General features: G+C 49.3%; 17 protein-coding genes and 1 non-coding gene across 51 annotated transcripts; 11 read left to right on the top strand and 7 right to left on the bottom strand.

Annotated features, from left to right (window-relative positions):
* Positions 1-5139: 5139 nt before the first annotated feature.
* Positions 5140-31861, top strand: PHAF1 (phagosome assembly factor 1). 4 transcript variants are annotated; one of them, XR_005084873.2, is made up of 18 exons: positions 5146-5304; positions 5430-5550; positions 9543-9625; positions 15117-15200; positions 19173-19216; positions 20837-20916; positions 21208-21302; positions 21983-22080; positions 22162-22274; positions 26157-26290; positions 26655-26738; positions 28216-28298; positions 28645-28688; positions 29186-29229; positions 29372-29430; positions 29997-30069; positions 30777-30940; positions 31061-31148. XR_005084873.2 is itself a non-coding variant. In XM_037162629.2 (17 exons), the coding sequence occupies exons 2-17, from the start codon at positions 5487-5489 to the stop codon at positions 31151-31153; spliced, it is 1275 nt and encodes a 424-aa protein (XP_037018524.1). In that variant the 5' UTR covers positions 5140-5299; positions 5430-5486; the 3' UTR covers positions 31154-31861. The 4 variants fall into 4 exon arrangements, 3 of the variants coding, with proteins under 3 accessions (XP_037018524.1, XP_037018523.1, XP_037018525.1); XM_037162629.2 differs by lacking the exon at positions 30777-30940 and having other exon boundaries at positions 5140-5299; positions 31061-31861; XM_037162628.2 differs by lacking the exon at positions 30777-30940 and having other exon boundaries at positions 5140-5304; positions 31061-31861.
* B3GNT9 (UDP-GlcNAc:betaGal beta-1,3-N-acetylglucosaminyltransferase 9) lies at positions 31842-34626 on the bottom strand. 2 transcript variants are annotated; one of them, XM_037162632.2, is made up of 2 exons: positions 34437-34626; positions 31842-34116 (listed from the first exon to the last, which is right to left on the bottom strand). In XM_037162632.2, exon 2 carries the CDS (start codon positions 34088-34090, stop codon positions 32876-32878), a length of 1215 nt encoding a protein of 404 aa, XP_037018527.2. In that variant the 5' UTR covers positions 34091-34116; positions 34437-34626; the 3' UTR covers positions 31842-32875. The 2 variants fall into 2 exon arrangements, with proteins under 2 accessions (XP_037018527.2, XP_037018526.2); XM_037162631.2 differs by having other exon boundaries at positions 34467-34625.
* Positions 34627-37031: 2405 nt separating this feature from the next.
* TRADD (TNFRSF1A associated via death domain) lies at positions 37032-43147 on the bottom strand. 6 transcript variants are annotated; one of them, XM_037162619.2, is made up of 5 exons: positions 43062-43147; positions 39336-39494; positions 38234-38508; positions 37940-38135; positions 37032-37824 (listed from the first exon to the last, which is right to left on the bottom strand). In XM_037162619.2, exons 2-5 carry the CDS (start codon positions 39484-39486, stop codon positions 37514-37516), a joined length of 933 nt encoding a protein of 310 aa, XP_037018514.2. In that variant the 5' UTR covers positions 39487-39494; positions 43062-43147; the 3' UTR covers positions 37032-37513. The 6 variants fall into 6 exon arrangements, with proteins under 6 accessions (XP_037018514.2, XP_053522639.1, XP_037018516.2 ...); XM_053666664.1 differs by lacking the exon at positions 43062-43147 and adding an exon at positions 42852-42908; XM_037162621.2 differs by lacking the exon at positions 43062-43147 and adding an exon at positions 42635-42718.
* Positions 42516-46373, top strand: FBXL8 (F-box and leucine rich repeat protein 8). Of its 7 annotated transcripts, XM_053666661.1 has the most exons (4): positions 42968-43517; positions 44251-44467; positions 45064-46075; positions 46231-46373. In XM_053666661.1, the coding sequence occupies exons 1-3, from the start codon at positions 42968-42970 to the stop codon at positions 46034-46036; spliced, it is 1740 nt and encodes a 579-aa protein (XP_053522636.1). In that variant the 3' UTR covers positions 46037-46075; positions 46231-46373. The 7 variants fall into 7 exon arrangements, with proteins under 7 accessions (XP_037018510.2, XP_037018508.2, XP_053522636.1 ...); XM_037162615.2 differs by lacking the exons at positions 42968-43517; positions 46231-46373 and adding an exon at positions 42516-42650 and having other exon boundaries at positions 44276-44467; positions 45064-46133; XM_037162613.2 differs by lacking the exons at positions 42968-43517; positions 46231-46373 and adding an exon at positions 42516-42650 and having other exon boundaries at positions 44272-44467; positions 45064-46133.
* Positions 46374-46665: 292 nt separating this feature from the next.
* HSF4 (heat shock transcription factor 4) lies at positions 46666-51916 on the top strand. 3 transcript variants are annotated; one of them, XM_037162610.2, is made up of 14 exons: positions 46674-46754; positions 46957-47108; positions 47722-47830; positions 47916-48043; positions 48141-48265; positions 48524-48599; positions 48738-48802; positions 49328-49430; positions 49899-50026; positions 50151-50378; positions 50882-50987; positions 51079-51144; positions 51276-51345; positions 51632-51916. In XM_037162610.2, exons 2-14 carry the CDS (start codon positions 46986-46988, stop codon positions 51781-51783), a joined length of 1479 nt encoding a protein of 492 aa, XP_037018505.2. In that variant the 5' UTR covers positions 46674-46754; positions 46957-46985; the 3' UTR covers positions 51784-51916. The 3 variants fall into 3 exon arrangements, with proteins under 3 accessions (XP_053522638.1, XP_053522637.1, XP_037018505.2); XM_053666663.1 differs by having other exon boundaries at positions 46666-47108; positions 49873-50026; positions 50255-50378; XM_053666662.1 differs by lacking the exon at positions 46957-47108 and having other exon boundaries at positions 46672-46754; positions 47705-47830.
* A 573-nt stretch (positions 51917-52489) lies between these two features.
* Positions 52490-56209, top strand: NOL3 (nucleolar protein 3). 3 transcript variants are annotated; one of them, XM_037162626.2, is made up of 4 exons: positions 52490-52566; positions 55119-55425; positions 55567-55902; positions 56004-56209. In XM_037162626.2, exons 2-4 carry the CDS (start codon positions 55131-55133, stop codon positions 56009-56011), a joined length of 639 nt encoding a protein of 212 aa, XP_037018521.2. In that variant the 5' UTR covers positions 52490-52566; positions 55119-55130; the 3' UTR covers positions 56012-56209. The 3 variants fall into 3 exon arrangements, with proteins under 3 accessions (XP_037018521.2, XP_037018520.2, XP_037018522.2); XM_037162625.2 differs by having other exon boundaries at positions 52505-52932; XM_037162627.2 differs by lacking the exon at positions 52490-52566 and adding an exon at positions 54054-54767.
* Positions 56210-56510: 301 nt separating this feature from the next.
* MATCAP1 (microtubule associated tyrosine carboxypeptidase 1) lies at positions 56511-63944 on the bottom strand. Of its 2 annotated transcripts, none has more exons than XM_037162609.2 (8): positions 63790-63944; positions 62213-62363; positions 60940-61565; positions 60713-60856; positions 60326-60458; positions 59205-59510; positions 59018-59115; positions 56511-57849 (listed from the first exon to the last, which is right to left on the bottom strand). In XM_037162609.2, exons 3-8 carry the CDS (start codon positions 61507-61509, stop codon positions 57685-57687), a joined length of 1416 nt encoding a protein of 471 aa, XP_037018504.1. In that variant the 5' UTR covers positions 61510-61565; positions 62213-62363; positions 63790-63944; the 3' UTR covers positions 56511-57684. The 2 variants fall into 2 exon arrangements, with proteins under 2 accessions (XP_037018504.1, XP_037018503.1); XM_037162608.2 differs by having other exon boundaries at positions 62213-62294.
* A 1143-nt stretch (positions 63945-65087) lies between these two features.
* Positions 65088-71960, bottom strand: EXOC3L1 (exocyst complex component 3 like 1). Its single transcript, XM_053666785.1, has 15 exons — positions 71830-71960; positions 70205-70307; positions 69852-70002; positions 69469-69629; positions 69167-69386; positions 67970-68582; positions 67773-67890; positions 67502-67627; positions 67300-67400; positions 66976-67086; positions 66088-66217; positions 65849-65971; positions 65604-65759; positions 65388-65512; positions 65088-65307 (listed from the first exon to the last, which is right to left on the bottom strand). Exons 1-15 carry the CDS (start codon positions 71958-71960, stop codon positions 65118-65120), a joined length of 2559 nt encoding a protein of 852 aa, XP_053522760.1. The 3' UTR covers positions 65088-65117.
* A 100-nt stretch (positions 71961-72060) lies between these two features.
* Positions 72061-78540, top strand: E2F4 (E2F transcription factor 4). 2 transcript variants are annotated; one of them, XM_037162672.2, is made up of 10 exons: positions 72062-72250; positions 72679-72788; positions 72926-73087; positions 73398-73441; positions 74134-74195; positions 74417-74714; positions 75208-75420; positions 77225-77272; positions 77476-77520; positions 77618-78540. In XM_037162672.2, exons 1-10 carry the CDS (start codon positions 72116-72118, stop codon positions 77731-77733), a joined length of 1233 nt encoding a protein of 410 aa, XP_037018567.2. In that variant the 5' UTR covers positions 72062-72115; the 3' UTR covers positions 77734-78540. The 2 variants fall into 2 exon arrangements, with proteins under 2 accessions (XP_037018568.2, XP_037018567.2); XM_037162673.2 differs by lacking the exon at positions 77225-77272 and having other exon boundaries at positions 72061-72250.
* Positions 78541-78726: 186 nt separating this feature from the next.
* ELMO3 (engulfment and cell motility 3) lies at positions 78727-83299 on the top strand. 2 transcript variants are annotated; one of them, XM_037162671.2, is made up of 20 exons: positions 78729-79028; positions 79175-79215; positions 79308-79380; positions 79555-79605; positions 79798-79967; positions 80054-80153; positions 80257-80408; positions 80490-80568; positions 80696-80746; positions 80835-80957; positions 81054-81185; positions 81289-81390; positions 81495-81603; positions 81710-81846; positions 81949-82112; positions 82216-82328; positions 82417-82521; positions 82622-82704; positions 82789-82875; positions 82967-83299. In XM_037162671.2, the coding sequence occupies exons 1-20, from the start codon at positions 78951-78953 to the stop codon at positions 83177-83179; spliced, it is 2163 nt and encodes a 720-aa protein (XP_037018566.2). In that variant the 5' UTR covers positions 78729-78950; the 3' UTR covers positions 83180-83299. The 2 variants fall into 2 exon arrangements, with proteins under 2 accessions (XP_037018565.2, XP_037018566.2); XM_037162670.2 differs by having other exon boundaries at positions 78727-79028; positions 79555-79967.
* A 2227-nt stretch (positions 83300-85526) lies between these two features.
* LOC119061924 (Leucine-rich repeat-containing protein 29) lies at positions 85527-100266 on the bottom strand. Of its 6 annotated transcripts, XM_037162702.2 has the most exons (8): positions 100209-100266; positions 96886-96987; positions 88233-89225; positions 86840-87055; positions 86551-86697; positions 86121-86338; positions 85856-86034; positions 85527-85659 (listed from the first exon to the last, which is right to left on the bottom strand). In XM_037162702.2, exons 1-7 carry the CDS (start codon positions 100230-100232, stop codon positions 85866-85868), a joined length of 1869 nt encoding a protein of 622 aa, XP_037018597.2. In that variant the 5' UTR covers positions 100233-100266; the 3' UTR covers positions 85527-85659; positions 85856-85865. The 6 variants fall into 6 exon arrangements, with proteins under 6 accessions (XP_037018597.2, XP_037018596.2, XP_053522717.1 ...); XM_037162701.2 differs by having other exon boundaries at positions 85527-86034; XM_053666742.1 differs by lacking the exon at positions 100209-100266 and adding an exon at positions 100059-100176 and having other exon boundaries at positions 85527-86034.
* Positions 100267-100353: 87 nt separating this feature from the next.
* Positions 100354-102571, top strand: TMEM208 (transmembrane protein 208). Its single transcript, XM_037162661.2, has 6 exons — positions 100354-100457; positions 101035-101130; positions 101543-101602; positions 101683-101819; positions 101982-102066; positions 102166-102571. Exons 1-6 carry the CDS (start codon positions 100452-100454, stop codon positions 102301-102303), a joined length of 522 nt encoding a protein of 173 aa, XP_037018556.1. The 5' UTR covers positions 100354-100451; the 3' UTR covers positions 102304-102571.
* Positions 102572-102589: 18 nt separating this feature from the next.
* On the bottom strand, positions 102590-117628 carry FHOD1 (formin homology 2 domain containing 1). 4 transcript variants are annotated; one of them, XM_053666687.1, is made up of 24 exons: positions 117345-117628; positions 110642-110748; positions 110219-110283; positions 109820-109887; positions 109644-109749; positions 109472-109566; positions 109088-109199; positions 108907-109001; positions 108652-108795; positions 108396-108538; positions 108154-108315; positions 108001-108024; positions 107570-107623; positions 106602-106717; positions 105912-106516; positions 105439-105594; positions 104808-104990; positions 104608-104727; positions 104370-104531; positions 103776-103966; positions 103495-103687; positions 103251-103413; positions 102970-103170; positions 102590-102897 (listed from the first exon to the last, which is right to left on the bottom strand). In XM_053666687.1, the coding sequence occupies exons 1-24, from the start codon at positions 117543-117545 to the stop codon at positions 102815-102817; spliced, it is 3549 nt and encodes a 1182-aa protein (XP_053522662.1). In that variant the 5' UTR covers positions 117546-117628; the 3' UTR covers positions 102590-102814. The 4 variants fall into 4 exon arrangements, with proteins under 4 accessions (XP_053522662.1, XP_037018549.2, XP_037018550.2 ...); XM_037162654.2 differs by lacking the exons at positions 107570-107623; positions 108001-108024 and having other exon boundaries at positions 102591-102897; XM_037162655.2 differs by lacking the exons at positions 107570-107623; positions 108001-108024 and having other exon boundaries at positions 102591-102897; positions 108154-108285.
* A 2066-nt stretch (positions 117629-119694) lies between these two features.
* Positions 119695-138767, top strand: SLC9A5 (solute carrier family 9 member A5). 4 transcript variants are annotated; one of them, XM_037162660.2, is made up of 16 exons: positions 119695-119917; positions 122645-122947; positions 124418-124581; positions 124739-124817; positions 125121-125298; positions 125858-126078; positions 126294-126496; positions 126719-126808; positions 126902-126972; positions 127678-127807; positions 128343-128431; positions 128591-128717; positions 132384-132554; positions 133059-133125; positions 133784-133915; positions 137331-138767. In XM_037162660.2, exons 1-16 carry the CDS (start codon positions 119725-119727, stop codon positions 137801-137803), a joined length of 2691 nt encoding a protein of 896 aa, XP_037018555.2. In that variant the 5' UTR covers positions 119695-119724; the 3' UTR covers positions 137804-138767. The 4 variants fall into 4 exon arrangements, with proteins under 4 accessions (XP_037018555.2, XP_037018554.2, XP_037018553.2 ...); XM_037162659.2 differs by having other exon boundaries at positions 133056-133125; XM_037162658.2 differs by lacking the exons at positions 125121-125298; positions 125858-126078.
* Positions 138768-143990: 5223 nt separating this feature from the next.
* On the top strand, positions 143991-152313 carry PLEKHG4 (pleckstrin homology and RhoGEF domain containing G4). Its single transcript, XM_037162551.2, has 21 exons — positions 143991-144501; positions 144668-144763; positions 144838-144961; positions 145047-145140; positions 145214-145288; positions 145369-145485; positions 145654-145752; positions 145840-145988; positions 146140-146278; positions 146377-146493; positions 148157-148339; positions 148587-149089; positions 149165-149411; positions 150087-150176; positions 150259-150480; positions 150574-150744; positions 150820-150997; positions 151377-151493; positions 151631-151867; positions 151954-152069; positions 152234-152313. Exons 1-21 carry the CDS (start codon positions 143991-143993, stop codon positions 152237-152239), a joined length of 3591 nt encoding a protein of 1196 aa, XP_037018446.2. The 3' UTR covers positions 152240-152313.
* Positions 152314-153004: 691 nt separating this feature from the next.
* On the bottom strand, positions 153005-172260 carry KCTD19 (potassium channel tetramerization domain containing 19). The gene is made up of 16 exons (XM_037162536.2): positions 172246-172260; positions 170598-170894; positions 165412-165562; positions 164237-164428; positions 162891-163022; positions 160864-161074; positions 159694-159854; positions 158390-158493; positions 157801-157943; positions 157529-157612; positions 157143-157254; positions 156137-156758; positions 154746-154937; positions 154441-154595; positions 154000-154101; positions 153005-153118 (listed from the first exon to the last, which is right to left on the bottom strand). Exons 1-16 carry the CDS (start codon positions 172258-172260, stop codon positions 153005-153007), a joined length of 2787 nt encoding a protein of 928 aa, XP_037018431.2.
* Positions 172261-173844: 1584 nt separating this feature from the next.
* LOC119061961 (U6 spliceosomal RNA) lies at positions 173845-173950 on the top strand. The gene has a single exon (XR_005084891.1). It is a non-coding gene; the product is annotated as a U6 spliceosomal RNA (small nuclear RNA).
* A 1980-nt stretch (positions 173951-175930) lies between these two features.
* Positions 175931-233485, top strand: LRRC36 (leucine rich repeat containing 36). The gene is made up of 14 exons (XM_037162730.2): positions 175931-176000; positions 195873-196000; positions 198882-199074; positions 199845-199941; positions 203241-203329; positions 213392-213519; positions 215113-215164; positions 218804-219235; positions 222158-222447; positions 225940-226105; positions 227025-227170; positions 228251-228374; positions 230544-230658; positions 233061-233485. Exons 1-14 carry the CDS (start codon positions 175931-175933, stop codon positions 233284-233286), a joined length of 2256 nt encoding a protein of 751 aa, XP_037018625.2. The 3' UTR covers positions 233287-233485.
* The last annotated feature ends 590 nt before the right edge of the window (positions 233486-234075 follow it).

Here is a 234075-nt window from a genome sequence, read left to right as displayed (position 1 = left end):
TGCAAGGAAGATTGCATGCCCATGATGAAAGCCACAGTCTTTAATAACCTAGTCTTGGGTTGCCATATTTTATATGTTAGAAGTGAGTCACTTGGTCAGGCCCACACTCAAAGGGTGGAATGTTAAACTTCATCTCTCAAAGGGAGTGATGTCAGAGTTTGTGGACATTTTTAGCACCGCCACAGCATCAGCCCTGGCCAGGTAGTTAGTTAGTTAGTGTCATCCCAATACACCAAGGTGGTGGATTCGATCCCTTATCGGGGAACCAGCAAGAAGCAACCAATGAATGCAGAAAAGTAAGTAGAACAAGTTGGTGTGTATATCTAAGTCAAAAAATAAAGTATTTTTAAATTTGATTTTTAGAGGGAGGGAGAAAGGGAAAGAAACACTGATGTGTCAGAGAAGCACAGGGAAGTATTGATCTGCTCTCTCACACCCCCAACAGGGGACCAGGAACTGGGACCCAGGCACCCACCACGACATGAAATCCAACAAGTGACATTTGCATTTGCAGGACAATGCCCAACCCCCTACGCCACACCAGCTAGAGAGGAAAATAAACCACCACAGCTGTATTGCCACATCTATATGTATATACAAGACAACATCGGTGTTTTGATCTTCCAAATGTTTTTAAGATAAGCCTTCATTCATTTGCAGGCAGATTTCAAGGCATTATTCCCCCTAGATAGCATCACTTCCTTGCATCACCACCATATATACATATATAGCCTTTCAAAAATGTTTCAAGGCTTAAGAAAGTTAGAAATGTAGGGTAGGATCATGAGTGAAAGTGGCAGTTTGGTTTGTTTAAATATAGGATAATCAGGCAAGTCACTGTATTAGTCAACTTTTGGTTAGAATAATTTAAGCACCTTAGAGTTAATGTTTTATTTGCCTTATTCAGGTCAGAAACATTGGGAAATGTGAGTATATCAGAGGGAAATTTTTTGTTAGAGACGATAATCTGTATCTATGATTCCAATGTGGTAGCTACCAGCCACATGTGGCTAGTGAACATTTGAAATAAGGCTAGTACAACCAAGAATCAGAACTGTTTTTTAAATTTTAAAACGTAGGCAGTGTTAAATATTTTTCTGTTAAACAAAACTTTGTTTTAAGAGGGCTACTTTAACTTTTGAAAATTTAGTGTCTGAGTTGGAGATGAACTGCTAATGTAAACCACCAAATAGCAAAGATCCAGTACCCCCAAAAAAGGAATGTAGGATATTTCACTAAGTACTTATTTTGATTACATATGAATACTTTTATATACTGAGTTAAATTAATATTTGATAGATAAAATATATTTAAATTTTATCCTTAATGTTGCTACTATAAAATTTTTCATTGCATATATTGGCGCACATCAATATTCAGATTTCGAGTGGGCAGAGGACATAGGTCATACAACAAAAGGAAAAATAAGTTTAAAAAAGTATTCAGGCTTACTATTACTGTTTGGGGGGCTTTTTTTAAAGATTAAAACAAAATGTGATTACTCTCTAGGATCATTTAGGCGGGAAAATGTATATTCAGTGCCCAAAACGGACATAGGTCTCTGACCTCAGGGAACCTACAGTCTAGCTTAAAAACTGATCAAAAGCAGTAATAACATTTAAGTTATTGGAAGTACTGGCTGTTACAGGGTACATCTAACCTGGTCAGAGTGGTCAGAAAAGGCTGCTTTGAGGCATCGGAGCTAAAATCTGAAGGGGCAGACACTGTACCAGCAAAGAGAAGGTGACGAAAGTATTACAAGTATGCAGGCCAAGAGCATGGCCAAGTTTGAGAAACTAAGCAGTTGAGTATGCCTGGAACATGGAATGGAGTGGGCTGCAGCAGTTAGATGAATCTGAAAGGGTGTACAGAGGTCAGGGTGAGGGTTGCAAGCAGTGATGGGTGGGCTTTACAGCCATGTTAAAATGTTTGGACCGTTTCCAAGGGCAAACTTGAAGCCATTGATGGATTGTGAGTTTGAGGGAATGGGATCTTGATAAAGCTCCTTTGAGTTGATGGGAAAGAACAAATTAGCAGAATATCAGTCCCACTGATCATATAGTTACAAAGATTAAGGATGGGTTAGTGAGCATTGGAGACATTTCTGACCAGAGAAGCAAGTACAGGAGGCATAACTGATAATTTTCCCAGTTTTTCTTACCATGATTGGCTGGTGGCATTGCCTTAAAACCCCCCAATTTTTATTGGCTTAAAGACATCTCTTGTTTGCTAAATACTCATCAATGGTTGGCCTAAGCTGATACAGCAGTCGCTGGAATATTGCCAGCCATGTGGCAAAGCCAAGAAGACAGTGTAATGAAAAGGGCACTGGATTTTAAAACTCACCTGAAATTGACACACGATTTCTGTTTACATTTTACTGCAGGTATAAAATGATAGTGTCATGTCCAACTTCACCTGGGCAGGGAACTGCAGTCCTACCTTTTGCACAGGAAAATCAAAATATTTATGAATAGCTCTAATGATTAGAGCTATGGCCACCCCCCTTTTCTCCTCTGTGTCTGGGGGTGGGGTAAAAAAATCTGTGTTTTAATGTGTATCCTATCCATGGATGCAGTTACCTTTTACTTTCAAAGTGTTTTTTTTTTTTTACCCTGACAAATGCAACCAATAGTAACCATAGTACTAAGATTCTATTTTCTAAGCTTTTTCACCTAGGACTTCAAACTTATACATTCCTGCCTTCTAAGTTATCATGTGACAGTTTTGTTTTAAATCCTCAGCCAGACACAAGCTTATTGAGGGAAACAGAGAGGGTGAGAGGCAGGGAGAAAGAAATACCGGATTGGTGCCCCAACCAGGAACCAAACCTGCAACCCAGGCAGGTACGTGCCTGGGAACTGAACCTGAGACCTTGTGGTTTATGGAATGATGCTCTGAGTCACACATGCTAGGGCACATGTGAGCTTTCACAGAAGTATTAGCAACCTCCCAACCTTCAATGTTCCCCCAGGCTCTTTCCTGAGTGACATCACCCTCTCTCAGCTACCCAAACTGGAAACTTGTGTTTTGATTCTTGATTCCTTTTCTCCCTCATACCCTATACCCAACCTGTAGATTCTGCCAATGAACTCCATCATTTCTGTCACTGTTAGAATTTTTAAAAATTTGTTACTAAGTATTTACCTGTAAGTCAGACACTCCTATAAGTGCAGTCCTCCTAACACATCTTTGAGGTATAATCATTTTATTTTTTTAAAGACTTTATTTATTTTTAGAGAGAAGTGAAGGGAGAGAAACATTGGTGTGCAAGAGAAACATAAATTGGCTGCCTTTTACACACTCCCTGCTGGGGACTTGGCCTGAAACCCAGGCATGTGTCCCGACTGGGAATAGAACCAGTGACCTTTCAGTTTGCTGGCACTCAACCCACTGAGCCACACCAGCCAGGGCTGAGGTATGATCATTTTACAGAGGAAACAAAAGCATGGAGTGAAGCATTTTGCTCAAGGTACAAAACTATTAAATGGCAGAACTGAGATTCAAATTCCTAATCCATGTGCTTAACCACTATCTGACCTGAGCCTGTCCATCTTTTTTTTTTTGGCTTAGACTGCCTCGATGACTGCCTGTGCTCTCCAAATACACTCTTATCAGTCCACCAGCACCGAGTTCAATATTTCTGAACATCCCCACCCTCCATCTGGAGGAGGGACTCTGACATTCTCCCAAATTGGCCTACTTCCCTGAGGTACTTCCTGCTTCTACTCTGGTATCAACCTTTGGCTTATGGCCTCCTCCCAGAGCACCACCCCAAAGTTGTCATTTGACTCCTGACAAAAACCTGGGTGGGTCACAAGCCAAAGGTTTGGGGATAGTATAATGAGCAAAGATAACCGTTTGTTGACTAACATTGTTCACAGAAACCTACCTGCCTGTTAACCCAACAGGGGTCTCTTCATCCTTGTTCTTCCTGTTTCTTGAGTTTTCCAAACTAAAAATCCTTCTAACATAGAGTGTGTGGCTCTTTCTCTTTGTCTCTTTCCTTTGCCATCCCACCCCACTTTGTTTACCAGAAATAAGTTTCTACAAATGTTTTTTGAATAGAAGAACAATTCCTTGTCCGATTGGATTTGAGTTCAATTCAGACTAAAATTACTCCTAAACAATCTTACAGGTTTCTTTCCCCCCAGGTCTTCTTACCACACCATGTAAGCCAAGCTACCCAACTAACTTTTCCTAAACGCAAAAACCCTACTAAATACCTTCAAGGGGCAATGCAAAAGAAAGAACTTGGGGTTCTACCACCTAGAACCACAAGACCTCTTTAACCTGTCTGCCTCATTTTTTCGCCTGTAAATGAGATATAGGCTTACGTCTCACAGAGGCTGTAAAGGCTTAAGTCCAAAAAAGACCTGGTTGCCTTTTATGTTTGGCCTGGGCCAAAAGCTCAGACTGAACAGGTTAAAGGAGTCCCCTCTCTGACTTATAGATGGAGAAATTGATGCACAAAGAGCACTAGAGGTTTGGTCTAAACCACACAGTGTTGGCAGCAAAGCTAGTTCTGGCTTGAGTCTGAGCTACAGCCGGTGACCTCGGGTCCCGGCCCCCAGGGTAGGGGAGTTGGAGAAGAATTGCGCGCGTCTACTCGTGGTCAGCCGGGAGGGCCAGACTAGCTCCTCCCCCTTCTATCTATTCCTCTACCCCAATTCCCGCGCCGCCCCCCCCCCCCGCCCCACCTACACAGACATGGAGCACACTCCGCCCTCGCTTTTAGTTCTAACCGAGCCCCAGGAGCGGCCGGGTAGGGAAGGAGCCATGCCTGGACAAATAGAGGCAGCTGCAGCCGGCGTCAGTCTCGGCCCAAACGGGGGATGGGTGTGCGCCCGCGTTCCCCGGGGCTCCGGGACTCCGTGTCCTCCCACCCTGCTGCGCCTTTGGAACTCGCCCTTTGCTCCCATTTGAACGTGTGGGACGTGCGTGTAGACGGCAGATGGGGGTTGTATAACCACGTCACATGTTGTGTTGCGTAGTGGACACATCTCTGTTTAGATGTGCGAAACATGTACGGCGGTGTGCAGATGTGGAGATTACCGGAGTACAGGAATTCTCACCCCGGCTTTTCCGTAGAATACTGCCAGGCCTTCGCCTGCCTTCTCCCGAACTCACAGCAGCCTGATCCGCAGTTTGCGTGTGCGCGACTCCGCCTTCGGCTCCTCCCCTGCGACTGAAATCCCGCCTTCGTCCCCGCCCTCGCCACGCTTTACGGCCCGGCACGCCACTTTTGCCGCAGACGCTGCCGCTGCTGTCGCTACCCTTAGTCTCGCGGCAGCTGCTGGTAAGGTGAGGTGTAGGGAGCTTAGGTGTGGTGTCGGACTGGCGCTTCTGGCAATCGGGGAGGAGTTGGGGGGGCAAGACCCCCGAGGGACGGCGGAGACGACGGGTCAGCTGCTGCTTTGTCTCCCCAGCTCCGGTCCCGTCCACGCTGCCGCAGGGAGGCCGCCCGGGCCCGGCGAGCCGAACCAATGCTGGATCTGGAGGTGGTCCCCGAACGCTCTCTAGGGAACGAGCAATGGGAGTTCACGCTGGGTAAGTGTGGGGTCCCCCTCAGGACCCTACTCGCCGGTCTCTACTTCCCTCCGGGCCCTTCCCGCCTCTGGCCTCTGACCCCTCACTCTCCTGCGCTCACGGCTCCTCGCCTCTTCCGTCCTCCTGGCTTTTTGGGCTCCGGGCACTCGGTACCGGCTCCCGCTGGCCGGACCCGCCAGTCTCTCTCTCAGCCGGGCCCTGACGCACCTGCTTCAGGTGTCAACAGGGCCTGACCCCGGGGGGGGGGGGTGGCACGGTAGTAATAATAATGACAGACACGCCTCGAACACTTCGGGCCGAGCGTGGCTCTCTGGCACGTAATTATCCCTAGACGGCTTTCTTGGGTTTTAAGGGTGGGGTAGTATTGTTATTGTATTCTCGTTCTACAGATAATAGAGCTGAGAAGTGACTAAAGCTCTCTCAAACGCCACAGCAGTCTCTCTTTCTGCTGTTCCGGGCTGTGGGTTGTCTCTTCGGAACGGGAAACCTAGGCTCCCGTCCCTTAGTGACATGTTGGGCATCTGGTCAGAGGAGTTGAGGAGAGGCTTGTATGTTAAAGGAACTTCTGACTTGTTTCCTTCTCTTTTTTAATGTGGTCGATGCGTGGCGTAATCCTAAACCCAGACCTTAGCTGAGAATGAAATAGGAGTTCAGGGAAAGTAACATTTAGTTTGTAGAAAGTGCAGTCTGGTAGTTTTTTGTTTTGTGGGGCCCAGTTTTCCTCATCCCCAATGTCACTACCTCTCTGTGTACAAATATGTGCATTCAGTAACCCCAGTGTGTGTTTCCAGTACTAGGAAAGGGGGTTGGGGAGCTAGTGTTAGTGTTGTTTGTTTGTGCAGGCCTGAACTTTTGTCACACTAAATTGGGCTACTGGACTGAGTCATCTGCTCAATTGGGCTATAATTTATCTTTGAATCAGGAAGACTCATACCTATGGAGAAAGGGTAGGTGAGAAACTGGGTGGGACAGATAGTTGGTTGGGTCCTGCAAGTGATCAGTTGAACTACAAACTTCCCCTGGGTTGTAGGAGCGACTCTCACAAGTTTACACCACTCCTGCACAGTTGTTCCTAAACTTTTAGCTGGTGTGTAACACCCCAGTCTCTTGTGAAGCAACAAGAGCTTGATTTGGGAGGCTAGTGATATCTTTGCCTGCAGACCCATTCCTCATGCTGGTGCTGTTTGGCTTCTAGTTCGGAAAGAACTTCCCCACCCACAGCTTCTGCTCATACCAGGACTTAACAGGGCAGAATGAGAACCACAACCATAGCTTCAAAGTGTGCTTGATGTTGCGACTAAGTTATGGGACAGACCGCTTGGCCAAAAGTAGTGATTAGGATGTCAGTTGAGACCAAGAGTTCCAAAAAAACTAGGTGGGAGAGAAGGGCTGCTTCTGTGTACTGTTTTGATAATGTTACTCCCGCTTCTGACTTTTGCCAGTTTCCAGGAGTCAAGGGTTTGGGTAGTTCTTTCAAACTGTCTAAATACAACCAAAAACAGTGAAAAGAGCTTTTCTGTACAATGGGTCCAGATTTGAACTTTGGGGAAAAGCTCATAAAGGGGGACCTGAGCCTTGATGTTTCCTTTGTGGGTCTTAAAAATCCACATTTTAGCCCTGGCTACTAGTGTGGCTCAGTGGATTGAGTGCTGCCCTGTGAACCAAAGGGTCGCTGATTCAATTCCCAGTCAGGGCACATGCCTGGGTTGTGGGTCAGGGCCACAGTAGGGGGCATGAGAGAGGCAACCACAAATTGATGTTTCCCTCTTTCTCCCTCCCTTCCCCTCTGTCTAAAAATAAATAAATAAAGCCTTTAAAAAATCCACATTTTAGAATCCTGTTTGCTTAAGAGATGGTAGTCATTTAACTTCCCCAGGCTTAATTTTTTTTTTTTTCCTCTTAATCTTCTCCCTAGTCCTCACATATCTAAACTACAATTGGGGCTGATAGGTAGGGCTAGGTCTAAGAAGTGGATCTGTGCTTTAGAATTATATTCCTAGGCTAGAAAACCAGGTTAAGTCACCACAACCAGTATAACATAATCTCCGTTTGCCAGATGAGACTCAGAATGGCAGAAATGATAAAAAGTAGTGGAGAGGGATTTCTTGCTTCCCACTGCTCTACCCTTCAGAGGATGGGCTCAGTTTTATCTCCAGGTTTCTTTTTGGAATCTGTGCTAATGCAAATGTATCTAGATCTTGCCATCATCTGCCTGACATCATAATGGGAAGCTGCATGCAACTTCTTGGCTGCTTTCCTGGCCTTTGTTTGATGGTGGGAGATTAGAGAAATGCCAGCAACACAGCAACCTAGGCCAAAAGGAATCTCTGAGAATACCACTGATGGCTTAATCAGTGGTGGAGTGCAAATCAGTGCAAATTTAAAATGTTTTCAATGACATTTGCAAGATGCACTGGTGTGGAGACATGTCTCTGAATTTTCTTCCCTTAAATTAGTGTTGAATGCCTAAAGAGGGTAGATTTAAAGGATCATGGGAGAATAGTACTCTTCTGAGATTACCTTGTTTCAGAGAGACCAAAAGCTCACTTTACTGAAGGCAGCATGTATCTCTGTGGACTTGCTTACCAACAATGATAAGTGAATAGTCAGTCATTCCCTGAAGAGCTTAGTAGGAAGGAAGGATTACGGTAATGAGGTAGAGGTTGTATAGGGTGCTATGGAAGGGGAGAAGGAACTTGACCTAGGGGATTCAGGGAAGGCTTCTTATCAGTCCACAGGGGCCAGTACCATTCCTGGAACTAGTGAACACCAGGAAGGCCCTATCAAAAGGCTACTGCCAGATTTTTTTGTCCAAACTCTTTTTATCTAGTTAAAAACCAAAACAACGGGAAGGAAAGATGGTCTGTAGGAAACCGTAAACAATTGGGTATTATAATTAAAGCATGATGTACTAATGGAAGAAGAAAACAGGTTCCCTGGATTCCCAGTTCTCTTCTGTAGTGGCTGCCGAGGACACTATCAAGGAGTCTCTGGGTTCACTGAAAGAAAGGATATCTACTAGTCAAGTGTGTTATAGGCATAGGTTTAGGAAGAAAGTTTGGAGACTACTAGATTTGGAGAGATGGGGAGGGTGGGGGAATCTAGCTAGAGGTTTCTGGCTTGAGTGACTGGGAAGATGTTAGAGGTCAGAATACAGAGAAGCTAGATTGAAGAGAGTAGTGAATAACACACCTACTGTTTTTGGATTGCCTGGAACTTTATTTTAAATTGTCTCTTTGTATGTGTCTTGTTTGAAATATAATGGACTCTGAAAACATACTTTTTGGTGTTGTCTGTGAGTTCCTGGAACTTTTGAGAGGCTGTTAAGATTTAGATTTTTTACACAGGCATATATAAATCTATTTATAATGGGCCATGGGTTCAAAAACCAAGCGTTAAGATATAGAAGATATTTATGAGTAGATAAGTAAGGATAAGTAGATAAGTTGGTGAAAAATCCTTGGTAAAATAAGCTGATTCTGGTAGATGTGTGATTTTTAACTCTTTTAATGAGCCCTTACAAGTCATGTGTTTCTGCAGATTCTCATTTGAGTGATGAGGAGACAGATGCTACAAGGGAAGAGAGGAAGGAACTATCCTAGGATATATGTAATCCGAGGCAGAGTGTGAACCAGAACTTTATCTCTAGAGTCATGCAGTCAGTGCTTTTCTCATTCTGTGTTTTGGTTCATGCTGACTTTGCCATTTCAAAGTTCTTTGCCTACTTAGGGACAGCATGAAAGTCCCCATTTTCAGAAACTTTTTTGTGTATTAACTCCCTTCCTTTATACAATTTAGCTGTAAAGTGATTGCTGCTGACGTTCTGGCTCTTACTGCTTATTGAACTTTGATTTACTCTTATGTTTGTAGACCTTCCTGAACCCCCTATCCCCAGCCCAGGCTTTACTGCAAGGACTGGTGCTAGCACAGTGATAGATATTGGTAAATGGACAGCCCAGGTAACCCATACAGACACCCTTGCTTTATTTCAGGAATGCCTCTGGCTCAAGCGGTAGCCATTCTTCAGAAGCACTGTCGAATCATCAAAAATGTCCAGGTTCTCTACAGTGAACAGGTGAGTGGTAGCCGAAATAGCATCCCTAATCAGTGAGTCACTTCCAGAAGTTGATGATCTGGGAGAGGCTGACTGGCATGAATTGTTGGATCAATGTGTTTGAATGGGAGAATTTTCAGGACTAGTCAGTTACTGAGCACTTTTTTTTTTTTTTTAAATTCTGAAGCTTTTGGTCATGATCTGGTGCTGCCGGGCTGGGTTTTGAAGAGCAGTAATAACTGAACTTGGTTTTTGTATTTTTTTAAAGTGTTTGACTTACACACTGACCCTTTGACAAGGACTTTTAAGTGGGAGGTCACCTCAGAGACTATTGAGTCTTCTAGGGTGCTTACTTTCCATTTTTGAGTTTAAAATACTCTGCTTTGTTGGTTGCTTGGGTTTATGTTCAGGATTGTTGTAGTGCAGATCTAGCTAGGAGAACATCTGGTGCTTGAAGTGGGTATACCTTATCCCTTTAGTGAGGATGATCTGATACAGAGAAATTGGAAAATATTGGCTCCCAATTAATGGACATATTTTATTCTTTTTATTCTTGTCTAACTCATAGCAGTCTCTATTAGCTGTTGGTCAGTTGTGCCAGGAATTAACTACTGTAGTATAATATTTCATGTACCTGCAAAGACCTTTTCAGTTTCCAGCAGACAGACCTTCCTGGACATCAGAATTTTTAAAATAATATTTGGTTTTTTAAGTACATAAAGTTAGAAACTATTTTTCGTAGGCCTTTAGAAATATGATTCTTCTATCTCTCTAAAATTGCATCTCTAGTCCACTGAATTTTCTGAAACCTGTGCTTCTTCTATGACACAGACCCCATGCAGCCATGTAGAATGACCTTTGTCGTATTGTGTGTGTCACAGACCTTAGGGAATAGTTTTGAGCTGACACCGGCTGCAGACTATCCTCTAGTGGCTTTTCTGAGACCATTTAAGTACCAGTTAAATGATTTTAACAGTTAGTTTCAGATCCTAAAGCAAATGACAGATTATTTTTGACATGTAGGATTAGAAGTGGGTAAGACTTCTGTGTGCCTCCCCAGTTTCTTCTTTTTTTAAAAAAAGACTTTATGTGTTTATTTTTAGAAAGAGGGGAAGGGAAGGAGAAAGAGAGGAAGAAAAACATCAGTGTGTGGTTGCTTCTCGTGTGACCCCCTACTGGGAACCTGGCCTGCAACCCAGGCATGTGTCCTGACTGAGAATTGAACCAGTGAACCTTTGGTTCTCAGTCCAGTGCTCGATCCACTGAGCTACACTAGCCAGGGCAGCCTCCCCAGTTTTAGTGTCAGAGTTGAGCCTATTACTTATATTTAGAAACTATATTTATACTGTTCCCTTCTGCACCTTCAGGCAAGTGCTTGCACATTCTTTTACCTACCACAAAACAAAGGATCTGTAGTAGCAGACAGGGTCTTCTTGAGCCACAGAGCCAAAATGACCTGAAAGTGAAAGATGGTAGTTTTTTCTCTTTGTTGCACTCAGATCATTTGTAACCTAATCTGACTCTCAGTGTTGGACCATGACAGAATTACTCATGACAAGTAGTAGCCATCAAAACAGGAAGCAGATTGAGAAGATGGGCTTGCTTCTTGAGCTTGTAGGTAACTTGCAGACTGAGTTAAATCAGATTTGGGCACCCCAAGATTAGACACATTTGATAATAGGCTTTAAATATTCTTTTTTTAATTTTTATTTTATTAATTATGCCATTACAGTTGTTCTATTCCCCCCTTCATTCCCCTCCACCCCCCCACCCCCACCATTCCCCCCCTTTAGTTTCTGACCATGTGTCTCAAGTTCTTTAGATTCTATATTTCCCATACTATTCTTGCCCTCCCCCTATCTATTTTCTACCTACCATCTATGCTACTTATTTTCTGTACCTTCTCCCCCCTTCTCCTCCTCCCACTCCCCTGTTGCTAACCCTCCATGAGATCTTCATTTCTGTGGTTCTGCTCCTGATCTAACTGTCCTTTTAGTTTGCTTTTGTTTTAGATGTGGTTGTTAATAACTGTGAGTTTGCTATCCTTTTACTGTTTATCTTTTCTATCTTCTTTATCTTAGATAAGGGCTTGGTGATGCTGAACTCCTTGAATTTATCTTCTCTGAGAAGCACTTTATCTGTCCTTCCATTCTAAATGAAAGTTTTGCTGGATAGAGTAATCTTGGTTGTAGGTCTTTGGATTTCATGACTTGGAATACCTCTTTCCAGCCCCTTCTTGCCTGTAAGGTCTGTTTTGAGAAATCAGCTGACAGTCTGATAGGAACTCCTTTGTAGGTGACTGTCCCCTTATCTCTTGCTGCTTCTAGGATTCTCTCCTTCATTTTAATCTTGGCCAATGTAATTATGATGTGCCTTGGTGTGTTCCTCCTCGGGTCCAACTTCTTTTGGGACTCTCTGAGCTTCCTGGATTTCCTGGAAGTCTATTTCCTTTGCCAGATTGGGGAAATTCTCCTTTATTATTTGTTCAAATAAGTTTTCCACTGGTGGCTGTTCCTTTCCCCCTTCTGGTACCCCTATAATTCGGATGTTGGAGCGTTTAAAGATGTCCTGGAGGTTCCTAAGCCTCTCCTTATTTTTTTGAATTCTTGTTTCTTCATATTTTCCTGTTTGGTCATTTTTTCCTTCTTTCTGGTCCACTCCATTGATTTGAGACCCAGTTTCCTTTTCATCACTATTGGTTTCCTGTGCATTTCCCTTCATTTCAATTAGTTTAGCCTTCATATGTTCCTCTAATTTGTGACTAAAACCCACCAGTTCTGTGAGCATCCTGATCACCAGTGTTTTGAACTGTGCATCTGAAAGTTTTGCTATTTCTTCGTTGCTTAGAGTTATGGGCTCTAGGGCTTTGAGATCTTCTTGAGCCATTTTTGGTCTGTTCGCGCCATTTAAGTATGAGGAGCGGAGCCTTAGGAGCGGGGCGGGGCCACCAGGGCCAGGGCGCCAGTTTGTGATGCTGTCTGTGGGGGCGGGGTCAGAGTGGGGAAATGGCAGCCCTCTCTGCTACCTTCTGCTGCTGGGGCCCACTGGGTCCTGTCTCACTGCCCACTCCCTCGCCGGTCTATCTGCTCAGAAATGAGCCACCACAGTCAATGTGCTGCCCTGCGCCCTCGCCAGAGCCGCGGGTCGCTCACTGGGTGGCTCACTAGGTCAGCCCTTTGCAACCCCACGCCTGGGATCTGCGCGCACCTGAGTCCATCCGACTGAGTTTTTCTGTGCAACCCCACTCCGCCAGCTGCTGGTTTCGCCCCTCTTACTGGTCAGGCTGAAGCATTCGTTGTTATCAGACTTCCAAAAAGTTCAATTTTCTGTGTTCTGGTTGTGTTTTCTGTTGCTAATATTTTGTCTCTAAACTTGGTTGTGTGAGAAAGCACGGCGTCTCCACCTATGCCTCCATCTTGGCGGAAGTCCTAAATATTCTTAACCAATTGTTAAGAATGTGGGTATTTTGCATGTATTTTTTTTAAAATCATTGTCTTTGTTGTCTGTCATTTCAGTTTTGGAGTACAAAGAGTTTTGGCATTAAACTAATTTTCCTGAATATCTTCTAAGCAACTAGAATCAGCTAGAAAACATAAGTTTACTAATTAGCCTGGTTCTCCTTCTGTGAAATGGATGTAGTTCCCTTATTATCTTTTGATAAGGTTTAAGAGGAGATGGTCTCTCAGAACCTGATACAGTGCTTCCTGCATGTGCTACTTTCCTCTTCTGCCCTCCTTCCCTTCCTTTCCTGTTTGTTTTCTTGTTTCCCTGTTTCCCATCAGAGAGACATTTCAGAAATATCTTGTCTCCAGCAAATCACACCTTGGAAATTAAATGTGCCTATCAGGTAGGTTCCATCTTTCTTAGAGGGAGATGTTAACAATTGGCAACAGACAGTCTAATTGAACTGTTTCATATGGAGGGCTGCATAGTGCTGAGTTATTGGAAGGGCCTGCTTAAACACCACATAATATGTCTGTATTTTGGTTCTAGAGATAAAGTACTAGTAAAACATTGATTATGAGGATGATTTATTTTCTTCCTTTTAAAAATTGCTTAGCTTTATGTCCTGCATTATAAGTGCCAGGAAAAAAATGATTAGTTCTTGGGAGAGTGTAGGAAAATCCAGATACTTTCAGTGTTCTTCTTCCAAGAAAGGATCTTGAAAGATGTGAAAACCTGCTTACCCCTATGGAATGGCCCTCTCAGAAAATGGAACTGTATTTTCTGGGTTGAAAATAAGGTCAGGGTTCATTAGTCCATTATCATGCTTGAGACCTAATGGTTTAGACATTCATATGACATTCTTTTAGTGTTTGCCAGGTGTGATGGTGCCACCATGGCCTGTTACCTTGTGGAGATCAGTGGGTAGAGGGGAGCACATAGTCTGAACTAATCCCAGAAGGTTCTTTGGAGAGGATTTTTCCAGTGAGGCCCACACTGGCGGTGGTGCAGTCTTTGTCTCTGATGTCCACACCTTCGTCATTCATTCCTTACTTTGTGAAGCTCTATGAAGAAACTTCTCTAAATCCTTTTGAGAGCTATGTGCCAATTTCAAGAAAGGGCAACTTGGTTAGAGCTATGAAGAGTCTTCAGATGTTGAGTCCTTGAATTGATTGCATTGAACCAGAAGCAGGCAGGTGCAGCCAACATGAGGAATGAGTGCAGCGTGCTGCGGCTGGTGCTTTATGACCTACAACCTATCCTCACGACAGCCCTGGAGGGAAGGGATGATGGCATTTCCGTAAAGAAACTAGAGCTCAGAGAATTGAGAGTCACTTAAGGTCTCCAGCTAACCTGGACTCAAGGCCAACTTTGTCCACTACTCTGTGCTGCTTCTCTTCTCCCCCTAGGACTCAGAAGGGGCAAATGTAGAAATATGAGTCCTTAGATCTTAGACTTTGGCCCTTCAGAAAGAAGCACATATGATATGGGATCGTTGGGGGAGGGAAGGAAAGAAGTAACAGTGTCACCTCGTACATAACCTTGGGATATGGCCTAAAAAAGTCAAAGAATAAAATGTGTTCTCTGTGGAAGTACAGCTTGGGAGTGAACAAGCATAGATAGGTTCAGCCCACATGCACCGAGTATTATCTGCTGAGTTTGGATCCCCTTGAGGCTTTTTCATCTGGCCTGCATTCCTCATCAACTGCTCTGCAGTTTGACAACTGTAAACTGTGCTACAGATGTGGACCCTGGACCCTCAAAAGAAAATGGCCTGTATAATTACTCACATAATTTTGGCCCTTTTTCCCCAGATATTACTCAAAGCCTGGACAAGAGAGGTTCTTTTCAGCCAATATTTTAAAGTAGCAGCTGTGGGCTGGAAATAGAGCGCACTGTGCATTTATGCAATAGTTTGTTTGTGGCTTCCAAACCTTGTTAGTTGGGGGAGGGAGTGACTGTCTGCACTTAGATATTCCCTGTGTATTGCCTTTATATTGTAAGGCTTTTAGTTGGTGCTGGTAAGTAAATTAATTGCTCAAGAATGTTTTTTGTTTTTTTTTCATAGTCTCCTCTAAGCCATGACCTCATCCTTAATCTGACTCAGGACGGGATCAAACTACTGTTTGATGCTTTCAATCAGAGACTTAAGGTAACTAAAATTTCATGTCAGGCTGATTAATATGTGCTATTGTGAGATATTTTTTGAAATTTCTGAGTGGGAATAGATATTTGTGGTCCAGAGACCACCAAGATAACAGAGGATGGAAGCCATGCCTGTTTCTCCAAAAAAAAGAGAAACTAGGTCTGGTAGTTGGAAAGATTCTGGGAAGGACTCTCAGTGTCCCAGGCTCAAGAGGCGAAGGGGAAAAATATTGAGGATCTGGGGAACATGTTATGGGGAGGGGGCTTATTGAATTGAAAATGAGAGGAGGTAAGTATATAGCATAGATTATCCTGAGTCTTTAAAAATGGGTCTTAACTGCAGAAAAGGGCAAAAGATTTTAGTTAGGTTTTTGTGTCTTGTTTTATTTCATTCTTGGGTCAAACAGTGTGACTTAGGTGAAAATTGGAGCTAATCTTTTCTAAAATGCTGCGGCTTAACACCACCGGCCATGAGTTAATTCTTTAACTCCTTTAAAGAAGTGTAAACAAACAAGTTGCTGTTGTGTAGGGTTGTCTTAATTAGAGTTCAAGTACAATTTACCAACACCTGTTTCAGTCCAGGATGTTTATAATAAACTATTTACAAATGCCTGGGTTTCACAGGTTAGTCATGTGACAAGACTCATGCCTCAGAGTCACAAGGTTGAATGTGGCTCTGGGCAGTGGCATGCCAGGGCCGTCATTCCTGTCAGGTTATGGAATTACCTTTCCAGAAGACTTGGGTACTTCTTTGTCCTCAACATGCCATCACAGGTGGGCAGCTGAGGAGACAAGATAGCGCATGAGAAAAGAATCTGTATATGAAATAAGAATTCCTCATTTATGATGGTTTTCAAAAGCAGGACTTGGTGTGAAACTTACTAACCTGAAGTTTCACACTAGGAAGAAGTAGAGGATGGCCTTCAATCTGACTTCATCACAAATTGGGGGAAATTAATCTTAAAACACCTTTAGAAAGAGCCATTTGCCATTGACTTCATAAATCCACTTTAGGAAACATAACTTTAAAAGGTTATGGGGAAGTTAATGTTGCCAGATGTTTATAGCAGGGCTTTTCATCGTAATGAAAAGCTGTAGTAACCTAAGTGGACAGCAAAAGGGAGATGGCTAGGCAGCACAAAATAGAATCACAGCACGGTGAGGACAAAGTCATCTACTTAGTGAGCACCTGGTACGTGGCTGAGGGCTTCCTGTGCATTTCCTAATTTAATGCTAAAAAGCCTGTGAGTAGTGCTGTTTACTAGTGAGACAGTTGAGAGAGAGTGGATAGGTGGTCTGCCTGATCGTGCTTTTTTTTTCCCCTTTTGCTTTATTTTGAAAGATGTTATTTATTTTTATCTTTAGAGAGTAGGGAAGAGAAGGAGAAAGAGGGAGAGATACATAAATGTGTGGTTGCCTCTCGTGCATCCCCTACTGGGGACCTAGCCTGCAACCCAGGCATGTGCCCTGACTGGGAATCGAACCAGCAACCCTTTGGTTCTTAGGCCAGTACTCAACCCACGGAGCCACACCAACCGGGGCTGATCAAGCTTTTAACTACATTACCAGTGTATAGTGACTAGCCACTGAGAACTGGAATGGCTTAAGTTCTGTTGTTTGTGGGAAATAAATGTGATAAAAGCTGAAGAAAATAGTGTGCGTACAATATGCACAGATGTGAGGAATGAAAGGAGGTCAGAAAGTCTCTGCTTCCCCTCCCTGACTGATGTGGCTGGGTGGGTTGGGCATCATCCCACAAACTGAAAAGTCTTGGGTTTAATTCCCGGTCAGGGAGAGGCAACCAGTGATGTTTCTTTCCCTCTCTTTCTCCCTTCCTACTCCTCTCTCTAAAAATAAATAAATAATTTTTTTTTAAAGTCTCTACCTCTGTGTGGAGTTTAGTGAAGGAGGAGCTAGGCCCTTGCCTGTGCCTCCGGAAACTGAGGAAGTGATGCATCAGTCCCTTGCTTGGTACAAAGTCTGATCTGACCCATCTACCTGCCCCTCCATCCAAGGGCTTCAGAATCTCTCTCTCTCCCCCATGCTGCCTCCTGCAGTTTTCCTATCCTTTCACTCACTGCCTGTGAGTGAACTCTGTGGAATGAGGCTTTACAAGTCACCTTTACAGCCACCTGTCTTTTCCTTTCCTCTCTGGGCTGCTGCCATGTCTCCTCCTCTCTGGCAAAATCAAGGCCTTTTTCAGCCCAGAGAATAGAAAATCATGGGCTCTAGACTTCCCCAGCCACTTGTTCTTGGTTCCAGCAAGCTCCATGGACTAAAATCTGCTCGTAGATTCTCCTGGTGACACGAAGCTCTCCTGGATGGTGAGCACTGTGGGTCTCTTGCCACAAGTGCCACCCTGTCATTAACTCTGGTCCACTGGGCAGACAGGGCCAAAACACCTATAAATGTTGGTCTGGGCTACAGCAGGTTGGGCGACAATGACATAGGAAGAACATGTCACTGGGTGAGTGGTGGGAAGGCCTTGAAGGTGCAGCTGGCTATCTCTAGTGGTAGTAATCGGAGAGGTAGAGTGCCTGCCTCTGCTATATGAGCAGGGTTCTGGCTAAAGGTTGAGGTCCTCTTCTAACATAGGGACCTGCCTCAGTGAAATGGCATACCGGTTTGGCATGATAGACTGCCATGCTCAGGCTTTCCGAAGGGGACACTAGGTGTCTTATGAATCACAGCTATTTCCCTCCCCTTTTCTTGCATGACTGCTCTTGGCATCTCTTGCTTTCGAGCTCATGTTGCCCTCAGCTAGCTTCATACCAGACCAACTCGCCTGACATGTTGAGTACCTCCTCTTGTAAATTAGTAAGCCAGACCTCAGGGGCCTTAACTCAGTGGGCCTAGTGGACAGCATACACAAGCAGTGTAGGAAAAGGTTGATTCAAGTGCTGTGATGGCCCAACAGAGAGAGTGATTTTTAGTAGCAGGTAGTATCCAAGTAGCTACATTATAGTTAACAGATGTCTGCCCAACTTGTGAGTTCAGTGTTATGAAATGTAGACGAAGTTGGAGACAAGGTCTGATCACACGTGAATTAACTATTATGTTTCAGTCTCTGTTACAAAGCTAGATGTTCCTATACCCAGTTTCTCACTGCCCCTTCCAGGGTCAGACCCAGATTTTCATGGCAAACACACATTGAACCAACCCTGCTTGGCCTCTAAAATGAGGCCTGAGACCTTCCAGCTGGAGGATGGTAGGTGGTACTCCAGGCCCCAGCCCGCCATCCTGCTAGCTGCCAAGCCCTTGACACCATTGGCATAGAGGATTTCATAGTGCTTATTACTTGGTACCATTAGTGGTTGAGTATTTAGTAACTTTTTCTTTTGCCTCTGTTTTGAGTTCTGGGCATTTCATTTGAGGCCAAATCCACTGAAACTTCACCAGGGCCCTGCGGTTCTCCAGGTTCAACCCAGATGCCTTTCCTTAAGGATATATCTAAATATTGTCACAGTTGTTCTAAGATAATGTATTATGACTTGTTTTCTTGCAGGATAGATCTCTCCCTCCATTCTTCTGCTTTGTAAAAACAATATTTTAAAGCTATTTTTTTAAATTGACCTGATTTAGGTCTTTATAAAGTAGCAAAGTAAGGAAGGGGGCTCGGTGTCCAAGGTTACAGGTTTAACAAACTGCATGAATTTGTTTTTGTGAAGGGTTTCACTGTCCTGTAGGGATGGCGTATGCAGTTTTCCCTATGACCCAACAGTGGGTTAGTTCTCAGACTTTGACCCAGAGTGTTCATGGACATCTGTTGAACAATCCACAGGAAGCAGGGGGTGAAGGGGTTATGCTGTGTGTGTGGCATGGGTTTTTCATTCCAATTCAGAGAACTAAAGGTAACGTGCAGTGCTTCAGAAAAATTCCAGCTAGTGATAGATTTTTTTCTTTACAATTCTATGAATGTCATCTTAATTAATCTTCTTCAACTACAGAGCAGTAACAACCCTTATAATTTCTTTTTTAGGTGATTGAAGTATATGACTTGACTAAAGTAAAGTTAAAATATTGGTGAGTTTTCTCCTTTGCTGATTTATGTCACAGGCTTTAATCTGTATTTATGTACAGGTGGGCTTTATCTATAGTCATTACATCAGTAAAGGAATGCCATCTGTAGTAATCCTGAGATTAGACCCTGGTGCCGTGACTTCCTTAGGCAGCCTTCAAGTCTACTCAGTTTCCAGAAAAAGAAAAGCAAACCTTATTAAGAACATGCTATGTGTAAAGCACTTTACATATATGTCAACTTATTTAATCCTCACAAAGCAGGACCTCAGCTCAGAGGTGATGTGACTGTCTCTTGAGTCACAGCTGTCCTCTCCTACATAGCATTTTGGGCACCTCTTTATGCTTTTATTAGCAACAGAATTGGGACAGTCCAGACAAATATGACTCCGAAACCTTTGCTAAAGAAAATGCCAAAAAGGTCGCTATTTGGGGTCCAAAATCTGCTTTGTCAGATGATGCCTATATAATACACAAATGATTGTCCCTTGTGATGGCAGTCACTGGACTAGAGTGCTCTGTCCAGTGTTTCCAAGGTCTGGCTGCCCTAGGCTTGAGTTACACATTCATCATTTTATTAACCTGTGTAACCTTAGGCAAGTCACCTAACCTCTTTGAGCTTGTTTTCTCATCAACAAAATGAAACCAATAATGTGGCAGCTGGGTTAGGAAGATTGCATGAGATATTGGTGGTAAATGAAGCACATAGCACCAAGCCTGGTTCAAAAAGAGGTGTTCCATAAAGGATTTTTGGTTTTGTTTTTTGTTTTTTGTTTTAAGATTTTTTTTTTTAATTTATTTATCTTTAGTGGGGAAGGGAAGGAGAGAGGGAGAGAAACATCAATGTATGGTTGCCTTTCGTGCGTCCCCTGCTGGGAACTGGCCTGCAGGGAACCGGCCTGCAACCCTGGCATGTGCCCTGACTGGGAATCGAACCGCGATTGTCTGGTTTGCAGGCCTGCACTCAATCCACTGAGCTACAACAGCCAGGGCGGATTTTGTTTTTTGAAAAAAATTATTCTTAACCCTGAAGTATTCTCCTTAGAGTCATAAGTGCCTTATCTTCATGTCTATCATCTGAAGTCATATGCCCCTCTTTACGCCCAAGCCCATCCTCGGGTGCTTTTCATTTGCATGAGATCCATCCCTCCACCCTTTATCTACCCAGTCACCCATTTCATCTGCCTGTTAAGAAAACAAGCTGCTTTGCTTGTCCACATCCTTCTTTTAAGATGTTCACCCCCTTTTAAGGAAGTTCCTTTTTCAAGCCAACTACTAGTAGGTACCCTGGGAAAAACATTGACACTACTCCTGAGGCCACTGTTTATCTAAGTTTGAATGCCATGAAGCTGAACCTGTATATGTCTCCTTCTGAACTGTACCTGGTGACCACAAATGTCTTGGGAGGCCCTAGAGGACGAATATTGTATATAAGCCTGAGGAGAATTGACTTGTTCTAACCTCATTAATTGTCTCTTATTTAAACGTTCTTTAATTAAACTTATTTTGATATAATTATAGACTCATCCACCTGTGTTTTAAGAATAATTCTTCCAGCCACCATCTCCAATGATCTGTGAGCCCATCCTGGGAAGCCTGGTATTAAAAAGTATCTTTGTTTTTCAGTGGAGTACATTTTAACTCTCAGGCCATAGCTCCCACCATTGAGCAGATTGACCAGTCTTTTGGTGCAACCCACCCTGGAGGTAAGCCAAGTCCGTCTGATTCCTCAGGTCATCTGTGACAGCCCATAGTGATAGACCTGGCACATGGTACCATCCCAGCTGCAACCCCCTGAAGCCCAGTTCCTGTAGTATGTGGGGGTTGTTACTTGGGTATGAAAGAAAGCTCTTCCCCCTTGTTTTCACCCTGGCAGGTCAGTTCAAAAATGAGACACAAGAAAGGTGTTGCCAGTCAGTACTCCCTGCCAGGCAGGTTTGTGTTTACAACTTCTAATGCCATTCAGCCATGCCGTTTTCTTCTCCCCACCCTCACAGTGTACAACTCCGCTGAGCAGCTCTTCCACCTCAACTTCAGAGGACTGTCTTTCTCTTTTCAGTTAGACTCATGGACTGAGGCTCCCAAGTACGAGGTTAGTCCTTCCTTTTCCCTGGTGTTTGTTGCCCAGTGCCCAGATTATATTGGTCAGCAGATAGTGCTATTAAGGGAGAGTAGATAGGTATCCTTTCTTTGGTTTCCTTGTCTCTGAGGTCTTCGGGGGCCAAGAAGGTAGAGTGGGTAGGGTTGCCAGGAAGAACAAAGTCCAAGCTGGCATTCCCAGAAAGTGGGCACTTGCAACTGCAGAGTGAGGTTAACCTCACTTTTCAAAGATTAATCCAATCATGCCTTGCTTTAAAACGTGTAATGAAAAAAAAAAAAACACCTAATGACTAGGCCACTTTTCTCAATGACCTAAAGTTTGAAAGTTTACCCTAGATTTTTAGTTACCTATTGTTTTTAGAAAAATGTTTCATTCATCCTTAAACAACAGCATCCTTAGGCTTGTGAAATGATAGCTCTTCATAAGACTTACATTTTATTAAAGATGGCATTCTTGCATTTTCTCCCTGATGAAAGAAAGAAAAGAATAAATTAAGTAAAATTATAGATGAACTTGCATGGTCAGGGTGAGTTTATTGAGCCAAAGCCAGATTTAACTATGTGCTTTGACATGGCCAGTTCATGAAGACTGTAAGTGCTGGGGAGATGCCAAAGCCTGAGTCACATGGCCTGCAGTGTGCCCTTAATAAAACTTTTGTTCTGCATTTGCAGCCCAATTTTGCCCATGGTCTAGCTTCTCTCCAGATACCCCACGGAGCAACTGTGAAACGAATGTACATCTACAGTGGAAACAGCCTACAGGATACTAAGTATGTGTCAGGAGCCACAAGCTTCATGCTAAGGTCTGGGAGGTAAGGCAAAGCCTGTGCTCATTCTTTGCCTGCCCCCAGGGCTCCTGTGATGCCCCTGAGCTGTTTCCTGGGCAATGTGTATGCTGAGAGTGTAGATGTTCTTCGAGATGGAACAGGACCCTCAGGTTTACGACTTCGCCTACTTGCTGCAGGTCAGTTACTGGCTTTGGGGTGGTGGATTCACTCTTATGTCCATATTGAGACAATCTAAAATCCCATATGCTTAGGGATAGTTGGTAGAAGACAAATGATGCAAATGTTTATGGTTAACACTTCCATTTAAATTTGTGAAGGGACAAAACGTAGTCCTATTATTAGCATATTTTAATAAACAACTGTAGCACTATTTCCCTCAGCATGTACATGAGGTTTTTGTCAGCTTATGTAGCTTTGCCTTGGTTCCCAAGCTGTTTCCTGGAGATGTATGTTGTTGTCTGTTCTCCACCCTTTAAGGCCATTTCTCAGAGTAAGCTGGCAGGAAGGACTTGTTAGTTGTGGTTTGATCACACCCTGCTGAGATTTTGCTGTCCTTGAACAAATAAAAAGCATTGCCACCTTTAGTAGCTCGTCTCTCCGGGATCCATGTCTCATCTTGTGGTTTCTTATGCCTGGCCAATCTCAGGTACTTTGGACCTTGGATTGGGTTTAGTAAGATAGAAATCTTCATTGTAGAGCTTGCTGCTATAAACACAGCCTGGGAACCAACATAAAAGCTGTACCTTCACAGAACTCATAGTCCAGCCAACATGTGTTCATAAATTGGGGTCTTGGCGTCAGTCTCTGGGCATTGGTTCTCAATTGTTAAGAACCTGGTATGTACCCGGCTGCCAGAGCCATGAAGGTCAAGCTGTGCAGTTTCATTGGGTACAAGATCTATCCAGGACTTGAGAGGTGCTACGCCAGGACTGACAGGAAGGTTTTCCAATTTCTTTATCTTTAGAGGGGGAGAGAAGGAGAGAAATATCAATGTATGGTTGCCTCTCATGCATCCCCTGCTGGGAACTGGCCTGCAACCCAGGCATGTGCCCTGGCTGGGAATCGAACCACGATCCTTTGGTCCACAGGCCTATGCTCAATCCACTGAGCTAAACCAGCCGGGGTGGTTTTCCAATTTCTTAATGCAAAATGTGAGTCAGTATTCCTTTCCAAGAGAAATCCTCGACCGATAAACTGGACTGTGCTCTACAGAAGAAAGCACAAAAAGGGACAGTCAGAAGAAATTCAAAAGAAGAGAACCCGCTGTGCAGTCAAATTCCAGAGGGTCATCACTGGTGCGTCTCTTGCTGATATAATGGCCAAGTGGAATCAGAAATCTGAAGTTAGGAAAGCTCAATGAGAACAAGCTATCAGGGCTGCCAAGGAAGCAAAAAGGCTAAGCAAGCATCTAAAAAGACAGCAATGGCTGCTGCTAAGGCTCCCACAAAGGCAGCATCTAAGCAAAAGATTGTGGAGCCTGTGAAAGTTTCTGTCCCTTGTGTTGGTGGAAAATGCTAAGTTGGCTGATCAGATTTTTAAATAAAGACTTACCAAGTTAAAAAAAAAAAAAGAATCTGGTATATAGCCCTGGCTGGTGTAGCTCAGTGGATTGAACATGGGCTATGACCCAAAGGGTCGCTGGTTTGATTCCCAGTTGCAGGGTTGCAGGCTAGGTCCCTAGTGCAGGTCATGTGAGAGGCAACTACACATTGATATTTCTCTCCCTCTCTCTCTCCCTCCCTTCCCCTCTCTCTCTAAAAAATAAATAAGAAAAATATTTATTTAAAAAAAATCTGGTATATAACCCTAGCTGGTGTGGCTCTGTGGATTGAGCTCAGGTCTGCAAGCCGAAGGGTCGCCAGTTTGATTCCCAATCAGGGCACACGCCTGGGTTGCAGGCCAAGTACCCAGCCAGGTACATGTGAGAGGCAGCCCATTGACGTGTCTCTCACACACTGATACTTCCCTCTGTTTCTCCTTTCCTTCCCCTTTCTCCAAAAGAATAAATAAATAAAATCTTTTTTTAAAAATCTGGTATATAAACTGAATTTACTGCCCTGAACAATTAAATAGTTCACAACCTCTAGGTTAGAAATTTCTTAAAATGTGTTTTTTTAAGCTAACGCAGAACACCAGCTGCTTAAAGGAATGTTGCAATAGTTTTTGAGAGAATTGAGACGTGGCAACCTAGTCAGATGACTTAGGGCCAGCCTTCTCCAGAGTATTGCTGTTTGGAACAGCAGGACAGATAGTCAAGGGGGGCGCAGTTATCCAGGCAATAGCAGGAGGGGCCTGTTGGGAGCTGGGGAGGGGAGCGTTGTCTCAGCTAATTCTGCCTGCCACCCTTTACAGTACACTCTTAGCAGTTGCATCTCACTGCTTACAGGGTCAGCGAGGAAAACACTTTAAGTCCAATCCAGCACTCATTGAGAGGATTTTGGTTTTTGGTGGTGTTTTTTTTCCCGGCAAGTAGAAGAGTAGCTTGTCTCAACCGACCCATTTCTCCCGTCTCTGTCCTTATGGCTGCAGTGATTTTTCTTTCTTTAGAGAGAGAGAAACATGAGTTTGTTGTTGTACTTATTTATGCATTCATTGGTTGATTCTTGTATGTGCCCTGACCTGATCAAACCTGCAACCTTGGCATATGTGGGACACTGCTCTGACTACCTAATCGGGGCCTACAGTGATGCTTTTCACAGGGAAAGTCAGTTCAACTATTTTGGTCCCTGCAATAATTTATAGGAAGACTCACTCTGAGGAAATAACTAAATACTCTCCTAAAACTAAAGGAAGTTTTATCTGGCTGGGCTTCAGGCAGAAAAGAGAGAAAGCTCACCTGTGAAGGGTGTCTTCCCAATAACTCCACCTGACATCACCAGTATTTGGTACCTGGAGACTTTGGATACACAGTGCAGCTTGACAGGACTTTTGGTGGGTTCCAAATTCACCTAAGATACAAGATTTGTGAACAGAGGTTATTATAGACTATGCTTTGCTCAGGACCTAGTTAATTTAAACAGGGCTTTATTTGCCATTCAGTGTATATGTGCTATGAATAAAGACTTGGGTTAATTGGAGAATTCAGCACCTAGTTATTTTATATTCAGAATCCCTGAAATTTTAATAATCCATTTAACAAATGGATTATTTGAAAGAGCTTTGTCAGCTCTAAAGCCCTGTGCAGAGTAAGGTGATGTGGGTGTTATTATAGTGCCAGGAATTGCAGTCCTTGAATTCTTGGCTTTTCCCCCTCTTTTTTGAGGGGGTGAAGGGTGTAAAACACGTCTTTCTAGCCACTGAATGAGAGAAATTTTACTATTGGCGTGTCTATTACTATTTCACAACTACTCTGTGTGTGTTTAATTGGAGCTACTTCTGAAGTGGATTAGACAAAGTCCAGGTTTAAACATTATTCCCAGAGAAGAAACTTTTGACAGATCAGAAGATTTTTTCATTTTCCCACTTTTTTGGCTTGTCTCTTGAAGTATTAGTGTGTCCGTGAGATGTTTATGGAATTAGGGAGTGAGTTCATGGGTGTTTCACTCTTGGCTCTTCAGTAGAGTGATATTTAGTTCCAAGCTCTTACTGGGTGTTACCACTGAGAAGTACCTCCTAACATCAAATACCCTTTATCTTGTCAGGACCTGCAAAGTAGCAAGAAATAGTATGTTATTATATACTTCTGTAGTACCTATGCTGCTGTTTACTGTACCTCAATTGTATGGTGATTTGAGGGAGCTCTTCATATCATAAACTCCCATGTGGGCAGTGAATTTGTCCTAGCTCATGACGATCAATAATAAATATTTGGTGAGTGAGTGATGTCACCAGAACTTTGTGTCATTTTGGTGGAATTGAGTGAATCTGGCTTTATTTTGAAAAGATGGTGATCTAATCAGCATCTCAGGTCCTGCTGAACTGGTGTTTTCTGCTTGTGTGCAGTCTTGCCCCTCATGTGGCATGCAGCCAGTGTCCTCTCTGGGGCCCCCAGGGCCCAGGGATGCCTGGTCTCGGGGCTCTGACCAGGAAGCTGACCACCTCTCCCTTGTTTTCTGCAGGTTGTGGACCCGGCCTGTTAGCAGATGCCAAGATGCGGGTATTTGAACGTTCAGTGTATTTTGGCGATTCTTGTCAAGATGTTCTTAGCATGCTTGGTTCTCCACACAAGATCTTCTATAAGTCAGAAGACAAGGTGAGGGAAATGTGTTTATAAAGTGAATAGGAAGTCTCTTAAATTTTTAAAATCACTGACTTAATATTGAGTAAATGTAAACTGTTTGCTATTTTCTCATAGAACCAATTCTGTTCAGGCAGATAGAGAAGTAAATTTAAAGCTCATTTCTGACCTTTGTTGGTCACATTGTCCTGCCTTTCCTTGGAGACCAGTCTGTAGTCAACCACAGCTGGCTGGTTTGGTTGGCACCAACAGCTGGGACTCCACAGTCTTGTCTACCCAACAGCTTAATGTCATAGAAAAAATACAGTTTGTACACTTTCACTTAATCCAGGAGCTGTGTTATGGATTGGATTTTGATTCATTATTTTTTCCCCAACAGATGAAAATTCATTCTCCTTCCCCTCATAAGCAAGTTCCTTCCAAGTGCAATGACTACTTTTTTAACTACTTCACTCTCGGCGTGGTAAGTTATGATTCCTTAGAGCAGCATTTACTTTCTGTGGGGGGTGGGCAGTGCACCTGGGCACACCTGTGTGTGCATGTGCAGCTGTAACTGTGCCTGGCAACAGGGAACCTGGCCCCAGCTGGCTTTGCCCAGTGTTCTCTTATATGGCAGACTTTTCCTGCCATCAAGATTGCTGAGACACCAGGTTCCTGGTATGTCTTTTCTGGCAGAAACATGCTCCATAGGTGGAGGCTGTGGGAATCTTTCAGGTTAAGATGTTTTGGGAACTGCCCTTTTGTAGAGCATAGGACCCTCTCATGGAGTAAGCAGTGAGAGATTAAAAAGGCTCAAAAACTCCCTGGCTAGTGTGGCTCAGTGGATCGAATGCTGGCCCGTGAACCAAAGGGTCACCAGTTTGATTCCTGATCAGGGCACAGGCCTGGGTTACAGGTCAGGTCCCCAGTATGGAGTGTGCGAGAGGCAACCACACATTGATGTTTCACTCTTTCTCTATTCCTTCTTCTCTCTCTAAAAATAAATAAATAAAATATTTTTTAAAAAAGGCTCAAAAACAGTGAGAGTGTGCTTATGCATGTGTGGGATCACCCCAGAGGCATTATTGTAGCCCTGTGCTCTGGACCGAAAGTGCTGAATGGAGCTGACGCCACCATCAGTGCTGATAGTCCATCTGGTAGATGGATTTTGTGTGTCAGAAAAGATTGTGGAATCTCTGCACCAGCAGGATACATCTCAGCAGGGCTGACCTGGACCTGGATCTTCTAACATCTGAGCTTTCTAGGTCCTGAGTTCCTGAGGCAGCAAAAAAAAAAAAAAAGGTGGGGGGTAGATTTCAGAGAGGAAGAAGGGAGACTGGGTCTGCCTGTTTGGGAGAAATCAAACAGGAGTAGTAGGGAAATAGTGGTGGGATCATAAACTCTGCGGGTAGGATGGTGCCAGGAGGGAATGATACTGTTGTAAGCTAAACCTCATTTGAGTTCTAGAGCCAGTGATGGTAAGTGGCAGGGAAGATGAAGTGAATGGGTTGGCCCTAATAGGACTTAGTGTAGTGATTGATGGAGGGGTGGAGTCAGGGGTCACCTTCGGGGTCACAGGCCTGAGCAGCTGGGAAGGGTGTGAAGGATAGCAGGAAGTGTTAAATAGGCAGCATCAAATCTAGGTGTGAATCTTCGCGGGAGGCCGGAACTTTGGTTCCAGGGGTTACTGACTCCCATGGAATGGAAGCCAGAGGGTCCGGCAGGTCGTGGCATTCAGAATAACCAGGTGCCTATAGTTGGTTGGGTGGCCCCCCCCATCACTGCAAATGTCCAGTTTACTTGACCTCAGTTGTCCCCTTGATTGTTGCTTGGGAGAAAGCTCTTGCCTGCAGGCATCCCCATTGTGGAATGGGTGTCTCTGAGTTGGACGTGCCCTTGGAAAGACCCCTGTCCTACCTTAGTAACTTTCCCTACTTGGGCATTCTTGTTTTCTCTCCTAGGACATCCTCTTTGATGCGAATACTCATAAAGTAAAGAAGTTTGTTCTTCACACCAATTACCCTGGGCATTATAATTTTAACATGTGAGTATACCTATACCTGCTTCTCTGAGAAATGAACTTTGGACTGAAAATCCCCAGGAAAAGAGAGCTTACAGCTTTAGAGTTCACTAATTTACTTACACCCGAATCCTTGCTATTTCATGGGAAGTGAACATTTACTTAAGTGTTTGCTCTGTTCCTAGTGTGATGTCTAATACCTTCCATCTCTCCATCTGTACTCATTTTACAAATATGAAAATAGATTCAGAGAGTTTGGTGGATTGCTGTGCTTGATTCTGTTTCTCCCGGGGTGCGGGGTTGAGATGTGGGGGTAGTTAGGCTTCCCTGGGGGGCCCAGCCTTTACTAAACCTGCCTTCTCTTTCTTAGTTATCATCGTTGTGAGTTCAAGATCCCACTAGCCATAAAGAAAGGTGAGTAGTGAGTGTCCTCAGAGTAAGAAAAGGCTTTTGGGGTCAGTCACTCATAATGAGAATGGACACGTGATCCAAGTAGAGAGGATGGTAGTCACTGGGTTTGTGGAGTCTTTCCCACTTGCTTCTGCATATAGTCTCAGCTTCTCTGGCCTGCGCTCCTTGTTCTAGGAGGCTGCGTTGTTCTTTGTAGTCTCGTCGGGGCCTTCCACGTCTTTTCCTGTGACCATAGATTGCTTATTTCTTGAAAGGAGAGTTTCACATGTACAGATGATCGTCCAGGTGCTCCCAGCCCAGCCCTGTGACTGTTGTCCACCGCCAGTTGTTGTAGTTCACACCTGACTGACCTCCTTTCACCCTCCACTCTCATCCATTTTAGGAACTCTAAAACTGTCTATCTGTCCTCCCTCCTTACTCCAACCCCAGTACAAAGGGTGGCCAGATCTGGATTCTTCCTAGCACTGGGTCAGATACTAACCACTCTGTTTTCTTTTTAGAAAATGCAGATGGTCAGACAGAAACATGCACAACCTATAGCAAGGTGAGCTCCTATTTTCCTACCTGACAGAATGAGGTGGGTATGAGCCTGCCAGCAGTCTGGGGCCCATGTTCTCTGGACCAGCCATTGGTCACAGGTGTGGTCAGGCCCTGCTAACCCCCTGCCCCCTCCATCCCTCTTGCAGTGGGACAGCATCCAGGAGCTCCTGGGTCACCCTGTGGAGAAGCCTGTTGTCCTACACAGGTGAGTGTGGGAGGTTGCCGGCTCAGACCACCCTATCAGAAGGCCCAGGGAAGCTTAGCAGTGGATATTGCTTAGCAATGATAGACACACACATACTTTCTGCCCCCACCCTGTGCATTAGTACGAGGCCTGTTACTCTGCATGTTTACCTGTACTAGAGAGAATGCCTATTAGAGATAGCTTCCCACCTACCTCCAGGTCTGAAGGCCTTTCACCCCTAGTTATTCAGAAAGGGAGGCTGACTATCCTGGGGGTTTTTTTTTCCCCCATCAAAGCTGCTACCTGCTCACAGCCCAGTACCCAATACTTGGATGCCATTCTGCCTGCAGCTGTCTCCCTCCTGAATGGTCACAACCCCAGTCCAATTTCATGGTAACTTTTTGTGCCCTGTTGGGCTGTGTAGGATTCAGAGCTGAGTGGGGTCTGTTGCTGTCTCTAGGACCTCAAGGGCCTGTGTAGAACTTAAGTATGACTTCCCCAATAGCCCCCATCCCAAAGAGCCTGGTTTTCTGGCCTGGCCTTGACCTCTTGTCTATCCCCTCTAATTCTGGCTTCCCCGGCCTCAGGTCCTCCTCCCCAAACAACACCAACCCTTTTGGCTCCACATTCTGCTTTGGTCTTCAGCGGATGATCTTTGAGGTAAGCCCCAGGGACTGGGGCTGGTGTTCATGGCAGGGACAGACAAGTCATTGAGCGAGATCAGGGAGGACCTAACAGCCGTACTGGGCAGGGTAATTTTCCAATAGTGGCTGAGAACCTAGCCTACCCATTTAACAGTGAAGGTTCAGAATTATATTGGGAGAAATACAGACTAAAGCAGTAGTCTGTATTCATTAAGATGAGAAGTAATGGGGATCCCATACTTATATCTAAAAACAGCACGAAAGGGAACCACAGGGCAGTGGGGCTCATGCCAGGGGTTTGGGGGACCTTGGAATGCCATGTAAATGAATGTGCTCTGGGTGGGTTGCTGTAGAGGCCCTGTTGGCTTGGGAGAAAAATGGGCCACCCCTGTTTTTCCTTGTGGATGCCATGACCTTCATCGGGCTCCTAAAGAGTTCCAGAAGAACTGGACAAATGGGTGTGGGGAAGTGTGTGTATCCTATGAGGCACAGGCAGACACTGGGGCAGAGATGACCCCTAGAGTGAGATAAGGGATGTCGAGCAGCTGCCCTAGCCCTGCGTGCAGTTGTGTTGTACACGCAACCTACATGCCCATGTTCAGGATCTTCTCTGGGTCCTTCTCTGCAGTCACAGCCCCAGTGCTGATCCCACTGGTGGTTTTTGTGGGTCTGATTGCTCGCTCTGCTCTGCCCTTTTGACCTGCTGTCCTCTTCTCACACCAGGTTATGCAGAATAACCACATTGCCTCGGTGACCCTGTATGGCCCCCCCAGGCCTGGTGCCCATCTGAAAACAGCAGAGCTCCCCTAGGGACATCACCACCCATGCCCCTCTCCCCCGTGGAACTGTGCATCGCATCCTCCTCAGCAGGCCTTCATGTGCCACCTGTGGGTTTTCTTGGACACCTTGCCAGTATTGAAGGGCTGTTGTGATGTTCTGAGATGGGGCTCAGGCTGGGTGCTCTGCCTTAGGGTGAAAGACCCAGGTATTCTTCTGTCCGTCCTCAGCCTGCTGGTGCCAACAGGGGACACAGACTGCAAAGAGAAGCACAAACTCTGAGCCTTGATACCTGGAGCCAGGAGCTTTCGAGTAACACGTAAGGAGGCAGGGATCTCTCCCTCCTGTCCCACACACATTGGAAAACTTGGGACTCTCTGTGGCTGAAAACGCAGGCACCCAGGATGAGGACAGGGTCCTGCCTTTGGCCCAACATTGCCACATGATCCTTAAGGCAAGCAGGTAGCATGTTCATAGTACTTGGTTGCAACTTTTGCACTACATCCACTTTAGTTACTTGATGAGCTGACTGTGGCCAGGGTGGCCCACCTGCCCTTCCTCGTTCCTTTCTTGCACACGCGCTCCCTACCAGGCCCAGCAGGCACACCCAGCTGGTTGAAACATAGCTTTCTACCATCCAGGTACATGCCCAGACCTGGTTCCCATGCTTCTTGAAGCCAGTTTTCAAGGTTACCTGTGCCCCGCTCTGCCCCAGTCTGGCTGGCAGGGCTGCATGTTTCCATCCTGTTTGCCTCTTTTATTTAATGCCAAAGTTTTAGCCAAAGACATCTTTTTTGTTGTTGTGTTTCAGCATTCTGTTCTGCACTGTGGGCTGGCTCCCCTGTCCCAACCACGGGCAGCGTCCCTTGGCTGGGTCTGTTCATGGCTCAAGGCCTCTGGGGACTCAAGGAGGGCTGGGCTACTCAGTCTCTTCATGGGTCTTGCTAAGGAAAGTAGCATATGTGCTTTAAAAATATTAACCTTTTGAAAAGAATTGAGAAAAGAAATGTATAATTTTATCCCATTTTTAATATTTTGGTCTAGCAACTTGTGATACATAGATGACAATTTTGTGAGTTTTTCAAATGTGTGTACAGATTTTTGTAAATATGACTCTTTTGTAATTAACTCATGTACAGCCTCATCCTGTATAGTTTAACGATGAATGTGCAGGGGACCTGCCCCAGGCTCCTATGTGATTCCTGGGCCTACAGCCAGGCTTGTGTGGCGCTTTCATTAATTTGTGACTGACTGGTGTCTTCCCATTTGGACTGTGGCCTGGCCAGAGACACCCCCAACCCTACCCCTGCTATCCCACTATTGGGGCAGCCAGGACTGATCTCGTCCTCCTGAAATGGGGGAATCTTCCTCACGTCCTGCCCACACCTCTCCTCCAATAAAGACCTATGCCCTCAGCAGCAGCTCACATGTGCTGTTGCTGGGATGTTTGTACTAAAATAAGCGTGGGGACATTGATTGTTTTAAAGAATACAGGAATGTGTATAGTGGAGTCATCTTAGGAGAACAGGTTCCTTGGCTCCTCTGAAGGGGCAGTAGAGCCTCCAATAGGAGATTGTCATGGTTGTGTGGGCATAGGTTCTTGTGCAAGGGTAGTTGGAGGTGGAGAAAGGTAGGACCATGCATTTGGTCATCCCTGTATGCCTGGGTCCCTGGTGTTGCAGCCAAACCAGGGCCCAGGAAGGGCCTCAAAAGGAGATCTAAAGATCTTGACAAGTCTGAAAATCTAATTTGTAAGGATAGGTGCGAAGCAAAATGCTTACTTTCAGACTGAGTTTTAACAGTATGTCTGCCAGTCCCATGAACTCATTAGATCAGCTCCCAGTAGGGACACAGGAGCCAAGCTCAGTCTTCATTCTCTGGGACCCTGAGGAAGCACATCTCTTTTTCTGGAGCTGGTTCCTGAGCTCGTCTGCCCCTTTTGGGGGAAGAGCCACAAACAATACAATAATCTGCCTGGGAAACCCTCTCAAACTCACACTACATCTTGGATCTGAATGAAGGGAGCTTGGGGCTTTGACAGATTACTAGCGATTCCACTGGAAGGAGCCAGCGGCAGCAGGCCAAGGGTGTGCACAGGCTGGCCCAGGTGGGCCGTGCAATAAGTGCCACATTAACCAGATGTCAGTGGCCGATAGTCCATGCACTACAACCAGCTCACGGTAAAAGCAGGGGTCGAAGGTGCGCAGGTGTGGCGCGGCGGAAGGCTGGGGTATGCCAAAGGTGCGGAAAGCAGGGTGAGGCTCAGGCGTGAGCCGCAGGCGCTGTAGACACATGCCCAGAAAGACGTCGTCTATGGGGAAGAGCTCAACCTGTGCACAGGCGCCGGCCAAGCGGCGCAGCGTGGCCCCAGAAAACACGAAGCCACCGCCACCGGCGTAGGCTGGGTAGGCCGGCAGGCCATACACAGCCTCTGGAATGTAGTACTTGCTGGCTCTTAACCGGATGGGCCGAGCCTGTACAATCACGTCACCCGCAAGCAGGTCCTGCGCCGGATCTCGTGCTGCCAGAAACTCCAGCAGGTTTTCCACGTGCACGAAGACATCGGCGTCACCCTTAAAAACAAAGCGTACGTCTGGGCAGTAGGCTGAGGCCCAGGCCAGAAAGTGAATCTCTTTGAGCGTTAGGTTGAAAAAAGTGTCTTCGAAGGCCCAGAGCAGAATGTCCGCGTAGGCGCGACTCTCAGCACGCAGTAGGGCGTGCCAGTGAGTTTGCATGCCTGCCCCCTCCGCTTCCGCCTGGTCTGAGCCTGCGCCCCTGGGCAAGCCCAGCAAGAACACGCGGCGCACTAGCGCCCCCTGCACACGCCCCTCTGCCCCCCATGTCTGGCGCACAGCTTGGCGTCGCTCAAAGTCTGCTGCCACTGACTTGACAGCAATGAGCAGGTCGGGTCCCGCGACAAATGTGCCATCACGTCGGCACTTGTGCGGCTGGTTAATGAGCAGCGGGAAGTGTCGCTGGTCCTTAGCACGTAGGTATCGCCCAAAGTCAAAGGGTCCCGTGGGCGTGGGCTTGGGCGGCTCCGGCGTATCCTCTTCATAGGTCTGCAGGGCTGGGCTCGCATCAGGTTCCTGGAATACACGGAGCCGGGGACTGGGCCCTGGCGCTGCCCGGCCGTGAGCTCGCGGTGCACTAGTTGTAGGGGCTATGCCATCACGCTGTGCATAGAGCAAGAGGCCGAGGGCGGAGCCCAGGAGCAGCGTGATCCACGCGTCCCCTCGTAGGCGCAATCTCCGCCTCATGTTTGCGTGTCCGGCGCCTGCTCCCCCTGCGGAGAGACTCTGTCAGGCCTCTGGGCCCCGTCCTCCATGAAGGTAGGGGGCAGGAGACCACCCGCTGGGGGTCTCCATCTATCGGTGGTTCTTTCCCCTCCTGTGTCCTCCTCAGGGGTCTCTGTCACCCCTCCCCCCATCGGGATGGGTAGGATGAAAGGGCAAGGAGTCTTCCAAGTTGCCAACTCCCACCCCCTCAGCTTTGGCCCAGGACTGTGCTCCAAGGCCGGGGGCAGGGAGATGCCAAGCCTCAGCCCCACTCCCCGCCCGCCTTCCCAGCGCTGAGGCCAAAAGCCTTCTACTCCTCTCTACCCACCACCTTGATCCTAAGGATCCCGACACTCACGATCAGCCCTTGGGAGCGGCGTGGCCCCAGACGCCAGGACCTCCGGGGCTTAGCGCAGCCATGGACCGGCTGGGGCCAAATGCAGCGTTGGCAGGAAGAGAGACCGGGGCCGCTGCCACGTGACCCTCCAGCTGTGTGCGCCTGGACAGCTGGAGCTCAGCTCCACCCCTGCGCCGTGTGCTGTCTCCGTGTGGGAACTAGCCTCTGAGAAGGATCCTAACGGGCAACTCTTTCTAGGAATGCCTGGAGAGGTGGATTCTGGTCTCAATACAGGCTCAAACTCTCTGAATCCCCTTTTCTAGGGGCAGGAAAAAGTAGCCTCTCTTAATTGTGCCAACTCTCCTCCCCCCCCCCCCCCCAACCCCTACCTGATTCTCTGGAATGGGGCAAGGCCTGAGCTGGCAGGAGAGGGATGGAGGCGGGACGGGGTGGGGGGCGGGCGGCCTGGTCCCAAATCCCTGGGCCCAGCTTCCTAGTCATCAACCTGGCCGTTATCCTAGCGCATTCTTGGAAGTGTCTTTCATCAGCTCAGAAGGAACCCTGGGTCCACTAGGCAGGGCCCAAGTACTGCCCCTGGGACACATGGTGGCATCCATACTACTGGTTCTGCCATGACCCCTAGCAGACACACACATGCCAACAAGACAGTTCATTTTATTCTTGAAACAACCCTAACAGCAATTCTCACTGTTCATGCCCAGATGGGGGACACTGCCCCCTCAGAGAGATAAGTGACTTGCCCGGGATCATACAAGCACAAGCCGAGAGCACTGCCCCAGATCTTCTGGAATTCGATCCAGGATTCTGTCCTCTGTTGTCCCTTGCTGCTCTCCCCATCCATCCACTGGAACACAGGATGGGGCCAGCCCTGTTTTTTCACCTGTTAATTTCATAGGTGAGCCCCTCAATCTGTCTCTCCAGAGGCAGTTCTGAGTCCCCTGGTCCCCAGCGCCCCAGGCCAGCATAGCCTGCTGCAGGTAGAAATAACCAAGCCTCGGTGACTACAGGCCAAATTGGGGAACCCCTGAAGTAGGCCAGTGAGCAAAGGATTTGTTCTGGAACCCAGGTGGGCAGAGAGGAACTGTGCAGACTGAGGGCCCAGTCTTTGCCTAGCTCTGCTGCCAACTCCCTTTTCCTGGAACTCAGAGCCTCCTGGTTTCAACCCATTGCAGTGGAGCCTGGAGTAGACACCACCCCCACCCATCCGCCCTAGAGTTTGAGGACAGGCTGTGGGAACTGGCCATCCTCTACCCAATGCCATCCTCTTTCCAATGGCTATGCCTGTGCCTCCTGACAACTTCCCACCAATGTTATCCCTTAAAAAGCAAACCCTGCCTCCTGAGCCTCACTCTCCTGTTCACAGACCCCTTGGGAGTCTGCTATTCTGGTTTTCTGAATTACCTTACCTCCCACTCCTCCTGTGGTCTGGCTTCAGGCTGTACCCACTGTGTCCCAGAAATACCCCCACCTAGTAGCCTTCTACCCAACTCCAGCAAACACTCCTCAGCCTTGACCAATCTGCAGTCTCCGTCACCGCAAGCGGGTATTCCCCAGGCTTCCAAATCTCCTGGTGGCCCTCCTTCATCTTTGGGCTGCTCCTTTTCCAGTTAGTGTCCTTCAGGATTTCCTCCTGAGCCACCCCACCCACTCCCACCTGTCCATTTGTGAATCTTTAGCTTTGACCTTCTGCTGCACCCTAAACTGTAGATCCAGCTGTCCTCAGACCCTCCCTGGATGTTCTACAGAAACTTCATGCCCAACTTGTTCTGAACAGAGCAAGCACTTCTCCTCCAGACCAGCATCTCGAGAGGGAGTCTCACCTTTCATCCAACTGGCAAAAGGCAAAAACTCTGGGGCTCTCTCTCACCTAACTCCTTAGCCAGTGTCACCGGGCCTGTCATCCTTGGTCTGAAAGAGCTCTTGGTGTTCAACCCTTCCCTCCATCTCTTCTGCAACTGCCCCAGCGTGGGCCTCAGTCCTCTCTCTCTTTCTCCCTCTCTGCATCCTCAGCAGCCTCCCAGCCTCCATTCCTGAAACCCTTTAAAGGCTTCTCACTGGTCTCAGGATACAATCCAAACTCTGTAAAATGGCTTACCAGACCCCGTGCTATCTACCTCCCCTCCTCACCAACTGGTCTCTGCAAATCCACCCACCTCCACACCCAGCCACTCAAACTTCCTATTCTTCTAATATCCCTTCCTCTCACCTCCCTCAAGACTTTGCCTGAGGCTGGCTGTGCCCAGGACATTGCCCTTTTCCCAGCCCCACCACCACCACCCTCCCCTCCCCTCACACTCATCTCTCTCCCAGGAAGCCTAACCCATAACCTGGGTTAGGCCCCTCCTTAGTGCTCCCACAATTCCTTGTATTTTTCACATCAAGAAACAGGTAACATGCTCTGGCAGGTAGTTCAGTTGATTAGAGCATCATCCTCATACACCAAGGTTGCAGATTCAATCCCCAAGTCAAGGCCACATGCAAGAATCAATGAATGCATCAGTAAATGGAACAACAAACTGATGTTTCTCTTTCTCCCTCCCCCCTCTAAAATCAATAAATAAAAAGAAAGAGGTAATGTTTTATTGCCATTGCTTAATATTTGGAATTCCACATTGAATGTGAACTGGGGGCAGGCAGAATTTGTTGATCTTGTTCATCACAGTATTTGCAGTACTCAGGATGAAGCCTAAAATACGGGAGGTGCCTGATGCGTATTCAGTGAGAGCAGAGGTAATGGCTGGCTGGAAGCCCCTCTTCTGGGATGGGTGAGGTGAGGCTGACCTCTGCAGATCACCCCCATGTTCTGTCTCTATGGCAGTTTCTGGAGCAGAATCCCCAGTGGCACTTCAGCAGGCATGGGGGGTGCTTGTCTGACTCCTTGAGAAGGCCAGTCAACTCTTCCCAGCAGCTCGACTAAGTAGGGTTGTAAGTCCTGTGGTTGGACAGGTCAGCAGTAGCAGCAGAAGGGACCCTAGGGTCATCCAGGTGCTCCAAACTCTGGCTGGGCAACTGGCTGACCACCTTTTTTTTTTTATCTGGTACCCAGCCTAGGCCAGGCTGCCATCTGGATTTGTCAGGCCTAGCAAGTCCTCTGCCAGGCTGGTGAGCTCGTTCTCCTCGAGCGCCTCCACCAGGCGCTGCAGTGTGGCTCGGCGGCCCTCAGCCTGAATGAAACGGCGGAGCAGCTGGAAGGCCTGCTCGTATAGCCCCTCCCGCTCGTATTCATAGGCCAGGGAGTCGAGTACAGGGTCCCGTAGTGCACGACAGCCTCGCTGCAGGGAGCGTCCAACCTTGCGCCATTTGAGGCCCACTGAACGTGCAAAAGTCTGTTGGTCCTGCAGGCTTAATGGTCGGTTCACTGCAATAGAGTGGGGAGCACAATGAGCTGGGGGAGGAGGCTGGGGCAGACCGATACCCTTGCATTCCCGCCAGTTTCCCAGAACGCTGCCTCTGCATCTCCAAGCACGCCTTACCTATGGGCTGACCCTGGAACAGAAAAGTCTGGCCAGGTGGCGGCGGTGGTGGCTTCTCCACCGATGGAGAGGAAGCCAGGGACTGGAAAGGGACTGGAGCTACCTCCACGTTGCCACCTTGGCCTCCAGAGCCGCACGTCAGATTCTGGAGCGCAGACTCCAACTCAGCAAGTTCCTCATCCCGGAGCCTGTCAGGCTAGGGAGGAGAGTGCGGTGTCACTGCGGGGCTTAGCCTCGAAACCCTGCCCCACCCGTCTCTGGCCTTAGCCGTCTCTGGCCCTAGCCCGACTGCACCTTCTGGGCAAAGATGCAACTCAAACAACGCTCCTCATCTGTCATCAAGGCGTCCAGCAGCTCTCCACCAGCGCGCAGCTCCAGTTGCAAAGGCACCGAGTGCAGGGCCAGCGCCCCAGCCAAGCAGCCCTCCAGCGTGGTGCGCAGCGCCCCCTCGCGGTAGGCTTGGAGGAAGCGGGCGCAGGGCTGGCGTCCGCAGAAACGCAGCTGCACAATCAGCTGCTGGTCGCTGCGGTGGATCTTGAGCATCTGTAACACCTCTGGGCTCCCGCTCTCTGCGGAGGCAGGCAGTCAGGCGCCAGGCGGTCCCCATGCCGGGCCGTCCTCCAAGCCGTTAGAAGAAGGGTGAAGCCCGCAGTCATTCTCCCTTCCTACTCCCAGACCTAGGGGCGCACGCAGTAACCCCAGAGCTCCCAGCCGGGGGAGGGAGAGGGGGCTGGGATACCAGAATGAAGACCAGGACTTATCACGGGGAGTGAGTGACATCCTAGCCCCAAGTTAGGGTAGGCAAAACGGACATGGAAAGAGGATTTGCAGAGAATACCCTGGGCAGCCAAGTTATCTGGGTAGGCAGCCAGCCAGGCAGGAAAGGGGTAGGAGGTCTCAGATCTTTGGCCTCCACCAAGTGGGGCTCCCGCGGCCCCTGAAGTAGAAGGGCTCACTGGTCTGGTGCCACAGTGAGATCCCCCAACTGGCTTCAATCCCCTATCACCTTTGCCCTGACATGGGAAAGGGGCACCTGAGAGGTAGTTACTGGGAAGGGGTCTTGGACAAGGAATGCTGCAGTGAGAGAGGAAAAGAGAAGAGAGATGTGTGATCAGTAGAAGAAAGCAGGGAGCTGCCTGGACTGGGGAGTAAGGGACATCAAGCAGGGGGATGTCAGTGCACACATAGGTAGATCGTACACAGGCAGGAGGGCGCCTGAGTAATAAAGAAAACAGCCTAAGCAACCTGCCCACCTCCTCTCCTTCCCATCAAATCCTTTCCCTAACACAGTGGTTAAGTACATGTCCAGAGCTGAAGAGGGGGTGGTCTCAGCCCCTGGTCCCACCCACAAAAGGCCCAGACCACCCCTTTCTCTCCAAATGACCCAACCACACACCTGCCAATACGGTCCGCAGAGCCCTGTACACTGCCACCTTCTGCTGGGGGTGACTGTAGGCATCCGATAGGACCACCTTGTCCAGCGAGGACTCCACAAACAGGTATGCACTGCCCACCCACTCCTGGATCCCATTCGGCTCAGCTGCCATCTTGTCTCCTAGAGGTGCAGACAAGCATCCAGATCAGCCCCAACCCAGCCCTAGAGACAACTGTCCAGTGTCACATGGCCCAGCTGTCCCCACCCAGTTGGCACACTTGTGAGGGGAAGTTCATCATCCCACAGGCAGCCCCAGGTGTGTCTGGCCCTGCACAGTGCAGCCCAGCTCAGCCCAAACTTGCAGTGAGGGCTCTCCCTCCACTGCCTTCTCAAAGAGCCCAGGGTCACAGTGGCAAGAGAGGAGAGGTCCTATCCTGTGGTGGAGGCAGAGAAGTTATGCCCCCCCTCCTCAGGTCAAGATGTCTCTTACCAAAGCATCCAGAAACATCTTCTTCCTGGATGATGCACATACCCCACAGCCAAATGAACAAACCCATGTCCTGGTGTGCCCTTAGCTTACATTGAACCCTCGGGATCCCTTAGGACCACAGTTCCCCTCTCCCACCACTTGCATTCATTCTGACTTCACTTCATGGATACCTGTAGTTTGTGCCTGCCCAGATTCTCTTCCCCGAACTTGACTGATCTAGGGGGACTTCTCTCTTCTCTCTTCCCTCTTCTCAATCCATGTGCCTGTTAAGAGGGTTAGCCCCACTCCCTAGCTCCAGGTGTGGGCATGTGAAACAGGTCTGGCCAATCTGCATATTCCATTCACCTTTCTAAAATGATCAGTTCAGAGTTGGGTAGATTCATGTTGGAACAAGCAACCCACAACTTTGGCTGAACCAGCAGGGAAGAGGCACTAGTTTCCCTTCCCTTGGGGCGGAGCTGGAAGGAAGGGGAGATGGCCCTCTTTTGCCACAGCTTGGGAAGAGCCTGACTGAGAATGAAACTGACAGGGAAGGAAACCGAGCCCAGAGACAGGGGGCTGCACTCCTAACCATGCTCTGCCCCTTGCCCTAGCTGCACCCTGGACTTTTCAGTTATGTGAGCTAAATCATGCCTTTTTGATTCCATTCTAAATTTAAATTCCTTTTTGATGTATTTCTAAAGTATAAATACTTGGAGCTGGGCTCTTATCTTATGTAACTCAAATTGTTCTATTACACATTCTTTCCCTGTTCAGAGAGGGCCAGGGCCCCTTGGTTCTAGTATCTCCTCCATCCACTAAGAAAATCCTAGCTCTAGACCAGGGGGGAAATTCCCAGCCTGGGAGCCCCTACCCTGTGCTGACCTTCAGTTCAGTGGCCTACTAGTTCCTGTGCCAGGAGGCCTGCCTCTTTCTTCCCACCTCACCTAAGGCAACATCCCACACTTATCCTACAAACAAGGTCTCAAGACCCCGCCTCGGGCCCCATCAGCCATACTTCTTTATTCTGTCTTCTTTGGCATGTATACATGGTGGGCTAGGAGCAGTGCTGAGCCCCAGCGGTGAGCACCCTGAATGGACTCTTTGCTCTGGGCGGACAGATGGGGTGGCCCTGGCTGGCATTCATTTGTTTACATGAGGGGCAGGGAACCTCAGAAGAGGGATGCTGGGAGGAGCCAGGATGAGCCAGGACCACAGCGTTGGACATTGTTGGGGAGGCTGCGTTTCAGATCTGCCCCACACCTTAACCAAAGAGTCGAGGCGGGGACAATAACTGGGCAGGGGTCATGCAGCGTCACCCAGACCTGGCAAGAAAAAATGCCGGGTGGTGGTCCTACTCTGGGTCTGAGGACAGGGGACAAGCCCTTTGAGCCTCCCTCCCCTGCACCCATATCCTTTTGGTAGAAAACATATCAATACTCATGCATTTACCCAAAACAATGGTCATGGAGATGGGAGATTTGGAGGATTTTAATTTTCATTGTATTTAGCAATATTCTACTTCATGTATAATAGATATATTTCCTTTGTGTTAAGAAGGCAAAATAATTTTTTTAGAAAGCAAAAAAAGAAAAAAGAAATAAAAAAAACAAAAACGGGGTGAGACCCTATAGGTGGCAAATGAGGCCAGGTAGGAAGACAAGTGGGGAGCCCTGGGGAAGTGGTCCAGGGGGGTAGAAGAGGGTAAAAACCTGCCCTGGAAACGTTCGTTTTTTCATGTCTTCTTAGTCCCCTGACTTGGGGGTGCTGACCCTATGGATGGATGTGGTTTCGCCCCAAAGAGTGGATGTGGGGGGCAGGACAGAACCAGAGTCTGCCCAGCAGGCCTTCCAGGAGGGCACTGGAAACCTGGAGTGGGACGGGAGGCGCTCCATCACAGTAACTAGGACTGGACAAATGGGAGAAGTCAAACAGGTCTGCCAGGGCCCTTGGCTCCCATGTCCCCTCTTGGGAACTCCTTCCTATGGTCCCTGCACAGAAGGCCCTCCTCAGGAAGCCCTGCGCCTCACCCTCTTGGAGTCCGCCTCTCTGGGCCAGGCTGGGTCCTGGAAACGTTTAGCTGGGCTAAGACTGAGGACACGTGGGTACCAACTCAAGAAAATACGCCCCTACCACCAGGGGCCAGCGTCCCATTAACACACCCTAACAGTCCCGAGGCAGCCCCACCTCCCGCAGGGTGGGCGGCGGCGGCCTGCGGATGCGCCCCCTTGAGGACCGAAATCCTGCGACTCCCAGAGCCCAGGCAGGCGTGCCCAGTACTCAGCTGCGCCGCTTCAGAGCCCTGGAGGGGAGCTCCCAAGCCTCTAGCCGGCCCACCCCCACGCAGGGATTTCGCACGCGCCACTGCCAAAGGCGGGCGAGAGGTCTCTGCTTACCAGCCCCTCCCCCTCACCTGCGGCCTCTCGAAAGCCCCTGAAAGCCCCCAACTGGGACAATACACCTGCGGGGACCAAGGTCCCGACCCTCTTTCCCACCTCTCACGGAAACAGACCCGTAGGCCGCGGCTACCCCTGGCCTAGGCGGCCGCAGAGGACAACTGTGCCGCGCCCGCGCTCCCGAACCAGCCTCCGCCTCCGTTCCCGCCGGCGCCGGGAAGCCCACCCACCGTCTGCACTAACCTGGCCCCTCGGCCCGGCCCGGCCCGGATTCCCGAGCCCGCCCGGCACCGCTGGATTCGCGCCGCTTCCGGGTGTGCGCGGAGCCCCGGGGCGGCTCCCCGGCCCGGGCCGCCCCGTCCGCCCGGCGTCCCGCCCCCCCGGCGTCCCGCGGCTGCGTCCAGCCCACTGTCCTCCACAGGAGCGCGAGCCCTCAGCCTCTGCGCAAAGCCCACCTGGTCGGTCGAGCAGGTAAGACACTGAGGTTAGACGCCAGGGCAAGCTGCCCGCATCAAGGGGCTGCGGGGACTCGTGGCGCTGGTGAGGCCGCAGCGCTCCGGTGAGAGCTGCTCCGCTTTCTCCCGCGGGAAACGGAGAGATCGACCAGGGGACGTTCCCTGGGGACCAGAATTTTCCGGTGTCTTCGGAGGGATCGAGCTCGACGACACTGACCTCTGCTACTTTCTGACATTCAGAATGCAGTGCGGGTGGGTCCCAGGTTCAAGTCCGACCGAGAGGGTACAGGATCTTCCGGGATACACATCCAGCAGGCACCGTCAGCCTGGAAAATGTGGGAACGTGGAAAACCGGCCAGTGGTACGAAACGTGTACGAAAACCCTCAAATACCTTAAATAAAATTGGTAATTTAAAAGAGGACGTACACTTTCCAACAAAGCCTGCGGGGGAAGGCCGCTCTCCGGCGTGGATCTGCGGAATCCCGGCTGACTCGAAACCAGCCAGCGGGAGCCCGGGCAGCAGGGGTCAAGATCGGAACTGGAGCCCAGAGCCCCTCGGGCCCCAGAGCCCCAAGCTTCATTGGAGGTACTCTGGGCGTCTTCCCTGGAGAGGTGGAGGGAAGGAAGGAACCTCCGCGCTCCGGGCGGACTCGGCGGTGCTCCACCCGCCGCCCCGCTTCCTGATTGGCTTACGGCCCCTGCCAATGAAAAGTCTGTTCTGCTGCGCCGACCCTATTAAACCCTATGGTCTCGCCAGTGACAGGCCGGGCTGGTACCGAGTTTCTCAACGGGGGTGGGGGGGTGGGGGCTGTGCAGTCGACCGGCGCTTGCTGAAATTCAGATTCCTGGACCCTCCTCTTTCCTCAGAGCCTGATTTAGCAGGTGGGGCCGCCGATTCTGTACTAGCATAAGTGTCCGAGTGATTCTAAGGTCCTGCAAGGGCCTTCCTGCAAGGGACCTTAGAAATGAGGGTCCCAGAAACCTTCATTTCAGTGGCCCTCCAGGGGGGCCCATCCTTCTCTAGTACTCAGGGTGGACGCTGGGAGGGAAACAGTTCAATTACCCCTGGAAGACTAACCTGGGTGTCTCTGAGTGTATACAGAGGCAGGGGGAGGTGAGGTGGGCTCTCTGAGCTGGAAGGGAGGACCCGGTCGTTTGGAGTCAGGGCCTGTGCAGCCAGCCACGCTCCGACTTCCCTAGGGAAGACTGTAGTAACTAGGAGAAAGAGCCGATGGCGCTGCCCAAAATCAGGGTGTTGGGCTTTACCAACTTTGGGCATAGGTCGTGGTTGCATTCCTTCTAATGCTGCATAAAATGGTGATTTTTATTCAACAAATGATAACAAACTGTGAAGGACAATCAGAAATCCTGTGGCATCCAGGGCGAACTTCATGGATCTCAGACCTGAGCAGTCGCTCAGGGTCCCACGCTTGCTTTAATAACTTGGTCAAATACTCTGCTGCCACTGACTTGAAATTCCTAATGATGTTTTGAACAAAGGGTGCAGCATTTTTATTTTTCAGTGGGCCCCATAAATTATGTAGCAGCTCCTGAGCCACAGGCATCTCCATAGTCTCTGGTGTTCCCTTCAACACTCTGGCTTTCCTGAACCCAGGGATGTCCCTCTCTCTCCAAGCCAGAGTTTCTGGCAGCAGTGGAACCCCCACCCCACGCCAGGCGATGGCTGAGCCTGGAGAGCGACTGCCGGAGGAGGTGCTGGCGCTCATCTTCCGCTACCTGCCCCTGAGGGACCGGGCTGCCGCTGCCAGGGTGTGCAGAGCCTGGGCTGCTGCTGCCACCTGCAGTGCTGTGTGGCATGACACGAACGTCAGGTAAGCCCCTTCCTCCTCTCCTTCCTCCTGTGGCCTTCCAGCAGAGTTGGAGGTTGGGGAGATTCAAGTGAGTCTCCCCACATTAAAAAATCATAATCATTACTAACATTTTTTTTGACTGCCTACTATGTACCAACCATTGTTCTAAGGGCCTTGCATATGTTAACAGACAGTATTATTGTCTCCACTGCACAGATAGGAAATTGAGGCAGAGAGAGCTCATCACTCTCTGCAAGTCACTCAGCTAGGGAGTGGCAGAGGCGGAATGTTAACTTGGCCATGCCCGTTTCCTTAGCGACCTCTGAGAAAGCCCAGTTCCTAAAATCCTGGCTCCTCCTTGCCAAGGTTTCAACTTCAAACGCCCCTCTAACGCAGGCGCGTTTGAAGTCCTCCAAAGGGACAGGGTGGAAGGGAATTCCGACCTAGCTTTAGAGGCTAGCTTGGGGTCACCAGACATGGCTGGAACTGGGAGGTGTGTGCTTGGGGAGCAGAAAGTGGGCGTAGTAGCTGGAACCCTGGCTGAGGGATGGGTAGAGGCTTCTCTTCTGCTAAAGGGGACACAACCGAGGCCTTTTCTCTACCTCTCTCACTCCAAGTTGCGACTGTGAGGGAGAAGGCACACTGCCACCGTATCTGTTCTCCTGCCTGGACCACGTTCACAACTTGAGACTGGAATTTGAGCCGTCGAAGGAGCGCAGCCGCCGGGTGGCCACGGAGCTGCTGACTGCACTGGCGGGCCGTACCCCAGGGCTTCGAGGCCTGCATTTGGAGTGCTGCGGAGAGAAGCCACTCTTCGACGCAGGGCGAGACGTCCTGGACGCTGTGCACACCATCTGCCGGGCTGCTCCAGCGCTGCGTCATCTTGACCTGCGGCGCTTGCCCTTCACTCTGGACGACGCACTGGTGCTGCAGGTGGCACACGGCTGCCCCGAGCTCCGCAGCCTTTTCCTGAACAACGGTACTCTGGTGGGCAGCGTGGGGCCGGGCTCCGTGCTCGAGCTACTAGAGGCCTGCCCGCGCCTACGCACCCTCGGCCTGCACCTGGCCAGCCTGTCACACCCCGCCCTCGAGGTGCTGGCGGCACCACACCGTGCGCCTTTCGAGCTCTTGGCTTTGCGGTGCGCCTGCCCAGAGGACGCACGCGCCCCGCCTCTGCCCAACGAAGCATGGGTTGCGTTGCGCCACCGCCACCCTGGACTGATTGTGGAAGCGGAATTAGAGCCAGCACTCTCTGATGAGAGCGTGACTCGTGTCCTGCAGCCTGCAATGCCAGTGGCTGCGCTGAGTCTCTGCCTCTCTGGAGACACTGTAGGTCCCGTGCGTTTTGCAGCGCTACACTATGCGGCAACCTTGCGGGTGCTCGAGGTGCGCGCTGCCGCCTCTGCGGAGCTGGATGCTACTCTGGAGTTGCTCGCAGCCCGCTGCCCGGGCCTTCGGGAAGTGCACTGCTTCTGCGTGGTGCGACCCTCTGTCTTGCACGCCTTCCGTGCGCATTGCCCGCGCCTGCGCAGCTACACGCTCAAACTAAAGCGGGAGCCACATCCTTGGAAGCCCACGCTTGTGGATTGAAGGGGCAAGCCCTCTCCCGCCCCTGCTTGCCCCCAGCAGGTGTGTGGCCTCTGTGATGCTGCGTGGGTTTGGCCAAGCGTGCTCCAACTGCTAACCTCGTCCTTCAGGACTCTGTGCCCTCTTGTGCCTCTCAGGGATAGCGAGAGGGAGGGGGGCGTTGCCCTGAATCCACCTGATGCTCTCAACTTCTGCAGACTCCGGATATCTCTTGATACCCTCCTCCAACGTCATTCCTCTGTGAACGCTGTGCTAGCTCCCGAGGCCCTGGAGTGGGGTGGGAGAAGAGGGCGCAGGTGCAGGCCAGGGGTGAGTGTGAAATAAATCCTGCAGTGTCTCAGCGTCCCGTGAAAGACCAGGTCGGCTCTAAAGGGGGATGGCAGGGATCCTAGAAGTCCGGAAAAGCCGTCCAGACAGGAGTGGGAGAGATCCAGACCTCGAGGTCCCTTGCGCTGATGCGGCTGCGGGAGTCAGGGGCGGGACACTCCAGGTCCTAGGAATGCTGACGAACTGATGCCCCAGGGTTCGGCGGGAGGGTGCGGGCTTCTCCTCCTCCCTCCCTCCACCACTCCTCTCCGGCCGTTCTGCCCAAGGCTTCACTGTGCCCATGGCCATTGCCTTCTAGGACTTTCCCAGCCCACCCCAGGCTGCGCACAGGCTATTTCTCGTGAAGAACAAGGGGAGAAACAGCGGGTCTGAGAAGGGTGAAACTGGAACCAAGGTATCCCTCCACCCCGCACCCCGGCACACATGTCCTATCCCAGCCTGCCCTTTCTGTTTGCTGTAGCCCTGGCCCCGGCTGAGCCCCGCCCCGCGGGTTTGCACGTGGCCCCCACCTGACCCAGCGCCGAGAGGCGGAGTAGAGTGGGGAGGGCGGCAAACACAGCGCTTTCCGTGGCTTTGACAAGCCCCCCGCGGCCCAGGCCAAGCGGTCAGCCTCCGAGACTACACCATGCAGGAAGCGCCAGCCACCCTGCCCGCAGAGCCGGGCCCCAGCCCCGTGCCTGCCTTCCTCGGCAAGCTATGGGCGCTGGTGGGCGACCCGAACACCGACCACCTGATCCGCTGGAGCCCGGTGAGGGCTGGGGCCCCTCGACTTCCCCAGTGGTACCCAGCATCCCTCCACGTCATTGAACACCCACTTCCACCCAGCCCCCGCCTGGGACGGGGCTGTGGGTCCCTCAGTTGAGCGGTCCAGGGTAGTTCAGCTCGGAGGGGTGTGCGCAGTGGGGATGAGGCAACTTCGTCGGGGCCGAGGAAAGAGTAGGAGCTTTCTGGAGAACTAAAGCCTGAAAGAGTTTTCGTGGTCACGTAGTTCTCACACCACCCCATCAGGCCGTTCGGAAAGCAGAGGCCAGAAAAGAAGGGCTGGGTCTGGTCCTAGCTCCGGGTCACATCGCGGGTCTGGAACCTGTCCCAGGCTCCAGGACTGAGCTTTGCATCTCTTTTCCGAGAACAGAGAGCGAGTCTGGGTCAGGCTGGAGTAGGGATTCGTCGTGACTCCCCCCCCCCCAGGCTAGACCTCAGAATTGGTTCTAGCCTGGCCCCCACCCCTGTGCCCCTGAGCGAAAGGCGGGGTCCCTAGAGTGACTGGGTGTGTGAGTGCCAGAGCGAGGACCAGGCCGTGGGCTCACGGTGCTGTCCGGTCTCCGCCCGCGTGGTGGGTGCGAGGGCTGTGTTCTCGGCAGGGCGGGACCAGTTTCCTCGTAAGTGACCAGAGCCGCTTCGCCAAGGAAGTGCTGCCCCAATACTTCAAGCATAGCAACATGGCGAGCTTTGTTCGGCAACTCAATATGTGTGAGTCCCTGAGGGGGGGGGGGGGCGGCGGGCGACTTGGTGCTCGGGGATGGGGCGACTCACAGCTCCACGCCCCACTCCCTAGATGGCTTTCGGAAGGTGGTGAGCATCGAACAGGGCGGCTTGCTCAGGCCCGAGCGCGACCACGTCGAGTTCCAGCACCCGAGCTTCTTGCGTGGCCGCGAGCAACTACTAGAGCGCGTGCGGCGCAAGGTGGGGCAGATTGCAGGAACCAGCAAACTCAGGTGCGGGTTTGGGGAGGCTGGCCATGTTTTATGTGACTCGGGCCAGACGGTGCTTCCCACGGCAGGTGCCTGCGCTGCGCGGCGACGACGGCCGCTGGCGCCCAGAGGACCTGGGCCGGCTGCTGGGCGAGGTGCAGGCTTTGCGGGGAGCGCAGGAGAGCACCGAGGAGCGGCTGCGCGAACTCAGGCAGTGCGGGGGTGGCCGGGGCGGGGAGTGGGGGCGGAGGAGGGTAGGGAAGGGGTGAGAGGACACTGGTTCTAGGCAGCTCCTTCTTCTCTCGTGCCTTGGCGCCCTCATCCAGACAAAATGCGCCAGGGCGTGGGACTTGGTTTTCTATGGATGGATGATCATCCAGGTGGCCGCAGGTTGGGGCCTGCCATTCAGTGGAAAGCGGCAACTGGGCAACTCTCAGATGCCTCAGCACCACGCCCCCACGCCTTCCCGCAGGCAAAATGAGATCCTGTGGCGAGAGGTGGTGACGTTGCGGCAGAGCCACGGTCGGCAGCACCGGGTCATTGGCAAGGTGTTCCTCTCCCCTTCCCCGCTTCCCTCTCCCACTGCTGAATACCCGCCTCCGCCCAGTCCTCTGGCCCATCGGAACTGCCTCCTGAGGATGGGGGCGAGGTCCAAAGGATGATTTAACGCTTTGCTTCCTCTTCAGCTGATCCAGTGTCTCTTTGGGCCGCATCAGACTGGGTCCAGCAGTGCAGGAGCTAAGAGAAAGCTGTGAGTGAGAAAGCTAGGACACTCACCTGCCCCTCCCGCACCCAGCATCATCCCTGCCTGAGGCCTCATCCAGGCACCCATTCATGAGGAATCCTCACCGCCCCCCCCACACACACACACACCAGTCTTCCTCACCCGGTGGCCATCTCCCCAGAAGCCCCCTTCCAGGACTTTCCCTCTCCCCCCCACCCAACTTCACCACCAAAATCCCCACTCTTTGATCCCTCAGTTACAGGACCTTATCCCCAAGTTTCTACCCCAGCAGCCTCTCCCCCCTCACCCCAAAGCATCCCAACATCAGAGGGTCTGGGGCTCAAACCATGCTCCCTCCTCCTCTCCACACCCAAAGGGCCCCCATCTCTGGGGGGAGCCCCTTCTGCCTTCAGCATGTGACTGATGCCCTGGCAACAGGCCTCAGCTCTGCTGACTTGGCGGCTCAGGCCTGTGGAGGGAGGTGGTGCAGACTGAGGGCCATGGGACATGAATCTGCCGGGCCCCAACCTGTGACCCCACCACTCTGCACAGGTCCCTGATGCTGGATGAGGGAAGCTCCTGCCCATCACCGGCCAAACTCAGTGCCTGCCCCCTCTCTGGTGCCCTCTTGCAGGACCCTTACTTTATCCAGCCAGTAAGTTTTACTTCTCCTCCCTTCCCTAGGGCACAGCTGGGCTTATGGGGAGCATATTCCTTTTCCCCATTCCTCCCCCAAAAAAGAGGAGATGGGCCCTGGCTGGTGTGGCTCAGTGGTTGGGTGCTGGCCTGTGAATCAAAGGGTCACTGGTTCAATTCCCAGTCTGGGCACAGACCTGGGTTGCAGGCAGCATCCCTGGTGGGGGCTGTGTAGGAGGCAACCACACATTGATGTTTCCCTCCCTCTCTTTCTCCTTCCTTTTCCCTCTCTCTAAAAATCAATAAATAAATACTTTTTAAAAGAGATGGAAGGCAGCCTTTCCCCCCTCCCCCCACACACATCAGACCAGGCTGCCCCACATGGGCTATCAAACTTCCCCCTAGACTTGGTCTGGGTGGGTCCTGGTTGGGCTCTGGCTCACTCTGCAGCTGAGGTGAAGGCTTGGGCCTACTCTTCTACTTCTAGCCCCTCCCAGAGACCACCTTGGGCGTCACCAGTCCTCACAGGGCCAGGGGCCCCATCATCTCTGACATCTCAGAAAACTTGCCGTCCCCTGAAGGGCCTGGGCTTTCTCCCCCCACCGGTGACAGGAGGTAAGAGGGGCAAACAGGCTCTGTCCTCTGGGGGTCTGTCGGGGAGAGCCTGGCGTCCCAGAGGGCTGTGGGGGTGTGGGAGAGGTTGGTGTCGGGGTCTGGTTGAAGCTTTTCTCTGGCACAGGGAGAAGGGCCTGGCATTGCTCAAGGAAGAGCCGGCCAGCCCCGGGGGGGAAGGCCAGGCCAGGCTGGCCCTGGCTCCAAACGAGTGTGACTTCTGCGTGACAGCCCCCCCACTGCTGCCTGTGGCTGTGGTGCAGGCCATTCTGGAAGAGAAAGGAAGCTTCAGCCCCGAGGGGCCCAGAAATGCCCAACAGCCTGAACCAAGGGGTCCCAGGGAGGTACCTGACAGGTGAGCAGAGAGCCCATTCTTGACTGTGATCCACTTTGGCAGTTAGACCAGCCCCAACTAGGCCCCCAAAACTTGCCTGCCCCTTGGTGGTGGAGGGGGCTGTTGGGTACTATGATATAACCTGATTTCTCAGAGTTGCTCTAAGGAGGGCCAGCATCAGAGGTCTTGGAGGGTGGAAACGTCTCTGTGGCAGGGCTCGGGCATCTGCATTTTGAACAAGCCCATGGGGGTGGTTGTGACGATTGTAAAGTACACAACAGTTTAAGAACCACTGGCACTGACAATTGCAGAGGGAGGGGACCCAGCTCTACTCTGACTTCAGGCCAGAGGCAGGAGGCAGAGGCGCTCTCATGCGCCCCTCTGTGTGTGTGTGGGGGGTCCTCTCTTAGCATTTTCTAGATATTGTCAGATTTGGGGATCCTGCCTGCTGCATCCAGATTCCTTGGGAACCTGATTGGGGCTGGGAGAGTTACTGCAGGCCAACACCAGTCCTCTGTGCACAGGGGGCCTCTGGGCCTGGAGAAGGGGGGGCAGTGCCCAGAGAGTCTCCAGCCTCCAATGCTACTTCGGCCCCAGCCTGAAAGTGTGGAGCCCGCAGGACCCCTGGATGTGAGTAAACTTTCCACAGGGCATGGGCCTTGATGGGGTCTGGTTGTCTGTGCAGCCTGGGAAAGGCATCATTGACCCAGAGTTCTCCCAGGTGCTGGGCCCCAGCCTCCAAGGGCAGGAATGGACCCTGATGGACTTGGACATGGAGCTGTCCCTGGTAAAATGGGGGTGGGGAGGGCAGGGGATTAGGGGTTGCTGGGACAAGCCCTTTGGTCCATAGTTGTTCTCTTTGAGCCAAAGCCCCAGCAGCTCCCTTCCCCAGCTGCTTCGTGGGGTTCTCCCATGCAGATGCAGCCCTTGATTCCACAGAAGAATGACACTGAGCTGGCAGTCAAGGGGTTAAATTCTCCAGGCCCAGGTAATGGTCAGGTCACAGTGACTGAGGACCTGGGGAAGGCCAGGTTTAGCCAGAGCTACCCTGATTAGGGGGGCTGGGCAGTTTGTGTTTGGGGGGACACCCCTTGAATTCAGACTACCCTGCAATGAGCTGCTTACGCCACCCTTCCCCTCACAACTGGGTCATAGTGGGGAGGTTGGGAATGGATCTTTCATCTTAGCTGATTAGAGAGCAAGGAGGGTGGGCTCTTTTTCCCTGAAGAAAGTGGGATGTTTCTCCCTGCTGAGCACAGCCCCACTCCTCCTAGGGAAGGCCTCCGCTCTTGGGGCACCATTCCTGCTGGACGTCCAAGCGGCTTTGGGAGGCCCAGCTCTCAGCCTGCCTGGAGCTTTAACCATTTACAGCGCTCCTGAGAGCCGGGCCCCCTCGCTGGGCCCGGGAGCTGACCCCTCCCCGTGACCTCTCTCCAGTCCGGAGCCTGCAGCCTTGTGCCCTTGTCTGCCTCCTAGCGCCCCCTGGCGGAGGCTGAGCGAAGACCCCGCTACCCCTTTCCACTACCAAGTTATGCATATAAACCGCATTTTTTCCTGTGTCTGGTCTCTTTTCTCTACCGACCGAAGAGCACAGAAGTCATGGGGGAAAAGGGGCGATTTTGCATTCGTAGAAGCGTTCAGGTCTTAGGGCTTTAATGAGGAATCCCCTGGAGAGTGGAATACTTGAGGAGCCTGCTCCTGGTTCTCCTGCTTAGGCCCGGATCCTCCCGCGGGATCGAGGGCTGGTGCCCGGCCACTGCACCCTCCCGGCAGTGAGGGCTTTGGGGGTCACCCAGCTCCGCAGTGAGTCCTCTCTGTGGTCCTGGGTAAGCTGGTCCCCTTCTCTGAGCCGTATCAGTGACAGATGAAGAGGGGTCGACGAGAGGATAGGAGTAAAGCGCCCGGGACTTGCCAGGTCCAGAGTGGGCGTCGGGCCCGTGAGCCTGCGGACCGCACTCCCTCCTCGCTGACTTACATTCCCCGCTGGAGGTGGGAGGGATAGCGGACTTGTGGTCCGAGCCCGGGCAATGCGCGGCCTCGGCTGTCGGCCTTCCTACGTGCGGAACAGAAAGCCCGCTCTCCCCCTACCTCCTCCCGGTTCCCGGCAGGCCTGGCTGCCCCGCCCCCTCCCCCGCCGCAGCTGCTGCTCCCATCCACCCCGCCCAGCCCTTTCTGCCTCGTCATCTCCTACCCTGCCGAGGCTCCACCGGTGAGTGGGGCCCTCCGAGCGCACCAGACCGGGAGCCCCACCCCGCCCGGCTGGGGGAGGGGAAAAAACTGAGATTAGGCGGAATCCGCGCCCCCACCAGCGGCGCTCCAAGGCCTGTGAGCCCCGCCCCTCCACAGGACTCCACTCTGGGACGGGCTGAAGGGGAGATCAGGGGAGCCTGTGGTCGCACCTGGGCAGAGGTTCCCGCAGTTTCCCGCACCTCTCGTTCCCTAGCAAAAGACCCCGCGGAAGCCAGGCGGGGAGGGGGGCCGAGACCCCCCTCCACGCCTCAAACTTGGAGCTGCCTGGTGCCCCAGGAAGGATCTGGCCCGTGACCCTTAAAGGACTGGCTGGGACATAACGTCGGTACGGTATCGACCTCTGAGCATTGAGTTTTGGAGGGCCCAGACTAGCTGGCGTTTCTGTACTCAAGAGGAGGAGGCTGACATAAAAATAACCTGGTTAAGAGCGAGGGAGAACTAGGGGGCCAATCCAATCTGCCCCCTCGTTCTCTGCACCTGCACACAAGTGGGTTCTGTCCCTTCCCCTCGCACCTGTGATTGGAGGACAGCCTTCGGAAGCCTCAGCTGAAGAGGGTCCAGGGTCTGCGTGTACAGGGTCAGCGGTGCTAGTCAGCGCAGTGCTGAGGGTGCGTGCCGTTCACCGGGGCACACAGGAGATGAGGCGGAGCCAGTCTGCCTAGGGCACATTCAGGCACTGGCGTGGTGGGGACATTTATTTGAGTCTTGGAGGATGGATCCACATCTTGAGAGAAGGGGAAGGGTATTTTCAGGCTTAAGGAACAGTATCTGCTGAGGTTCAGAAATGCCAGGGGCATAGCGAGTTCTCCTGGCACTGAGGGTTGGGGCAGTGTGGGAAGCCCTGGGTGTCCAGGAGGTGTGGGGGAGCAGCCAGCGAGCCAGGCTGAATTCTCTCTGATGGGCAGGGAGGAGAAGGGCACAGGCAGTCAGGGCTGACATTCTGCTTGTCAGGAGACCTCATTTTAGTTCAGGTTGGAGCAAGTCAGATCCTGGTTCCGGCACTTGGTCTCGCCAAGACTGTCTTCTCATGTGCAAAATGGGGACAATGAACCCTGCCCCAGAGTTGTCAAAAATCACTGTGTTGTGGGGGTGATGAGACGGGAGTGAGAGGTATTCAGAGAGGCTATCGGCGGAGATGGGGTGAGGATGGTGTGGTTGTGGGGGGCTGCTGATGGGGCCTCACTGAAAGGTGGAAGAGCAGCATTTGTCACAGATGGGACAGGAATGGAGAAAAAGGGGCAAGGGGCGATCCTGGTCTCGATCAGCAACCTGCCTGTGGGAAGAGTTGATGCTTCACTGTGGCCAGGAGGGGTGAAATGACCAGGGAGGCATCGCATCATACCAGGTGGCAATGAAGGACCTGGAAGGCAGGAGGGCGTTAGGACCAAATCTGCTCTCCCAAACCTGGGGCCAGGTAAGGAGAGAAAGGAGAAATCCCAAAGGGAGGGCAGGACCGGACGGTGCCAAGTGGACAAAACTAAGGCTGGAGGAAATGGACTAAGAGAGGGTGTGGTCCAGGGCCCCGCCCCTGCCCCTTGATGCCAGGGGCCCGGCTGCCTGGGTCAGGACATCCAAGAGGGGAGGAGCCATTGTCCTTAGATGTCAATAAGTGGGCAAAGCCGATCAATTCCTGGTTGGTAGAGGCAGTGTCTCAAAACGGAAGGCTCCATGGAGGAAACAGTTAGAGTTCAGCAAGCATTTGGAAATACATTGTTGGGAGCTTTTTTGAGTTGGGCTGTGGGCACTTCAAGAGGAAGCAAGAGACGGCTGTGAGTCATTCCCAGAGCAGCAGGGAGACGGTTGGTTCTCAGGTAACGTCGGGAGCACTTGGTGAGAGAGAGCTAGGACTAAAGAGAATTCAGGTAACCCTGTTCAGGCATCAGGGGACCAGAAAGGGCCCTGAGACCGCCCGGGGTTGCAACATGGTGGCGGCACTGGTGCGGATGCAGTGGTAGGTCCTGTCCTGGAAAAATGTATCTCAGGTCAGGATAAGGGGTGTGAGGAGCAGGGAAGGACTCTGAGTTTTGTGCTCCAGCTGCAGAGGGGATTCAGGGCTCTGCAGAGTCTAAGCCGGAGGTGAAAGCCTGGACTCCGAAAGTAGTGAGGCTGACATAGAAGTATTCAGCAGACAGACCGGAAAAGGACTGGACTGCAAGCCAGGTTTGGGGTCTTTGCCTGTTAAGGCAGGAAGCAGGTTTGGGAAAGAAAAGTTAGTTTGGATAAACTGGGTCTGAACAAATCACAGAATCTGCAGGCAACTGGGATTCAGGATGGGGCCTAGTTGGGGACAGGAGTCAGAGTAGATAAGGGTCCTGAGAGGGGAGGGGAGGAGGAGGAGACAGCACAGAACCGATGGGAGAGGCGGGAGTACGGAGTCCGGTGCTGCGGAGCTGTCCTGCTCCCGGGGTCGAGGTGAACTTAGACCCCAGGCACGAGTGTTCACTGGAGCCCTGGGAGAGAGGCCAAGGGCAGGGAGGCCCCAGCCCCGGTACCTGTCTCCCCCTCCCGCAGGCACCCCCCACAATGGGCAACGCGCAGGAGAGACCGTCAGAGACTATCGACCGGGAGCGGAAACGCCTGGTAGAGACGCTGCAGGCAGACTCTGGGCTGCTGCTGGATGCGCTGCTGGCACGGGGCGTGCTCACCGGACCCGAGTATGAGGCGTTGGATGCGCTGCCGGATGCCGAGCGCAGGGTGCGCCGCTTGCTGCTGGTGGTGCAGAGCAAGGGCGAGGCCGCCTGCCAGGAACTGCTGCACTGCGCCCAGCGCACTGCACGCGCACCTGACCCTGCCTGGGACTGGCAGCACGTGGGCACTGGTGAGAGTGCGCGGGGCGGAGCCTAGGTCAGAGTAGGGGGCCTGATGGGGGCGGAGTCCCAGCCTCCCCTAGAGGTGGGAGTGTGCAGAGGAAACTGCAAAGGGGCTATTTGAGCTTGAGACACTCCCACCCCCTCCCCAGGATACCGGGAACGCAGCTACGACCCTCCGTGCCCAGGCCACTGGACACCTGAGGCAGCCGGCTCGGGGACCCCATGTCCTGGGCTGCCCAGAGCTTCACATTGCGATGAGGCCGGGGGTCCAGAGAGCTCCGAGGCAGTGCAATCCGGAACCCCGGAGGAGCCCCAGACAGAGCTAGAAACTGAGGCTTCTGAAGGGGCAGAGCCGGAGATGGAAGGGCAAATGGATCCGGAACCAGAGGCAGAACCAGAGCCTGAGCCCGAACCAGAGCTGGACCCGGATCCTGAACCCGAGCCTGAGCCGGAGCCAGACTACGAGGGAGGAGATGAATCTGAAGGTGGTCGGCTGCACAAACCCGGTGACAAGTGGGTGGGAGGTTGTGGCCCAGAAGGCAGAGGGCAAGCCCCAGCTGACCAACCACTCCTCCTTCATCTCTAGATTCCTGAAGGCCAGAGTGCTGACAGGCCACTCCCCATGAAAGCCGAACAGGACCCAGGACCCTGCCAGGGTGGAGTTGGATCGCCACCAAGGCTCCGCCTGGCCCGGTATTCACTGGAAGGGAATAAACTCTGGAGGGTCGGTCTGGGCTCTCTGGGATTCTGGCCCAGAAATAAAGGTGACCTGGGCAGTCCTGTGCCCCATCACTCAGCCCCATTTTGTCAACAGCTTAAGCTGCACCCCTGGAGACCCAAGACCCAGGCACCCAGTGCCATAAGGGTCTGATCTGGGCCCTTTTATCTTGCTAAACCATTTGAGGGCATGTGTTGTCACCAGCGCTACTCCACGGACGCCCCTGGACCTGGCCGCAGAAAGCCAGGGAAGGAGAATCTCTTTCCACTTAGGAAGGCTGGAGCCAACAGCCTTGGGAAACGAAGCTAGGAGAGAGGAAGAAGAAAGGATCTTGGGCAGATAAAGACCACGCACCTTATTGTAATGGTTGTTTTAATTGTCTGGCTTCTCGCGGGACTGGGAGCTCAGTGAAGGTTTGACCAGTAACTGGCACACAGAAGTCAACCTGTGCGTATTCACTAACTAGATGAATAAGGACTTTCTGGCTGCATTTCCAAATTTTACAGATGAAAAAACTAAGGCCAAGGGTGGGAGTGGGACTGGGTCAACCTCACCAGCCGAGTCGGGGGTGGAACTGGAAGCAACAACCATCTCTGTACCTCCTGGTCCAGAGAGCTCTGGACTTGGGACAACCAGGGGCCCACCCCTCAGGCTTGACTGTGGCTGCTGCCAGGCTGTGACAACCTCTGTCAGACCCACTGTGGGGGTGTTGGCAAACATGGGGACAGCAGAGGTCCCCGGAGGGGGTCGGTGGGGGGAGGCAGGGCCAGATGAGCTCCAGGGCTCAACTCACAAAGCCGAAAGGACTCTGTGTGTGTGTGTGTGTGTGTGTGTGTGTGTGTGTGTGTGTGTGTGGGAGAGAGAGAGAGAGAGAGAGAGAGATACAACCGGGGCTAGGAACATGGGTGCCTTCCAAAGGAGCCCTGTTCCCTCCCCTGAACCTTCGGACACTACTGCCTCCCAGCCTCAGGAAGTAGAGCATTTAAACAGAGAATAAATAACTTGAGCAGTGGGACAGGCAAAATCCTGGAAAACACATCCCAGCCCAGCTGGGTCTCTAACTGTCAGGACCCTTGCCCCTTGAGTCTGCGTGAAAGCAAGGACCCCAGGCTCAGGTAATTGCCTGAGGAGAAGGGAGACCCCCACCAGGACCCAGTGAGAGGTAGACAGCGTGAAAGCTGAAAGGAGCACCAAGGGGCCAGGTGGAGGGAGGGAGACTGGAGTATGCAGACACCCAAAAGCCACCTCATGCAAGAACAAGTTTCTGCTCCCAAGCCAACCCACCCCCAATCCCATCCATGCTCAACTTCTCTGCTGCCCCAGGCTTCCCTCTGCTCAACAGACAGGTAGGAGAGCAGACAGCATTTGTCCAATGTACTGGTCTCCGGGTCTCAGGGAGGCCAGCAAGGGAAACAAACCCACTGACCTTGCCGCTCCTCCCTCCTGAGATGCTCTGCCCTCCCACCTTCCCCAAGAAACACCCAGGCCGTGGAAGCACAGAGCAGCCATCTTTGTGTTCCGGGGGATGACTCGGAACCCTCACCCGACATCAGTCAGGCAGCAGGCGGCCCAGCTCTGCCTCGTCCAACCGGTTGGTGGCCATGATGTGCTCCAGCTGCTGCCGGTAGCGCGCCAGGTCCTGCATGAAGTGGGGCACCCGAGTATTGTCCAGTACCCCATGGGGACGCAGGTGGTCTACATCTTCATAGGACACCTGCAGGGAGGAAGCTGGGCCTGAGGGGCGGGCGGAGGTCCTGGCTTGGCTGATCCCAGCTTTCTACCAGTCACCACTCATTGCCTTGTGCTCCTGGCACATCCTGCTTTCCCTCCTGATCCACCCCTAGTGTTATGTACCCTGAGGCTCAGTCCTGGGAGTTCGCTCTTCCCCTCAACACTGTGTTACATCGGCTGTGCCCTACCTGTCTCCAGCCCAGCTCCCCCCACCTCTAAACCTGAGGATCCAATCGCCTGCTGACCACCTTCTCCTGAGTAGCTCGCAGGCACTTCAGACTCCCTGTGTCCGGCTCTGAGCTCCTGGGTGTCAGACTGTGCCAGCCACTCTCCTGACAGTTCCCTAGGCTAGATTCCAGGGAGGAGACTGGAATCTGTCACCCTCCCGCCCAGGGTGGCCGCTGAACTCAAGGGATTCCCCTCCCCGAAGAGCTCTCCAGCCCGCCCCTCGCAAGCTGCGCAGCCCCTGCTCAGAGAGGCCGGGTGGCCGCCAGTGCTGCGGGAGTGGTTAGAAAGGCCTCCTCCTCTCAGTGGACTGAGCACCAGCCAGCAAACAAAAGGTGGCTGGTTCGAGTCTCATCCAGGGCACGTGCCTGGGTTGTGGGCCAGGTCCCCAGTTGGGGGAGCGGGATAGGCAGTGGGTCCATGTTTCTCTCCTCTTTCTCCCTCCTTTTCCCTCTCTCTTTAAGTAGATAGATATTTTTTAAAAAGCCCTCCTCCTCTCCCCCCTGCACTCCCCTCCCTAGGCCGCTCTCTCCCGACCCACCTCCCAGGTGACACCCAGAGGGAGGCTTCCAAAGGAAGCGTCTGTACCACTCCTCTGCCTCAAACTCCTCTGATTCCCCATGGCTTGGGGCGTTTACCTCTCTCAGCCTGGCATAAACACCCAGTGCCAGGGACTTGGTCCCTGGCCGTCTTCCAGCCTCCATCTCTAGGCCGCCCCGACCGCTCTCGTGGTTTGGAACACCAGCTCCTTTGAGATGCAGTACCTGCACAGGCGCGTCTGCAGGCTGGGCCCGGCACCTGCCCGCCTGTCACTTCACCTGTGCTCACCTCCCCAGGCCAGAGGGGCCTGGCACCCTGCCGCCTCAGGGAATACTGCGAGGAAGAGAAGAGTTGGGTGGGATCTCTGACGGCCCGTGGCCACTCACCTTGCCCAGCGAGGTAAGCAGCGGGAAATCGATGGTCTGGCGGTGCCGCAGAATGCGCACAATGCCATCCAGATACACCTGGTCCTTGCTGAAGCAGCCTGTGGGCACAGGAAGGCCGTGAGCTCCTACACCTGAAGCCACCCCTGCCCCTGCCCCAGTTCAGGGTACTTCTCACGCGGGTACCCACCCGGCAGCGAGGTGTCAGTCTGACCGCGCTTGGCGCGCACGCAGTACTCCCAGCGCACGTCGGCGTCCTGCACGTAGCGTGCCAGGTCCTGGAAGAGCTGGCGGAAAGACATGTGTGCGGCTCGGTAGATGGTGTAGTAGAGCAGCGCTGCGCGCCACAGGAAAGGCTGCTTGCGGAACAGCACGCTGTGCAGGCTGGCCAGGCCCTCCTCGGTGGGATTCGCGGGCCGCAGCCCGTACTGCAGCCGGCCCTCGGCGCTGTGCCAGGGCTGCCGCGCATTGTTCACGCCTCGCAGGTAGTGGGTGCCTGTGGGAGGACGAGGGAAGCGGCGATGGGTGGGTCATCTGGGGACCCGTGTGCCCGACCTCTAACCAATACTCATGCGTGCGTGTATCCTTGTGTCCCTAAATTCCGGCTCTCACGTAAGCTTTCCCTACCACCCCACCCAAGCCTCAAGTCTCAAGTGAGCCCACACCCAAGGGCCCAGAGAGTCTCACACACAAGAATCCTCCCCCACTCATCCAGGGCTACACACACCCCCCCCCAAACACACTGCTCCCCAGCCCCCCGGAGAGGAGCAGAAACTCACACACCACTCCACCTCCACATCCTTCAGCCCACATCATTTTGACAGTCACGCCTGTGTCCCTAGCAACAAACCACCTTTGCCCAGAGCAACAGGATCCTTGATGAGGAGGGACAGACAGAAAAGAATAGTAACAGCGTTTTTACTATTCCTGTCTAGTCTGATCTATCCCCAGCTCTGGGTGTCCTCAGCCAACTCCATTCCCACCCTGGAGGGCCTGCACGTTGGCTGGGCTAGTGGGACCCTCAGGGTTCTCCCTCTGGCCTGTCCCAACCGTCAAGGGAGATCAGAGAGGAAGTGGAGGGGGGAAAAGACCACAGAGGAGTGAGAGATGAGGGCGAGCCCAGAGAGCGGGCAGGCATGTTGGGGCTACCTCTGTGAGCCAGAGAGAGGGGGCGACTGGTCGTGAAGGGAAAAGGCCCATCCTCGGAAGCAAGTGGGAGAGAGGGGAAGGGTTACGGGGGCCCCTCACTGTCCCCCCACATCCCAACCCCCTCTCATCCCTTCCCACTTGCCCATCTCCCCACACCCTGACCTATCTCGTGCCGCAGCATGCCCTCCAGCCAATACTGACGGGCTCCGGTCAGGTTGATGGCCAGTGTCGGTCGGCTGTTCTCCACCATCATCACTGCCTGGGACAGCAGGTCTTCGCTCAGCTGCACCACAACCTGCGGCAGGAGCAGTGCCCTGAGCCATGGCCACCAGCCCTGGGGCCGGTGTGCAGGTGTACCCACTAATGATGCCACAGGACATCCAGGCCGAACCATCTCTGCTCAGAGCCAGCTCCCACCTTACTAGGGCAGGGACAGGGCTGGCCAGGGGTCACTAGCTGGCCAGGTGTGGAGCTGGGCCTGGCACCACCCACTGGGTAGCCGAGCTTGGGTCATGAAGAACAGAGTCCTCACAGGCGGGGCAAGCTCACCTCCCCAACGCAGCCCTCCTTCTGCATGTATTTGCGCACGACGGACCAGATCTGGCATTTGGTCAGCAGCTGGCCCCCAGTCACAGCCTCAAAGTGTTCATAGGTACCGAACTTCTCCAGGACAGCCTCAATGATGCCAACTGCCTGAACACAGGGCCGCCGCAGTTGGTCAGGCCGGGCCTCTCGGGAGGGTCAGGGCCAGGGAGAGGTGGGCGGGCTGGACTGACCTGATGGATGAACTGGCCAGAGGCCTCACAGTACTTCTCCAGCACAGCTGTGGGCATGGGCTCCTGGTATTCAAACTGCGGGTTGTAGGTGTAATGGGACTGGAAGAACTTGTCCCGCTCACGGTCCATGTTTGTTGGCCTCAGGGCCACCAACATGCAGGGGCTCCTGCTGGCACCGTGGCCTCCATCCTTTCGAGTCTTAGCAATGTGAGGCAGGGAGGCTGCAGACTTCAGGGTGCCCCCGCCCGGATCCCGTCCTCGTCCAGGTGGGGCCCGACCCTGGGTGCCACCCCTGCGCTGGCCAGTGCTATTTACAGTGTAGGTGCTCTCACTGCGGCGCATGTGGCCACGGTGACCAGAGTGCAGCTCTGAGAAGGATTGCAGCTCAGGCTGGGGCTCCAGGGCTGAGACAGACAGAGCCAGGGGCAAGGCCAGGGACTGAGGCCAGGGGTACAGTGGTGGTGTCCCATCTCGGTCTGAGGGCTTCAGTCTATGGCCCAAGGGTGAGCGACTGGCTGGTGGGCTGGGGGGTGGCTGCTCATACACCTGAGCCCTTGAGTCCAGCACCATTCTATTCTGGGGGTCACATCCAGCAGGGTCACTGCAGTTCCCCACACTGTTGACTTCTGGGGATACAGAACGGTACAGGGAGGCCAGCATGAGTGGTGTGGCCTGAGGACTAACAAGGTCCCCAGGGGTCCCCAAGGATCTGGGTGGTTGCCCCTTCACCCCACCCACCCTGGTGTCCATTCCCTCCAGCAGGCTCACCCAAGCAAGCTGGACTGGGAGAAATCGGGAGGAAGAGTCTTATACCCTCTCCTAGATGGTGGTTCCTAGAACACCCTTAGCCTGTGAGCTCCAGGCATTGGGTCTGGGCCCCTACTCGTTATTTTAATCCCTCTGTTCTGCACCCACCTTGGCATGAAGCTGGTATAACATAGCCTCAGCTGCCAGATGGATGGGTGAGGGGGCCTCACTACGTTCTCCCTGCCTTCCACCTCTGGTATTGTTTAGCTCCACCCCTCCCCCAGCCCCACCCACCTCCTCTAGTTCAAGTGGCCCCAGTAAGTTGGAGTGCCTGCATACCCCCTGCTTATGCTAGTCCCTCCATCCGGAATGCTCTCTGTCCATTGGGCCATCTGTTCAAACCCAATTTAGAATCAGATTTGGGGGATCAGAGGGAAACTTTAGCAAATCCAAGCCAATCTCTGGTCTGTCCCCTATCAGAGGCATCTTCCTAGTTGTCATCCAAGGCTGGTGTTGGGGTACTCACCCCCGACTCTGTACCAGGGCTCAGTCCAATGCAGTTCTTCTCCAGAGAGTGAGTGAAAGCTCCAGCCTCCGAACTCCCTCGCCTGCTCAGGGACACAATTTCAGTATTTCTCCCCTCTTCTCCATCTCCTACATCACCAGTATCTTCCTCTCTGCTGGATCCATTCCATCAGATTACACACATCCTATTATTTCTCCATCCTCAGACCAAACCAGACCCAACCCTCGCTTGACCCCAACCCCTCCAGCAACAGTACTGCTCCCACCAGCTGCCCCTCCACAGCAAAGCATGTCAAGAGTCACCTACACTCGGCCTCCATTTCTTTCTTTCCTGTTCCCTCTTAAATTTCACTCTAAACAGGCTGCCCCCACCACCACCAATTTCTATTGAAACCGATCTGACCAAGGTCATTGATGATCTTTACATTGATTAGCAGCACTTGACACAGTTAATCACTTCATTCTGGAAACTGTTCTCTACTTGGCTCCCCAAGTCGACCTCACTGGCTGTTTGTTCTTGATCTTCCTTGCTAGTCATCCCTGTCTTCCTAACCTCTTACCACTGTAACACACTTAGAAACCTCTCCTATTTGTGCTCACTCCCTAGGGAACTTCATCCACTCGCCTGGGTTTAAAATCATCAGCCCAGACTTCCGTAAACTTCAGACCAGTGTTGCCAGTTCTCGATTCAACATCTTTACTGGAATGTATAAAAGGCGTCTCCAACTGAACATGTCCCCTGCCCGAAATGGCTGCCCTCTGCCCCCATATAACTGTAGGGGTCACTCTCTCACATTCTTTAGATGTCTGCACAAATACGTTATTAGAAAAGCACCCCCCCCCCACCAGCCCTGGGTAGCTCAGTTGGCTTGAGAGTAGTCCCGATAGCCAAGGTTGCAAGTTAGATCTCCGGTCAGGACACAGAGTAGAACAACAAACAGATGTTTTGTTTCATTTTGTTTCTCTCTCTCAGAATCAATTAAAGTGGAAAAGAAAAGCCTCCCTAAAATACACCCTATCAACTAGTAGACATCCTCTCCCTACTCTACCTCAATTCCTCACCCCCTTTTTCACTTTATTGTTCTCTGTAGCAGATACCAGTATTTGAATTAAGCATATTTGTTATCTGTTTTCTCCTTTCGAGAGCTCATAGAGTGCCCCTGGGCTCAGAACAGTACCCAGAACAGCTGCTCCGTAAATAACTGAACCCAAGAGCCCTTCTTTTCCTAACTGGACTCATTCCTTTCTTGCACTTTGTCTCCCCATCTGGATCTGGTCCCCTCCCCCCACCCCCCACACACATTCCTTTCACCCTGCCCAGAGACCAGCTGCTTGAAAAGATTTCAGGCCTCAGGCTACACTCCCCTCAAGTAACTGAACACTTTCCTGGATGCCTCACTGGTCTCCTCCCCTCTACCTGGAGCAGTCTCCCTTCATCTTTCCTTCCACCTACCTCTTTGCAATGATCAAAATACATCTGTTTCTTTTATGTCTCAGGTCCTTCTGCCAAGAATGTTTTCCCAATGTCTCCCTTAAGCAAACTCCTACCCATTTTTCAGGGCTCGGTTTAGGCCTCACCTCCTCCGGGAAGCCTTCCAGGCGTCTTAGAGGCTCCTAGTGCCTAGGCGGCCTCTTTACCGCCCTAGGCTGTCACTGTCGTAGCGTAGGTCCGTGTGCCCTCACCATCTCCTTAACTCCCAAGGGGGTGGGACGGGTCTGATTCACCCCCATGCTCCAAGCACCCAGCACTAGATGCAGAATGAATGAAAGATGGCTGGGGGAGGAACCCAGACTTAAGGCGGAGTCTGGTGACAAAAAGAGGGTGTGGCCTGCACCAATAGGAAACTCTGGGAGAGGATAACGTGGAAGAGGAACCAATGGGAACGGAGATATCGAGGAGGGGCGTGACATGCAGCCAATAAACGGCGGGGGACGGGGCAAATAGCGTGCTCAATGGAGGGCGGGGCCAGAGGACAATAGAGAGGGGATTCCTTTGTGGGTGATGTGGGGTTCGCATCTCGAGCCTTCTTAGCCCCTCGGGGTAAAAGGGTTCCATCCTGGTGCCTCACTCCGACCTGTTCGCTGCTCTTCTCGTCTCCGGCCGTTCCTCCCGAAACAACTATCGCCGGCAGCCCCGCCCCCGGGAGTTGACGCTGGGGACGCCTGCACTCGCGTGCGCGCGCGCTCCCGCGAAAGCGCGCGAACTCGCGTCTAACGCCAGTGCGGAGGGCGCGGCAGAGCACAGCTGAGAGCTGAGGCTGGGTAGGGCAGAGCGGGAGGAGTCCGCCACCTGGTCAAGTCTCTGGGCAATACCTGGGCAGGGCATTGTCCTTTTTAAAAATACATTTTCTTTACTTATTTTTAGAGCGAGTGGAACGGAGGAAGGGAGAAAGAGAGGGAGTGAAGATCAATGTGTGGTTGCCTCTCCCCGCGCCCCCTACTGGAGGCCTGGCTCGCAACCCAGACATGTGACCTGACTGGGAATTGAACTAATGGTCCTCTGGTTCGTGGCTGGGCACTCAATCCACTGAGCCACACCAGGGCAGCAGGGTATTGGCTTGAGTCTGCTCCCTCCACCAGGGCCAGGCAGGTTTCAAGGCTTCAGCTAGTTGGGTACCTGGTTCTGTGAGGCAGGGCCAGGGAGACACGAGATCACTGACTCAGCGCCCATACGTGGGTATATAGTCCGTGCACGGCGGCGGAAGCCCGGATACTTGGGAACTGATGCCCGGATAGGTGGGGTGCAGCCCGTATTTCAGGACTAGAGACCGGACACCTGAGGCGTCTCCCTACCTGTGGACCCTCTAACATTCGCAGACACTTTTTATTTCATCCCCTCTCTCTTCCCCCACACATATAATTCAGATGTTCGGAGGGCGTGACTTTATTCTGCGGGTGGTTGGGAGTCAGACACACATCCCAGAGAAGATGCAGTTGGATGGAGCTGGCGTAGGTGCTGGCACAAGACTGAAAAGCGCACGGCGACCCGCGGGGGGCGAGGGCTGCACGCCGTCCTGCAGGGAGCTGAGTGCAGCGAGGCGTTGCTCTTGGGAAACGTCCCCTCTCAGGTCCAAGAGGGCGGAGACGTGATCCTCGCTGTGGGCAAACCAGGGAGATGCGTCAGCCCCGCCCCATCCCTCCTGGGTTCCTTCTCTTTTTCCGCCCCATTTGCGTACCTCACGTCGGGGAACTGTTGCCGAAGGCTTGCCACCTCCAGGCCAAGCATCGTGGGGTCTCGGAGGTTCAGCAGCTTTCGCAGGGTGAGCAGCACCGGAGCGCACTGAACACCCTCTTCCAGGCCCTGAACACGTTGGGGTAGGTGTTGAGCTGGCCCTTGGCTCCCACCCAACCACCGAGACCCCCGCCCGTCTACTCGCCCAACAAACTCTCACCAAATGTAAGAAAAGATCCCGAAGCTGGGCAGCATCATGTTGTAGGCGTTCGGCTGCCAGGTTCCGCTCGTCAGCACCGCGGCAGACCAGGCGGCCTTGCATCAGCGCGCATAGGTACTGTAGCACCACGGTCCGCTCTGTCTCGGCCAGGAGCACCTGCGAGGAGGGCGATCAGGTGGGTCCAGGACGCCTTTCCCGCCTTTCCCATCGGTGCTGCGCCCTCACCAGCCTGTCCCCCAACACACCTGGAACGCGGGATTCCGAACACGGCAGAAGTTCCGGCAGAAGCGCTTTGTTCGCTCGCACACATCCTCCAGCATCTCGGGGCTCGACAGCCAACGGCGCGAAGGGAGAGTCGCGAACGGGGGCTGGGGGCGCGGGGACAGAGACCAGGCTGGAAGGAGGATCCAGACCCGGCATTTCCCGCGGACTTCCATCCATTCGCTTTATCTCCTCCAACCCCCATTCCCACATGAAGCCTTACCTGGAGCTCCGCCAGCAGCGCCTCCAACACCAGTCGGCAGATCCTCCTCTGCAACTCGTCCAGCGATGCCTGCACCACTGTCAGGGCCCCTGAAGCTACCCCGTCGGGCTGCAAGACGGACACGGAGGAGCTGGACCAACCAAAAGTACGGTTTCAGGACCAAGGCCAAGGCCCTCAAAGTCCTTTCTTCGTCTGGCCTTTTGGGCGCCGCCCAGTGGCGGGTGTGTGCGTGGTGGTGGTGGTGGTGGGGGGGAGGTTTGCGTAGGGGACAAGAAATGCAATTCCCCGCACTTCTAAAGGTCTGGGGTTGTGGAGTGGTGGGCTCAGCAAGTTAGAAGGCACACAGCCCAGTCGGACCTCCCTCTAATTCCTGATGTGACCTTGAGCAAGTCATGTCTTTCGGTTTCATGGCTTGCTCATTGGTAAGGGGAGTGAGTTCACCCCAGTCAGGAGGGAGTAAAGATCGGCAACTTATCTGTTTGCCTTCTCTGCCCTCATCCCAAAGAATATAAGAACCAAGGGGATGGGAATATTTTTTTCCACAGCTGTAACCCAGACATTACCTGGCACAGAGTAGGACTTGGTAAGTATATGTCGAATGAATGAATGAATGAATGAATACATGAGACTGTGTGAGGCACTGTGGTAGGTACTTTACATCTAATGTGATTTTCATAATGTATCGTTATTACCCATATAACACTAATGAGAAAAGAGGAATTAGGCAACTTTCTTAGGTTCACACAGCTACACAGCTATTAGGAGCTTGGAACCACAGAGCTATGTGAGTTCGAAGTTCCTAATAGTCTAGTGAAGGCTGGGTCCATACCTGATAGGTGTACAGTCAGGGCTTAGTGAAGGTAGGGTTCTGTGGGGGCTTTCTGTTACCCGAGTGCTGATTGGTGGTTGAGGGCAGCCAGTAGGTAGGACACGTAATGAGGGGCCACAGCTTCCTTTCTCACGTGGTCTCGGGAGAATCGAATCAGAGCATCATTGAAGCTGCAAAGGGCAGGGGTATGTCCTGCACTTGCTGTCACTTTGGTTCCCCAACAATCCCTGTCCCGAGAGTACTCCGGCCCCACCTCCAAGACACCCAAGACACTGTTTGGAGGGGCCTTTTCCCACTGATATGCCTTATTCACTCAGACCCCCCCCCCAGGCTGTCCCAGGAGCAGGGCCAGGGGTGGGGGATGGGCCAGTGCTTTGGCAGACCTCCTCAAGAATGTTTCCAGTTCTGACAGTGCCATGCTCTGTACCCGCCGCTGCAGTGACTCACTGACCAAGCTGGTCACTCGAATGTTCTCTTCCAGGATCTACAGGCAGGGATGGGCAGCCATCAGTAGAGTCCTAGTCCTGCCCTCCACACCCCCCACTTTTACAAGGGCCGCCCACCTGGCTGCCACTTCCCACCAACCTGCAGCACAATGGCTGGCATTGGTGAGTAGTAGAAGCCAGACGGGTCTGTGTCAGGCTCCTGCTCCCGCCCCCACTCAGCTGTCTCCCCATCCAGTGCCTTCTTCAGCCACTGCACCACATTTGCCTGAGGGAAGAGATGAGGGACAGCAGAATGTAGCAGGGCATAGCAGGTCACCGGCCCTGCTAGAGGCAGGTGAACATGTGACTCTACAGATACAGTCACACAGCTGGTGGCAGACTTTCTCTGGACCTGGGCCCCAACTACTCACCCGGACTTGGGATACAAATGTTGCCTCTAGCTGCTCAATATTCTCCAGGGTCAGCAGGGGTTCCAGCTGAGACACATCAGCCTCAGGCCCCAGTTCCAGACTCCCCATCATTTCTGGCCTGGTGATGAGTAGCCCGGTGTCACACTGAGCCCCCAGCTTCTGATCCGCCCACTTCCCATTGCCCCAAAGGCACTGACCCTGGGTACACATGCAGTGCCCAGTGCAGCAAGGTGAAGGCATCAGTGGCTCCCAGCTCAGGCCCTTCCAGGAATTGCTGCAGGCTGCGACGCAGGCCGCTGTGCAGGGTCTGGGCCCACAGCTGGACCACCTTGTAGTGTGGTGGGCAGCAGGGTGCTATCAGAGCCTCGGCTGTGGCCAATTCAGTGGGTAGAGCCACCCGCAGAGCCTCCAGCCACCCTGCTAGGGCCCCTGGTTCAGGCACCAGAGGTGTCCCAAAGTGGACCAGATCTAGGCTCTTTTCTAGCGCCCGCAGACAGCGCTGTCGCCAGTCCCGGGGGGCCTGCTCAAGGGAAGTTGTACGGCTGGCCTCCACCTCTGCCACACGCACAGCAGCCACCAACAGGGCTGGGTCCTCCCGTGCCAGCTGCCCTGCGGCCCCTACAGCCATCTCCACAGCCTGGCCCAGTGCCTCAGCCAGAGGGCCCAGTCCCTCGAAGACCGGCAACTCCAGGCCCCCCAGAGATGCCCATGTCTCCTCTTGCAGTTGCTCCAGCTCCCGAAGGCTCACGTATGCCTCCAAGAGCTGATGGGCATCAATCAGGGTCTGCGTGTGGGCCACTGCAGCCGGCACTAAAGAGGGAGCAGAGATGAAAGCCTTGGGTCTCAGCCTTCCCACCTGTACAATAGGTACAGGATCAGATGCTGAGGCCCTGGGCTGTGGTGATGTAAAGTATTTAATAACCAGCACAGTAGACTTCCACTAGGTTATTCAGTCTTACTAAAAAAAAAATTTTAAATAACCAATACAGTAGAGCACTGGCTGATCTGAAAGCACCAGGAAAGGTCCTAGTGTAAACCCTTGAGTTGATAGAACATAAGGAAGTCAGGGATCCTGGAGGGAAGGCAGTGAGGAACTGGAGGGCCATCCTAGTGGCTAATCACCCTCCCTGTTAGGATAATATTTCAATTTAACAACCAGGGTAGCAGCCAGAGGCACTTGATTGGGCGTCAGTCCTGAGACAGACATTCCTTGCTCAGGAACCCCAGAGTAAGCTAATCCGCACCCTGCTTTTTATGCCATCTGAAGCCTGAGTTACTCTCTGGGAGGTCCTGGTGTGTCCCTCCGTGTAATTTCTACTAGTGCCCCAGCCCCTTAACAAGCTTTAATTGACTAACCGTCGAAGGGCCGAAGCCCAGGGCCCCTGCACACTCACCTGCTCGCAGCCTGGGCAGCAGCTGAGACAGAGCCTGCAGTTGCCTGTGCTGGGCAAACTGCTCCCGCAAGGGCTCTAGAGTATGTGCAGCCTCAGCCATAACCTGGAACAGCCCATGGGCCTGGCCCAGGGCCTCATGTGCTCCTTGCAGGGCCTCAAGGGCCTGGGCCAGCTGACACACACCAGTCTTCACACCTTCCAGGTATGACTGCACCACTGACTATGGAAAGGAGGGAGATAGTGAGGCCTGGCCAGTTCTGCCACCCGCCCCAGTACTCCTCCTGCCCCTGCCTGAAGCTCACCTTGATGCGCGCTTCCAGGGAGCAGGTACGCTGAACCTCACGTCTGCGGTATTGGCCTAGCCTGGCCAGCTGCTCTGGCCGGTAGAAGATTCCTGAGGCCCACTTGAGTGCTGCACCTCGAGCCAGCTGCTCCGCCCTCTCCTGCTCTGGCCACTCGGGCCCTGTGCAGGAAGAGCCGGGGCAGCCATGTCAGTTGGGCAGGGCCTGAGGGAAGCGGCTGCTGACCCTGCACCCCTTCCTGCTCCTCAGTCTGGTCCCCGGGGCAGTCTACTTCTCTTGCCAACTGATGGAACTCCAGCCAGACCTGGCAGGGAGGACCCAACCCCACCATTCCCATCTTTCAGGCCACATCCCTCCCCCAACCCACCCAGAAGGGCTCCTACCAGGAGGAAAGGACGGCTGCATTTTGTCCTTGGCTGTGGAGTCCACTTTAGGCCCTGGAGGAGCCAGAGCCCAGATGAGAGTCTGGGCCAAGTTCTGGGTTATAGCAGGTGGAGTTGATCCTCCTTCGAGCTGTAGGCTCTGTCTAGGCCTCTGTGAGGAGGAGGAGGAAGGCTCCTGCCCAGGTTCCTCAGGAAATGAGAGGCACGGGGCTGTGATGGGGAGGCACCTGGGGAGCCTCCCCTGATGGATTTCTCAGTTTTGCCCTGAAGTCAAGTGAGGAAGGCAGGCACAGGTCTCCACTGGACCCCTCTCTTGCTCTTGGTTTCAGAAGACAGTTTAGTATGGAACTCACCAGGCTTGACCAGGCATCCAGTTCTCTCTCCTCCGCAAGCAGCGTTGGCCTTGAGGATGGCCCTCTCCCCCAGAGCTTGCAGCAGAGCTGGGCACTCCCTCCCCTGGCTCACAGGGGTTGGGTGGCTCTGGCCCACACCTCAGCATACAGCAGAATTCCTCTTCCCAAGGAAGCCTCTGTCCCACCTCCCTGCCCAGGAGCCCCCTCCTCCCTCCAAGGTCCCTCCCCGCCCAAGACCACGTGCAGGAAGGAAGGAAGCTGAGTCTCCTGCATTTTATTCCTAACAGGAAAGAGCATCTGCACTATGGGAAGGGGCGGGGAGGGCTGGGCCCCACTTCCTTGGGGGAAGGAGGATATGTACTCCCTGTGATTGTTGAGTCTAGGCCATTCTACCCAGGACGTCTTAGTGCTCAGAACAGACATGAACTAGATGGCCCCAACCTGTTGTGGAGAGTGGGGTGTGCACATATGGATGCCGACAACATCACAGCATGAAAACTGGTTCACAGGTCCCTCAGAGAAGGGTGTGCACCTTGCAGAGCAGTGACAGATCATGGGCTGCTGTGAAGAATGTTGTGTGTGGTGGGTGATGGCAGGAGAGGTTCAAGGGCTATGAAAGCAGTTTATCTGGAGAGTTAAAGGGGGTCATGGGAGGGAATACCAGGTAGCTATCCCCCAAATCCACTCTTCATGACAAAGACACTTGCTTCCCTAGCTGCCAGGAGTGTAGGCTGCTGAGGTTTCACAGCTGTCTCTCAATCAATGTTGGGTTGCAAAGGCCCAGTACCCTTGCCTGGGCATAGAATATCTCAGAAGGGCCACCCTGGTTTCACAACTCCTAGTAGAATGGGCTGGGTTCTGGCTTCTCCAGGGCCTAAAGTGGACTCCACAGTCAAGGAAAAAATGCAGCCAGCCCTTCCTCCTGGTATGAGCCCTTCTGGGTGGGGTGAGGGAGGGATGTGGCCAGAAAGATGGGAATGGTGGAGTTGGGTCCTCCCTGCCAGGTCTGGCTGGAGTTTCACTGCTCAGCGAGAGGCCTCTATTATAACTGCATTGCAGTTTAAACCCTTCTCTGTCCAATTCTGCTTGTCTTAAAAGTGTGGATTTTTCAATAAACTTCCTGCAGGCAGATCCCTGTGTCAAAGTTTGTTTCCCAGAGAACTTGACCAAAAATCAACAATAAATAAGGAAAATGTTAAAAATAACAAAATGATACCAGCAAACACATAATACTTTCTATACGGTAGGAACTGCTCTAAGCACTTTACATACATTTGTGCATTGGTGAACACGTTTGCATTAGCCGAAAAGTGGTTCTAATTCCATGGTCCCTGAGCACTGCAGTGTGGAGACAAGAGAAAGAGTAGGCTGGGGAAAGACTAGGCTGAGGTTGCAGACCAGAGGACAAGGTAGGTGTAGTTAGTGCTTACTGTTTGGCTGAAAGTGAAATATGATAATAGGGTAGGTGACCTCAAAACAGTGAGGTAGCTCATAGGAGCAGGGTTAGGGAAACGCAAGGGCTTCATCTGGCAATGTGGTCCCCTCTCCCGACACCAGGGCTGGGGCAGAGTTAGTGGTGTTGGGGCAGGCTGGCGAACCAGGAAGGTTTCAGTGGCTCCGGTTACTCTACTGCCGGGCTGCCCACCGACTTCCTCCACAGTCTCTGCATCATGTCCTGTCTCTCAGGATCCCTGGGTTGTTTTCGTCCTTTCGGCGGTTGAACATTTGCTGATAGTTCCCGAAATTTTGCGGCCATGCCTGCAGATAGAAATTGTTCCGGGTTCCCTAGGAGAGAGCGGGGAGGAAGCGGAAGCAGCAACCCTGGCGCCGGCGCCTGGCGGTGAGGAACGGAAGCGGAAGTGGCGGCGGCGCCGGCCTGGCCTGGCTGAGGGGAGGCGGCGGGCGGGCGCGATGGCGGAGGCCGGGCCACAGGCGCCGCCGCCCCCGGGCACCCCAAGCCGGCACGAGAAGAGTTTGGGACTTCTCACAACCAAGTTCGTGTCGCTTCTGCAGGAGGCCAAGGACGGCGTGCTTGACCTCAAGCTGGTGCGGCCCAGGCTAAGGGGCAATAGGGGGGATGGTGGAACAGGCCTGGGCAGGTAGCGGGAACCCCCGGGGCGGCCCAGTGGAGCCCTCAGAGAATAGGCGGCCATCCGTGTGCTTTCTCACAAGTGGGAGGCTGGGAGCAGTCTAATCCATTCCGCTGAGGGAATTGGTTGTCAGCTGTGTGCCAGTGTCGGAGCTGCAGGTGCAGATCCTCGTGGCCCTCCCTGCTCGGGGCAAAGAGCAAGAGAACATCAGTGCAGCCTGAGCCAAACCTCTTTCCGCCATGGGGTCCTGAGCTACTGTAATGGCTGGGAGGAGCGTTGGGACTGCGCGTCGCCTTTCCAGGCTACTACAGACCAAGTCTCAGGGTACCTGAGGGTACACCTGAGAGTGGGACTGAGAGTCCTGTTCTCTCTTCTCTGTGCCAGGCAGCTGACACCCTAGCTGTGCGCCAGAAGCGGCGGATTTACGACATTACCAATGTGCTGGAAGGTATTGGGCTGATCGAGAAAAAATCCAAGAATAGCATCCAGTGGAAGTGAGTGAGGGCACCTGGGAGGGTAATGGGAAACCCTCCCCAGAAGTGTAGGGGGGGGGGTGGAGGGTGCAGGAGAGAGCAGGGACCATGAGACACAGTTTCTGGCAGCCCTTCTCAGCCCCACTCCCTGGGCTCAGGGGCGTGGGGCCTGGCTGCAATACCCGGGAGATTGCTGACAAGCTGATTGAGCTCAAGGCAGAGATCGAGGAGCTGCAGCAGCGAGAGCAAGAACTGGACCAGCACAAGGTGTGGGTGCAGCAGAGCATCCGGAATGTCACTGAGGACGTGCAGAACAGCTGATATCCTCCTGGCAGTCCCTCCTCCTGGGGTGTGGGCAAGGGGCCCTCTAGTCCATCTGGGTGTGCTGTGTGGTGCTCTGGGCCCTATCCCTCTCAAGAGGCTGGTCCTGCAGCTCTTGGCCAGGTCCCAGCCTCCTCCTTCTCTTTAGAGTCCCTCCCCTTCCTGTGATCCCTCTCCATCTAGACCCCTGTCCTGGGACCTTCTCTGAGGGTTCATATGTTAGATATCTGCTAAAGAGCTTGGTCTTCTCTGTGATCTACTGTCTGTCGCCATAGGGAGGGCATCAGTCGTTCTCCTTAACCTCCACACCTTGGCCTACGTGACTCATGAGGACATCTGCAGATGCTTTGCTGGTGAGCAGAGCCTGAGTGGGGGGAGATGGGGGTGGGGCTGGGCTAGCCACAGTTCTGAGCAGTGGGTTCAGTATCCAAAGAGAGTTCCATCTCTCAAGACAGTTCCTGAGGCCTTTCGAAAGAGGAATCAGGCAGGGTAAGTTCTGAATTTGAGGGTCACTGGGACCCTGTGGAGGCTAAACATATCGAGAGGACACAAGAATCTTGGACTGAGTTTCTGGGTCAGTCCCTACCTACCCTTGGGTTTGGCCTCTGCATCCTCGTTCATGCGTGCTTGTATTCAGGGGGCAATGATGCCCACTTCCAGCCTGCAGTTAGTTTAGTTGTGTTATGGATATAGGAACAGCCCCTCCTCCATCTTTCATCCCTTAGACCGGGCTTGGGGGAGGGATGTTGGCCTTGGCCAGAACACCTACACCTAGAGAGCAGCCCTCAGCTGAGAATATGTGTTGCCCACGGTTAGCAGTCTTTTGCTCCACATGTTTGAATCTGTGTTTTCTGCATATAGACCCCTGGTTCTTGGAAGGAGAAAGGCTCTAGTTCTCTGCCCATGCCACTGTGGGGGATGGGTGAGGCCTACCGTCTGGGCCCTCAAACACCATAATGTCCTTCCTTGCCTCAAGGGATGGGAACCCCCATTCCCAGCTCAGATTGAGCCCCTGGGCTCTGACCCATCCTCCTCAATATTCTAGGAGACACCCTTCTGGCCATCCGGGCTCCATCTGGCACCAGCCTGGAGGTGCCCATCCCAGAGGTGGGTGCTCATCTCAGGCAGGCAGGGTTGGCTGAGGGTGGATGCTGGCTGTGGAGCTTGATAAGTCCAGGGTGGGGTGGGTAGGGGGGAGGCCTGAGCTTTTGGGTTATCTAGGAGGACGGGCAGCCTGGAGTGGGAGAGGACACTGTGGCTCATGTCAGGCAGGAGCCAAACCTGCTTTTAGTTCCACCTGCCCTCTGTCCTTTGTCCCACACCCCCAGGGTCTCAATGGGCAGAAGAAGTACCAGATTCATTTGAAGAGCGTGAGTGGGCCCATTGAGGTGCTGCTGGTGAACAAGGAGGCATGGAGCTCACCACCTGTGGCGGTGCCCGTGCCACCACCTGAAGATCTGCTCCAGAGCCCACCTGCTGTCTCTACTCCTCCACCTCTCCCCAAACCTGCTGTGGTCCTGCCCCAGGATGCCTCACACCCAAGCAGTCCCCAGGCGACGACCAGCACCTGTATCCCTGGCAGCACTGAAGCCCAAGGGATGGCCAGTCCAGCAGCTGAGATCACAGGTGAGATGTGACGAGCATCTGGTGACAGAGATCTCTGGGACCCAAGGGGCAATAGCTCTGGGTTGTGGGATGCTATACTTGGAGCTGGCAGAGACCCTATGGGGGTTGTCCTTTTTCTGGCCTCCAGCTGACCTTCCCTTACTGTTATAGGGGAACCCTTTTTAACAGAGAATCTCTGACTAAGTGAAGGGGCATTAGTGGTAGCAGTTCTCCTCCAGATCCACATATGTTTCACTTGCCCCAGTAGCTCTTCTTGAAGGGTGGTCACAGCATCCATGTTGTCCATGAGCCCCCTGCTCTTACAGGCCTCATGCCCCTGTCTCCTTTAGTGCCTCATTTCCAGGTCGCCTCTTCAAGGGTGACTGGCAGTGCCTTACTCTCCTAGGGCCTGGGAGCCAGGGCTGTAGGCATCCTGGCCGTGTGTTCTGTCACAGCCAGCTTTATATCCCACTTCCTGCCCCCAAGTGACTGGGTTCGGGGCATGTGGTTGCAGTGATTGGCGGCCCTGAAACCGATAGCAAGGACAGTGGTGAGCTCAGCTCACTCCCACTGGGCCCGACAGCACTGGACACCCGGCCACTGCAGTCTTCTGCTCTGCTGGACAGCAGCAGCAGTAGCAGCAGCAGCAGCAGCAGCAGCAATAGCAGTTCATCTGGACCCAACCCTTCTACCTCCTTTGAGCCCATGAAGGCAGATCCCACAGGCGGTGAGTACTTGTCCCATTGGGAGCAGGGAGAACCCAGCCTTAGCCAGTCTGAGGTCAAAAACAACTGGGGCTGGAAATTCAGCTGTCCTAACTTCTCATCCAGAGCTGGCCAGCACAAGGGCCAGCCCTTGCCGTCCACCTTGCCTAGACCAGAGCTGTGCCAGCTGGAGTGGGGAGCTTGGTCTCCAGATTTAGTGCTGGTGCCTGTTTGTCCCCCTTACTGGGCTGTCACAAAATTCCCTGGCCCTGCCTCAAACCCTGCCTGCCACCCTTAGACTCGGGTCTCAGGAAGGCGAAAGCACTCTCTCAGGGAAGGGGCTGTGGTTGGCCCTCAGCCTCCAAAGACTGCAGCACCTTCTTGGGAGAGGCAGCATTATCTCGCTGGAGTCCCATCTCCATCTGGCAACTCAAGTGTTTGCTTTTCCCAGGACTCCTCCTACCCAGCCTGGAGGCACCTCACTAAACACGATGCTTTGTCCCTTCTATCTCCTTCTCCTACTCTCCCTATCTCCTCTCTGTCTGGACTCTGAGAAAGTCATCTCCACTCCACTTTATGTCTTGGTCTCCTAGTCACCCCCTGCTTGCAATAGTCAGGACCCCCACACCCCCTCCCCCACATTCCATTCTCTTGATAAGTTGCCCAACCCTGACTGCCAACCCCAGCGGGTTTCCAGGCTGTTGTGCTCTGAAGGTCTCTTGCTTTGTACTGATGCTTTTTTCTCCTTTGGCTTTAATGATGCCAGATCTTGGCTCTTCTCTCACTGGCTTCCCTTCTAACCCCTTCCTGGTGCTTCCTTAAATATTGAAACTTCCTAGGTCTCTGTCCCATGCCACACCTGCACAGAGCTAGATGAACCCCTAACCTCCATCTTGCTCAGGTCTTTCACCTGGACCCCAACCCACACTTGTGTCCTGGTGCCTTCTTCCGTACATCCAGTGGGCTCTTCATTCCCATGTGTTCTCAACTCTATTTGCTTTTCCAGTCCTAGCTCTTTCTCCCTCCTTCTTCTCCCACATCACATCTGCGAAGTGAGTTCTGTTCCAAACATCTCTCCTGTCCTCAGCACTCAGGATCTGCCAGCCACCCCTTGTGTAAATTCTTCAGCATCCTCTTCATTACTCCAGTCAACAAGGATCTATCTGAAGCACAGCCTGCCTGGCATTTCTCTTTACAAAAGTACCTTTAATGGCTTCCTAAGGCCTGCTGGATAAAACCAGAGCCTCGTAGCCTAGCATAGGACATCTGTTTTGATCCAGCCCTAGCACCCCTCTCCAGCTTCATTTTTTCCTGCTTTACATGCGCACCCTCCCAGTCAGACCTTTGTAGCAGAGCTATCACTCTATAGCACTAGCCCCTGTTGAAGTGTCTGCCTCCTCCTCTGCCAGGTAACCCTGCTCAGATGTGGTGTTTGAGCCTGCCACTGAGGAAGTGCCCAGTAAGGGTGGGGGTGAACAGGGCATTCTCCAGGCAGGGCATCCTCTGTCACTCAGGGCATCCTCCATCACGCAGGGTATGCGTGCTGAGCTCAGAAAGGAAGGGTTCTGCTTGCTCTTCTGCAGCACTCCTGAGTCAGAAGGGCTGTACCATCCATAATGAACCTTTGGTACCCTGGGCTCAGCACTGAGGCATTTGGGTCAGCAAGGGTGATTGACAGACAGTGCCAATTTGGCTTGGGGGCAGGGCCTCCATCTCTTTAGTGTGTGGAGCCCCAGGGTGGGTGTTACAGGATCTGAGGAGGTTGGGGGCTAGAGTGGGACTGGGCTGGACCTCTGTGCCCTTGAGCATGGTGTTCTTGTCTTTCAGTTCTGGAACTCCCCAAAGAGCTGTCAGAAATCTTTGATCCCACACGAGGTAGGGCTATGTTTCTCCTTAGGACTAGGGTATGGGGCACAGCTTGTTGGGTTGTACAGTGGTTTTCTTGCTGTAAGGGCCTATGTTTGTGGTTGGTGCCTGGACAAAGTGTAAAGGCTCCTGATTGGGAGTTTCCCTCCATGGGTTCTGGTGGGTAGAGAAGCAGGAGCCAGAAATGTAACTAGCTCTTTCTCTATCCGCAGAGTGCATGAGCTCGGAGCTGCTGGAGGAGCTGATGACCTCAGAAGGTGGGTGGCCGAGGGAGGTGGGGGGTGGGTGTGGATGGGGTTGGGTGGCTGTGTGGTAGGGCCCTGGCCCCAGGCCTCAGTCTGGTACTCTCCGCAGTGTTTGCCCCCCTTCTCCGCCTTTCTCCACCCCCCGGAGACCACGATTACATCTACAACCTGGATGAGAGTGAAGGTGTCTGTGACCTCTTTGACGTGCCTGTTCTCAACCTCTGACTGATGGGGACGCCCTGTGTGGCTGGGACACAGACTGTCTAACCTGAGGGCTGCTGGGGGACCTCCACACCTCACCCCTCCACAGCTTGAGAGCCACAGACTCCTGGCTTCCCCAGCCTTCCCTCACTTTAGTTCCGGCCGCAGCTCCCACTCTTGCACCAGCACCTGTATTGTGCTGGGAGAGCAGGAGAAAGGGGCTCAGCTCCCTCCGTGGTGGCGCCAAAATATTTGCCTCTCCTTTTCTGGAGCCTTCCCCCATCTTGTGTCCTCCCTGCCCCCTCTCTGAGCCCAGGCTCTGCTGCCACCCAGTGTCACAGAATGAGGACCCAGTAAACTCCATAGAGCAGCTTGTCCAACCCCACTGCCTGGTTCCTGCTATCCCCTCCCCCTCCCAGGAGAGAAGCTGGGGTGGAGTTGACCATTGGCCAGCACCACTTCTAGGCTACTTCGCTTCTCCCCACCCCTTCCTTGACCCTAAAGCTCCTGGTCTTGTCTGTCCCCCTTCTGCCTGACCCTTAGCCCTGACAACGTGTAGGTGGTGGTAGGGGGTGCAAACAGGAAGAAACTGAGGTCTCTAGCTAGGAGTATGGGCAGGTGAGTCCCCAAGGATTGGCCCAAACTCCTGCTGCCCCATAGTCCCTCCCTGTCTATTCATTTACCCTCATTTAGAGCCATTTGCGGAGATTTAGAAAGATTTGCCGTAATGAATGGATTCCTATATAAAGATTATTTTTATACTTTTTGCAGCAAAAGGAAGTTGTAATATTTGTACAGTGTCGAAGTGAATAAAGATCATGCCTAAGGCTATCTCTGGTCTGGTTCTTTTGGGGAGGGGAGCCTCCCTGGGACTGCTGGATTGCTGGCGGTGGGATTGGGTGGGTCACCTTGCTGGAACCAGAGGTGTGGCAGCGCTGGCAGCCCTCCCTCCCTTCCCCCACCTGCCTCACCTTGGGGTGGGGCGGGGCCTCCTCTTCAGGGCGGGGCGGGGCAAGCGCCGTCCTCCTACCTCCGGGACGCCAACCCGGAACTGGCCTCGGCTCCCTTGGGAAGGACGGAGCGCCTGGCCAGGTGTGGGAGCCTGAGCAGTGTGTGCGGGCTACCGGCATCAGGCTACAGAGGGACACCCTCATTGTCCCCAGGGCCCCAGACCAGGTGTGCCCTCCGCAGGAGGTTGCACGACGGTTTAGAAGGCAAAGGCGCCCCGCCCCAGCTTGACCATGGCGCCCCCAAGGGACGTGGTGAAGATCGCCGTTCAGAAGCGTGATGCCATCCCGCAGCTCATCCAGTTGGACCAGGTCACCCGGCCAGTCCGGCCAACATCCACCCTAGCCCACCTCTGGGTCTCCCCCTTTCCCTCAGAACAGCCCTCCCTACCCCTTCCCCAGGTTCTTCCCCAACTCCTCCCCACTCCTGGCCTCGTGAGTGACCTCTTCACTTGCAGGCAAAGCCCCTGGCCGCTGTGGTGAAGGAGGTGTGCGACGCGTGAGTGACGGCCTGTCAGGCCAGGGGGTGGGGGAAAGGCGGGAGGGAGGGGGCGCGCCATGCCTGCCTCACTGAGCCTCCTCTGCCTACAGGTGGAGCCTGGCTCATTCCGAACGCTATGCCCTGCAGTTTGCCGATGGACACGGGAGATACATCACTGAGAATGTGAGTGCCCGCTCCTCTTCAGACCTAATTCCTGGCCCTGATTCCTCCCACTCCTCACCCTACTGGAATGTGATCTTTCACCGAGTTCCCAATCCTATCTTGTTTACAACCCCAGTTAACCAACCCTCAGGGCCCTTCCTGACTTCTCTCTCCCTTTTCTGCTGTCTTCTCCAGAACCGCTCAGAGATCAAGAATGGCAGCATCCTGTGCCTCAGCACTGCCCCAGTAAAGCCCCTCCTGGCCCCACCCTCATTCCCTGCCCCACTGCCATGCTTCCTTTCTGTCCCCCTATGCCTCTGCCCCAGGTCTAGAGGCTCCAGTCACATCCCTGCAGTGTTCCACCTGGTGGACACCCTGGTCTCCGCACCTCCACCCAGCCTCCTCATTCACCTTTGCTTCTGCTCCTGCCCCTGCCAGGACCTTGAGGCCGAGCAGCTGTTGGGTAGGCTGCAGAGCGGGAGTCGTGAGGGGCGCCGAGAAGCCCTGCAGCACCTTGCCCTGCTGGCCCCCGACGTGACCTTTGCCCAGGAGGTCATCAGCCGTGATGGGCTAAAGAGGCTAGGCACCATCATTGAGGAAGGGGACGAGTGAGCATTGGGCTGTGGTTGGTGGCGGACGTGGTGGGGCTGGGGGTCCTGATGCGGGCCCTGCTCAGCCCCAGATGTCCCCCCAGCCTAGGGGAGGTGCTGGCCCTTGCACTGCAGGCCTTCTTGGAGCTCATGGAACATGGAGTGGTGTCCTGGGAGACGCTCACTATCCCTTTTGTTAGGAAGGTGGGTAGGCTTTCCTAGGGACAGCAAGTTGGGGCAGTGGGGTGGTGTTAGAATCTGGCCATCCGTGCTGGTCAGGTGGTGACAGCCCCTATCCCTATTACAGGTGGTGTGCTATGTGAACATGAACCTGATGGATGCATCTGTGCAGCCCCTGGCCCTCAGGTTGCTGGAGAGTGTGACCTTAAGCAGCCCTGTCCTGGGCCAGCTGGTCAAAAATGAGGTTACACTGGATAGGCTGCTGGTGCACCTACAGGTGTAAGTCTCTTGGGGTGGTGTACAGATGAGGGGAGCACAGCCAGATCCTGGATGGTCCATTAAGCCCTCTTCTTGTCCCAGGATGAACCAGCAGCTGCAAACCAAGGCCATGGCACTGCTGACAGCCTTGCTGCAGGGGGCCAGCCCCACTGACCGTAAGGTGGGTGTCCATCTGGGAGGTAGAGGAGGAGCAGGAGCTGGTGAGCACTGTGCTCCGCCCTGGGCCTACAGAGTCAGTGCTCATGGTATGGTCACATTATCTAAGCCCCCTTCCCACCCACCCTCAGCAAATGCTTGACAAACTGTGGCAGAGAAACCTTCGCCCGTTCATCTATAAGGTATGAAGCACTGGGCCAGGTGGACCCCTCCCTATTCCTCCTCTCCCAGTGAGCCCAAGCTCACACTCATGGACTGGCCGTCCTCCAGAACATCATCCACAGTGCAGTGCCAATGGGTGACGAGATGGCTCACCACTTGTACGTGCTGCAGTCCCTTACACTGGGGCTGCTGGAGCCGCGCATGCGGATGCCACTGGACCCCTACAGCCAGGTGGGTGGGTGCCTTTGGGGTACACAGGCTGGGGGCAGCTGGAGGTTGGTCTTGAATCTGATGTGACTCCTCCCCACCCCCAAATGGTGACCCCAGGAGCAGCGGGAGCAGCTGCAGGCCCTGCGCCAGGCTGCCTTTGAACCAGAAGGGGAGTCCCCCAGTGCTGGGCTAAGTGCTGACCGTCGCCGTTCCCTCTGTGCCCGTGAGTTCCGCAAACTGGGCTTCTCGGTGAGTGACCCTCCCTGAGCTCCTCACCCGTGCCTCAACCCAGGACTGCTGTTTTTCCAGAGGGCGGGGGCCCTGCGTCAGCTGCCTGTCCCCCTTCCTTTAGAATAGCAACCCTGCGCAAGACCTAGAGCGCGTGCCCCCCGGCCTGCTGGCCCTGGACAACATGCTCTACTTCTCCAGACACGCACCCAATGCCTACAGCCGGGTCAGTGTTGGGGAGGGGGTGGGCAGAGCAGGATGCCCGCCTGTGAGGGTCCCCATGGGCTGAGCTGTGACTCCCCGCCCCATACTCTACTGCCACCACCCCAGTTTGTGTTGGAGAACAGCAGTCGCGAGGACAAGCACGAGTGCCCCTTTGCCCGGAGCAGTATCCAGCTGACCGTGCTGCTGTGCGAGCTGCTCCACGTTGGGGAGCCCTGTGAGTGGGACTGGGCAGTGTGTCTGGGAACAGGGGACGGAAGGGCAGAGAGGGCCAGGGGCTTCACATACTTTCTCCCTGAGCCCCTCCTGCCCCCCTGCTCCAGGCTCCGAAACGGCCCAGGACTTTTCACCCATGTTCTTCGGCCAAGACCAGAGCTTCCATGAGCTCTTCTGTGTGAGCATCCAGCTGCTGAATAAGACCTGGAAGGAGATGCGGGCCACACAGGAGGACTTTGACAAGGTGGGTGGGTGGGAGCTGGGAGGCCTCGGCCGGCCAGGGAAGGGGGCTGTGCCGGGGGATGCCCAGAGCTCAGACCCTGAACTGAGCCTGGGGTGGCCACAGGTCATGCAAGTGGTCCGGGAGCAGCTGGCCCGCACGCTGGCCCTGAAGCCCAGCTCCCTAGAGCTCTTCCGAACCAAGGTGAACGCGCTCAACTACGGGGAGGTGCTGCGACTGAGGCAGACAGAGCGCCTGCATCAGGAGGGCACGCTGGCCCCTCCCATACTGTGAGTGGCAGTGATGGGTCCAGTCCTAGGCCCCACTTTCCCTGGTGACCCATGGGCCTTGCCCCAGGTCAGTCCTGTCAGCAACCCTTCTTCCCGCAACCAGGGAGCTTCGGGAGAAGCTGAAGCCTGAGCTCCTGGGCCTGATTCGCCAGCAGCGTTTGCTCCGCCTCTGTGAGGGGACGCTCTTCCGCAAGATCAGCAGCCGGAGGCGCCAGGGTTGTTGAGTGGGCAGGGGCACAGAGGGCGGCTGGCTTGGGGCCAGGGCCCCTCTTATCTTTCCTTCCCTCTTCCCCTTGCTGCCCAGACAAGCTATGGTTCTGCTGCCTGTCCCCCAACCACAAGGTGCTGCAGTATGGGGACGTGGAGGATGGTGCCAGTTCACCTGCCCTTGAGAGCCTCACAGAGCAGCGTAAGGAGGGCAGGAGCAGGGGTAGGACACCCGCTTTTCCAGACCACCCATGCCTCGGGATACCTGGGGCCCCAGTGGTCAGCCCAGCTTCTTCCCACAGTCCCTGTGGCTGACATCAGGGCACTACTGACTGGCAGGGACTGCCCGCACGTCCGGGACAAGGGCTCCGTGAAGCAGAACAAGGTGAGGCCAGTGGGGGCTTGGGCTCTTTCCCACCTGCCCTGCCCAGCCCCCTGCTCAGTGCTCCTGGTTCCCTTGCCTCCCCAGGACCTCTACGAGTTAGCTTTCTCAGTGTGCTACGACCATGGGGAGGAGGAGGCGTACCTCAACTTCATTGCCCCCTCCAAACGGGAGGTGAGTGTCTGTCTGGGCAGGCAGAGCTGATGTGGGCAGATGGGCAAGGGAAGAGACTGGCAGGTCCTAATGGCGCTGGCTCCGCCCCCAGTTCCACCTTTGGACAGATGGGCTGAGCACCCTGCTGGGCAGTCCCATGGGCAGTGAGCAGACACGGCTAGACCTGGAGCAGCTGCTGACCATGGAGACCAAGTTGCGCTTGCTGGAGCTGGAGAATGTGCCCATTCCTGAGCAGCCACCCCCTATCCCCCCGCCCCCCACCAACTTCAACTTTTGCTATGACTGCAGCATCGCTGAACCTTGACAGGTTGGCCAAGGGCAACGGCTGCTGCCACTGTGGTGGCCATGAAGGGTGAAGGGTGGAGAAATGCAGACACCCTGATCAGCAGAGTCTGCAGCAGAAATAAAGTCTGTTTGGCTCTTGGGTATGTGTCCAGCCAGCTGTGCACACAGTAGGCCACGCCTGCCTTCACACTTAGCTGGCGAATGAGATGTGGGGCATCAGGCCAGGGCCACAGCTTGGGGCCACAAACCTGAGCAGCTATAGCTGAGGGGCTGGTGTTCTGGAGGGGGGCACTGTTGTCCTTTCTCAGGGTGAGTCCTCGGCTCCCCTCAATGCTGGGTCTGCAGAGGGGGTGGCCTGTGTATGGGGGGCACCAACCAAAGGCGGGCTGGTGCTATTAGCTGGGTGAGGGAGAAGCAGCAGGGCAGGAGGCATCACCCCAAGTGGACGCCTTCCTGGGCAGCATTAACAGGTGTCTAGTTGGGGAGCTGTTTCGAGGCTCCTGATAGGCAGAGCGCAGTCGAGAAAGCTGCTTGGCCTGCCATGAGTCCTTTGAGGGACTTGGAGGCCGTCTGGTTAGAGGCCAGAGAGGGGAGACATACAGCTGGGCCTGCTTTTTGCCGAGGGCAGACTTAGAATTCCAGAAGACATCAAGTGGTGGGAGAATAGTCTGATGAGAGGGAACTTGGTGAAGGAAGCCTGAATTCTAATTAAAACCCACTGCAGGAGGGTGGGATGGGGGCCACAGGCAGGCCAGAGCCCCTGGGGTCAGAATTGGCTTGGGGTATTCGGCCCAGCTGGAGGTCACACTCAGAGGTCATGGACCCTAAGTCTCTGGGGCAAAGAGGAACACACCCTCCCCTCCTCCAAAGAGGAGCACAGGACAAGCTGAAAGCTACCACCACTCTCTGACCTCCTTTTCCACGTCTCTTGCTACCTCCTTCCCATCGCCTCCTCAAATATCTTTTATAACAAATTTAATCATCAACGCGTTACCTTGAAAAGTGATGAAATGACATTTCCTTTGGAGAAATGCTGAGCTTCCCTTCCCCCGTCTATGCTTCTGACTCAGGTAACCAGAGACTCCCCACCATGCTTGGAATAGTCTGCAGTTGAGTTCAAGGTGGAAATGAGCGTGGGGATCCCAGATGCAGTTAAGCCCCCCAGTATTCCTTCTCAATGGTCTGGGCCCTTGTGTGGGCCACCGTCGTCTTGACAGGGACCTCCTGACTTCCTGCCTCCAGTCTTCCCCCTCCAGTCCTCCAGTCCTTTCAACACCAGCCACCACGGCAGCTTTCTCAATCGTGAAGCTGATCTGAGCACACACACCACCCCCGCCCTGCATTTTTCAGCATTTCCCTATTGTCCAGGGGGCGATGGTCACTGTGCCATGATGGACAGAGTTGAGATGGACTGCAGATGTAGTTTAAATCTTCCAACAGGGTGCCTGTGGCTTGCAGGGTTCCCGGTGCTTGGTCCATACTGACCCCCTCCCTCACTCTGTTGGGGCCTGGACCCTCCCGCCTCCAGCACCAGCTCTGGCCTGCCACATGCACCTTCCAGTCCCTTCTGCCTGGCTGCCCTCTTCTCTCTTCTGCTAATTTTTTTCTGGCCTCAAGACCTTCCTTGACCTCCCAGGCTAAGTCCAATTGCTCTCCTGGGCTCCTGGTCCCAGGTGCAGTTTTTCATTGGTGCACACCCACACACTGGGCTGTCCCTGCCTGCTAGCCAATTCACCTCCCCAGTTGGCCCAGAGACTGGGCAGGCTTCGACCCTTCTGAATCCCCACATGAAGCAGGCACTCAGGCAGCCGCTCCTGGCTGGCTGCTCCTAGAACTGATGGACAGATGGACAAAGTGTAGGTGGACATATGGAGGGCCAGAGACATTCTTAGAGCTGCTGTTGAAAATTCACTGGTAGTTTAAGAGGTTGGACTAGAGGACCTCTAATGCCCCTTCCTACCCAGAGATGCCATTCGCTATCCTCTTTCATTCTGAAGACAACCCCATGGACTCTGGCATTATTAATCAGTGTGTTCCTAGGTCTTGCTGGGCTGAGTGCACGCAGATGTCCCTTTGCTGCAGGACCTGCCTGGGAGCTCATGCTGGGCTTTTGGAGTCTCCCACTCTGTGGGGCTTTGTGTTTCTCCCGTCATCCCTGGGTTGGTCTGGGCTGCTTCAACTGAGGTGGGGAGGGGAAGGGAGGGGCTCTTCAGTCTGAGAACTTCAGATAAGGAGGTAAAATCTGGAACTTTTAATCTTGTTTGGGTTTACAACAAAGGCTGGCTTGGCTGCTAAAGTTCAGTGCTGGTGGGGGGACTAGAGGAGCTCCCGTAGGGAGCAAGGTGGGGCACAAGCTTCAGGTGGGTAGGGTGAGGTGCATGTGGTCTGCTCTTCCCCAGCACCAGACCCTGCCACCTATGGGCTTGGTGCTTCCGGACCCAGGCTTGGCCAGCAGAACAGGAGCTGACACTTCCAGGTGCCTGTGGCAGCCACATGGAGCTGGAAAGAAGCCCTTGCCAGGTTCTGGGGTAGGAAGCACCCTGGGCTTCCTTGGATTATTCCCACCTCCAGGCCTAACAAAGGTATGTACATCTTGGGGAAGGGGCTCTAGCAGAGGGAAACAGGAATCAAACTCCAGGTCCAAAAGCCAGGGCTAGGGACTGTGGAGGCTGAGCAACAGGGGCTGCTTACCCACCTGGTCAGTCTCAGAGTGTTAGGGTCAGGTCAGCCCCTCCCACGAAGCGTGACTGGATGCAGGCTGCCTGGGGCAGTTGGGCTTGGAACCGCCTGATGGCAGCCATGCTAATACCAGGGCACATGGCGACATCTAACATCTGGATCTGCTTGCATGCCTGCCCAATGGAATCCAGCGTTCTGCAGGGAGGTCACTGTGTGGGTGCCTGGCCCAGTGTGGAGCCCCAGCCCAGCCCCTGCACTGTGGTGTCATCGGACACACTCACTGCTCTGTGAGCTGACTGCAGCTGGACAGGTTGAGGTGCTGCAGCCTCGGCCAGGAGCTGGCTGCCTGGGCCCAGCCCTCATCGCTGAGGAGGCCACAGTGACTCAGCGCCAAGTACTCCAGGCTAGGACAGCCTCTGGCCACAGCCACCAAGCCCTTGTCTGTGAGTGCTGGCAACAGGCTCAATGACAAGTGCCTCAGCTGGGGGAATTGGAGCACCTGCAAAGATGAGGAGGTGTCAGGATGGGGTGTTGTATAGTACTGGAGCCCAGGGCCCAGGGGCTCTTCTAGGTTCCCCCACCCACAGCCAAAGGAGAGGCCACAGGCGGCAGAAGCCAATGAGAAACTTTTTCCAAGCAAAAAGTGGGTCAACCCAGGCCCCCGGCTCCAGCCCCAGGCCCCTCAGCCTCCCCACCCCCCCAGCCCCACACCTTTGCCAAGCTGGCGTCAGTCAGCTTGCTGCAGGCTGTGAGGTCCAACTCCTGCAGGGCCCGCAGCATGAGAAGGGAGGGGCCCCGAGGCTGGGGAGAAGGGGCTGCCTTGGGGCCCAAGGCCTGATGCTCCAGCTCTGGGTGTGGCTGTGGGAAGAGGCGTCCACTTCTCAGGTTCCTCCCTCCTGAGTTTGGCCCTCCAGTGTTCCGAGAAAGAGACTTAGGAGGGGCAGGACAGCAGGTGAACCCAGGGACCACCCCACCCTTCATGACCTTGAGGGTTCCACACCTGGGATCCCTGTGCTGGCTCCTCACTTGGTTCCCCCAGTCCCAGAAGCCCCCAGTCACAGAGCTCCTTGCACCAGGCCAGGCGCAGGACTGAGAGGGGAGTGAGGTAGGTGCAGATGGCCTGCAGGGTCCGGTTGGTGAGGGCCACACAAGAGGATAAGTCTAGCACCCTGAGACTTGGGCCCAGCACTCGGATCAGGGAGAACACTGAGGTGTCCTAGGAGGAAAGTGAAGGGAGAGAGCAATGGAGAGGTGGCTTGTGCTTGTGTCACTAGGGAGGTTCTGTGTCACACCTGGCTTGGCGAGGGTCACTAGGGAGGTTCTGCCCAAGGTTCTGGCCCCACAGGCAATAGGGAGGTCCCCGGAGGGAAGCAACAATGTCCCTGTGCTGTGAAAAAGCAGAGAGGACAGAGTGGGCCCTGGCGAGTAGGACGCCAGGGAGAGTTTGCTGGGAGACAAAGGCCTGGGTTGGCCGGGGCAGGAAAGATGCGGGTGGAAATTTCTAAGGTATCTGCCCAGATTGTGTCCCCAGTTCCCACTGAAAGGGTGGGCTGAAGCTGCCCTCTGCCCACAGCTTGCTGGACTAGAGGTAGCCATCTGGCCCAACAGACACAATCAGAACGCTTCCTTTGGCTTTGACATGAACTGTGGGGTCGTGGTGGGCGAAGGGCTGCCACCTGGCAGAAGCAGTCGTGGCTAGGGGAGCAGAGCTAAGGGCTGAGGACAGGACTGGTGTGTAGAGAGATGGAGACAAGAGGGTGAGGCTCCAGAGAGGTTAGCTGAGAGACACGAAGAGGGACAAGGAAGAGGGGGGGAAGGCCCAGGAAGAGAGGTGCTTGTGGGGAAAAGGTCACAGTGGTCTTCAGGTTGGGAATCCCCTGGTCTCACTGGAAGACTAGAGGAAAACCCACTGAGGGAGACCGACACTGCCAAGGCAGGGGTGCCACCCAGAGGCACAGCGTGGAGCCCTATCAGAATAAACGGCTTCAGCCCAAAAGTGACCCTGCTACTCCCACATCACATTAGTTCCTTCAGGCCCTGCCTGAGAGACCTCTTCTGGGTAACCTCAGTGTCCCTTCCCCATAGGGCTCTGTTCTGTCACCTCCTTTCACCAGGCTTCCTTGCCTCTGGAACACCTGCCCACAGCACCCTCTGCAGCCTGTAGTAGTCCCCTCCTGGGCTGGGCCACCCTGGCCTCTTGGACCTCCCCTCGCCTGAGCCCACAGTGGGGAGCTGCCAAGAGTGCTGGGGACCATGCTGTCTTGGTCTAGGCTCCTTCCCTGTCCCAGACCGGTTCCCAAGTTCAGTTCTAACTATTATTCCTTGGATACAAACACCAGGCAGCTCCCCCAGCTTCCAGCCCTGGTGAGGAAGGAAGGGGATGGTAGGCTCACCTTGAGTGAGGAGCAGTAGGCCAGGCTGAGGGAGGCCAGTGGGGGTGGAGTTCCTCGCACCGAGCCCAAGGCCTGGGCCAATTCCCGCCCGCTCACCAGGCAGCATTCAGCCATGTCGAGGCTCTGCAGCTCGTGCAGGCCCCCCAGGGCTGTACATCCCGCATCTGTCAGCCGCTGCAGCTTCCTCAGCCTCAGGCGCTGCAGGCGCCGCAGACCCCGGCTCACAGCCAAGAGTGCCCCGTCCGCCAGTTCCGAGCAGCCGCTGAGGTCCAGGGAGGTAAGGCCCGGCTGTAGGCGGCAAAGGGCGGCCACGGCCTCTGTGGAGAGGTCCCTGCAGCTATGCAGGCTCAGCTCCTGAAGTTGTAGCCCGGCCACCTGGCCCAGGGCCTGCAGGGCCCCGGGTGGCAAGCCAGTGCCACTCAGGTCCAGGGCATGCAGCCTATTAGCCCGCTCCTTCAAGAATCGAAGCAGGTTGCGGAAGGAGAGTTGGGAAGCCGAGGAATCCTGGGGGCCAATGGAACCCCGGGCTGGGCCTGCCTCAAAGGTGAGGTGACAATAGGCCAAGGAGAGGCGCTCCAGGCTGGGAGCACAACAGCTGAGCCGATTGAAGCTGAGATCCACTAGGTCTCGCAGGCCGGCCAGGCTGAGCTCACGGAGATCGCTCAGTGCCTGCCGGACCCGCTGTGCCATTTCAGGCTGAGCTAGCAGCATGCCTGATGCAAAGAGGCTGTTGCAGCCACTGAGGTCAAGGCTACGCAGGCCTGGGCAGCTCAGGATCAGGGCCACAAAGGAGGCCTCTGTGGGGCTGCCCCCACTGAGGCACAAGCTCTGCAGGTGTGGGCCCAGGTGGTGGGCAACAGACTGCAGCACCTGTTGTGAAGCTGGCGAGCCATCCAGGTTGGTCAGGCTGATACAGGAAACGCCCCTGAGGCCCAGGTTCTCGATGGCTGGGAGGGAGGCCGAGGACACGGGGATGTTGTACCGCACATTCGTCTAAAGGGCAGTAGTAGGCCTGGGTTAGCCCTCTGGTCTCAGAGGGTGATGGGTGTCAGATCTGGTGGCAAGTTGCTGATTAGAGATTGAGGGCAGGTCAGGGAAGGGCCCTCTACAGGGCGACCCCTGTATATGTGATATCATCTGTGGTTGAAGAGATACTGGTGGAAACTGGGAGCTGGGAAGACAAGTCACACTGGGGCTCAAGGGGATGGATAACTTAAGAGGAGGGCAGGACAATTAGTGATGAATGGGTCTGGATGCCTATGGAGTCCCATGGGGAGCTGGTGTGCTGGGTACAGGAGTGTTGGGAGAGGGCTGGAGGAGACCCAGCAAAGCCTCCAGGAAGCAGGACAAATTATGCTGGACCCCAACCTTTGGGACTTTCAGAAGGTGGCCCTGAAACCCATGGACTCAGCCCTTGGCCTGAGCTAAGCAACCAGCCTCCCCTACTTTCTCGAAAGCACATAAACAGCCCTCAGAACAGGATGAAGTAAGGTAGGTGTCACTCACCACAACCCTCTGTGGCCCAGATGCCAGAGGTCTGGGGCAGGCAGAGGCCAAGGTCCCCTTGGTGTCTCAGTCACATGAATGCTTGCAAAAATGGGTTTCATGTGTAAGTGAAAATATGTGCATGCATACAAGTGTGTGTGCACATGCTAACACCGGTGAGCTCCACAGGCTCCGGAGTTTAGGATGTGCTTGGGACCCCTGAGGCTCATTTCTGGAGGGTCCATCTCATCCAGGTAAGGAAGGAGAAACCTCCATTTCTGGGGGCAGAAACTAAGAGAATGAATATCAGAGAAGCCAAGCTGGCCTTGCTGTAGATGAATGGGGGGGGGGGAGGCGAGAGAGGAGAGAACAGGGTTGTGGCAGGGGTGGAGGGTGGGGGGCAGCTCAGGGCTGTCATTGTGGGAGTAGGCTGGCTTGTGCAGGAGTTTAGGGATGCCCCAGCTAAGGAGATTTTTCACAAAGCTTTCCCTGACCTTGTGCCAGAGGGAGCCAAAGAGCAGTTGGTACAGGTCTTTGCGGAACAGGTCTGTGGCGGAAGGGAGAGGAGGGTTCTAAAGCCCTAGGGCTGTTTCTCTACCTGAGGGTGCCCAGGTTGCAGGAAGTGGTACCAAGCCAGGCTCTCATTTCAGCCCATCAACATGATCCTGATGCAGGAGAGCGAGCTCCCTGAAAAACCCGCCCTGGCAGCAATGGTAAGAACAGGCTTCTGCTCCCTGCTCTACCCCACAGAACGGCTTCAGAGGGATGCAGAAAGGTAGAGACACAGAATAGGCACTCCTGCAAGACGATTAACAACAGGATCCTCCCAGAAAGAGGCACACGGAACTCATTGCTGGGTGTGGAGAAACCAGCCTGGCCTGCGCCAGAAGCAAGCAGCAACCTAGGGCCCCCATCACTGTCATCATGGGAAGGAGCGCATGGTAAGTGATGGGGACCAGCTCCTGGACGCTTCCACAGGAACCGGGAGTCAAACCAAACTCCCTTCCTGCACCCTACTCCCTGCGTGGTCATTAGGGTGAGAGCAGCAGGCCCCCAAATCCCCTCATGGACACAGGGACACAGTGGGGTAGGGGGACTCCCAAGGACCTGGGACCCCCTTTTGGAGTTAAGAAGAGGGGGGAAGATCCCAGTGTGAGAGTGGGGAGGGCGATGGAAAGATCAGGGGGAAGAGGTTTTAGAAAGGAACGGTAAAGCTGGCCTCCAGCTGTGTCTGAGCCCTGTGCGCCGGATGCCGCATGGAGTGAACGTGGCTGGGGGAGTGCAGAGCCTGCTGGTTGCCAGGGCAGCACCCCGCCCCCTCAGTCACCCGCTAAACCGAAGGCCCCCTCTGCCTTCAGTCTTTCTTCTTTCTCTTCCTTCCCCAGCCTGGAGCGGCAGGGCTGTTCCTCCTCTCCTGCTGCCTCCCTAGGAACAAGGTAGACAAACAGCTGAGGGAGGGCACTGGCAGTCAGCCCAGGGTCCAAGTCCAGGGCTGGTTGGTAGCAGCAAAAGCCACTGGACAAAGGGACAGGGCCTGGCCTGAAGGCCTTCCAGCTCACCCACCTCCCTGCTCTCCACCATTTTTCTTGGTGGGGAGGGGCAGCCTGTAAGTCACCACCCAAGTGGCCTCGCCTGGACTCAAAGTGCAGGAGCCCAGGAACAGCCTCTAGGGATGCGCGTCTTCTGTCGCAGGCAGAGCAGCAGGCCCTTGCCTTTGACCCTGGTATAGCAACTCCCCCCCCCCCCCCCCCACCAGGCCCTCGGAAGATGCTTCTGGAGGCTCAAGGAAGGGAACCTACTCCAGTTTTAGCAGCCCTGTCCACAGAGGGGCCAGCTAGCCTCTGGTCTCCTCCCTTCCCAATGCTGGTATCTTTTTTTTTTTTAAAGGATTTTTAAAGGTTTTTTTATTTATTTATCTTTAGAGGGGAAGGGAAGGAGAGAGGGAGAGAAATATCAATGTATGGTTGCCTCTTGAGCATCCCCTGCTGGGAACTGGCCTGCAACCCAGGCATGTGTCCTGACTGGGAATCGAACTGCGATCCTCTGGTTCACAGGCCCATGCTCAATCCACTGAGCTACACCAGCCAGGGCCCAATGCTGGTATCGTAAGAGTAAATGCAGTCATTTGGGAAATGCCCTGTACCTGCTCAAAGTGACATGTCCTTTGTCATAGGGGCCAGCATTTCATTGTACCTACTGAAGCTGGAGCTGAGGCTGCAGGCCTGGGTGCAGGCTTGGAGAGCCATCTGCTAGAGAAATGGTCCCCTGTCTGCTGGCACAAGGAATCCAGAGCTCACATACCTGTTCTGGAGAAGGCCTCTGAGAAAACAGGCCCTGGGGCTTTGGTCTGGAGAGAGAAGTCAGACCTCCAGGTCTTTATAAACACCTCAGGCAATAGGAGGCAGAGGAGGGCAGAAGCTGAGGTTTCCTGATTCACCCCAGTGACTAACTCAGCAGCTGGCAACCAGCCCCCACCCCTCAGAAACAGGCAGAGCCTGGGTGTATGTGGGGGTGCTGCCTTTGTCTACCTTCTTGTTTGGGAAAAATTGGGATTAAGTGAGGCAGGTCAGGGAAAATAAGTCACCAAGTCCAGTATCCTGGCCTGGCCTGGTGAGCCAGAATCTTCCATAGCTCCTGCTAACTGGGGCTCTACCTGCTTATCACCCTGCACACACTGGGGCCCTGGAAGCTGGTTCCTGCCTGTAGGTTCTGCAGACTGCTCTCTAGGACGTGGTGGTGGTATCGGCAGGGCCCTAGATGCCCTGGTACCTGGGGCCTGGCCTCCCAGTGCGGTCAGCCCAGCGGGGGCTGGGTTTTGCAGAAGCACCAAACTGGTCTCTGTTGATGTTCTGTCTGGAGCTGCCCCAGTTCTACTCTGAGATCCCAAATTTGACCCATCTCTTCTTCACCTCACTCCCTTAACTCTTACTGCAGTGTCACCTACAGCCCAGGGCCTGACTGCCCACTTTGCTGCTTCTGCCCTCTCCTTCTTTTCTGGACTCCAAGAGGTGCCTCCCCTGATTACATCTCCTCATGGTCCTCGTGGCCCCAGCCAGCACGCTGGTGTGCCCATTCTCTTTGCCAGCTGCCTCCTCTGGGTGTGTGCTGTGGATACAGAATTCTGTAGGAGTTCTGGGGAATTCTGTGCAGGGGAAGCCATGGTCTCCCCTCTGGCTTGCACCGTCAGCAATGGCCACTCCTGGCTCCCCACCCCTAGCTCTCATTCCCCTTGAGAATTCTCTCCAGGCCCCCTATCCTCCAGCCACGGAGCCTAATCTGAGGCACCCTCCCTCACTCCAGCCTGCTCAGAGGTGACCTGCTGTTTCCAAAAGAAACTAAAGTCATCAGTGGCAAGGCCTTCTCCCTGTCACATTCACCAGCTTACTCCCAGCAGAACCGCTCTGACCTCCTTCCCTCTCTCGCTCTTTAATTCAAGGCAACTCCCTTCCTGGTCTACTGAGGCTGTCCCCCGCCTTCCCCAGAGTCCACGGATGCCCCAGAGTCTTAAACAAGGAAAAAACCTCCCTTGATCCTGCACCCCCTTCTCACCTCTCCTTTCTCCCCTGCCCTCCACAGCCATGCTTCTTGGAAGCAGGTGGGCACACCCACACCCACCATAGCCACCCATATATGCCCCTCCCCCCGACTGCCACCACAGAGCCACTCATTCCTGGCAACAGCCACCCTCCAGGAGGGCCATCAACATCTGCCATGCCCCCTGAATAGATGGCCAGTCTCCCCCTGAAGCTGTCTCCCACTGGGGCTTCTGAGACTCTGCCCTCTTGGCTTCCCTCCTACCTTCCAGTTTCCTCCCCATCAGCTTCTTTTGGGGTCACCAAAAAAGAGAAAGACCCAGTCTGTAGACAAGCGGGTTCCCCGAGGTTTTTTCCACTCTCCCCCTCTCCTTTCCTTCCCCCGCCACCGGTTCCCCACCCTGGCAGACTGCACTTCATCCCATCACAGCCACTTTAGGGTCCGAGTCCTTTTCTAGGACAGCAGACCCTGCGAGCCAATACACGGAGGTGCAGACCCAAATTCACTGTATCATCCCCAGCTCTGCCCTTCTCCTAGACCCTCGGCGCCCTCCACATGTTACCCTCGAGCTGGAAGTCTGGGCACCATCCTAGACTCCTCCCTCACATCCAAAGCCCAAAGTCCCTTCCATCCCATCTCCTTAATACATTGCAATATGACCCTCTGCTTGCACCTCACTGCTCCTGCCTTCTTGTCTGTCAAAAATATATTACAGCAGCTTCCTGCTAGAGATCAGGGTCCTGGCCTCCGGTTTCTCTGGCTCCATCTGTCCTTGATGTTGTCACCAGAGTGAGCATCACCAAAGGCAAATCGACCCTCGTCGACCCTCTGACGGTTCTTCACTTCACAGGACAGAGGCTGGCTGACACGGGAGCCCTCCCTGCCTGCTCCCCAGCCTCAGCCTCCCCACCCCCAGCTCTGGGAACGCCAGCTTCTGACCATTGTCTCCTGCTGCCAGGCCTCTGCTCAGCTGCTTTTTCTGCTTGGGGGTGTATGTGGGGGCAGTGTCCTACCCCTCACCTATTCCTATTTGTCTATTTAGCACATTTTAATTCTTCTTTCAGACTCAGCCCGAGCACTCCCTACTCCATGAAGTCTTTTCTGAATCTTTCTTCTGCACCCCTGCTGTGCCTCACGAGACTGAGGGCAGCACCCCAGCCTCTCGTTTTGACTCTCCTGTCTCCCTGTGACTCCCAGCCCGAGCACTGCGCCCTCCCCGGTCCCACACCCCTGGGGCCCCGCACAGTGCTAGGCACGGACAGGCAGCATGGACTCCGAGTGACTGAGGCCCTTCCATGCATCTCTGGTAACTCTCAACTGTCCCTCTGCCCCGTGACTATTCTAAACCTCTCTGCCGGAGTCCCGGTTCTCCTCTTCTTAACTCCCTTAACACAATTTGCCTTCCAAATTCACTAAGCAAGGAGGCCACTAGCCTCTGAGGAACATCCTCAGCAAATGGTCCCACATTGCTTCCCCCACCCCTCCAATCCTGAGGAGCGGTGACATTCTCTCCACCTCACCAAAGACTCAGCCTTGCACGCTGAAGCCTGCCTCCTCCACCACCTCAGGTGGCGCCCACCATTCCTGGCCCCTCTCCTCCCGGCATGCACCCCTCCTCTAGTGCTTCCCTTCAGCACAGAAACACATCGAGCTTTCTCCCAACTGAACTCCTTCTGTTAGGCCCCCCTCAACCTCTCATCACTGCCTATTTACTCCCTTCTTTTGTGGGGAAATTTCTTGCAAGTGAGGTCACTCTCTCTACACTTCCTTTCTCTCACACACCCCTCAATCCGTCTGTTTATTTTCCCCAGACGCCACATGTTGCCAAAGCTGTGGGTAACCTTCCTGGGTGGCAATCATTATGGATACGATCTGTTCTTGATTTCCAGGCTCCTCATGGGATTTACCAGTTAATCCTCCACTTTGCGTCCTCTCTGCCTTTGACTTCTGGACCCTCCTCTTGCTGGGATCTCCTGGGCCCCTCCCTCGGCTCCTGCTCCCTCCAATGCCCTGGCACTAGTGTCCTCCCCTTGGGCTTTCACTCTCTGTGATCTGCTGTTTCTGGGGCTCCTCATGCTTCCCCTGGGGGCATTTACTTACGTCCATGTTCAACTGCCACGCATTTTTAAATGATACCCAAAAGGGTATTTATTACCCAGACCCTTCTCTGGGGTCCCTTCCCCAGAAATCCAACTACCAGCTAGATTTTACCATTTAGATGTCTCACACTTCAAGTTTTAAATAAAAGTGCAAATCAAATTCCTTTAGAGAGAAAGCTCCGGGACACCGGCTAGATAACCCAACCACAGACCCTGTACCTTCAACATGTGCCAGAGGAGGAGTCTAACCCAGCGGAGGAGGGGACGGGAAGAGTGCACACAAATGGTGTTTGGGCTAATTGAAAACTAATAGGTTTAGCTTCTTTCTATCTCATAGCAGAAATCAAAATAATTTCACCAATACAATATAAAGATTCACACTGTAAAAACAGAAGGAACAATTTTTTTGCTGTGAGCCTAAAACTGCTCTACAAAAATAAAGTCGAATAAAAAAAAAGAAGAAGAAAAACACGAGGGTGTATTTATCAAATCTCTGAAGCAGCCAGGGATCTCTAACTTTAAAAAGCAATGGAAGAAATAAGAAAGGAAGGGATGTACAAAACCAACACCATACAGATTTAACCTCTATCTCATAAGTAAACACATCTACAAATCAAGTGAAAAGGCAAACATACTAGGACTATATTTCAATAAATATGTAAAAGATGAATCTCTTTAATGTATAAAAATTTCATACAAATAGATAAGAAAAATACTAAGACCCCAATAGTTAAATGGATAAAGAATATGAACAAACAAAAGAGGGAAATATAAACGGTCAGGCAATGAGAACACTGTTTGCACTCAGTAATAATCAAATAAGTGAAAAATAAAACAGTTACCACTGCTTGCCCTTCACACTAGGACAGATGTCTGCATTCACCTCCTAGCTGGGCTGTCTCCCACGCCGACTCACCCTCTGCAGCCCACTCTGCACTGCAGATTTCTAAGATACAAATCACTCCATGTCACTCCCCAGCCTTAACATTCCTTTAAAGGCTTCTGGATGGGAACCAGGGAAAGCCCTAGCAGTGCCCCCTGGCACATGCACCCGCTTGTCGTCTGACCTGTCCAGTTGCACCTCTTGCCACTTCTCTCACATACATCTAGGTCCCAGTCATAGGGAACTTGTGTGGTCATTTCCAGAACTATCTCACACCCTGGTGCCTTCACCTGTGCTACCAGTCCTGGAGGGCCAACCTTCGTCCTCATCCTCTTCCTCCAGGAAGCCCTCCCTGATGCTGCTGGTCTCCTTTGGCTGTCCTTCCTCATGTCCCCAGTTATACCCTTCCAGTGCCACAGTCCCAAGCACACGATATTACCATCCCTTGTCTTTCTCCTCCACAGGACTCTGGGCTCCTCAGGGGGAGGGACTGTACCTCAATAGCCTCAGCATGGTACCCAGAGTCATGTACGAATGTAATGTATGTACGAGTACGTATGATGACTGAATGGGTGGATGATGTATGAGCACAGCCATGAGCAAGCTGATGTGAGACAACTGAGAATGGGCCAGGTGAGGGTGGGCACCTTACCTCCCGAAGGGCATTCTGGGCTGCACAGTACCAAGCCCGACTCACGAGGGAGGCCTCTTTCTGATCTGACAGAGGCAGGAAGCTCAGAATATATGTGAGTATCTGAGGGAAAAAGACAGGGCATTGGGGGCTGTTAGAGCTGGGGGCCTTTGGAACTTTCTCTGGCTGATAGCACACTAGGCTGGAGGGGACTCCAGCACTGGTTTCTAGTGCATCTTAAGCTTCAGTCTTCATGTCCCCTCTTCACCTCCCAAGTATCTTTACTGTGAACAAACCCTTCCTGAGCTCTGTCTGGATGCAGGCTTGTACAGACTGATAAAAACCAAGCTTCCTGCTCCATTTGCTAAAAAGATCCTGGGCACTGAGACCAGATAAACCTAATTTAAATCCTTACTCTATCAACTGACCTCTCTGAGCCTGTTTTCCTTATCTGTAAAATGGCAACTGTACTGAGACTGAAGTGGGTTATTCTGGGAATTAAATAACAGTGACATGTCTTATGTAGGATCTAGAACCCAGCGAGTCAGGTGCCCCTTCCTGATTTTCAGGGAGCTACACTCCTTTCTCCTGCCCTCATTGGCCAGGATCTTGGAAACCACACTTTTTCCATCTTCTCCACTGCCAACCTGCCTTTTCAGCTGGTGAGGTATGATCCTAGCGAGACCCAGCTCGGCAGGCTCAGGCCCTCACTCCGCTGATGTTCTATGAGACTGGGGGGATGAGGTTGGAGGCCCTATTATAGGAAACTGGGAAAGGAGTCATTTGTGAGGCCAGGAACGACCTAATATCAACTCTTCTTCTGAAATCTTCCTTCCTTGACTCTTGTGACACTGTGTTTTCTAGGGCTCCACTCACTACTCTACTTGCCATTTCTGGATTCTTCTGCTTCCCAGGGCTTCGACCTGGGTCTTTCAATCTGTTTCCTTTCTAGGATAATAAATTCATTTGCATGGCTTCAACAGTTACCACTATAGGAATAACCAACAATTCATTATCTGTATATTGTCCTATACATGTGCTAGTCCAGTGTTGCCAGCTGTCCACAGAAGCCTTCATCCAAATATTTTACCATCACCTTCATCCCATCCAGAATTCATATTCTGCCCTCAGTCCAAAGCAGCACCCCCCAGCTTTCCAGCACCCGAGCTTCAATGCCAGCAGCGCATCTCATCTGAAGATTCTGATAATACTTTGTGCTCATCTGCTCGCCTGTGCCTTGCTCTCAGATACAGGTGTAAAACATGGGCTTTCGGCCAGGTTAACTTAGCTTCATTCAAATCCCAGCTTTACTACTTTCTAGCTATGTAACTTGTGTGACCTCAGGCAAGGTACTTGACCTCTTTGGGCCTCAGTTTCCACACCTACAAAATGGGGATATTAGATAATCTGGGTCATAGTCTTATGGGGATTAAATTATATATAATTCACTCTGGCTGGTGTGGCTCAGTGGATTGAGTGCCAGGCCGAGAACTGAAAGGTCACTGGTTCAAATCCTGTTTTAACAAGAAAAGTTATATGTAATTATATGTCTATACTTTATATATATAAACTTCATATGATGTGCTTGACACCTACTAGGCGGTCCATAAATGGCCGTTGGATTGCTGTTACTAACACTCTACTTTTGAAACTTTACTTTATAGCCAGATTTTCATCATTTAAACCTGGATTCCCTTCACTATTTTCCAGCTGACCTTCCTGCCTCCATGCTCACCCTTGCTAATCCTCCTGCACACTGCAGCAAGGTTAACGCTCCTAAAACACACCTTTCAGTCTCCACACACCCCTGATGAAAACCTTCAGGGATTCCCAATACCCTAAGGACAAAATCTCCACTCTTGAGCCAGCCCTGCCAGGCCTCCATGCCACCTGGACCCCTGATCCCAGAGCTTCCCCAATCCAGTCTGTCCTCTGTCCTACAAACACAGCCTGTCTATTTTCTTTGCCCGTATGGGCCTCTTTCCTGGAATGCCCTTCCTTAAGCTTCATCTCATCAGCCCATTCTGATCTCCTCTTCTCTCATCCCTAGCACACAGAGGGTGCTCAGCCAATACTTAATGGATTGAATTAAGGATGGACAGTCCTTTACCTCTATTTTCACTGCAGGTTTGCTCAGGGGAGATAAAGCAGATCAATTATTGAGGGAATGACTGGGGAGAATAGCCTTCTGGGTGAGGAAGGCTAGACATGGGGAAGAGAACACTGATGAGGACTGGGAATGACCGAGTCCCCAACTCCAGGGGGAGGAGGGAAGCCCATCTAAGCTGAGATAAGGTAGCGCACATCCTATCTTCTGGGGCTCAATAGCCAACCCAAGGATCAAAGGTGGAGGGCACAAAAACCATCCTCACTCAGGGGATTCTTTGAGCTAAGAAGGGGAGTAGCCTTTCTAGAGGGACCAGAGGAGACAGTGATAAAGATGGAGTGCCATCCCATGAACCCCATCCCAAGGAGTTACTAGAGATATGATTGGCCATTCCTGGGGTCTTTGGGGATGAAGTAGCTAACCTCTCGGGCCAAGGGGGTTCAACAGGGTGGGAGCAGTCCTATTTTTACTAAGGGGAAGGAGAGCCTTTCCCAGGTTGATGGAGAAAGGATGCCCTGTCCCCTGTGGGCAGCAGGAAGGGGTGGCCAACTCTCAGAGAACAAAGTATGGAGCGGCCATCCCAAGAGTCCAGTGGGGACAAAATCTGTTATCCTCTCTGAACAATGGCAGCAGAGAGGTCTTGCTTCAGGCTAAGAAGGAGCAAACATCCCTAGGGGCCATCACTGGGGCCATCCCTAGGTAGGCGGGCCATCACTGCGGGGTTGGGGAGGGAATGGGGAGCGGGCCTGTCCTTGGTGACAGAACTCTGTGAACATCTCCGGGGTTGATGGGAGGGGCAGTCTGTCTCCCACCACCAGAGGTAAGAGACAGCCATCTCTCGGGGTGGAGGGAATGGAACGATCATCCCAAGGGGCCAATGGGGATAAGATCGGTTACCCTTCGGGGACGATGGGATGGAACAGACATCTAGAACTGAGGGGGAGGGGAGGCCGTCTCAAGAGAAAGTGGGTAGGCAGAGGCCCTATCTTCTCTGAGGTAACAAAACTGCCATCTCCTGAGCCCGATGGGGAAGAAAAGGATGCCCCTCAACTAAGGGGACGGAGTGGCCCAAAGGTGGAGCCGTTACCCATAGCTTGCAGGTCCTATGATCTTCCGGAACGGTCGTTTCCGCCAGACAGGCGGGACCCGGCGAGCAGCCTGACAGCCCCTCCCCACAGCCCGGGACCCCGAGGGCGGGGCCTGTCCCGAGCTAGGCCTAAGGGAGGCCTCTTCTCACCTCCAGGGGCAGCGACTCCGCCATAGCATCCCTGCCGCCTCCGCCCCCGCGCAAGGCATCTGGGAAGTGTAGTCTCATCGACTCTGGGGGCGGGACTATGGAAGGAAGTGGACCACTCACTTCCGTCTCAGTAGTGACGATTTGGGTCTGCACCGGAAGTGTCTGTGCTGCCGATGTGGTACCTAGTGACTGCGGTTTCGTTCTCTCTCCCTTATCTCCCCGGCTGGGTATTTGCGTCGCACCATGGCGGTAAGGAGGACGGATAGGGTGGGGTCCTCATCGGCAAAGCTCTCCCAGGGCTGGGAGACTGAAAACGGAGGAAGGATATCAAGAGAAGTGGGTCGGCCAGAGGGAGGCGCCATTCAGTGACCTGACAGTAATGGAGCGAAGTGGGAGGAAGGGGCGGGGGTGCTTCGGTATAACAGTATTAGAGTGGGCCAGAGATCTGAGGGGCCTGAAGGGTGTGGGCGTCAGCCGAGATCTGGTCTACTCCAGCGGAGGCCATAGAGGGGCACTGTTCAGCGCTACTGAGGAGTTCCCCTTGATCGTAAGCCCATAGCTGGACCTTACCAGGGAAACCCTGCTATATCAGCCTAGTGTTGGATTTGAGGGTGTGCAGGAGGCGAGCATCGCTAGGGCTGTTGGAAAGATGCTTTCAGCCTTAACCAGGATTGACTGGAGGAGGGGTGGGCATCCCAAGGATTGTGTTAGGTTTGAGCACTGGCCGAGGTGCAACTGGAACTCTGTAGCTAACCAGGCTGGTGGAGAGAATGAGGAGGACCCTGCTGAGGAGGACTGTAACAAGCATCTCATTATCCTTCTGCAGCCCAAGGGCAAAGTGGGGACCAGAGGGAAGAAGCAGATATTTGAAGAGAACAAAGAGACCCTGAAATTCTACCTGCGGATCATACTGGGGGCCAATGTAAGTACCTGGCTCCTTGTTGCTGTGCTTACCCAAGGTCCCACAATCCTCTGCTCTGGCGGGGCTGCAGCGGTGGTGGTGTATGTGAGCGTCAAGACTCCAGAAAAAAACTCTCTAACTAAAAAAAAGAGAATAGATCCTGTACAGAGAAAATATTGAGTAGTCAAAACAAAATGAGGATGGAATTGAGAGCCCTTATGACCCCAAATGTGGAGGCTTCTTTCCTAGGCTGATGTGTCCAGAGAGCAGACGGTGTACTCAGGGGAGTACTTGGGGGGTAGACCTCTGCTTCCCCAACCCTGTAAGAAACTACCTGTCTCCTTAAATAGCCTGGTCTCTTGGTCAGAGTCAAGGGGGGGTTCATGGTTAAGAGTAGCTTTGGATCCTAGCCGGATTCTATGTTTATTTGTAGGCCATTTACTGTCTTGTGACCTTGGTCTTCTTCTACTCATCTGCCTCATTTTGGGCCTGGGTAAGTGTTCCCTATTCTGGGAAGTGGGTGAACATATAGGGTCGGTGGCTGGCCTTTGACACCCCCATTCTTGTCTGTAGATGGCCCTGGGCTTTAGTCTGGCAGTATATGGGGCCAGCTACCACTCTATGAGCTCAATGGCACGGGCGGCCTTCTCTGAGGATGGGGCCCTGATGGATGGTGGAATGGACCTCAACATGGAACAGGGCATGGCAGAGTGAGTGTCCCCCGCTGCCAGCCCAGGTGAGCGGCCCCAGGGCTGTGGTGCTGGGGCCCAGATAGCCCAAGACCCACAGCTGCCTTCAACTTAAAGAGGGTGGGAGCTGAATGGGGGCCCATCAACTATTTTTGGCCTTTGAAGTCTCCCTTCTATCCACAGGCACCTTAAGGATGTGATCCTGTTGACAGCCATTGTGCAGGTGCTTAGCTGCTTTTCTCTCTACATCTGGTCCTTCTGGCTTCTGGTATGTGGCTTGTTGGGCTCCCAAGGAGGGGCTGGGGCATCTAACCCTTCTCTTCCTTCATTTCCTGACCCTGGCTTCAAGTTACCTTTTCTCTCCTAGGCTCCAGGCCGGGCCCTTTACCTCCTGTGGGTGAATGTGCTGGGCCCTTGGTTCACGGCAGATAGTGGTGCCCCGGCGCCAGAGCACAACGAGAAAAGGCAGCGCCGACAGGAACGGCGGCAGATGAAACGATTATAGCCATTGAACAATTATAATGTTGTGAACACAGGCTGCTGGGCCCTGGGGGGCTCTATCAGGCTGCATGGCCTCATGCCAGGAATAATGAGGGCCTAGTCCAGGGGCCAAAAGCAGTCTAAGGCATGGGATTGTTGAATAAAATGCTCAGAATGGGACTAATGGTTGTATGGGTGATGATGAGGCAGGAGCTTATCATGCTTGTGGTATTTCCCTTTGGCTATAGAATCAATGTGGTCTGTCCCTTAAAAGAAGATAAAGGCATTTGGATTGTCTAAGAAAACTTTATTATGCTCCACATGTTTAGGGAGCTCTCTCTCACATGCACGCACACACACACACACACACACACACAGCTAATACTGTTCAATACTGTGCCTATGGCATTGGCTATAGGCACAGAGTGACCCCGGGGTTGAGGAGATGCCCAGAATTCTGCTCTGGGCTCTCCTTTCTCTATAGTCTTTTTTGCATGCAGGCTGTGGCCCAGACAGATATCTTGGAGGCAGCGCCTTCACACCTCCAGGCCAGGTGCCTTGCTCAGTCCCAGTGCCTGCACCAGGTCCTCTCCGAGCCCACTCTTCAATGTCCGTCTCACTGCAAGGACAGAGCTGGGTTGGAGGGGGTTGATGGGGAGACAGTGGGTGTGGGCATGTGGGGAGTACTCACAAGATTTGCGGTTGCCACGGGAACGCTTGCGTTCCCTAGCAGCTAAGGCACGAGGACTGCTCTTGGTCACTGACTGCACCAACAGGTCCATGATCTCATCTGAAGTGTCACTGGGTAAACTAGAGCCTGGGGGTTCTTCTGGTGATGCAGTGCAGGGCCCCACTGCTGTGGGCATGACTGGGGAGCTGCTCGGGACCAGGCCTAAGGGAGACCAGAGACGGAGGTCAGGCCAAGGTGGCCCCACAGCAAAACCCTTTCCCTCTAGTGGCCACAGGTCCCACCTCTGCTACGGCGGCTGTGTGTGGTGTCCTCAGGCTTGATGGTCAGCAGACTTTTCATGCTGGCGTGAGTGTCTGCATCACCCCGGCCTGGCCCACTACCCACAGCCACTGGGATAGACGGGGTGTTGGGGACTTCTCCAGCCACACCTGAGAACTTCTCTGTCTGGAGGAGGGAGAAGAATGAGCCAGGAGCCGGGGAGGGGAACCATGGGGTCAGCGGTCAAAACCTAGAAGAGGCTCCCACCTCAGTGATCATGCGTCCCCGGGTCTTGTTGCGCTCACGGTAGGTGGCTCGCTTCTGCTGCTGCTGCAGCACCCGTTCTCGGCAAGTCCGGTACTCCAGCGCAAACTCCCGCAGCGTGTGGCAGAACTGCATGATGCGCACTTCACGGGCTGCCTGTGCCGTGTACCCCAGGTACAGCAGGAAGGCATGGAACCTGGGCAGGATAGGATAGGAAAGGATGGTGAGCCCTGCTCGGGTGTGAGGGGCAGCGGTGGCAGTCTTGCCTCTCGGGCTGACGTCACCTGTTGCAGACGCGGCGGTGTACTACTCGAAGCATAGCAACACGTCGGGCACAGTGGGCCAGGAAGTGGGTGAGGCGGGCACGCAGGGCTGGGGCCAGCTCATGCTTGGCCAAGCTCCGCAGACTCTCCTCTGCTGCCTGGCTTCGGTGCTCCAGCTGCCCCAGGTTCTCAGTCAGCTGCTCAAAGTCCACCTAGAAAAGCAGGGAGTACACAGGCTGTCCCCCAATAAGAAGGTGCTGCTTGAGGCTGCCTCTGCCAGACTGGTCAGCCTGGGCCATAGGAACACAGACAAGATCCAGCCCCTGCCCTCTGAAGGTTCGCAGTCTACTGCAGGGGACAGACAAGTCCATTTGACCCAGTGGGAAATGGGGATTTCTTGGAAATGGCAGCTAAACTGAGACCCAAAGACGGTAGGTGTAGGTAGGCCAATAGAGGAAAGCGTTTCTGACAGAGGACACAGCCCTGACGAACACCTGCAGCCGAGCAAGCCCTGGCAACAGTAGCTGAAAAAGGGAGGAGGGGAGAAGCCAGCCCCAGGCAGCAGCATTCCCTCACGCGTGCCCAGTCTTATTCGAGCCTCTGGCTGGTGCTAACCTTGGCACAGCGGGTCAGGGCGGGGATTTCTGAGTAGAGGTCAGAGGAATCAGGCCGTGTCTGGAGCACCAAGGAGCAGAGATGGTACAGCAGTGACTGCCTGCGCACTGTGTCCTTCACCTCTGACACCTTCTCCAGGTAGCTCAGCTCAAAGCCACTGCTCTGAAAGGACCTTGTTTGAGCCGGGGCCTGGGTGGCTCCAGAGCCTGGCCCCCAGCCCCCATGTGCCAGCACTCACCTGGGAGCCGTTGAGGAAATTGCCCACAGCCAGCAGGGTGGCTAGGATGCAGCGGAAGGTGGCATTTTGCACCAGCTGTCCCATGCCCACTTTCAGGTCATACAGTGGCTCTGCGATTTCCTGGTGTGGGAAGCCAGGGACTCTTAGACTACATGGTTGTCATGCTCACCACTGCCTGTCCCATCCCATGACCCAGGTACCCGTTCCATGCTGTCATAGTCCAGCTTGAAGGCCCAGAGTTGTAGGCGGGCAGCCAGGCCCCCGATGGAGGCAAGAGTCATCAGGAAAGTCTCAGCTGGGCCCAGAGGAATGTCAGGATTGGCCAGCTGGGCCTCCTCGATCTTCTGCCGTTCCTCCTCCGTGGGCATCATGGTCAGTAGTTTCTGAGGACACAGCCACCACCCCAACAGGCCACTCAGTGCTGGCCCGAGGCCTCAAGCGTTGGTCTTGACTCCTCCCCTAAACTTTCTAGGGGAGCCGGAGGGTCTGGGGACTGCTTTGCTGAGCCCATGCCCACCACTGGAGGGACAAGAAATACCCACTGACCAGCCCTGGTTGGTATAGCTCAGTGGATTGAGCACGGGCCTGCGAACCAGAGTATCGAGGTTCGATTCCCACTCAGGGCACATGCCTGGGTTGCAGGCCAGTTCCCAGCAGGGGACGCATGAGAGGCAACCATACATTGATGTTTCTCTCCCACTCTTTCTCCTTCCCTTCCCCTCTCTCAAAAAATAAAGAAAGAAAATATTTAAAAAAAAAGAAATACCCACTGACCAAAGAAGAGAGCTAGACCTCCCATCTCCCTTCAACACCCCAGCTGGGTATCCTTACCTCAATGCCGTCCTTGCTGACAGCAAACTCATCAAAGTTGAGCAGAGCGGCCTTAATGACGTGCACAGGTGGCAGAGTGGTTAGGCCAATGTTGATAGCGTTGCTGCGCTTGGGGTCCAGCACTGTGGTCATTGTCCGGCGGCCCTCGCCAGCTTTCTTTGAGGTTGGGGGAAGGGCAGTGTAAGACTGGGAAAGGGACTAGCTGGGGCAACAAGCTAAGAGGGCACTCTAAGACCCCCATCTAAATGGCCAAATGGTGGGGTCACCCTACAACCAGGGACCTGGGATGAGCTTAGATGCTGGTTAGGACTCTGCCGATCCCTTGCTGAGAGACCTCAGACAGATCCCTGCGCCTTACTTTGCCTTGGTTTCCCCATGTGGGAAATGAGTGGCCGCCCCAGCCGTTAGGAGCTTTGAGCTCTGATTCGCTCCCTTCTCCACACGGGTTACCTGGCAGATGAGGGTGCGTTTACCTTGGAAGGCAGCACGTCCTTGGCACGGGACTCGAACAGGTGCTCCAGCCGGGCTGTGTCCACGGAGACAGGCTCCAGGGAGGCCCACAGGGTGGAACAGGGCCCGAAGCGGCTCCCAGAGCCTCCGTGGGCCCCGGCCAGCTTAAATTCCCGCCAGAAGAGTTTTACTGTCTTCCTCTTGGTGGGGAGGGCTAGGCTGTCGGGCGCTGACGGGGGTAGAGGGGCAGCTGGGGGTGGAGGTGGTGGGAAGGGGCCTTTGATAGGTGGTGGAGGTGGGGGTGGAGGAGGTGGGGGGCCTTGTGAGAACAAGGGCAGTGGGGGTGGTGGGGGTGGGACCCCTTTTCCGGTGTCTGCAGACTCTATGTTCAGCATGTCCTGGTCTTCGTCCTCCCCCAGATCTGAGAAGTCCAGGTCTCCAATGCAGAGCTTTGGGACATGGGTAGGGAGCTCCTGGGTGGGCTTGGCCTTGGGACTTGGTGGGGCCAGGGGCTTCTTGGGCTCTGGCTCAAGGCTCTGTTGGGCCCGGAGCAGGACTCGGGGGGTAGGGCTCTGGGGTGTTCTGGGTGCAGGGACTGGTTCGGGGGAACCCCAGAGTTCCCAGGTATCTAAAAAAAGAGAAGCCGCTATCAGTGTCATGCCCTCTATGGAGCAACAGGGAGACATGGGTCCATTCTGCCCACACCGACTCACCTGGGCGCCCATCAGCCTCATCGGGCACTGCCCCGGCCAATGCCTCTGCCCGGCCCTGGGCCAGTGCAGCCTGCTTCTCTGTTTCTGCCGCTGCCACATTCTCCAGGAACCGGGCTCTGGGGGGAGGCACCTGTCAGTGAGCTTGTCTGACACACCCCAGCCCAGGGTGGTATGCATGCCGGGCCCCTGGGCATTGCCTCCAATTGCAGGCGCACACAGACGCACACAAACAGACCATGCATGCTGAGCAGAGCCAGGACCTGAATGCCCAAGGCCAGTCCTCCACATCTGGGGAGGGTCATTTCCAGCCCAGCATTCCCAGGCTGGCATACAGAAAGAAAGTTCTACTTAATGTCCAATTAGCAACTCTGCTGTTCATGTTCATTGTTCTGATTCTAGACAAGGACCCTTGGAGCAAAGGAAGGGAATGGCTGTTGCAGTGGCACACCAGACCGTCCCTCCCTGGGCTGGTCTGCAGTTTCCGCGAGCTCTGACCTGTGCCCAGAATGGGGCCTGGTAGACCACCTACACTCAGTTTATGTTGAAATAATGAATGTGATCCAGCCTCTTTTCTTGGCCCCTCCAGCTTCTGGTGGCCCTCAGTCCATGCTCCTACCTTAGCCCTAGGCTGCTCCTCCATCTCCACAACACACAGCACCCTAGATCCCCTCCCTGCTCTATTCCTGGCCTGAGGGCCTGGGAGAATAGGTTCTAGGTTGGGAGTCCATGTTCTTATCTCTGGTCAAAGCTGCTGAGTCGTCACTATTGAAGCACAGGGACCACTCTGACACCAGGGAACTAATCCCAGTGTTTAGTCCTTAGGTAACCGAGGAGGGAAAAGTATGGGAAGGAAGGGGCCTGAGACTCCCCCAGCTCTGGCTGCACAGGCAGGTGGAACCCGCGCCGCAGGAAGCAATGCTGAAGCCATGAGCGCCTGGTGGGCCTGGAGGGCTAGCTTCTGTACTTACTCCAGCCTGGCCTGCCCAGCCGGGGGCTGGGGGGCAGGTGGGCTCTCAGAGGCCCTGGGCGGGGGGATGAGAGAAGAGATAGTAACTGTGGTGCCTGCTCCACCCCGAAGGCCAGCTGCTCACACCCACACAGAGCTGGGCAGTGCTATCACGGATCCCTTCCCGGCCACAGTGGGAAGAGGGGGTTGGGGAAAGCATGACAAGAGGAAACTATAAATGGGGGCAGAGACTGACATGAAGCCCAACAGGGTGCAGTAAGAGACAAAGACAGCAGAACGAGAGTCAGAGACAGTGACAGAAAGACAGCAGGGGTAGGGAGACAGATGACATTGGCCAAGACAGGTGGAATGCCAGAAAGAAATGAAAAGCCTCAGGAGGAGGAGGAGGTCCAGTCAGAGCCGAACCTCCCCCACCCCCCAGCAGTCACTTACCAAACAGGAGCAGTTTGGTGAAGTCTGGAAAGAGAGAGAGAGAAAGCACGCGTTTGGGAAGAGGAGGCGGAAGGTCCAAGGAAGGGAGCAGAGCAGGAGGGACAGGCAAGGGAGAGGATTCCAGGCGGGGGCAGCCTCTATCTCCCTACTTACTTGTAGACACTCCTCTCACAGGAACTGTCAGCTGAGGGCACCACGGAGAGGGTAGGAAAGAGATTCACGGAGGTACCAAGGCCAGAGGCAGGGCCCACCTGGCTGGGTGCAGGGCTTGTAGGTGTGGCAGGGCTGTTGGTGGAGGAGGAGGGGCCTGTGGGGCTGGACGCAGGGTCTGTCAGGAGATGGGGCTACTCCTGGCCCATCCATCCCATCTCCTGACAACCGAGGCCGGCTCTTACCCAGGCTCCGTGGTGCGCATAGGGCAGCCCCCGCCTTCTAGAGATCGGCGGCTCCTCTTGCCTTCCTCAGAAGAGGGCTTTCTCCGCTCCCGCCGTCCACCTACGGCTTCCTCGATGTCTCCATCTTCCAAACGCAGGGCACTCTAGTAGATGTGGGCCCAGATATGAGCAGCGGATGTAGGGTAGGGCGCTGGGGAACTACGCCCCCTCCCTTGCCTCCTCTTGCTCCCAGTTGGGCCCTGGTGGCCCTGCCCACCTCATAGAGCACAAGTTGAGCTCGAAGGTCGATGTCAGTGCCCGCACTGCCCAGGTGGCACTGGACCAGTGACTCCATGCCCTGCTGCTCCAGTGCATCTGTCACATCGTAGAAGGAGTCCTGATCGGGGAGGGCTGCCAGCGTCTAGAAGGCGGGGGTAGGAGGGCAAGGCTAAGACTGATGGGGGCCTGGGGTCAGGAGGCTGAGGAGCTCAGAGCTGGTGTCTGGTTGCCACATGTTTGGTTCAGCACATACCTTGTTGATGAGGGTGACTGTGTACACCAACAACTCAGGGTCTGCACCATTCTTCTCCTCTAGGATGGACACCAGGTTGGCCCATGGAAGAGCACCTGCCACACAGAAGGGGGAGCAGTCATGGGGAGAAAGGTAGGACACAGGGCTCTGAGTGGCGGGGGAGGGAGGGACAGTCTCTGACCTGTGGTGCTGGCCACAGAGTTGACGGCATAGATGAACAGAGGCGCGTTGCTCTCCGAGTACTCCACAAACACCAGCAGCAGCTTCAGAGCGGTCTTCACCACCAAGCGGGACTAGGGGGAGGGGTCACCACATTTGAGTGGGGCTTGGGCCAGACCTGTGCCAACTTCTGGTGTGGTGGGGGAGGGGCTCCTTCCTGGGGCTGGTCCCAGAGAGGAAAGTCTTGGCAAAAAGACCCTGGCTGTACGCCCAGGCATCGAGGTGCTTTCTAGGGTTAGAGGGGCCACAGACTAACTCCATTCTAGCCCATTTTGTAGAAGATGAAACTGAGGCTCAGGCAGAGGCAGTGGGAAGAGGGTTCGTGACTGGGTAGAGGCCCACTCACCTGGCTGGCACACAGTATGTACAGCCACTGCACGGTCTCATTGTGGGCCACCACCCCCAGCATCCCATCCACAAAAAGCATCAGCTGGCCTATTGCTGGGGACACAGAAACAAGAAGAGGTTACTTAAGGGGTCACTGAAGGCAAGGGTCATGGGGGCAGGGCGGGGCTGACCTCGGAGGATGTAGCTCTGATAGTTGTGGTCAGCAGCGGCACCCACACGGGTCAGGCAGCTCAGTCCCTCTGAGTGCACGAATTCAGGCACCAGGTCCTTGTCCTCCTGGGGGTGCCACGGGGAGTTTATGGGGGCTCAGGCTGGATGCCCACCCCCACCCACCTCTGGGCCTCACCTGGAAGATCTGCTTTAGTGAGAAGAGGGAGCGGCGAAGCTCAGGGCCACTGGAGCCGTACAGTTTTTCTGCAAAGGGCAGGTGGGCACAGTAACCTTGAGGGGACACTGACACCATCTTCTATTGGGACACAACCACAAGCCCGCAGCAAAGCACATTCTAGTACTCTTGAACTCCCTACCTCCTCCTCTACTTACTCCCTGACTCTGGGCAGGCCCCACCCCAGTGGAGCTGTGGCATCAGCCCTGGCCCTGGAGGGAGAGGTCAGGATAGGAAGGGGAGGGGCCACGTATCCTGTCTCTGATGTCTCCTGCTCACCGTCCAGCACAGGCCTGAAAGAAACAGCCAGCTGGGCTGGGCGGGTATGGTCGCTGGACATCGATGCTCTCACACACTCACCTAAGATGGCATTGACCCTCACCGAGAGCTGGGTCCGAAGGATCATTGTAGGCTTCCGCCCTTTGCTGGAATCAAGCAGCCTAGTCAGCAGCTCCCAGCCCATTCCTTGGGGTCCCTTCCCCCACACCAGGGCTGCCAAAGACCTCCCCAAATGTTCCCCCAAGCCCAAGGGTTGGCCAGACAAAAGTGTTTATGCAAACACAGGTATCTGAGGTATGTGGGACAGTCCCCCACTCCCATCCTGGGCAGCAGGTAATACTGGCCAGGCCTTGGGATTCCCCTGGCATAGTTCCCTGGGGCAGCAGGATGTGGCCCGGAGCCCAGGCCAGAGATCAGGTGTCTCGGCTGTGGACACCTGAGTTAGCCCCTTGGTGGGAGCAAGGCTGGGGCCAGCCTAGTCTTCCTGGCTTCATCGGCTCTGACCTGATCTCTTCATAGAAGCCCTCCAGCATCTCCCGCTGCTCTTCCAGGGACAGCTCAGGGTCCAGGTAGTATCCAGAGGGAGACACTTGCAGGGCACAGTCCTCTAGCTGGGGGCAAAGAGAACAGCCATCAGGGGTGGGAAAGAGGCGGCTGGGGTGTGTATGGAGATGCCATGCATCACAGGTGAAGTCCCTTTGTATGTGCGGTGTTCTTGGCTAACACCTACTCATTCTTTTTTTTTTTTTTAAGATTTTATTTATTTTTAGAGAGAGGTGAAGAGAAGGAGAATGAGAGGGAGAGGATCATCAATGTGTGGTTGCCTCTCGTGCGCCCTGTACCAGGGACCTGGCTTGCCACCCAGGCATGTGCCCTGACTGGGAATTGAACCAGTGACCCCTTGGTTCGCAGCCCACACTCAATCCACTGAGCTACGCCAGTCAGGCCTACTCATTCTTAAGGTTTCAGATTAGATAAGGCTTTTTTAAAAAAGACTTGCTGGACTCCTCTAGCCAATGCTATGCAGCCCACTCCACGCTGTGTGCGTACCCCACTCTGAGACCTTCCCCAGAGCAGGATAATATCCTGGACGCTAGTCTCCTTCCCCTGTAACCACGTGTTCTCTGGGGTCGGGAGCCTCTCACAGCACCTGACACACAGTAAGTGCTCGCCAAGCAGGTGCTGAGCTGAGGAACATGAATGAGGAAGTTCCTGCCTTCGAGGAAGTTCGCAGCCCTGTGGGGTGATAAGCGGCAGCCACAAAGCATCCAAACCCAGGAGGGACTGTTAAGAACACCGGGAGGCAGTGCGTCTTCCCTCTCAGGAGCACAGACTTTCTGTTACCTTTGCCGTCCTCTCTCCTGGGCTCCCAGGGCCCTTCTTTTGCTTCTGTAACTTGTTTCCTGAGTCTGTGCAGCCCAGCTGGCTCATTTATATTACCTCTGTAACTTTCTAAATAAACTTTCTCTTATAAGTTGGAAAAAATGCTGGGAGGTGGAAGCCCAGCTGGGAGAGATGTGTGTGTCTCTCCCTGAGATAAGACAGCGAGAAGTAGGGGCTAATCCACAGGCTCCCAGTCCCTCCAAGCCTCCAAGTGGCCTATTGAAAACCAGATTTTAGCTCCATCCATGTATCTGCTTCTCATGTCTTTCTCTCCGCTGAGCCTGGCTCCCCTCCAACACTGGGCAGGACACTTGGCCCCTTGAGAAGTGCCCATAGAAGGGCCTAGTAAGGTGACCATGGAGAGTCTAATGGCAGCACTGTGCCTCTCCCGCACACTTCCTCCATAGCAAAGTCCCCTTGACTTGAGTGGCCCCACTCCTCGAGGTGCCGTGACCCAGCGAGAGCCCCCCTCTGCAGGGTCAGGGGGCCTCTGGCCTCCATCTTACTGGGAAAGTCAACCCCACATTTGCCCTGATGTTCTGTCAGCCCTGTCTCGACCGAGCCCAAGGGCTTCCAGCTGCCCTAGGTTCCCTGGGGGGAAAGGAAGTTCGATCCTGCCCCGATCCCTGCCTCTGTTTGGCACCCCTGCTGTGCCTGAGAGGGTGCCCCAGCTCCTTCCTGGCAGTTCAGGCCCTTCCTATGAGGCCCTTGGGTAACCACCTCCCCCCACTGCCTGGGACATGGGACACAGGACAAATACTCCAGCCTGTTTTCTGTCCCACTTCCTGTCTGGCTGCCTGCCCTCCTCTTGGGCTAGCCTGGCCTCTCTCTGGTCCCTAGGAGCAGTCATCTTCTCCAGGGCCTTTTGGGAACAGACCTGAGATGGGGGGACAAGGCCCCAGGGCTGGGGTACTTTGTCTAGGGCCAGCTCAGTCAAGGGCAGCCCCACATTCCTCCTGGTCCCTCTTCCCACAGGATGACTCAGCAGCCTGCCCTCCCCACCCCCATCCAGGAGCAGCTGCAACTTCTGGGACCCTAGAAAAACGTAACTCCCCCAGAGCCACAACCTGTCTCAGGGATCCCCCAAATCACACATCTATAGAACAGATCACTCATGCAAGCATTAGTGAATTGGGCTGGTTTTAGGTGCTGAGGACTAGCAGGGAATAAGACAGTGCCTCTGCCTTCCCTCCTTTCCAGTTGGGTTGGGCAGGCAGACAGGCAGGCTTGACTCAGGCCACAAATAAATGCAGAAGCACAAGGCCAAGGGTGCCAAGCAAGGGGAGCGGTGGAGTGGTGTAAAGGTAAACACTAGAGGGGTGATCGGATTATACCCGGTAACTGCTTGCATACCCAGGTATATGGTCAGGTATACACACGCTCACTGGCCAGGCACAGGCCCAAGAAGCACACACAGGCAAAGCTCGGCCCAGCATATTCTCCTCCCCTCCTGCACACACGTGCATGCTCTGATCCGGAGTGTGCAGGATACCGGGGATGCCTGCCTCCACGTGGGGCGGGGTCCTGAAGACTTAAGTGCTCATCACCCCCAGCCTCCTCAGATGAGCAGGTTAAACCCTCATGGTAGCAGCGGCTCCCCTAACCATGTCTCCTGTTCAGTCCTGCCAGGGCCCCATTTCTGGAGAGGAGGTCCAGGGCTAATAAGCAGCCCAGAGCTTGCAGGACAATGTTCCCCCCTTCTAGTAATTTGTCTTGGGTAGAGATTTGTCCCAGCAAGCAGCAAAGAACAGAGACTTCCTGCCGCTGAGTGGTGCTTGTCCCTCACAGCCCTGGCCCCTTCCTGGGGTCACCCTTCTGAGAGCCAAACCTCTGGGCCTTGTTTCTCACACCCTGGGGTTGCGCCAGGCTTGAGTAAGCCCGAACCCTGGTCCCTGCTGACAGTGCTTAGGGTCAGCACAGGGTCAGTGTGGGTCTACATCATTGACTCCCTCCTGGCTCTTGTCTTCCACACTTCCCTGCAGTCTTTCTTGGGGTGGTGTCCCTCCCCCATTCTTCCCAGGCTCAACCCCTCACTTCAGTCTCCAGACCCCTTTTCTTTTGATTCTCTGGGCTCAGGTTTTTCTGGCAGCCCCAAGCAACCCATTACATATGGTTTGACTTACAGGGCTAAGCTTAGGGGGCCCTAGTATCTACTCTCCCATATTTTTCATGGCAATGTAATCGGGTAAGCATGAACAGGCCAGGGGCAGGGTACAAGGAAGATGGTGGGGAGGACACAATGATATGCTGAAGGACTCTTGTTTTAGGAAATAATTTGCAAACTGCCTTTTTCCTCTCTTCTCCTGCAAACACAAGACCCTGTGCTCTGATGCCCCTCCTTTCCTGTTACCTTGGGTCTCCAACTAGACCTTGACTTCCTGGATGAGATGACATGGATGGTCCTTGAGGAGGGACACCCACTTTTGTCATGCCTCCTCTGTGTCACGCACTGGGCCGCCTAGTTCCTAGTTCCTTTGATCCTAATAACCCTTTCACAGGGGAGGAGACCAAGGTACAGAATTTGCACCAGGCTGCCCAACCAGGAATGGTGCCAGGGCTAACCGACCTAGATCTTAAGTGGATGTTCTCTGGAATTGCTCCAGGGAACCCTGCATGGGAGGTGGGGTGAAGGCTGGAGCATGTAGGGTTGCCAAGAGTTGAAGGTGGCCCCTCAGCTTACCGGACTCAGCAAATACCCCAAACTGGTCCTCCCAGTTCCAGCGAGGGAGGGCTAACAAACAAACACGCACCATACATGCTAGGGTAATAGTGCCTGCCTCTGTTAGGACCTAGCTCCTAGGGTCCCTCACCAGGCTGCAGCCCCAGCTCCCCAGTCCAGAGTGACCAGCGAATCAGAAGTGCCAGAGCACTCCATCTTACCCTTAAGAATCCTCTGGGACCTTTCTAGTTGGTCCCTGTCCCTGCAGGTCAAGTTCACACTTACGCACCCTTGCCACAACTGTTTCTGAAGGGTAAACTGAGGCTGGAACAAGGAGGGGGCAAAGTCAGGAAACATTCCAGAACAGTGCAACTCCTGTCTTACCATGATCTTTAGCCACACTGGGAAAACAGTTGCTGGTAACGGACAAATTTCTAGGCTATCTCTGCTGCTAGGGGTAGGCGGCTCCTCTGGCCTTTGCTTCAGGGTCAGAGCAGCATCCAGGTCCCTTTGCCCAGAGCCCAGGGAGAAGTCAGTGCTATCCCAGACATGGCAGGGCCTTTGCGTGTAAGGGAAGAGCTCTTGGGGTAGCACCCAGAAGGGCAAATTGTAGCAGGGAGTGTGGGACGGGCAGGTTCTGGTAAAGGAGAAGAACCACAGGGCCGGAGAGGCAGGTTCTCCCCTGGGTCAAGAGCAGGTCCCGTAGCTGACTGAGGCTCTGGCAATAGAGGGAAGACAGATATTTCTGAGTTTCCCTGGGGACATCAGGCATGGCCCAAGGCAGTGCCAGAGCCCTGCCTCACCCCCACCCAGGGCCAGGAGATGAGTCAGAGGCTGTGGCCAGGAGCTTCCTCTTAGACTGGGAGGAAATGAGCAAGGCCCTCGCAGATCTGAAAGTTCCAAGTCCTTTATAAAGGAAACCCCAGGGGAACTCAAGAGGCAGGCCTAGCCCAATGGGCTGTGTGGGGTGGAGCCCCAGAGAGAAAGAAGGCTGGGCCTCTGTGCATCCCCAGGGAAGAGGCAGGGTCTGCAGGGATGATGGGGGTCAGTGCCCAGAGTGGGAGGGCAGAGATAGCTGTATCCTGTTCCTCTGCTGGACAGAGGATGAAGCCGGGAGTACGAAACCCCTTCCTCTTATTTCTGCTCTACAGCCCTGCACAGGGGCTCTCAAGGCAGGCCTGAGTCATGTCTGTGCCCCTGGGGCACCCACTTATAGGACTGGGGAGGAACCAGCTGTTGACATTTCCTGCAAGGAAGGGCCCTGCTCCCTCTCTCAGCTCTCTGATGTCTCTGCCCCTACCCTATTCTCAGCCTTCTTCCTCCGGCCTTCTATTCTGGGGCTGTGGTCACAGTTTATATTTGGGATGAGCACATCACAGTGCATCTGACCATTGCTGGCAGAGCTGCCAGCCCCAGGGAGTCCTGGCCCAGAGCACTGTGGTAACCCAGTGTGTCCACCCCCATACCCCGCCTGTGGGGGACAGGGCAGTCAGTCTTTAGGTACACCAGGTGGGAGATCCTGAAAGGGGGGGGGCAGGAAAAACTGAGTTGACAGGGACTTAGCACATTCTTTGAGTTCAGTAGTGTCCTTGGCTAGAAGCAGAGAAGAGGGTAGGGCACCTGGTAGGGTAAGGAGATGGGTCCTTAAATGGGGGGATGTTCTGAGCCTCTTTCCTGTAGCTGACCTCTCAAATCTGCCCCTAAATGGAAAGAGGGGTGTCAGGGTTAGGTCCCATTCTAGAGTGGGGGTGGGTGAAAGGAATACTATGTTCTCTGTAGTGCTCCAGGCTTATTTCAGCACCAGGAGTCCAGGAACCTGGTCTCCCTTCAGCACCCTTCTCTCTCCAGCACCCATCCTGAATAGGAGGTGGCCTCAGGCTGGACGTGCTTCTTCCAGGCCCATCTCAGTTTACTCCTTCCAACAGGGCAGGGGGCGGAGTGGGTTGTTGCATCAAAACTGGAGTGGGCAGGGCGCTGCCACTTTCAGGTCGTGGTCTTGAATCCCGGGCTTTGCCGGAACGTGCGCCATTCCCCAAGCCAATAGTCTCACCACCTCTCCCTCCCGAGCTTGGAGGCGGAGCTGGCCCGTAGAGTGAGGAATGTAGGCTGGGGGCCGGGCGCCCGGGGCACATTCCAAGGGAGACCCTGGGCCTTGAGGCGGGAGGCAAGTTTGCGCAACCTGGCGACCCAGCTAAGGCTGGGAGCAGGGGAGGGCACCCTCACCAAATCCCTCTCCTTTCCCGCACCACTTAGTGCAGACCGGCTGACTGGGAAGCCTAAGAAGTGGTAGTGCGCTTCCTCGAGTCCTTGCCCGGAAACCCTGCGCGCCGGAAAGGGCTGCCTGCGGGGGGCCGAGCGCTGCGAGCGGGAGGAGAGTTAGGGCCCGCCATCTGGAAAAGGGCCTTTCCTGGTACTGTGCACGAGTCGGTTCCGGGGTGCAGGCAAACTAGGGCAGGCCAGCGGTTTAAAATTAGTCTGGCCCGCCTCCTCCCTTCCAGCTGCCCGCCCGCGAGTAAGAGATGGTGGGGGCGGTGACTCAAAGGGCTTTTCCACCAGTGGAGCCTCCCACGCCCGGTGTGTCCCAGGCCGGGCCGCTTCTCGAGGACTCCCCTCACTTCGTGAAGTCTCTTTGCCTCCGGCACTCCCAAGCCAGACCCCCAACATGCAGTGGCAACACTCTTCATAGCAGGATTCAATCCAACCTCTAGATACCCCTCGAAACCTTTGCCACCTTTCGAGGCCCGCCCCGGGTCCGCCCCTCCTCGTAGTTCCGCCCCTGCTTCAGGTGAGGTCGAAGCTAGTCCACACACCCCCAGCTCCGCCTCCTGGGTCCCCTACCACCCAAATATCTACCGTCACCCAATCCAGAGCAGTTACTCAGGCAGACAGGCATCAAGTGGACCCTGAGCGCCTCCTCAGGTGGGCCTTACTACAAGGGGCAGCCAGGGTGGTGCAGACCACAAGATCCCATCTCCTTTTTTCAGCTTCCTTTAAACTTGAGAGGCGTTGCCGCAAGCAGGGCCATGTGGACCTTGGGTCCCCAGCCCGACTTTCCCGTCGGAGCTTACCCACTCCAGATTCTCCCTGGGGGGCACCTCCCAAAGACATTCATGGCGTAAACCCTGAAGCCTCAATAGCCTCCGACCTTTCTCCGGCTGCCCTCACCTTGAGCGGCGCTCCCAGCAGGCGATGCAGCGCGGGTATCTGTGCACCCAGGGGCAGCGCCCCGTCCAGGCTGCAGGTGGGGGCCCGGCGCGGCTCCGGGAAGTTGGCACATGCGAAGGGATCAGTGTCCTCAAGGTACTGCACCCGCACGGTCACCACTGATATTGACTCCCCGTCCCCGCGGTCTTCCCCGCCAGCCATGGCTCTGCCACTGGCTCGCGCCGTGCACCCCCGGACAGGTCCCGGCTCCGCCGCCGTGACTACTCAACTAGATCTGGGCGGAGACGAACCGGACCCTGCTGAAGCGGGGCGGAGCAAGACGGAGGCGGGGCCGAGGGAGGTGGTGGAGCCAAGAGTTATCCCGGAAAGCGCAGGGAGTGGGCAACCATTGCGGGAGGCGGGGCTTGCGGCTAGCCACTTAGAAGGCGCGATCGCGATCCCGTTAGTTCACGGGCTAGGCGAGCGGGAAAACCCCAGCTCGCTCCCGGCCTTTGAGAACGCGCAGAGAGCGGGAGGCTTTCTCTGCGCTTGGGGAGGAGACGCTGCGCTGTCTTTGAAGGATTGTTAAGGCAAGTGGGGCGGAAATTTCTTCAGCTAGTGACCGGCCTTGTCTCCCTCAGTTTAGGGGAGAGATGGTCCTGAGTCATTCTGTTTCAAGGATGAAGTGGATGGGATCCTCTTATTTGTGGAAAGCAAGGAGATGGATCCTTTTCGATTTGGAGCAAGAGGTGTGGGGATTGACTGTAGGAGCAGGGGTCGGGGGTGGGCAGAGCAGGGGAGAGCAACGGGGAAAAAAGTGGAACAACTGTAACTGAAAACAGTTTTAAAAATTTAAAACTTCTAAATGAAAGAAAAATTGTACAAGATTAGGCAATTTATTGCCATTTTGAAAGTGGTGAGCTATCAAACACAGAGTAAATGAAACATTTATGTACACTTTAAAGAATAATGACAAACATCTATGTAACTATGGATGTGATCATTTCGTTACTTTTGTTTATAGTCTTATCACCTATATGTGCATTCCTAAACTAATAATATTTAGTTTGGTCTGTTTTGAGCTTTTTATAAATGAAACCATCCTCTAAAGGTTAAAAAAATAAAAGAAAATCGCCTTGGTTGGTGTGGCTCAGTGGATTGAGTGCCTCCCTGAGAACCAAAGGGTTGTGGGTTCAATTCCCAGTCTAGGGCACATGCCTGGGTTGCGGGCCAGGTCCCAGTAGGGGGCGCTCGAGAAGCAACCACGCATTAATGTTCCTCTTTCTTTGTTTCTCCCGTCCCCTCTCTCTAAAAAATAAAAATAAAAATCTTTTAAAAAGAAAAGAAAATAGAATCTGTCCTGTTTGAAGGAAGAGATGGGATCATTTTCTTTTAGTTGGGGAAATGGAGGAGGGAGGTAGAACATGTTTCCCTCAGTTTTGAGGAAGAAGTGGGATGGGTACTCCTCAACTTGAATGGGAAGTGCAGAGAGTTCTCCTCAGTTTGGGGCGAGATTGGCCTAATGTCCCACTCCTCCCCAAAAGTTGGGTGCATCCCTCTTAGTTTGACGGGAGTCGGTAGCCAGTTTTCTATAGTTTAGGGAAAGAAGATGTGTTCTCTTCAGTTTTATGGAAAAGGTGGAAGAGTTCCCTGTAGTTTGAGGGACATGAAGAGGCATAGTGACCCTCCGTTTAGGACATGAGAGGAATGGCTTCCTCAGCCTGAAATGAGCTGGGCCCAGTCTGGGCCTTTGGGGTTTCAGGGGACGCTGGGGACAGCGCTGTCCATCACGGCTTTCTGGGAGCGCCCAGTGCGCGTGCGCAGCTGTGGTGTGGGTTGGGGCCAGAAGGGGGTCTCAGGCTCACGCCCGGGCTGCGCGAAAGGCAGCCGCACGCATCCTGCTGCGGTCTGCTCGCGGCAGCGCCGGGGCTGCAGCCCGGGTACCGGGGACCAGAGCTGCTCCACCCCGGTTGGCACTTACCTTGGAGACGGGCCCCTTTAGTCTCCTATCCCTCCGGTGGCTGGCTGCCACCTCCCACGGGTGGGACGCGTCGGTGACTCGGGAGGACTGTCGTCGCTCCCAGCAGGAATCCGGGCCGCGGGAGGTTTGGGGCAGGTTTGGGGAAGGGTACCAAAAGGAATAGTTGGGGAGGGAGTTGGGGGAGGGCCGCACTTGGGAATTTCCAAAGCCGAGACCGGTTTAGACGGGAGGAGCCAGGGGTCAGAGTACGGACGCCCCGGGCAGGGTCTTGGAGTCCGAACCTGGCTTGGGGGCATCAGAGCTGGGATTGGGGGGAGCGCGCCCCACGTGCCTGTGACGCGGGGGCGGCCGGTAGGCGGCGACGGCGACACGGGGCTGGCGGCTGTGCTGTGCGGGGAGGGCGACTAGGCTGGCGGCAGTATGATGCGCGCCGCGCTGCCGCTGCTGGGGCTGCCCCTGGCGGGGGCGGCAGCGATCGAAGAACCCACCCAGGAGCCGGAACCTCCGAGCGTGCCTCCCCCGGGATTGGCTCTCTTCCGCTGGCAATGGCACGAGGTGGAGGCCCCCTACCTGGTAGCCCTGTGGATCCTGGTGGCCAGCCTGGCCAAAATCGGTGAGTGCGTGTGTGCGAGCGCCAGGCCAGCGGCCGGCAGCGAACCTGCCCACAACCGCTAGTTCTTGCATAGCGCCGGGACTTAGGTTGCGATTCCACAATCCGGGCTCTCATACAGCTTCTGCATCGCCTCTTGTGTGTTTCCCTCCTCCCTTTCTCCTCGCTTGGGAGGATTTGCCTTCTTAAGAGTCACCGGTGCTCTCTACGTCCCCACCCCTAGACTCCCTTACCCTCTCTGCTCCCCTCTTCCCCTTGCAGTAAGCCCTTCTTCCTCACTTCTCCACCAATCATCAGCCTCCAAAAAACCTGTGTCAGGGTGAGGCTGTGTGGGGACATGAAGCGGATGATGTTCTCTGGCAAACTCAGGCATCCTAGTCCGGAGAAACAGTCTTCCCTGGAGACCAGGTCTAAGTGTTCACTCTTTCGGGGTACTAAACTGTCACTTTTCCTCTAGTTCCCTAAAGATGCCCCCTTCTTGTGCCTAGCTTGTGGAACTCCACCCCAGCCTTTCAAGTTCAAATCTACAGTCTTCCCACTTCAGGGTATAAGAAACTTTCACTTAGTGGGGCCTTACTATGTGCTATCAGCCTTGGATGCTTTCATGCATCTGACCTCCTTTGGTCTGCACAACATTGAAGGTTGTGCTCTAGAACCCTTTCCTTGAATAGTGCTGCTTTTCCTTGCCTCCACTGCTTCCTCCCTACTTCAGAGCAACCAGTGGTCCTTCCTCCCATTAGAGACCCTCCTCCTGTCCCCTGTTGTGCAGGCTCTGCTGTGGGGGTGACTAATTATAGCTGAGCATTGCTGCTCAGTCCCCATCTATGCTGGCACAGTCTGTACTCCGATCTCACCAAAGCAGTCTTTATGTAGGAATCGCACAGCCTAGAATTTCCACACACCCCCCATCTCCCCCAGGGACACTGCTGGGAGGAGTGGGGCTGAGCAGGAACTGAAGAATGCTCCACTCTGTTGTGACAGCCTATTGCTAATGAAAAGTGAGGTTTTAAAGGCCTTTAGGGAGCCTAGTTCTGTGGACAACAAGCTTTGGTGACTGGTTTTTGGTTGCTGGGGTTGACGCATGCTCTGGAGATGAGGATGGAATAGGGTTCCTGAAGGAGAGGAGAGGAGAGGGGGGCCGGAGGGAGTGTGTGGGAGATCTGTGACTGAACATCGCTTAGGACCTGGCAGCAATGAGAGCAATGTGAGAGGAGCCTCGGGTGTGGGAGCCAAGAATTGGGTTTGCTGAGAAGTTTGTGTGTTGCAGGAGAGTCCCTGTGTTATTTAGGCTTATAGCAATGACTGTCGTTTCCCCCAGAACTCATAGTGCCTTCCCTAGCTTGGATGATACCTCCTCTGGAGGCAGGAAAAGACAGCCTCCTTCACATCAGTCCAAAAAAGAGAGGGGGGAAGGTAGGTAGAATGTTCTGGGATACCTTCCTCCAGCTTTATTGCTAGGAGAATCCGCCCCCTCACCCCCACTTTTATTCAGCAAACCTTTATGTAGATCCCACCACGTGCCAGGCACTGTCCTAGGCTCTTTGGGTACAGCTTCCACAGGGCACTGTCTTGGCACTGAGTCCCACACAGGCTAATGTGGAAGCCTACCCTACTACCCACCAACCACCCCAGGGACTGTATGGCCTCAGGGACCAAGAGAAAGCCACAGGAGTTTATTTTACAGGGCACAAGTTGAAGTGGTAATAATGCTAGAAACCCACTTAATACCACCTCCTCTTTTCCTAGGGACAGATCTGTTATGATTTTGCCCAGAGTCCTATTTAATGAACATTTGTTGAGAACCAGCTATTTGATATCCTACTTGGCACAGTCACATTGTATCATTTCGTTCTTACCCTGTATAATTGGTATTTTTCCCATATTACAGAAAAAGAAATTGAAGTTTGGGTAAATTAAATAATATACCTAAGATCACACAATTAGAAAGTGATAGAGATAGAAAAATTGGAGATCTGACAGCTGAACCCAATACTTTTTAAAGTACTGAGTCTTTGGCGAGCCTATATACTGAAAAGCACATTGGGCTAGCATAGGGCTCCCAGGATGTATAATATGTATTATGGTTTGGTTAGGGAGATAGGACACAGTCATATAATAATGGGGAACATTTATTGAGCACTTAATATAAAGCACTGGGATAAGTGCTTTTGAGTAGATTGTTATTATTCAAACCTCACAACAGTCCTATGAGAGATCATTACTGTTTTTCTCCCACTTTACTCTCGAGAAAACTGAAAATCAGAGAGGTGAAGTTATTTGCTCCAAAGTCACAGAACTACTTAAGTAGAAGAGGTAGGGTTTGAACCCAGGCAGACTGGCTCCAGAGGCTCTGAATTTTACAGCTATGTTATACTTAACTGCTGCGGTTCAAATAATGGCTATGGATAAGGGAAATCAGAGAAAGGGGAAGTCCCGTGAATATGAAAGAGAGAGGATGAGGCATTTCTGGAAATGGGAAAATCAAGCCATGGCCCGGGTTACCATGCTAGGAGCACCAAGAAATAGACAACTTTGTAGTCGTAGAAGGTTGGAGATTCTAGGGGTCCTACCTTTCGTTTCTCCTTCCTTGGTCTGAGAGTCAGGGGTTCTGAGCTTGGATAACCTTCTAAGACTGAGAGGTGATAGTCCACTGTGCGTGTGTATGCGTGCATGTGTGTGTGTGTGCATGTCGCATAAGCTGAAACCTCTGGTCCTTTTCTTGCATTGCAGTGTTTCACTTGTCTCGGAAGGTGACATCTCTGGTCCCTGAGAGCTGCCTGCTGATTTTACTGGGACTGGTGCTTGGAGGCATTGTCTTGGCTGTGGCCAAGAAAGCTGAGTACCAGCTGGAGCCAGGCACCTTCTTCCTCTTCCTGCTGCCCCCTATTGTGCTAGACTCAGGCTACTTCATGCCGAGCCGGCTGTTCTTTGACAACTTGGGTGCCATCCTCACCTATGCCGTGGTGGGCACTCTCTGGAATACCTTCACAACAGGTGCTGCCCTGTGGAGCCTGCAGCAGGCAGGACTTGTGGGTGAGTAACGCTAAGACGGCTGACAGAGGGAGGCTTTGCTGGACTTATCACCTAGCTCTTTCCTCCTCCAGCTTTGGAGATCTCACGTGGGGGAGAGCCAGGCCCTGAGAGCCCCATCTTGGGCCCCTCCCCACTGGAGTGCAAGACAGTGCTCCAGATGGGCCTTCAGCCTGCATTTAGGTCTTTGGCTGTTGAGTCTGGCTTCTACAGCATGACAGATGATTGGGCCCTGACTCCCAGCTGTGTGTGGGCTGCCGAGGCTGGGAAGCCTGTGTTACCACTCAGCTGCCTCCTGCCTTTGTTACCACACTGCCACTTGCCAGCCCTGCTCCCCTGAGGCATAGCTCTGCATTCCTGTGAGGGCCTACCATCCTGGCTCACATTATTCTTTTTAATGAATGCATATTATACATCTACAAAATGCAAGATACTACACTGGGTGTTCTCTCTACTTATCCCATTGACTCATCATGGCAACCCTGTTTAGATATTAATTTGTTTCCTTTAATGGATGAAGGAATATAGGCCCTTAGACTTCATTGATATCAGGCCCCTGGTTAGCAGGAGAAGTCCATTTTACTGAGGCTCTTTGCATTCAGGCGGCCATGACCTGCTCTCTTCTTCCTCATTTCCTGCCTGCCACTTCATTCAGTGTTGGGAATTCGGATTTCTTCCAAGGTGCAAGGGGACATTTGCAGTTTTCCCTTGAGGACTCCAACCTGGTTTTCCTAAAAGATCAGTGAACTCCCAGAGCGGGCAGGGAAGGGAGGACATGAGACCGTAATATTAATAGTGGTCTGAGTAGTAGGGTGCTTTCTATGTATTAGGTACTGGCTAAATGAAGAACTTCATGAGGAAGATACTGTTATCATTCCCAACATATACAGGAGGAAACTGAGGCTCACAGCAATGTGACCCATTCAAGTCCCACCCGTGGTGCTTTTTATACTATATTCAACCCTCACAGATGGAGAGCCTCTCCCCCTCCCGCTGAGAATTGTGAGCGTCACATCCCTTAGGCTGAGAACCACAGGCGTGGGAGAAACACGCTCTTTTGTCCTTCTCCCTAATCAAGCCAGTCAGCAGCCAGCTTCCACCTGCTGGTGGTTTTTATTACTGCTGCTGCAGTGGCTATTGTCAGAGCTGCGTTAGCTTTTCAGGTTACGTAGAGCTTTCTTAGCCATCTCCTAGGTTGGTTTTTGCAGCCACCTTGTGAGGTAGGCACATGAGGGGGCATGGCTAAGAGAAGCCATGTGACAATGATAGTGCCACATCACAGAGCTGGTAAGTGGCAAAGCCAGGCCTTAGGCTCAGGTCTCTTGACCGGCTGGCTGACGCTCTCTTCACCATCCCAGGTCCTCCTGGGGTGTCCTTGTTTTAACAGTGGGATGGAGCCTGGGCTTGTTATAGGGAACGTGGTAGGAGACTCAGTACCTCACCAGTTACTGTCCCCTATCTGTCTCTTGAAAGCCCCTAGAGTACAGGCTGGCTTGCTGGACTTCCTGCTGTTCGGGAGCCTCATCTCTGCAGTGGACCCCGTGGCTGTCCTGGCTGTATTTGAGGAGGTGCACGTTAACGAGACTCTCTTCATCATTGTCTTTGGCGAGTCCCTGCTTAATGATGCAGTCACCGTGGTAAGACTGCTCAGATGGCTGCCATTCCCGATCCTAGGCCCTCAGGCTCGTCTCCCCATACTCCCCGGGTGCCCTGGGCAAGAAATACAGCCTCCGTGTTCATCTTCTCGCAGCAGCTGGCCTTCCCCTCGTTCCTGACTCTCCTCTTCTCCTCCAGGTGCTGTACAAGGTCTGCAACTCCTTTGTGGAGATGGGCTCTGCCAATGTGCGGGCCACTGACTACCTGAAGGGAGTCGGTCAGTATCTCCCCGCTTTCAGCTGGCACTGCCTGTGTACCTCCCCCCCAGTTGCTAAGTTTCTGTCCCCACCGCAGCAGGACAGCAGAGGCTGTTCTGGTTGCCTCCTTTCTTTCCCTCCTCCATGGAGAAATGGGCCCTGAGAATACAAGAAGGAGGGGCTTTCCTGGGATCCTGGCTCAGGGACCCTGATCCCCGGGGAGTGCAGCGGGCATCGTCCTCCACTGCCTGCCAGGCAGAAGTCTTGTCAGCCCGGGTAGGGTCCAGGCCAGGGGTCGTGCTGACAACCCACTCCTCCCCCAGCCTCCCTGTTTGTGGTCAGTCTGGGCGGGGCAGCCGTGGGCTTAGTCTTTGCCTTCCTCCTGGCCCTGACCACACGCTTCACCAAGCGGGTCCGCATCATCGAGCCGCTGCTGGTCTTCCTCCTCGCCTACGCAGCCTACCTCACTGCTGAAATGGCCTCGCTGTCTGCCATTCTTGCGTGAGTCCTGGGGAACTTGTAGGCAGGCAGCTGGGAGGGGTCCCCGGAGATGGTTGCCCCTTCTATGAACAGAAGCAGGACCCTGAGGAATCCATAGGTTTCCCTGAGCCCTGCTGATAGTGGGAGCCTCAGACTCCCCTTAGGAGACAATAAACCTCAGGTAATGTTCTTGGATCTGCCTCCAGAACATTCCAGAACCCAGTCTTCCTCTGCCTGAAGTACTCTGTGGGGTGTGGGCTGAGCTGAAATTGGCTTCAAAGCCTGGTGCCACTGGCGGTGGGGGCCACAGCGCTTCAAAAGGTGCCTCGGAGAGTGTGCCATTCAGAGCATGTTTTGCCCCCCTCCCCTCCAGGAGGCACCGAGTGGGGGGCCTGGAGATATGCACCCTTACCCCAGGACCACCCCTAGCTATTCTTGGACGGTTCCCATGACTCCTGGGCTTCAGCTCTGAGACTCTGACGTCCTGGGGTGGACAACACCCTCTCCTGCAGCATGCTCCTACCCTGAGGTGGTGCCTCCTGAGACCCCTTCTTACCCTATCTCTCCATTCCTCTCCCAGGGTGACTATGTGTGGCCTGGGCTGCAAGAAGTATGTGGAGGCCAACATCTCCCATAAGTCACGCACAACTGTCAAATACACAATGAAAACTCTAGCCAGCTGTGCTGAGACTGTCATCTTCATGCTGCTTGGCATCTCAGCTGTGGACTCTTCTAAGTGGGCCTGGGACTCTGGGCTGGTGCTGGGCACCCTGTTCTTCATCCTATTCTTCCGAGCCCTCGGTATTGCTGGCACTGTCTGCTATCCCACTCTCCTTCCTGCCCCTGCCCCAGCTCATCTTCCAGTCTGAGTCCACATCCTCATCAATTCCTAAGCCTCTCCTCGTTGCTCTGCCCTCCCAGCCTCCATCAGCCCTTAGCCCAGATACTCGGTGCGGTCTACTCCCAGTGCCCTCCACTCCCAACCCCTGCTCCCACTGGCCTCCCTCCTGCCATAGGTGTAGTCCTGCAGACATGGGTGCTGAATCAATTCCGGCTGGTCCCTCTGGACAAGATTGACCAGGTGGTGATGTCCTATGGGGGCCTGCGGGGAGCTGTGGCCTTCGCTCTCGTCATCCTCCTGGATAAGAATAAGGTCCCTGCCAAGGACTACTTCGTGGCCACTACTATCGTGGTGGTCTTCTTTACAGTCATCGTGCAGGTGGGAGAGACCGCAGACTGGGCGGGAAGAGGGTCTGGCAGGTCCGGGGGAGGTTTGGAGCCTTTGGGATAGGCGCTCCTCTTTCTGTTGGGGGTACAGGGGCCTGGCTTCCCAGACCCTGAATGCACTGAGGTCAGGATACAGAAGCTGAAGCCTAATTATGGGGAGAGCAATGCAACAGGGAATTGGAAAGGGCAGGGCTCACTCGCTGCCTGTCTGCAGGGCCTGACTATCAAGCCGCTGGTCAAGTGGCTGAAGGTGAAGAGGAGCGAGCATCACAAACCCACCCTGAACCAGGAGCTGCATGAGCACGTGGGTACCAGACCCCCATCCCGCCACCCGTCCCTCTCTCCCTTATTTTGAGCAGAGTCCTGATCCAGTCCCCCTACCCACCCCCCCTTCTAGACTTTTGACCACATTCTGGCTGCAGTGGAGGACGTTGTGGGGCACCATGGCTATCACTACTGGAGGGACAGGTGAGGGAGCTGCCCCGAGGCTCCTTCAGCAGCAGCAGCCCCACCAGCCAGGGCAGCATGGGGGATGTGTCATACTCCTGAGAAGGGTCACAGCCAGGCTCAGGCTTGGTGACCTCTGCCTGAAGCCCTTCCACCGAAGGGCTTCCCAGTACTTTCAGGATAAGACAAGACTCCCCATTGAGGCCTGCCTGGCCCTGCATGGTCTGCTCTGTCTTTGACCATCTGTCTGTTAATTATGTGGACCCTGGTTAAGAGCCTCAGGACCTACCATGCTCCTCCCACCCTGGCCACTGGGACGTTTGCTCATTTCTCGCTACTAGAACACACCCTCACCTCTTTACCTACTTAACCTCTGTACACCCTTCATGTCTCCCCATAGCCATCAAGTCCGTAGGGGGGCTGTCCCTGTCCTGCCCGACTAGGACAAATCCCTGTCACACTCCATTATTATACCCTGTAGTTCTTGTCATGGTTGCAATTTTACAGTTGTGATAAATTAATGGCAGGCTTTCCTATAACACTATAAATTCTGTGAGGGCAGGGACTAGCTTCAAGATTTTTCCCCGACCAAGGCCCATAATAACCTGTTGCAACCCCACAAGAGGGCCAGGCCAGTGCTGGTGGCGTCCCTGCCCCTTCTGAGGAAGGGCCAGCCGGCCGGGCCATGGGGATGGCACTCAGCGCCGGGCCTGGCATCCTCTGTAGGTGGGAGCAGTTTGACAAGAAGTACCTGAGTCAGCTGCTGATGCGGCGGTCAGCCTACCGCATCCGGGACCAGATCTGGGATGTGTACTACAGACTCAACATCCGGGACGCCATCAGCTTCGTGGACCAGGTGGGTCTGCGGCCAGTGGTGGGTGAGCAGGTGGCCGGCAGGGCAGGGCAGGAAGGGGTGACTGATAGCAGACAGGCCCTGAGAAGGAAGTCAGGAATTCCTAGGAGACTCAGTGGTCTTGTGAAAGGGCAGCTGCAGGAACCATCCTGGTCTGATGCTGACATCCGGAGTCTGGTGGACAGCAGAGAAGGGTGGGAAACGGCTGGCCTCTGAGTCAACATAGGGCTCAGTTCTTATCACTTACAGGCTTGTGACCTTCAGTGAGTCACTTAGACTCTCTGAGCCTCAGTTTCCTCAACTGTAAGAAAGTAGAAATAAGAGTGCCTACATCACAGAGTTTTGTGGATTCAGTAGGTAAAGTTGTACCTCGAACATCAAAAGAACAGAACGTGTTAACTATTATTTTTTTAACACAATACTTCAAACATCAAAAGAGCAGAATAAGTGTTAACTATTGTTATTTTTTTATTGTCCTCTGACTGTCTGGGCCACCCTCAATCTGATGGCCATCTGAGCTTTGTCTTGGCCCCTCCAGGGAGGCCATGTCTTATCCTCCACAGGGTTCACTCTGCCCTCTATGCCCGGCCGAAATTCTGTGGCAGAGACCTCTGTCACCAACCTGCTGTAAGTCCTTGAGCCCACCTCCCCTTCCTCAGGCTCCTCTCCAGGCAGCCCTCCATCCGAATCACTTCTGGGAAAGTTTGTCAGCGCCTTTGCTTCTGCCCTTCCCTGGCCTGCGCCTCCCAGCCCTTCCCCAGCACATGCGTTCCCTGCCTCTTGCAGGAGGGAGAGTGGCAGCGGAGCGTGTCTGGACCTGCAGGTGATTGACACAGTACGTAGTGGTCGGGACCGAGAGGATGCTGTGATGCACCATCTGCTCTGCGGAGGCCTCTACAAGCCGCGTCGCAGGGTGAGAGCAGCTTGGGTTTAAGAGTTGGGGGAGGTGGCGGGGTGGGGGGGACAGTCTGGGAAGGCCATGACCGCAGGCTCAAGAGGCAGTTGGCACCAGCTTATGAAGAGTTATAGATGCCTAGATGAAGAGTCAGGGCTTCATCTTGTCAGTAATAAGTTTTAGCTTTTCTTTTTTGAGTAAGGGTTGGTCTGATATAAGCACTGTTTAGAGATGCCTTCTCTGGTAGCTGAATGCAGATCAAATTGGAAGGGGGGAGTTGAAAGGCTGTGGGCGCCAGTTGAGAGGCTGGGCGGGCCAGTTGGGAAGCTGGAGTGCAACACTGGGTTAGAGCCGGGTGGTGAGAAGGGAGAGGCGCATCGGCTGGGTGACTGGCCTGGAGGGGAGACCGGGCAGAGGAGCACAGAGGGCTCACCAGGGTCCCAGCAGGAGAGCTGAAAAAGCCTGAGGGGCCAGCTTAGTCTGGGGAAGGCTGATGTCTATTTTAGGTATTGTGAGTTAGTCCAGTGCAGATCGTTTGTGAAGTCTTGGGGCTGGAAAGGCCCACTCCAACCAGGAGGGAACCTGTTGCAACCCCACAAGGGGGCAGCAAGCCATTACCTTGATTGAACCTTCCTGAAATGGGAAGCCAGCTGTTCCCATTCCTGGGAGTTGTAACAGGGAAGGCTGTTTCTATTGTTGAGACAGGCTTGCTTGCTTTAACTTGCTCCCACTGGTCCCGATTTAACTCTCTGCAGCTCTGCAGAATATGTTTTCAAAGGTTTCCAGGCAGTTCCCTTCCATACAGGCCAGCATGTCTTCTCCCTGATGTGTGGAAGGTGAAATTCTAGCTGTCATTAGCCAGGGCAGGGCATAGGGCCTCTCTTACCTTCCTAGTTCTAGAACTTGGCCTTCGCTTCTCACAGCCCACAATCCCCCCAGCTTTGCCTCACCACCCCGAGGCCCCATATTGCCCTTACACGGAGGCAAACCCCCAGTGTCTTCTTCATTTTGGGGGTGTTAAACCCTATTGCATCCAACCTGTGGGGTTTTTGTTTTATTTACTTTTTTCTAGTAGAAAATTTCACTCATTCACAAAACTAGAGAGAATAAAAAAACTCATTATCCATCACCCAGCTCCAATAATTATCAATGCATAATTTACTGTTATTATATTCTGGACTCCCCTACATTCCATCCACACTTTATTATCTTAAAACAAACTCCAGACATCATATATCATCTCTAAATATCTCAGTATATATCTCTAGGTGGCAAGAGCTCTTAACAAAAAACAACACAGTACCATTATCACTTGTAACAGTTAACAACAATTCCACCTTATATCAAATATCCGGTGTTTATAAATATTTTTCCAGATGGTTCTGTCTAAATCAAGATTCAAATAAAGTCCACACTTTGCATTTGGTAAATATGTCTCTTTATTTAAAAAATATATATAATATTTCCTTTTCTTTCTTTTTATCCCCTTGTTATTTATTTGTTGAAAAAAACACTTTGTTCCAGAGAATTTTCCATTTTATAGATTTTGCTGATCACATCCCAGTGGCAGTGTTTAACATGTTCCTCCCTCCCCTATGTTTCCTGGTCGTTAAATCTGGACGCCTCGTCAGATTCAGGGCCGTTGAATGAATACGCCACGTGTTTCTCACTGTGCTACATCAGGATGTACACAGTGACTGGCTGTCCACGAATGTGTGTGTGTAAGATTGGCTAGTGGGTCCAGTCCGACCCGGTCTTGCATTGTCAGTGAAAAAAAACTGGAGTGAGATTGTGCTTATCCCTATTCAATGCATCTCATTTGATTTAGCCCATCATTCCATCATTCGGATCCCATGTTTGCCACCAAATACCTGCTCAGATTCACATCATATGACAGTTTGCTAAGCCTGTTAACTCTGTGTTCATCCAAATCAACATAAACATGTTGACGAGGACGGAGCCCTGTGGCACATGACCAAAGACTTTCCATCTGATCCTCCAGACTGACACGAACCCAGCATTTTGGGGGTCCGATTACTCACCCAGTTCTGAATGTACTCGGTTATACCATAACACAATACATCATTCCTCATGTTGTTCACAGAAATACCATCAAAGAGAGACAGAAGTGTCTAGTGTGCAGCTAGAAATATAAGATTGTAGTTTAAGAGGGAGATAAGGTCTGGGGATAGATTTGTAAGCATCTTTATTTTTGTTACAGTTTTTATTTTTCAACTTTACCATTTTTTTCTTACTTTATTGTTATTATTATAATTCGTTTTGTAAGCATCTTTATCAGAGGGTCCTCATCTGGCCACCTCAGAATCCCTTGCGGAGCTTGCTAGAATACATATTTCTGGCTTCATCCCCCTGGAGATTTTGATTCTGTAGGATGAAATGCAACAAAGGGTCTGTGCATTTAATAAGTCCCTCAGGTGACCACGATGCAGCTGGTCTGATGGCTGGTGTTTGGGACCCACAGTTCTCTCTCACTGTCCTTGCTGGTGCTGAGAGATGGGGATGTTTGCTGGGGAGAACGTTTAGCGGGGAGACAGGAGGGCCACGGACAACACTGTGGGGAATGCACGTGGGAGACAAGAAGGGGGGCCAGCGAAGGAGAAGAGAGAGGAGCCCATGGAGGAGCAGGAGCAGCTGGTGTTTTGGGCACCTGGGGCAGAGGTGCGGGAAGGAGCAGACAGCGGGGTTGGTCCTGAACTGGGCACCCATGGTTGTCGGACTGAGCGGGTTCGACAACCACGGAGAGAGAGGTAGGGGAGTTTAAAGTGCAGCCTGAGGTGCAGCAGTGGTGGGTGTAAGGACAGCTATCTGGAAAGTTCTGCCCGGAGAGAGAGAATCCTGTGTAGCTTAGGGGGCGTGTGTGGGCCAGACAAGTGGACCAGGTTCATCATAACTGGTGGTGCAAAGAAAGAAATGTCCCCAGTGGTGTCACAGTAACCCCCTGTCTCTGGTCACTTCTAGTCAGAGAGAACCGGAAAAGGGCCATAGTGGATGGGGGAATAGGTTCTGGGGTAAGGGAAAGTTACCAAATTTTTTGGATGGTAAGATGCACTGGACCATAAGGCACACCTAGGTTTTAGAGGAGGAAAATAGGGAAAAAAATTCGAAGCAAAAAATGTGGTAAAATATTTAATGACATAAATAACATAGGCTACCCCCACCCCCACCCCCGGCCCCCGCAGGAAGCCAGGCAAACTACATTCGGACTATAAGACACACCCCTTTCCCCCCAAATTTGGGGGTGTGTCTTAGAAAAATATGATATTCTCCAGTGAACTGAGACTACAGAGTGTCTGGATGGATTCCTATTGTATTTTTGCCTTTTTTTTTTTTTTTTTTTAAATCCATGGCTAGTTCTTGAAAAACTGGGCCAGCAGGGCCTATGGCAGGGGTGTCAAACTCATTTTCACCGGGGGCCATATTAGCCTTGTGGTTGCCTTCAAAGGGCTGAAGTAATTTTAGGACTGTATACATGTAACTACTCCTTAACTATTAAGGAGTTGAAATTACACTTGGCCCTTTGAAGGCAACAGTGAGGCTGATGCGGCCGCCAGTGAAAATGAGTTTAATATCCCTGGCCTACAGTGACCGTGGGGCTGTGGCCTGGGATTCCTGTGGGAGGCCAAGGCACCCAGCCTGATGGCAGGGCGGGGCTGTCATTGCCAGTACAAGGCCAGCTGCAGCCGCCACTTCATCTTGGAGGACGCGCAGGAGCGGCAGGACAAGGAGGTCTTCCAGCAGAACATGAAGCGGCGGCTGGAGTCCTTCAAGTCCACCAAGCACAACATCTGCCTCACCAAGAGCAAGCCACGGCCCCGCAAGGCTGGCTGCAAGAAGGCACGTGATTTCTTTGGGACTTCTGTTTGGGGCTGGAGACTGACGGCATGCAGTTTTGAGCCTCCGGGTGTTGGAATACAGCCCAGGGGGACCCCTAGCTGGATAAATCTCAGGAGCTTGGTGGCCGTAACAGTCTGGGTTCCTTTGCATCTTCCTGGAGCCCTGGCAGGATAAGGTGAGGCCTTCGTAAGGACATCAGCCTCTTGGCCGTGAGGTCACCTGCTGGAAGGCAGCAGGACTCCCCACCAGAGGTGAAATGAGAAAGGCAGATTCCTTGGAGGGGGCGACTCCCTGAGACCCTAATTCTGCCTGGCTGATGCATTGAGAGCCGTTGCTGGGGCATGTGTTACTCAGACTCCGTAACACTTTTTTGGGGTGGGGGTCAAAGGATGGTGGAACCACGGGGACTGACACAGTCCCCTCCCCCTGCTGTGTCAGGAAGACAACAGAGCTGAGGTTGGAGCCAGGGCTGAAGGCTTAGGGTTTTTTCTTGCTCCTCAGAAGAATGGTGTGGCTAACACTGCAGCTTCAAATGGGAAACCGCCTCAAGACCTGGGCTTTCAGGACACAGGCAAGCAGGGAGCGGGGCAGTGGGAGGGGAAGGGCAGGGGCCCATCCACCGGAATCCTGGAGGACCCGCTCTGTCCTGTATTCAGAGCCATGAGCTGGGGCTCCTCCTCTCGGGGACCCCCTGGGCACATGACTTCGAAGCTGGATGTGTTTAAAGCAGTTATTGGACTGTTTGTGACAGGAGGTGTCCGGTAGCTAACTACTGGTTACAGGCCCTGAGGACTTGGAAAAGGTGCCATGGAGAAGGGGAGAGCTTGGTCTGAGCCTTGGCGGATGGATGGATCCTGGGGCCCAGCATCCCATCTGCAAAACCAGGATGAGCTGAACATTGATGGGCCTTCCAGCTCTCCGAATGCTCGTGTTCTCAGTCGATGGGCTCTGGGGCTGAGAGGAGAGGCTGGGGCAGCTGGAAAGTGTGACTTCCCTCATGGTGTCCTCCGAGGAGTCCACTTGCCCTGCTTGCCTCCTCGGGTTCTGTAGTTCCACTTCCCTTCCTCTCAAACCCTCACCCCCTAGGCCAGGGCTGAAGCAGCCAGAGGAGAAGGCAGGGGCCTCTGCCGACAGTGGGCTCTGCCTGGGTGGGCAGGGAGCCGCCTTGCACAGTACTAAGAGGCAGTTGCTGGGCTGGCCACCTCGACTCAGCTCTTGTCCCTCTCCAGCCGCTGTGATCTTAACCGTGGAGTCTGAGGAGGAGGAGAGCGACAGTTCTGAGACAGAGAAGGAGGATGACGAGGGGATCATCTTTGTGGCTCGGGCCACCAGTGAGGTTCTCCAGGAGGGCAAGGCCTCAGGTAATGGCTTCCCCTCTGCCTCCCGACCCTCGGGAGCAAGCTGGAGCAGTGCAGCTGGCTTCTCCCTTTTCACTCCGGGCAGCTCCCGTCCGCCATTCACTCATTTTTTCACCAACCAGCACTCACGGAGCACTGCCTAACATACATGATTGCATTCAGCCTTCACAACAACCGCGATGGGAAACAGCTCAGAGGAACAAAGGGACTTAGGAATTGTCCAGAGTCCCACAGCAGAGCCAGAATTCGAGCCTGACCCCTCGGACTCCAACACCCACAGCGCTGTCACTGTGGTGCTGCCTCCCTTTGTAGATGGGGAGAAACACGCACGAGGTGACAAGCTAATACCTGGCTTTGCCGTGACCCAGGCTCGGTGCACCTGCCCTGAGGTAGAAGCCCTGGTGCTGGTGGCAGCCTGTTCTGGGGGAGGAGCCCGAGTTCATCAAAATGGAATGACTGTGGATAAAAAACACTATTTCCATGTTCCCGCATGTGGAGAACCGACTGTCTCATAAATATCACTGTTAGTTGTTGGCTCAGGCACCCTCAGGTGTCTTTAAGTCTCAGGTGTCTTTTAGTGTTTTTTTATTATAGAAAATTTCAAAATATGCCTTAGACAGAATGGTAAAACGAAACGCCACCGATCTGTCACCCAGCTTCAATAATCACCTACTTCTAACCAATCTTGCCTCCACCACCATACCCTTCTCTTCATTGGGTTCTTTTGAAGCACATCTCTGATACTGTATCACTTTATCAGTAAATGCCTCAGAGTGTATCTCTAAAAGATTAGGATTCTTTTTAAAAAATCCAACCACAGTATCATTATCATATTTAAAATCTTGGTTATCGAATATCCAGTCAGTGTTCCAACTTCTCTGATTAATATTTTTTATAGTAGATTTCTTCAAATAAAAACCCAGATAAGGCCCACTTATTACATTTAGTCTATAAGCCTCTTTTAACCTTTACTAGTAGTTCTCAAGGGGGTGGTGGTGGAGAGATTTTTGCCCCTGAGGTGACATCTGACACTGTCTGGAGACATTTTGGGTTGTGACAGCTGGAGGGGTGCACTCGCACTGGGTGGGCAGAGGCCAGGGATGCTGCTAAACATCCTGCAATGCACAGGACCCCCCCCCACATCAAAGAAGTATCTGTTCCAACATGTCAATGGTGCCCAGTTAAAAAAAAATTTTTATTATGTTGATTTTTTAGAGTGAGGGGAAGGGATAAAGAGAGATGCATCAATTTGTTGTTCTACTTATTCATGCATTTATTGTTGATTTTTGAAAAAAATTATTGATTTATTTTTAGAGAGGGGAAGGAAGGGAGAAAGAGAGGGAGAGAAACATCAATGTGTGGTTGCCTCTCACATGGTCCCCACTGGGGACCTGGCTTGCAATCCAGGCATGTGCCCTGACTGGGAAGAACCAATGACCCTTTGGTTCTCAAGCCAGCACTCAATCCACTGAGCCATGCCAGCCAGGACTCACTGGTTGATTCTTATATGTGTCTTGTCCAGGAATAGAACCCAACTGAGCTACGTGGCCAGGGCATGATGTCAAGTTTTTATAGGTCTGCTCCCCACAAAAAAAATATCTCCACCACATACTTTTACCCCTTGTATTTATTGAAACAATCTGGTTATTTCTTCTACAGTATTTCTTTGTCTGAATTTTGCTGATTGCATCTCCAAAGTGTCATTTAATATGTTTCACTGTCCCTTATATTTCCTTTACTTATTTTTATCAGGTAAAATCTAGCCCTGACCAGTGTGGCTCCGTTGGTTGGGTATCGTCCCACAAAGCAAAAGGTTGCTGGTTCAATCCCTGGTCAGGGCACATGTCTGGGTTGTGGGTTTGGTCTCAGATCGGGGCATGTGTGAGAGGCAACTGATCAGTGTTTCTCTCTCACATCGATGTTTCGCTTCCTTTCTTTCACCCTCCCTTCCCTTCTCTCTAAAACTAAGTAAATAAAATATTTTTTAAAAGACAAAAAAAAAATCTAAAAAATCCAAAACCTGATTATTCCATTCAATGAGTGGTTCCTGACAACTCTTTGACCTCTTCTTCCTGTATGTTCTCAAATTTTGTGTGTCTGGACTGTCTCATCTCCTTAACTAATCTTTTATTTCCTTTAAACTGGTAATTATATCTAGATCAGATTTCGGTTTTAATTTCTTTAGTGAAAACAGTTTATAGGTGGTGGCGGTGCACTTCCCATCATCCCACATCAGGATGTACGTGCCGCCTGGTTATCCGCCACTGACCACGGGGCTCAGACGCTGTTGCCCAGACTCCTCCATTGTCAAGTTCCTTGTCAGCTTTTCATCAGATGGTCTCCGCAGCCGCTGATCACCATGGCCAGATCCCACATTTCATTTCCCGTTGCACGGTGGTGATATTCTACATCTATTTTTTTTGTTTACATTATGACCAACTTCCCCCCCCATTATTACTTAGTTTACTTTGAGACATCGTTCATACCACAAAGAATGGAGAAATGCTTGATTTTTTCCTTTTACTGATCAGTTTCAGACCATGAGTTGATTCCCCAGCATCCTCCAAAGGTAAACATGGAAGAGTTTTTGTTGTTTTAATTTTGTTGTGATTAAAATTTAACATTTCGGGTCTTTCCAGAGGCAGTTTTACTTTCAGTCGCATAATCGATGCATTTTATGAGGCATTCAGTCTACTTTATTGGACTGCTCAGGACTTTACAAAGAGTAGACGCATACTGAGCGCCTATTACACGGCATCGTGCTTGACTTTGGCGAGAGGGCTTGTCTTTCCCAGGTTTCCTCTTTCAGAACTTTAGACTTCCTGTCATACAGAGGCTGCGCCTTCCAACCTGGCCCCCTGCATTCTGGGATTCTCAGCTCATGTCTACTTTTTGGCATCCTATTTTTGGCATGGCCCTTAGCCTGCTATTAGGTTTGCATGAGCTCACACTCCTGGGCTCTGTCCCACCAAAGGGCTGTGGTGAGTGCTCAGGCAGAATTCCCAGCAGCAAAGCCTTTGGCCGGAGCCCTGAGATCTTCCTCATCCTTACTGCTGTCTTACCCTGGGATGGGGCTTGGCAGGATGTGGTTTCTGAGACTGCAAGTCGGGTTTCTGAGAGCTGACTGAGGATGGGGTTTTTTTCCCTGCCTGGCTCCTTCTTTTTCTTGCCTTAGTTATTTTCATTTTTCAACAGGTATTTGTTGAGCAACTACTGTGTGCCCAGCCCTGCGCTAGGTGCTGGGGATACAATGAAGAGCAAAATCAGCTGTGGAGCTCGCCTTCAGCAAGGCATTCATCAAATAATGACACAAATGGATGTAATATGGCAACTGTGGAGTGAATTTATTTATGAAAATGTGCTTATACTTGAGAATTCCATTGTGTTGGTAATGAGTGTGTGTGCTCTCTCTTTCCAGGGAGCCTTGAGGTGTGTCCAAGCCCACGTATCATTCCCCCCTCTCCAACTTGTGCAGAGAAGGAGCTACCTTGGAAGAGTGGCCAGGGGGACCTGGCAGTCTACGTGTCCTCGGAAACCACCAAGATTGTGCCGGTGGACATGCAGACGGGCTGGAACCAGAGCATCTCATCCTTGGAGAGCCTGGCATCCCCACCCTGCACCCAGGCCCCAACTGTGGCTCACCTGCCTTCCTGCCGACCAGCTGCTAAAGAGCCCCAGGCCCCTCTTGACCTGTCTTCAGATCTGCGCCCTAGCTTCGCCTTTCCTCCAAGTCTGGCCAAGGCTGGCCGCTCCCGCAGTGAGAGCAGCGCTGACATCCCCCGGCAGCAGGAGCTGCAGCCACTCATGGAACACGAGGACCACTCGCATCTTAGCCCAGGCACTGCCAGTTCCCACTGGTGCATCCAGTTCAACAGAGGTGGCCGGCTGTAGCCCAGAGACTTGGGGAGGAGCAGGAGGCCAGAGTCCCTGTAGGGAATATTCCTGGAACAAAGGGCGGAGGAGCCCACTCAGCCTGACATGGGGTCAGAAGTAGCAACTGGGCTCCCTTAGGGCAGGTCGGAAGGGTCTCCTGGGCTGGTCCTCACAGGGGCCCTTTTCACCACCACCCCTGCTCCTAACTCCTGCCACCACTCCATTTAGTAAGGCCCTAACCCTGGCTCAAGACCCAGTCCAGAGCTAGGGGCTAGGCCCAGAGACTCAGATGGCTGATGCCCCCTCCCCAGCCGGCCTTCCTGGGCTCACCTTAAGCAGCTGTTTCCTGCCCCCAAAGCAAGGACATCATTCCTCAGCTGGCACTGGCCTTTCCTGCCCTCCATCCCGTCCTTAGCGCCAGCTGAAGGACAGTGGCAATGAGGTTCCTCTAGGGGCTGGTCCTCTGAGGGCTTGGGGTGGAGTGGGAGGTGGAGCAGGTCTCAACCTCGGGCTTTGCTGCCCTCTTGCATCAGCTACCCATAACCAACTTTTTTAGGGCACTGGGAATGTCTTCACTTCTTGCTTTATTTCCTTTCGTTTGCTGCCAGTTATTGGGGCAATAGTTTCTCCTTTTCCAGCACCAAGGCCACAGGGCCAGGTGAGGCTTCAGGTCAAGGCTGGCTGCTTTTTAGCCAGGGTCACTCTGAGGATCTACTGCTCTGCATCCAAGTCTGGGCCTTTTGGATCCTTGGGTCTGGGTTTTCTGAGGAAGGGGGACAGTCGCCTTGGGGCTCCACATCACCACCTTGACATTTCCCAAGCAGGAAGGGGGCAGGGCCACTGCTCCACTGCTCTGGGGGCCCGGACGCCTGGCTGCAATGGCAAGGGGGCTGATGGGGTAGCAGCTGACTTTCCCGGGGTTAGCGCCTGCCCCGTGTTTTATACCTTGAACTGAAGACACATTAAACACCCCTCGGATGGATGGGTGTCCTGTGTCCATGTGTTTGGGGGTTCTAGGGGCAGGGGTGTGGCAACAAGAGTACCCAGTGAGGAAAATGGAAACTCCCAGCCACCTGCCCCAGGGCTTCTGGGATAGAGAAGGACTATCCCAGAAGGGGATCCTGGGAAGGACCGTTAGGCCCCCTGGCCCTCCCTCCCTGCCCTCCCTGCCTTCCTCCTCTCTCGTACCTTCTCAATATTGTCCCCTTTCAGGGGCCCACAGTGGCATTCCAGAGGATCACTGTGGGCACAGGGTCACAGAAATAGGAGTCCACAAAATAGGGAAGGCCAGCAGAGAAAGAGACCCCAATGGTCAGATGCCACGTGCCCAAATATGCAGCCACCACACACTGGGACCAACAAGCTTTCCTTGAAAACCCGAAGGCAGGCATAGGGCAAATGAACAGAAGTGTTCTGCACACGGCAGGTGGGAGGGCAATCTCTAGGGCGCTGGATACCCCGACTGTCTATGACACAAATCCGGTAGTGTGGACGCCAGACATCTAGGGATGGAAGTCCCTGATCAGAAGTGCCAGATTTAACTCCCACTGTGACTGAAGAACTTTTAAAAAATAGATCTCTCTTTACTAAGATATAATGCACATACCATAAAATTCACCCGTATGAGATGTACAGCTCGAAAATTTTTAATATATTGACTTGTGCAACCCTCACCACAATGTAAGTTTGGAACACTCTCATTATTCCCCAAAGAAACCCTGTACCCATCAGCACTCATCCTTACCCCCAGCCTAGCCCTAGGTAATGGCCAATCCACTTTCTGTCTCAACAGAGCTGAAGGACTCGGCACACTGCAAAGGTTACAAATGTAGTCACTTTTTCTGTGTTATGCAGTTGGCAGTAATTAAGGCCTCATAATTAACAGTTCCAGCTGTCACTCACCAGGTATGTCATCTTAGGCATGTTACATAGTCTCTCTGAGTCTCCGTGGCTTCATTTTTAAAATGGGGTAACAACCAGACTTATTTCATAAGGTTGTGATCAGGATTCAATGACGAAATGAGAAGAATCTAGTACAGAGCCTGGCCCATAAGCGGGGGTTGCAAATGCTTGTCATTATTTTATCTTGCAGAAAAAGACAAAGAGCACTGAAAGTGCTTTGAGGCCTCGAAGAGATCTGGGCAGGCTTTGGGAGGGGTTGGTGCGTGCGCACGCGCAGGGACTCAGATGGCGCAGGCGCACTTGAGTGGGTACATTCTAGCTACAAAGAAGGGCGTTGAAAAAAAGATGCGTAAAGCACACGTGGCAAAAAGCAGGAAGCCGCAGGAGATGTGGTTGGGAGCAGCCAGCCAGGGACACAAGGCTTGGGTAGGGAGGCCCTGCTGAGTTTTGCGGGTGGCAGAGAGCTGGCCTGAAAGAATTGGGATCTGGGAGTGGTGTGGGCACCCATGTGCTTTAGGGAGCTCAAATATAGCTGGGGCCAGGTGGGCGATGTGTAAAACTCTGGGTGGAGGACCGATTGGTAGCAGGAAAGGCGAGAGAAGACCTGCTGGGAGGCGGCCCTGGGACATGAAGAGGACAGGCAGCCATTCTCAGACTTCAGTGTCAGAATCGTTGGGGAGCTTACCAGGCATGCAGATTCCTGGGCCTACCCCAAAGGTTCTATGGGGGTAGACTCAGCAGGTGTTTGGGAGCCCCCCAAATTTGTCATTTTAACCAGCACTCCAGAGGGAGGTGGGTCACAGAACACGCCCTTCGAGAATGACTAGATTAGAAAGGTTGTAGAAATCAAACTTACACCATCAGGCAACTGATGGTATCAGGGAGGGAATGCAAAGGGGCTCCTGGGCCTGGAGCTGGGCATCTAAGAATAGTGGGGCTGCCAGGCCAATGAGGCAGGTCAGAGGCAAGGGCACTGGGGGAAGAAAGCAAGTGAGCGCAGTGCCAGGGAGACAGGCATCTGGGATGCAGGAGAGCGAGCAAGTCAAGGGCTCATCTATAGGACACCGCCAGACTGGGCAGGATGGCAGAAATGGCCCTCAGTGCCACCTGAGCTGCATGCAGGCCTTGAGGAAGGAAGGATTTTCATCAGGGGGAGACAGGTGTGGGCATTCCAGGTAGCAGAGGGCTGACTGAGGTCTGTAATCAGATGAGTTTTCCAGGCCAGCATGGGAACTGTACAGGAAGGATCTGATGCCGCTGGATGGTGGTAGATTCCACACTAGGGAGTTTGGAGTTTATTTAGGCCAAAGGTGAGAGAGCTCGAGAAGGTTTGGGGTGTATGTCACCCTCACTGTCTGGGGCAATACTAAAGAGCATATGCAAGATTTGGGATGGAGTAAGGGCAGTAACTGTAGGTCCCTTATTACTAGGTCCACTGAGGCACAGAGCTCCCATTTTACTTTGATTTATTTATCCTGGCAAGGAATGGGAGGCTGAGGGAAGGTGAGGGAAGGTTGGAAAAGGGGTAGGGGAGGGAAGGCCATCCGAGTTTTATGATCTCAGTGGAAAAGGCTGCTATGAGTGGATTCTGCTGCCAGGAGAACCACGGAGATGGGCCCCATGAGTCACTGCTCAGTCCTGCAACCTCAGCCCACAGAGCCTGCTGTGGTCAGCAGCCCAGGCTGACTCCAGGCCCAGCCCCCAGTATTCCCCACTAGGTCTTGGTCTGTCCCCATTTCTGTCCATATCTTTGCCATCCCGGGGCTGTGCATCCTGTAGCTCTCTGCCTCTTCTGTGTCCCTTTCAGACAGAGCCTCTGAGTCTGTCTCCGTTTGTGGCTCTGGTTGACATCTGGCTCATGGATGGAGAGCCTCAGGAGGGCAGGGGTAATGTGACCAGACTCGGGCCTCCCCTATGCATTTATCAATGCTTATAGTACAAAAGTGGACAACACGTAGTCTCTGTGCATGCAGCTTACAAGGCACATTCTATGTGGAGTAAACTAACCAGGGCCTGGCCCTAATCTGTGTGCCTGTGCCCGAGGGCGCTGGGGTTATTTATGGCCTGTGGTTTGAGGTCTCTTTATTGCTCTGGCATTTCAGGGCTATGTGTGCTTGCCAGCAGGTCCCCCTAGCTCTTAGCCCTTCTTGCAGGGCCTGGCTGGTGGGTGGAGGTGGGCAGAGAGTGGGCAGCAGAAGGGGTGGGAGGGAGCAAGAGGCAGTGACTCAGTGGGCGGCCCTGGGATAGCTGGGGAGGGAGCCAAGGTTGGTCCTGATGCTCACTGATCCTGGAGGAGGGAGGGATGAGTGGCCACTGAGCCATTGGGGATGGAGCAGGACAACTCCAAGGCTCCTCTCTTGCAGCCAGATCAGCTCATGAAGAAGTTTCCTTGGTAGCTGAGAGCCTGGACTCTGGGTGCTGTGAGGAGGGAAGACTGCTGTTGTTCCCACTATGCTTTCTTCTGATGCTCAGGTTCCCTCCTCTGGCAGCCTCCTTGGGCTCACAAAGGAGGTCCCTGCTTTGTTTTAGAGTTGGGAAAGGCATTACCCCCAGGAATCAAGGGTCTGAGCATTATGTGGGGCATATAGCCGACCTTCTAACAGTCTTCCCACAAATTTTGGGGAGTTTTAGGAAGCTGCCTCAAAGAGACCTCATACTTCAGAACTGGGAGGGGTCAACTATCCAAGTGACTTTCACCAGTTGAGGACCCCCTGACTGGGGGTGAAGTGAGGGGCAGTGCTGGCAGCAAGTGGTCATTTGACATACAGGGTCTTCCCAAGTCCTCATGACAATCCCAAGAGAAAGAAGTGGCTCTTTTTTTTTTTTTTTTTTTTTTTAAACAGGTGAGTAAGGTGAAGCTCAAAGAGAACTGAGTTGCCAGAGCTCACCCAACAGGTAAGTGGAGGTGCAGGCCTGGGCTAGCATCTCTCTGGCTCCAGGACCAGACCTCATTCCTAGCTTCCTTGGCCAGACTTTGCGGGCAAGGGGGTGTTGGCTGGGGAAGGGGTGTTTGTGAAAGAAATGCCAGGAATATAAGGCAGTGGAGGATCTGGGCATGGTGAATTGGTAGATTCTGACAGGTTTGGGTTGCTCCCACCCCAGAGGCCTCCGTCCCCCCTCCCTCTGTCCAGCCCGACAGCAGCCCCTCTCCCCATCACGGGATCAAACAACTTGTTTCTTGGTGATTGGGCCTGGGGCCTGGAAGGAAGATGGGGCTACAATGGAGGACCCCCTGCCTCCCACTTTCCATGAAGATACCTCTACTGGCTCCCAGCAGCCCCAGGGAGCTGGTCTGGGCTTAGAGAGTGTGGACTTAGGGACTCTGGACCCACACTTCTCTTCTCCTGGCTGGGAGAAATGAGCGCGCCTTGTTTTGATTAGGGAGGCTGAGGCAGGACCACCCCCTCCTGCATTCCCCTGCCCCCCCCCCCGCCCGCCAGCCAAGCCCTTCCCTCCCTCCAACCCCAGGAGGAACTACTTTCTCACTCGCGCACTACACTGCTTTTTGGGGAGGGGGAACAGTGGAACAGCCGTTGGGCGTTGCTCCTACCAGACTGAGAAGCTGAGTCAAAGTCAGTGGGGCCCTGCGGTGCGGGTGGAGCCGAGACATCTTAGCCCGCGGGGGAAGACGAGTAGGTGGGCAGCGGGTATCCGCCGTCGGACCTAGCGCGGTGGGCTGCGGCTCTGTCCTCCGGCCCCCAGGGGGCGGCGCGGCGCCGCGACCTCGGACGCTCTGCGTTCCCTCCCCTGCGGCCAGGAGGCGGCGCCCGCGGAAGCCGAGGGCGCGTTATTACGCGCCGTCGAGGCTCCGCTTCGGTACGTTGGAGGGCTCGCGTTGTGCGGGCGCCTCGTCTTCCCTGATTCCTGTGTCGTGTTCTGGGGGTGTGAGTGCGGCGGGCAGACTGGTGAGGGGGGAGGCGCACGGGTCCCTGGGAGAAGCTAGGGTCCCACTGGGGCCCGCGAGTGCGAGCACGAGGCGGCGACCCCCCGCATAGAACTACAAAGCCGCGAGAGCGCGCTTCGGATGGTGGGAGCCACGTGAGCGTGGACGGGCAGGGCCCGGACGGAAGGGAGACTCCCACCCTTCTCTCCTTTCCTCAGGCCTGAACTGCGGCAACCGGTGCCCCGGCACCAAAACTGGCATCCACAGCAGCCTGGTGCCTTCTGCTTTATCCGCCGAGTGCTTCCCGACCGGTTTCAACCCTTTTCCTGGGTGAGCTGAGGCGTCAGCTCATACGGAGGCCTCATCTGCTTTCCCGCTTGCCGTGAGCAGACCCCCCACCCCCCCATTAAGGAGTGGGTGATGGAAGGGCCCCTGGAGGATGGGGATGAGTCTCCAGACTCCCACGGCCATGCCACCGACTGGAGGTTTGCCGTGTGCAGTTTCAAGGATGCCTGGGATGAGGAGGAACCTGTTCCCCAGATGCAGGTTAAGGACCCCAGTCCTCCAAGACCACCAGCAGGGGAAGCCCAAGGTGAAGGGCTACAGGGCAGCCCCGGGCCTGGGGAGCTCCAGTTAACCCCAGGACGGATGTCTGTGGATGAGTCAGGGAATAGCCAGAGGAACACCTTAGGAGGTTCCTCAGGCAACTCAGAGGCAGCCGTTCCCTCCGAAGTGGAGAGCCTCCTGTGCCCAGTGTCCTCCCACCTCCGCCTGGCATGGGGCAAGAGTGCCAGCCAAGGGGGAGGCTTGGCGGGAGACCCAGATCCAGGTGGAGTAATGCCAGCTAGCTTGGAAACTGGGCGGTTGGACCGAGACTCTGTGGACCTAGGAGGCCCTTTATCTGAGACATCATCACAGCTGCTGGAGGCAGGTAAGGGAGACTGGGCAGAGATGGCTTGGAAGGGAGCCGGAGTGCCTGGAGGGAGGTGCCAGGATTTGGGGAGGGCTCCGACCCTACCTAGGCTGAAGTCCAGGTCCAAGGAAGGGATCTCTGAGCAGGTGGGCCAATGCAGACCCAAGCCATTTCCCTTTCTAAGATCCCAGCGGGTCCACACCCCCTAAGCCTGCTGACTACCTCCTGGCCCAAGACCTCGCCTGGGAGCTGCTGGCCAGTGGCATGGCTGCCCTGCCAGGTAGCAGAGGGGACTAGAAGTGGTGGAGGGAGGGTGACCTGATTGGGCACATGTTCACTGCCCTCTTCCCTCAGGGACTCGGGATGTGGAAGGCCGGGCGGTGCTGCTTCTGTGTGCCCATAGCCACACCTGGCTTCATCCCAAGTGCTGCAGCCATGAACTCATCCGCCTGCTGCTCTACTTGCAGCGCATCCCCAGGTTTGGGAGAGAGTGGGGGATAGAGCCTGCGCCATGAGATGGTGGGGCCTAGGAACTAGATACTGAACAAAGCTTGCCCTTCTAGCCTTGAAGTACAAGCTCTGGGACTGACTGTGCTAGTGGATGCCCGAATTTGTCCTCCAAGCTCTTCCCTCTTCTGGGGGCTCAGCCAACTGCAAGTGAGTACAGGATTGTAGCTCCCCACCTCCAACAATAGGGTTGGGGGCAGGGCTGAGCTCAGATTCCTTTCAGGAAGCAGCCCCAGGGTCTGTGTACCAGGTGCTGCTGGTAGGAAAAATGCCAGAGGAGGTGCCTTCAGGGCTGCAGGTATTGAGCCGTGCTGGCCAGGGGTGGCGGTGGGGTACTGCCTCCCCAGGCCTGGGTCACAACACCTTTTCTTCCTGTAGCTAGAGCAGTTGTCCTCTCATCAGAGCCTGCTGACCCATATCTCCACTTCATCGCTACCCACTTCACTGGGAGGAAGCCTGCCTTACTGCCATCAGGCCTGGCTGGGCTTCCGCATGGTCAGTGCACCGGGTAGGGCATGGGGTGGGTATGCTGGCAACCCGGCCAGCAGAGGGGCCTCTCCTGGGCTGGCTGGAGCAGCACAGAGCTGGCTGTTGCAGCCTGGAACCCAGAATGCCTGGGACCTGTACTGTGCACCACCCTGTCATGCCTGCTCCTACTCACAGCGTCTGGAAGCCCTACTGCAGAGCTGCCAGGTGGTGTGTACCCTGCTTCAGGAGGCCATTGAGAGCATGAAGGCTGTGCCCCAGCCCATGGAGACTGGGGTGAGTCTCCCTACCACGTCCTCCCCACATGCTCCCTGTCTCCTTCTTCTCCCATGCTCACCTCTGCTGCGTGTTGCCTTTAATCAGGAAGTTGGTCAGCTGCTACAGCAGGCACAGGTCCTGATGCAGCATGTGCTAGACTCACCACAGCTAGCATGGCTACAGTGCCAGGGGAGCTTGGAGCTGGCATGGCTGAAGCAGGAGGTCCCAGAGGTGACCCAGAGCCCAGACTACAGGTAGGTACGAGCCCAGCTTCCACCAATGCACCATATCCCATGCCAATGGCTCAGTTGGCTGGCTCAGAACCAGCCAGGATTGTGGTTTCAAGATATGGTGGAGTGAAGCAAGGCAACCGGCATGGGCCCTAAGATGGTGTGCCTGCAATAGGCCAGCGGTGGACAAGGTCGATGAGCTGTACGGCTGCGTGGATGGGCTGCTGCACCAATTGACTCTGCAGAGTAACCGCCGAGTACAGGCACTGGAGTTGGTCCAGACACTGAAGGCCCAGGAGGGTGGCCTGCACCAGGTGGGAACTGCCCACCCAGATGTGCCCTACCCCTGAGCTCAAGCATGACCACCCAACCCACAACAGCTGTTGTGCTTTCCCTGTTTGTGCCCCTCCAGGTTGAAGTGTGGTTACAGCAGGTGGGCTGGCCAGCACTGGAGGAGCCAAGGGAGCCCTCACTGGACATGCTGCTCCAGGCCCAAGGCCCTTTTCAGGAGCTGGACCAGGTTGCCCAGGTGAATTTGGCCACTTCATTCTGTAGGTATTGGGGCACTTTGCCAGGGACTAGGGATGCAGATTGGGTGCAAGCAAATCTATCCTTTGCTCTCTTGGGATTTACAGTCCAGCAGAGAAGTAATTAAAGGTTCAAAATCATGTATATGTGTTTGCAAATTGAGGCAAAAAAGCTCTGAAGAGAAGCAATGCAGGTGGTTCTACCTGAGTATATATAATAAGCACCTGACCCAGAAGGGGTGTTAGGCAGGCTTTCCTGAGGTACTGGCTTTTGAGCTGAGATCTGAAGGATAGGTTGGGATCAGCCAGGCAGAAGAGGACTGGAGGTATGAGATATTGCAGGCTGAGTGAACAGTCAGCATGCGCTAGGGTCCTGTGGCAGGAGGGAGCATGACTTGCCCTAGGAACCACAGGAAAGGTCAGTGAAGTTGAAATTGAGAGCAGAACAGGGAGGAAGAGAAGGGTGAGATGAGGTTAAACAAGGCTAGAAAAGTGGTCTGTGGCCAGATTACTGGGCCCTGTAATGCTGTACAGTTTAAGCAAGAAAGTCACATTCAGATCCATGTTCTAGGAACATTCCCACCCTGGTTTCTGGATAGATGATGATTTGGAGAATGGATGTGAAGAGTCCACTGAAGAGGCAATTGCTGCCCTGGCCAGTGTGGCTCAGTTGGTTGGGTATTCAACCCATAAACCTAAAGGTTGTGGGTTTGATTTCTGTTCAGGGCACATGCCTGGGCAGTGGATTTGGTCTCCTGTCAGGGCATGTACAAAAGGCAGTTGATCCAAGTTTCTCTCTCACTTCAATGTTTCTTTCTCTCTCCCTCCTTTCTGCATGTTGGGTGAGGATTAGAGAAAAAGAAAGAAAGCAATTACAGTGTTTCAGGTGGGAACTGGTTGCTCCGGCCAGGATGAAAGCAGAGGAGTTAGATCTGAGAAATTGATGGGGTTTGATGTTGGGCACACGTGAGAGGGTAAGAGGGAGAGGGAGGTTGTAAGAATGAATGGGTTTTGCTCCCTGAGAGAGGTACCAGGAGACAAGAACTTTCTGGGGGAAGGGCATTCATGAATCCAGTCTTGGGTGTCCTTCAGAGATGACGGGGGCAGTGAGAGGAAGACCCATCAGGATTGGGCTTGTCACTCAGTGGAGAGAGCTGGCTGTAGAAGGTCACTTGGTGGATGTGGATCTGTGGGTGCCATTCAAAGTGTGGTCACACAGATCACCTGGGGAGATAGGGTGGGCAGCCTTCAGAAGCCTCAGTGTTCAATAGTTGGGTAAAGGGTCTGGAAGTAGGAGGAGGAACCACCAGACACGGGCAAGGAGAGTCAGGAAAGCAGGAGGGGCTGGGAGCCAGGAGAGAGATGGGTGGATGTTGCCGAGCTGTGGACTCAGACAAGCCCGGAAACTTGCAGGGAGGTGGGCAGGAGTGGGACTGGAGTGGACTGAGGTGGTGAAGTGATGGTGGAAGTGAGGACAGACAATCCTTCCAGGAAGATTTGGCTGTGGGGAGGGACAGAGAGAGAGAAATGTGTATGTGTGTGTGTGGGGGGGGGTCTTTAATTATAGGACAGACCTGATGATAACGTGTAGATGTCAGTGGAGGAAACCTGGGCTTGGGGGCTAGACCACCAGACCCGATCACTGAGCCCAGTCCCTGTTTCTAGGAGCAGATCCGGCAAGGGGAGAAGTTTCTGCAGCCACTGGCTGGCTGGGAGGCAGCTGAACTGGGCCCCCTTGGGGCCCGATTTCTGGCCCTGCAAGACCAACTGACTAAATTTTCTAGGGCTTTGGCTCAGCAGCGGCAACGGCTAGCAGATGCTGAGAGGCTGTCGTGTTACTTTAAGCAGGTGTGTGATGGGTCCTGTCCCTGCCTTCGGGTGGTCAGTAGGGCCAGAGGGGAAGCTGCCCAGCTCCTCCACAGCCTGAGCTTTTCCTGGTCATTCTGCTTATTCTTACTCATCTTCATCTAACCCCAAATCCAACCACTGGGAATGTGGCCTGGGACCAGCACCATGTGAGGTTGGAGAATGAGGAGAAGCCTTGGCCATCCTGGTGGGCTCCCCCTTCAGTGCCCACGTGGCCTTGATGTTGCAGGCCTCGACGTGGGCTGAGAAGGGGCAGCGAGTGCTGGCAGAGTTGGAGCAGGAGCGGCCAGGGGTTGTGCTGCAGCGGCTGCAGCTGCATTGGACCAAGTACCCGGACTTGCCTCCTGCCCACTTCCGAAAGATGTGGGCCCTGGCCACAGGGCTGGGCTCTGAAAGCATCCGCCAGGAGTGCCGCTGGGCCTGGGCACAGTGCCAGGACACCTGGCTGGCCCTGGACCAGAAGCTAGAGGCTGCACTGAAGCCGCCACTGACGGGCAGCACAGCTAGCCTCTGTGTCAGCCAGGTCCCAGCTGCACCTGCCACCCCTCCTCTGAGGAAGGCATACAGCCTGGATCGGAATCTGGGGCAGAGTCTCAGAGAGTCTGTCCACCACTGCCACCACTCGGCCATTGTGGCTGCCTGTCACAGACCAGAGATGGGATGTGGTGCCCAGCCAGGGTCACCCCCCGCCATGCCTCTGCCAGGCAGCTCTGACCTCAGGAGTCCCAACAGGTACAGTCATTGGGCAGGGCAGGGAGGGCAGAGCCAGGGCATGTGTCCAGGGTCCTGACTCCACCTCCCTGGTAGGCTCCAGCTGGTGCTGGCAGAGATGGTGGCTACAGAGCGGGAGTATGTCCGTGCCCTTGACTATACCATAGAGAATTACTTTCCCGAGCTGGATCGCCCTGATGTGCCCCAGGGCCTCCGTGGCCAGTGTGCCCACCTCTTTGGCAACTTGGAGAAGCTGCGTGACTTCCACCGCCATTTCTTCTTGCGTGAGCTGGAAGCCTGTACACGGCACCCACCCCGGGTGGCCTATGCCTTCCTGCGCCATGTAAGCCCCCTGGGCCACATGGCCCCACTGATTCTGCCACACTCAACAAAGCTGTTGGGCACATGTTTGGTAGTAGGCCTTGTGCTGGGGACAGCTATGAATGGGACCAATAGGGCCCCGACCCTGGGGTTGCTCATAGTTAGGGAGAGGAGACACAAAAGTGAAAAAGGTAATTCCAGACTGTGTAGTAGTTGGGGCTGGGAGGAAAATAATCAGGATAGGTAGATGATCATGAGTTACCAGTGGGGCAGGGGTTCCCCTTTACAGAGAGCAGTTAGGTCTTTCAGAAGCTGAGGACTGAGCCGAGGCCAGAGGGAGGGGCTGGCGTCAGAGATCCCATCAGAGGAAAGAGCAGATACAAAGCCTGTGGCAGGAAAGAGGCCCAGTGGTCAAGGAAGAGACAGGTGAAGGGGTAGTGAGAAGGGGAGTAGTCCAAGGTGAGGCAAGACCAGAGTGTGTTCTCGGAGTTGTGGGAGGAATGGAGCTGGACACAAGACTTGTTCCCCAGAGGGCCTGTGGGCGAGCCCCACCCGCACAGATCTCTCCTCATTCAGAGCCAGCAGATTGGATCTGCAGAGGGAGGCCTTCCTGGGAGCTGCCTGTGGCATTTTGGTCCTCTCAAGCTGAGAGCGGTTTGGCCCCATGCACCTGGGGCTGAGCTGTGTGTCCTTGCAGAGGGTGCAGTTTGGGATGTATGCGCTGTACAGCAAAAATAAACCTCGGTCCGATGCCCTGATGACCAGCTATGGTCATTCCTTCTTCAAGGTAGGTGATCCTGAGTCTGTAGGGGGAAGGGGAAGGGGGGGAGTACCCTAAGCTGCCTGATGGTCTTTTGTCCCCCTGGCAGGACAAGCAGCGAGCACTGGGAGACCACCTGGACTTGGCCTCCTACCTCCTAAAGCCCATCCAGCGCATGAGCAAATATGCACTGCTGCTCCAGGAGCTGGCACGGGCTTGTGGGGGGCCCATGCAGGAGCTGAGTGCCCTGAGGGCCGCCCAGAGCCTGGTGCGCTTCCAGCTTCGACATGGCAATGACCTGCTTGCCATGGATGCCATCCAGGGCTGTGATGTGAGTCATACCAGGTTGTGGTGGGCACATTCAGTGGGTGTCAAGGGAGGTGGGCAGAAAGGGCTGGGCACCCACTGGGCCCCAATTCGGCAGGTTAACCTCAAGGAACAGGGGCAGCTGGTACGACAAGATGAGTTCACGGTGCGCACTGGGCGCCACAAGTCCCTACGCCGCGTGTTCCTCTTTGAGGAGCTGCTGCTCTTCAGCAAGCCTCGCCGAGGACCCACAGGCATCGACATGTTTGCCTACAAGCGCTCCTTCAAGGTAGCCTCCCACCCCATCCCGCCCTGCGCCGCCCTGCTCCCGATGCCTCACCCCATGCCTCTGCTGCTTACACAGATGGCTGACCTTGGCCTCACTGAGTGCTGTGGGGACAGCAACCTGCGCTTCGAGATCTGGTTCCGCCGTCGCAAGGCCAGGGACACGTTTGTGCTGCAGGCTGCCAGCTTGGCCACCAAGCAAGCTTGGACAGCTGACATCTCCCACCTGCTCTGGAAGCAGGCTGTCCACAACAAGGGTAGGGCCCTGCCCCTGCTTCATCCCAAAGATTTCTGTTGTCCTACAGGGGCTCAGGGAGGGCCCAGGGACTTGGAAATGCTCGGGACGTGGGGAGGCGGTCCAGCAGCAGCAGCCAGTGCAGCAGAAAGAACCTCTAAGTCAGCAGTCCTGCTGTCGCTGCCTCTGACTGTGGACACAGTATTAACCTCTAAGTTTCAGAGGCCTCATCTCTACAAGGGGGATTACACCTGCCTACAGGTGTTGGGAAGAGAGTCTGGCCACACCAAGGCTCAGTGCGCAGGGTGGTTTGTCTTCTGGGCATGGGCATCGAGGAAAGACTGAAGGGGAAGAAGAAATAGATGGAGGCTGAGCGCCAGGCTGATGTCTTCTTCACCCAGAGGTGCGCATGGCTGAGATGGTGTCCATGGGTGTGGGGAACAAAGCCTTCCGGGACATCGCCCATAACGAGGAAGCTATCAGCGACCGCACCATCAACTATGTTTTGAAGTGCCGAGGTAGCCTTACAGGGTGTGGGTGAGGAGAGCTGTATGGGAGGCAAAGCGGACCTCTGTCAGCCCTGGTCTTTGCTTTCCGCAGGACCTGGGCCCAGGTGGGCTCTCACCGGTCCCACCCTGACCCTCTCCTTTTGCAGAAGTTCGTTCTCGGGCCTCCATTGCTGTGGCCCCTTTCGACTATGACAACCCCTACCTGGGGACCTCGTGCTCCCTTCCTGCAGACCCTGCCTCCTGCTCTGTACTGGGGTCCCTGAATTTGCACCTGTACAGAGACCCAGCTCTTCAGGGCCTCCGCTGGCCCCTGTATTCCACCAGCTTCCCAGAGGAACCAGTGCTGGAGGCTGAAGTGGAACTGGGTAGCCAGCCGTCCTTGAGTAGGTCTGGGCTGAGCCAGGGGTAGGAGGACATGACCTGGGGTCTGGGCCGACCCTGCTGACAGCTCACCTGTTCTCCCCCCCAGCTCCTGAGGACTCAGAGGTCTCGTCCCAGTGCCCGTCAGCTAGTGGCTCCAGTGGCTCTGACAGCAGCTGTGTGTCAGGGCAGGCCCTGGGCAAGGTCCTTGAGGACTTGTGCTATGTGAGTCTCATTTTGCTTCATATCCTCCAGCCCCTCCCCAGCCCAGTCTGGGCCTAAGGCCCAGAGGTGGAAGTGGGGGTGGATGAGCCAGAGCCATTCCTCAGAGACCCCACCTGGACCCAGAGCTGAGGAAATAGGCATTCATATCTAGCTTGGTATCACAGGTCTGACCTCAGGCGTGAAGGTGAACAGTGGATCCAACAGCCTGTAGCTCCAAGGAACATAACCTGTCTGGATCTACTATGACCAGGGCTTAGTGGCACCCGTGCACCACTCCAGCACATGCACACTGCCCTGTTGAGTACCCTCTTGGATGTCTATGCCCACAGACAGGAAGGGGCCTCTCCAGGGGAGTCTGCTGCAGAGCCTGATGAACACCCCGATCCTGGACCCATGTCCCCTTCATCTGTCACGTCTCCAGCTCCCACCCCAGTTGTGGGTTAGGATTAGGCTAGAGCAGAGGCGAAGTATTGCCATACTCTAGGCTGCTGGAGCACCAGGTAGCTCTAGGCAGTGACTGGGCTGCTCCACTGCTCAGGGGGAGCACAGGCGAGTTCCCAGCAGCTGCTTCCCAAGCTCGGTCTCAAAGCCAAGCTCTTCAAGTGGAGGGGCAAGCCCACCCTATTGGGTCCTTACTCTTGCCTGGGTTCTCCAGGCCCAGGCCCCTTCTTACCTGGGTCAGGTTGGTTATATGACTCAGTGCCTTTTGGATAACTTTTAGTTAGATTTGTTTCCTAAAATTATTCCACTGGTGGTTTGGTTTTTGGCATCTCAGAGAGGGAGTCTAGGCCTTTGACTTGTTTACGCTTTTATTTGTTTACAATAAAAAATAGACTGATGCACACCCTCGGATGGGCACATGCATTCTGGGGACATTCTTGGTTCAAATGAGTCTTGAGAACTTGGGATATGTGGGGACAGCATCTCTGGGCACCCTAGCCCTCGTGTAAGTACTTGCTGAGAACAGAGTAAGAGACAGATTTAGACAGGCCCCTCTGGATGAGCAGGTCCACGCAGCAGCCATATTTCTTGGCGAAAGGCAGTGTCAGCTGGAAGGAAAAGCCAGTCTTATCCCTGATTTCCAGGCCAGTTGCCTACTCTGGCTCTGTGGGCAGGGTTCTCCTGGCTGGACAGGCACAGGGACAGGACAAGGCCAGTTGTTGGGAAACTTGGATGCTCTTGGGCGCAGTTCTACCCAAGGACATCTTATACTTAAACATGCATGTTTCCTGCCACTGTTTTTCCACTTTCTAGGTATAGATGTTGATTTCACCTTCCTAGTCAGGACAGAAGCCTAATAATATGGCACTAGTATGTTTATGGTAAAGATGTTATAATAATGTACTCGATTATAGAGCTACCAGATTAATGAGAAATTAGCTAATTCCTTTTCACCTATAATGTTTAATATAAACTTTGAACCCTAAAATTATGTTAAGGAATCAAAAAACAAAACCCTGGGTCATGGTCATTCCTTTTCCCTTACCAAACATTTTCTTTTTCTTTATAAAAATGCTTAAAAGGAACTTAGATATGAAAGGATTGTACAAAAATGGTGACATCACGGTTACTTAAGTAGGTAAAGTTGGTATCACCTGTTGAAAAGGTCTGACTCCCAATAGTTTCTCTGATATCAGCATCCCCAAACCCTGGGCTTTTGTGATGTGCATCCCTGAGTGTGGCCAGTGTTGTTAGCAATGAAGACAAAATTTGTATTATCGGAGGAAAACTACAGAAATAAGCAGCCTCAATACTGCTTTTGGCCAGTCTGGGCTGGTTCATTTCAGCCATCCTTTCCCCTGCCCCATCCTGGGCCCAGGGACCTGAGGTTTAGCTAGCTGCCTGTCTTGCTTACTGGGCAGCCAGATACAGTGTCTGTCTGAGATATCTGCAGGGTCACCATTCCCAGTGGGGTGCGGGTGGCTCTCACCTCCACCCAGCTGTGCAGGCGTTCCTGGGTATGCCGGTCATCCTTGAAGCCGGTGATAGCCAGCAAATCCACCACAAACTGCTTGGGGCTGATGTGCAGCGTCTGCCAGAAGAGCCCACTGTTAGGCAGGGCTGGGGGCAGGTGCCTGACACACATTTGCTCTTGGCCCCTCAGAGTGGGATGCAGAGCAGGGGCTTCCCTGGGCCTATAGTAGTTACAGGGAGGAGTGGTCACTGTCACTCCGTACTGCCTCGGCCAAGGCTTGGTCCTAATAATACTGCCCTGTCTCCCTGTCCCTGTTCTTGCCACCCTTCTGCCCCTAACCAATCCTCCCCCCCCCCGCCCCAATCCTGGCTTGCTTGCTTCTTGCCTGTACCACTCATTGTAGGGCAAGGGGACAGACAGGTGGAGAAGGAACAGGGCCTGAGGCCTATCACGTACCCATAGCCGGTTGGCCAGGGAGACCACCTTGGCCGTGATGGCTTTGGGGTCCTTTTGTCTGATGGAATCCAGGACGATGTCAGTCAGGAAGCGGTGACATTTCTGTGCATAAAACATCTCTTCCCAGGACAGAGAGAAACTCAGGAAAGTCACGTCTGTGGAGGAGAGAGTGGATGTGGCCCCATCTACCCACAGCTAGGGCCTTCGAGGCAGCCTGTAGTAAGGGCTCATGAGGGAGACAAAGGACCCTGGGTGGGGCCTGGGCATCCCCACAAGGTAGTGCAGGCCTGGCTCCATGTCCTCACCTCGGGGCAGGGGGCTGGCCGTGGGCAGTGTGCTCCTCAGGATGTTCTCCTGTGTGGTGTAGATGATGCTGTCCTCAAAGAACATGCAGGAGCCATCACTGCCCACCACGGGGGGGTGACTCACTTTGAGGATGACCCCTGCGCTCTCTAGGTCACTGGCCTCAGGCAGAGGCTGCTCAGGAGCAGGGTTTTCTGTAAAAGTAACATGGGGAAAGGGTCCTTAGGCCACCTCAGAGCTCAAGCAGGGAGTGGACCTGTAGTGACAGACCAGTAGGCAGCCACCCCAGCCTTCCAGCAGCTGCTGTCTCCAGCTTTCAGAAGTGGCACCTTGGATTGGCAGGGGCCTGTCTTCACTCTCCTCTCTTCATTGCCCTGGAATCATTGTAAACCATATCCTAAATTTCAGAACTCCAAGAAATTCTCCAAATTTGTCTGTTGAACCAAAGCTGATAATGAAATAAGGGCAATAATAATCCAGCTGGGGACTGGAAGTCTTTGTAAAATTATTAAATGAGGAGCTTTTGGGACAAGACTTTGATGTATGTCCACTCTGAAAAGTACGTTTGACAGACCAACTTGTGGCTTACAATCAGGGCTCAAGAAGGCCCCTCCAAGCCACTAAAAGGGAAGGTGACCGAATACACTGGGAAGGACGCTAAAGGAGCAGAGGAAACAGTCTATCATGGCAGTTCTTGGCACACCTCCCTGGGCTGCTCTGCACCTGTCCCTGACACAGCACACCTCTCCAGCTCCTTGTCCTCCATCCCACCTCAGTGACCATCCACCTCCTTGCAGTCACCCAAGCCAGAAACCTGACCCCTGCGGCCAATCCTCACTCTCATCCTCCCTTACCGTGTCTAGCCTGATTCATCCAGAATGATCTCACCACTTCTAATACTTCCCTTGCTGCTGCTGTGTTTCCTCTGCTTATGGAGCAGGCTTTCTGAATGTACACCCCAGTGCTTGCTCCCTCCTTGAAAATGCTACAGTGGCTGCCCAGTCCCCTTAGGATCAGGACAAAGTGCCAGGTCCTGAACTTGGGCCACAAGACCTGCTTTGATGACTGTCTCCCTTCTCCACCAAAGCCTGGCCTCCAGCCAGACAGATGACTTGGTTCCACAAGCACCAGTGCTTCCTCTTCCTTGGCCAACTCCCCAGCACCCCCTAGTGCTTTGTGCTCCATTATTTCCTGGGCACCCACTTCCCATATGCTTTCTGTGGTTTATCAGCTCCTCAAGCCACTGCACTGTGTTGGTTATGTGTATCTGCTGCTTGGCACAGCTGGCATGGGTGAGTGCAGGGTTCTAGTCCCCCTTTGTCACTGTGGTCTTGGTCAAAGTTTGCTTTTCCTGTTTAAATGAGGCCAGGTTCAAGGATGGCACAGGACTCACCTCTCTCCTTTGACCTCTGCTTGCCCCAGTCCTTCAGGGTGACAGCTCTTTTCATGGGGAAGTATGGCTTAAACACTGGCTCTGGCCCTTTGTCTTTGGCTCCAGCCCCTGCCTGCAGACCTGGGTCCTTCTCTGAGGCTGTGGAATGGCCTTTCCAGGAAGCTGTGTTGTTGGGCTGGGAAGCAGCCTCACTTCCCGAGGGGAGCTGCAGGGTGGCCTCATCCAAGGAGCTGATCCGGGGAGCTGTCAGTGGCTGGAGTTCCCACTGTTTGCAATTGACCATGTCCCATTCCCTCACCAAAGAGATGAGTTTCTGCATTGGCGTGACAGGAGGGTCTTTAGTTTCACATTTCTGTGTAAGGTTAACTGTGGCAGACTTCTTCTTGGGGGGACTTTCAGGGCAGGTCCCCCAGTGTCTGGGGTTGGCACACAGGCTGGAACAATGGGAGTATGTGCTGGGATTGCCCGCTCGCTTGGCACCTCGGCACAGGGACCTCTGGATGGTCTGGGAGTACTGCTCAGCCTCCTCCATTTGGCTGGACCTGGCCAGGGCCCCCTTGGCCTTGCTCCATGGAGTCCTGTCATTGCCATCCTGGAAGTCCACAGATGCACAGGCTGTAGACTGGAGAGGGAAGGCACAGCAGCTCCAGGCATGTTGTGCTTCCACATTAGAGCCTCCCCAGGTCTAATAGGCTGGCCTCTGAGACTCCCCTTGCTCACCCAGAATGATCCCATCCCCCATATGGTCATCCATCTGAGCTTTGCTCAGTCTGAGGGGCGTGGTGTCAGCCCTGGAACCTCATACCCCAAAGGGACATATCAGCGTCCTGGGCCACTTCAGCCAACACTTCCCTGTGCCTCCTCCCAGGTTCAGAGGCCAGTTTCTGTGCTAGGACCCAGGTAGGGCCTGCTGCACTCTGCTCTGCTGCCCAGTAGCAAGGCCTGTCCTGACTTTGTGCGAGTGTCCTTTGAGGACAATGCCAAACCAAAGAAGGCTGGGCCTCACCTCTTTGGCATCTCTACTGAACACCAGGGACTCTGGCCCTTCTGTCACCACGTGCAGCTTTCTGATGGGAAAAGCTTCTTCGTTTTCAGATTCCTTCTCCTGAGTCCATGACCTGCAGGCTCCGAAAAGGACTGGTTAGTGAGCAGAAGCTTCTGTTAGCCCATCGATCACCCAGTCTGGCTGAGAGTGAACTCTAGACAGTGGGGAAGAAGGGGCTTTTGCAGGGTTTTACTTAGGTCACTGCCCAGTCCTGGGCCTGTGCTACCTCCTTAACCCCAAGGAGAATAGGTCCTTCTGGGAGGTGGGTCTTAAGACAGGATTCCCAAGAGGAATGTATGTAAAGGAACAAACTCTAGAATGCGGTGCCTGGAGCAAAGTCCCCTTACTTGTATGCCTCACTTTGGACAAGGGCTTCTGAGAGAGACGGGATGTGGTATTCCTCCACCTCCTGACAGAAGAGGGGCCATTCCCTGTAAATGACAAGAGGTTGGGTGGACAGCTGGGTGAGAGGGCAGGGGAAGCATAGGCCTTCAGAGCTGCTGCCTTCAACAGCAGTTCACATGTTGGAAATACAACCTCCGCCCCGAAGGCTGCAAACTCAAGTTCCCTTTGTTACAAAGGGTGGGGTTTCATCATGTACTTTCTTTCCTTCACTTACTTAAATTCAGATGGTAAGAACAGTTTTCCAAGTCGCAGGAAATTGAGAACGTGTCGGAACATTTGGCCATCTCCGTGGATCAGCAGGGTCTGTCCATACGTGATCCAGTACGCTCTTTGAGGGTTGGACAGCAGTTCTGGGTACTGCAAGGGGTTGGACACCAGACAGTCAGTCTGTTAGTCAACAGGCTAGGTCTTCAGTAAGTCTTACTTCAATTAGTCTTCTCTTACTTCAATTTCCTGACCATTCTAGAGCAGAGGTTTTGGGATTTGCTGGCCACAGGAAGCCATACTGGGGAGTAGAGCATCTAGGGAGTAGCACATTGTCTCTGCTTCAAGTTTTGCTGGTCCCTAGACCACCCTCTTGAGGCATTTGGGAACCGCCCCCCTAACCTCCTGCTCAATACGGGCCTCCTCCCTACCCAGACACCTCCCAGCCTTCCTAGCCTGCTGTTTCCATGGTGAAAGCAGGGAGAAGTTCCTTGTTCTAAGCAGGTGCTAGAGGTTGTGTGAGGGTCAGGTGACAGGTTCCAAAGCAGCTCAGCTACAGAAGCCAAAGGGAGAGTGGGATGGCCCGGGGCTGGCAGTACCTTCAGCAGGGTCTGCAGTGTGGTTGCATACCAGTGACTTCCAACATAAACCTTGATGATCTGTTGGGGGGAATACACAGTAATTTCTGCCATCCACTCCTCATCTAAGGAAACCAATGAGAAGGAACATGTCACATGGGCCGGAAGGGAAATTTCACAGTGTATTGCACGTTGACTCTATCTTTATTAGTCATATTGCGTTGTCTATCCTGAGAGGTAGCAGAAATCTGACACCAAACTTCTCTGCTGCTTAAGCCTCTCCTGGGTGGTGGGGTGAGTCTGGAATGGTAGCTTGGAGGGTCAGCCAGTGACTCTGGGGGTAGGGAGGGTAAGCCCTTTGGAATCCCAACCCCAAGGGCACTGCTGCTCTTCCCCTGACCCACCTTTCTCTCAAGAAAGCTGGACTGATGTTCCTGGCTACCTACGTTGCCAACTGCTTCTGGTTTCTGGCTGGTGTGCCCTGGTGTGTGTAACTTTTCACATAGCTACTTAGACTGGCACTAGGAGACCCTCGTTATGCTCACGGTGTGGTGAATATCCCAGAGCCAGCTCTCATCAATTCACCATCACTTCTATAGAGAACAAGCCTCTACACATGTCTGAAAATGGGACTTTCTTCTGGGGATAACAAGACTTAGGCTTTGTTGTGATGAGCTTTGTAATGAGTGAAGGGTATATAATTAGATTGTGAGCTCTGTGACGATAAGGACTGGGTTTGTTTCACTCATTTCTATACACTTAGAGTCTACTTTTGTCCTGGTACATAGTAGATGCTCAATAAATGTTGAATGTTGCAGAATAACAGTAATACAGCATAAACTTGACCTGAAAAACTTTTTCTTAATAGGTGATAGGCAGATGGTGAAAACAATACTGTCTTTGGCCTCAGATTTCAACTCCAGCTCAATCATGATCTAAGTATGTGATTTGAGCAAGTTACGTCCCAGAGCCTCTACCTTGTCTGTTAAACAGACTCAGGGACTGTTTCTCCCTGGACGGCAGGCAGTGAGGACCAAGCAAGCACAGCGGGTCAGCACCCACAGCGGGAACCAGCGTGCTTTGGGCATGGTGCAGCCCCGCAGTGGGTCGGTCTGCAGTGTTTGAGGCTATGCGTGGGCTTGGAATAAGGAGGGGTCACTTAACGTGAAAATTTCTCTTTAGGCAAACCCACAAGTGTCTGTCTGTCTGGCTTTCCTTTCCTCTTTCATCTACAGTTACTAGCCCTGACTAGCCTCATCTTTCCCCTCTGACCCTCCAGACCTGCCCCTGATACTAAATTCAGAACAAGAAGCTTCCTGATTTACTGAGCACATCCATGGGTGCCAGGGTCTTCAGCTCCAGATAAGTCTTCAGAGCCACTTTCATTGGCTCATAGGTGATGTCCCTCTTGTCCAGGAAGGCACACAGCTCATACACCTCAGAAATGGTTTCGGTCAAGGGCAGCCGGCAAGTCCCCAGCCAGTTCCTGCCCAGAGGAAAGGCCTGTCACCGAGAGCCTCAGCACCATACCCCAAGAGAGTCCAGCCTGCCAGCTCTGTGTCTAGAATGTCTAGCACTAGCACTGGCTCAAACCTGTTGTCACCAACACCATTTCCCTGATTTAACTGGAAATCTGGTGGGATCTTGTAGGACAGTAAGCTTGAACACACAGGCTTGCCCTTCTGGAGCTGAGCTTGACCTGTTTCAGCAAAGCCCTCTACACTGACTAACTGCAAGCCTCCAGGCCCTGTCTCAGGATGAAAAGCCAGGCCAGGGCCCAGCCATATACTTCCTGCCCCCGTAAGTGTCTGCCCAAGGCATCTAGTCACTATGTGGCAGCCTGCCATGGTCTGGTAGGTTATTAATATCTGTGTGTCCAAGAAAGTTTGAACACCAACCCCCTGCCTCCAAAGGCACTTGCCTTTGCCCTCACTGACATTAGGGGTGGGCCACAAAGGCCCAAAACAACAATATTAGGGTTCCACTCTGAACCTTAGTTTCCCCTTCTATAAACAGGATTGGAATCCATGCCCCTGCACTAATGGGGACATTCTGAGCTCGTCCCTCAAGGCGAGGGCCAGGCATCACCTCCTCAGTGAAGCTTGCCTTGTGGGGACTCATCCCGAGCTCTGGCCTCTCTCTGCATCCAGTGAGCCTCCCAAGAGCTGGGGGAGGACTTTGTAGGAGGATATGCATGGTTGGGGGGGGGGGGTTAATACTTAGCATCCTGAGGGGTTTGACTGTGGCTTGGTCACCTCAGATCTAGCACAGGAGTAGAACCAGAGCAGTGGTTTGCAGAGGACAAGGATATGGAATAGTTCGGAAGTTTTAAACTTGGGAAACCTTGTACCCTGGTGGGAGTGGCTAAAAAGATGGGTGTGCCCCCAAGGATATTACTTCCCCCCCTGCTGGTAGGCAGGGCCCCAGGTTAGTTCCTAGAGAAAGGCAAAGCCTACTCTGAGTGGGACTGAGCTGTCCTGCTAGGGGGGCTTTACTTGACATGCTGGAAGAGAACTCCATTCCCTGTGATGTACAGTCTGCTGCCGTCTAGCGTGCTCTCGATGCGGAGCTGTCCCAGCGCGGAGTCTGGGTACTTGACCAGCACACCCAGGGCCATCATGTACAGTGGCTTCACAGAATCCAGGCTTGCTGCATGGCCCCCATGTCCTGGGCTTGGAGGAGGACAGGAGGTCCGGGAACAGCCACCTGTGCCGGGAGAAAGGGGTGACTCCTAGACCCCTCTCAGTCATACCTGTACTGGAATCTTTGGGTCTCCTTCATGCTAGTGCTTTGAATTAGCACTGAGGCGTAGAGGAAGCTTATTTCCTTGCATAACCCAAATCCGGATCTTCTCAGAATCAGTATAATTTTCCATATTCTGAGTCAGGTTTAGTTTAGAGGTCAAAAATATTTGTTGGGAGTTAGGGTGGGGAGAAGAGAAAAATCTACTGTATCACTAACATTTGGAGTTCAGAATTTTCAATGCAGCAGCCATCTGGCCCAGCCCCTGCAGGAATCTCTCTTAGTTCCAGGTTCTGCTCTAATTATGTATACAGTTAGCACTATAGCTTCCCAGATTCACAGTATGTGTCATTGCTGGCAGGATTTTCCCCAGAAACACACTGTGTGGTGTTTCTTCCAGGTTGGGCATTTGGGTTGCTGGCTCCAGGGCAGCACCTTGTTCTCCTGCAGTGGGCACAATGCAGTGTGCAGTGGCAGCAGCGGGCTGAAGAGCAAGCTGCTAGGTGATTTTCATGGATCACCTCCAATCCCAAGAGCAACCCTAAAAGAGGGGCAGTGCTGTCCTCACATCACAGATGAGAAACTGTCCTGAGAGACTAATTAAGCACCTTTCTCAAACTGCAAAGCAAGGCAGGGGCAGAACTGGGATTTGAGGGCAGCTCTGTCCATCTCCAGGGCTCCTGAAGCCGTTTCCCCTTGGTATGGTGCTTTATAAAAGGCAAAGCCGACACTCCTGGGCGACTGCTGCACAGCTTACAGAGCCCAGCTGCAGATCCGCTGCCCTCTGTCTTCACACAGCTCTTGTGGGGTATGCTCCCCTCCACCAAGCTGAGGAGCAAAAGCCCTTGGGGGAGGGATTTGGAGTCACATCCCCATAAGTGGATTGTTAGAGCCTAGGACAGACTCCTGAGATCTGCTGCAGGATGCCATTGCACCCAAATAGGATAGGACTCTATTTGTGGGGAAGGAGGTTGGGAGAGTGAGGCCTGAAGACAGGGAGAGGCCCCTTCCCATGGGATAAATGTCTGGTGGTGTGCAGAACACACTTCACACGTGCTGTGCATTCTTGGTTCTAGACATCCTCAGAATGCCAGCTGAGGTCACAATGATGTAGCTAGCTCCTTCGACATGCACAGTAGCTTTCATGGATGTGCAGGAATTGCAAAATGGGATGATGAAAAGCAAATAGAAAACGTGAGGGGAAGAGGAAGCTGGAATGAGGTAGGACCAGGAACATGAAGGCCTGATCTGGACCAGGGTCAGGAGCAGGCAAAAACAGACTGCCTCTGAAATAGGGGACGTGGGAATTTGCAGGCGGGTGGGAACAAGGAAGCACTAGTGAGGAATTTGCTCAAGCATTTCCCACGCCCCCCAGCTGTGCCTAGAAAACAAAGGACAGGAATGGCAGGTGGGTGCTACAAGTTTCCAGTGGTTCGTTCACTCCTTCCCCAAGCAGAGCAGACCTGCCCTGCCCTTGGGAAGTTTGCCATCAGGCTCAGCCTCCCTCCCTAGGACATTCTGGCCTGGTTTCCTACCTACAGCCACTGTTGGCTGCAAGCCACCCACCCTCAGTGGAGAAGCTGAACAGACAGGCCACACAGGACTTGAGGTTGAAATTCCTCTTTTTGGATTTTAAGACAGCCCGAACAGCTGCTTTTTTCACAAGCACCCAAAGCCCAAAGCAGTTGTGGAAGAGGAGATGTCTGTTCTTGGCTTTTCCACCTCAAGACTGACTACCCCAGAATATCAAGGGGAGGGCAGGTTCCCCCCGGGGACATACCCGTGTTCATCCGGTACAGCCTCACAGCTTCGGTGAGCTCAGGGATTTCTAGAATTTCCACTTCTGCTTCTAACACATCTATGTTGGAGAAATTATCCGGTAGTAAAATCTTCTGTGAGCGAAGGAAATTCACTTGAAGAGCAAAGGAAAACAAAATGAGTTAATGAGGTTATTTCTAATTTAACTAAAAGTCCAAGTTTTGACAGGTTTTTGGTGCTGCAACTCATCCTAGGTTCTCCTTGTTCTAAAACAATTTCTAAACATACCTGGTCAGATTAGTTAGATTTAAGTCGGTGGTTTTCAAGGTGAAAGACCCCAGATTACTTTGTTTTCCTGTTTTTGAGTCCGTGGGTGTGGTCTCCTGTGTCCTGGCCTGGGGATCCCCAGAGAGGACCTCCTGGTGAGCCCGCCGGCCCTGAGACTTACCCTGTGAACCTTAACCCAAGAGCAGGTCATTCCAAAAGAGGGAGTTGTCTTGCTGCTTAGAGGAAGGGCCCAGCTGAGGCTGAGTTGGCAGGTGGCACTTGCAGTTTGTCCCTGCCTGGGTTGCAGTGTGGGAGGCAGAGTTGGAGCCAACACTACTGTCCTGTGTGAATCAACTTGGAGATTCAGAAGCACATCATGACAACTTTCTAGGTGACTACAATTATGAAAGGCTGGGGGTTCCAGGCATTTGGGAGCCTAGTACAACTAGAGTGTTTCCTGCCCTATTGATCTAGGTGGCAGCAGCATCTTACAATCAAAGAGGTCATTCAGCTCACACCCCCACCAGAGCTTGTCCTGAGGCAGTGGGGGGAGGGAGGCTCTCTTCTGTCCAGGGTTGAGGCTCTCATCCCTCCTTAGGCCACTAACTCAAGTGGACATTTCTACAGTGATTCTGGGGAACCTCGTTTCCTTTTATTCTGAGCTTCGTGGAAGTGAGAGCAGGACGGAACCATCTTTTGAAATACCCCTATTTTCTCATTTTACAGTGAGAGAAACTGAAGCCTAGAGCCTGCTTGGTTATGTAAGGGCAGAACAAGAAGAGTAGCTGACCTTGGGGTCCAGCTCAGGGCCTTGCCCTTCACGCCAACTCTTGTGGTCCCTGACACTGCCTCAAGTAGTTTCCAGTGCCCCCTCACACCCAGGTCATCCCCAAATGAACAAGGAATAAAATAGCCCCGAGGCTGGGATTCTGCTTGCCTCTAGGAAGGCTCTGTCATGCTCCCGCCACCTCTGCCCAGGGCTCTAAGCTACAAGCTGGGCCCCCGTGGAGTGTGGGTGGGGAAGGATGGACGTGTCCTGTCAGCCCATTCCCCTCCTCCACCCCCATCCCTACAGTACCCCCGCCCCCACAGAGCAATCACCAATGAACCGGAACTCGCTGCACTCGCACTCGATCAGGGCCACAGTCTCAGCCAGCCACAGCAGGTTGTCTTCTGTCACCAGGCTTGGGTACTTGGCCACTAGGTCTAGGGGCAGGAAGCAGTAGTGTACTTCGTCTTCTGTGTCTAACAGTGGTGTGTCCATCAGCCCCAAAGGTGCCTTGTCATGTAGGCCTGGAGGAGAATGTGCAGAGGAATGTCACTGCCTCCCAGAGGCCACTGGGGCTCTCACTAATCCAGGGGCCCCAGAAGAAGCTGGAAAGATCCACCCTGGAAATGGTCCCTGCCAGCTGCCTCCATTCTTTCTAGAGGCAACACTAAGGATTGGCAGGAGTGTGGCGGGGAGCAGGGCATGGAAATCTAATTGTCATTTCTACAGTGAGAGACAGTGGGACATGTTACGAAATTTTGACTTATGTACCAAAGCCATTAAAGTCACATTAGTTATCTATTTGCTTCTTTAAAAAAAAAAGATTTTATTTATTTATCTTTAGAGGAGAAGGGAAGGAGAGAAGGAGAGGAGAGAAAATATCAGTGTATGGTTGCCTCTCATGGGTCCCCTGCTGGGGACTGGCCTGCAACCCAGGCATGTGCCCTGACTGGGAATTGAACTCTGATCATGTGGTTTGCAGGCCCATGCTCAATCCACTGAGCTACACCAGCCAGGGCTGGTTCTTTCTAATTAAGCAAACCAACCATTGTGACTAATAGGTAAATCAGATCCTTCTGACTCTCCTGGAAGCCCAAAACTGGTCCACAATTGCAAAAGGTGACTGGTGTCTCAGAAAGGCCAATCTGTATTGCAAGGCACCCTTCAGTGGTCATTTGGGGACATCCCTTGTGTGGTAAAGTGGATGGTTTAAGAGGATGGTGGAGTTCCCTGACTACTAGGAAGCATGGAATGCAGCCCTGCCCTGCCCAAGTGAAGCCAATATGGGGAAGAATGAATGAATGTGGAGGGGCATGTTTGATGCCAGTGTGTACGTAGCCATGGAGAGGGCATGTGGCAGGGTACAAGATCAAAGGAGATGGTAGTGAGGGAGAGAAGCCCCCCAGAACTAGTTTAGAAATCAGGGTACTCTGCATGGAAGCTACTTCTGTTAGGATGAGAAGGGAAGCTGGTGGGGGCTTTAGGAAGACACCATCTGTGCTTATACCTGTGAAGGCTGGGCTTTTTATAGGAAATTCTGAGGGTTTGCTGATACACTTCCACGTTCGCCAGTAGTTCAGAGATGCTCTCTCTGCAACAGGTATGTCTGCAGGCCGCACACGTAGATGGTGCTTCCCTTCCTTCAGATTATCCAGAGTCTGTTGGATAAAGAAGATGACTGCTTTGAAAATTCTAAACCAGTAACTATCTACCAATCTAGAGTAAAATACCTGGAAAAATAATATGTGACTTGCTTTAGTAAATATGTGACTTGCTAAAGTGTTTTGAAATAGAGTCAGTCACACAAAAATGTAGCTTTAGGTCTATAAGATGATGTTCAAAATTTCAATGGTAATTTCTCTTCTGATTTTTGAAACAGTATTTTTGGGTTATAGTTTATGTGGATTCATAGAAATTTATCTTATACAATCTTAGGGCTAATTTATAGTTAATCATTAAAAACAAGATTTTCAGCCTGCGAACCAGAGGATTGCGGTTTGATTCCAAGTCAGGGCACATGCCTGGGTTGCAAGCCAGTTCCCAGAAGGGGACGCATGAGAGGCAACCATACATTGATGTTTCTCTCCCTCTCTCCTTCCCTCCCCCTCTAAAGATAAATAAATAAAATCTTTTAAAAAATCACTTCTTTAAAAAAAAAAAGACAAGATTTTCAGTTATCATTGCCCCTCAAGAGTTCAAATATCCTTTTTTAAAAAATATTTTATTTATTTAATTTTAGACAGAGGGGAAGGGTGGGAGAAGAAGAAGAGAGAGACTGTGGTTGCCTCTCACGCAACCCACACTGGGGACCTGGACTGGGAACCAAACTGGTGACCCTTTGGTTCACAGGTCAGTGCTCAATCTGCTGAGCCACACCAGCCAGGGCTCAGAAACCCTTTTTGACCTGTTATAAGTGTTTTGCTGTGCTTGTTCTCTGTGTTCATCCTAACCATGGAATGTGGTCTAAGTAGGGAAGTGGAGGTGGTACAGGGTACATTTTCCAAACCGCTTTCAGTCATTTGCTTATTTACCCTAACACCTCTGGGAGATAGATGTGGTGTTCACATTCCCATTTTGCCGATGAGGCTTTTGTGGCCAAAGGATCTGTGACTTGCCCAACCAGTCTTCCAAGCCCGGAGCTTCTCCACTTCAAGGGGCAGGTGCCCAGGGACTGGGTTGAGGCTGGGGTGGAGCACACCATCCAGGAAGCGCTGAAGCCCAGGGCACAAGGTGGACTGGGTGTCTTAGTATCCCCTGCACTCAGGGACCGATTCTCCCTCAAAAGTCCTGCCCAAGGGGCAGGTTATCATAACATTAATCCCATTTTTCTGTCTCTAGCTTAGAAGAAAATAGAACTTTCTTAAGAAATTTTTGGTTATAGCTATAAAAGTCATCCTTTAAAGGTACCACATGACCAAAATTTTTCTCTAAAAGCCTCATAATGGACAGAACATCTCAGATTTGGTACAAAACTAATAAAAGAACCTGCTTCTAATTCCTAGCTACTCAGGTAAAGCTCTTGTGAAGCTGCTCATGGGAATCCTGAGATTTGAGAAGAGCTCTCTGGTGGCTGTGGCTATAAACTACCCACATAACTGCTTGAAGTCTGCAAAAGGAGGGGACCAGAGTGAGTCTTCCCCACTTTGGGTAGCTGGTGGACTAGTGGAAGGACTGGGGTATGAGTCTGGACTCTGTCCCTTAAAAGCTAACATTTATTGCCCAGGCACTTTCAAACAGAATCCTCCTGCTTTGGCTGGGTACTTCAGTTGGTTAGAGTATCATCACAGTACACCAAGGTTGTGAGTTTGATCTCTGGTCGGGGCACATACAAGAATCAACCAATGAATGCAGAAATAAGCAGGACAGCAAGTCTGTCTGTCTGTCTCTCCCCCTTCCTTTCTCTCTCTAAAATCAATAAATCAATTAAAAAAATAAACTGAATCCTCCTAAAGTTCCCCCGATCCATAAAATAGGCTCTGGTACTATTAGTCCCATTTAGCAAATGGGAAACATGACCCAGAAAGAGAAAGAGTACTCGGTGCCCCAAGTCAGTGGAGATGCTGAGAATGGGACTCTAGGGCCCATGCTCTTAACCACTGTTCTTAACAGCTGCCTCCCACTCCCCACCTAACCTCTCCAAGCCTCAGCCTCCTCACATGTGCAGTGGAGATAGTAAAATCTGGGGGGTGGTGTTGTAGGAATTCAAGGAAATAATGTAAATGTTAATTTCCTTTATCTTAGTGGTAAGAACCCAAACTACCTTTCCACCTTTGTCTCCCACCAGTATTTTGACCCCATCCCATCATCAGTGACACTAAACTCCACAAAACTCGACACCCCTTGTTCCGTGATGCCTCCTCAACTTTATCTATGCTGTTCCCTCTACCCAGAATACTTATCTTCTCCCTTCTCTGCCTGAAGACTATGGAGCCTGCTCCAGCCAGAGTGGGTCACCCCCCCTCCTTTGTTCCCACAGACCTGCAAATGTCTCTATGTGGGCCTGGCTTGGAGAGGGAGAGAGGCTGACAAGAAGAAAGGGCTCAGCTTGGGTCTGATTGGTGTTGCACTGAAAAATGTTGGATAAAGATGCAAGAAAAGAGAGTGAAACTAGGGAGAGCCTTCAAGTGACAACATACATTCTGAGTTCCTGCTAAGCTGACTGCATCACAGGAACTTGAACCTGCCATTTATTTCACCTGCAGATTCAAATCCTGAGATTCTATCTCAGTGGAAGGAACAATGGTGCCCTTGAACAACTCTAAATTGGCCATTGGGAAGGGGACAAGTTGGGAGAGGAAAATCCCTGCTTGGGAGAACAACCTGTTTGAGGATGGGCCTGGATGCTCTATCTGGAGGTTCTGCTTAGTCCCCAGGTATATCTTTTGGTGTGGGTCAGTAATGACAGTTCAATTAGCTTGAGAGATCTATTTTGTAGAAATGAAATCTCCCTTTCTTTCTTCTTCTTTTTTTTTAAAAGATTTTACGTATTTATTTTTAGAGAAAGGGAGGGAGAAAGAGAGGGAGAAAAACATCAATGTGTGGCTGCCTCTCACATACCCAACAGGGGACCCAGCCTGCAACCCAGGCATGTGCCTTGACTGGGAATCAAACCAGTGACCCTTTGGTTCACAGGCTGACACTCAATCCACGGAGCCACACCAGCCAGGGTGAAATCTCCCTTTCTTGCTACTGACACTATATAAAGTGTGAGCAGTACCATTTCTGCTACGAAAACTTTGTAATATTTTGATTACATGTTGAAATGATAGTACTTTAAATATACTGAGTTAAATAAAATATAAATAAAATATACTTTAAATGAAATATAATAAAATTAATGTCACCTTTTTATTTTTTTAAATGTGGCTACTAGACAGTTTAAAATTACATATGTCATTCACTTTATATTTGCATTGTATCATCCCCTTCTGTCCTTAAAGCATATAGGAATAATGTCTGGTACCCAGAATGCTTTCAGTAAATACTGGCTGAATGCATTAAGTTGGACTGCCTCAGAAGGGTCTTTAGGCTAAGAATTGGCAAACTCCATTTTCTCCAAGCAAAGTGTTTGTACATTTAGGCAAGAACCTGAGTATCTGAACAGGCCTTAGCAGCAAATAAAGTGATGGAAATATATGAGGTTGTTGATTTGCTTGAGATGGCTGTTCATTCTCCAGCTGTATTTACACTCTGTTTCAATGAATAAATACTACCTAAGTTGTGCCAACCTAAATGCTTATTTCTTTGAAAACACCATTTCCAAAAACGTAAGCACCTGTTTTATGGTCTGTTTGAGAAAAGCCAATTCTCATGATTCAGTGAATGCTCAGCCGTTCTGCTCACAACTTGAAACTTTGGAATTGAACCAATTTATTGGCCTTTGAGCTGTTACCTCCCATTTAGAAGTTACTTTCCAGTTATGTTTTGTCTCAGTTTGGGAAGTGAAGAGAGCAGAGAAGTTAAAGGGTTTGATAAATGTTTGTATTATAGGCTTATGCTCTTTAAAAGGGTTCTTCAAAAAATTGCCTTTATCTTTTTGATTTTCAGCAATGAACAACTGGCTCCTTTTCCATCACAAAATGATGCCGTGGTATAGAGTCACCAGCAATCTTGACTTGCCAGGCCATTTAAGTCATTTTGAAGCCACTTGTAAGCAATTCTATTATTCTATTCTTGGGGTAGTTGAAGAAAATTTAATTCAGCTGGGTAGCTTGGAAAAAAAGAGAATACTACAACTACTGTACTGGAGTATGTAAGCATTTTGATTTCCAAATGCATAACTTTTAAGAGAAAACATTGAATTATTTAGTAAGGAGTATCCATAAAAACATTTGTTATAACTGCTCTCACTCCTACATGACCCAGATATGCATGGTCTACCTCAGTTTTCTTCTAAGAGGTGTTGGGGAGACACAGTTGGCTGTGCACTGACCTGCAGTGTAGCTCGTTGGGTCAGTTGCTGCAGAGGTAACGTAAGTAACACTTTGTCCAGACAGTGGGGTTAATATGGGGTATGGCCAAGGGTTCTTCCCAGTTATAATATTTAGTTCTTCCAGGATGAAAAAGAAGTCATTGTTAAAAAATGAAGAACAAACCACTTAAGATAAGCTACCGGAATGATTTCTGGAGTTTTGAGAAAATTTAAGAAAGAAGGTAATGGTCTTTGGTGATACCTTAATGGATATAAGTAAAGGCATTTAAAGCTCTTACAATGGAAAACAGAGAAGAGAAGGCAAAGAAAAAATTATGCAGTTTGGAGGACATTTTCCTTTGTTGTAAGTGAATTTTGTGGCCCTAACAGGCACAATGAGAAGTAATATTCTTGATGAATCTTATAGATTTTAAATCTCAGACACAGTGTATATAGCAAGCCCTACAATTTCTAAAGTGTTCACATTTTAAAATTCAACAACAAAAACAGAAAAGCTTAAAATAGGATTTCCAAGAGTCAAAGGCACCCTCTCAGGGGGTGGTTAAGTTCCATTTCGGGTTAATGGTGGCAAGCTGCTCATATAGATTAGTCAGAGTCAGGTTGAAATCCTTTATTCAGAACATGCATTCCCAGCATATTTTAAAAATTATTTTAGCCTACTCATCACAATTCCCCATTAAGAGCAACCAATATACATCACAGTTAATGATGTAAGGCCTACATTTACGGATCACCACTCCTAGAAGATGAGAGTATCTTACCTGCAACAAAGGCATCAGCTGCAAACCTAGTGCTTGCTCATAGAGCAAGTTCAGTTCTGCACAACTGGAGAAGGAGAGTTTCGAGGTGTAGAGGTAATAGTGCACGTGCCTAAATGTGGACCCATCTCTGTCAATGAATAGCCTCTGGCTTTCCAAAGAGGTCAAAGTTGAAGCCTCTCTCCATAATAGGGAGTCTGGGAACTGAGCAAGTTTGCTTCTGGGAACTGAGAAATGCCAGCCCCCAACGTTGAAATGAAACAAATCTTCTGCTGACTCATGGGGCATGCCAGGCTCCTCCTAAAGGGGAATAAAAAGAGAGATATACAAGACATAGACACAAAAAGCATCCACATTGGAAAGCGAGAAGTAAAACTATTTCGATTTGCAGATGATGTGACTTTTCATACAGAAAAGTCTAAGGAATCCACTAAAAATTGTTAGAATAAGTTCAACAAGGTTGATTAATATAGAAAAATCAATTGTATGTTCATATTACTGGCAATGAACTACCCAAAAGTGAAATTATGAAAACAATTCCACTCACAATAGTATCAAAAATAACAAAATATTTAGGAATAACTTTAACAAAAGAAGCGTAGTACTTGTACTCTGAAAACTTCAAAATATTGTTTAAAGAAATTTAACAAGACCTGCCCTGGCTGGTGTCGCTCAGTGGATTGAGCACCAGCCTGAGAACCAAAGGGTTGCCAGTTAGATTCCTGGTAGGGCACATACTTGGGTTGTGTGCCAGGTCCCCATAGGGGGCTTGCAAGAGGTAACCTCACATTGATGTTTCTCCTTTCTCCCTTCCTCCCCCTCTATCTAAAAAAAATAAAATAAAATATTTTAAAAAATAAAAAGAAAAAAAACCAAATGTTTAAAAAAATCCCATGTTTATGGACTGGAAGACTTAATATTGTTAAGATGGCAATACTTCCAAATTGATCTACAGATTGAATGCAACCCCTAAGAAAATTCCAAATGTTTTTATTTGAAAAAATGGACAAGCTATATTAAAATGTATAGGGAAATACAAGGGACCCAGAATAGTCAAGCAATCTTGAAAAGGAGAACAAAATTTGAGGATTCACACTTTCTGCTTTCAAAACTTACAACAAAGCTACAGTAAGTAATCAAGATGGTGTGTTACTAGTATAAGAAGAGACATATGAATAAGTGGAATAGAATTAAGAGCCCAGAAATAAACCTTTACATTTATGGTTAACTGAATTTTAACAAGGGAGCCAAGACAACTAAATTCAAAGAATAGCCTTTTCAAAAAATGGTGCTGGTACTGGACATTCACATGCAAAAAAAAAAAAAAGGGGGGGGGATTTTGGACCCTTACCTCACACCATACACAAAAATTAACACCGAATGGCTTATATTAGAGCCAAAAAGATAGAAACCTTAGAAGATAAAAATCTCCATGACCTTGGATTATGCAATGTCTTTTAGATAAGGTATCAAAAGCAGAATTAAAACAAATTAAATAAAACTTCATCAAAAGTAAAAACTTTTTGCCCTGGCTGGTGTGACTCAGTTGGTTGGAGCATCATCCTGTAACAGAAGGGTTGCAGGCTTGATTCCCAGTCAGGACACATGCCTAGGTTGCAGGTTCGATCCTTGGTCCAGGTGCATATAATACCCCATCTGGGTGCATAGGGGAGGCAACCAATTGCTGTTCCTCTCGCATCGATGTTTCTCCCTCCCCTCCTCTCTCTCTAAAAGCAATAAAAAAATGTCCTCAGGTGAGGATAAATGAAGTAAAATAAATAAAAAAACTTTGATGTTCCAAAGGACACCATCTAGAAAGTAAAAACACAACCCACAGAATAAAACAAAATATTTGTAAATCTGATGAAGAACTTGTGTTTAGGCTGTATAAAGAACTCTTACAACTCAGTAATTAAAAAGACAAATAACCAAATTTAAAAGTGAATAAAGATTCTTAATAGGCACTTCTCCAAAGAAGATACATAAATGGCCAATATTACACACAGAGACACCCCTCATTAGCCATCAGGGAAATGCACAGAACTCACAATGAGAAAACACTTCACACCCACTAGGATGGCTTGAATCAGAGTGATGGATAATAACAAGTGTTGGCAAAGACTGGAGACATTGAAACTCTTATACACTCCTGGTGGGAGTATAAAATGGTGCAATGCTCTGGAACACAGTTCAGTGGTTTCTCAAAATGTTAAACATGGAGTTACTATATGGCCTAACAATTCCACTTTTAGTATAAACTCAAAAAATGAAAATGTGTGTCTACACAAAAACTTGCTGACAGATGTTCACAGAAATATTATTCATAACAGTAAAAAGTAGAAACATCCATGGCTGGGTGGCTCACTTGGTTGGAGTGTCATCCCATTCACCAAAAGGTCTCAGTTCAATTCCTGGTAGGGCACATACCTAGGTTGTGGGTTTGATACCCAGTCAGGGCACATGTGGAATGAATGTTTCTCTCTTACATCAGTGTTACTCTAGCTTTCTTTCCCTTCCTCTATCTCTAAAATCAGTAAACATATCCTTGGGTGAGGGTTAAAAAAAAGAAAGTAGAAACAACCAAAATGTCTATCAACTGATGAATGAGTAAACAAAATGCAGTCAATAAAAAAGAGTAAAGTACTGATACATGCTACAACATGGATGAAACCTTGACTCATTATGTTAAGAAGCCAGGCACAAGACCACATATTAAATGATTCCATCATTAAGTAATGTGCATGATAGGCAAATTTATAAAGATAGATTGTAGGTTAGTGGTTGACTAGGGCTAGTGGTTGACTAGGGCTAGAGAGGTGGGGGAAGAATAAGGGGTGACCAGTAATAGGTATGGAACTTCTTTTTGAGATCATGCAAATGTTCTAAAATTGATTGTGGTGATAGTTGCACAACTCTGAAAACCTACTAAAAACCATTGAATTGTATACTTTAAAATGGTAAATTGTATGGTATGTGAATTATTTCTTAATAAAGCTGTTTTAAAAGGTGAGGATTATGATGAGGCACTTTGCACCCCACTGAGCATGTGCAGGGCTCTCTTGGGATTATCCTTGCAGAGACAGTACCTTATCAGGGCCATGGCAAGACAGCTGAATTCTATGGGTCAAAGGAAGAAAAGATCCCTAAACTTCTAGCTCATTGTTTAAAGTTCAAGGTTATCTGTTCATAAATGAATTGTCTACTTTGCTTCAAGATGACTTTATCAACACTATAGAAAAGTAGAAAACCATGCTGACTTCGGCAGCACATATACTAACATTGGAACTATACAGAAAAAATTAGCAATGCCCATGTGCAAAGATGACATGCAAATTCATGCAGTGTTCCATATTTTAATAGAATAATCAATCAAATATATAAAAAAGTATAAAGCCATCAAATATACTACCATCTGTATCAGATTTTAAAATAAGAACTTCTCTTACAAAAAACTAAAGAGCGATAAATATAAAATTTTACCTAAGAAAGAACCGTAAAACAATATTGAATTCTAGCTAAAATTATGCATGCTGAAGTGATTGGTATACAATGTACTGATATTGTAACTTATTCTGAAATGAATCAAAAGGAAGATGGATTGATAGAGGGATAGATAGATGAATATATGATAAACATGACAGCAACATGTTGATTGTAGAATCTAGGTGGTGGGTGTATAATGCTCACTGTACAACTCATTCAACTTCTCTGAATATTTAAAAATGCATTAAAGTGTTGGTGGGGGGGAAAAGTGTTAAAGTAAGAGGTGGTTGATAAAGAGAGGAAAAGCCTAATTTTCCAATAAAATCCCAAATCTCCTATTTTGAGGAAGGAAAATAAATGCATGCAACAAAGAAGGGGACGGGGTTCTTTTATAATAAACCTGGTCTCAAAATTCAGATACACAGAAGAACAATTGCCACATTTGCAGCTAGAAGAGTTAAAGGGGGCATGAAGAGAAATATTATAAATTAACAAATGGTGTCATGACTCACAGAAGCAGAGCTGGAAAAGCCAATCTAATGGGCTAACCCAGGCTTGGGAGTCCTAGCCCTTCTAAATATGGGTAAGACTGAACAGGACAAGTTGCAAGTAACTAAGGGCCCTGCCTAGATGGGAAACCATAAATATGTGAGGACTCTGGATTTTTGCTTTCTCTTCTCCTTAAAGGTGGCTAGCTGACTGAGAGCTCAGTGAAACGTGCTTGTGATTTTGGATGCTGAAGAAAACCTGCTCCTTGGAGGTGAGCCACAGTTCTGGTTGTAGTTCTTCTTTTCTCTTTAAGGATAAAGTAAGACAAGAAGTTCTTGGCTTAAGAGTTTGCCTCCTTTTTACAGATTCATGTCCCATCCACAGGAGGGGTCTCAAGAGGTACCTACTGTAGTGAGGGTAGGGGTTAAGGATGTGGCTGTTCTTTCCAGCGTTTTCTTCCCCAAGACTGCTCAGGGGCTGGTTGGTGCAGAACTATCCCAGTCTGGGGAGAGCCCTTAATCACTGGCAAACTTGGGGACTTGTAGTACTTGGTGGGCTGACTGGAGGAAATGCACTGGCTCTAGTATAGACATCCCCATCCCAACCCGAAGAGCACCATCTCCCCCAAATCAACTTTTTATTGATTTTGGATCCACAGATCCTTCTCCCCAAAATCAATTTCTAACGCTAGAGCCACGTTATGCTCTTAAAAATAGGACAACTTCTCAGAGCCAAGTTCCCCAACGTTTCCCATCATGCTTCAGAGGGCTGCCTCCCAATCCTTCAGGCCTGGATCCCCTTCTCCCCGATTTGCCCCACTCATGCACCCCCTTGCCTCAGAGTCAACAGCCACAAGAACTGAGATAAAAAGACCTTCACCCTGTCAAGAGGCACACGCCTACTCATCAGACCTGGAATCCCCCAAATCTTCAAAGACAGAACGCTTCATCCCTCAAAGCAGGAGCGTTCCTCCAATTCCTTGGACCCAGCATCGGGGCCCTTCCAAGCTGGGACCATATTCCCCCATGTCCCAGAGCCAGTAACCTAACCCTAGACATAATCCCAGTAACATAATCCTCGACCACAACGTCCCCACCCCACTCCAATTTGCCGTTTTAGTGGTTTTGGCGCCCCCACCAGGGCAGGCTCCATACCATGGTTCGGACCCCGGCGGGCGGGCAGGCGCGTGACCGTGGCAATAACGGCTGGCCCACCGGCGCGCGGGGGTGTGGGGTGGGGGGCAGGCGGGGGCGGGGCCTGACAGGGCTGGGCGGGGCCTGGCGCGCGCTGGGCGGTCGGGGCCGCTACAGGTGAGCACAGTGGAGTGGAGCGGCGCTGCGGGGCTGCCGGGCGGCCGGGCAGGGATGGCGGAGCAATGGGAACTGGACGAGGAGGGCATTCGCCGCCTGGGGGCGCTGACTCTGGAGCAGCCCGGTAGGGCCAGGCCGGGAGCCGGGGGTCTGAGGCTGAGGGGAGAAAACTGAGGCGGAGGCCGGGGAACCTGAGGTAGACTTGGGGGGAACGGGGTGGAGGAGAGGTCCCTGAGGCGGAAGAGAGGTTATGGAAGCAGAATGGTTACACTCAGGTGCAGGCGAAGGAACCGGAGTAACCGCGGAATCTGGGGCGGGGGGTGGGGTGGTGGTGGTGAGAAATTGAGCAGAAAAACGAGATTAATGGGGCACTGCGGCCGGACCACAGATCTAGACAGTGTCTGAACTAGTGGAAGGAAACTGAGCCCCAGGAGGGTTGTTGGTGGGAGAAGGAAGATGCTGAGAAGGATGTTTGAGGTCGAGGTGCTATTGAGGAGGCAGTTCATTTTGGCAGTTTCTGAAACTTCCGACTCAGTGGGACTAGTTTGAGTGAAATGTTCTTCGTCGATTCTCCTTCTCGTGAATTTGGCCATTTCTTTGATCACTCCGGATGTGTAACCTCCTTTTAAGAGAGACTCAAAAGGAGTCGGATGTGAGGGCAATAGCATCTGATCAGATGCGCTTAGGTCAAGACCTCAGCCCTGCCTGGGTCCTAGAGATAAAACTGGCTGAGTGACTCCTGATCCGATCTTTGACCTGGGGTCTGACTCACACAGCTTGCTCTCTGAGTTTCTAAAAAGTAGAAATGTTGGGTAAGTCAATAGCGTTCCTAATTCAACTGTTACCTTTCCTGAATTCACTGTATCGGTAATGCCAGGCCCTGTGTTGAGTGCTTTCCTTGGATTGTTTGATCCCGCCCCACGAAAAGCCTGTGAGGCAGACGCTGTCATTGTTCCCATTTTACAGATGAGTAAAATTAGGTTTAGACTCTTGCCCAAAGTCACGGAGCCCACAGTAATGCAGCCAGGGTTTATTAACCCAGGACTCTGATTCCAGAACTTGTGCTGTAATCATAACAAAAAGTTGCCTTTCTTGCTTCTAGTACTTTTTACCTGTGGGATATGAAATAACTTGGTTTTATTTTATTTAAACATTGTTATTTAAAGTTTATCAAAATTAGTGCATGTTAGTAACAGTCAAACATTATATGAGTGAACAAAGAGGATATTGATCTTCCTTTCTCTTGAAATCTTCCCCTATCCCCAACCAAAGGTAATGGTTTGTTGTACAGATAGATCGATGTCTATATCTCAGGTTTATTATTTTTTAATTTTCCAAATTACTTTGAACTTCCCTATTTTACAAGTTAGCTAAGAAAAGCTTTACTGGCTTACCCAGTTTTGCACATTTCTTGCCTTTAAAAAATGTATGTTGATTCCGTTTGATTTGGTAAGGGGTTTGGGTAGGTGCGTGGGTTAGGGGGTGGCACATACCCCTTCCATTCTCCAGCCTGAACAATATGTGGCAGACTTATTTTTGCTTATTTTCATTTGCTTGCTTGTTTTTATAACAAGCATTTGGATAACAAAATTGTGCTCATTCTTACAATTCCAACAATACTGATGTAATAGGCTCCCATATATTTTTTTCTAAAAATTATGCAGCTTTGTTTTTCACATTAAGTCTAATCTATGTTGAGTTTATTTTTATATGTGATGTATAATATCATATAATTGTATCATTTAATGCTGATAGCCAGTTTCCCCAGAATTTGTATATTTGTTAGTGGTATCCAACAGTAAGTTTTGATAACTGGTAAAGTCATCAGTGTACCTCCCCTTACCTTTCCCCATTTACCTCCTCTTCATTCTTCAAAATTGTCTGAGCTATTCTTGGCCCTTTATTTTCTTCTGACAATTTTATTTATTTTAAATATATTTTATTGATTATGCCATCACAGTTGTCCTATTCCCCCCTTGTTCCCCTCCACCCTGCACACCCCTCCCCCACCATTCCCCCCACCTTCGTTTATGTCCATGTGTCACAAGTTCTTTTTTTTTAAATTTTTTTATTGATTATGCTGTTACAGTTGTTCTATTCCCCCCTTCATTCCCCTCCACCCTACCCCCCATCCCCACCATTACCCCCCCTTTAGTTTATGACCATGTGTCTCAAATCCTTTAGATTCTATATTTCCCATGCTATTCTTGCCCCCCTTCTATTTTCTATCTACTGTCTATGCTACTTATTTTCTATACCTTCTCCCCTCTTCTCCTCCTCCCACTCCCCTGTTGCTAACCCTCCTTGAGATCTTCATTTCTATGTCTTCACTCCTGATCTAGCTGTCCTTTTAGTTTGCTTTCGTTTTAGGTGTGGTTGTTAATAACTGTGAGTTTGTTGTCCTTTCACTGTTCATGTTTCTTTAACTTCTTTTTCTTAGATAAGTCCCTTTAACGTTTCATATAATAAGGTGATGATGAACTCCTTGAATTTAATCTTATCTGAGAAGCACTTTATCTGTCCTTCCATTCTAAATGAAAGTTTTGCTGGATAGAGCAATCTTGGTTGTAGATCTTTGGATTTCATGACTTGGAATACTTCTTTCTAGCCCCTTCTTGCCTGTAAGGTCTCTTTTGAGAAATCTGCTGACAGTCTGATGGGGACTCCTTTGTAGGTGACTGTCCCCTTAGCTCTTGCTGCTTCTAGGATTCTCTCCTTCATTTTCATCTTGGCTAATGTAATGATGATGTGTCTTGGTGTGTTCCTTCTTGGGTCCAAGTTCTTTGGTACTCTCTGAGCTTCCTGGATTTCCTGGAAGTCTATTTCCTTTGCCAGATTGGGGAAATTCTCCTTTATTATTTGTTCAAATAAGTTTTCCACTGGTGGCTGTGCCTTTCCCCCCTTCTGGTACCCCTATAATTCGGATGTTGGAGCGTTTAAAGATGTCCTGGAGGTTCCTAAGCCTCTCCTCATTTCTTTGAATTCTTGCTTCTTCACTCTTTTCTGTTTGGCCATTATTTGCTTTCTTCTGGTCCAGTCCATTGATTTGAGTCCCAGTTTCCTTTTCATTGCTATTGGTTTCCTGTGCAATTCCATTCATTTCAATTAGTTTAGCCTTCATATATTTGTCCAATTTGTGGGTATAATCAACCAATTCTGTGAGGATCCTGATGACCAGTGTTTTAAACTGTGCGTCTGAGAGTTTTGCTATTTCTTCATCGCTTAGATCTATAGGTTCTGGGGCTTTGAGATCTTCCTGCGCCATTTTTGGTCTTTTCGTGCCCTTTAAGTGTGAGAAGCGGAGCCTTGGACTCCCAGGTCGCTGGGTTGTGACGCTGTATGTGGGGGCGTGGTCAGAGCGGGGAAATGGCGACCCCCTCTGCTGTTTCTCACAGCTGGGTGAGGATTAGCGCCTTAGGTGGTTCCCCTGGGCCGGTCCACTCAGAGTCGCTGGGTTATGACGCTGTATGTGGAGGTGGGGTCAGAGCAGGGAAATGGCTGCGCCCTCCACTGCCGCTTGCGGCGGGATCCACCGGCCCGGTCCAACCGCCCACTCCCTCGCCTGTCCACCCTCGCACAAATGCGCGACCACAGTCAACATGCAGCACCGCACCCCCACTGTCTCCCCCGCGGTCGCTCGCCTGGTCGCTCGCTCGGTCGGCTCGGTCGCTCACTAGCTCCAACCCTGCGCCTGGATTCCTCGCATCTGGATTCCGCGCCTGAGTCCGTCTGACGGAGTCCTCCTGTGCAACCCCTCACCAGCCGCTGGTTTCGCCCCTTACCGGTCAGGCTGAAGAATTTGTTGTTAACGGACTTCCAAAAAGTTCAATTTTCCGTGTTCTGGCTGTGTTTTCTGTTGCTAATATTTAGTTGTCTCTAAACTTGGTTGTGTGAGAAGGCACGGCACATCCACCTATGCCTCCATCTTGGCGGAAGTCAGTCACAAGTTCTTTAGATTCTATATTTCCCATACTATTCTTGTCCTCCCCCTGTCTATTTTCTACCTACCGTCTATGCTACTTACTCTTTGTACCTTCTCCCCTCTTCTCCTCCTCCCACTCCCCTGTTGCTAACCCTCCATGTGATCTCCATTTCTATGGTTCTGCTCCTGATCTAGCTGTCCTCTTAGTTTGTTTTTGTTTTAGGTGTGGTTGTTAGTAACTGAGTTTGCTGTCCTTTTACTGTTCATCTTTTTTATCTTCTTTTTCTTAGATAAATCCCTTTAACATTGCAGATAATAAGGGCTTGGTGATGATGAACTCCTTGAACTTGACCTTACCTGAAAAGCACTTTATCTGCCCTTCCATTAAATGAAAGCTTTGCTGGATAGAGCAATCTTGGATATAGGTCCTTGGATTTCATGATGTGGAATACTTCTTTCCAGCCCCTTCTTGCCTGTAAGGTCTCTTTTGAGAAATCCACTGACAGTCTGATGGGAACTCCTTTGTAGGTGACTGTCCCCTTATCTCTTGCTGCTTCTAGGATTCTCTCCTTTATTTTAATCTTGGCTAATGTAATTATGATGTGCCTTAGTGTGTTCCTTCTTGGGTCCAAGTTCTTTGGTACTCTCTGAGCTTCCTGGATTTCCTGGAAGTCTATTTCCTTTGCCAGATTGGGGAAATTCTCCTTTATTATTTGTTCATATAAGTTTTCCACTCGTGGCCATTCCTCTTCCTCTTCTGGTACCCTTATAATTTGGATGTTGGAACATTTAAAGATGTCCTGGAGCTTCCTAAGCCTCTCCTCATTTTTTTGAATTCTTGTTTCTTCATCCTTTTCTGTTTGGTCATTTTTTTCTTCCTCCTTGTTCACTCCCTTGATTTGAGTCCCAGTTTCCTTTCCATAACTATTGGTTTCCTGTGCATTTCCCTTCATTTCAATTAGTTTATCCTTCATTTATTTCTCTAATTTGTGACTAAAATCAACCAGTTCTGTGAGCAACCTGATCACCATCAATTTGAACTGTGCATCCGAAAGGTTGGCTATCTCTTGGTCACTTAGATTTATTGGCTCTGGGGCTTTGAGCTGTTCTTGAGCCATAATGTTTTGGTCTGTTCGCACCTGTTACGTATGAGGGGCGGAGCCTTAGGTGTTCACCAGGGTAGGGCAACCCAGGTTGCTGGGTTGTGACGCTATATGTGGGGGCAAGGTCAGAGAGGGGGAATGGTGTTTGTTTTGCTCTCTCTCAGATTTCTGTCCCTTCTGCTGCTTCCCACAAGCAAATTGGGCCCTTCTGGTGCTGGTTCCCAGGTGTGTGGGCTTGTGCACCCTCCAGGACCCTGTGGGTCTCTCCAATGAACTCTATGTGAGCCTGGGAGCTTCTCCCGGCACCTTGACCCTGAAAGTCTTTCCAATTGGTGCTTCAGGCTCTAATTCCTGTTGCTGGGGCCCTAGCCTGCGCAGTCTGTCTCACCGCTTGCTCCTTCGCTTGGTTTATCTGTGTGCAAATCTGTGACCGCGGTCAGCCAGCCACCTTGCACCCTCACTGGGTCTGCCCATTGCCACCCCACTCCTGGGATCCACCAGCCCCCGTTTGTGCTCCTGGGTTGGTCTGGCCAGTCTTTCCTGCCTGACCTTGCTCCACCACTGACTCTGCCCTCTTACTGGTCTGGCTGAATGGTTTGTTGTTGTCGGACTTCTGTACAGTTCAATTTTCTGTGTTTTGGCTGCATTTTTTGTTACTAAAACTTTGTTGTCTTTAAACTTGGTTGTGTGAGGAGGCATAATGTTTCCACCTGCGCCTCCATCTTGGCCGGAAGTCTTCTGACAATTTTAGAATCAGCTTGTCGGTTTCCGCGAAAGCATTTTTAGTCAGGAGTGTGACCTGATCTAATACTCATTTAAAAATTATTACTCTTATTCATTAGAAATCTGTTACAATAGTCCAGATAAGAGATAACAAACAGCTTACTGTACTAGGCGGATGACTGGAGATAAAAAGACATGGACGGAGGAGTCGAGGTGTATTTTGTGCACAGACAGGATGGGAATTACAAAGAAATTGAATGTGGGAGATTAGGAAAAGGAAAATTCAAAGATAACATTTCGTCTTAAGATGCTGCTGGGTGGATAGTTGTGGTATTTATTGACGACAAGAGAGAGCAAAGACTGAGAAAGACAGGTTTGGGAAAAGGGAATTGACAGCTGTTGTGAGCATGTTAAGATATCTGTTAGACATTCAAGTGTGAGTTTTTTTTTCAGCAGTTAGATATATGAGTTTGGGTCTCAGAGGAGAGGTCAGGATTAAAGATACACATTTTGGAGACATTAGCAAACAGGTGGTATTTAAAGCCTTGGGAACAGGATAAACTTGTCTAACTAGAGAATGTGGATGGAGAATATAAGAGGCTTAAGAGTCAGCCTTGGAGTGTTTCAATGTTTACAGGTTAAATAGAGGAGGAGGCGTGTGGTGTCTTGGAATTTATGAGTGGGTAGTGTATCAGGGAAGTAATGGTCACCTGTGCCAAATGCTATTAATAAGCTGAGCAAGTTAGATGTAGAGAAGTGTCTGTTAGATTTGTAACATGGAGCTCACTGGGGACTTTGACTAGGGGTGTTTGGGGAGAGAGGGGAGGAGAAAAGCCAAACTGGAGTAGGACAAAAAGGTAATGATATGTGAGGAAGAAGAGAGAGTGAAGGTAAGAAACTTTGCTGAGAAATTTGGTTATAAGGAGAATACAGAAGTGGAATGGTAGCTGGAGGATATGATGTGAGATCAAGAACAAGGTTTTAAAGAGTCTATATACATGAGCATATTTGTCAACTGATGATAATTATTTGGCAGGAAAAATGTGTACTTATATATATTTTTTACTTTTTAAAATTAATTAAATTACTATATGAGTACTATAATAATTGCACAGTAAAAGTAAATCCTGACCCCCTCCCCCCGGCACTGACCCAGTTCTCCTTCTAAAGGCCATCACCGTTACCAATATCTTGGATAGTTTTGAGAAATATTCTTTACATATGTAAGTATGTAGCACTTGTTTTATTATGGCAATTCACAAATATATGCAAGAGTAGAGATAAAAGAATAATGAGCTCCCATTATCCTACCTAAACAGTTGTCATTAATTTATGACCAGTCTTTCATTAGACCTCACCTATCCTCTACCCACCCTCAACCCTCTGCACTATTTATTTTGAAGCAAATCCCAAATATATGATTTAACCCATAAATATTTAGTATGTATCTTCAAAAGATAAAAACTTTTAAAAATCACATATAAAACCTAAAAGCATTTAACAGTAATTTCTTAATATCATCACATATCAACCAGTATTCTCGTTTCTTCAATTCCTACAATTTTTTTGAGATAGAATTTGTATAAGGTCTATTGGAATTGACTTTTGCCTTACATAATATTTGATCTATAGGGTCCTCCTCTTTTTCCCTTGCATTTTCTATTGTATTTGAAGAAACTAGGTGATTTGTTTTTAATCATTTCTTATAATCCTGATTTTTCTTATGATATTTCTAAGATAATTAACATTTTCATGTTTTTTTAATTTTTAAGATTCTTTATTTATTTATCTTTAGAGGAGAAGGGAAGGAGAGAGGGAGAAAAATATCAATATATGGTTGCCTCTTGGGCGTACCCTGCTGGGAACTGGCCTGCAACCCAGGCATGTAGCCTGACTGGGAATCAAACCGAGATCCTCTGGTTCACAGGCCCATGCTCAATCCACTGAGCTACACCAGCCAGGGCTCTTCTTAAATTTTTTTATTGAATGTACTGGGGCAACATCGGTTAATAAAATGTTATTATGTATGTTTCAGATGTGCAGTTCTATAATATATCATCTGTATATTGTGTGTTCACCACCCCAGGTCAAGTCTCCTTCCATCACCACCACTTACCCTGTACCCTCTTCTACCACCCCCTACCCTCTTTGCCTCTGGTAATTACCATACTGTCGTCTGTGTCTATGAGTTGTTCTGTTATTTATTTATTTATTTATTTATTTATCTTAATCCCTTCACTCTTTTCACTCAGCCCTGCAACACTCCTCCCCTCTGAGAGCTGTCAGTCTGTTCTTTATCTGTGAGTCTATTTCTATTTTGTTGGTTTACTTTGTTCATTAGATTCTACATGTAAGTGAAATCATATGGTACTTGTCTCTCTCTGACTGGTTTGTTTCACTTAGCATGATACTCTCCAGGTCCATCCATGCTGTTGCAAAGAGTAAGATTACCTCCTTTTTATGACCAAGTAGTATTCCATTGCATAAATGTACTACAGCTTTGTCTTTCCACTCATCTACTCACGGATACTTGAGCTGCTTCCAAATCTTGGCTATTGTAAGTAATGCTGGGGTGGATATAGTCTTCCGAATTAGTGTTCTGGGTTTCTTTGGGTATATTCCCAGAAGTGGAATCACTGGGTCATAAGGCAGTTCTGTTTTTAATTTTTGATGTAACTCCATACTGTTTTCCACAGTGACTGCACCAATGTGCCTTCCCACCAACAGTGCACAATGGTTCCCTTTTTCCACATCCCCATCAACACCAGTGCCTGTTGATTTATTGATGATAACCATTCTGACAAATGTGAGGTGATATCTCATTGTGGTTATAATTTGCATTTCTCTGATGATTAGTATCATTGAGCATGTTTTCATATACCTGTTGGCCACCATCTGTATGTCTCTTTGGAGAAGTGTCTATTCAGGTGCTTTGCCCATTTTTAAATTAGATTTTTTTTTTGGTGTTGAGTTTTATAAGTCCTTTATGAATTTTGGATATTAACCCCTTATCAGATGTATCATTGGTGAATATATTCTCCCATTCACTGGCTGTCTTTTGATTTTGTGTATGGTTTCCTTTGCTGTGCAAATTTTTTTTATTTTTTTAGTTATTGATTTTAGAGAGAGGTAGAGGGAGAGACAGAGAGAGGGGAAACATTGATTTTGTTGTTCCACTTACTTATACATTCATTGTTGATTCTTGTATATGCTCTGATGGGGGATCTAACCCACAACCTTGGCCTATCAGTACAGTGCTCTAACCAACTAAGCTACCCAGCCAGGGCCATAGACACTTTTTAGTTTGATGTACTCCCATTCGTTTATTCTTTCTTTTGTTTCCCTTGACCAAGGCAAGATATCAGAAAAAATATTGCTACGAGAAGTGTCTGATATTTTACTGACTACATATTCTTCTAGGATTTTTATGGTTTTGAGTATAACATTAAGTCTTTAATCTATTTTGAGTTTATTCTTGTGTATGGTGTCTACCCAGTTCATCAGTAGCTAGATTAATCAGTAGCTGAATTAATTAGTAGGTTGATCAGATTCAAGTTTGATTTTTTTTTTTTTGCAAGACTACTTCATAGATGATGCTGTATACTTTCATCAGGAACTATATAATATCTGGTGCTCTTTTTGTGACATTATCAGCCATTGAATATGATTGCCCAGGGTCCATTAATATGATAAGAATTGCAAAATGGCAATTTTCCAATTTGATCTTTATTAGCTGTAATACTTATATAAAAAGAAATTTTCTCACACCAACTATTTGGCTACACTGAGGTACAGTTTATCCAGGAAAGGCAGAATATTTTATTTATTTTACCTTATTTACCAGTTTTTGAAAAAATGAGTTGAATGAGTTTTTTTCTTAGGATCCTCCAAAGATGATCAATGAGAATTATTATAAACTCATGGAATTAAATGTTTTTGGTGTGTTCCAATTCACTGCAGTTATTATCATAATTGGTGCTGAACTTGACTTCTAAGACATTTTTTGTTTTATTTATTTGAAACTCTTTCATCATCACATTAAAATATTTATTAGATTATAAATTCAGTTTCTAAGTGAGCTATAAATGGTTTCTATAGTAAGGTTACTTGATTTGTTGTTTTTCATGAATAAAACATGATTTTGCCTATTTAATATATGTAGCCCATATATTAAAATTGGAAGATGATTCTGTGTTCTTGACATGTGTGATGTTCAATGTTTGATTTGGTCCCTGATCTATTTATCTTCACTCTCTTTATAAACATTGAAACCAAATAATGCATAATCTTGTAAGACCTGCACATATGAATTATAAAAGAATGTCTCTGTGACACTTTACCATTTGAAAGATAATTATGGTTCCCTGTAGTTTATTTTAATTGTATATTATTGATTATGGTATTATAGTTGTCCCAGTTTTTCTGCCTTTGTCCCCCTCCACCCAGCACAGCCTCACTCTCTCAGGCAATCCTCACACCTTTGTTCATGCCCATTGGTTCTTCGGCTACTCCATTTTCTATACTGTACTTTACATCCCCATGGCTATTCTGTAACTACCTGTTTGTACTTCTTAATCTTCACCTCTTCACCCATTCCCCTCAAAACTGCCTCTCGTCTGGCTACTATCAAAATGCTCTCCACATCCATGATTCTGTCTCTGTTCTTGTTTGCTTAGTTGTTTTTTAGATTCAGTTGTTGATAGATATGTATTTATTGCCGCTTTATTGTTCATAGTTTTGATCTTATTTTTCTCAAGTAAGTCCCTTGAACATTTTATATAATAATGGTTTGGTGATGATTAACTCCTTTAGCTTTTTTCTTGTCTGTTGGGAAGCCCTTTATCTGCCCTTCAATTCTAAATGATAGCTTTGCTGGGTACAGCAATTTTGGCTGTAGCCAGAATTGGCTCACTTTTCATGACTTTAAATATTTCTTACCAATACCTTCTAGCTTGCAAAGTTTCTTTTGAGAAATCAGCTGACAGCCTTATGGGAACTCCCCTGTAACTAACTGCTTTTCTCTTGCTGCTTTTAAGATGCTCTCTTTATCTTGAACCTGTGGCATTTTAATTATAATGTGTCTTGGAGTGGGCCTCTTTGCATCCATTTTGTTTGGGACTCTGTGCTTCCTGGACTTGCATGTCTATTTCTTTTGCCAAATTAGGGAAGTTTTCTTTCATCATCTTTTTCAAATAGACTTCCAATTTCTTGCTCTTTCTGTTCTCTTTCTGGTACCCCAGTGTGATGCTTGAAGTTGTCCCAGAGGTTCTTTACTCTATCCTCATTTTTTTAATTCCTTTTCCTTCTTGTTGTTCTGATTGGTTGTTTTCTGTCACCTTTTGTTCCAAATCATTGACTTGATTCTAGGCTTCATCCACTCTACTGTTGTTTCCCTGTAAACTGTTCTTTATTTCAATTAGTATATACTTCACTTCTGGCTGGATCTTTTTATGCTGTTGAGGTTTTCACTAAGTTCTTAAGCATCCTTATGACCAGTGTTTTGAACTCTGCATCAGATAGATTGCTTATCTTCATTTCATTTAGCTCTTTTTCTGGAGTTTTGATCTATTTTTCCATTTGGGTCATGTTTCTTTGTCTCCTCATTATGGCAGCCTGTGTTTGTTTCTGTGTGTTTGGTAGAGCTACTTTGACTCCATGTCTTGGTAGTGTGGCCTAATGTAATAAGTGTCTCATAGGATCCAGTGGCACAGCCTCCCCTTTCACCCAAACTGGGTACTTGTTGGGCACCCTCTGTGTGAGCTTAGTACACCTGTCTCTTATAGTTGAGCCTTGATTGCTGCTGGCAGGTCAATGGGAGGGATTTGCCTAGGTCAGTCAGCTGCAAGGACTGGCTGTGACCACTGACCACCAACCTCTGCCCTCTGTGGAGGATCAGCTGTGCAGGGGTAGGGTGGTGGTGCTCCAAAATGTCTATAGCTGTCCACTGGGTGCACAGGCTCTGGGGTTTCTTGGGTGGTGGAAGCCAAGGTCGGCCCCACCTGTGTTTTGCCTGGAGCCATGCTGCCTGAGCTATAAAGCAATCTACAAATGGTTGCTACTTATGCTGGGCTTGGAGATTCCCAGGTGAAGCCAAGCTGTGAATCTAGGCTGGCTGCTGCTAGTGCTGGGCCTGGGGCCACTTGGAAAGAGGTACGGGGACTGGGGGCTCACTGAGGTTGGCTGTTGCTTGTTTGAGAGAACTTAGGAAGTTGTGAAGCATGAGCCAAGTCCAGCCATTTATATAGAAAAGCCACTCTTAGCAGCTTGTTTGGGCTGTAAGCTGAGTGAGGCAGAGCCTCAGGAGATTTCCAGGGTGGGGCAAACACTGTTCGCCAGGCTGATAGAGTCTCAGATGTGTCACCTGCCTGCTGGCTCTGCAGCTCATTGGGTGGAGGGCTCAGAAAAGGAACAGTGGTCTTTGCCCACCTTCCTATCTGGGAGAAAGCTGTTCTCCAGCTCTCACCTGATGTCAGGCACTTCAGTTTCTTCCTGCATGTTGCTGGTGCCCTTCATGCTCCCACTCTGGTGCTAGAGCTCAGAGGGAGTGAGTATGAGTAAGTCTGTGTGTGGTTCTTTAGGAAGAACTACTTGAGACTCAGAAGTTTCTTCCACCAACTCAATCCCCACTGGTTTTTGTAGCCTGAAGTTATGGAGATTTATCTTCCTGGCACTAGAAACCTGGGCTGGGGGCCCTGGTATAGGGCTGGGACCCCTCGATCCTAAGATATCTCTCCTGAATTTTTATTCATCACACATGGATGTGGGACCAGCCTGCCCCTACTACCAGTCTGGATGGAAGTGATTTCTTTAATTCCATAGATGTTGGACTCCCATTCAACTCAATTTCTGATGATTCTGACTGATGGTTGTTCCATAGTTTAGTTGTAATTTTGATGAGATATGGTTGAGGAGGTGAGCAATGTTTATTTACCTACACCTCCATCTTGACTAAATTATGGTTCCCTTAAAAATGTTAAATGTCTGTTCTTCAAACTAGACTCAGTGAAAGGCATAAGAAGTGCTGTAAGGCACTAATGGAAATCATGATTGAACTTAGCCTCTGTCCCATGGTAACAGACTTTCAGGGTGTTAGATTATTGTATACTATAGAAAGAACTACCAATATACTGCCCTCTGAGTCAGGAAATTTTTGTTTGTATTTTTATATAATTTACATACTATGACATTTAATGTATACAATTCAGTGTCATTTAGTACACCGTGTAACCATCACCACTATCTAGTTCCAGAACATTTTTATCAGCCCAAAAGAAACCTTGTACCCCTTAGGCAGTCACTCCTCACTTCCAGCTCCCCTCAGCCCCTAGCAACCACTAATCTGCTTTCTGTCTCTATGGATTTGCCTTTTTGGTTATTTCTTATATATGGAATTGTACCATATATGGCCTTTTGTGTCTGGCTTCTTTCACATAGCATGATATTTTTGAGATTCATCCATATTTTAGCATGTATGGGTACTTTCTCTTTTTAAATTAATGGGCTATATTTTTAAATGCAATGTTAAGTTTACAGAAAATTGAGCAGAAAGTACAGAGAGTTTCATATGTTCTTCCTCCCTCACACCTTCCCTCTCACACAGTTTTCCCTATTATTTATATCTTGCATTAGTGTGGTATATTTACGATTGATGAACCAATATTAATATTAACTCAAGTCTGTAGTTCACATTCAGGTTCACTCTTTGTGTTATACAGTTCTGTGGGTTTTGATAAATATACAGTACAGTGTCAAACAGAATAGTTGCACTGCCCTAAAAATCCCCTGTGCTCCACCTATTTATTCTTCCCTCCCACTGAACCCCTGGCAACCACTGATCCTTTAACTGTTCCCTTTTCTAGAATGTCATATAGTTGGAATCACAGAGTATACAACCTTTTCAGATTGGCTTCTTTCACTTAAAAATATGTATTTAAGATTCTTCTGTGTCTTTCCATTGCTCGATAACTCATTTCTTTTTATAATAATACACTGTGTGGATTCATAGTTCATTCATCCAGTTAATTTTATTAAGGACATCTTGGTTGCACCTAAGTTTTGACAATTATGAATAAAACTGCTATAAACATTGTAGTACAGGTTTCTGCTTGGATGTGAAGTTTCAACTTATTTGATTGAAAGTACCAAGGAGCGTGATTACCAAATCATATGGCAAGCTGTGTTTCGATTTGTGAGAAACTGCCAAGCTATCTTCTAAAGTGGCTACATCTTTGCATTCCCACCGCAACAAATGAGAGTTTCTGTTGCCCCATCCTATGGTCTGAGTATTTGTGTCCACCCCCCCACCCCCAATTCATATGCTAAAACCCTAATCCCAGTGTGATGGTATTAAGAAGTGGGGCCTTTGGGAGGTGTTTAAGTCATGAGAGCAGAATCCCCATAAAAGAGATTAATGGCCCTAAGTGGAGTGGTTCAGTTGGTTGGAGGTCATCCTGCAAAGTAAAAGGTTGCTGGTTTGATTCTTGGTCAGTGTTCACACCTGGGTTGCAGGTTCGGTCCCAGTCAAGGCACGTATGAAAGGCAGCTGATCGACGTTTCTGTCTCACATCGATGTTTCTCTCCTCCTCTTTCTCTTTCCTTCCCCCTCTCTCTAAAAATAAATAATTAAAATCTTTAAACAAAATAAAAGAGATTAATGACTTTTAAAAAAGAGGCCAGAGCCCTGGCTGGTGTGGCTCAGTGGCTTGAGCGCGGGCCTGCAAACCACATGATCACGGTTCAAATCCCAGTCAAGGCACATGCCTGGGTTGCAGGCCAGTTCCCAGCAGGGGACACATGAGAGGCAACCATACATTGATATTTCTCTCCTTCCCTTCCCCTCTAAAGATAAATAAATAAAATATTTTTTTAAAAAAAAGAGGCCAGAAAGAAAGCTGCCTTGCCCTCTTCTATCATGGGAGGACACATTGATAAGCAGGCAGCATGCGGCTGGAAGAGGGCTTTCACCAGAATCCGACCACGCTAGTACCCTGATCTTGGACTTCTAGCCTCCAGAACTGGGAGAAATAAATGTTTGCTGTTTAGAAGCCACTCAGTTTGCAGTATTTTTTACAGAAGCTCAATCAGACTAAAATACCCACCTCCTCACCAACATCCAGCATTGTTAGTGTTTTGGATTTTGGTCATTGAAAAAAGTATGTAGTGATATCTCATTGTTTTAATTTGCAATTTCCTAATGACTTATACTGAGCATCTTTTCTTTCTTTTTTTGCCATGTATATCTTCTTCAGTGAGTTGTCTGGGTGGGCCTTTTGCCCATTTTTTAGTAGGGTTGTTATCTTATTGTTGAATCTTAAGAGTTCTATGTATATTTTGGATACCACACCTGAAATCCAGATATGTTCATCATCCCAGAAAGTTCCTTCCTGTTTTTTCCAGTCAGTCTATTATCTCTATAGTCAATTAATATCCTGATTTCTACCACCATAGTTTGCCTATTCTTGAATTTCATATAACAAGAATCGTACAGTACATAGTCTTTTGTGTCTGACTTTTTAAAATATAATGGATATTCTTTCAGAGTCCTGAGTAGTATTCCGTTGCATGACTATACTTCATTTCTTTTTCATCTTAAATATATATTTAGTGTTATATTAAAAACTTATCGCCAAAACCAGGGTCACCTAGATTTCCTCCTGTCTTATATTTTTAAAATTTTATAGTTATACCTATAAATTATATCTAAAGAGACATTCTCCATTTTTAAAAATTACAGTAAAATATCTATAACATAAAATTTACCATTTTAAGCATTTTAAGTGCTCAGTTAAGTGGCATTAAATGCATTCACAATGATATATAACCATTACCACCATTCATATCCAGAACTTCATCTTCCTAAATAAAAACTTCATACCCTTTAAAAAATAACTAACTATTCCCACCTACTCTTGGCCCCTGACAACTACCTTTCTACTTTCTGTCTCTATGAATTTGATTATTCTAGGTACCTGATGTGAGTGGAATCAGACAGAATTTTTACTATTTAAAATTTTTAAATTAACTTATTTATTTTTAAACGATTTTATTTATTCATTTTTAGAGAGAGGAGAAGGGAAGGAGAAAGAGAGGAAGAGAGATGTCAATGTGTAGTTACCTGGTGTGACCCCCTACTGGGGACCTGGCCCACAATTCAGGCATGTGCCCTGACCGGGAATCAAACTGGTGACCCCTTGGATTGCAGCCCGCACTCAATTCACTGAGCTACACCAGTCAGGGCTAAATTTATTCTTAGAGGAAAGGGATGGAGAAAAAAACGGAGAGAAGCCTCAATGTGTGGTTGCCTCTCATACGCCCCCTACTGGGGACCTCCTGCAACCGAGGCTTGTGCCCTGATTGAGAATCAAAACAGTGACCCTTTAGTTTCACAGGACGGCACTCAATCCACTGAGCCACACCAGCCAGTAGTATTTTTACTTTTGTTGTGCCTCACTTATTCCACTTAGCATAATGTTTTAAAGGTTCATCCATGTTGTATCATGTATCAGAATTTTCTTCTGTTCCAAGGCTGAATAAAATTTCACTGTGTGACCACATTTTGCTTTTCCATTCATTCATAATAGACATGTCCACCCTTTGGCTATTGTTATGTTCCTCTGAAGATGGGTGGACAAATATCTGTTAGATTCCCTGTTTTCAATTCTTTTGGATATATAGATATATACCGGAAGTAGAATTGTTTTCTCCCTCTCTCTTTTTTGTTTTGTTTTGTTTTGTTTTGGTACTCATTTCTGAAATTACCTTTTAATTTTATTTTTATTATTTCTTAAGTTCTGTCTTTGCTATTTTTAAATCTTCATTTTTTCCAATATTCTTCTGAATTCTTCTAATTTACATTGTTCAGCACTGAACTTTTTGTCTTGGGATACCTTTATATTCTTAAAAATTATTGAGGAGTTCAGAGAGCTTTTATTAATGTAGTCTATATTACCAACATTTACCCTATTAGAAAACTGAGAAAAATTTAAAATATTTATTAACTCATTAAAAGGTAACCCTAACATACCCATTATATGTTAACATAAATAATATTTTTGAAAAATATATTTTCCAAAAAAAAAAAACAGTGAGAGGAGGGACACTGTTTTATGTTCTTACAAATTTTTTAATGTCTTAATTTAAGACAGCCAGATTCTCATATATGCTTCTGTATTAAATCTGTAATGATATATTGTTTTGGTTGAAATATGTTTTAAAAAATCCCACTTTACACAGATATGTTGTTGGAAAAGGAAGGAATATTTTAATATCTTTTTCAGAGAATTGTGGATGTTCTTATTTGATATGACATTAAAAACAGACAAATGGTAATTTCTCAAAGTTGAGTCATATGTGGAATCTAAAACCATGTCAATGTATTTTTTTGCACTCTATTACATTAAAACCCATTGGTGTATTTTGCATTTAAGTGGATCTTTTACCCATATATGATTTTGTAGCATCATGCCTTAGTCATTTGAAAAATATTAACTGTCTGAGATATGTAAATTTTCTAAATATTGGTAAGTTTCATTATATAACATTAAAAATCCTGTTTGTTAATATAATCACCAATCTCATTCAAAAAGTCTTTACCCCTGACTGGTGTAGCTCACCGAACTTGAAGGTCACTGGTTTGATTTTTGGTCAGGGCACATGCCTGGGTTGCTGGCCAGGTCCACTGTTGGGGGCGTGTGAGAGGCAACCCATTGATGTTCCCCTCACACCTCAATGTTTCTGTCCCTCTTTTTCTTCTTCTCTTCCTCTCTCTCTGAAAAATAAATGAGTAAAATCTTTTTTAAAAGTTTTTAAATGTTGGGAAACTGTCAAGTTCATGGTGGCAAATACAAGTTTTCCAAAATTTTAATTTCTGCTCAGAAGCTCAAATGTTATGATTGACAATAATTACTATGAGTTGTTTTCCTGAAATGACAGGCTCACTTTGTTTATTTCCAAGAAAATTTCTGCCACATATCAGGTCTGAATAACCATAATATGTCAGTTTTTTCCAAGTTAAAGTGGTATTCCATTAAAAAGTGGCCTGACATCTCAAAAATCATACAAATGTTTTCCCTCAAGACATCCACCACACATCCATATGAGGCAGAAGTACTTCATATATACTTCCCATTTAGTCACACAATGTAAAAAAGACATGCACTCAAGCATCAAGATTTAATAAAATTATCCATTTTTACTGCTTTTTCAAGGGCATTCTTAAGTGTAACTGGCTTCTTAAAAACTGCAAGCATACAGTGGCGAATAATACAATGACCATCTTACAGATGAGGTTTGATGCTACTGCCTTGATTCATCCTAAGGCCCCTGTAGTTTTGCTTTTTCTCCATAATTGCAAATGTCAACACAGTGAAAAAGCTAATCAGTGCTTTGCTATAATTATGAAAATAATTGTCTAAAATAGTTTTGATTTTGTGGTCCCAGGACATTGTCTCAGGCACCTGCAGGGAGCTAGGGACTCACACTTTGAGAACTGCTATGTTTTGTTACAGTACCTTTTAGCTTACTGTGAAATACTAAATTAAAATTTTCATTCGTTTTGTGGATATTACTTTCTGGAGTGCTGTCATTCTTTAGTGATCTTATTATGCTCTTTTTTCTTTTAATAACCTCATATAAAATTTGACCATAATCCTTTTCTGTGGTCTTTGCTTAAGTGCAGTAAATTTTACTATACTTTTAGATGAGAAGGGTAGGTCAGAATAGCTTTTCTAGTTTCAAAGTTTTGGAGATTTCTTTTCTGTTGTGTTCACAAAATACTAAGAAATATGGCTTTGTGCTCCCCAATATCTGCCATCTTTGCTTCCCTCCCACACTTATATTTGCTCTTTCTCTTTCCTTTGAACCTGTTTCTCTGTCCCATTCCATGTTGATTCTGCTCCCACTAAGTCCTCCCTGGTGTGGGTAGTGTCTTGAAATGGATCTTCAGTTTATTACTTTCTAGAATTTATAGGTCCTAGACTGCTCCAGCAGCTTAAGACCTTATTTCATTGCAGTCCCCTAGCACTCACCTGCAAATTGAGTCCTGCAAATTGGAACCTCCTTTCAGTTTTCATTTTAAATATTTTATTTATTTTTAAAGAGACAGAAAGGGAGGGAGAAAGAGAGAAACATTGATGTGTGAGAGAAACGTAGATGGTTGCCTCTCGCATGCCCCAACACAACCCAGGCATGTAACCTGACCAGGAATTGATCTGGCAGCCTTTTGGTTTGCAGGCCTGCCTCCTTTCGGTTTTGATTGTTATTCTCAGTTTGGCCCATCACACAGACTTGCCAGTGAGTTCCTATTAACAATTTGGAGGTTCTCCTCTTCTCAGTGCTCTTAGAAGTCTAGTTGACACATCTATCTCCCTCCCTCTCTCCATATACTCTCTCTCTCTGCATATATATATATATATATATATATATATACACACACACTTTATATATATATGCTTTATATATATTTTAAAGTGTTTGTATACATATATATGCACTTTAAAGTGCAGTTATACACACACAATCACACTTTCCTCACTTAATGTATGTCTTGGAGAGCTTTCCATATGAGCATCTATAAATACATCTCATTCTTTTTAATGACTGCATGACAATAATAAACACACATACATAGCACTCACCATATGTCTGGTACTAAGCTTTGTATACATATTCATTTAATCCTACAACACCTTATGAATTAAATACTGTTATTTTTATGTTACAGGTGAGTAAACTAATGCACAAAGAAGTTAAGTGATTTGTACAAGTTCACAGATCTAGTACATTTCCCATTGTGTCAACATACTGCTATTTAGTATATCTAGTTCTACTCTTCTGCTGATGGACCCTTTCTTTTCTTTCCTTTTTTTTTCCAACTCTCCTAAAACCTTTCTGCAGTTGACATCCTTGTGTTATATATTATATATCTTGGCAAAAATTTGCAAGTATTATCTACAAGGCTAAATCCTAACAGTGGGAGTTTTGGACTTTTTTAAAATTATGTTTTGAGAACTTTTGGAGACTTTAAGTACATCCTTCAGGGTAATTAGGGAAACCCAAGGGTTTTGTAAAACCAAGGTTTTTATGACTGTACTAGATTATATTGTTGCTTTTAAAAGAAAGATTTGATCTTATTAGCCTTAGAGGTAGGGCCTTTCGCAGGTGAGATATGGGAGGAAGGAAGGCCTATTTTCACTGACTGCTCTTTATCCACGCAGAGGTCATAATACATCTACCGATGATCTCTTTTCAGAATTGGTGGAGTCTCTTTCATTGCAGGGATCTTATGCTGGAAAAATCCATTCCATTGGTGATGCCTTCAGAAATTTTAAAAACCTCCGATCCTTAGATTTATCAAGAAATTTGATCACTAGCCTGAAGGTAAGTTCTACATTCACTGATCAGCCAGTTCAGCCTATTTGTTTATTTACTTAACCCTCATCCAAGGATAGCTTATTGATTTTAGAGATGAGGAAAGAAGGGAGAGAGAGGAAGAGAACATCAGTTGGTTGCCTCTCAGTTTATGGGACGATGCTCCAACCAACAGAGCCACGCTGGCCAGGGCTTATTTATTTTTTGATGGGAAGAAATAAGAGATAGATAATGTCAGCTAGGGAAATATTGCGTCTTCCTTTTAAATGTTTCTAAACTGAATTATATTATTCACTGTAAAATTCTTTTGACTTTGTTCTATGTTTGAAATTTTTTATTTTTTATAAAATATTGGGAAAATTCCTTTTGTAGTAGGGAAAACTACATTAAATTATCACAGCCTAGAGCAACAGTACACATTTTAATGTGTGGGAAAAATTATGAGGAGCACTTATAAAGGTATAGATTCTTAGTCCCTACTCCAAGAGAGATTCTGAGTTAGTGGGTCTGACATGGGCTCAGGAAATATCCCAGGGATGGCATTCATATGCAGAACACACCTGAAGAAACACTGGACTAAGTTGTTACTGTGAGGTTTTTCAAGGAAGAGGAGGAAATGGTGGCCTTGGAAACAAAAATTTCCAGGTCAGGGAACGGTGGAGCAAAGGGCAGTGCAGGAAATTAAACGGCATGTGAAGAATAGTAAACACACTAAATACACAAAAAGAGCTCTATGGACATAAGTGTGCACACACAGAGGTGTTTCTGCCACATGTTCCCATTTTGCCCAGCTATATACCTGTCTTGATAAAGCCCTTCTTTGCAAGACTAAAGAAAGTGAGGTCTGGCTGGTGTAGCTCAGTGGATTGAGCACGGGCCTGTGAAGCAAAGAATTGCGGTTTGATTCCCAGTCAGGGCACATGCCTGGGTTGCAGGCCAGTTCCCAGCAGAGGATGCATGAGAGGCAACCACACATTGATATTTTTCTGCCTCTCTCCTTCCCTTCCCCTCTCTCTGAAAATAAATAAATAAATAAATAAATAAATAAATAAATAAATAAATAAATAAAGACTAAAGAAGGTGAAAAACTCTGAGATGCTATATAGCATTAGTTCATGATCTCCTGGATTATTCTGCTAATTTTGCACTTCCTAGGGGATACTTATTCGAAAACACAAGCCAGACCCAATGTCAATGTCTAAAACTAAAGGCCCTAAAAGAGGAAGTCCAAATTTCCAGCTAGTACTCTAAAATGCAGGAAGTCCAAGTTGACCTGGGGCTTTAGATTATTTGGTAGCAGCCATTTACATTGGGCCCACCAGCTTCAGAAAGTATTAGTTCAGAGCTGCTTAGGTCTTCTCTTATCATATGTACTTTTTTTCTTATTCAGGCTAAAATAATTGAGTGAACAATGCTATAATTTGTTTTATACTCTTTTTCTTTCCACTTCTGTAAAATAGATATAAAACTGTTTCAAAGATTGACCAAATTAGCATATATAGTCACATATAACATTTATAAGACTCCTGGTTCATATAGGAAGCACTTAGTCAATGTTAGTTTTCTACATTTTTTGCATCTATGATTTATCTACATATATTAATCTCTATTAATTCTGAATCATTTTGCTTAGTTTTCTCAGGGGAGATATGTTTTATGATTATTTCTAGTGTAACTTTGGGGAATATATGAATTCATGCCAACTAGGAAAAGTGAAAGGAGAAGTCATTTCCTTGATTTTTACACTGAGAGACATTAAAAGATTTCTTGAGCTGGGGCCTTAGACACATTTAAAGACAATCATAATGGTGTATTTCCCTGAGAGTGTGGCCAAAGGCACTGATAAGTAGTTTAACCGCTATCCCTTTCACAATATAGAAATTAATGGAATTGAAAAAGCCATAAAGAAATGCATCAGAGTGTAAACAGGGTTCTATCTGTAAATGTGTTGTATATATCTTTGAGTTTTCTAAACTACCTGCAATGAGAAAAAGGCTATTTTAAGTGGGAGAAGAGTAAAAACATTATTTTATAAATACATGGTAGAACATAATTTTAATTTTTTGAAATAACTTTTAATGACAGAGTCCTTTTTATGGTAAGCATTTTATTACTGAAAGTATATGATTATACATATTACATACATGTTTTGAAGTATTATCCTAAAGTTTAGTGTTGGACAAAGGCATTGAATTAGTCAAATACATGAACATTAAACAATTATTTTCAATAATAGGTTTCAGCAAAGGAAGAATATTGTAGCTTTTCCTCTGAGTTTCCCAGTCCTGATTCTGTTGTTGCCAAATAAATGGAGGGGTGGGATTTCTTAACCCACGGAAGGAGAACTAAAGAAGGGAGAACTTGATTATATGGTGGCAGTAACTCTGAAAGGGGAAACAAGGACGAGAGGGGTTCTAGACCGGTCCAGGGGGGAAGACCTGGAGATAGCATTGTTTTATTTTACCATATAGTCCACTGACCTTCTCCCCCAGAACCATCTCTTTTGCCCACCTCCCTTCCTCCTATAAATTGTGGTGTTTCTGGGGTCAGGGGTGTGGTTGTGACAAGAGTGAGAGAAGGGCAAAAGGGACTTGCCTGGCTGCCACTAGGAAGGACTGGACTGGGAGAGTGATCAGGAAGCAACGGAAGTAGGGCATTCACTGCAGCTATTTAAATGTCAGGTTTTGTAAAGGAGGAGATGTATGAGATCTGTGAATTATTAACCCTGAGTATTCTTCTCAGAATAAGAGAGTTGCAACCCTGCTTTTCTCATTGATGACTTGCATTACATGTTTATGAGTGGAAAGTAATAGATATATTTCCACCGTTATTTGTGAGATTCCTAGTCCTTATCAACATGTAGTTTCATAATGTGGTCTTTTCCTTGCAGGGCATCCAGTATTTATGTTCACTCCAAGACCTGAATTTATATTATAACAACATTCCTTCATTAGTGGAGGTGTCCCGCCTGCAGCCTTTACCCTTCCTCAAAGAACTAGATTTGAGACTCAATCCTGTTGTCAGGAAAGATACAGATTATAGGCTTTTTGCTGTGTACACGCTACAAACTCTGGAGAAACTGGGTGAGACCCTCCTCCCGTTACTTGCCCCAGAATCTTACTTTAAACCAGCTGCCTCTTAATTTTTCAATGTTCACTCAAATTGTGCACTGGCAGGATATATTTGTTTATTAGTCAATATTTATGTAACTCTTTTGTTGGCAGGATGTATGACAAGTCCTTTTATTGTTTATTGAATGACAATCTATGATTTTATCAGTTGCTTCCAGCTTTAGTTTTTTTTTAGCTGATGGTTTCACCACCATTTCCTCCCCAACAAAAAGTTTCCAGGTTGAAATTTATTTTTCCAGATGCCTCAACTTTGTAACTATATTAGCAGTAGAAAATAAATATAACTCTTTGGGGCTGCATTGGCAAGGAACAATAAATATTCCTTCAAATTAGTCTATTTCTTTATAATGTTATTGTTGAGTATACCTTTATTGATATAAAATTTGATTTTGTATGTTCCTGGGAAGGTTATTGTAGGGAAACTAAGAGAAGTCTCTAAGAAATGGTGTAACTTTCCGCTTTAAGATTGGGCCATTGAGGTCTTTGCTGCCCAAGCAAGCTCTACTGCAGGGCTAGTTACACCTATGAGGTAGTTGTTGCTATGGTATCCGGTAGTCTCCCGGAGTTACTACTTGCTCCAGTGACAACATAATAGCATTATTTTATGACCTGTCTCTAACAAAAGACTGGTCTTTAGTTTTTACTGAGTGATTATGATTTTCTGATTTACCACTATCTACTTTGAAAAAGAAACATGCTCAAATCACGGTTTTTGCCTCCAGATGACCGAGCCGTACGAGAAAGTGAGAGAAAAGCTGCCAAGCTGCATTTTAGTCAGTTGGGCAACAGTGAAAATTTTCTTTTAGAGGTGGAAAAAAGGTAAGAAGATTTTGTACAAAAAGTTTTTTAGTTTGGATCTAGACATACAGAGCAATGAATTCCTGCTTAACTTTCTTCATTTTCTAGCAGAAATCTCTACAAAACAGATCCAAGATAAAATATCTGTCCAACATACTGAGATTTATCTGGGATGAGGTTATGGCCCTGAGTGGGAACATTTCTGCTTTCCTAAACTATTGGATCTGTTTTGAATATATTTGTAAACTCTAAAGTTGTGTTGAAAGCTTATAGATAGAGATACTGTGAGGTAACTTATTATCTGCACAACTGCTTACAAACTTTTCTTGGTAGAGTTATAAATCAGTACCTGGTCTTTTCCTGTTGAATTAGAAGCATTATGTTACCATAGGCAGGGTTGTTAGAAATACATTTGTTAAAAAATAATAACGGAAGAATTTTTCTACAAAACCAAAAGTAAACAGACCTTGAAGCTCTAAGGTAAATGAGTGGTAGAATTTCTATTCTTTGTTACTAAAATCCTATCAAAATAAGGTACTGTATCTTCTACTCCAAAACACATGCTTTTTAAAAAAAGTTGGATTGAGATGGCAGTTTAGGCAGACATGGTTCACCTTTTTGCACAACCACATCAAAATTACAACTAAAATATAGAACAACTATCACTCAGAACTGTCAGAAATAGAGTTGAATGGAAGTCTGACACCTATGGAATTAAAGTAACCACATCCATCCAGACTGGTAGAGGGATGCAGACAAGGAATGGGCTGGTCCTTCACCCACGTGTAATAGATAAAAACTTGGGAGGGATATCTCGGGAGCAAGGAGTCCCAGCCCCACACCAGGCCATGCAGCCTAGGGTTCCAGAGCCAAGAACAAAAGTCCCTACAACTTCTGGCTGGAAAAACCAGAGGGGATTGAGTTAGTGGATAGAGTTGCTGGAGCCCCAACCAGTTCCTCTTAAAGAACCTACACATGGACTCAGGCTTACTCCCTCTGAGCTCCAGCACCAAGGTAGGGGTTTGAAAGGCACCACTGGCATAGAGGGAGAAACTGAGGTATCAGGCAACAAGGAGAACAGAGGCCATTGTCCCTTTTCTGAACGCTTTCTGCACACAGCCAGCGGGCTAGTGCTGTATCTGAGACTCCATCAACCTAGCTGACACTGTTTGACCTGCTTTGGAGATCCCCAGAGACTCTGCCCCACCCAATATGAATGGCTGGTCTTGGCTTAAGCTTCGCAACTTCTGAATTCTCTCAAACAAGCAACAGCTGGCCTCAGTGAGGCCCAGGCCTGGCACTAGCAGCAACCAGCCTAGGAATCTCCAAGCCCAGCACAAGTAGCAGCCATCTCATATTGCTTTATAGCTCAGGCAGCATGGCTCCAGGCAAAATACAGGTGGGGGCTGACTTTGGCCTTTACCACCTAAGAAACCCCAGGGCCAACCCACCTACTGGACATCTACAGACCACTTTGTAGCACTACCACCCTACCCTTGCACAGTTGATCCTTCACAGAGGGCAGAGGTTGGTGGTCAGTGGTCACAGCCAGTCTTTGCAGATGACTGACCTGGGTAATTCCCACCCATTGGCCTGCCAACAGCAATCAAGTCTCAACTATAGGAGACAGGTGTACTTAGCTCACATAAAGGGTTCACTTTGAGTATCCAGCTTGGGTGATAGGGAAGGCTGTGCCACTGGACCCTACAGGACACCTACTACATTAGGCCACAGTACTAAGATACAAGAGTCAAAGCAGCTCTAATACACAGAAACAAACACAAGGAGGCTGCAAAAACAAGGAGACAAAGAAACATGGCCCACATGAAAAAAACAGATCAAAACTCCAGAAAAAGAGCTAACTGAAATGGAGATAAGCAATCGATCAGATGCAGAGTTCAAAACACTGGTCATAATGATGCTCAAGAACTTACTTAGGACCTCAACAGCATAAAAAAATCCAGTCAGTAACAAAGGACACACTAAATGAAATGAAGAACAATTTACAGGGAAACAACAGTAGAGTGGATGAAGACAAAAATCAAATCAATGATTTGGAACATAAAGAAGCAAAAAACAACCAATCTGAACAAGAAGGAAAAAGAGTCCAAAGAAGGCTATAGTATAAGCAGCTTCTGGGACAACTTCAAGAGGTTTAACATTTGCATCATAGGAATACCAGAAGAACAGAAAGAGCAATAAATTGGAAATCTATTTGAAAAAGATGATGAAAGAAAACTTCCCTAATTTGGCAAAGGAAATAAATATGCAAGTCCACGAGGCAGAGAGTTCCAAACAAAATGGATGCAAAGAGTCATACTGCAAGGCACATTGTAATTAAAATGCCACAGGTTGAAGATAAAGAGAGCATCTTAAGAGCAGCAAGAGAAAGCAGTTTGTTATAGGGGAGTTTCCATAAGGCTGTCAGCTGATTCTCAAAAGAAACTTTGCAGGCTAGAAGGCATTGGTAAGAAATATTCAAAGTAATGAAAAGTGGAGGCTTATAGCCAAGATTGCTGTACCCAGCAAAGCTATCGTTTAGAATTGAAGGGCAGATAAAGAGCTTCCTAGACAAGAAAAGCAAGGTCACTGTTCTCATGGAGCTTATGTTCTAGTGGAGAGAAAAGGCAATAAAAAAGCAAATAAATAAAAAACTCATTCTAGGGAAGAATATTTAATGTTGTGGGGATATGTGGGGATATTTAATGTTGTGGGGAAAGGTTGCCACTCATAAGCCCCCAAGTGGGGACCTGGACTGTAACCTAGGCATTTACCCTGACTTGGAATTAAACCAGCAACCTTTCAGTTCGCAGGCTGATGCTCAGACCTGACTTTGCATCAAGAAAACAGAATGTGCACATTCTGAATTTTCTGGCTTTCATACTTGAAAGGCTGAGCTACAAATGTTGTTCTTTATCATGTTCCCAGTAAAATATGACTTTAAAAATGGCTTTAGCCATGGCTGATGTGGCTCAGTGGATTGAGTGCCAGCCTGGAAACCAAAGGATCACTGGTTCAGTTCCCAGTCAGGGCAAGGGTCGTGCCTGGATCGTGGGCCAGATCCCCAGTAGGGGGCGCAAGAGAGGCAATCACACATTGATGTTTCCCTCTCTCCTTCCCTTCCCCTCTCTCTAAAAGTAAATTTAAAATCTTAAAAATAAATAAAATTAAAATGGCTTTAACCAAAAATTTTGTGAAATTAGTATGTTCTAGAGCATTTTAAAATGTAGATCATCATGAATTAGTGTTTTCTAAATAGCATTTATTGGTGATCTCAGAAACCTTCTTTTGAGTTTTAAATCAATTATTCTATGTGGCAGCTCCAGGGAGAAGACAATGAAAAACTGTGTGACAGACGAAATCTGTGCATCAAAAGTCAGTACAGGTGTTGATAACAGGATTGAAACTGGTAAGTTTCCTCTCTAATTACAAATGATTAAAACATTAGTTGTTTCAGCTTTTGTGGTGAATCTTGGGTAGAATGAAGACAAAATAGTTGAGAAATAACAGATTTGAAGCCAACATAAGATTTACTGGCTGTGTTTTTCCTTTCTCTCACTGCCAGGAGAGCCCTATTTATTGAGCAAGCCTAAGCCAGGACCAATCAAAGCAACAAGCTGTACTCAGAGTTCAGTTTCATTTATATCACTTTACATTATTCCTGTATCCTGAAAGTTGCATTGCTAGTCCCCCACGGACCCCTTTACATTGCTAAGGTGACTGATACATTAGCCAGAGATTCATGACTCATCTGCCATCAAAGCAGCTCACACGCTGGGCCTTCTGGGCTTCTCCATCTGGAACCTTTGCAGCTGTAGAACCTGTGTTTGTGCTATATTCCTAGGGAGTGTTACCTGTAAGCATTGTTGGTAATCTAATATTATTACAATAGTTATGCCATATTGATGCTAGTGCCACAGGCTAGGAGAAAGCTTTCCACTGGAGAAATTGCATGCTGTGGACCCTTATGGATTCAGGGCACTTGTCAGATGACCTTTTTTACTTGAGAAAACTTTCTTCCATGTGTAGGCCTTCATCCCTCTGAAGGATCTATTGAATTATATACAAATGCTAAAAGTCAATCCTAAAATCCCAGCAATAAATTTAGTAGATTGTGTAGTTTAGACCTTAATGATTTTCAGTTTATAACATATAGTCTTTTATTTTCCTGACTTATCTATGTGGACATTTATTGACAAGTCATTTTTATAGTATTATATGGTAAAATAAGCCATAATGAGGTATGATTTTTATTTTCCTTTCTTGGAAGACTCAATGCACATAGGTCATGGACCATTTCTTTATTTCATTTTGATTTTTTTAACCCTCACCTGAGGATATGTTTATTGATCTTAGAGAAAGAGGGAGGGGGAGAGAGAGAGAGAGAGGGAAAGAGAGATCCATCAATTGATTATTTCCTGTATGCGCCTTGACTGGGGACCAAATCTGCAACCTAGGAATGTACCCTGACCAGGAATCAAACCTGCAACCTTTTGAAACAGCACTCCAACCAACTAAGCCACCTGGCCAGGGCATCTTTATTTTAAATAGCATTTTTAATATTTAAGAATTGATGAAATTATATTATAATAATTTTGGAAAATGTTGAAAAGCATGAAGAACAACATTTTAATCACTCATAAACATTTTCCCTAAAGAGGATACCAGTTAATTTGGTATACAACCTCCCTCTGTTTTCTAGGTACAAGCATTTATATGTTCACTTCCAGAAAGACAAAAATACAGTGAAGCATAACTTGCCTTTTTTGTGTGAGCTGAATTAAATTTCACTTATGTCATATTACATCATTACCACACACAAAGATTCACTCCATGAATTAAGATGCTTTAAAGTACATAATCTCTACTTGGGAACAAATGGCTTTACCAGACACAGGACCCATTTCTAAAGGTTCTAAGAAGCTCCAGCTGTTGCCTGGATTTTTCTTTAATATGAAATTTATTTTGCTATTTTGAAACGTTAAAGAGCTTTGCTTTCCACTGAGAGTTATGTTCCACTGAGAGCGAGATCCCTGGGGAGTTTTGCCTGTAAGTACTGTTGGTAATTCAATATGACTAACGTGTTTATCATGTTAATGGTCCTGCCACAAGCTAGGAGAAAACATTTTGGAGAACAGTTCTCACTAGCTCAGTTCAAAACAGTGCTTTCCCACCAATCATTTAGAATAGGCAGGGAAACTCCTCTGTCTTGGATCCTCATCTTACTCTCTTAACCATGTAATCTTTGCCCCTTTCAGAGGTTCCTCCCTTTCCCCACACCCCTGAAATAAGCATTTCTAGACTATGTCTTTAGACTCCTTTCTCTACTCCTTGTCCTTGTTGATTTCCTCTATTTCCACAGCTTGCTTTATTTCCTCCCTATGACTCTTAAATATATTGGTCTAGCCTTGACAAACTATCAATCTCTCTGTACCAGTCCCCCATTTCTGTTGACTAACTTAGTAATATATACTTGAAATCACCACTGGATAACTAACTTTTTCAGCCCCTGAAGCTAAACATGTTAAAAAAACCAAGTGAACCCCTTTCCTCTAGCTCTAAACAGCATCTAGGGCAGGGGTGTCAAACTCATTTTCCCTGGGGGCCACATCAGCCTTTCAGCAAATTACCTTTGGCCTTCAAGGGGCCAAAGGTAATTTTAGGACTGTGTAAATGTAACTCCTTAAGTAGGGGCAAGGAGCTCAGCACTGCTGCTGGGTAAAAGAAGATGGAAGGCGGGATTCAGCCCACAGGCCTTGTGTTTGCCACCCGTGATCTAGGGTCTCATCAGTTAAGTCTTCAGAATCAGTGTTACCACCACTTTCCTATTAGTCGGGCTCAGAACCTTGGAGGTTTATGTTGCTTTCTCCCCTAAAACACAGCTGAATGTTCATACTCTGTAGTACAATCCATAACTGATAGTCCTTTCTTTCCCTTTCCTAATAGTCTCTTAACAGGTATGCTTAGTAGCTGTCATTTACTGAGTGTAAATGCTGGGCCAGGCCCTGTGCATTATCTCATTTAATCCTCACAATATAAGGCTGATTGTAATCAGCCTTAAAGGTTGATTATAAAGGTTGATTAAATCAAGGATTATATATCCTTGATTTAAAAGATGAGGAAACTAAGCCATGGCTGGTGTAGCTCAGTGGATTGAGCATGGGCCTCGAACCAAAGGCTCGCAGGTTGGATTCCAGTCAGGGCACATACCTGGGTTGCAGGCCAGGTCCCAGCAGGGAACACATGAGAGGCAACCACACATTGATGTTTCTTTTTCTCACTCCCTTCCCCTCTCTCTAAAGATAAATAAATAAGATATTTTTAAAAATAAATAAAAGATGAGGAAACTGAGACTCAAAGAGGTAAAATAACTTGCTCCAGTTATACAGTAAGTGGCAGAGCTAAGTTGCAAACTCTGTTCCATCCATCATCAAAGTCGACTTAACAACCATTACATCATGCTGCCGCCCAGTCTCTTCTTCCTTCAGTGTATTTTGTGCTTTCCTGTCAAGTTAATTTTTCTTAAAACTCAGCTGTGGTACTCATACTTACTTGCCTGCTCCAAAACTTCTGTGGCTCCCACTCACCTACTAAATTAAGACTCATTAATCTGACATACAAGCCTCCCCTGAAGTCTGGCTGCAGTTTCTCTCTTTGGCCTACCCTGTAACCTTATCTTCTTCTGTTTCTTAACTACAGTGTCCAGTGCTTCAATCAAACCAAACCACTCCCTCTTCCTCATATAGTTCTCCCTTTCTCCCTCTGCTGCCCCTGAACTAATGCTGTCCTTTCTGCTTGGAATGCTGTCATCAAAATCCTACCCTTTCTTTATGACCCAACTCAAATCCATCCTTTTTAGTGAAACTTTAAAATGCTTCAACCAAAAAAAATTTTTTTTCATAAACCCACATAACTTCTGGTTCATATACTCTGGAAATAGAAAATGACTTTTTACTCTGTGGATATTGTTTTTAGATGCATAAAAATTTTAATGAAGTTCAGTTTTTTTCAGTTACTTTGCCTTTTGGTGTCACATCCAAGACATTGCCAAATCCAGTGTCATGAAGCATTTGCTATTTTCTTATGAGTTTTATAGTTTTAGGTCATACATTTAGGTCGTTGATCCATTCGAAATTAATTTTGGGGTATGATGTTAGGTAAGGGTTCAGTTTTACTCTTTTGCATGAGGGCTGGGGCATGCGTGGTTGCCACTGTGCTAAGTGCTAAAATTGACCAGAGTTAACACCAATTTACTTTCTAAGCCTTTCTTTGGAAGATGCAAGCCTTCACTAGGCTTCAGAATCCAAAAAAAATTATATTAGACATATTCTGCCAGCAAAATTATTGCCTAGAGGGAGACAGATGCAGAGTGCTTCCTTCTCCACCGTATTTTCTTGTCTCCATAGTTTTGCCTTTTCCAGAATGTCATAGTGTTGGAATCATACATGCGTAGCCTTTTTAGATTGCTTCTTTTACTTAGCAATATGCATGTATGGTTTCTCTATGTCTTTTCATGGCTTCACAGGTCCTTTCTCTTTTAGTGATGAATAATGTTGCATTGTCTGGTTATACCACGTTTAATCATTTGCCTCCTGAAGGACATCTTGGTTGCTTTCAAGTCTTGGCAGTTATGAAAAAAAGCTGTTATAAACATCCACGTGCAAGTGTTTGTGTGTACATAAGTTTTCAATTCCTTTTATGCAAGTGTCTAGTTTTGTAAGAAACTGCAAACTGTCACCCAATATAACCTGCTTTTTAAAATACATTTTTATATAGAGTCTCTTAAATCAAAGGTTCTAAAATTGGATTCATATTCTCAGAGTTTATGAGAATATTGAATTTAAGAAACACTGATCTAGATGGGCTCACACTATAGAACCTCAGAATGTGCTAGGAGCAGAGGGGAGAAAGATTTTGTGGCAGATATGGAAACAAATTCATCAGCCTTTAGGGGGTGGCCTGCAAGGAGGAGAGGGGCATAGGTTGATGGGATTATTGTGAATGGTGTGGAAAGTGCTAATGAACATAGCAGGTCATGGAGACAGTTGAGTGATGAGGTGGTTTGGGTAGAAGGTGTGTATTGTATAGAAAAGGTTAGATTATTGAAGAGTAGTAAATGCTTTACTGAAAATAATTTACATTTATCCTGTAGGTCTATGCATACCGCACACGTATACTTTGCGAGTTGAAAGGGGTCCTGCTTACTCTTTTAGCCAATTTCTTTTGTCTTTAAATGGAATCACATCTAAAAGATCCTGATCTAATGAATATCTTACTTAAAAATAACAAAGAAAAATTTACCACAATCACCCCCAGTGGCTCATTCCTGAGTCTAGCCGATGTGTCATTGTCTTCTTTATAATTCATTGAAATCCATCCCATGTCAACATGTTCATTCTTGTCTTCTGATTTAGCTGTGGTGGTGTTTTAATTGAATAAAAATTAGGCTTGGAATAGTGGAGAACTCCCAGAATAGTGGCTTAAACAAGTTCATATAGAAATCCAAATGTTGGCAGTCTCAAACTCTTATATGGGGGGTTGGGGGGCATTCTTAAGAGGTGAATAAAGGCAATCTCTGCCACAATAGAAATGAAAGCAATTCAGGAAACAAGTGTATGCCTACTGGACAACTGTGTTAGAGGCTAGGCATATGAGGAAATGAAACAGAGGTGTTGATCTTCAGATACTCTCAGTCCAGAGATCTATCACAGCTGATTAGGGACAAGTGAGGCTGAGACTGTTGCAGAGATTAAAAAACAAACAACAATAAAAAACAAAAATATGGGGGAGAGGCAATAGCAGCTTGTACCTAGAAAAAGATTTCAGGAAAGAGGAGGCATTTAAATTGGGCATTCAGACAGAATTCAGTGGGCAGAGTTGATCATTCAATGCAGTGGGAACAGCAGCAGCAAATACAGGAGTTGACAGATTAGGAAATTGACTCAGTTTTGTGGCTGGAGTGAAAGTGCTTAACTGAAGTCAAGTTGCAAAGCCTCTTTTAGTAACCATTTTTATTTTATTCTCTTGAAAATGGGTAACAAATGTCTCATATGAAAGGCATGATTAACTATATGATTTATAGAGATAACTCAAGCTAGGTTTACTTAGATGGGCAGCAACTATAGGCAGTAGTCCGAGTGGGAGATGATGAAGACCTGCCTGACATAGGGCGATATTAGCAGTGTGAATGCAAATGAGGAAGTACAGATTGATGAAGTCCTTCAGGAATGAGAAGAAAACCTGGAGATGAAACCTTAAGTATTTTTACCTGCAGTGTTTTGCTAGGGAGTCCAAACTTCAGAAGAGTTGAATTTCTGAACAAAAACACATCAGATATTTAAGAGGGAAAAATACAAGGTTACTAAGGTTACAGGCAGTCTGTTTATGGTGGGAGAAAAACCACTGATTTCCTCTCATGATCATCATATCTGCAATGGTTATCATATATTAATTTCAAAAGTCAGTGATTAAGTTGTTTTCATTGGCATTAACAAATTAAAGGAAATGGCTCAAGGCTTCTTTTATTTTGGAGACCAGTGCTAGACTAGTTCTGCTCTTAAAAATTTGTCTCAGTAGAATCTAGGGTACAAGATGTTTATTAGAGATCAGCACCAAAAGGAAACAAAGGAAGGAAGGCTGAGCAGAGACAGAAGTAGAGTGAGGACTGCCTTCCAGAACGTCCCATACCAGGCAAATGAGGGGGCCTCGTTCAGGTACCTAACGTGAATCACCTGTGGAAGGGTGTGGCCTCAGGAGGTAGTTCTCCAAAGCTGAGGCAGACTCTGTAGAGCAACAAGTCCTTCCGTGGAAGGGATCTGGGCAGTGTACCTCTGTTTCAACTTCACGCAGATTACAAGGTTTTGGGCCAAAAGTGTGAAGTGGGGCTTCATCCAGCTATGATTACTGGTAGTTGAAGTAGTCAACTGTTGGTTATTTGCACCTGTATCAGCATTATAAAGTCATTTCTCTGTCATTACAAATATCAAACAATTTTCAGTGGTAAAAATATATTGAATTATGGTTCTATCACATTGGTTACGTGAGTGTAAAACCTGGAATAGACAACAATGTCATAATTACATTTGCTTTTGGAATTAAGTTCTGGATATCTTTTTTTTTTTTTTTTTAGATTTTATTTATCTTTTAGAGGGGAAGGGAAGGAGAGAAGGAGAGAAACATCAATGTATGGTTGCCTCTCGTGTGTCCCCTGCTGGCCACCGGCCTGCAGCCCAAGCATGTGCCCTGACTGGGAATCCAACTTCGATCTTGTGGTTCGCAGGCCCAAGCTCAATCCACTGAGCCATACCAGCCAGGGCTGGATATCTTTTATAGCTGGAAAAAAAGAAGAAAGTAAATTGAAGTATAAGCCAAGAAAAAGAGCCAATCTCAGAATGCAAATTGCTGCTTTTTCCTGATTTTTCCCAATTGTGGTAAATGGCACACTTAGTTATAATGGCAGAAGAAGCAGTTTTTCTTTTTAGGAGTAAGCCTGTATCTTGGCTATGACACCAAAAGCCTGACAACCAAAGGAAAAATAGATGAATTAGACTCTATAAAATTAAAACCTTTTGTGCTTCAAAGGACACTATCAAGAAAGTAAAAGAACAGTTTACAGAATGGGAGAAAATATTTGCAAGTCACATATCTGACAAGGGTCTAGTATCCACTCTATACAAAGAATTTGTACAACTCAATAACAAAAAGACAACCTTATTAGAAACTGGGCAAAGGATTAAATAGCCATTTTTCAAAAGAACATATGCAACTAGCCAGCAAGCACAAGAAAGATGATCAACATCACTAGCCATCAGGAAATTGCACAGCAAAATCACAGGAGGAGACCATTTACAGCCACTAGGATGGCTAGAATCAAAAGGACAGATAATGAGTGATGGCAAAGATGTGGATGGGAAAGATGTAAAGAAATTAGAACCCTCATGTATTTTTGGTGGGGAAATAAAATGGTAGAGTATAGTTTCTTTGGAAAGCAGTTTTTCAAAAAGTTAAACGTAGAGTTGCCATTTCACCCAGCAACTCCCCTCTTAGATATACACCCAAGAGAAATGAAAATATATGTCCACACAAAGATGTGTGCAGGAATGAAAGCAGCATTATGGCAAAAAATCCCATCAACTAATGAATGGACAAACAAAATACAGTTTATCCATATAAGCCATATTATTCAGCCCAAACAGGTGTGAAGTACTGATACATGGCAGAGTACATGTGTATCTTGAAAACATCATGTTAAGTGACAGAAGCCAGGCATAAAAGGTCAAATATTGTACTACTCCATTTGCATGAGATGTCCAGAATATCAAATCCACTGGATCAGAAAATATATTATTGGTTGACAGGAGCTGGTGGGGAGGAGAGAATTGAGAGTGACAACTAACTGGGTTTCTTGTGGGGTGATGAAATGAGATAGATAGTAGTGATGGTTGCATAACTTTGTGAATGCACTAAAAATCACTGAATTGCATACTATAAAAGGGTGAATTGTGTGATACATGAATTATATCTCAATTAAAATAAAGATTCGCCCTGCACAAAAAAAAAGTTGTTCTATAGAACTTGGTACTTGAGATTTGAGATGAATCCAAGAACAACTTTCTATCTTGGGGGATTGGGTGGGCAATAATGGCAATTCTGAGATGCAGGTAAAGCGTAGAGGTGAGGACTATCAGCAGAAGTGGGTCTGGAAGGGAAGATAAAGAGTTTGGTTTAGAAAATACTAACTGTTTAGTTGTCTGTGGGGCACTCTTTGGTGGGGGGAAGTTCAAGAAACTTAGGTTTACACATAAAAGGAGAGATCATAGTTAATAGATTTAGATTTAGAGTCATTCATCTTTTGGTGACAGCTGAAACCAAAGAGAAGGTATGATAAAATTCAGCAAAGAGTTTGGACGTTGGGGGATTTGCTTGAACCAAGAGGAAGGTTGCAAGACAACCTGTGAATCTGGAGAAGAGCATTAGCATGGTAGGAGGAAAACCACGATGGAGCAATGCCTTGGACACCTGGGAGGCAAGTGTTAAGTGTTGTTCTGTGGGAAAGGGTAAGAGGAACCTTGGACCCAAAGTCATAGCTTAGTAACCATTTTCATTTTTCACTAAGAATCAGGTTAAAACCAGCAATTTCTGTTTCATCTTGTTGTTTTTTTTCTGTGTTATTACTACTATAGGAACAAGAGAACATGAACTTTGAGAGATTATGTCACTTTGAGAAAAGTAGTTTGGTCAAGTGGAAGAGTGCCCCATAGACAACTAAACAGTTAGTGTTGTAATCACAAGACATTTCAGTCCCAGGAGGCAACTCAGAAATAAGGAACATTTTAGAGCCCCACATAGACTGAGGGGACGGATTGTCAAAAGATTGGCTTTATTCACTCTGTTTTCTCAGTTGTCCTGGTTTCTAGTAGCTTTCTGTTGCCAGGGCCTGCAGATGAGAACTAGCAGAAGAACATATGTTTGCGTAAGGCCCAAGTCCTTGAAACTGTCGTAATTCTCACACAGTCCTGCTATGAACAAAACCTCTCTAAACCAAAAACTTCTGTTTTTGCCCACATTCTCCCAGAAGACCCCAAATCCCAGAATTCTACAATAAATAAGCATTTGTCAAGAATGGGCATAGAGTTTTGTACAAGTGTTGTAATTGATTAGAAATCCTAACTAACTCTTTTTTTTTTTTTAATTCTCACTGAAGGACATGCTGATTGATTTTAGAGAAAGGGGAATGGAGGGAGAAAAAGAAGAGAGACACTGATTGCTTGCCTCTCATATGCTCCCTGACCAGCACTGAACCTGAGCCACATCAGCCAGGGCCTAACTAGCTCTTTTTAAATAAGTTTCCAGAGTGGCCAGGAGTAAAATTAAAATTTTGTTTGTTTTCTCTTTTTAATTTTAAAATTGTTTGTCTAAGCATAGGTTAAAAAAATACTGGGAGACCTAAGCATTTAACATTCTTCTCTATGTAAAAGTCCTGATTAGTCTTTCTCTTTTCCAAATGAGGAAATCAAGGCAGAAAGAGGCTGGTTTGAAATGACGAATCAGCAGACTGCTGATGAGAAGCCTGGACATATGTGATGTCAGGAGTCTGTTCCTAGCCATCTCCCTCTGTGGCTGGGGATTGTTGAATTGGTCTCAAAGGTCCTTATTTGTTCACTTAGGAAATGTGCGTAACGTTTGCCTTCTTAATTTCTATTGAGCACTTCATAACTTATGAAGCCATTTCATACCCATTATCTTATTTTAACCTCACCTCAACCCTAAGAGATAGGCAGGTTAGGTTTTATCAGCACCGTTTTACAAGTGAGGTAAGGGATTGAGAGAGGTTAAGCAATTTACCCAAGTATACATAGTTTCCAAGTAGTGTCACCAGAACCTGTGACTTCCCTTTTAGTATCTTTCCATTAGACATGTTGCCTTTGACATCTGGTGAGTGCTCCATTGTATGCCTTTTCTTTCAACACAGACTCAAACAAAGGACTATTTATTCCCTTTCCCAACCGGGAAATAAAGGATTCCCTAATGAGCACTTCTGCAACCCAATGCAACGGTATACCAGATCAGAAATTAGACCCTTTTTCTCTGGAGACGCAGGTAATGTATGCACTTTCCTGCTGATCTGTTGACTAGTCAGTAATTAATACTAGTAATTCAGCAGACTCTCAATTATTGCTGAAGATCTAATAGGACTTGTTTGATAAGGCATTTTAGACCTTTTAAAAGAAAAAGGCAGGAGAGGATACAGAGGACCTTCTGCATTAATTTCATTCTCCCCTTTCCCTTCCCCCCACTAACCCGTTATCAATGTAGTATATTTACATGTATAGCTTCAGCACATTTTATGCCAAGTATTTTGGCCCTCAAACAGGGATGCAACTGTTAGAATTTTTGGCTGGTTTTTAAATGTTTCCTCTCTACCCAATGTTTCCATCTCCTATTACCTTGCTTTTTACATTTTCTACCTCTATCTTTTAATTGCCAAATCTTCTATCTCAGGGATGACTTTCCCAAAGCTACCTCTTCAATGAAACAAACAAAAAAAATCAGGTAAAAATGGCATAGTAGTTTTGGGCAATGGGGAGGTAGAAATCATACAAGTTGGGGGAAATTTTAAAAATAAGATTTTAATGAAAAAATTAAATGAAGATACAACCATTATATAAGACTTATTTGTAAGAGTGAATATAATGCAGAATTGACTTCTTTATATTCAACTTCTTTTGTCTACATTTGAAAATATATTAGGAGCAATGCAATTGCTGGAAATAGCCGGAAAAAGAGAAAAAAGAAGCAAAAACTCTAATTAATCTACAATTTGGGTAGTCAACAGTGACAAGTAAAAAGTTAGTATTTTTTTCAGATTGAGTATATGCCTTTATCTTATAAAAAGACAGAGTAGCATTTACTTGGTTTCTTTGTTTTTAGAAATTCTACTAGGGTAACTTGGAAACTATCTCAGTTACCATTTTTAATGTCTTTGTATTGATTTAAAGGAAATGGTGACAGAAAGTATTCCAATATACATTTAAAGTTAAATAGCTCCTTTTAGATTAACATACCCAACTTTTTTGAAATTACTTCTTGAGTGAAAGGAAAAAAGAAATTAAATAGTTTGCTGTGTATAGTTTCCATTTAAGAAATAATAGGAGGAATTTCTTTCTCTGCATAACTACCAAAAATATACTAAATATTTTAAGATGAGTTTTGAAAAATCAAACCCTAGATGGCTGGCTTCCTATTTTGTATCAGTTGTGGCTCAGATTACTTTACAGCCCATTAAAACTCTCAGCAGCTCCTAGCATTGATACTCAGCTTTACCAGAAGGTAAAATAGTAAGGGAGTTCTTAAAAAGAAAAACAAAGGTGGAAAGGGTAGTCCCATCTAACTACTATGCTAAGTTATCTAAGCAGGAAAAATATAGCATTTCACTGGTATGTCCTTTGCCATCTAAGGATATATATATTTTTTCTTTTTTTTTTTTAAATATTTTCAAGGAGTCTCCTTACCTACTCCAAAGCAACTCTGGAAACTGTATTGTGGCAGTTTTAAAATAGGCTTAAACCTAGGCCTTTGTTTGAAGGTCTGTTTCCCCAGTCTGCAAGGATTGATTTGCTCACTAATAGGAAAGTATTCTGAATTACAGGTGTGGGAAACTCACCTTCTCCTAAACTTTCAAACTTTTTTTAGATGCAGGAAGTGGCAAGAAGGGAGGTGCCAAGTGATAATCACCAAGAAGATGGTAAATATTTTGTTCACTGGGTATTTTTTGCCACATTAATCAAAGAAATCTAGATGTAATGGGATTTGGGAGAAGGAGATGTCTCAGCCCCAGAGCCCTTTGTGGTCAACTGACTCTTTTCTGCTTTTGTGAGGGGCGCTGCCCTCGATGTTTAGCAACCTGTAAGGAAGGCATTTCTGGTTGACGAACGGATATTATGACTTTCTTTGTTCTTGACTTTTTGTTTTGGTTGACCATTCCTTGTTTCTTTTTCTTATCTTTCCTGCCATCTTTTGGATTTATTGTTTTTATTCATCCATTTTCCCCTCTACTAATTTATAAATTATGTACTGTTTCTACACTTTTAGTATTATTTTCAAAACTATAATATGTGTTCTTACACAATTTAAAAATTAATCAGTACCTTAACTTTTGGATAATTCAAATACCTTAAAGTACTTTACTCCTTTTAATCCCCCTGATTTATGTATACTGTTATGGATTTTAATTCTTTATATTTTTTAAAGCCCATAAGATATTTTTATACAGTCAATGTTCATTTTAATTTATCTACTTTGTTTGCTCTTCATTTCTTTTTTTCATCTCAGATTTCCCTTCTGAGAGCATTTTCTTCTAGCTTATAGTACATTTTGTAGAATTTCCTTTAGTCTCCTGAAGATGAACTCTTCCATTCTTTGTTGTCTGAAAATGCCTCTATTTCATCATCATTGTTAAAGGGTATTTTTGCTGGGTATAAATTTCTAGGTTGGCAGAATATTGAAGGTGTTCCACTGTGTTCTGCCTTTTGTAGCTGCTTTTGAGAAGTCAGCTGGAAGTCTGTCACTCCTGCAAGGATAATCTGTCTTTTTTTTTCTCTGGCTGCTTTTTAAGATTTTCCATTTGTCTTTGATTTTCTGTAGTTTCACCATCATGTGGATTTCTTTTTGTCCTACTCAGTGTTTATTACACTTGAATCTATGGATTGTGCCTTGCTATCAATAGTTGTGGAAAATGTTTCTTTTTTTAAATTTCTTTTTTATTTACTATTAGAGAGAGGAAAGGGAGGGAGAAAGAGGGAGAAAAACATCAATTGGTTGCCTCTTGCACATGCCCCGACTGGGGACTGGCCCACAACTGAGGCATGTGCCCTGACCGGGAATCTAACTAGCAACCTTTGACTTTGTGGAACAGTGCCCAACCAGCTGAGCTATACCAGTCAGGGCAGTTCTGGGAAATGTTTCAAATAGTGTTTGTGTCCAATTTTTCTTGTCTTTCTGAGACTCTTGAAAAAATAAATATATGTCAGTGATTTTCACTTTGTTCTCTTTGTTTCTTATTCATTTATATCTTTTCATCTTTTTTTGGTGTGGTCTGCATTCTGGATAATCCCTCTGAAACATCTTTAAGTTCACTAACATTCTCTTCAGTTGTGTCTCACCTGATTCCTGCTGCGTTCTTAATTTCCACTGCTTTCTTCTTCAGTTCTATAAATTTGATTTGGTTCTCTTTTAAATCTGCTGTGTCACTTTCTTATAAGCAGAATATTTCATTTATTTTATATTTCTTTTTTAATGTATATTTCTTTAAACATAATAAACATATCTGTTGTAGAGGCTACATCTGTTAACTCCAGTATCTGAAGTTTTTGTGAGTCGGTGTTTGTTGTCTGTTTTTTCTACTCATTCTCATTTGTGTTGTCTTATTTCCTTTTTTGTTTGTTTGTTAGGGCTGTTTGCTGACTATTATATTTAAAAAATTAGATATAGGAATTATTTTAAATTTTGCATGAAGGTATCTTTTCCAGATCAGATTTTCATTTCCTTCTACCAGGGGCCTGGGGCACTATTATTTTGGGAACATCTTAATCCAGACTTAAGGCTTGAGGTTTCTTAGACCACCCAGATGATGTAAACTTGGATTATTAGCCAGTACAAGGGCTGGTTTAGTTCCAGTTCACCTTTACTCTGAAGGTTATATTCTGCTCACAGTTCCATCTTAATGTGATTGTGGGGCAGGTGTATGGGATGGTTTGTCTACTCTTCACCATGAATGGACTCTGGACTTGGACTTCTAGCCCTGTTACCCTAAAATTCCTTAGGATAAAAGTGACTTTAAGTGCTAGACTTACCTCTATGAGGAGGGACCCCCCAAAAATCACAATTATCTTCTGGAGGGTGGGCCTGTTGTAGTACAAGCTTTCCCAGATAGCTGAGTGTTCTAGGAACCCATCTGTATCAGTTTACCAGCTGGTGTTGTTGTGAGAGGTTGTGTTGGGCTTCAGTGAACTTTTTTGATAATTCTTTAAATGCGTTTGCACATTTCATGGTGGGTGATTTACGGGTGCACCTGCCCATACCACAGTGAGTATTCAGCAGTTTTTGACCAAAAAGAGCATGACTCCTGTGCCCTACCCCCCCTATTCCCTAATCTCATCCCGAGTGACTGGTTTGGTTTCCTGGATGAAAAAAGTCCTCAAAGGGAAATGCTTTGCCGATGTGGAAGAGGTGAGCAAAAACCAGCAGAAGCACTAAAAGACATCAAAATCGACAAGTTCAAAAACTGTTTTGAGCAGTGGAAAAAACATCTTGATTGGTGTACTACATCAAATGGGGAGTCCTTTGAAGGTGACTGAAGTTTGAACATCTAACAGTAAATAAACAATTTCTTATAAATAAATTCCATTTTGGGGGGTACCCCTCTCATATGAGTTCTTGCCAATTCCTAGAATTTGGCCTATAAATTCCTCACTAGCTCTTTTATGCTTTTAAGAACATATATCATCCTACTTTTTAAATATCTTCAACAGTAGGAACAGTCTGAATTATCTGATTTTATTCCTTGTTCTTAGATTCTTTTTGTTATGTAAAGATATTGTTCTACAACCTTTCCCTCACTGTGTAGGCTGGCCCTGGGTGAAACACTGATACTCTTTTAGGTCCTATAGACCTATACTTGGTTCCACTTTTTTTAAGTTAATGTGATTAACTCAGATACAGCATTTTTTCTTCCCTAAGGAAGCCCTTTAAGCATGTGCAGCTCTGAAAGACGCCCCAAAGAACACAAAGACTTCTCTGTCTGTCTACTACTCTACTTGCCCCACTCTGAGGCTTTTGGGGGATGACAGATACAGCTGTCCAAGACAAGTGATTTATAGCTAGATTAGAAATTTTCACAGGTTCGTTCCCTGCAGTTGAATTGGCTTAGGATAGTGGTTCCCAGTGTGTGAACCTAGAACCTCTGGGGGTGGGAGTGAGCTTAGCTTTATTTTGGAGAGTCTATGAAATCATAGACCTGCCAACTATTGTCACGTGGGGGTGCATTGGATTTTTTAATGTGAAAACAGTGTCCAGAAAACTCTGACACTATAGTTTTGGGAAGAAATTCCTAGGGGATTAGGTTGACATGAACTTTATCTCCAGAATGTTACAGATGCTTTACTATTTAGATAATATCTAACATGTTTTTTTGTGTGTGTATTGTTGTTCCATGTAGAAGTCCTTTCATCATTTTATACTGTCATTTATCAAAATTATAAACCACCTTCCTGAGAAGTTTTTTGGTAGACAGAGGTATGTCCAATGTAGAGAGGTACCCTAACTGTGCCAAGAAGAGTTCTCATTGTATTTTGCTCTTCTTTTTTTTCCCTTTTGTGGGGGTTAGAATTCAGACACTACTCGCCTCGCCAGCCCACAGTCCGATCCCCAGAGAAGATGGCTAGAGAAGGGTACCGAATATCATCTTTTGTGGACAATAAGTCTTCTGGTTCTTCTCCAGAAAAGGACATGATACCGAAATCTGATACGTATCAGCTTACCCATGATGCCTTACTGGGTAAACGCCTAGATGTGGGTGATTCTAGCCAGATTCATCCCTATCAGTTATCATCAGATGTTGGTCTGGAAAATTATTCTCAAACTCTATCCCTTCATGGAAGTCTTGGTAAAAGGCCTCAGAGAAGCAAGAACTACCGCGAATATAGCATAAAGCCTTCAAATGACGTGAAGGCTACCACATCCCATTCCTGTGGAGATTTACTGACCTCTCTGTCCAACCCTGACTCCAGCACTGGAAGGCTTTTGAAACTTAGTTCAGGTAATAGCTTCCTGTCAATTTATAGGCCTTATTCATAGATATTAAAATGGAAGGTATAACTGGAAATTTTGGAATTAATATTTTTTAAATTGCATTAGCATTACTTAATTTGTATTTCAGAGTTGCCAACAGTACATGGAACCTCCAGAAATCTGTAGGGTATGAATTTAAGATGATAGATATATTAGAAAAATGTGAGATATGTTATAGAAATATATTGAAGACCTATGAGCTACATATATGTTATTTTCATGAAATAGCAACCCAGGACGTATTTCTAGTAGCATCTAGTCTTCTCTGACCACAGTCACTTCCATTCTGAGTTACTTTTTCAGAAAAAGCTAGTTTCAGGGTGAGTGTTGGAGACACCCTCTTTAGTTATTCATAAATATACTAAACAAAATTTATTGAATACCTGTTATATGCCAGATAATGTTCTAGCTCTGCAGATGAAGTAGCAAATAAAAATAAAGTTCCACATATATTTTACCATTGTAAAAAATGTCCTTACTTTCATGGAGCTTCCATTCTAAAGAAGATAAGACAGATGGTGAACAAGTTAGCATATAAATGTATTTTAGGTTATTATAAGTGCTGTGAGGAAAAAGGATTTAAGGGTATAGAGTATAATAAGGGGGAGGTGATGTTTTAGAATAGTCAGGGAAAGTTTCTCTGATAAGATATAATAATAAAAGTAGAGACTTCAATGAAGTAAGAGTACAAGCCATGTGGATAACTGAAGAACTTTCTAGACAGTGGAAATGGTAAGTGCAAAGTTTCTGAGGCTGAAACATGTTTAGCATGTTCAAGGAACAACAAGGAGGCCAGTGATGGCCGCATCAGAGTGAGTGAGGAGAAGGGGATAGAGGAAGCAAGTAGTCAGACTTTTACTCTGGGTGAGATAAGAATGGAGAGTTTGTAGTAGCAGAGTGACATGATCTAATTTAAGAATTACTGTAGCTTTTGGGTTGAGAATATAAAATTGGGAGCAATGGCAGAAAACCATTTAAGAAGATATCTAGTAGTAGAAGTAGTGAGTTTTGCTTCTGAATATGTTGTGAAGATAACATCCCATGATTTTCTGGACTGAGGATGAAGTGTGAGAGAAAGAAGGTCAAGGATGACCAGGTTTTGAGTTCGAATAACTGGAAAAATGGAGCTCTCACTCACTAAAATATAAAAGAGTGGGACAGATTTTAGGGTAGATATCAAGAATTTTGTCTTAGACATCTTAAATTTGAGGTGCCAAATAAAACTTCCCAGAGATGCCAATTGGATAATTAGACATATTAGTCTTGAGTTCAGGGAATTAAAAGTATGGCTGGCATTAAAACTAGACTGGATAAGATTCCACCTAAGGAGTAACTTAGAAAAGAGATCTGAGACCAATCCTGAGCCCTTCAACAATTAGAAATCCAGTAGATGAACAGAAACCAGCAGGGAGAGAAAGTAGCAGCCAGTAAGGTCGGAGAAGGAAAATCAAGAGGGAGTGGTGTCCTGGAAGCCAAATGAAAAACATGTTTCAAGGAAGAGAGAGTGATCAATATCGGGTCAGGTGTCTTTAATAGAGAGGGAGTGAGCCTGGGACTGAGAAGTGATTGCAGTGTTTGGCAATGCATTAGTAAGAAGCTTCGGGAGAGTTGTAGTTAAGAAGAGCCTTACTGAGGTGAATTCGAGAAAGAATGCAGAGAGGCAATGTTACTGAATATATGCAACCTCTTCAAGGAGTTTTTCAGTGAAAGAGAGCCGAGAAATGGAACTGTAGCTGGAGGGTGGGGGGGATGAGATTAAGGAAATCGTGATGGAGATGGTCCAGTAGAGGGAAAACTGATGATGCAGGAGAGAAAAGGGAATATTATGAGAAAAATCCTTAGACAAGAGGAGAAGGGATCCAGTGCACCAGTGGAGGTTGGCCTTAGATGAAACACAGACGGTTCAACTGTTGTAACAGAAAGGAATTCAGAGAATTTATGCATACAAATACGTGAATATGTAGATTTAGTGGTGGAATCACATAGATGTCTCATTGTTTTGGGTTTTTTAAGATTTTATTTATTTATTGTTAGAGGGGAAGGGAAGGAGAAGGAGGGAGAGAAACATGAATGTGTGGTTGCCTCTCATGTGTCCCCCATCTGAGGACCTGGCCTGCAACTCAGGTATGTGTCCTGACTGGGAATCAAACCGGTGACCCTTTGGTTTGCACGGTAGTGCTCAATCCACTGAGCCATACCAGCCAGGGCTACATGTTTCCTCTTATTGCCTGTTTTTCTCAGGGAAATAAAGAGATCTGCACCTGACAGTGGAGAAAGGAGATGATGTTGGAAGTGTGAGGAGAAGAGAGATGTGAAATAGTCATCTCAAAAAGAGAATAGTAAATTGACTGGAGAAATATATTAGGATAGCTGGGCATTACAAGGGCCCAGTTAAGATAGTGTCATAAGCCCTGGCTGGTGTAGCTGGGTGGCTTGAGCACCAGCCTGCAAACCAAATCGTTGCTGGTTCAATTCCTGGTCAGGGCACATGACTGGGTTGTAGACCAGGGCCCCAGTAGGGGGTGTGCGAGAGGCAACCACACATTGCTGTTTCTTTCCCTTTCTTTCTCCCTACCTTCCCCTCTCTTTAAAAATAAATAAATAAAATCTTTTAAAAAAAGATAGTGTCATAAATTTAAAGTGAAGATGGTGTGAAGAAATGCATGTTATTCTCCAGCCACTTTCCACTGCTCTGGTGTAAGCCTGGAGTATGTGGACAATTGAGTTAACCAGAGTTGGGGTTTTGTCAGGTGGAAGAAGAAAGGATCCAGAGAATTGAGGGTACCTATTAGAGAGAGTATGACCCTTGGACTCCAGGCGGGTTAAGGATGGAAGTGAGATACGGGAGAGTTGAAGGGCGGGTTCATCTCCCAGACTGTTTCCTTCACAGATCTGTATGCCACAACCCATTTCAACAGTGACCCTGCTATGCTGGTCAATGTAGAGCAACAATTACCCACCGGCCTCAGGGATTTAACACCAGCACATGGTTCTTTCCCAAACAACTCTGTCCTGGGAGACTCTCTACGCACACTGCTGTTGCCTACTGCGACTTCAGAAAACAGAGAGAGTTTGACCAAGAGGTCATTAAGCCCATCGAGGAGAGGATTCAAACGAAAAGACAATATCCTTGCCACACTGAATCCAAAGCACGGTTTCAGAGATGCTACCTGCAGCGAGGCAAGTGTTGGCTTGTTTGTGCTCGTGAATGAAACACCTCAGATGTTTCAAAATCAGAACGGGGGTTTTTTTAGGGATGGCGGTGGTTCTGACCAAGAGTGCTAGAAATTCAAGGGGATTTTCTGAGGCCAGTGCTTAATACTGCCAGGCCAAAGCCTGTAATTCTTCTGCCCTTGGGAAAGTCATTCTCCTTCTGCCACATTTCTTCATTTTCATCACAGGGAGAATCTACTTCCAGAGCATAGACATTGTGAGGAAGTACTTTGATAATAACAAGTGGAGGACAGTGTTTACCACAGGAAGGAATTGCTTTGGCCACAAGTAACTAACTGGTTTGAGACATTTCTTTAAAAAGCATCACTTTTCTGTCTAGAACTTAAAGTCATTACAATTTTTTCCCAAAAATAGCAGCAGGCAGAAAATGAATTAGATTATCCAAGCTATTTTTAGCTAAGAGTGGTTCAGAGAATGAACAACAAATCAAGAACATTTTCCACATATATAATATAGTTCATTTTATAAAATTATAGAATGATAGTGGTGTACAATAGAACTTCATTGTTTTTCAGTTTGCACTCTAGCTAAGTTTCGTCACGGCTTTTGCACACGTCATCTGGAAAGAATGCCTGTACTCTCCTCTCATTTATTTGAGTATTAATTTTGGGGGGGGGTGTTCCACTTCCATCATGAAGCCTTTTCTCTTTATTTAAAGGAACCTCAGCTCTCAGGGTCCTTTCTTTCTTGGAACCCATGATCCTTTGTCAAATGAATCATTTGTTATTTTAAAAATGTACTGTCCTATTGGGAAACGAGATTTGGTCAAGAACAGCTATTTCTAGTCACTTATTTCTCAGTTTTGAGAAATCTTTTTGCACACTGGCATGTGTTTACAAGTTTGATTTTTTTTTTTTTTTTTTACTCTTTAAATACTTTCTATTCAGTTTTTAAAACTTCAAAGGTGGCCGTAATTTTTGGTCACCAAAGGGGGCAGTCTTGTAATACTTTCTTGGCTTTTGGGTCCTTTTTTCCCCATTTTCACCCCCTGGATACCTATTTTTCCAGACAAGAGCACTGTGTGTTAATGTAATTAGAGTACAGGTACAGGAACAGTTAAAATATTTGGGATGCTATATTAATAAGACATGTCCTAGGAAATTTTTTCACCTCTACTTCATATACATTGTTAAGATAGGAATTAAAATCTCAATGCACTCTTTTGGACAGTCTTAAAAACTCAAATTCCTTTGGTTTTTTGTTAGACACTATTTTTCTTTATATGAAAAGCTGTAAAAGAGCTACTTGGATGTAAATATAAAAGAAATAAACTGTTCAGTTTCTTAAAAGGTATATATCAGAAAATTGCTAAAAAATATTTTTAAGGTTATTAAAAATAATCCCATGATACCTACATTAAAATGAACATGAACTTGTGATTAGAAAATTTATTTTTGACCAACTGATTTCAGAATCATAGGCAAATTATTAAAATTTATTTTTTAAAGCTATAAGCCATGCCCTGGCTGATGTGGCTTAGTTGGTTAGAACATCATCCCATAAACTGAAAGGCTGTGGGTCCAATTCCCAGCCAGGGCACATATGCCCAGGTCGCAGTTTTGGTCCCCAGTTGGGACTTGTGCAAGAAGCAACCCATCAATGTTATCTCTCTCTCACATTGATGTTTCTCTTCCTCTTCCTCCCTCCCTTCCCCTCTTTCTAAAATTAATAAAACAATTTAAATAAAATAAAATAAGCATGTCCTTGGGTGAAGATAAAAAATAATTCTTTAAAAGCCATGAGCCATAATTTGCTAAAAATTAAAAAAACATAATAATTAACAAAATTATTCCAAAGTTTATAAATGTTATTCCCAACTCTCACCACATTGTGACAAATGAGAGAAAATCTGTAAAGGCAAATATGTTTCCAAGTTATTTCTTGATACACACATACACACACACACACAATTACCAATACGTGAAAAACCAAGGACAATAAATACTCATTTTTGACAAGTTCTTCTAAAGTGGCCTTGTGATATAACCAGACTTCCTATGACTTTTTCCCCCCAACTGGGTCATTAGCTTCTTAAAGGACCTCGTTTTTTAGCTCTTCATTTATTCACAGTCCTTACACAGAACTTTCAGTGCATATATATGATCAATGCTCAGTGCAGGTCTGTTGAATAAATGCTTATCCCATTTGTAATGCCTTTTCCTATTAACCACAGGCCAGATGTGTGACTCAAATCACACAAACATGACTGACTTTAGCATTCTGCTTCACGATTGTCAGATATAACAGCATTAGCTGGTTAATCATCTATAGCTTTTTATATCAAAAGAGCCAAAGATTAAAAACTAATTTGGCTATTTTAATATATATCAGCTTTCTTGAAGTCCATGAGACCCTACAGAAAAGATTGGCAGATAGCTCTGTCCAGTAAAATTTATAATTTTTAAACTCATTAAGATGTATGTCTGTATATTTGTTTACTCATATTTGAATGAATAAAAAAACTGTGAATTGTACTGGACAGATCTACCTTTATACATATCTATGGGTCCAACAATAACATTTAACATTAAAAAAAAACTTCCCTGGCTGGTGTGGCTCAGTGGATTGGGTGCCAGCCTGCAAAGCAAAGGGTTTCTGGTTCGATTTCCAGTCAGGGCACATGCTTGGGTTATACAGGCCAGGTCCCCAGTAGGGGGTGCATGAGACACAACCACACATTGATGTTTCTCTCCCTCTATCCCTCCCTTTCCCTCTAAAAATAAATAAACAAGATCTTTTAAAAATATAAAATGTTATAGGATATTTATATTATTATATATTAATATACTAAATATAAGCTTATTATGACTTATAATATTAATCAGTTACTCCTCACTTTATTTTATGATATATAACTTTAAAAAAATATCCTGCAGTTTCATCATTTCTTATTACATAGCATAATATATTGAGCCAATAATGTAAGTATCAATACAATTTTTGTTTTCTTCTGAAAATCTCTACAGAAAATTATGATAGAAGATACTGTTATCTTTAAAACTATTCTTGACTATATTATTGTATTTGTCCTGGACATAAATAATGTTCTATTCAAATCTAAACTGAAAGATGACATCATCTTATTGTTTGCTTTTTCTTAAATGTCAACACTGAGGGACTTGGCGGAGTAGCTCAGTTGATTAGAACATCGTCCTGATATGCCAGGATTGCTGGTTTGACCCCCAGTCAGGGCACATACGAGAATCAACCAAGGAATGCGTACAGTGGAACAACAAAGCGATGTTTCTCTCTCTCTCTCTCCCTCCCCCTCTCCCTTCCTTCCTCCCTCCTTCCCCCCCCACCTCCCCTCCATCCCCCTCTCCCCGTCCTCAGTCTAACACCAATAAATAATTTTTTTTAAGGTTAACACTTTAAATGTTTGGATTCTTGTTTCTCTTGTGTGAGAATGACAAATGGTTGGGTGTTTTTTTTCTTGAGCCTCTCTCTAGTGACCTGGGCAGTTTGCATGGTTTGCCAGGAAACCACAGTCCCCAGATCTCTGCCAGAACCTCCCATGTGGCCACTGTCCTCAGACAGCTTTTGGAGCTCGTGGATAAGCACTGGACTGGCCCTGGCTCCCTCCTCCTTAATAAGAAGTTTCTCGGTAAGTGTCTTCTCAGTTTTGGGACAAGGGCTCCAACCTTGCTTCTGCTCTACAAGGATTGTTTTCTTGATCACTTACCAAAATTGTTCAGTAACACAGCAGTTGAAAACTGCATTTTTCTCACAATCTTCTTCCCTTCATTTTATTTATCAGTGCTTTTTCTGTCATGTACCAATTATTTTGTTCCTCCTATAATTTTTTGGTAGCCTTCAGGTAACATGTAGAGCGATGGGACGTGTAAGATACAGTGTGGTCATGTTCATAGTTATAAAAGGATTTTATAATCCTTAGGAAAGTGCCAGTAATAAGTACAGTAGGAACTGGGCTTGATCATCAGAGTTCTGAGATGCCTGTTGAAATGTTATTATTTGAAAAACTCAAATGACTAAGTGACCTGGACTCTTTTTAGGGTTTTTTTTTTTTAAGGAACTTGGGGAAAACCAGTTTTGCAAATGTTGCTCCCATATGTTTATTTGTTGTCTAATGTGAGAAGAATTCAGGGAGCTTTTGGTAGTGGAAAATGTTTAAGTAAAAACTAGAAACTTCAGTTATTTGGGCTTAACTTTTTTTTAATTACCAGAGGGACATACAGGAAAAGAAATCTTAGCCCAAATGGTCACTCTCATTCCCACAGTGACTCTTTGCTCTCGTTTTGTAAGAAATTATCCTCGGGAGCCACTCCCTGGTGACTAGAAAATAGCGCAGAGCCTGCATTCGGGAGGGTCTGCTGTGTTCCACCACAGAGGGTATGGGACGTAATTCCTTATCTATCATGAAACACCTTTCACAGCCACTTACTACATTCTTGTAAAAAGACAGATTACTCGATTTGTCCTACAGAGCTGGTAAATTATTGGCTAGGAATTCTGTGCTTTAGCTTTTAAGATTGGCCTGTGTGCCCAACCTGAATTTTTGGCAGGTCCTGCCCGAGATTTGCTTCTGACTTTGGTAGTCCCTGCTCCTTCTCAGCAGTGGTGTCGCTCACATCCTGAAGATGCAACAAAAGCCTTGCGCAGGAGGGAGATGGAACTGAAGGAGGCGGGGCAGGTGGTCCCTAATGACATGGTATGCCTCTTTCATCTCCCTTTCCTACTTTTCTTTTACCAGAAGAGGATGAAGCAGCAAGACTAGAATAGCCCTCTACCATAGAGAGCATCAATACCATGATGTTCCTGTACCCAAATACATTCTGGGCAAATCAGGAAAACAGAACTTGCCAGGACAGGGACAACTCAGAGGTTCTGAAGGATGACTCCTTAATCTCAGCCCTCATCCAAAAATTCTAAAGAAAGGCATGAAATGGAAGGGGAAAAAAAGACCCTTGAGTGAAAGTGTCTAGGACCATGGCCTTGAAGGTCATGGTATGATTTTGGTGAGAGAGAGTAAATATCTCTGGGATTGTCTTTCTCCCCTTCTGATGGAGCAGACAGCCCTGAGCCAGGGGCCAGTCTGACTATCGGGCTGCTAGCTCTGGGAGAAGAAGAAGGGACTCATATCCTTAGTCTTTTTTCCCTTTTTCTTAACATTAGAGGGTTTTCAGACATCAAGTTCAGTTTTTGCAATCTTTAGATAGGTGACTCAGAATGCTGGCCACTTCTCAAAATGACCACTTGTTCTGCCAAAACAGTGGATAATTCACAGGAAAAATTGCAACTCCGTGTGATAAATTTGCTGCACTTGAACTATGTTTTTTTTTTTAATTTAAAATTTATTTATTTATTTTTAGAGAGGGGGAAGGGAGGGAGAAGAAGAAGAGGGAGAAAAACATCCATTAGTTATTGCATCTTTTTTTAAAAGATTTTATTTATTTATCCCTAGAGGGGAAGGGAAGGAGAGAGGGAGAGAAGTATCAATGTATGGTTGCCTCTTGTGCATCCCTGCTGGGAACTGGCCTGCAACCCAGGCATGTGCCCTGACTGGGAATCGAACTGTAGTTGTTTGGTTTGCAGGCCCGAGCTCAATCCACTGAGCTACACCGGCCAGGGCCGAACTATGTTTATTAATGAATTAAAATTTTAGTGAGAAGAGATGCTGACCTCCATTCAGTGTATCACTAAACAGAGGAAGGATTCTTTCAGTCTTCTAAAAGCACTCCTTAGAATTTCAGATTCTTAATGTGTTTGTACTTTGTTCACTGATCCAAAGGAAAGTTTGAAGCAAAAACTGGTCAGAGTGCTGGAGGAAAACCTCATTTTATCAGAAAAAATTCAGCAGTTGGAGGAAGGTGCTGCCACCTCAATTGTGAGTGGGCACCAACCCCACACATATGGTAAGTTCAGGAGAGCAGATTGTGGTGTGTCCCAAGACAGTTTTTGTTATAGACGGCCCATTTCATCAGCTTCACTGTGTAGAGCCACATGGCTTCCTGAATGGAAACCATCACCTTGCCTCAGAGAGTTCTAATAATGCAGGTGGCTTGAGTCACCAGATGGAGCTTTTTGTCATTGTAAAGCAAGTACAAACATTATTATTATTTTTGAGAATGATACTTGTTTTTCCTAACTATAGCAGAAGATGGTATTCTTTATAGAAATTTTGAAAAATATAAGGAAAATAAAACTCCACTATCCAGCAGTAACTACCATTAGTGTTTTGGGTATATTTTCTTTCACCATACTCCTGTATATTTATTTTGAACTCAAAATTAAAATTTGTGTCTTGATTTTTACAAAAAATTTACATACAACAAAGCACATGTTTTAAGTTTGATGAGTTTTGACAAATATATACTCATTTAATTCCATCCTAATTAAATACAGAACATTTCTGCTACTCCAGAAAGTTCTCTCAGACTCTGGCGCAGTTCCCCCCACTCTCTACCCTAGACAATCACCTACTGGGTTCTGTACCCTAATGTTACTAATTCAACAGTATAGGCACTTCCTGTAATGTTACACAAATATATCTTATCTATCTAGTCCTCTACATAGTTGTTTTTAATGTTAGCTATTATAAACAAAGCTGCTATTGTTAATAATGTAAATAATTTTGAAGAATTTTGAAACGTTCAAAGACCTGAAATGAAAGAAAAGACTTGAGAATGAAAACGTTTCTCTGAAATTGTCCTTCTTCCCTTCCAGTGGAACTGAGAGTCCTAATATTTACACCACGATAGCTAATGCCGCTGTTAATATCTAGGTATATAAATCTTTGTGTACATTTCAGACTATTTTCTTAGGAGACATTCCTACTAGTAGAATTAGTGGGTCAAAAGATATGGACATTTATAAAGCTTTTGTTACACATTGCCAAATCACTCCCCTCACAAGTTTTTCAATTCATACTCACATCAGCAATGAGTGTATTTGAACCACTCTATTCTTGCCCACACTGTTTTTTTTTTCTAATTTTTGCCATAGTTATAAGTGAAAAATAATACCTTTTTAAAGTTTTGACTTGTACTATATTATTAGCATAGTTTAGGTTAGTATTTTATATAGAATTTACCCTTGACTTAACTCTCTGTCTTATCACCCCTAAACAAAGATTATTGGCATTTCAGTTTACACAGGAACTTGATTTGGAAGTCAGTACTGAATTTCCAGAGTTCAGTCTCATGACTATCTGATTTTACAAGCCTGAATAATCAAAGCATCTCCACTTACCTACTCTGAAAACAGGTCATTGTTTGTTCACTTAGATACCTACTTTCAATCAGCCATGAGGCCCAGTGCTGGATTTTGGCTTACTGCTGATAAATACCCCTGTTGCAGCCCTGTTTTCTACCTTCTAGAATCTTGGTACTCAAAGTGTGGTTCACAGATCAGCATAATAGCATCACGGGGGAGCTTGTTCGACATGTAGGTTATTGGGCCTCACCTCAGACCTACTGAATCAGAGTGTGTTTTTTAACAAGCCCCCCCCCCAGGTGATCTGTAAACATGCTAAAGTTTAAGAAGTACAGTTCTAGGAGACTTTCTTAGGAGCAGAGTTCCTGTGCTTTTACCTACATCATTATTGCAGGCAGTGGTAATAGATTTGGGGAACTGCTTATGTGTCTTGGTTATAAATTCAGTTCCTGCAAGCAATCATTGAGTTATTACTATGTGCCTCACACGGTTCTAGATATTTTCACATGCTCCATAGAGAGGAAAGGACATACATTCATAAACTAACATGGAGAATACAGAGAGACCTAATATTTGTTGAGTTGCTATGCTAAATGAGGACAGGTGTCTCATAATAATGCTATGGGGCAGAATTATTAGCTCTAGTGAATCCCAGATTCACTAGAATGAACTAACATGCGATAGTAAGTGATTGCATTTTAAATCAGATGTTTGTTGCCAGTATTCTGCTGTCTCTAAGGGAAGCAATGAATAGAGCATGGAGGTGGGTGCAGTGAGGGGGTCCCCAATTCTTCAAGATGTCCTCAGGCTTTGGTCAAAGATCAGCTGCTTGGAATCCTGCTCACCCCTGGCTACTATATTTTTTGTAGATGATCTTCTGCGCAAAAACCAACAGCTGAACATGCAGGTGGTTTGCCTGAACCAGGAGCTTGCCCAGCTGAAAAAGCTGGAAGAGACAGTGGCCCTTCTCCATGAAAGTCAGAGGTAGGAGTGGGTCTATCCAGCTGGCTTCTGGAAGCAGATGCTTATTTTCCTTTATGTCCTTTGTTTTACTGGCAAGATAAAATCTATATACTTCTCAAATTAATTCCATCTTATGTGTAAACCATTTGTATCTAGGCCAGCTAGCTTCAGGACTCAAAGTACTGTTTTCCGGGAGACAGCAGGGATTAAATGCCTTTAATGGAACTGGTGAATTGCATCACCTCAGTAATAAGTAGCTTCCCCTAGATCCACCAGGACCCTTGTTTGAGTCAGCTAGCTTTTCTTGGTCACTGTGTGCCCCTAAAATTAGTCATCTGATTCTCCTGGAAAATGCTTGCCTGCCATTGGTCACAGAGAAATATGTTGGCACTCAGAGAGAATCCAATGTATATGTTTTCTTCAGAAGAGCTCAGATAGCATCAGCTTCTTCAAAGAACAGTACCCTCATGATGCAGGCTAGACAAATCAGAGGAAGCCTCAAGACTATTGGTACATTGAGAGACGCCCTGGACATTTTGATTTGGCAAACATCTTTACTAGGACTTTCAATGAAATTTAAATATAAGAATCCCATCCCCAAATCTTCAACCTTAAACTTCCTTATTTTACTTGGAATAACTTCATATTCAGAGGATTAGATCCAGACCCATTCTTATGGCCTTTTAATTTTTTTAAACATTTCATTATAATTATTTCAAACATATACAGAAGTTGAACAAGTAGCATAAAATTATGGTTCTGAAACTCAGGTGTGCATCAGATTCACCTGAAAAACTTGTTGAAATGCAGATTGCTGGGCCCCACCCCCCAAGGTTTCTGATTCAGCAGGTCTGGGCTGGGAACTGAGAATTTGCATTTGTAATTGGTTACCAGGTGATGCTGCATTAGCTGGTCTACAATCACACTTTGAGAACATTAGGGTATACCTCTTTAGTGATGAACAGTCAAATGGCTATAGATAGATAGATAGATAGATAGATAGATAGATAGATAGATAGATAGATAGAGATACAGATATAGATATAGATATAGAGATTAAGATTTTATGTATTTTTAGAGGGGAAGGGAGGGAGAAAGAGGAGAGAAACATCAATGTGTAGTTGCCTCTTACATGCCCCCCACTGGGGACCTGGCCTGCAACCCAGGCAGGTGCCCTGACTGGAAATTGAACCATTGACCCTTTGGTTTGCAGTCCAGGTGCTCAATCCACTGAGCCACACCAGCCAGGGCCAAATGGCTATATTTTAAAGTAATTTGAAATAATTTTTCTCTGTGTTGTTAAACCATCAATTCAAAATACAGGTTCAATTTGTTTCTATTTGCTTTTGATTTGTAGAGAATTTTTTTATTTTGATTTAGTCTTATTTTATAATTATGTAAAACATTTACATGGTTCCAAAGTCTAATATCTACAAAATTAGATAAGCGCAGACAAATCTAGCTTCCTTGCCTGCCGCCTCATCCTTTCCTTCCTTCCTACTAACCTTCCCCTGTAGGTGTGGGTGTGTATTTGTACAGGGATATTCTATTATATAGAAAAAGGCATAGTGATACTTCAGTATTTTATCTTAGCAATCAATTAACAGTGGTGTATAGAGTTGGCTCTCACTTCTTTTTTTTTAAATATTTTATTTATTTATTTTTAGAGAGAGGGGAAGGGAAGAAGAAAGAGGGGGAGAAAAACATCAGTATGTGGTTGCCTCTCATGTGTCCTCTACTGGGGACCTGGCCTGCAACCCAGGCATGTGCCCTGACTGGGAATCGAACCGGCGACCCTTTGCTTTACGGGCCCGTGCTCAATCTACTGAGCTACAGCAGCCAGGGCTCTCACTTCTTTTTATAGTTATAGGAGTCTATTGTGTGTCTATTTAATTATTTATCGATGGGCATTTAGGTTGACAGTATTTTGCTGTTACAAATATTGCAAAAAAATAGCATTGTGCATGCATCTTTTTTATTTTTTTGCCAGTCTCCAATGGCTTTTAACATTCCATGGTAATACAGAGTCCAAGAGTCCAGCCATGACTAGCACCACTAGTTAATTGTAGAGGCAGGACAGATTAGAAGAAGCAGAAGTTAATATTTGAAGAAAGAAATCGGAGGACTGGTCAGGTGCCAGTCTCCCAGTGCTTCTCATCATGAAAGTGCTCTGGAAGGACAGAACAGTCACAATGTATAAAATGTGAATCGTGTTACTATTTTTGTCAGTCTGGGACATAAAGGAGCTGTAATGAAGAAAGAAACTGTCGGCCTGCTTTTAAAATAACACACTCATAAATTGGACAGTTCTTCTATGTACAGATGTTACTTCATTTTATATTGGCCTTTAGCAAACATCGCAGGTCTGAATGGCATCTACTCTGCTTTCATGACTTCATGTCTGCCTTTCCCCCATGCCTCAGATCCCTGGTGGTAACGAATGAGTATCTGCTGCAACAGCTGAATAAAGAGCAAAAAGGTTATTCTGGGAAAGCACTCCTGCCTCCTGAGAAGAGCCATCATTTGGGGAGATCACCACCCTTTGGGAAAAGCACGCTGTCATCCTCCTCACCAGTGGCACATGACACGGGTCAGTATCTAATACAGAGTGTCTCAGACTCTGTCCCAGAGCCTAGTTTATGGAGCTAGCACTGAACACTTTCTCCGCAGCTTCCCTCCCAGCCACAGGGGGCTCTCAGTGTCATTGCCACCAGTATGGTGGTATTTACCCGAAATATGAAGAAAAAAATCTATTCTGATTATTGTATTGGTCCTTCTCTTTATTTCTCTTCTTGTCCCCTCCCATCAAGTCATTCTTTCCTTCTGCCCACAGAAATAGTGGGCACTTTGTCCTAGCATCGTGTCACGTAGAGACATTTGACAGAAAATGTTGAAAAGTAAAAAACACTAGACATTTTTCCCAATTGTCACTTGAAACTGTGTGGTAGGATATTTAAAAAGAACATCTATGACCAGGTGTGTTTCGTGTTAGAAGAAATTTCAGAGAATCCATATTGATTGGTTCATCAAACATATTTTGAGTTTCTTCCATCATAGTAAACATGTGATGAGATCTGGTGTCTACCCTGGAGATTCAGTAGAGAGAAAAGCAAAAACTCATGTGATAGAGTTCTAAGCTTGGTATTGGTACCAAGCAGGTCTAAAGAAATCCTAAAGATGTCCTGGAGAGAGAAAAAGAGAGATTTGGGAGGGGGGGAGATTCCTACTCTGGGGAATGGGAGAAGGTGTCAATGAGGACTTGTTTGAGTGGAAGCTTGCAGAATGAGTAGCATGGAAACAGGTAGAGGATAAGCAGAGCCTTTTCTGGCAAACAGTGGGGGAATCTGGGGCCGCCAAAGGGATCCAGGGCAAGGAAGATGTGGGTCACAATATCATAAGACTATATAACAGGAGACCAATCCTAGCCTGGGAGGTGTG

The sequence above is a fragment of the Artibeus jamaicensis genome, unplaced genomic scaffold, assembly GCF_021234435.1.
Source record: "Artibeus jamaicensis isolate MK-2021 breed Jamaican fruit bat unplaced genomic scaffold, CSHL_Jam_final contig_464, whole genome shotgun sequence".
NCBI classification, from domain to species: domain Eukaryota; kingdom Metazoa; phylum Chordata; class Mammalia; order Chiroptera; family Phyllostomidae; genus Artibeus; species Artibeus jamaicensis.
Note: the sequence above shows the minus strand (reverse complement) of the source record. Positions and strands in the feature narration are given on the sequence as shown.

Coding starts and splice junctions, on each gene's coding strand:
- PHAF1 (XM_037162629.2), top strand. CDS start 5,487: ATGCTGGATCTGGAGGTGGTCCCCGAACGCTCTCTAGGGAACGAGCAA. Junction 19,217..20,836: donor AAAGTAAAGTTAAAATATTG/GTGAGTTTTCTC, acceptor TTTGTTTTTCAG/TGGAGTACATTTTAACTCTC. Junction 26,291..26,654: donor TCTATAAGTCAGAAGACAAG/GTGAGGGAAATG, acceptor TTTCCCCAACAG/ATGAAAATTCATTCTCCTTC.
- B3GNT9 (XM_037162632.2), bottom strand. CDS start 34,090: ATGAGGCGGAGATTGCGCCTACGAGGGGACGCGTGGATCACGCTGCTC.
- TRADD (XM_053666664.1), bottom strand. Junction 38,509..39,335: donor TCTGCGGACCGTATTGGCAG/GTGTGTGGTTGG, acceptor CTGCCTCCGCAG/AGAGCGGGAGCCCAGAGGTG. Junction 37,825..37,939: donor GTTCCAGGGTCAGCCCATAG/GTAAGGCGTGCT, acceptor ACTCTATTGCAG/TGAACCGACCATTAAGCCTG.
- FBXL8 (XM_053666661.1), top strand. CDS start 42,968: ATGTGGGAACGTGGAAAACCGGCCAGTGGTACGAAACGTGTACGAAAA. Junction 43,518..44,250: donor CTCAGAGCCTGATTTAGCAG/GTGGGGCCGCCG, acceptor TCCTGAACCCAG/GGATGTCCCTCTCTCTCCAA. Junction 44,468..45,063: donor TGGCATGACACGAACGTCAG/GTAAGCCCCTTC, acceptor TCTCACTCCAAG/TTGCGACTGTGAGGGAGAAG.
- HSF4 (XM_037162610.2), top strand. CDS start 46,986: ATGCAGGAAGCGCCAGCCACCCTGCCCGCAGAGCCGGGCCCCAGCCCC. Junction 47,109..47,721: donor ACCTGATCCGCTGGAGCCCG/GTGAGGGCTGGG, acceptor TGTTCTCGGCAG/GGCGGGACCAGTTTCCTCGT. Junction 48,266..48,523: donor CGGCTGCGCGAACTCAGGCA/GTGCGGGGGTGG, acceptor GCCTTCCCGCAG/GCAAAATGAGATCCTGTGGC.
- NOL3 (XM_037162626.2), top strand. CDS start 55,131: ATGGGCAACGCGCAGGAGAGACCGTCAGAGACTATCGACCGGGAGCGG. Junction 55,426..55,566: donor CTGGCAGCACGTGGGCACTG/GTGAGAGTGCGC, acceptor CCCCCTCCCCAG/GATACCGGGAACGCAGCTAC.
- MATCAP1 (XM_037162609.2), bottom strand. CDS start 61,509: ATGGTGCTGGACTCAAGGGCTCAGGTGTATGAGCAGCCACCCCCCAGC. Junction 60,857..60,939: donor CTGGCCAGTTCATCCATCAG/GTCAGTCCAGCC, acceptor CCCTGTGTTCAG/GCAGTTGGCATCATTGAGGC. Junction 59,511..60,325: donor CATGCTGCGGCACGAGATAG/GTCAGGGTGTGG, acceptor GTCCTCCCACAG/GCACCCACTACCTGCGAGGC.
- EXOC3L1 (XM_053666785.1), bottom strand. CDS start 71,960: ATGGCCGCAAAATTTCGGGAACTATCAGCAAATGTTCAACCGCCGAAA. Junction 70,308..71,829: donor GTGGGCAGCCCGGCAGTAGA/GTAACCGGAGCC, acceptor CCTGTGAGCCAG/GGGAGGGAGTGCCCAGCTCT. Junction 70,003..70,204: donor TGGATGCCTGGTCAAGCCTG/GTGAGTTCCATA, acceptor TCCTCCTCACAG/AGGCCTAGACAGAGCCTACA.
- E2F4 (XM_037162672.2), top strand. CDS start 72,116: ATGGCGGAGGCCGGGCCACAGGCGCCGCCGCCCCCGGGCACCCCAAGC. Junction 72,251..72,678: donor GCGTGCTTGACCTCAAGCTG/GTGCGGCCCAGG, acceptor TCTCTGTGCCAG/GCAGCTGACACCCTAGCTGT. Junction 77,521..77,617: donor GGAGCTGATGACCTCAGAAG/GTGGGTGGCCGA, acceptor TACTCTCCGCAG/TGTTTGCCCCCCTTCTCCGC.
- ELMO3 (XM_037162670.2), top strand. CDS start 78,951: ATGGCGCCCCCAAGGGACGTGGTGAAGATCGCCGTTCAGAAGCGTGAT. Junction 80,747..80,834: donor TTCGCCCGTTCATCTATAAG/GTATGAAGCACT, acceptor GCCGTCCTCCAG/AACATCATCCACAGTGCAGT. Junction 81,186..81,288: donor TCCGCAAACTGGGCTTCTCG/GTGAGTGACCCT, acceptor CCCTTCCTTTAG/AATAGCAACCCTGCGCAAGA.
- LOC119061924 (XM_037162701.2), bottom strand. CDS start 100,232: ATGGCGGAGTCGCTGCCCCTGGAG. Junction 96,988..100,208: donor CGGAGTCGCTGCCCCTGGAG/GTGAGAAGAGGC, acceptor TTTTTCCCTCAG/ATACTCACATATATTCTGAG. Junction 87,056..88,232: donor CCTACTGCTCCTCACTCAAG/GTGAGCCTACCA, acceptor CTTTCCTCCTAG/GACACCTCAGTGTTCTCCCT.
- TMEM208 (XM_037162661.2), top strand. Junction 101,820..101,981: donor ATGGAACAGGGCATGGCAGA/GTGAGTGTCCCC, acceptor TTCTATCCACAG/GCACCTTAAGGATGTGATCC. Junction 102,067..102,165: donor TCTGGTCCTTCTGGCTTCTG/GTATGTGGCTTG, acceptor TTTCTCTCCTAG/GCTCCAGGCCGGGCCCTTTA.
- FHOD1 (XM_053666687.1), bottom strand. CDS start 117,545: ATGGCTGGCGGGGAAGACCGCGGGGACGGGGAGTCAATATCAGTGGTG. Junction 109,750..109,819: donor CACTAAAGCAGATCTTCCAG/GTGAGGCCCAGA, acceptor TGGCACCCCCAG/GAGGACAAGGACCTGGTGCC. Junction 109,200..109,471: donor ACATACTGTGTGCCAGCCAG/GTGAGTGGGCCT, acceptor CCCTCCCCCTAG/TCCCGCTTGGTGGTGAAGAC.
- SLC9A5 (XM_037162659.2), top strand. CDS start 119,725: ATGATGCGCGCCGCGCTGCCGCTGCTGGGGCTGCCCCTGGCGGGGGCG. Junction 126,973..127,677: donor TATCACTACTGGAGGGACAG/GTGAGGGAGCTG, acceptor CATCCTCTGTAG/GTGGGAGCAGTTTGACAAGA. Junction 127,808..128,342: donor CCATCAGCTTCGTGGACCAG/GTGGGTCTGCGG, acceptor TGGCCCCTCCAG/GGAGGCCATGTCTTATCCTC.
- PLEKHG4 (XM_037162551.2), top strand. CDS start 143,991: ATGGAAGGGCCCCTGGAGGATGGGGATGAGTCTCCAGACTCCCACGGC. Junction 144,764..144,837: donor TGGCATGGCTGCCCTGCCAG/GTAGCAGAGGGG, acceptor CTCTTCCCTCAG/GGACTCGGGATGTGGAAGGC. Junction 150,177..150,258: donor ATGGTCATTCCTTCTTCAAG/GTAGGTGATCCT, acceptor TCCCCCTGGCAG/GACAAGCAGCGAGCACTGGG.
- KCTD19 (XM_037162536.2), bottom strand. Junction 163,023..164,236: donor CAGCGAGTTCCGGTTCATTG/GTGATTGCTCTG, acceptor TTGCTCTTCAAG/TGAATTTCCTTCGCTCACAG. Junction 159,855..160,863: donor GTTCTCTTCCAGCATGTCAA/GTAAAGCCCCCC, acceptor TCCTCTGGGCAG/GAACTGGCTGGGGACTTGCC.
- LRRC36 (XM_037162730.2), top strand. CDS start 175,931: ATGGCGGAGCAATGGGAACTGGACGAGGAGGGCATTCGCCGCCTGGGG. Junction 203,330..213,391: donor TGATAACAGGATTGAAACTG/GTAAGTTTCCTC, acceptor CTTTCAACACAG/ACTCAAACAAAGGACTATTT. Junction 222,448..225,939: donor GAGATGCTACCTGCAGCGAG/GCAAGTGTTGGC, acceptor TTTTTTCTTGAG/CCTCTCTCTAGTGACCTGGG.